The following is a 286,125-nucleotide window of genomic DNA, read 5'->3' on the forward strand; positions in this document are numbered from 1 at the left end:
GTTTCAGGAGAATGGACTGAGTAATCCCCTCACGCCCCAAAACACCATGGCTGGGCTGCTCTTCCAGCCAGGGGCTGCGAAGGCCACGCCGGGGGTCCCTGTATCCTAGCACTGTCTGCTCTTGGATAGGGACACCATAGGCCAAGGTGGCACGTGGGCAGTCCCCTGGCTGTGACACCAGCAGCACTCAAAGGTTCATGACCTGGCTCCAAACAGGGTCCTTCACTCACTGAAGGACTTCCTGGTGCTGCTCCCATCCATAGCTCACCTTTCCCGGATGTACTTTGCTATTACGCAAATGATGGTGCTTCAGAAGTTTCTTTAGGTTCACGAATGTTTAGCCTTTGGTAGAGCTGCAGATTTTTAAAACCAAAAGGTTATTTCTAGGGGTGCTTCATGCCATCTCCAGCTTCAGAAAGGGTGTAGAAACAGCCAACCACAGCTCGCACATGACAGCGCTGAGTTGCAGGGCTCTGCTCTCAATTTCGAGATCTCAGGTGATTGTCAGTCCAACATCACTTGCTCAGCCATATCTTAGGCACATCCTCAGTGCTGTCATCTTCAGGCCACGCTCTCTTTCTAGGTTGTTTTATGCAAGATTCATCTGCTACTAGAAACCTCTTCTATGAAGGTACCTGTAGAGATGCTCAGGTCCGCTCTTCTCTCTGAACTAAAGACAATCGCGCTTCTTGTGCTCCCCAGCAGGTCATAGGTACCATATCTTGGATGGTATTTACGGAAGGGCTGCAAGCTTTTATTAAAATAATAGAAAACCCATGACCTTATTTTTTGCTGCCAGTATGTGCACAAGGGGTTAATGAAGTATAAAAATAATTTTCTATGTAAAGTAAATTAAGCTGGTATTTAGTTTACTAATTACTAATTATTGAATGATTATTTGCTATTGCTGTATCCACTGTTACTAACTCTATCACAGAGAAGCAGAGGCTTGCTGAGAAATTGAGCTGCAGGATAAAAATGAATTAAGGGAAGCCCACCGCAGAAAATGCAAGGATTATGGGCACTTAGTGCCATGGGGCATCAGGAGGGCCGGGAGGAGAAGCGGGGCCAGAGGACACCAAAGCTGGGCAGAGGGATTCCCTAAGACCCCTGCTGTTCTCCATGATGGGACTCACAGCTCGTCCCGCACACATCAGTGCGTTCGGCTAAACATGTATCTGCAGCAGTGGGGGCTCCTCTGTCCTCGGCACCCTCCACTTCACCCTGCATTAAACTCTCAAACTCCCTTCTTCTGGCCACTGGTCAAAGAAATGTGTCGATCACAGCATCTTCAGGGACATCAGCATATGCTGTGAGCCGGAGCAAACACTTACAGGGTGGGGTGATACAGCCAACCAAAGGGAAAGTCATTGCTATTGCAGCTAGAGGTGGTTTTTGTCGAGGAGATTGTAGCATGGAGGGTTTTGGTCTCTTCTCCCAAGTAGCAAGGGACAGAATGAGAAGAAATGGCCTCAAGTTGCACTAGGCGAGGTTTACATTGGATATTAGGAAAAATTTATTCCTGGAAAGGGTTGTCAGGCATTGGAACAGGCTGCCCAGGGCAGTGGTGGAGTCACCATCCCTGGAGAGGTTGGACAGATGTGTAGACGAGGTTCTTAGTGACATGATTTAGAGCTGGACTTGGCAGTGCTGGGCTAACAGCTGGACTTGATAATCTTAAAGGTCTTTTCCAATCCAAACGATTCTGTGATCTTCCGGCTGAATGATATTGGAATAGGTTTAGTGATTGGCAAAGCAATGGGGACCGTGAGCTTCACAGATCCTCCAACGCCAGAGACTGCTTGCTCTTCGGGTAAAGTGGCTCCTCCTGTGCTTATGGGGATCCCAGCAATCACATCACGCCACAGACTGCTCCGGTTACCGTCGGGAGATCATTCTGCCCCTCTGCCGGTGCGGCATTGGAAAGTGTCGCTAGGTGCTTTTCCATGGCATTTCCTGGAAGAGACGTTTGAAGGTTTGTTTTCATGACCAAGGCAAACAGCCTCAACTGGAAATGCTTTGCGGGATGTGAACCGCAGTGAACGTTACAGCCATAGTTACTGTTCGTCTCGCCCAGCAGGGTCGGGGAGATGAAGCTTCAGGGGCTCTCCTGCTTCCAGGGCTACCCCTTTTAGCACGATTCAGTTCTTCTGGTCAATCCTCAAAGGTGTTTTCTCCACTGTCTGGGCAGCCCGGCTGTGGGGAGGCACTTCTGGGAAGGAGAGCACAGGGAAACCGAGTGTCTGTTGTACGGGCAGCAGGGCTTGGCTGGGCTTTGCCATTGAAAAACAGCCCCTTCTTCCTTTTTCCCCATGTTTCCCGCTCTCTCAGGGCATCTTTGTTGTCGGTCAAGCTCTTCCAGTTATCCATTGGCATCGAGTGCTCGGTGCAAGTCCTAACAGGCTTTTGCTGCCCTACAACACAAAGGCAGCGTCCCAGGGCAGCTCCCAGCGCAGGCAGCGGCTCCGCACGCCAGAGCAGCCAGGGACGTTTGCACCAGCTCGTCTGGGAGGTGCAGAGCGCCGACTCGCCAGCAGCCACGCTGCCTTCCTCCGTGCCCGACAGCAGGAATCACCAGCTGTCTTTGCCATGGCTTTTGATTCCCAGGCCAACTCAAATGCTGGGTGACTTATCCCCGCAGCAGGAGCCAAGCCTCTCCCACCCCTCCTGTGGGTGACTACAACAAATGAGCCGGCTGGTTTCCCATCCAAACAAGTGTTTGATGTTATCATTGGTATTGCTTCACCCTTTTAAGCTCCTCTCTTTCCCCACTTTTAGCATCTCCCTATTTTCAACTTGGAGAAAGACCTCTGGAGTGAAATAAGTAAAATTATGTCTTTACAGACACTATGCTCTGCTGGGTTGAAGGGGAAGCTGTTTGGAGATGATCAAGTTCATGTCTATGCCTCCTTACCGCAGTTATGCATTTCTTGAAATCAAGAGCAATCTCCACTCCAGACACCTACATGGCAGCCCTGGGCAGCTATCGTGGCTTTCGAGCCACCGTTCCATGCAAGCAGTGGTGGTGGTGACAGCAAAAGTACCTGCTCTGGTTTCCTATACCAGAATATGCCACCACGCAGCACTTCTTTCTTGAACAGCCTACTTTATCCAATTTCCAGAAAAGACAGCAGGTTCTCTGCAATGCCAAACAAGCCAGCGTGGAAAGAATTGCTTTGGTTGGAAGCCAACATGTGAGGCAAAGCCGGCTCAAGATATGCGAGTTACTGGAGTGTCGCCCCATCAGTCACAAACAAATGCTAGCAATTAGTAGAAGCACAAGTTTGTGATCATTGTTTTGGCCTGATATTTCAATTTGGGTTTTGTTTTAAGCACTCAGATGGTAAGAGGAGCCACCAGAGGCAGCAGGACTGGGGCTGTGGGCACGTCTCTGGAGCGGGTCAGGCCATCCACCTTGTTCTCTCCCGGCACCTCTATTAAAGCATCGTTACAACTGTGAGGCTTGGCAGTGGGTTAAATAATTTCCTGAGCTATGTTTGTCATTCCTCATGCTAAAAAGATAGTGTGGGAGCTTGGAGAAACATCTGTCCCAAATAAGTTTCCTGATGTTACTCAGATAAATGTAGCCATTTTATCAGTGTGCTTAATCCCCTCCAAACCAGAAAGCAAATTACTAGGAATATACTACTTGCAACCACGTGCTAGCTCTCATATGAGAAAAAGATGTGTATAAATGCATTATTCAGAAGAATAAGCAGAGGGCGGGATTATTTCTGATGGAAGCAGCGTGGTGCGCAGTGTGTTGTGACCGGTGAGCAGTTGTGGATGAAAGGCTCTGGAGAGCTGGGATGGCACTGCAGGGCCAGGGGGTGGAAACCTCGAACCTTTGCAAACCAGCGCGGGTGAGAGGAGCGGGACTGGGAGACACTGGCTGTGCGTGTGGAGCTATATATCTGTGTGCGTGCAGCTATATATCTGTGCGTGTGGAGCTATATATCTGTGCGTGTGGAGCTCTATATCTGTGCATGTGGAGCTATATGTCTGTGCATGTGGAGCTATATATCTGTGCGTGTGGAGCGAGCTCTGGGCTCAGCGCTCCCCAGCTGAGTCACAGCTCCCGCGGTGTGAGCACATCCAGGGGGGACGGGAACCCTGACTTGAATACAGAGCACAAAATCCATTAAAAAGAAGAATTTCAAATGGTGCATCATGTAAGCATTTGATGGGTTTTTCTAACCAGGGATCTAGCGTTGAGAGCATTAAATTAAACATTAGGTGACTTAGCAGTCTGCACAAGAAAGCCTGGGAGATGAAAAATGCGGGTATAGACTGCATTATTTATAGTTTCATTTTTTTCCCCCAGTTCTCAGTGCCTAGGAAAGAACAAGCGCATGCAGCGCTTAGAGGGGGACACAGTGTGGCCAGAGTCTGCATTTGCAAGGACTGCCTGGTCTTTTTACACGGATTTCTCCATCCAGCCCCTCACTAACTGCGCTCCTGCTGCTTTCCACCTGCAGCCAGAAAGCTCTGGGGGCTGCCACGGCAGAACATCGCCTGCTGCATCACCACCCCAGGAGTCCCGGAGGCCTTTGGGAGCCTCGTGCCCCGATGTCAGAGAGCAGCCCCGGTGTTTGGAGGGAGTGGGTGGGAACCCCCCGGATACACCTTCAGCCTCAATGATGATCCAAAGCACTTGTCTGATTCAGCTTCTCGTGACTGCCCGTGGACCTTGAGCTGGGAGCAAGGGGCTTTCCCACAGCTTTTTAACAGCAGAAAGCAGGACCAAGCCATGCTGGAACCGAGTTTGGCAACTTGCTGCCTTGAAGGATGATGTTTTACAACTACCTCACTGCTTTCTGTTAAAAAAAAAAATATATATATATATATGCACACAGCAGGAGTCAGCCCGGTGAAAACTGCGGCTAAGCAGTACCATTTGCTGCGGGGCTTTCAGTTCAGAGCATCCTGCTCTGTCTCAGCAATGTACTCAGACGTTCGGGATGTGAAGGGGCAGTCTCATGACGTGGAGTGGGCTGGAAAACATTAGCTAGCACTCCTGTCAGACCTCGCAGGGAGAGGCATGCTTTGCATCTTCCTCAGAACCTAATTTAAAACACAAGGGTGCGTTAAAAAACCTGAGTTGGAAGATTTTAAAGAACAGCACAAACTAAAAAAGCAGCTGCCAAAATTAATTTCCAGCGTTAAAAATCAGCACTGATGAGAGCCATCTTAGATCAAATAATTTATTTAGTAATTCCATGTAAACACGTCAGATTTACTAGCAAATACAATGCTTGCTGTTCTTTTAAATAGATCATTCAAAAAATAAGAATCTACTATTAATGGCAGGTTGACTAGAGGTCTCCATACTATTGTACAATAAGGAATTTGTTTTCTAATGGATTTAACATCTCGATTTTTCTCGTTCTGCGTTTGCTTTACACCAAGTCCAAAGGACACACGTTTGAACTGCTCCCTGACGATGCCCCTGCGGACCGGGGTGTTTTGGGGCAGGTACGCAGGCAAGTCCTCCCATTCTGGCATTGGTATAAGCTGATGTGAGAGTGGGGTGGCAGAACTTGCGTGAACACTGTTCACAAACACACACCTTTTCGGTCAGAAAACAGAAAATGAATGGTGGAGAACTTCTCTTTGGGATGTATAAAAGCAACGAACTCCATCGTTGGCATTTACTTATCAATACAGCAGTACACATACACGTATCCGCAGTCTTGGAAAAGCATCCTATGCGCTGGAGAAAGCGGTGGTTCTGAGGCTTGGTGCACCAGTGCACTAAAACCAAAAGAATGATACCTTCTTACATAGTCAAATGAAAAATAAATATCTTTATTTTCTGCCTACTTTATTTCAGTTTTCAAATAAATTTTAAATAAATCTGTACAAAGTATACTGTTACAGTATATATTTGTAAGTTAACTGAAATGCCTAGGTATAACAACACTACAACAAAGCAGTATAGATTGGCACATCTCTAATAAAGATTAACTTTTACACTCAAAAAATACCAGCTCCCATGAAAATCCTTGACATATTTTTGGTATTTTTATGCAAGCCACGTTGCAAACGTATTACAGACCGATTCTTCCCTGCCTTTAACAGAAAATCACTTCTAATGGGTTTTCAGAGAACGTGAACATCTTTATGCTGTTAAAGGGACACCATCAGGCTAAAAGAGAGAGATTACCAACTAGAAAAGGGGATTTTAGCCTTGTGATTAAAAAGGAACTAACGCACATGCAGGGGGGGCAAGGTTTGCTTTTTTTTCCCCCCCCTCCCCTAAAACGAGAATCCGAAATTGATCTGACAGTGTCCCTTTGCTGAAAACAAAGACTTCCGTTCTACATAGATTATATATTGAAGCCAACTTGTTCACGGGGTGAAGGACACATTTCAAAACTCAGGTTTTCACATCCAACTGCAGTTGTTAGATTCATGAGCTCTTGAAACCTCCTCCTCATATTTTGTTAAAAAATTCCAAACTGGGAATTGGGGGATAAATATTACAGATTAAGAAAGAGAGTTTTCTCTCTTAATCTTTCCAATGATATATTAAGTCAATGTTTACATGCTGAAAGTTAATCTTACATTAGAATGTAATGCAATATTTGCTGCAACATAAACCTATAAATAAATCAGCTACCATAGATTAAACTCTGTTAAATATTTCTAAGTTAATAAAATATTGACAGTATTATAAAATTACAGTATTTACAATAAGAAAAAATCTAGACTAATATATACCTTTAACAGATCTCTTCTCCAATTTGGGATTGCAATGGAATTATGAATATATGAACAATTTATTAGAAAGTTGCATTGCAATTATCATTTTTCCATTAGAGCTAGAGAGGGTAATCTATCACTGCCTTTGAAAAAAAAAATAAATAAGTGACTTCTGATGGTGGGGTGTAGCTTTTGAGTACCAAACTGGTAACAGGAGTCCTCTGCAAGACGTCTGAAGATAATGTAGGACCAGCCTCAATTGCTCAGATTAAAGTTGTATTACAGAACTGCCAGCAATCAGAACCACCCAGGCTGCAAAAGGGGAGGAAAGGTAGTTTTCAGCTCAAAATGCACAGCTGGAAAGGCTCCCCTCATTCTGGACTCCAACTAAGGCTGCAGGAGCTTCGATCTGCACTCGAGAGCAGCAAAACCCTCAGCTTTTGGGTTCATTAAGAGGAAATTAGTTACTGCTGCTCCTTAAAGGGACATAGTTAGGTTGCAGCTATGCCAAAACCACTCTTGGCAACCATGTATGGCACAACCAGACTAGGCATTTGAGATCCTCTTTGGCTTGTTTTTTTTTGGGAGGTTGTGGTTTTTTGGGGTCAGGACTGGTGTTTTGTTTTGTTTTGTTTTTTTTAAATTTGTTTGCATGGAAGAAAAAAAAAATTGGCTGGGACTCTGCAGTCACCTCATTTTCTATTCCCCTCCAGTTCCTCTGTTTCTTGATTATTAACATAACGCGGTTGTGTTTGGGTCGCAAACACTTGCGGGGAAAAAAAAAAAAAAAAGGAGGCTTTAACACTCCCAAGTTGATTTGTCTTGGTACAAACCAAAACTCTGAAAAAATGACCTAAAGTGATTCCCATCATTAAAAAGCGCCAGCTGCTTTTGGGGTCCCAGACACCCAGCAATGTCCTTTTAAGGATCAGGCCTTTCACTTGCCCTTACTCCCAGACGTGGAGGAGTTTAGCAAGTCACACTTGCTTTCTAGCAATAAACTGGAAAAAAATTTTCAAACTCCTTTCCCACCCTCCCCTCCCCCAGTCCTGCTCGCTGTAAACCAGAAATGGCATTTTTTACTGTACATTTTTGGATAAATTATTACCAGCCCCAAGCCTGAAGATGCTTGTTAGAGACCTACCCGCAGGCTTTGGGGAGGTGAAGCAATTTATGCATTTGTGAGGGTTTCTACCAGTTCCCGTACTGGGCAGCTGGGAACACCTCTGTCCTTAAAAGCAGGCTTTAAAATGGTAAAGAATAATTTGTAAACCCGGGTCTACGTTACCAACAGAAGGCTCTAGGTCCTGCAGGCTCCAGTTCCCAGAGATGCAGAGCAGGAAAACTAGAAAGAAAACTTGGTACCTTTCAGTCACCTGCTGGGTTGTGCTGGGGGGGAGTGGGGAACGAGAGAGACAAAATGACAACTGACCTTATTAACAAAGGTATGTTTAGGGCTTCTGCTTTCAGGAATAAACCGATATTTACTGGTAAAAGTCTGCCAAAAAACAAAAACAGAAACACAGGATTACTGGTAAATATTGGTTTATATGGAAAAGTTAGAAGAAAAAAAAAAAAAAAGTCATTGTGCTCCTGATCTCCACGCGCTCCCGGGCAGGAGCCGAGAGCTGCCCCACAGCATCCCTACACTCGGTGGCATCTTTGGCACCCGGACACCTCAAACCAGAAGCCTTGTGTTGAGAGGAAAGTTGGGTTTCTTTCCTTTACTCCCCTTCAACTATGCGTTTCTGTCTGGATTTCCCCCCGCTCCTCCACAAGGCTGGTCCTATGGGGGTTTGGCTCAGGGGATGGAAAGTCTTCTTCTGAAACCACTTGGAAATGAATTTGTACATAATAAGGTATCTCATCATCAAGGCTGCTGGTGCCTGAGCCTCGTCCGATCCCTGAGATACCATAAAATATACAACACTGAGTGTATATTTTAAATAAAGCATTTTCTTGTAAAGTGGCATAAACCCATTCTTTTTATTTACATGCTTATTTATTTCCAAAAATAGAGTTGGTCCACAATGGACAAGAGAAATCAAGAAGCCATACAGTAGAAGAGTTAAAAGTCCAACATTTAACCAAAGTACAATGAAATTCCAGAAGTCTGTGGCTGACTTGAACCACAGAAACATACACATGAGCCACACAGACATTTGTACATAGAGCATTATATTACCAATAATATTTGCAAACATGAGGTCAAGATGGCTAAAAACCCAGCGGAACCGAGCCAGGGGTCATGGCTGAACAGAAGCGGGTGGTGAACGGCCGCCACTATCGCAGGGAAACACCACTCTCCAGAGATTTTGCTTTGCTTGTTTTTTGTATATATATATATATATTTTTTTTTTTTCTTTAACTGAGAAAGTCCTAATTTTTCTGCCCTGGGGATCGAAATTGAGGACAATGGTGAAAGCCAACCACACAGAGCTCCCTAAGCACAGAGCGAGCGGCTGGCGACGCGCGGGCAGCATCACCCGCGGAGGCGCCGCGGCCGCCGAGATGAGGGAGCGCGGAACAGCGCGGATGCCAAAGGGGACCGGCAACCCGGGGGCTGAGCTCCGCTCGGAGGACAAAAGCCCGGCCTAAAAACCGTTGGGTTTGACGCCGGAGCAGGACAAACGTGAAGGGCAGGACCCCCGGCCCGTCCGCCCAGACAGACTGTCCCTGCCCGCTACCACCTGGCCTTAAAGATCACCTGGAAAAGAAAAAGTAGGTATTTATACCCTTGTGGTATGCTGCGGGGGGTCTGAAAAGAGTCTGGATGGGTTTGATCTTGAAAACAAGGACCTCCCTCCCTTGCCATGGGCAAGTTTTGGCATTAGTAATTCCAGTCCCATCTACCTTTTCTGGAAGATCACGAATAATCCAGCCTGAACAGACCTACAGTATTAGAGGATGTCACACTGGACAGATGAGGGAAGTGATTTTTACTCAAACAATTTAATGTTTTTACGTTTTTTTTAAAAAAGCTCAGAGGCCTGATTGACAGCAGAATAAAAAAAAAAAAAAAAACTGGAAAAGATGCATTAACTCTGCGTTACGGCCCGGTTTATCTAGGTTATTTCCATGGACCTCACCATGATTATATAGCAGTGTCTCCAAAGGATGGAAAAATATATTTAAATCTGTATGCTCTCCTGCAGAGAATCACAGCAAGTAAAAGGGGGAAGACAGTTGTAGCACTTCCGGTACTTCTGTAAACAACCTCCTATATGGGGCAGAACTGCATTAAAAGGGTATAAATTAATTTTCCTTTTTCAAGTCATCTTTGACACTTACAATATTAAGCCTAGTCCAATGTGAATGCTAGTATAGAGCTAAATTACAGAATACCAATGATCATTATCTGTACCTAACAGGATTTAAAGGCAAATATACTTAGTACATTTAGAAAAAAATGCTATTACCAAAATGCCAGACAGCAGTTAAAACAGAAGCAGCCGTGCAGTTTTTTATGTGGACGGACAGCCTTTAGCAGAAGTCGCTATTATCATCTGAGCCTGTAACAGACAACTTCTGATTTGTCTTCTAGAACATTTCTAATCTCAGATATGAAATACATTTTTAAAAAGAGATGAGCCTGATCCTTTGCAGTTGGGTACGTACAACACTCCTCAATGAAACTCAAACCCCAAATTCCTAAAGAGAGAGCACAAGAGATTTTTGTTTTTTCTTACATCAAATAACTATCATGCAAGCATACCACGACATTTTTATATTAAGTACTTCAAAGTCAGCTGGTATAATTTAACTAGAAGTGAGCAATCTAATGAAATTAGTATTTCTATGGGGAGGGGACAAAGGTTGTGCCAGTGACAACCACCAGATTACCAAGGGAAAACAGCACAGGGACACCGTGGGGGTCTAATGAACTGTGTTACAGGAGAGTTCACGCACAGCAGCCTCTCAGGCCTTAGCTCCTAAATCTCTAATACACAGTCATTTTCTTTGGCAGTCTACACACTTTCATTTAATTTCTTTTGCTACTCAGAATCAGATGTTCTCATTCTTGAATGAGCAAATCACTTAAAGCTTAGCAATACTGTTGGAGCATTAAAAACTGCTTTTTTTTTTCCCACCCCCCCTACCTATTGCATTGAATTTCCCAGGGTCAGCCCCCACCGCTGCACGCTCACAGTACCAGACCTTATCATGTTCTTCTGAATTTTCCAGCCATGGCCAGACTGAAGTCACTTCTCTAGTATAAACCAACCCCTCTGCTCCTTCAGTTGCCAATTCTTATATTTAAACGTTACCCGAAAGCCTTGAGGTGCCTGCAGTTAACCTGCTCTATTGCAAAATCCGATGATTTATCAAAGCACTTACTCTTTGGTACCATGGTCTCATGAACAGAGCTAGAGGAGACCTGGAAAACATTGACGAGACTCCTCTCCCTGCTCCTTCCCTTTTTGCCCATCGTCAAAACCAAAATATTTTAGGTTTTTCTTGGTAAAAAAAAAAAAAAAAAAGAGAACACATTAGTTGCTGAGCTGTGCTCTGGGATCTGGCAGACCTGCAAGTCAACTCAGAGGAGGAATTTGAACTGGGGGTGTCACATCACAGGAGAAACATAGATGCCATGCCACCCCGTATTTTTGGCTTGTTTCTCCTCTTCGGTCAACCAGACTTTGCAGCCTGGACCTAGATGTGCTCACCTGAAAATTTAAATGAAAATTCACCCTCCTCCACCTGGCAACTTCAGTTTTAATTAATCTGTGTTTTCCAGAGGAAACTCATTTGTTAAAGGCTGAAGATCTACTCGAGATTCAGACCTGGAAGCCTGTGATCACCATGTCCAACTAGACCTTTGTCTACCTTGTGCTGTCCAAGTGATCAGCATTGGCTGCAATCAAGGAAGGACTCCATGATATTTATCTCCTCATCACAAACATAATGTTTAATACCTTCTTGGGAGGACTTGATAAAACCTTTTAAAACATCCGAAAAAAGATCAGTTGATTCTCCACCTCCTGCTGTTTGCCAACATTTTCAAAGATTCTGGTAGATTACCCAGAAAACAAGACTGATCATAGAATCACAGAATGGTTTGGGTTGGAAGGGACCTTCGAAGACCACCTAGTCCAATGCCCTTTCTTTGCAGGAAGTATATTGCTTTCAACCTACCACATACTGAAGAGTTACAGCACTTCAGTTTCTCCTTCTCAAACTGGCATTCAGGGTTGCTGATCTGCAATTCCCAGTGCTCCGTTTAATACTCTAATTAAAAAATAATAATCCAACATTACAACGTTATCTAGTCATGAAGAATACTAAGCTCCTTTTTAACAGCCCTATTTTTGCTAGTAACTTTAGCATTTCAGTGTCAAGCTCTTTTTACACTCCTAGGTACACCTGTTGCTCTTCCACTTGAATGTACGGCTTTGCTCCAGGTTCTCTGCCTCAAACACTCGACTTTCAGAGGGATGCTCCTTGTCGTTACCATCCAAAAGGACCAGGTGACGGACAGGTGGGCTCTCAAACATACCCTGTGCTCCAGAATGATGCAAAGAAGTTACTCAAGAAGCAGTGCAGAAAATTAACTGTGCCTTCAGTCCTGCACGCTCAGATTTTCTCCCCGGCCCTCTCTCTGATATACTTGAGACAGCGTTCATTCCCTACGGCCCCCGGCTCTTCAAAGCCCCCGCTAAACTGCTGCATTTCCAGGTCACGGGTTCCCTGCTGTACGACATGGCTCCTTCGGTCTACTCTGCAAGAGTTAGACTTCTGTCTTTTGATGGAGTCCTGCTGGACTCCAGAAGTCCCTTCCTTTATAACTATTCTACTTCATAACTTTATTTTACTTAGTAACTGATTTCCACTTCAGCTTTGAAGCTCCTTCATGACAGAGCTCTGCCTAACTTGGATATCTGTAACTTTCCCAGATATCTATGAGGCTGCCTTGACGAGTCTAAGGACTTTTTCTGACCTTCTCCCCTGCAATATTTCATAATGCAAGACTCATTTTCAGTCCAGAGCCTTCCACCCTTGAGGATGCTGAACCTGTAACTGTACTGTGGTCACTGATACTTAATGACTCAACAGTAACTGTATCTTGAACCAGTTCTTACATTTTAGTCCTAAATCAAGGCTAACTCTATACCAGGCTGTTACAAGAAATGATCCTTTAAGTAAATCAAGATGTCCGTTCACTAAAATGTTAGCCAGCCCCTTCCCAAACAATCCGGCTAGATAGCACGGACATAAATGAATTTACTTTTTCTTAGAGGTTTATGAAGACACATGAGCCTGGTTTTCTCCCAAGCCCCATGATATCCATAAACCTTCTTGTCTGGAATAGAAAATTTCCTAATACCTCCGTGTCATTAAAATATGGGATTTATATCCAACATAAATTTGGCCACGTGGTCATCACTACTCCAATTTCCTCTCAGATTTTAGGGCAACTTTTTAGATCTAGTGTTCCTTCACACCTTTATGACCTAGCATGCCCATTCAGTATCGTTTGATGGCAGGCAACGCAGTATCTTACTGATTTCCATCACGCCCCCCAAGTTTCAATCAAGCCAGCTATGCCAGGGTTTTTTTACACTGCTGAGACCTCTACGACAACTATTTTTGTTTCATGTTTCCACACTGGTATACAGACATTTTTCTTGTTTGGACCCACAACCAAACCCTCTGCCATCCAAACCTCCCAGAGCTACTTTCCCAGCTCCTGCAGGCAACTCCAGAAGAGAGAACAACTCCTCAACCAAGGCTTTAGTATTAAAATGTAAGTCATCCCTTTAATCCTGTCCAGTTGCAAGTCAAGTTTCCACAAGTAAAAGGCAAGGTGGCCAGTGCTGAGGTGAGGACGGACCACAACCACGTGCAGATGATTTCATGCCATCTCTTCTCCACCAGCTCAGCAACTTTGGCCTCAAGACACTTTCTGGAGCTTGCAGTGCCTCCACTTGTCGCACTGTATAGTATTTTATCAGAAGATCATCACTTGTAAAGTGTGTCCTCTTTGCACTCGTGTGTGCAGTTCCCAGTGCAATTAAGCCAATGTTCTTCAATTCCCATAATTAAGCTTAGAATTTTTACTTTATGACCATAGAAAGTCCATCTTTAAACTAAAAATAGACAGACTGTTAAAGGATTCTTTTTTAAATTACTTTAAGCCACCAATTAGATACTTGCATTGGACAAGATAAGTTTCATATGGCCTGGCAGAAGCCTGCAAGGACCCATTTACCGGGACTTTTATTGACAGTTGCAGCTCAGAAGCCAACTTTTTTTTTTTTTGGAAGATTGAATGATCCTCTGAACACAGTACTGTCAAAAGACCCATCCACGAACCAAACTGTTTGCAGACATGAAAGCAGAGATGACAATTACATGAATTTGCAGTGCTTAGTTCAGAATTATTAATGCTAGCAAATAATTCAAAGCCTCTATTCCCTGTTTTGCTCACAGACCTGCCTCGTTGCCTTCCAGCAGCTCCTGGCAACAGTGATCCTACTGTCACCTATTATATAAATAAAATAATATTTTTAATAAAAAGAAATTTTGACCCCATTTATAACTCTGTACCTGACAAGACACCGGCTTCTTTTCTTCACCTGTGGTGCTGCTCACGTTTTTCTTAAGTTGACCTGCCCACACAGCTCCTGATAAGCCAATGCGACATTGCCAGCTCTCCTCAGCATCACTTGAGTGGGAGGTTTAAATACCAGATTTCACAAAATCCTTTATCCACTCTCCCTGGCCCCGGCACTTCTTGAAGCATTGACAGATCATCAAGCCTTCACAACTCGCCTGGAAGGGAGAGAAGCTGGACCTACTTCTACCAGAGTGGTGCAGAAGGGAAGAGAGGAGAGAGGGGAAGAGAGGGGAAGAGAGGGGAAGAGAGGAGGAGAGGAGAGGAGGGAAGGGAAGGGGAAGGAGAAGGGGAAGGGGAAGGGGAAGGAGAAGGGGAAGGGGAAAGGGAAGACGAAGGGAAGGAGAAGGGAAGAGGAAGGGAAGGAGAAGGGAAGGAGAAGAGAAGGAGAAGGCATCGAAAGCCCTTGAGCCTCCAGCAAGCCTTGAGGAGTCTGGACCAGCTGACACCAGTGTGCTGATGCACACTCCCAAGGAGTTGCTGCTTTTGAGCTCTTCTGCCCGTACTAAATGACCGAGCAAAAGGCGAGCCCAGGAAAAGCAAGTTCCAAACCTCAGGAGACTAGAGGCAATAAAGCCAGCAGCTTGCATCGCACTCACAAACTACTGTGCAACCGGGACAGAGCACGGAGAAATAAAACATATTCCCTAGTGAGACACTAGAGCAAGCCCAACCTGGGGGACACACACTCAGACCAATGCAGCTAACCTGCAAATGACAGCAGTGCTCCGAGACGTCCTGTCCAGACAGGTCCTGCGCAAGGTGCACAAATGCTGGCCTGCCCTCTGGCACACAACAGCACACCTTCCTACCCAGAGCTGGGAGAACAAAACCCACTCCAGTCTTTGACTGGGGCTAAAATACCAGCTGGAGGGCACTGCACGTGTGATGAGCGCCCAGCCAACTGAGCTCGACTTGCACATCAAGACATTCACCAGCAATGGAAAAAAACGCCACTGCTCATTTTCTCCACTCTCAACTCCCAGCAATATAAATTACCCAGGCATGTATCTTATAGAGACTGAGCCTCCTCCAGCCGCTGTGCCAAGCCTGCAGCTTCATCTCAGCACCAGCCACACCAGCACAGTTGATGACACAGAGCTGAAAACTCTCCAGTGGGGTCAGCCCCACAGCTCCTGTGTCCTCACATGCCAGCTCCAAGGCCTCCTGTGCCTGTGCCCACTCTAGAGCAACCGCGCATCGGTCCAGCTGATGATGAGATGTCTCTGAGATGTCACCAAGAGCCCAGGCTCAGCTCCCAGACCTTCCTGCAAGCATGACAGTGCCACCTCACAGTCGCAACCACTGATGGCCATCAGCGAGACGTGATCTCTTGCACCAAAAGGGTCGCCCATGGGGGCTGCCGCACAGTCTCTGCACCACGTCCAGTAAGAAATCCAAACCCACTGGGGTCAACATGGTCACGAGGATTCAGATGCCATTTGCAAGACACCTTTAAGAGCAGATTTCCAGAGAAATCAACATGCCGATCAGGATGACATTTCAACATATAGAGGTTTTTCCCTGAAAAGCTGTCAAAATATCTCCCAGGCATGCACTCTGGCTTCCCAGTGGCAGGCAGTGGATCAGCTCCCCCAACAGCCGCCTCCCTCCAAGGTCTTGCTCGCCAAGAGGGGCACATCCTTCCACGCTGCAGATGTAACTCCACACCTCTCACCCCTCCGATCGGAGGCAGAAAGAATGAAGCTTTTCTTCACTTCCTGCATATTTCAAGATAGTGTTTCAAGAAAAAAAATAACCCTCCTGCGCCACAGACAGGAAGGCTCAGCGCAAACTCACGCTGCCAGCGTTCCTGCCAGCCCTCTTTTCAGTTCAGTCTCCTACGTGGCCTCAGCCTAAGAAAAGGCTAAGGTATGTATTTTTGCAAAGCTAATGTTAGGATGGACAATAAACCAACTGATGACCAGCAAAGCCAAGGAATTATCTGAGTTAAGACCAAGTTACCTGCTGGGGTGATCCAGAAGATGCCCACTCAAAGCAAGCACTCTCCCAGCTGATGGCTGATCCAGACGTACGTCTCACGAACCCGAGCCTCAAGACAACTAGGTGCAAACACGGCCAGGCAACGACACAGGCGGCCTCCTGTTTTATCCAGGGCTACATCTACACGAGCAATCAGCACAGCCAGAGACAAGCTGAACAGCAAAGGAGTCACTACTCAGGACCTGACGGTCACATTATCTGTGTTTTGGGGGTTTTACTCTCCGTGAGCTCTGGCTTGGTCTGGCAAACCTAATGCCCACCGGTTGTCTTTTGGCTTAGTTAATGCCCACAACTCGTCTTGGCTAATTTAAACCCAAAATGCATCAGGTCATGTGCTCCATGATAAAACCACGGTACGTGGCACACGGACAGCAGAGCACTTTGCTCCAGAAGTGGACACCCAAACTGAGCTGCAAGGCTGCCACAGATACTCCCACAGTCCTGGGGACATCCAGTGTTGGGTCCTGGTCACCCAAAATCAGACAATACCCACATGCAGGCAAAACGTACAGCCAGCCTGAGCAGGGCTCCATCCTGGCTGGACGTGGTGCCTTCCAGAGCAAAAGGCTCAGGACCAGATCCCCTCTCCAGGCAAAGGAGTGCCAGCAGCGTTGATCCGCAGAGGGATATCCAGCCGTTCGCTCCATCTTGTTTTAACCAGTCAACACTCAAAAGACAGATAGCGGGGCCAGAAGTCCTCTGTCTTTATCTGTTTTCACCTAACCCAGCTGACATTTTTCTGTGAAAACATGCCTCACTCCTCGCTGCATGAATTCAGCTGTCCCTCTTCTGTGACGTTTTGCCTCAAACAGGCTACGCAAGTGTTTGCTACTTTTAGAGAGACAGGCGTGACGTGCTGCGCCTCTCCCATAAAACATGACGGCTCGTCTGGCTTCAGCCACGTACAGACCCCAAATTGCAGAGATGGCCAAGATGCACCTTGGCCGTCCACCTCGGCCAGCCCTGCCCTGCTCCGAAAGCCTTTTCCCACCCTCCAGGTGGATTATTTTCACGAGGCTTGGTACCCACTCGAGTCCGCCGGCTCAGGAAGCGTCGTCGTTATCGACAACGGCATGAAAGCCGCCTGCAAACCGAGGCGTCCTTTCCCTGCCAATGTACTTTACGCCACCCAAATTGCAGTAAAATATCCAGTATACATTGGAGGAGTAACTCTGTGAACCTCTAAAAATGGATGATTTGGTGTTTATTTCTCTCTGCTATCTGCAGCTGCCCAGATCCGCATTAACAACAAGCGACGCATGGCCCTGTAAAGCCTCATGGCCCACCTGCATTCGCAAGAAGTGGGATGCATCGCGGACCCCTATACAAGCGTAGTGCTGCTCAAACACAGTCCCATCAGGAACTGAAATGCTTTGAAAAGATAAAATGTAAAAGAAGAAGGATAGGCAGGCTAAGAGAAACTCCCAGCTCTGCAGAGGAGAGGAGCATCCTCCCCGTGCCATCAGTCATCTCAACATGAAAGAGCCCACTTACAAGAAAAAAAAAATGCCATGAACTTCAGGTCCAAAGATAAGGCTCCAGTTAAAAAAGGTTTTTAAAAAGGGTTATAATTTTGAAAGCCTGTTTAGATTAACCTTAACTAGCTCTAACCTATATATATATACATATCTCCTCGCCACGTTTGCAACCCACGCACAATGTTTTGTGGTGCCAGCGAGCTAAATCATGTGCAAGTGAGCAGAGTAAAAGGAACCACAGGCTTGAAAAAAAGCTCTGGGCTGAAATTATCTTTCATTGTTGCAAGTGGTACAGGAGATGGCAACAGCAGAAGGAATCAAGAATAAAAATGGAACTCGCTTGTTTACCTCGTCGGTTTTGTCAAAACATTTTGACAACACTGCATGCAGCCCGCTTCTCTGTTCTGCTACCAAAAATTCAGATCTTTCACCTATCTTCACACGTGAGAGAAGAAAGCCAAGAAAACTAAAACTTTTAGGGAAAGAAGTGCATGTGCAAAAAATACAAAGCTCAGCACGAGAACCTAAAACTATGCTGGATTCCTCTTCCAAAGAGTCCAAACACCAACATGAACAGTGACCCTTCAATTACACAAGTTGAGTTAACAAGCCAGCAGAGGAGGATAGTAAGAAAATAAAAGTTTGGGTAAGCCTGACAAAAAGCAAGGTGGAGAGGGAAAAAAAAAGAAAAAGGAAGGAAAAAGAAGAAAAAAAAAGGCGCAAAGCAGGATTTAAAATTGGCGATTAAAAATAAAAAGATATTGACAGTGTTGTTTTAACAGAGAAACTCTCCAGCACTTTAGGCAGAGCCCTACCTCTCAAAAAGCAATCCAAGTCGGTAAGAAGCAGCAGGTTTTTGAATAAGCGAATTGCACAGTTGTGGGAGAATTTGCTTTCCCTGCCGTCTTTCCAAGTCACCTAAGAGAGACACATTTTCTACTCTCGGACTAGCAAAACCCAGAAATTGGTCCGTTCTAGTTATACTTTGAGTTTTTGTGTTTCATGGGAGACCCCCGAAATGTAAACCTGTTTTAGCATTCTTGTACATTAATGTCAGGATTCTCCACTTCTGGCTCCCACAACTTCTGCCACAGACAAGTCAATCAGATTTGGTATATGCCCTGGAACGGGAAATGGGAGGTCTGGGTTTAAAGCAAACAAAAAATAATTATGCCAGTGCTCTGCAAGGTGTTGGATCCAAACTCAGTGGATCTGCTGAAGTCTTCGAAACGCTCAGTAATTTTACTAAAAAAAAAAAAGGAAAAAAAAAAGTTTAGCCTGCTGAACTTAGAGAAAAGAAAGTGGCAGACCTTTGAGGGAGACAAAGTGTGCAGGTGCAAAAACGTAATGTGCCGTAGTTCACCACCTTACAAGAAATCAAAGCTTTGCCTTGTTGGGTTTTGGTTTTAAGTGCCAGGGAAATGTGCTTCCCAAAGGGCGGCTTTAGAGTTTATGGGCAACAGGGTGGAAGCATGAAGTGAAGACATGCCAAAGACGTCAGGTTTTTGCAAACCCTTCTTGAAAAAGTGCATGTGTTTTTAGTAAAAATGCATATCTACCAAATCTCCACTGACCATGGGCCACTTGCACATGGAAAGTCACATCAATGTGCAGCGTCAATGCTGACATTTTTGCCTTCTCCTTCCACCCACCTCCCCAATTTTTTTTCCTTGGGAGACATACAACGCCACTGCATTAGAACGTACAAGAAATGAAAACAGTGAGTACGACTGATATACATCCATTGACTTTTTATTACAAATGTAGTTGATCACTTGGCTTCAAAAAGTTTAAATCAACCCCTATTTTCTGTACGTCAGTACAAAGCAAAATCTATTTTACAAATTAAATACCTAAAAATTTGACAAAAATATTAAAGTTTGATGGAAAAAACAGTTATAAAAATCTTAAATCCCCTTTTCAGAAGGTAAGAGATAACATTCCCTCCCAACCCCACAGTCCTGTTATACAATATTAATAGTCATTTTTTTAGAATAGGTAGGTATGTTATATCTCGCTGTTAGCATACAAGTCACTCTAATAGCTTTATCTGTATATACTCCAGTTAGTGCATGAATGCCATCTGATTGAATATAATCAACTATCTCTAACTGACCCCTAATTTACATTTCATAGCTTGCATAGTTTGAAGGGACAAGGGTTATACTACAGCTAATTGTAAGAAAAGGTGGTTACAGTGCTATTTTTAAAGGCAACAAAGTAATTGCTCCCCCCCCCCAAAAAAGAAAAAAAGTTACGGGTCGGCTCTGAGCAGGGGTTAAAATCACTGGCAGCACTCGCTAGACGGGATGGTCTGTGCCTCGCCGGGCAGCCCCTCCGCGGTACAACAGCCCAGGCTGCGAGCACCCCTGCGAGGACGTGCCACAAAGTCACACTGTCAAGTTTTCGTGCTGTTGATTTTTTTCTTTTCTTTTTTTTTTTAAAATGGAATTTTTCCGAAAAGTTCTCCGCGCATCCCGTCCCAGTCTGGGACCAGCCGGTGCCCCCGCAGCATCGCGGTACGACCACAAAGAGGCAGGCGCCAACAGCCGATCATTCGGTTTCTTTTTTTTTAATTTCGCTTCTTAGAGACAGAGCAATTTTACTTTTTTTTTTTTTTTAAATTAATAATAAGGACTTTGAATTTGGAGAACAGTTCTCTTGTTAGCATGAAACCACTTAAAGGGTGGTTGTATTTCAATGGTAAATTACTTGACAGTGTCCCTTTAACTTAAAAATAAAATAATGTCAGTATTGCAATGAATTTCAAGTTTTCTCGCACGTAGTCATTATAAAGTAGCTTTTATCATGCTTTTGGACCTAATCTACAACACATTTAAAAGCATATAATCAAGGAAAATATAAGGCATACTTCTCAGGAATTAGATATCTTGGCACATTTGAGCATACTGTCTTTTTTAAAACAACACATATGGTCAAATATACCTTTCTTCTAACATAAACTGGGTTTTCTGTACTTTGTTTTAAATACTGAGATATTAGAGCTTGGTAAAGTACCGGGCACCTCTGGGGAAAAAAAAAAAAAAATCAAAACAAAAACAAAACCAGAAGTGAAATCCCATGAACCTTTACAGTCATTTTAGTCTTTCATTATCATCATTCATAAAGTCCTAGAACATACACAACTTGCATTAAAGGAAGAAAACAAAATAACAACAAAAAAAAAAACCACCAACAACAAAAACACGCGGAAGAAACCCCGAAACGAGACAAAAACTGACCACAACTTCTCAAAGACACTGTTCACCGCACCGCCAGTGGGCTGCGACAGGCTGTACTGGTTTGACTGGAACCGCGCGGCCCGTGCGCTCCCGGATCAGCCGGATCCCGGGCCAGGGAGCCCCTGGGCAGCGCCTGCGGGACGGCGACGCTCCCGGGGCTCGGACGGACGGACACGCTGCCGCACGCCCGTCGCCTCCTGCTACTTATTGCTGGGAAGACAAGGCAGCAGCCCGGAGCTACCAGCGCCAGAGCGCGTCCGTCAGCAGCGCGACAACTTTCGGGAGGGCAGTGAACAGCAGGACCGAGACAATCGATCAAGTAGCAAAAAACCAAAGCAATTAATTTCCTAACTACGTCTAGCAGCATGGAGAATGCAGTCCCGCACACATCACAGTTGAAGTACAATAATCGATGGAACTGCCCATCCAGACCCTCCGATTCAAAAGCAGGTTATCAGACACATGTTTACATGCAATTGAGAACCATTTCAAATGTCACATTACGCACTCCGAAAGCTTATTTTACTACTGGGAAATAGGAAAGTGCACATTAAAGCAATTTTAAACATTTCCAGTGATTGTTTAAAAGAAACAGAAACACCTCACTACCGGCATCTAGTATTTAACTTTCTGTGAACACTAACAGCAAACTTCTTTAAAGGGAAATAATGCATGGTACAATGGAAACAGCTTGTTTTGACACTTACAGTACATCTCAAAAAAAAAAAAAAAATCAAAACTTCTAATTTCAAATGGAAATAAAAAGACAGCAGGAAATAAAAACTCTTTAAAACAAAGTTTGGTTTTTTTTTCCCACCCTTCCGAAACTCCATCCTTGACCATCAGTAAAGAAGCGCAGCCAGGTCTACCAGACGGCCAACTCCGCCAAGAGTGTTAAAAATGATTGCAACCCAAAAGAACTTCCGAGTGGAACAAGATCCTAGTTTCTCTGAAACACTGTCTACTGAATTCTGGCCAAGAAAATAAAAAGTTTTGTTTCTACTGTTTAAGGCATCTTTTTTTTTTTTTATAACGTTTTCTCTTCACTCGTAATGATGATAGTCATGCAGCAGTTTAATGATAAAAATATATTAATATTTTACTATACAGCAGCAAGAAGTTAGTCAATTAAAAGCACACCGACTTTTTTTAAAAGAAAAAAAACCACCAAAACAAAACAACAAAAACAACCTGTAAAAGTCTATTATTATTCTTATTATTATTACAGACAATTTCAATTTGGAGAACACACCTGGACAGATTAGTGTTCTGACAAATCTGCGTTTCCCTACCCTAGGCTTCGACCAGAGCCCGCGAGCGCGCACACCGGCGAGAAGGCTGGGACGGGAGGGAAGGGCACGGCTGTCACCAGGTATGTAGCCAGTAAGAACTAGCACCACAGCTACGTGGAAATCCGTTACAGACACACACCGGGCTTGGATTTCACTCTTAACCGAAACTCCGAACCCCATGGCTCAGTAGGATCCCTCTGCATCACATCGCACTGATTTCCAACAGGCCTGCAGAAGTTAACGGCACTGGCAGGGACCAAAAGCATCGGCTCGGACCTCTCAGGAGTTGAGGAGACAGCGCTACTGCCAGTGGCAACACGGAAAGACTCACTACCTGCTGTCCAAAACCAGGTTGACTGGAAACCGCTGCACGTCAGGATAAGTACTTTAAGTACACAGAATAAAAAAAATATATTATGAACAATACAAGTACATCTCATATACACAATAATTACAATACGCCTACTCAGTTGTAAACCAAACAGGTGCAGAAAAAAAATATTACGGGAGGAAATGCTTCCTTTTTTTTTCTCTCTCTCTCTTTTTTTTTTTTCCTTTTCTTTTCTTTTTTTTTTACTATTTGAATAACTTTGGTTCAAACGTAAAAATCACAAGTTAGCAAATTTCATTTAAATGCCTTTTTTAATAATTTTTCTTCATGTTCACAGAAGTTTCACTGACCATTTTTATATGTTTAAGGTCCAGATGCAATGCATATTGTATAAAAGAGAGCACTTATTGTTTACCTTGCATGAATTAAACCTACGTACCTTTTAACTCTACAAACTTCTGCATAACATTTAGACAAAGCTCAGACACACAGCATGCCTAGCCCTCATATATATATACACATCTCTAATCACAGGTATATAGGGTGTCAAATATACTATAGTAACCTCCATGTAAGGTTCAAAATTTGGTAACAAAATGAGAAGAAAAAACTAAAAATATTATTTTACGTGTTCTAAAATATCTCTTTTTTTTGTGCTAAAGTCAAATGTTAGCTCAACATGAAAAGGACTTTTTTTATATAATTCAGCAATATTATAATCTTGACCATTTTTGCAAACACTTTTAATAATAATAGCTTAAACGTGTACAAAAGTTCTCGGTTAATTAGGGAAATAAACACTCAGTTCTTTATATTTTTAATCAAGTAGGAAACACAGTTCATATATAATGTTATTACTTTTTTTGACTTTTTTTTTTTTGTGTGTTTTGTTTTTTTTTTTTGTTTTGTTTTGTTTTAGCAGCTGCTTACTGTTTGATACGGTGGGTAAAGTGGAGGAACATCCAGCGATGGGTGGCGGTTCGAAGGCGCTGCTGCCGGGCGGCGGGGGGGCGCCGGGCGGGCGGCGCGGCCGGGGGGGGCGCCGGGCAGCGGGGAGGGCATCTCGCCGCGCCCCCCCCGCCCCGCCGCCCGCCCTCCCTCCCGCCGGCGGCGGGGCCAGTCCGCGTCCCGGGGGGCGGGCGGTCAGTCCTCCTCGGGCTCCTCGGCCTGCAGCAGGGCGCCGGGCGGCCCGGCGGCGGCGGCGGCGGCGGCCTCGGCCTCGGGGGGCGGCTCGGCCCCGGCGCCCGCGGCGGGGGCGGCGGCGGCGGCGGCGCGCTTGTCCCGCTGCTTCTCCTGGATCTTCTTCATCTCGTCCGAGTACTTGCAGAAGGTGTGGCCGAACTTGGCCCAGACCTTGTAGGGGACGGTGATGGAGTTGCGGTAGGTGGGCTTCACCTCGCTCACCCGCATGAAGACGCCGTACTTGTTGGAGCCCACGTCGAAGAAGAAGCGCTTGTTGTCCACAGTCAAGGAGGTGCCCTCGGGCAGCTCGGCCGGCTCCTCCTCCACCCCGTAGTCGTCGATGAGCTTGGCCAGGGCGTCGCGGAACTCGATCAGGCCCTGGGCCGGCAGGGCGATGGTCTGGCCCTGCGTGGAGCCCAGTCCCGGGCCGCGGTTGACGGTCTGGCGGACGCGGAGGAAGCGCCCGCGCTGGTTCTCCTTCAGATCCATGTAGTACTTGCGGTTCTCCCGCACCAGGAACTCGCTCTTGAGCGCCCGCCGGGGCTCGTCGGCCGCCTGCGCCAGCTCGGGGGGCTGGCTGGGCCCCAGCTGCGCGTAGTGCTCGATGAAGTCGCCCAGGTAGTCGCGGAACTCGACGGCCACCGACATGGAGAGGGTCAGGCGGCTCTTGTTGCCGCCCGCCCCCACCTCGGCGATCTTGAGGAAGCGGCCCTTGGCGTTCTGCTTGACGTCCAGGTAGAAGCGCTTGTTCTGGATGTCCACCCGCTTGGAGGCCAGCTCCTGCGTCTCATGCTGCAGGCCGCCGCCCGGGCCGCCGCCGCCGCCGCCGCCGCCGCCGCCCGAGCCCGGCCCCCCGGCGCCCGCCGCGCCCCCGCCGCCGCCGCCCTGCTCGCTGCCGCTGTCTCTGTCCGCCATGATGCCGCCGCCCGCCGCCGCCGCCGCCGCCGCTCGGCCTCCGCCGCCGCCGCCGCTTCTCGCCCGGCGCCCCCCCCCTGCGCCGCCGCCCGCGCCGCCTCCTCCTCGGCCGCCGCCGCCTCCTCCTCCTCCTCCTCGGCCGCCGCCGGCCGCCGCCGCCGCCGCTCCGCCCGCCGCCGCCGCCGCTGCTGCAACAGCCCCCGCGGCCACCAGCCGGCCGCTCTCGCGAGATCTGCGGGAGCGAAGAGAGGGCGCGGGAAAGGCGGCAGAGAGCGGCCCCCGACGCCGGCCGCCCCGCCGAGCCGGGCAGCAGCGCCGCGCCGCCGGGCGGCCGCGCCGCGCACCGCCACCCGCCGCCACCGGGCGGGGACGGGCCGACCCCCCCGCGCAGGGCCGGGACCCCCCGCTCCTGCATCGGCGGCTCCCGCCGGCGCTCCCCGGCCCCGCCGGCAGCCCCCGGGGGGCGGGACCCCGCCCCCCGGGGGCTGCCGGCGGGGCCGGGGGGCGCCGCCGTCCTCCTCGGGAGGAAGCCGTGCGGGTGACCGAGGAGAAGCGGCGTCCGCCAGCCCCCGCTCCCATCCCGGTGCCGGGATAACGGGCAGAGGGGCTTGGCAAGTGGGGAGTACGGAGCGCGGGTGTGAATTTAGTCGGGGCTGCTAATGAAATTAATTAACGCACCTACGGCGCGGCGGGGAGCGCCGGACCCCCGCGGAGCGGAGCGGCGATGGGGACCGGGGTGGAAGGGGCAGCAGCAGGCAGGGGGCGGGCAGCACCCCCGTCGCAGGTGACCGGCTTGCTTTTCGTCACACCGCTGCTTTTTGGTGGGTTTTTTTAGGAGGTCCTTTTGCTTCCAGTCCTTGTTACCCGACCCTGAATCCCGAATCCCAAGCCGGCTCCAGCGCAAGTATGGATGCTTTCTCTCAGTGCTGCGGGCCAGGAAGAAAACCGGCAGGCTGGGTTTGGCTAAAAGTCCCTTCCCTGCCTGCTTCCCTCCCCTTCCCTTCCAGGACAGCGAGTGCTGGTTTGTGTGGAGAGCATCAATGCTACCTTGAGCATCCCAAAAAACCTGCAGGTGTTACACAAGGCAGTGCTACCAGGCAGACTCCGTGGTGGCCCGCGGGATGTGCTCTGCACTGGGGGAAAGAACATACGTGTTCATCGAGGAGAAAGAGATTAAATTGCTAAGGCATCTGTGTATCTTAGATGTGGCTTAGATATCGTGGGAGGAACTCCCAGTCTGCCCCACCGTTATGATTAAAACCTTAGTTATTAGTGACTTCATGGGTTATAACAGGAAAAAAAAAAGAGAGAGGAAAACAGTTTCCTTTTAATATAGAAGTGATGTTTCAGAACTACCGTGAGCTGCAGTTTGCAAGCTGTCAGCAGCTGTATGTGGGCTTGCAGAAATGCCCTGAACGCCTGTGGTGCGCGGTGCTAAGTGGATGCTACGTTTGATTTTCAGCCCACCCGGACACGAGACGTCTCCTGGTGGGTCCCAGGTGTGGGAAGAGCATGGCCAGGCCAGCATCCCCACGCTGCAGCCCTGTGGCAGGCTAGGGCTGATGCTCTGGCAGTCCCTCTGCCTCGATTTGCTCTTTTTATCTTAAATGACATTAAACAATTTCAACTGAAGCCGAATGATGACTCCTCTTGCTGACTCCAGCAGGTGTCCTTATGGAGTCTGAACCACTGCTTTATTCATGTGAGAGAGCTTGTAAATATATAACTGCTGAGGAAATGCATTTGGTGAGAGCCTGGCACCCAGGAAGCACATGGCCAGTCTGTCTCTGACTGCAGTGGGGTGAGAGTTACTGGTGGTGATGATGCCGATCAAGTGCAGCCAGCAGCAGAGGTTATTCTTCCTCCTCAATGCAGGCCAGCGTTATTGCTTGCAGAGTGAATGCACTCCAGGTGGATACTGGCGATCCTGGGAACAGACCTGCCAACATTTCTCCTTCGGTTTGGATGGTGTCGGTGGGACCTTGCTGGCCTAGCATCATTCTGTGTTGCTAGTCACTGCAACTACCTAATACTCTCGTTTTCTGTCTGAATTAGGTTTGGATACCGGCATTTTCTTGTTTGAGCAAACAGAACAAAGCAAAACTTCCCAATAGGTAATCTTCTTCAATAGGATCTCCACCATAGCAGCCCCTCTCGGGTGGCTGTGGCTATGCTGCAGGGACCTGCACTGGTCTGCCCAGCACTAGAACAAGATGACGTTGCCAAGGCAAGCCTGGGAAAACTGCTTGAATGAGGCGAGGTGCAAAAGAGGACAGGCAAAGGCAATGGACAAATGCAGGAGCCAGGAGAGTCTCTCTGTACCTTGTCCAGATACTGATGGCTGAAGACTGGATAGGGATCTTGCAGGGACCTCCTGGGTCACACACTGCGCTCCCGTGCTGTTGTAGTTGTATCAATAAATCCCATATGTTTATCAGGCTTCATTTTGGCTGCTTCTGTGGGTTCTGCAGAAACCAGTCCCAGACCTTTTTGCTCTGGAAGTCAGAAATCTTTTAATCCCCAGCCTGAATATATCACTGGCTTCTTTACAGCTCCACAACTGTTGGCTTGGAGCTTTCACAAGGCTTTCTCATGTTTTCTCCACTTCCACAGGTCTCTCAGTAGCAACTATAGCCCCTTCAGCCCCTGTTCTGGTAGTCTAAACAAGACCAACTTCTGGTAGTTTCCTCTCGCAAGACAAATCCTCCTTTCCTTGATAGTTGTAGTCATCCGTTATCGCACCAGTTTCAGTTCCTCTGAAAGACAGAAGAGGTGGATTTCAGAGTTATTGCTGAGATTTCAAGCTTAAGATCAATGGGCCTTTTGATTCGAAAACCAATTTGGAGGACTTTTAAGAACATCTCTGATCATTCCATTGAACATCTCAAAGTCTGGACCCCAAGCCTTGTTATTCAACTGCAAAACTACAACTCTGCTGACTCTAAGAACTTGTACGAACATTTATAATCGCGTGAGGGAATCTAAGAGCCATTCAAACAATAGATAAGATTAGTAACAAAAGTGGCTGGATGCAATTGTTATTGTGTAAGTCGAAGAAAAGGCTGTCACACACAGAGGATGTTGCCGAGAAAGATGCATTTGAGTTGTGGAGCCATTCTCCCATCTGCCATCTGAATTCTCCGCAGTCTTTATGGATCTATTCAGGCTTAGTTGGGCGATTCACTGAATTAAGAAGCAGCTGAGTTTAGACTTGCTGTTGGACACAGTTTTTTGCCAGGATGTGTCAGATCTTTGCCTTGGTCCAGTCCTTGTTCGGTGCTCCCACCGTGGAAAAGGGAGCTTATTCTGGTTCAGAGTATTTCCTTAGCTATGATGGGACTTGAAGCAACAAAGCAATCAAAGCAAAGTTGCCATTACCATCTCTTGGAGCCAGAGCAATCAGAAAACAATTACAGCCGTGTGGGGATGTCTGAAGTTGTGCAAAGAACAACCCCTGGACTGGAGTGTGTAACAGAATGGTGAAAGCTGCCTTTGCTTTCCATTTGGGTCCCCTTCAGAGCGTGCCTTTGGAGAGAGGAGTTCAGCATGGCTTGTGCACTGTCTGCAAGGCATTGGTTGCCCCGTGAACAAGCCCCCATCGTGTGCAGCGAACAAGAAACTAGCACAACACATATGTAAGTCATTTACAAAGATGGGAATGATGAGCTGTGCAAACAATAGAGTTGCTATTAGGTCTGTCAATCCTAATTAAAAAAATACTTCTCAATGAAAATTATTTATAAAAAGAAATCACAGTGACACTAAATCAAATTATTTGTGAATGGTTTTTAGTCTCCCAGATCAGTTAGAACTCCTGTGTTAGTCACTGGACATCATCCAACCTATATGCTGAATGAATAACATGTCTGCCAAATTTCATTTTTTTTTCACCCTCGCCCAGTTTGGCACAGGACAGTTAAAGTCATTTTTTCTAAATATCTTTCAGAACATCAAGCAACTGTGAAATAACAATGGAAAAGCTTGGCCACAGTTAACTACAGCCCTCCAGTTGTAACCGCTTCTCTCAAAAAAAAGTGGCTCTGGTTGCTTTGATAATCTGTTTTGGGTGAGCACCGAGGCAAGGTTTCCCCACAGGGGTACTGGGGGGTCACTTCCCGAGGGGTCACCCTGCCAGGGAGCATGGTTTCCAGATGTTCAGGAGTGCGGCACAGCTGGGTCCAGGCTGTCCCTGGGTACAGGGTTTGTCTCACCCTGAACACCTGCTAGAGACTGACATCCCGAGGACATACCAGCCATTCCTTGTCCACAACTGCACTTCCCATGGTGAGATGTAAAGATGCCCCTTTTTGTTGCTCATTTAAAAAAAAAAGTGGGAAAGGAAAAGGAATTGGTGACTGCACAATGGCAGAATGAGTTCTTGCTTCTTGTATCTGCAAAGATAAACTGCTAATGTGGAAAATAAGGAGGTGATTTGTGACAGCCAACATGGCTTCACTAAGGGCAAATCGTGCTTGACAAATTTGGTGGCCCTCTATGATGGAGTTACAGCGTTGGTGGAGAAAGGAAAAGCAACTGATGTCATCTACCTGGACTTGTGCAAAGCATAGGACGCTGTCCCACATGACATCCTTTTCTCTAAATTAGAGAGACATGGGTTCAACGGATGGACCACTCTGTGCATAGAGAATTGGCTGGATGGCTGCACTCGAAGAGTTATGGTCAACGGCTGAATGTCCAAGTGGAGACCAGTGACAAGTGGCATTCACAGGGATTGGTGTTGGGACGGGCGCTGTTTAACACCTTTGTTGGCGACACGGACCGGGGATTGAGTGCACCCCCAGCAAGCTTGCTGACGACACCAAGCTGTGTGGTGCGGTCAATCTGCTGGAGGGAAGGGATGCCATCCAGAGGGACCTGGACAGGCTTGAGAGGTGGGCCTCTGCGAATTTCATGAGGTTCAACAAGGCCAAGTGCGAGGTCCTGCACATGGGTTGGGGCAATCTCAAGCACAGATACAGTCTGGGCAGATAATGGATTGAGAGCAACCCTGAGAAGAAGGACTTGGGGATGTCAGTTGGTGAGAAGCTCAACATAACCCAGCAATGTGCACTTGCAGCCCAGAAAGCCAACTGTATCCTGGGCTGCGTCAAATGAAGTGTGACCAGCAGGTTGAGGAAGGGGATTCTCCCCCTCTACTTTGCTCTCTTGAGACCCCACCTGGAGTACTGCATCCAGCTCTGGGACCCTCAATGTAAGAGGGACACAGACTTGTTGGAGCAAGTCCAGAGGAGGCCACGAAGATGATCAGAGGGCTGGAACACCTCTACTATGAAGACAGGCTGAGAGAGTTGAGTTCAGCCTGGAGAAGAGAAGGCTCCAGGGAGACCTTAAAGCAGCTTTCCAGTACCTAAAGGGGGCCTACAAGGGCATGTAGTGATAGGACAAGGGTAATGGCTTTAAACTGAAAGAGGGTAGGTTTAGATTAGATATAAGGAAGAAATTCTTCACCATGAGGGTGGTGAGGCACTGGGACAGGTTGCCCAGAGAAGCTGTGGATGCCCCATCCCTGGAGGTGTTCAAGGCCAGGCTGGATGGGGCTTTGAGTAGCCTAATCTAGTGGAAGGTTGCCATGCCCATGGCAGGATGGCTGGAACTAGATGGTCTTTAAGGTCCCATCCAACCCAAACCATTCTATGATTCTGTGATAATTTTTCTAAGCACCATGTGAAGTCCCATCCAAGTCAATTAAGTTTCGGATTGTTTACATGATGGCTTGTTCCAGCTATGTAGCGTGCTTTCTCTTCTCCCTTGACAGGCCTGAAAGTCTCCCTGCTACCTTTTTGTCAGCAAGGTGGCTTCCCCCTCGTTGGTTCTTTCTCTTTCTGACTATGGAGGACCATGCAGTGTTGTCACCTGCAGACAGCGAGGATTCTTGCCAGTTCTTGATTCCCAATGAAGTTAGAGGGAAGCATGATTCTCCAGCTCTCCACATAATCCAGTAAGTGCTGGGTGGCCACCAAATGGCCACCAAATGCTGATCTTGCTGTTTTTGAGTGACTACCATTTATAAAACCAGGATTCTCTGCTCCTTGCCTCCTAAGGAGGAGTAAGGAGTAGAGCCCAGCGTCATGCCCAGTAGCTAGCAAAGGTTGTGCAACCCCTCAATGTGACCAAACCCTGGTCCAATACCAGCAGCTCTATCCCCAGACGGACGGGAGCTACGCTCACCCTGCTTTACACCAGCCTGCCTCGCAGTGCCCAGCTTGCTTGTTTGCCTCTAGTTGAAGTGGTGCAATGCCCGGCTGGACTTCCCGCTTCCCTTCACTCTTCCCATGCCTGCTGTGTTGGCTGGCAAGGTGCCCTGTCCCCAGGGGTGCCCAGGAGGATGGGCACAGCTGGCTTGGTGGGATATCTGGCCATGACTCCTGGTGCACCAGTTGGCTTGTCCTTTTGTTAGGATGAGGGCGCTCCCATGTTTTTTGCTGTACGATTCCTGTTGTTTTCATACTGCCTTGCTGGTGTCTCCAGAGCTGTGGCCAACTGCCCAGATGGTTCTGGGGTACTGTTCCTACAGCCATGACTTCAGGTCCTTGACTTGTACAGCTGTGCAAGAAGCCAAATGAAAGCCTCTCTGGTCTTTTGGGGCTTACAGACATGCTGGGGTTTGTGGGCTGTGAATCTATCCTTTCAAGACACGTTTTTGGAGAGGGCTTTAGAAAACACTGGCAAGCATCATCTGCAGCACTTCTGGATTTTCCAGTCCTAGCTGATAGAGGTGCAACCCACTCCCATGCCAGAATACCTGATTTATCCTGCCATTAATTTACAGCCTCCAAAAGCAGCTGAAACTGCGAAGGAGATGAGTGTCTTGTCCTAGAAGGAGATCAGTTGTGAGGGTTCCCTGCCATGGTGAGCCCAGGGCTTTCCCAGGTGAGACTGTGTGTTTGGGTGGGGATGGCCAGGATGAACTGGCAGCCCCCGAAAGACTGGTGCTGTCCCTGCCTCTCATGTCCTTTCCTTCACCCCTCAGTAGGGATTCACACACCTTCTTGGGGGTGTCAGGGGCAGACAAAGGCTAGTGGAAACTTTCTGCCTTCCTCAGGTCCCACCCCGAGGTGGAAAGCCAAGTGGGTTTTGCAGGCTGTTAAGCTGGGTGGAGTGCTGCTGAAGGTGCAGAGCTCCCTGAGCAGCAAATTGGCTACAAGGAGAAGTTCTCTGTGTTCCCGGAGCAGGGGGCATTGGCGGGGGGTGCCCGGCCGGCTGGTGTGGCAATTCAGGCACCGGCAGAGGGGAGCTGGGGAGCTGCATTGTGGTTCTGGCTGGAGATCAGTCACAGGGAACTGCTGGGGGCCTTTGGACAAGTGCAGCGCTGGGAACCTGGGCTCAGAGTGGAGTTGAGAAGCTTGGGGATGGTGCTGGCAGGAGGGACCTCTGTCTTCTGTGCCCTGGGGAGCAGGGACTCCTCCTGTCTCCCAGGCTCGTCACCCCAAAACACCAGGAGGAGTTACCATCTCTCTTGTTTTCCTGGTGTTACCTTTCCAGAGAGAAGTATTTGCTTTCTGCCTCGTCAGAGCGAGCAGGTGGTCCTAGTTTGGGGTGTGGATCAGGCTCTGAGCCCTGACAGTGAATTGCCCCCTTCCAGGGAACATGCCGGAGCTGCTGTTTCTCTCCCTGTTTACTTTGCTTCCTCAGGTGGCACTCGCCCATGCAGAGTGCCTTGTGGCCGGGCTGTGCTGTGGAGCTGAGGGAAGACCAGGGTGCCTGGTCTGGAGCCCTGCGGGAAGGAGCCCATTTCTACTCCTGGAGCAATGCCCAACTGGTGCCGTGGGCTGCTAGCTCCTCATTTTTAGTTGTGACAGCAGAAGAGAAAGAAATCACTGGGCAAGAATTGAAGCAGTCACGTGTCTCTTGGTATCTCTCAGCCTCCGTGCCCAATGGTTTCTGTGTTCCTTGCATTAAGCTGCCTCCCAGGAAGACTTGCACAGCTTCTGGAGCTGGGTCTGAGTTTTCACACTAGCTCTGTGCTCAGTCTTGCTCCTTCTGAGATGAGCGACATGTCCCATGAGCTTGATCTTCCTCCAGAGGGCTGGACCTGAACATGGACCTCTGGGCACACAGAATCACAGAGTGTCAGGGGTTGGAAGGGACCTCGGAAGCTCATCCAGTACAATCCCCCCGCCGGAGCAGGAACACCCAGAGGAGGTTACACAGGAAGGTGTCCAGGCGGGTTGGAATGTCTGCAGAGAAGGAGACTCCACAACCTCCCTGGGCAGCCTGGGCCAGGCTCTGGCACCCTCACTGGGAAGAAGTTTCTTCTCATATTTAAGTGGAACCTCCTGTGTTCCAGTTTGCACCCATTGCCCCTTGTCCTATCATGGTTGTCACCCAGAAGAGCCTGGCTCCATCCTCCTGACACTCACCCTTTACGTATTTATAAACATTAATGAGCAGCCCTCTGGGTTGAGCACAGATTCAAGCGGGGCACCTGCTGCTCCACCAAGCACTAGTGGAGGCCATGCCGATGCTGCTTGGTAGTCATCATGGGAGGAATTTGGTTGGGTCCCTTGAGACACAAACACTTGGTTGACTGAGCTTTGGTCTGGAAAAATTTATGGTTTATGGCTTCTAAACTATTCATTATGCAATCATCTACATGAGAACAATGAAGACTGTTCACAGTGATTGGCCATGGCGGCAAACAGAGCCCTTTTGAAGGACATGAAGAGATGGTCCCTGAGTACGATTTGTTGGAGTGAGGAGTCACAGGATGAGAGTTTGAAGCCATCCTTCAGGTATTGCAACACTGGCCTTTTGCCCAGTCTTCCCATGGCCCAGCCAGGTGTCTTGCCCCACATCTGGGAGGAGGCATCCACTGGACCCGTACTGTCTTTGCCAGGGAGATAAAGATGCTCTTTGAACCGTGCTCCAGTGTCTTCCTTGGGCAGAAGCTATGGCTGTCCTTCAAGGAGAAGGAGGACCTGAAGTGTGCATTGACCATGCTGATAGATGGAGTACAGGCCAATGTTCAGCTTTGCGGTCCTCCTGCAGGAGATGAGAGAGGGCCACCACTGACAGGAGGTAGGTGCAGTGCCAGCATTTAAAGGTTCGTTGGTTTCTGGACCTGGAGGAAGAGAAGAGCCAACTTGCCTTCTCACTTCAAGCTTCACCAAGAAGAAAAGGGGCTGTTACAAGGAGGATGTCTAAGGGCAGCAGAGTTGCTTCTCACTCACAAGGTGATGGACTTGATACCTACCAGCCCTAAGGAGATGAAGAGGCCCAGCTTATGGGCTGACTGCAGAAGTCTTGTGTGCCAGACGTGGGTGCTATAACACGGGATGAAGTCCTCTGTCCCTTGTCTGCAAGTGACTTCCCATGGGCCATTTAATTCTTAATTATTTAACATTTGCCTTCATCTCTTTCAGAGCTGCTTTGGGAATGCTGTCTGGAGCATTGTCATGGACCTGGGAGCTGGTGGGGTTGCTTCTTGCCTTGCTGAGACCTGGCTGGGGTTTGAAAGCCTGGGATGCCTCCTCTCCATGGTGTAGCTGGAGACTAACAGCTCAAGGATGTTGTCCCATAACTTATCTCAGTGTCTTGGCATTTTGCTGAAGGGGTGTTTAATTTAAAACCTCTCAGGCCATAAGCCAGGCCCTTACCATGGAGGCAATATCTCTTTACTTTTCTCTGCAAGATGCCACGGGAAAAGCCCTGTAAAGGTAATGGGTCTTTCGATACTCTGGTTTCTCAGGGTGCAAGGAGGCTGCAGGGACCACTATGGCATGGTGTCGTTATGAAAATAGCTTCAGTTTTCCGAGGCAATTCCTTGTGTGTCATGGAGGGGGATGGAGTAAGAGAGGGTGGTGTTTGCTGGGCTGACTCTTATTGTAAGAGAATGGAACATTTTTGTGCCCCGGTCCTAGAGGAGTGACGGCAGCTGTCTGCCCTGGCAGCTCCCCCAGCACCTCGGGTGTGTTTGGATCAGGCGTGGGCTCCAAGGATGTCTGCTGGTTGTGTGCTTTTAGATCGGCAAGTCCCACCTGGGCCTGTGCAAGCCCTGCAGTAGATGGGACAAAGAGAACAGTGGACTGAATCGGGCCAGGAAGAGGAGAAAACCACAGCAAATCCATGGCTCCCTCAAATCCTGCTGCTGAGGAGAGCAGGAATCACCTAGAGCTAATGAGAAATGCGTCCAGTACAGCAAGAAGCCCTTCCTCTCCCCCACCAGGGGCCATTAGGGTGGTTTCAGCCTCTCACAGTGTGTCTGGATAGAGGAGCTGGTTTGTTTTATGGTTTACAACTGAGGATATTTGCTACTGGAATATTTTGGCAACGAGCCCTGTTGTGCTTGAGACAAAGTGCCATGTAAGCGTGCAGCGAACATGAACATCCTCTTCATGATTATATTCCATTAATTGTTTTGCAGCTGCTCTGCAAATACCATGTGGTACAGGTGGGAAGACGCAGTGCTCTGATCCCACAAGGTTTGGATGGAGCAGGTAAGAGACTGCCCTGTGTGAAGCACATGGTTTGTGTTAGAGAGGAGAAAGGTTTACAAAACAGGTGCATTTGCAAAGTGGCTTTGCCAGGGGGTTGTGGAATAGTCTCCACCCAGCACAGCAGCTGCAGCCCTTGTTCTGCCAAAACCAGTGCAGGGGGCTGGAGAGGGAAGGGGCTCCAGCATGTGTGAGGGAGGTGTCGTTCTGTAGGGTGAGGTGGGAGAGAGGGTTATTTCTGCGTCTCAGTAAGAGTGGCCCAACAACAAACAGCTTAACAAAATAGCTGTTTTTATAAGATAGATTAAAAAGAAGGATATGTAATAGCTTGAAGGACCGAAAAGGAGGAATTTCTCTCCAGGGACAGGATACCTGCAGCAGTGTGGCAGAATCCATCCTGGGTCCATCGAATGCTGTTTGAATGCAGGGTGCCTTGCATCTGAAGGAGCATAAGATTTACTTGCTCTTGATATTTGTCCTTTTACTCTGCTTTATTAAAACATCTATTTTATTAAGCCAGTTGCGGTCGGACCTTTCTCACTTAGACCAGAGAGAGACCATCTTCCCCCAGCCCAGACCTGCCTTGGCAGGGAGACAACCCCTCACAACCTCCTTCTCCAGCCTCTGGCTTTTCCCTGGCACTGCCAAGCCCCAGCTCAGGTGGCCTCAAACTCATGACATATGGAATAAACTCACAGCTTTGAACTCTTGGTATCCACCATTGTGTTGGTTAAAATGTTTATGGAAGTCACAGGAAAACCGATACACTTACAATTAAGGAATGTGGTAGTGCTGTGCATAGCTGGGGATGAGGGTGGAGGAGAAAGGCAGCAATGACGGAAAAATATTGCTGTCGTTAAAACTTACATAGCTTTACAAAATACTGAGTAAGATTAAAAAAAAATTATAATAATTGTGTGTTTGACAGAATTCAATGTGATAAGTCATCCCGGTGTCGGCAGTGACTGGTCTCTTGTGAATACTGAGCATCGTTGTTTTCTCACAAATGCTGATGCTGTTGGAGAAGTGGCACCTCTGCGGCGGGACTGTGGTCGTGGGAGGTGACTTGGTGCTCAAGGTGCGGAAACACACCTGATTTAACAGATTTATAGCCCCTTCTGCGTCCCTACCCTGCTCCTCCTGTGAGGGGGGAGTGGGATGGGAGCCCTGGGATGTTTCTGGCCAGTGGCTGCTCACACCATGACTGTTGCCAGCACTAGGTCAGGATGACCACTGCCTCTGTCCTAGGGATATGCCACCTCCTGGGAAAGAAAAGTCATCTGGATGATCTAAGCATCCCAAACTGCACTATGGTCCCCTTGTGACATGCCACACCGAGGAGAGTTCGGCTCTGTTGCCTTTGTGCCTGCCATCCAGGTAGTTTTTGGCCACCATTAATTCAGCCCTTAGCCTCCTCTCAGCCAGACTGAGACCTCCTCCCTTCACCTCCCCGACCCAATGAGTGTGTGTGTGTGATCCCTTCTAACCACCATGTCGTGACAGGACAGAGCGGGCAGTAACGGTATCCCCTGGGCCATGTAAGTGGTGGTGATGTCTGTACCCCATCACTCCTGTAGTGAGCAGAGACTCCCACTGGAGCCTCTATCATGGCAGAGCTGGCCTGGCAGCCTTCCCAGAATTTTGCATGAGGAAATACAAATTGCTATCCCTGACTCTGTAGGGTTAATCTCAGTGCAGCCCCATGTGGTGCTGCTGCCTGTATCCTCAGCTCCAGCCAGGACATGCACTGCAAAGGACTGAGGAGGGAGCTTCAGACCGGGAAAGTGTGGCCATCGGGGAAAGTCGTGAAGTGCCTTTGCAGGGAGGATCTGGTGTGCGCACTTGAGTACTCATGGATCACACAAGCGAGATGCAGCAGATGAGCTGCCTTGCTCTGTTTGTAACCTCCCACTGCTGTTGAACAGACTTTGCAAGGAGGAGAGAGAACTGAAAATGGAGCTGAAAATTGAAACTTGAGGCTCAGATCCTTGGAGGGGCCCATTGAATCATGGAATAGTTTGAGTTGGAAGGGACCTTCCCAGCTCCCCCAGTGCCCCCCCTGCCATGAGCAGGGACATCTGCACCAGCTCAGGTTGCTCAGAGCCCTGTCCAGCCTGGCCTGGGATGTCTCCAGGGATGGTTCATCCACCACCTCTCTGGCCAACCTGGGACAGTATTTTATCACCCTCATTGTAAAAAAATTCTTCCCCATGTCTAGTCTGAACCTTTCCTCTTCTTGTTTAAAACCATCACCCCTTGTCATGTCATAACATGCTGTCGTGGTTTAACCTGAGCTGGCAATGCAACCACAATAGCCCCTTACTCACCCCCCTTCCCCAATAGGGGAGAGAATTGAAAGGGAAGGGAGAAACTTGGATTGAGATAAACACAGTTTAATGAAAAAACAAAATACTAATACACTACTAGTAAACATATGTATAAAATAGAAATAAAAGATACTCAAGGCAATTCCTCACAAACTCTATCCACACTGAGCAGCCAGTCCCAGGAAGCAGCACCTGGTCCCGAACAGCTGATCCCTAAGAGAGAAAAGAGGAAAAAAAGGCAGAAAGGCTCAGAGGCCTCTGCAAAATGGCAAAAGGCCGAACTAAATGTCCCAAACCGAACTCCTCCAGCTCTGACAAAAAGAGTGAAAAACCACACATGAGAGAGAGAGCGCCCAGGAGAGAGCAAGAGCGAGAACGCCCGAGAGAGAAAGAACCCGAGAGCGAGAGAGACCAGAAGATCTCGACTCTCCTTAAACAATTAGCATGATGCTAATGGGATGGAATACTCTTATTGATCAGTCTGGATGTCAGTCAAGCTCTGCCCCCCTTCCTCGCTGCCTCACACCTGTGGGCAGAACTCAGAATGTCCTTGGCTCTCAGACCAGAACAATTAAAAACATTAACTCTGTGCTGGGGTGTTATCTTCTTGTTGTCAAACTAAGTCCGAACAATGATCGTGCTAGCTATGAAAAAGAAATGTTTCTAACGTCAGGAAAAAAATTAGCCCAGTTTCAATCAAACCAGCACACATGCCCTTCTAAAAAGTCTGTCCCCATCCTTCTTATAGGCTCCTTTTAAGTACAGAAGGGCCGCAATAAGGTCTCCCCGGAGCTTCTCTTCTCCAGCTGAACACCCCAGCTCTCTCAGCCTGTCCTCCCAGCAGAGCTGTTCCAGCCTCGGATCATTTCTGGGGCTCCTCTGGCCCCTCTCCAGCAGGTCCATGTGTGTGCTGTGCTGGGGACCCCAGAGCTGGCCCAGCACTGCAGGGGGGTCTCACCAGAGCGGGGCAGAGGGGACAATCCCCTCCCTCCACCTGCTGCCCACGGGGCTGAGGTTGCTGCCCAAAATACGATTTGCCTTGTGGGCTGCAAGTGCACATCGCCAGCTTTTAACCTTAGCACAGAATGAGACTTCCATGCTCCACCTTGGAGCAAAAATCATTTGCATTAACTCATTGAGAAACAGGGACATAAGGACACAATTAAACTGCGAAGTACAGGATTATAATGTCATATGAAGAAAGGAAAGAAAGAGGGAGCAGAAGGAAAAACAACTTGGTCTTTATTTTTTAATTTGCATCCTTTTAATTGGCCGAAGGAGTGTTGAGTGAGGACAGTGGCAGTGTCATGGTGTGCTCCTGCAGGTAGGATCCAGCCTCTCTACCTGAACATCACAGCAGGGAGGTTGCATTCAGGACTTTACTACCTAAAATCTTGGTGCCCTTGGTTGGATAGTTCCAGGTGGCTCCAGCCTGGACTCCAGCAGATGCAGGATGAGAGGCTGGCATACAGGTGACCATTGAAACCTGTCCTGCAGGGAGGAGATGCATCTGGGCAGCTAACAGAGGAGCTGACCAACAGTTTTTAGGGCAGGGAGTCCAAGGACCTGTCTGCACCACAGGATGAGGGCTCACACAGGCATGAGTGAAAATGCCAGGGTGATGCTTAGTGAAAAAGCAGACTAAACAAGAGTAAAGCAAAGGCAAACGGTAGCTAAGCCAGGGCAGGATGTTTTCAGCAGCTGTCTCAGGACTGAGCCTTCATCCCCACACCCATCTCCTTGACATTGCATCAACTGGACTGCACACCAGGCTGCAAGAGCAGAGCCTGCACGTGGTGTGCTGGGGGTGACCCAAGGCGTCTGGCAACCTTCCTGCGATGGCTCTGCTCCTTCCATGCAGCCACAACCCGTGCCCAGGCCCCAGCTGTGGTTTTCCTGCATGGATTCAGCACTTGCTGCCCCGGGTGTTGTTTTTGGGGGGTTTAGGATCTTCCTGGGAAAGTGCATGCTGATGAGGAGTCGCAAGGGGAACATCCAGGTCCCATCTCCACGTTTTCACGTGCCCTGACATACAGGAGCCTGTACATAGCCCACCCCTCTTCTGATCCCAGCCCTGCTTGCAAAGGGCAAGAAGGCAAGGTGGGGGATGAGGCTCCAGCAACCCTTCGGTCCTCTAGGCTTCCTGCTGAAACTGCTAATTAAAAAGCCAGTTTCATCGAGTGATTTTTCTAGTGTGAAAACTTTTCTGTAAGGAACTGATCCTGAATCCACCGACTCATTTCACATTTATTTTAAATCTAAGCTTTATATCATGTAATTTCTACCAGAGCTTGATTATTTTCTCAGTAGAAGCACTGTTGTTCTGGTTTGTGAGACCTATATTTAATTTCACTGTAAGGCACCTCTCAGCACAGGTCTTAGATGCTGCCACCTCAGGTCTTGGGCTTTCCTATTTATTTGAATCCATTAAACGAGTTACCACTTCTGTAATATCGAGGGCGTTCTCCAGCCACAGGGTGCCTGCAAGCATTAACTTGTTGCTGCAGAAATAGTGTCCTGAATATCAGAAATTGTTCAGAGAAGGTCTCTTGTCTAAATGGTGGCAAACAGTACTTAAACAGGGAACCAAGGGCAAAGCCAGACAAGGAGCCTTGTCTGTCTCTGTTATTGGGGTGTCACCTCAAGTCCTCCTTCTCCATGTTTCTTACACATGTAATAAGGTACACACCCACCCAGCACATTTTTACATCAAGATACACAAAACAAGCGAAAGTGGGAAGGGGAAACATTTTTCTGAGTCTGCAGACAGCCCTCAGCATTCAGTCAGAGGATCTGAGCAGCCCAGTTCACCTCAATGACACTTGTATTTGCAATGCAGGAAGCTGTTGTTTTCATGGAAATGCTTTCATTAGCTTTCCACTGGATGCACATACATCCCCAGTTTCAAACTTGCAGGCATCACTTCATGGCCATCAGCTTTATTTGTTGCACTCCTTCGCCAACACTCCGATCTCTGCAATGTGTCACCCATACAAAGCTCTGGAAAGTCCTGAAGCGGGAGGAAGAGGTGCTGAATGTGGACATTTATAACATTTAACTGGATTAACTGACACCTCAAATTCATTAGAAGCCTCCCTTGTCATGCTTGGCTGATGCTACGGTAGCACAGAATTTCTGCTCTGTTGTGAGATGCAGTTGCCATTAAGAATTTGGGGTGCCGTTATAAGCTTCAGAGTTCCCTGCTATCATGCAGCCCTTTGGGCTGCTTTGTCTGCTTTCACAGCAAAAATTAAAACAAGTGTTCAAAATGCCACCTCCAAAAGCAGGGGCTGAACTGGTTTTGAATCCACGAGAAACAATCTTGCAGCAGATGACCTGGAACCCCCTTACCACCTAAAGAGCTTAAGCTTAGGACAGACTTTATCTTTGTGATGGCACTCATTGCTCAGTTTTGCATCTGTGCCCTCTAGAGATGCATTATTCGCTCTCTAGACAAGCAGCATTGTTAGAGAAGGCAAAACTCTATTGATGCTTTTATGACCAGCACTGTTTTTTACCTTTGCAATGGTATATCACGCCAAGGGTTTGTCTGGCAATAGCTGCCTGCTTCAGCTGTTGCATTTTTCATGGTGATTTGGATATGCTGCTCTTCATTTTTCTTCTTCACAATACTTCTTTATAGTTCTTTCAAATAGAGGCTCTCTTGGCTCGGGATATGCATGCAGCAACACATAACTGCTACGGACTTTATTTAAGACAGGAACTTGGAGGTGCATGGACATACCTGATGCACTGCCACAACTGTAATAGTTATTTTATACACAGGGGGGTGTAAGGAGCTCATGCAGCGAGAAGAGAAGGGAGAGAAAAAAATCAGAGTGGCAGGCAGAGAAATCCAGTCCCTGGGGAGAGTCTCTGGGATGAAGGGGTCTCTCACTGGTGGCCTGGAGATTAGGGGCTGCAGTGCCCGGGAGCCAAAGATGCAACCTCGTGCGGGGAGCATTGCCCTGCCAGTGCCATTTTGCACCTGTGTGTCATCTTTCTGGTGACACCTTGCAGTGCCTGGCCAACACCGTCCTCCTGGGGGACAGAAGTGTTGCCTCACGGATCATCAGTTTTCTGCTGGGTCCTCTGGCCCGGGGCAGGGTGAGCAGCGATGATGGAGTAGTTGCTCTTCAGTGGTGGGCTTCCATCTGTCTTGTCCACCCTGAGTGGTGCGAAACCCTCCCAAAACTGGAGCTGCTGATAGATGTATTTGATACAGATACACGTATCTAAGAAACAGAGTGTGTGAGAGGCACAGTGAGCCAAGGCTCTATAGGTATGCCATCAGAATGATGAAGATGCAAATTTGGGTACCAAGGCATGGTCCGAAAAATCTGGTTGGAAGGCTGCGACGAAAAAAGGAAGGCTGAAGTGTTCATATTTTCTTTTCATTTATCATTCCTGCTTGTGTGGGTGGACAAGGAGTGAATGAGTTTCTTGGGGAGGCAGCAAATAAAAGATGCACACATTTCCTTGAAGGATGAGTGCCTAATTTTCTTATTTGCACCTAGTTTCATCTGCCACAAAGGGGCTGGAGGGAACACTAATAGTTTTTCTCCCATGTGCAAAAAAATCACTTAGCTCTTGATTTTTCTTCCCTTTGATTTTTGTGTGCCAAGAAACAAAAGGTTTTTCAGGAGGTGTTTCGTTCCTCTAGTAAAGTACTGGTTTGTCTCCCAAAAGCAAATGTGCCCAACTTCTTTCCTCTGGACTGTTGAGCACCCCACAGAAAGACAGTAGGACAATGCTCGTCCCAGTCCTTCCCTACTTGGGAGGATTGCCAGATATGGCTTATTTTGATCATGGTCCTGCTTAGTCAGCCTCCAGATTGAAGTCTCAAACTGGGTGCTGGGATTTGCTTTTTCCATATAATTTCCGAGTTTGTAATTTATCATCTGCCTTTCTCGTTCCACCCAAGGCTGTGGCAGCATTTCTTTGGTGCCAGGGGTCTGGTGTGCCCTGGTGAAGGGCTGGCTCCTGCCCTGCGTGGCAGGTACTGATGCTTTCCATGTGCGACGTAGCCCCTTTTGCTGGACAGAACAAGCTGAATCCTTGCAGAGAAGACATTGAAGTGAGAAAAAAAAGTCTGCACTGGATTTGTTGGTGTTCAGGCATGATTCTAAGCCTTTGTAAAACACCTGACTGTCACAGAGAATAAATGTCCCACAGGGAAGGAAAACTGTGTTCCCTTGGCTAGGCTGTGGGTGAGTAAGGAAAACTATGTTCCCTTGGCTAGGCTGTGGGTGAGTATCTCCTGAGTCTGCCATGTGCAGGGGACCAGAACAGACCTGGTGCTGGGGAGGGCCGGGGGAGATGCAGTGGCACGCTTGTGATGCACACATGCTTCCGAGGCTCACCTGAAGCAGGGATAACACCAGCCCATCCAGAACACCCTGGGGTGGAAAGGCAGATGCTCTGTACCTCATTATATGAAAAGCCCCGTTTTTTTGACAGGACTTACCCACATCGGATCTGCAGGAACGTGTCTTCAGTGTGGAGGAGGATGAGGGTCTGCAACCTGTGGAAGATGCTGAAGATGCGCAGCCTGCCTGCTTGTGCTGTTGGGGGTCACTGTCTTTCCTCACAGGAAAGCTGCAGGGTTCCCCGAGGCAGGGAGGGATGCTGGGGCACTGCCCTTTGTGACATCTGTCACCAGGCAGGGCTCTTTGTGCCAGGAGCTCCCTTGGCAGAGGGAGAGACCTGAGAAGTGCTTTGTTTTGCAGGAATCCTTGAGAAATTGAAGGAGCAAAATTAAATGAGGTGAATGAAAAAAACAGCTTCCACAGCAGTTGTCTGAGGGGCAAAAACCTCTGACAGTGCTGCTGAACTCTTGGGGTCCTCCAGGCAGAGTGGAGTCTGGGCTGAGCTCAGATGCTCCACCTCCGTTTCGGGGTGGCAAATATGATGGGTTTTTGCACCAGGGAGGCAGGGGAGAGATAGGCTTTGGAGAAATTAAAGCAGCTGGAGGATGAAACAGTTGTTTTCTGAAATAATGGCTCTTCATGAGGGATCTTGGCTTGTGCCTGATTTTGCTGGTTGAAAAAGGGAAAATATGGAAGATGAAGAAATAAAATCACAGAAAGGAAGGAGTATGGATGGCTCAGAAACACAAACATTCAAGAGCAGTAGCATTGAGATGGTGTGGTGCAGAAAGTTCTGACTTCTGGTTGATGACAAACACAAAGACTTTACTGAAAGGTGCAGTGGATTTTGCGGAAGAGAGAAGAAGCTGGGAAGTATTTAAATTTGCCACAGTTTTGACCATCCTTAAACAGGGTGAAAATTTGAAAATACACGTCAAGCCTTGAGGCTAAGCAAGGATTGATATCAGCTAACACCCGCGGTGGCAAAGCTGGAGAAAACTCTTTCTTAGACAAAATGGGTAGCAGAAGAGGTTCCAAAGATGTGATATTTGGTGATGCGTACCCAGTGAAATGGGGATATGTGTCTCTACCCTTAAGAATAGACATGGGAGCTGTAGAAAATGCAACTAGAAGAAAAAGTGAGATTTAAATAGTACCAGTTGGCAAACTGGCTTTGGAGCCCAGAGGTTTTTATCCATCTCCGAACGCAGATAGAACCAATGCAAGTCCCTAACATACAAGGCACAACCCTTGAGCCCCAGCACACTTGTTCTTCTGAGCTCTTTCTAGAAAGCTTTGAAAAGAGCATTGTGGGCAGGAGGTCGCATGGTGATGCATGATACAACCCAGATGCAAAGAAAGACCCTGTACACATCACTGCCTAAGCCACCAGGCAATGCAAAGCCTGGGGGGTGATGTTAGAAAAGGATGCTCTTGGTATCACTAGCCCATGGGCACGCTAGAATTAAGCCATCACTTTAACCATGCACTTTCCTATCAGCAAAACCACACCACGTCCTGCCTGGCTTTGCTGCCCTCAGTGGATAGTGGTCACCCTTGTCCCTGTACACTTTGGGCCATCTCCCTGAGCATCCTTGGCATTTCTCTGGGAGAAAAGTCTTCCAGCCCTGCGGGATGGATCAGGACCTTCTCCCTCCAGCTGTCCCTTTGGGACCTGTAGCAAACTCAAGTGTGACTTGCAGGTGAGGATCAGCCATTGGACACCAGCGCATTGAAGGAGTCCTTTGGCCCCTTGCTGGTCTTCACTCCAATAAACAGAACCTCTGCTAGAGCTCACAAAACCCACTGTATGACCAGGGTGCAGTGAGCAGGCTGGGGGAGGGAGCTCTCCCTTCTATGTGGCATTTGGAAGTCCCAGCTGGAGGTTGGGACTTTCCAGCACTAGAAAGACATCGACAGACTGAAGTGAGTGCAGTGGAGATCAGGGGCTGGAGATCAGGAGGCACAAGGAGAATCTCAGTGAGCCAGCTCTGTTCAGCTTGGGGAAGAGGAGATCTCAGAGAGGGAGTAGAGCGGCAAAGCCTCCCAAATGCAGGGGGGATGAGAGGCAACAGGCACAAGCTGGAATGCAGGGAATTTCCATTAGTGATAAGGAAAAACTTTTTTCACCATGAAGGTGGTCAAAACTGGAACAGGTTCACTAGGGAGGTTCAAGCCTGAGCTGGCATGACCTGGAGTGACCTACCCCAGCTGGCCCTGCTGTGAGCAGGGGCTTGGACCAGAGACCTCCCAAGGCCCCTGCCAGCCTCAGTTATCCTGTTATTCTGTGAATGAGTGTCAGGTGTCCTGGACTCCAAAATACTCCAGAGACAAAGAAAAACCTTCCTTTTCAAACTTGCCCCAGAGGTCTCACAGGTGTATTGTGCTGAAGTTCTCCCAGCAGTTGAACCACTGTGGTGCCACTGGGATTTCAACCTGTAAACAGGGAGAAGACAAGGATTAGTCACTCAGATGCCTGGGCATTAAACTATCCTTTCTGGTGAGCGGCAGGGTAGAGCAGGTGAGCTCCAGGTCAATTTGTGCTATAGGATATCTCCTTCCTTCTCAGAAAGAACCTGTATTTCTGTCTGAGCAAAATGTTATGGAAAGGGGAATTTCCACAGAGATTTGTGTCAAATGCAGAGAGAAGTCAAGTGGTTTCCCTACTCTTCCAAGAAGCTTCCTGAATCCAAACACTGTCCTTCCCTCTGCTACGGGAAACACTTCTGGTCCCTTCTGCCTCTGCCTCTGTTCCTTTGCAGTTTTGCACAGTTGCGGAACAGGGGGAAAGAGAAAGCTTTCAGAAACACCTGAAAAGAGAAAGCCACAGAGAATCACAGTTAGCAAGAGAAAATGCATGCAAGAGATGTTCCCCAAGCCCTGCTGCTAACATGCTGCACTGCTCCTGATGCATCACGGTCCTGCAATGGCAGAACTGTTCAGAGAGCTGTTAGCCTCTCCGGAGCAGGGCCAAGCAGCTGTCCCGGGCTGGCGGCACAGCCCCACAGCCCCTCCACGGCTACAGAGCTCTGTCTGCGACTGCTGGGGCTGTGCCGTTATGTGCCAGCGGAGGAACCGTGACAGCTCCTGCCCTGGGCAGCAGCGCCAGGGCAACATGAGGAAAGGCTGCGCTCAGTGCCTGTGCCTGGGCACAGCAGCCCTGCTCCGTTCCCATTTTTCCTGATGATTCTGGCTACACCACGTTAGACGGAGGGCAAACCTCAATCCTGCCATCTGTGCTTCTCTCACTGATGTGCTCGAAGACCTGGCTTTTGTCATCTTTTGGGGTGTGCTGAGGGATTCCTTTGAGGTTGTAGAGCCACTGGGGCGGGGGCCAGGTCTCCATTTCAGTGCAGGCAGGTCTGTGCATCCCCGTGACCGGCTGTGTCCTGACCCTCTGCCTCAGACAAGGCCGAGCCCAGCCCTCCTGCCTCCAGGTCACCTCCATCATGATGGGACCATGGCTGCTCCTCTTCAGTGCAGAATTTAGTGCAGCAACAAATATGAAATCCTCTGCTGCTAATTTACCATCTCAGATCCCTTCCACACTGTAACATCTGGGCAGTGAGGTTTTGGGAGTACAGATGCTTCAGGATCAGCTTTGAAAATAAATCCAAATAAGCCACTTTTTGGAGATTAAACTGACTCCGCCTGGAAACCACTGCAGGAGAAGAGGGGAAGAGCACTTGTTTATTAAAAAGAGACAGCAGGGACCAGGACATGAAAGGAGGCTTTGTCTCCTCAGCTATTACCTTACTCCATTTGTCTCTGTGTTAATGCCTTGTCTTCAGATGTGCAGGGAATCTCAGGCACAAATCTCCCAGCTCCATAAAAAAATCGGGCAAAGAGGAACCCCCTGCTCCTGGGCACCGCATGTCATGGAAGCCCCGTGCCACCTGCAGCTGCCCCCAAATTAGTGGTGTCATGTTGGGGGGGGGGGTGGTATATCTGTGAACGCTTGGGGGTTTGGCGAGGGGCTGGCTTCATGGCAGAGATGGAGGCAACACGATCTGGCTTCAGCCCCGGGGACCCCTCAGGCCCTGCAGGAGCTGGAAACACGGGCGCAGGGATCCCCTCTGCTGCAGCGGGCATCCCCGGGGGGGAGTCCCCAGGCAGGGAATCACCTTTTCTGGAAGGAGCGGGGGGGGGAGGGCGTGGGGGTCAGCATCCCACTTCCCTTGCTCGGAGGAGGATCCGCTCGGAGGAGGATCCGCGCTGCTCCGCGCCACGCCGCGCCGCGCCGCTCCGCTCCGCCCCGCCGCGCCCGCCGCGCCGCAGCCCCGCAGCCCGGCCGCCGCAGGGCCGGCGGGGAGCGAGCGGTAGCCGGCGGCATGAGGCGCGACCCGGCGCCCGGCTTCTCCATGCTGCTCTTCGGCGTTTCCCTCGCCTGCTACTCGCCCAGCCTTAAGTCGGTGCAGGACCAGGCGTACACGGCGGCGGTGGTGCTGGAGGGCAAGGTGCAGTCCGTGGGCCCCCCCGCCGGCGGCGGCAATGACAGCCGAGGAGCCGCCGGTCCCGCCGGGGGGGTCTTGGTCAAGGTGCTCGACCTGTGGCCCCTCAACAGCGGCGGTTTGCAGCGGGAGCAGCTCATCAGCGTGGGCTCCAAGGCGCCCTGCTTTAAAGTGAAGCGCAACCACCGCTACATCTTCTTTCTGGAGCCCACCGAGGAGCCGCTCGTCTACCGCACCGCCTTCGCCCCGCTCGATACCAGCGGCAAGAACCTCAAGCGGGACGTGGCGCGGATCCTTTGCGCCGATTGCGGTACGGGCCGCGTCGCGGAGGCGGGGGGCGGCGGTCGGGGGGGCGCCGGCACCTGCGGCGGGGGGCGATGATGGAGCGGCGGCGGGGGGCGCTAGGGGGGACGAGAGGCCCCTTCCCCCGGGGTTGGGGGGTGCCCCGCGATCGCCCCTCAAATCCCTGGCCCACCGGCGCCGGGAGCCGCTCCTGGCAGCGGGGGCGATGCGCTCCGCTGGGCCCGGCCGCAGCAGCCGCGCTCCCGGCCCCGGGGTCCGCGTTCGCCCGGCTCAAGGTCCCGGCCTGCCCGGCTCCCCGGCGCCGCGCCAATAGCCCAGCCCCGAGTCCCGCTGCGGGGCGGGCGGGGAAGGGGCCGCAGCCCGCCTGCCGCTGCACCCGGGACTGGCGACTTTCCGGCGGCAGCGCGTCGGTCTCGGCGCTTTCTAGTGCCCCCCGCCCGGGTCCCGCTTCCCTCGCTTCGCCTCGGTGACCGCAAGCAGCCCCCGGCTGGGATGAGCCGCCACCAGCATGCGGTGCTGGCCCCGTTAACTCCGTGCACGCTGGTGCTGCCTGATGCGTGTTTCTCCCCGGGCGTGTTTACCGATGCGGAGAGAGGCTCTTCCCGGGGGGCTGCGGGGCCTGGGGCAGATGCTGGCTCTCCAGGTGTGCCCTTGCTGCCAGCAAGTTTTGCCTCCTTCGAAATAACGGCCTCATAGTGTGAAGTTGGTTTTCTTTTGTTCATTGAGTGCATTTAGATGTCTCCCATCAATGCACTCGCGCTGTTCTCGGTGCGTACTGTGTGCTGATCCACATTTGTAAACGCGGTTATGAAATGACTTCAACAGGGAAGCGACTGCCCGAGCGTTACCCCTTTTGATTTTCCTTGCTGTCCTCTGGCAGGGTAAATACCTGTGATGGGCTGGGCGGTGGGGGACCAGACAAAGACAATGACTGCATTTTCCCAGGGTTAGGATCTGAGCCTACAAAAATGCAAGGCTGGCCCTTTGTCCAGCTTGAAGGCTCAGATACTGTGTCACAAAATCCGGAGAAGGCCGGTGGTAACCTGGAGAGCTCTGAGCGTCGCAACATGCCATCAGAAATGGATTTGTGTTTGGTGGGTTAGGAGGATATACAGGCCATATCTCCAGGGAATCCAGGCTCCCCACTCAATGACAGCACACTGTACTTGCTCATCACATTAATTGGCCTTTCGCCTCATTAAAGGCAAGGTGCCTCGTCAGTTATACTTAGCTCTGTAATGAACATATGTGTGCTTTGTTGTTGTTGTTGTGTTACTAACTAGGTGTTTCTGAGGGAAATACTTTGCCATTTGGGACTGCTGACCCCAGATTTTGAAAGCCACAACTGTTTCCTTTTTTAGTTAACCAAAAGATAAATTTAGAAGATTGCATCTCCTGGCAGAAAGGTAGAACGTTGCATATCATAATATGTTGTTGAAGAAAATAGGCTAGGACTGCATATGAGAAAACTAATCTGAGAGACACTAATTTCATGTGCATCTGTATGTGGGCCGTCATGGACATAGAGGATTTGGTGAAATAGCTGTCGTGGAGTAAAAGGAAGGTAAATGGGGGGATTTCTCAGGACTGTGGTCTCACCATCAGGTCAAAGCACTGCAAAAGGTATGTGGCTTTTATACATATTTTTTTTTTTTAAAGAAAGGAGCCCAAACTTGCACATCTTTGAGCAGCAGGGTATGACTTTAAGAGGAAAGGAGGCTGCTCCATTGCTTCCTGGATCAGACCCAAAGGGCTAACATGTAGGCTGATGTAACAACAAGTTAAGGGATGTCATTCTGCCTGTGACACCTTCTTGGAGCTGATGCTTTTGTTTCTGTATTTTTGATGGTTTGAATAGGCTCCCTGGCTAAGGGACTCTGCAGGTTGCCAGGAGCGTTGCCTCAGCAGAGCTCTACAGTGGACTGCAAAATAAAAATAAAAGCTGGTGGTTGTGAACTGTCATAACTGTGATTTGGTTCAGTGATGAAGATTAAATGGGAGCCTCAGCTTGCTGAACTTGTGGTTCCCCAAGCACTTCATGCTCTCGATTTGGCTAGGAGGTTACTTCTGAAGGTGACATTCCTGGCAGGATCTTCTGATTTGTAGCACCCAAGCTGCTGGAAAGGTGCATGGACTGGGAAACCAGGCCGTGGTCTGCCTTCTTGCTCCTTGGTTTCTGCTGGGAGAGAAGATCAGGAGGGGTGAAGGGCTATTTCCCGGTCTTGTTGCAGATGGGGGCTGTGGACAACTCCAGAGTTGGCAGAGGGTGAAGTGTCCAGGGACAACGGGTGGTGTGAGGGACGGCCAGGCTGCAGCCTGGTACGGGACATGCAGAGCTGGGGTCAGATGCTGGGGCCACTTCTGAGTGGGTGGGGTGGGATTTCGTGGCTCTGACCACTCCGATCCCCCTACTCCCGAAGATGGAGACCTCACAAGACCACTTTCTCCCTGCTCTGGCTCTGTGCCTGGGTATGTTTTCTAGTGATCCATCCCCTTCTCGCAGGCTAAGATGCTGTGTGTTCTCTTTGCCGCTTGCTGAGGTCCAGGATGCGTTGCAGGATTAGGCCTGTGGCTGGAGCATCTCTCTCTCTCCAAGGAACAGTCTCTGCTGTCTGCACAGCTCGCTTGGAGGAGAGAAAGTGAGTGGGTGGTGAGGCTGTGCACGGACCCAGACCCTCGCTGGGCAGAGCCAGGGAGGCTGAAGGAAAGGGAAGGGTAACACGGGGTGCAGGAAGCAGAATGAGAAAACTGGTTTGTGCAGCTGGCATGTGCGGGGTCTTGGCTGGACTGTTTTATGTCTCCCCTGCACCGTGCTGAGATCTTAGGGGGATTCTCACTTTGGCGATCCCACTGCTGGGCAGGGTCCGGAGGCTGAAGCTTCCCTACCTGCAAACCCCAGAGGTTTGTAGCCTCTGCATCTCTGTCCAGCTGGTTTACATCCCTGTGGCACAACAGGAGCAGCTGGTCCCTGGGCCCAGGATCCTGTGGGTCTCACCACCCGCTTGCCTATCTTAAAACCTCTTCTGCACTAGCAGTAGTATTGTTTTTTTCATACTGTTATATAATGATGCTTGTTATTGCTTCTCCTCCTGTCTCTTTTCTTTACATCTTTCAGCTACTTAATTCTAGATGGTCTCTTATCTCCTTTGTGCCTACATGCACAGATGAAGGAGGAAGAAACAGGTGCAAGACACGGTGCTGGCTGTCATTAGTGGGATGGCTGTGTGGTGTGCTGTCCCTGCTGGCACCGCTCCTGAGCTGAACCCAGGAGGGGGTTGTGGTCCTGACCCTCCTCATCTTTAAGGGTCTGCTTTCCACTTTATATGAGCCCGTGCTTCCTGTGTGAAAGATATATTTGCAAGTATTTTGTACCCAGAAGGGGCTTTCGCTGGTGGGGATTAACCTATCTGAGCTCTGATTTCTGCTTTCGCAGAGGAACAAATGTCTTCCTGCCTTCATATGCGGGAAGTTGCAAAGTAGCTTTAATTAGAGCCTGTGCATCTCCTGGAGCAACTCACCAAAAATGCAGCAGAGTTCCAGGATGAAGTACACGACTTGCCTGTAGGATTAACTAGCTTAGTCTGAGTGAGTAATCTGGTGGTGGCAGATCCCTGGGAGGATTTGCAGGCAGAGGACCTGTTGTTGCAGCAGGTACTTCTTGTGAGACGAGGTCTTTTTTTCCAGTTGGAAGGTGCCTTATTCTCAGTGGGAATCAGGAACATGCTGGGGCTGTGGCATTGGACTCAGTGGCCACACAATGCTGCGAGCTGTTTATCTGTTGATTCTGAGAGCCAGGTTGGTTACAGCTGGCCTGCGGGGAGAGGAGGGAAGCCTGATTTTGAAGTGCCTGCTGGAAAATACAGCCCCCTGGATTACAGTGTAGGTGTTGCTGCCTGAAATAGCGCTGGCAACTTTGGACCAGCAGCTCGTGCAAAAATATGCATCTCCGCTATCCTGCAAATCATTGGGCTTGCTCCAAGCCAGGCAAGCATAGAGGAAAGGTGCAGGTGGGCTCCAGCCACTGACGCTGGTGCTCTCTCTTTATCCCAGGACAGCTGTGGAGCAGGCAGCAGCAAAGCTGGATTTTCTCATGCACCACTCTGCTAATTAGAGCTGTCTGAACTATTTCTCACCACCTCCAGAAAATCACACTTCCTTAGGTTTGGAAAAGAGTGAAAACTTGCTTCCTTCTTGCCTTGAGTTTCTGCAGATGGGGAACGGTCACTTTGCTGCAGAAAGCTTTTACTCCTCGCAAGAATGACAGGTTTCTGGGTGCTTTCTGCTCCTGGCTAGCTGGCACACAGGATTTGGCCTGGGAATGGACTTGGGGTCCCTGGGTCCCCGTGGCCAGTTCAGCCCCTCATCTCCCAGCTGAGCCAGCTGTGATGGGGAGCTGGCAACTGAAAATTTGCTCAGCCACTGCTGTAGGTCCAAGGGACTTCAGCTGTACCCGAAACAACAGAGGTTGTCCACTCCCAGGCACGTGCCCTGCGTGGAGCAAAGCCTGGCTAATTTCTCAGTTCCCCTTTCAGGAATCTTTGACTAAATAAAGCATCTCCTCAAGGATCTCTTTGGGTAACAGGAGACTAAAAAGGCTCCTGCATGATCCCAGCAGTGCTGGTTTCTATATCTAGAGGCTCTCCATGCACAGCCCCTGGACACCAGCTGCTTCTGGGTGGCTGTCTTTGTGCTCTGATAGCTAATAACCCTTAGATATGGGCCCTGAAGCATAACGCCCTTACTAAATCACAGCCAACACCTTGACTTGGGTTTGGATCTGGATAAGAAACTGGTGCATGCTTGGGAGCACAGGGACAATAAACTCCATCATCAGGCAAAAAGGGAGCCATGTTCTGCCGTAGCTGAGCTCCCCACTTGATTTGCTCTATGTAAAGCAAAATGCAACATGGTCATCAGGGCCTTGGGCCTTTAAGCATTTGGCACACCCCAAAATCTACTGCAAAGTCCCACAAGGGATCAGTTTTGGTACTGTACTGCTGAGGTAAGAGTGCCTCTCCCAGCAGGATCGGATGGAGTTGCCATTCCCGTGAGCAATGTGGCATGGCTCCTACAAGGAGCAGCTGCCGCTTTGCTAGGTTTAGGGCGCTGGATGCTGGTGCTGGCATGCACCTTATCTCCATTTCCCCTCCTGAGTCATTGCATGACACCACCGAGTGCAGAGGAGAGCTGTGCTGCCCTGGAACAGAGCGTGGGCTTCCCCCAGAGACCTGTGCCGGCCTTTGGAAGGCAGGGGTGAGTGGTGTGCCTGGCCAGGAGGAGCTACAGGAGATTGATCCTTGATGGGCAGAAGGTTTGCGTGGCTCCAAGCCTGTGGGCGACGCTGGTCGTCGGAGAAATTCTTGCTGCAGAGGAGCCTGAGAGATACGGTACTGGGAGGTGATAAAGTTCCTCCACTGAGCCAGGAGGTGCTGGGGCTATCTGGCAGCTTCTGTCAGTCCTCCTGTGCCCGCTTAATGCTGAGTGCGTCAGCATGGTCGGCGCTGGTCGTACTGGTGGGAGCTGGGCTGGGTGTAGCAAAGGTGTCAGTAAATCCTGCCTCTCTCTCTGCTCTCCCTGCTGATCAGAGGAGGCTGCCAGGATGACAACGCGCACCCTCCCAAACTTCTGGACCAGACTTTCATCTCCAAATGGTGCTGTTTGGATGAGAAGGCTCTGCCCCGCTCCCTGGGGACGTGTTCTTTGTGCCGTGCCGTGCTCTGCCCGGTGCAGATGGCAGAGGATGCCTGTCCTCAGCGGGCGCGCGGGTGGAGGTGTGCGCTGAGGGGAGGCTCTGGAGGAAGCTCATCTCCCTGGCAACTTTGGCAGCCAGGCTTCTGCTTGCCTACTGAATTGGGTGTGCGGCACTCGAATCCCTAAAGAGCGCCAGCACCTCTCAGCTCCTGCCTCCTCAGGTTTGGGGGGAGGTGGAAAGGTCTGCCAACTGCCCGAAATTTGGGGACAGAGTATTGAGGCTGCAAGGGTAGGCTAAAAATCAAAAGGAAGATGAATCACTGTGCTGCTCTTTCACTGCCGAATGACTGTGCTTCCAGTGTTGGCTGCTGCAGCTTGATGCTGGGCTGTGTGCTGCAAAGCTTGGCCAGAAGGGTCAGTGAAAACTGCTCTCATTTAATCCTCAAAGTCCAGCTCCATCCTGGATAAGAAGGTGACCAGTCTGGAGGAGGAAAACATGAGGTTCCCCAGAACACAGGGTACTAGAGGGGAGCAGATGATTTGTAGCTTGAATGAAAATAATTTGTCTAACTCCAGGTGTGGGAACCTGGGATGTGGTCAGGTAGGGGAAGATCACCTTTGCGCTTAGAGGATTTGGGGAGAAGTTTGCTATGACAGTCGCAGGAGACAGCACTAAAGCTGTTCAGGGGAGGGAGAGTGTTTATATTAGGGAAGAAAAAGGAAATGAGAAAACAAGAGGTTCAGTGGGTCAGAGAAGGAGAGGAGATGCTGCCTTGGAGACCCAGGGCACTGGTGTTCAGCTGAGCGGAGATTTCTTGCCTCTGTGCGTGTTAGGATCAGCCAGCTCTTGCTGAGTTTATAGCTATGTCTTGGCCCTGCTAGCTGTGTCAGGGAGTCCTCTCTGTTTTTCTTGTCTTTCCTGTCTCCCTTAAGGTATCCCTGCAGTCCAAACCCTGACCAAAGGGTGACCTCCTAGAAGTGCTCCCCAGGGTGAATCAAAGGCTGGAACTGGGCTGAGGCTCACAGTGGTGGCATGGGCTGAGCATGGCCCCAGCTGCTATGGCACCTTGAGCGTGGAGCTGGGTGGGCTGGTGAGGAGAGGTTGTGTGCAGAAAAAAGGCCAGAAGATGGCAACGGTCCTGATAAGGCTGTGGGAGCTACAAACCAGAGGTATCTGCTCCTCTGCAAAGAGTTATCCCCTTGTGAATGGTAGCCTGGTCTGGAGCTGGGTGCTTTGACAGTAGGTTGGGCGGACACCTATCAGGAATGACCCTGGTATGTGTGACCTTCTTGTAGGCAGGCAAGATAGCCTGGTTGGGAGGATCTGAGACTAGGGACTAGAGACGCGCTCAGTTCTGTTCCCACTCTGCTGTCTGGTGTTGTAAACCAGGGACAAGGTGCTTCTGCTCACAGCATCTCTCCCTGGCCAGAGCAGTCCTTTAAGGTCTCTTGGCTGGGGTTCATGGCTGCAGTGGTTCTCACTGGTGCCCCCACCTGCCCCATGCCCTGTTGTCTGCAGCAGAACAGAACCTGCTTTTCCTGTATTACCGTTGCTTGTTCTTTGCAGGCCCGTGGAGGGCAGCTGAGTTCACCCTTGCAGGCTGTGTTGCATGTCCTGGTTTTGCTGGAATGCCTTTATAGTTGGTGGCTGCTGTTGTTTCTGGGCACAGCAGCTCTCTGCGATGGGACACGTGCTCAATGAGTGGGGATGTGTCATGCTCACGACAGAACACCCTGCTCCCACCCTGCTGACCCCCACTCTTACACTGTCCTGCTGTGAGGGGACTGTCCTTTGCCCTCTTGATGAAGGTGAGGACTCCGGGAAAGCCTTCTCAATGGGTTCAGGTACAGGAAATGAGCCTATGGGGACTGCGGGTGGGAGCAGTGCCCCAGAGCTGGTGGAGAGCAGATCTTGGATGTGATGGTTTTCTAGGGCAGCTCTGTATGGGCAGTACTGTCTTATAGCTTGTGGAAATGCTGGGAAGGATGGGAAGGTTTTGCAGAGCCTGTGGAAGGACATGCTGCACTACTTAGTGGGAGGAGGACCCTTCTGCCAATATGGGGTCAGAAGGCAGGTATTTGCATTCATTATAATCAATCACTGCTTATCCACTTTTTGTAATGGCTCAGGAATGATGCAACGCTGTTCGGGACCCTCTTGGTGGTCTCGGGGCAGGCAGATGGCTTGGCAGGAGGGTGGGGACTGGAATTAGCTCTGCTTTCTGGGCTGTCTCAAAGTTGGCAGCAATGCACCAGCCCTGGCTGCTGCATTCCCCGGAGCCTGTCCCCGCTGGACCCTGGCTCCCTGCTGCTGCACTGTCCACTTTAGCTCTTCAAGGTGGGCTGTGCTTGGGTCAAGCCAAGGTGAGGCCAGAATCAGGCATGGCCTCTACTGTCGCCCTCTACCAATGTAATATGGCCTTTCCAAGCATGCGGAAGTGTCCAGAGTAGGACAATTAGCAGCATGTTCATTAGCCTTGGGTGTATGACAGGGAGAATCAGTGGGCTGTCAGGATACCTTGCTTGGGGGTTGGATCTTCTCCATGGGTCTGTGGGACAGTAGTAACAGCAGTGATGGGGACAGGTGCCTCTGGCCTCGTCTGGACTGTTCCACCCTTCGTGCCTCCTCCACTTGGGTCGTCCTTGGTTGTCTTTCTGCATGGCTTGGTGTGGAGAGGCAGAGTGGGGACTTGAGTGGCTGAGTCTCCCCTAGGCTGCTTTCAGCCTCGAGCCAGGCTGGCAGTTGCTGCTGGGAGTCCAGCTGAAGTCATCAGCATCCCTGGGACGATCCCCTGCCATGTGGGGTCTCAGCTGCCTTCTCCCCATGTCCCTGAAGGGAGAAGGAGCCGTCTTCCCATCCTGGCTGCCAGGTTGTCTCTTGCGCTCCATGGAGAACTGCCTGCTGAGGCTGGTGGGACCTGGTCAGGTCTTCTTGTGGGGCCCTGGGACACTCTCTGCCTGCCCAGGCAGCTGCACGGTTATGTCCTGTGCTGGAATTAAGTGGAGATTCCTGTCCTGGGGGGACTTGGCAGGGTGCTACTGGCTGGCTTTGAGGAAACCTGGAGACCCTTTCTTATAGCACTGGAGAGCCTGAGTCACACAGACATGTCCCCAGGAAAGACACCTTGATGTCAGGAAATGGAGATGCAGCTGGGATAAAGGTCTGTGGTACAGAGGGGTTGCTCTTCTCTGGCGCACTTTCTTCATAGGGTAGTGTTTTAAGCTGGTCTTCCTAGCATGGGAGACACAAGAGGCTGGGTCTGTAGGATGACCGTTGTTGTTTCTTAGGTGTTTAGGCACAACAGCAGCTGCAGGACATGGCAAATGCTGCAGGAGCCCCAGACCTGACCATGCCCTAGAGCCCAAATGGGCTCGCAGGCAAGGAGGGGAAAACCTAGAGGGAGCAAGGTGTTCTGGTGGGTTTGGGAGGATCAGATGCAAGCAAGATGCTGGAAAGGCCCTGTGGGTTTTTTGGGCATTGGGTAGGACAATAGGGGTAGGTGTAGGATGGTCTGGGTAGAAATTGGTTAATTCTACACCTACAAGGACTAGGGTGATGGGAAGCAGCAGGCATGGGCTCACCCAAAGAAGGTCCTTTGTCACACAGTGCCTCACTGCAGGGTGCTGCTGAGGCCGCAGGGCAAGAGGATCAGGCAGGCTTCCAGAGGCCATGCCTGTGTGTACAGCATGGTTGGGGTGCAGCTGCTGCTTCTGCATTTCCCCAAATGCATTGTTGCCAGAAGGGCTGGGCTACAGTGCGGTACCATATGGGGCTGATACATGATTTTAGCCCCAGGAAGGGTGTGCTCTGCAGGAAGGTAGTGATACGTTTCTGCATGTCTTGTTCAGTAATGCCTCCGTGGAGCCTGATCTCCATTGCCTGGACCAGAGAAGGACCTTTGTGGAGTATCTAGCCCATTTCTAGCATATGGACACTCTTTGTGGGGTGTGCAGCACAGAAAACCAGCTGCCGTCGTACTGGTTGGTCTGAGCCGTGTGCCTGCGAAGCTGTGCTGGGTGCACGCACTGCAGAGAGGTGTGTTTGTGTGGCTTTGTGCTCTAGAGGGAACTGATGCAGGCAAGGAGGCTGTGCTTGGAGATTTGGTTCAGTTCCCATCTGTGCCACTGATCGCAGGGAAATCTGCTTAACATCCCCACACCGTGATTCCCTGCCTGGCAAGCAGGAAGGATGCTTCTTTGTGTGCTCTGCTAGGGACTAGGCAGAAACTGGTAGTTTGTTGGGTTCATATCAGCGTTTCTGTGCGGCTAATCAGCAGAACTGGTAAGGAAACCCTGCCCTCTTTCCCTGGTAGACCTCAGAACAGTCTGTGGTCCATCACCCTGGGCGCAGGGCTGTCTCTGCTGCCAAATGGTCCTCCCTGGAGGTGGCAGACCCTGCTAAAAAGGAGGCAGACCCTGCAGTGGTATCCATTGCAGCTGGGAGGGTCTGAGTGGGTGTTTAGAGGTGGAGGAGCCCTGGCTTGTTCCTGGAACAGCTCTGCAAGAGACGTGCCTGATACCGGTCAAAACAGCATGTTGGCTCTCTTTGGGTGGCCATCTAGCTCCAAACATTTCCCAGGCAAGCTCAGCTCACAGCAAAGCTGTTAGATCCACAAAGACACAAACTTGCCGTCCCCAAACCTGCCTCTGATCTGCAGCAGCACACTCCATCTGTGTGGGGGAGCTGTGACGTCTGAAGAGATGATTTCTGTCACTCCATCGTGTGGTGAGATGCAGGCTTCTGGCATCCAGGCTGTTTTTCTGATGCTCAGAACTAGCTGGGAGTGCTGGCAGTGAGCATGGATCCCTGAGGGCACTTGATGTTGCATGATGGTGTGGAGAGAGGATTTTCCAAGCTGTTAGAGGGCTGAGCAGCTTTGTGGTGCATGCTGTGATGGAAGGATGCTCGAGTGAGGCAGGCTGAGTGGCTGGTCTGCTGGTGCTTGCAAACTTCTGCAAATCTGTAGCTGCTGCGTGGGGCTGAGAGGTTACGGTTGTGTTTTGTGGCTTGAGAGTTGCCATCAGGGCCCATTCCCCAGCCCTCTGGGGTGCTCTGTGTCAGTGAATGTTACCTGGGACATGATCCAAACCCAGACAGGCAGGGTTTTGTGAGTATGTTTACTTCTGCAGACTCTTCCCGGTGAGAGGAGAGACAACTGCACTCTCCACCTGTGCTAATGCAGCTAATCCGGGAGCCCTCCTGCCTCAGGTCACAGACGGCTTCAGGCCTCTCCTTCCCTCCCAAAGCGCTGTGAGCTGAATCGCCTTCTGCTCCGTGTCATCAGAGCAGAAGCACAGAGACCAGAGCTGCCACACCAGGACAGCGCAGGCGCAGGGAAGTGGAGGAAATCCTGCCCGTGGTGTTGATACACCTATGGAACAAACAGCTGAATTTGCCAAGAAAGCACCTGCCATCACTGTAGGCAGACTGGTAACCGTGAATAAAACTACGGCCGTTGCAGGAAGGAGGCTCTGGGTAGTTCTTTGAGCAAGGAGAGAAAAGTACCTTTCTGTGGTGAACTTTGAAACTGGCTGATGAGACCAGCAAACCTCATATTTGGATGTTAAAGCATCCAGGAGAGGAGTCGGTAACTCCCAAATCATAGATACATGAAGTGTGTTCTGGCTTCAAAAGGGCAGATAGGCACATTGGAAGGTGCCATTAGGAAACGGTGACCTTCCGAAACCTTCCTGCTGGGCGAGTGGCTGTGGTTTTCATGCAGCAGCTGCTGCCAAGGCAGCCCTGGGCTCCTCAAGTCACAGTGCTGGGCAGCTCTGCAGCTGGAGAGAGAGGTCTTGTTCTGTCCTTCGCTCTTGGCGCACGGGGATACACGTGGTTGTGCGTGCTGTGGTGCGGGTCAGGTTCTGAGAGAGGTCACTTAGTCCCCGTCCATGCACAGATCCCTGCAGGGCTCATATCTGGGATGAGGGATGCTGAGGGTTTGTGGGTAGGGCTGATCCTCGTCTGGGATGTTTCCTTATGTTGCACAAGATTTACTGAAAGCATTGTGTGAACCTGCTGCAAGGGGACACGGCACAGAATTTCCTTTCCAATCATCTCTTTTGTAATTTACTGCCCTTTCCCATCTTTCTGCCTTCAGGGAATTTCCCGCGCCTTGTACTTGCCTGGTGTTCAGGCTGTGTCCCAGAGCCAGGAGAGCAGCACTCGCCCTTTTAAAGTCCTTGGTGCTTCATCCCCTGGGCCTGTGGGGTGCCAGGTTAAGTGTGACCTTAGGCACAGCACAGATGAGCTCTGCCAAACCTCTGATTCTGGCCCAAACAGGCTGCAGAGTCCAAGTTGTCTCACTTGGGTATTTATTAAGCAAGCTGGTCCTGGGGTCTTTCCAGAGATCCCAGCAGTGCAGTCACAGCTGGTAGCAGAGCTGCTGTCTCTGTCTGCTTTGGGAGGAGCAGGTCAGTGATGCCCCATCAGGCAGCATCTCTTGCCAGCTCTGCTGCTTGCTGTGCCAGAGGCAAAACTTCGTGCCACAGCACAGGTTCCGACAGCACACATCAGCAGCCAGATTTGAGGGGGGAAGAGTGGTCATGGTGATGGGCAGTGCCCGCATGGGAGGGCCATGCAGTGGGCTTCTCCTGTTAAAAACTAAGGTCAGCAACCATCCAGGCAAATGATGTTCCCAGGAGAGTTATCAGATCGCTGGGAAGGGAGTGAGCATGGAGCCTGTGGAAAACATATCCATGTCCCTGGGGCAGAAACCTGCCCAGCAGAGGGGCTTGGAGGCTTGGGGATCTTTGCTGTAACAGACACACACCTTCCAGCGAGTGAGGCTAATAACAGGATTTTATGTGGAGCTGGGCTATACTCATCTTTTGTTGAAGGATGGGGGAATGGCATACATGGGGGTAATCTGGTGGCTGCAGCATCTGAGGGAAACTCCACTCCTTGAAGTCTTACTTTCATGGCTGATGTTCTTCAAAGTAATGTTTTTTTCTCCTTCTCTCTGTAAGGGATGACATGGGAAACCCTTCTGCAAGGAAATAAATTCTGCCTGTCACAGTGCCTTTCACTTGGCAGTGTTCAATTTCCTTCCATGCTGCTGTTGTCTTTCTCTTTTCCTCTCCTCTCCTCTCCTCTCCTCTCCTCTCCTCTCCTCTCCTCTCCTCCTCTCCTCCATCCCCCACACACTGTATTGTACATCCTCAGCTTTCAGAGTGATAATTGCAGTTGAGCTAAGAAAACCCTAACACATTTTTAATGATGGCTTTGGTTCCTTTTTCTGCAGCATTCTCTGGGGCTGCACTCTGTTTGAAAACTTGAGGGTGTTTCACTGAACTTTTTTGCATTTAGACCTATTTTTGGAGGAAATTTCCTGGAAATTCAGTATTTGGATGAGAAGTGGAAATATGAATTTCTCTGGTGCCACTAAATATGCAGGACACGCAGGTTGGACCTGCCTGCTGGGAAAGACTCTCAGCATCTCTTCTAGGTCTCCCTCTTGCAGGAGTTTGCTGGTGTGAGACACAGGCATTTTGTAGGAAGTTGGGTGATTTTTTAGGTGGAAAGTCACAAAAGTCTGAGACTGCCTACAGGAACACTGTTATGTCCAACCTTATCACCTTCTATGCAATGACTTCGGAGATGAGGGGAGAACAGTGGACATTGGCTACCTGGACTTCAGTAAGGCCTTTGACTCTGTCTCTCACAAGATACTCATAGACAAGCTGTTGATATATGGGCTGGATGAGCAGATAGGGTGGTGGATTGAAAACTGGCTGAATGGCTGGGTCCAGAGGGTGAAGAACAGTAGCACACAGTCTAGTTGGAGGGCAGTAACTAGCCGTGTATCCCAGGGGTCGATACTGGGTCCAGTCCTGTTTAACATCTTCATTGATGATCTGGATGATGCGGCAGTGTACCCTCAGAGAATTTGCAGCTGGCAGTAAACTGGGAGGAGCGGCTGATATGCCAGAGGGTCATGTTGCCATCCAGAGAGACCATCTCAGGCTGAAGAAATGAGCCAACAGGAACCTCCTGAAGTTCAACAGGAGAAGTACAAAGTCCTTCACCTGGGAAGGAACAACCCCAGACACCAGTATATTCTGGGAGCACCCAGCTGAAAGCAGTTTAGCAGAAGAGGCCCTGGAGGTCCTCATGGACATGAAGTTCACCATGACCCAGCAATGTCCCCCTGGGGCAGAGAGGGCTGACGGTGTCCTGGTCTGCATTAGATAAAATATTGTCAGCAGGTCAACAGATATGATCCTAACCATCCGCTCAGCACTGCTGAGGCCACATCTGGAGGACTGTGTCTAGTGCTGGACTTCCAGTACAAGAGAGACACGGACATACTGGAAAGAGTCCAACAAAGGGCCACCAAGATGAAGGGACTGGAGCATCTCTCGTGAGGACAGGCTGACAGAGCTGGGACCATTCAGCCTGGACAAAAGAAGGCTCAGGGGGACCTTATCAATGTCTATAAATACCTGAAGGGAGGAGGCAGATGACAGAGCCAGGCTCTTTTCAGTGATGCCCAGTGACAGGACCAGAGGCCATGGGCACAAATGGAAACACAGGAGGGTCCCTCTGAATATCAGGAAAGACTTTTTTACTGTGAGGGTGACTGAGCACTGTCACAGGATGCCCAGGAAAGTTGTAGAGTCTGTGCACACTCTTGAAGATTGTCCTCCTGCCATGCCCGACACCCTGCCAGGGGAGCCTCAGCTCACCCCTGTGCTGGGAGGGCTGAGGACCAAAATCCCTGGGCTGTCTCTGCAACCTGACAGCACATGTCCCAGGGAGACACTGCTGTACCCCCAGACCCCATCCATCCTGCTCAGCTGCCTCTACCTGCAGACCCCTTTTGCCTGTGGCCTGTCTGGTCTTGGCTTACTTCTCTGAGCCGCTTTTTGTAGCCAACCCCAGACACTGCTAGGGTGAACTATGCTTTCGCTTTAAGTCTTTCTTAACTGAACATGCAGCAGAGGGGTTCAGGCTGCAGAAAGAAGGGCTGGAGGTCAGGAACCACCAGGAGCAGTGGGACCCGAGGCTGCCAGGGCTGCAGCAGCCGTGGGCTGAGCTCTGCCCAAGGTCTGTCTTGGGCAAAGCGGGAGCCAGGATAGCATTGCCAGGCTGGATTGTATCACACAAGCTTTGCAAATTGAGGCCTGGTGCTGGTCTTCTTGTTGTTCGCAGACCTGACCGTTCCCTGTTTCTCAGATGCCATGGCCTGCTCTTCTTACTCTGACTTCCTCTTCAGATCAGTGACACAGACATGACAGGACCAAGGCAGCAGAGAACGGCTGTTGGGAAGGCTTCTGGGTGGACTTTTTGCCTTTCTGCCTTGCAGCTTGGGGAGCAAACATCTTACTTGTGGTGGGACTGTGAGCACAGTGATGCTTCTGCCAGCATACCATGTCTTGGGGCAAACAGATGAGTGGGGTCCAGCAGCCTGCCCGAGGCTTCTGGTCCAGCCGATGGCCTAAAGCTGCCATTCAGACCTCTGCAAGCAGCTGTTGGACCAGAGAGGTTTGTGTAGATCAGCTGTGCATGCCCCAGCCCTGCTGACCTCCGCTGCAAGCCTGTAACCTGTGTTCCTAGATGCTCTTTTGGCCCAAGCTATGGGCCGTGGGTTCTCTGTGTGCTGCCCCCCGCTGTGTCATGGCCAAAGCAGCCCCTTTCTAACCCCGCATACTGGGCGTGCTGCAGAGAGCTACCAGACCAGCAAAGCCACGCTGCCCGCTCAGCAGCTGAGTCTGGCTTTGCAAAGGGTGCAAGATAGCTGGTTTGGAGGGAAGTAGGACAGGGAGCAGTGGAAGAGAAGAGGCCATGCCAAGCAGGTGGCTACAGTACATAAGGGTTGCCCTCCACCTGCCATTGACCCTTTTGTGCCTCGACTTGTGCAGTAGGGGATTCCTGGGGCTGCTGGCAGCAGCAGCGCTGCAGCTGCAGCCGTGGCTTCGCATCCCTCACAGTGGAGATTGGTCAGAGTCCTTGGAGAAGCCTTCACAGTCACATCAGTGTCACTCTCTCGGTAGCTGAGACAGCTTGGTGTGGGGGAGTGGGTGTACTCAGAGGAAAAATACCCTGGCGACAACATGGGAAACAGAGGAGTCACCATCAGCTAGAGCTGTGCAATGTTGAGTGACCTTTTTTTCTCTCTGCAGCAGTCTTGCTCAGAGGGAAGCGGAGGACCCTTGGTGTTGAGATACTGCACTGAAACACTCAGCAGCATGCGTGCTGTGTGTCAGAAGCTGCATGCTGCATGTGTGGATGTTTACAACAGGGAAATGAGGCAGCTCTGCCACTACCTATTCCTAAACCAGTTCCAGTTCCACATGGCTGCTTACCCAGTCAGCAGAGAGGAGAGAACTGTGCCTCCTGCCCAGGGATGCGGGGATATTTCCCTCCTCCCCCTGCAATCAGATGCTTGCAGAGCAAGGCTTGCGGCAAGCCAAGCATCACTTGCACTCCATCAGACGTGGGTGTCTATAAAAAGCCTCTCTGGGGTTGCGATTGGGTGGGCTGGCTGTGCCACGTGGTCTCTCGTAAGGCTTGTGTTGCTGAGCAAGTGGCATTCCACTTATTTTTGGCACTAATAGTCTTTAGTTAATACATAAATTCAGCTTAAATTCTGGATGGAAAATAAATCCCAAGTGGAGGCTCTGCTAATAAGACGACAGACACTTCGGGGAGCCTGGGACGTTAGTGGAGCAGTTGTGGCTGCTGAGATCTGAGATCAGCAACATGCATGGGCACAAGATCCTTAAAAGTTACCACAAGTTTTTGGACTAAATTACAAAAGCATTGCACAGGTGGCTGAGGTGAGCTCTAACTTTAACTGCTGGAGCTGAACTCATTACAGCAAATGTCCCAGTGAGATCCCCGTTCCCATCCTGCCATGGTGAGAAAAGAAAGGAGTCGAAGCATCAGTTTAGGTCTGACCACTGCAGAACACCCTCCTCTCTGACAGTCTTCTGAAAGGCAGAGCTGGTTCGAGGTCCTCTGTTCTGCTTCTTTCTTGCTGACCCACTGCCAGTCACCCCAGGACACTTCCTCACATCCTGGTTCATCCTAGGGAACCTTCATCCCCACTTTGTGTGTGTTGAGAACGGCATCCAAGTAGCTATGTCCTTCCAGCAGCATGCGTGCCTGTAAGAGCCTGGCTGGGGAAATCCAGCCATGGTGGCCAAGCCATGGAGAGTGTGAGACGCTGTAGCTCTGACCTTAGGCTTTTCTCCATGGGCTGGTGCTGTCACCTGAAGGAGGGTCTGGCTGGGACAGTAGATCCCAGCAGCCCATCAGAGGGTTTTGCGGCAGCATGCTCCCCAGCGCTGTGCTGTGAGGCTCTGTGAGTTTAGCAGGATGGAAGGTCCCTAAGCCTGCATTCACCATGTGTACAGTGGTTTTGAGGGTTGAGGCTGGAGCTGACTCATTTCCGTGCCCCAGCAGACAGGCTGCTCAGCAGCAGCACTGTTACCTGGTGGCTCGCTCACCCTAGTGCTTTACAGTGATGCCCAACACACATGCACAGGGGTCTGCCTATGGCTCTGGCTCTGGAGCCCAGCAGTGGGACAAACCCCAACCCGTGTCCTTCGCTTGACCATGCTGGAGCCACTTTGTGCCTATGTGCCAGACTGACAGGCCAAGAGGGATGTACTTACTCCCATGTCCAACTGCTTTCTGAGCTCCTCTCCACTTTTATCCAGCTGCTGTGAGACTAAATCCAAAATGCATTTGATGCTTTTTGAGAAATGCCCTGTACTTGTGAAGAAGCAGCTTTCTAGGGACCTTTTCAGGGGGACACTGGGCTGATGATGAAAGCCACTGGTAGTCTGCCAGCATGTCCCACCCCTGCCCTTCCATGTCCCTTCCCTCAGAGCTCGGGGTGCAGGGTGCGTGCCACTGAAAAGGGAAGGTGTTCTGGTGACTGGGCTACAAACCCCATGGCTAAGGGACAGTTCAGGCCCTGCTTGCCGTCTCCTGACAGGGCCCTCATTGGGTTTTCATGAATTTGAACTCTTTCCAGAGTTGAAAATGGTTTGGAGGTTATCTGTCTGGGGTTTAGAGGAGCAGCAGTTCATCCCTGCCTCTCCTGCTGGCCTGCCTCACCTTGTGCACAAGGTCAGCCCCTGTGCTTTCAACACATTTACCCTTTGTCAGGTAGCAGGCAGAATTTTAAAGTTATTTAGGCCTCAGATCAGTCTCTCTGGGGAGGTTCAGGTCTCCCAGTCACAGCCAGGACCGACGGTACAGCACTAGCCTCAGGAGGTGGGGAGAGTCTGAGGTCATTTCTTCCCCTGGGTTCCTTGCTGTGGATTTCCACCAGACCCTGCTGCTTTGCTCTGCAGTTTCCACCTGGCAGAGTGACAGGGAAGGCCTAGTTGTGTTGGTTTTGTGGGCAACTGTTTACGGCCACATTGTATTCCCATATTCTTGGTTTGGAGGATGGGGGCTCCTTCTGAAGCTCACTGGGGCTATATTTGTTGCAGTAGGGAAAGCCCTGGATAGTGTTATCAGTGGGTATCTCTGATTCATGGTGTGAGGTTGTAAAGTCCCAGCAACAGTCTATGTTCAAGATGTAACAACCTTGGGGTTAGTGGGGGAGCTGTAGGTGGATGCTTCCTGATCCCCCCATCTGCGTTCTCAGCTGGGACCTGCCTTGGGGACATATCACACCGCAGTGGAAGCTGCAGCATAACATGATGAGGTGGCAGCCCTGGGATGCTTCTCTTGGAGCCTTGGAGAAGTAAGCGTGTGTCTGTTGTTTGTGCCAGAGTGTTCCTTTGGAGACAGAAATGATCAGTGCTGGAGACTGGGGGGAAGAAAGAAATCCCAGCATCTTCCTACCCAGTAGCCAGCAAATAACCTCTTGGGATTGGTTGTTGCTAAGCACAGGGCTGGCCAATGAGCAAAGAGTGGTCCAGGCATGGGCCAGGACATCCTGGCTGGGACTGGCAGTCAGGTTTGTGCCTGTGTCCGAAGTGGACACACCGTGGCAAGGGAGAGCAATACACGGGAATGAGCATTTTGCATGCAGTGGTGAGTCCCATCTTGAGGCAGAGCTGCATAGATTTGGCTCAGCCCTGCCAGGGGCTGAATCCTTTAGCTTCTTGTTCCCCCAGCCACTCATTTCTCTGTGCCTTTATACTTCAAGTGCCTCCAGCCACTAGCCCCATGTACCTTGAGCCCTTGTTTCGCATGCTGCCTGTGCTCATCAGGGAAGCTGTGTGTCCTCCCTACCTCTTTGTTCTGCACTGGGCGAGGGTGAGGTGACATCATGTCAGTCCTCAATGAGAAAAGCCCAACAACAACTATCTCAGTACAATAGTTTTAATCAGACAGAATAAGGAATGTATATAGTGAGTAAATCTAACGTCCCTTCAAATGCTGGGCATCCCGTGTTTGTGCAACAAGCCCTGGATAGATTTCTCCTATGGTGCAGAGCAGCACCCATCCATGCAGAAAAGCTCTCTCTTTTGGTCATTCGAGCCATTATATAATTTTCTTACAAGAAAACAACTTTATTCCTAAAGATTGTTCACATGAGAACTCATTGCTGCACTGTCAGATAAAGGCAAGGCCACGCAGGTGGTGTAATCATAGCACGGAGTGGGAGCTGCCCGCGGACTCCTCCATTACCACGAGCTGGCTGAGCCTGTCCTGCAGCCACAGAATTTGTGCAGCACAGCCCAGCCTGAAGGCCACACTGGACATCCAGCACAGCCCAGCCCGAAGGCCACTCTGTATGTCCAGCACAGCCTAGACATGGGTGCACTCAAGCTATAGATACATCACTAACTCCTCGATGCACAGTGGTCTCCTGGTCAGGATCAATACAATCCTGCTGCTGAAACACTCATGAAATGTGGAGAGCCTTCCTCCAAATATCCCTGGTCGCCCTGTTGGTGCAGCTGGGTGCAGCAGGCTCCAGCCCAGTGTGATGCTGTGCTTGCCCATAGCCAAATCTGAGGCACCCCATGTAGCTCGGGCTCACCCTGGCCTCAGCCTCAGCATGTGCTTGTCGTGGTTGAGACGGACAAACGACATGTGCTCTGCTTCCAGCAGAGCCCCTGAGGTCCCAAACCTTCCTGCGCTAGTGAGTGAGAAAGGGAGCTAATCTGGCATCTGGTTTATTCTCGTCAAACTGATTGTACTGTCATCAAAATTTGGGCTGTGCATGTGAATCTCTAACTCCTGGAGACTGCAAGGGATGACTGCACGTACCACCATGCATTTAAGGCTGTTCTTTGGTGCCGTTCTCCTGTCAGTGGGGAGGTGTGCTCCCATGGTCCTGCCGGAGATAGTGATGGGGCTGGCTACAGCAGCAGTCTGGAGGGAGCGATTTGGAGATGGATGAAAGGTTTGGGGTTTATTGTGTAAGGAAATTTTTGCTTCTGAACGGTTAGAGCATAGCAGGCTAGAGCCATCTCTTGTCAGCTCCCATATAAACAATATCAGGTCTCGGTGGTGGAGCAGCCTCTCCTGCTGCTTGCTCCTTTCTCCCGGTGGAAGGGATGAGCCCTCACATCTGTGTGCAGATGCTGCATTACAGGCTGGAACCAGTGTGTGAAACCCCAAGACTGTTGGGTTGCTTTCAGCCTCTTGGGTGAGATGCAGCGGGGGACTGGGAGCAGCTGGGTGCTGGTGTGTGTGTCTGGAAGATGTCAAGAGAAGTAATTTTGGCTCCCAAACCAGGGGAACATGATGGCTGGGATGCGGTGGGAGATGAGCGAGGGGATTGGAAAAGAGCTGATATGGTTGGGAGAGAGCAGAGGAGGCTGATACCATTGCAGCCTCCACGATGGCCTCACTCCCAGGTTGTGACAGGTTCAGATTAGCCATGAAAGCAGATCAGGGGTGCAGGGATGCAGGGAGAGGCCTGTCCACAGGCAGGGCCAGACCTGCTCTGCCTTCGCTCTGCCTGTGGTCCCTGCTCCACGAGGCTGCACTAATCCCTGCTGGGCAAAGCACGGAGGGAGCTGAGCTTTGATGGAGACAAGGAATGGTTTAGAGGGAATTAGAAGGGATTTATGATGCTGGAGGAAATCAGAGTAAGCATGGCTAGCCTGGCCTGGGTCAGGGGCACTGGGCTATACAGAGGGGCTCACACTCAGGCAGGCACCTGAGGAGTTGCTACGATGGTGATGGGGCTGCTCACAAGGGTTTCTTTTAAAGCCCCAGTTGCCAGAGCTGTGGGACTGCACGCGAATCTTCATTTCCTTGTAGAAGTTTTACCTCAAGACTGAGATTATGAACGAGCACAGCTCATCCCACCAGGAGGTGAGTGAAAATGTCCTAGCATTTATTTAGTATCTTTCCTGTGTGCTTGAAATCCACCCCCGGCTTGAGTGTGTGTAGCTCTCAGTTCTGCACTATTTTGGGTTAGCAACAAGGAGAACCCAAAAAATTTCACTGTTTTGAGGTCTCACCCAAGGTTTCTCCCAGTTAAACCTTGCTTCAAGTTGTTAGACTTGGTGTGGTTGCTTTGGGTACCAGCATCCACCATTGGTAGCTGAGAGTCTGTTGTCCCAAGGCTTCATTGTGCAGCATCACCCCTCCTGGCTGGCTCCTTAGTGCTGGCTGAGTGTGATGAGGCAGCACGCAAGATGGATGGGCTGCAATCCACCATGCTGGGCACATCCAGGGTCTCACAGACATCGTCTGTTCCTCCTGACTTGCCTGGACAGGAGGCAGAGGTTGGTGGACAGAGATGGTCCTGATCTTGACCGCTCTGGTTGCTAATGGTGATGGAAAACATCCCGCTGGCCCGGGCAGGTCCTTGGCTGTCATCACAAGCCGCGTCTCTGCACCAGCAGCTGGGGCGAGTTGTTGGAGCAGTTTTGCTTCGCAGCTCTGAGGATGTCTGGCAAAACACAGGCAGGCTTCACCGAAGGAGCCAAGGACCTGGCGGGTAGGTGGGAGGCTGACAGCTTCTCCAGCTGCCCTCAGCCTGTTGCAAAGAGGCCGCTTTCACCTTCCAGGGTAACAAACTCCCAGCCTGTCAGTGAGATGTTTCTGAGCTCTCCGTGGTGTCTGGCAGGACTCGCCCACTCAGAAATCACAGGGCTTGTTGGTCTTGATAGGCAAGGATTGCAGCTGGGCTGTGCAATGCAGCTTGCACCCCAGTTGCGTAATGCAGAGGCAGAAGCCGTGGGGTGGGTGTCCCATGTCCCAGCTGCTGAGCAGTGGTGCACTGGAATAGTTTCCCTCATGCACAATAAGGGATAGAGTGGGGAAGGCTAGAAACCCGCTGTCGGGTGGAAAACCTCTCGTTGCTGCTGTCCCCAGGGGGGTCTGCAGTGAAAGCTCTGGTAAGGTGCTGGCCAGAGCTCTGCCCAAAGATGGTCCTGTGCTCTGCTCTTAGTGCTGGGGCTGTCTCTGCTTCCTGCTGCTTTTCAGGCAGCATCTTTGGGAGGAGATCACAAGACAGGAGGGATGAGGAGAGGGGCATGTGAGGAAGCAGCAGAGAGAGGGGTGTAGGAGAGCTGGCAGAGATGCGGTGGGGGAAAGACATGTGAAGCCTCTGATTATTTAATTTCTGATGATGATTTTCCCTGATTCCACAGCAGGGTCAGCCAGGCAGTCTGAGCCTTGGAGTAGCTCACCCCAAGGTCATGAAACAGAGGCTCCCGTGAAGGAAGGGCTGAAGCCAGTGCAGTCCTAATGTACTTCTGGGAATATTTGGCCAAGCCCAGTGCAAAGGAGCCTTTGCTTCCCCAGGCAGGCTCCCCTGAAGACTTGTGTCCGGCATAGATAGCCTCTGACAAAGCTCCAAGGTGACAGAGCAATTTGTCAGTGGCCTTGTCAGGTACTGAGGCGTCATTCCACTGAGTAAGGATTTTAGGCTGCGACATGCATTCAGATACCCATTTAACTGCCAGCTCCAGCTGGCTGCTATTGGAGGATAGGGTGAGGGGTGGACAGACCTGCATTTTATTGGATCTACTTAATTTTTTAATGCTTTATTTGCTAGAGACAAAACAAACTGAGGCAGGAATTGGTCTGCTCACATAGGCAGTTCTTGTTTCTCTTGCACACTAGCTCTGTTACGTGTTTGTAGCACATTGGTTCACAGTACTGCAGGATGATGGGGAAAACTTGGCTGTCCTGTCCCACCAGGTTCTAGACATCTCTTGCCATGGCTCATCTCAGAATCCCTTGGCTGCATTGCTGTGAGATTGTCCTCTGGCACAGATACTGACATGCAGCCTGTGTCCATGCTATTGCACACAACCACTGTGAAAGGGTTTACCTATAGAGAAGGGTTCTTAGCCATGCCAGCTCTTGAACTGTGACCAGGAGTTGTTTCGTCCCAGATAAAACAGCGTTGAGGAATCTGCAACAGCATGAGAGTGCGGATGCTCCCATTATCATCATACAGTTTAGTAAACTGGTATTGCTATACCTTAGTGTCTGGTTTTCAAGAGATCGCAGCTAATAGCAACAGCAAGACTCATGTGATGCTCAGAGCCCTAGGACTTGGATGAACATTTCTTTAGTAGTCACCCTTTGCTGTCTTGTGGTGCTTGTAACCCAGAAAAAACCCTAAACCCCAAAGGTATTGTTTTGGGAAGGCAGGGGCAGCCCATAGTGGGATGGTTGTTTCAGAAGGACCATTTCTCAAACTGTATCCTTCTAATCCCATCATAGGAGACGATGGGTGCTGGGAAGGAACAACAGCCCCTCTCAGCACAAGTCTCCTTGGCTTCCTGGGAGAGGTGTGGGAAGGCTGTGGAAACCTCAGACTAGTTCTGCTCTCTGCCCTTCATGGCACAGGGCTGCAGGAGGTCAGGAAGCCGGTCAAGGTACGTGGAAGGGTTTTCATGAGGTGGCTTCTCCATGGTGAGGGTCTTCAGAGTCCTGAGGGTCTGGAGGAGAGGCAGCACCCCCGGAAGGCATGAAACTCTGCCACTGGGCTCTGCAGGAGGAGTGATTTGCTGTGGCCAAGACAGAGCAGGGGCCTAAAGTTGACTTTGGTGGTGCTACGAACTGCCCCCAGGCGGGAGCTGGCTCTTCATTGCATTCAGCATGCTCGTTGGAGCTCACAACTGGAACATGCTGTCCTAGAAAACTGCATGTGTTAGTCCCAGAGTCTCCAAGGCGCTTGCTTCCGTGTAGCAATATCCAGTTGCAGGAAAGTGGGACAGAAGAGACCTGGTGGCAGCTCTGATGTGGTGCCAGCTCAGCTGGGGAGGAAGTGACGAGGTCGGCCAGCTCCCGTACAGTTGCTGCTCTGAGCCTGGTATGGCTTTTCCCCATGGGCTTGGAAAAAGGTGGAGAGTAAACCAAGATAGAGAGAATGAAGGCTGATATCTCAAGCTGGGCCAAATGGCTGTTTTTCCTGTGCTTAAAAATTTTTCAGATCTTAGTTAAGGACTGATTAAATGTTTAGCATCACCTGTGTCTTAATTAAGGTTAATAGGCAGCTCCTGTTACTAATGATGGGCTGTGGTGGTCTTCTGAAATGATCCATATCAGCTCTAGCCTGCTCAGGGTGAAGATCGTTCTTGCCAGTGTTATGCAGAAATCTGCCCGAGATATTCAGCTATAACATGACTGCCACTCCGCGTTGAAAGAGACTCTGATTAAAATCATACCTGGAAACAATAGTATGTTACCTTGCATCTGTTTCTAATAGGACAGCTCATGAGTTGCAGGCAGGGAACATACAGAAATCAAGTGCACTTGTTTTTATTCCACCCTGTGGTACTCCATCTCCCCAGTTCGGAGGAGGTGAGAGAAGCTGTTAGTTCTGGTGTTGCCCTGTTGGTTTCCTGCTGGATCCTGGCTCCCGTGTAGCCGGCTCTCCCAATCGGAGCCGTCTTGCTTCTGCAGAGCCTGGCTGGGCATGCTGATGTGGGATCTCCTGAGGCCCCAGCTGCATCTAGAAATCTGGTCCGGGATGCAGGAGCAACCTGGGAACAAGTCTGAGGTCTCCTACTTGTCCTGTTCTTATTCGGCAAGCTGAAACAACCAGGATGCATTTCAGTTCTGGTAAAAATACACATCTCTGATTCCTTTGGTTGTTAAAGGATTGTTGAAGTTTTACAAATTCATGGGAAAGAGAAGCAGCCATTCTGCAATTTGGATGGTGTATTTGTGCACAGTACTCTTCATTCCATCACTTTTAGCCCAACGTTAGTTTGGCCGAGCTGACACCAGGAAGACAATGGTTTTTTTTGGTTTGCCACAGGAAATGGCTGGTCACACAGCTGTCCGCTTTGTGGTCATGCCTGTGTAGACACTCGTGTGCAGACCCCATAAATACATATATGCTAATAATCGTAAACATTGTCTTCGGAGAAAGCTGCTGACACTCTTCCTTCTAAAACTACGTTTTCTGGTCCTTGCATGGTTTCAAAGACTTTTCCGTGAGATTGTTTTCCAGAAGCAGGGAAGCCAATGACTGGCAGCTATCACTGTGCAGTGTTGTCAAAGAGCTTGGTGCAACTTCCACTCAGTTTCTTGTGTACCTGCCATGTAAACTGGTCTTGATCTCCAGGCTACAGAGATATCCCATGCGGGGATGCTAACGAGTGACTCCATGAAAGACAGGACTCGAGTAAGTTGTAAAAGCAGTGGGTCAGTACACAGGCCTGGGGGCTTGTAAAGGCTCTGCCATAGAACAAGCACTTTCCATTTTGCTGCCCAGTTCTGTAGCCCTCCTGATCCCCACTTTCCCACAGATGCATGGAGGCTCCTTATGCTTTAAGCTGCTACAAGATGAGGAAACTTGTTAAAAGCTATCTGTATCCTGTTACATGAACACCAATGCTGGGAATTTCATGAGATCGTGGAGGATTCAGAACGACCAGCTGAGAGGAGTGATGAGCTGTGCCCTGGGACAGGGACATGCAGGGAGAAAGGGCTGGGTGTCCTGAAAAGGTAGCACATCTTACAAGGGACTGCTCCATACCTCCCTGGAAGCAGGGAGAAGCAGGGAGAAGCAGGAAGATTTTGGATGGCATTCAAGATCCCCCCCCAGGTGAGATATTGCTCCCTGAACATTCAGGGGGTAAATAATCTGCAAGATAAGTGTCGAAGGGGATCTGGAGGGCTCCAGTTCACTTCCCACTCATAGTTACCTGGCACAAGGTGCAGCATCAAACATAACTCAGGAGATGCTGGAGCAGGTCCTGGGCTGGGTAGGTCAATGAAGACATTCACACTGGTAGCCATAGTTGTGGTGTTTGTGCAAAGTCCTTTGTACAACCTGAGGATGTGGTCTATTAAATCAGGGGAGACTTTGGGCACGGAGTAATTGGCAAGTTCTGGTCTGGTCAAAGCATTTCCCAGACACAAAGCTGACCTTTGGCAGAGGGATCCACAGGCAGAAGCTGCCAAGTCTGGAAGTGTCTTGAGGTGTGGGGTGGTGACGGTGCTAATGAAGCTGTTGCTTGGGACATCCTATCTCTCCCTCTGGGATGGAAGAGGGTTTGGAGATACATGTGTCTGGGGGTCCTATGTGCTTAATTTCTGTATCTCAACAGCAGCCTTCACACCTAAGCTGGAATAAGGCTGCTGAGCTCCTGCCAGATCCACATCAGAAGACATGCTGCTTAGTTTCAGCACCCTGACACAGGGTAAATCCAGGGCTCTAGCAGACTTGCACACTTGGGAGGCACAAGCCCTCACCAGTGCCTCTTGTATGGCATCTGCTGGGTCTTTCACAAAGGCCTTGAAGGAGGGGGATTGAAAGGTCTAATCTATCTGGAACTGTTTGGTCTGATCCTGGTGCCGTGTTCCAGACCCATCCCAGGGAATGGGCTCCATACTCATTTCCCCTCCCTGCTGGGCGTCTCTCTCAGCCTCAGCTCCCCTGCTCTGGGTGCTCAGCACAGTCAGGAATTGCTGGGGTGGCAGGCGGCTGGGCACGGCAGCCTTCCCTGCCCTTCGCCCGCCTGGAGCTGCCAGACACTGAGCAGATGGTTTCATCTGTGCCCAGACAAGGCTCTGTCTACGGGGCTGACATGGGAGCAGAGAACAGCTACACGTTCCCTCTGTCATTGCCTGCTTTTCCCACTGCTGTGCTGTGGCCAGTTAAGACTCGCGAGGAGTAAGGAGAGAGATCGACGTGTAGGATGACTAAGTACATGGAGCCCCTTGGCTTAGTCCACGTCTGTGGAGGCCAAGTGCCAGCAGAGGAAGAAGAGGACTCAGCTGCTGTGTATAATGGGGACTCTTTTTGCAGGGTTTGCCAGTTACACACTGACCGTGGTGTTCACCGGCTCCCGAGGGAGGAACCAATCTGTGTCATCTCACAGCGGGCTTCCTTAAATCTTGGCCTGATTAAGTGGAGGCAATATGGGCTACCCGATATGAAAGAGCCTTCCCCGAAAAGGGACAGTTGTTAGTGCAGAAATAGCCTGTTTAATTGTTTGCATTGCCCCGCAGTCAGAGGCCGGTAGCACGCAAAATCACCAGATACTGACTGCAGTTGAGTAGGAACCTGGAAATGAATAGTGTCCATCAGCTACCCGCATTGGTGTAGGTACAGACTGAATCTGTTGGCCATATGCCTGGGAAAGCTGCATTTGAATGCTTTGTGGTCGTTTTTATTTGGTTGGGTTTTGCTTTTGTTTTTCTTTCCCCCAACCTCAAGATACCTGAGGGATTTGGGGAATATCTACTCAGCTTTTGACCTCTTGTCTGTCCTTGAAAAAACAACATTTGTGCTTTCCATGGTGAAGGAGTTGGGCTAAAATACCCATGGAGTGCACAGAGAGATGCTGAGGCTTGCAAGCTGGCATTGCTATAGAAAGAGGAGATGGTGTGGTACATCCTAGGAGCAGTTTCTCCTGCATTTATGTGCTAGGTTTTAGACATATTTGTGAATGTGGCCACAGATTTTTCATCAGCACTTTTGCTGAGAGCTGTATCAGAGTAGGTCTGGAAAGGGAGTTTGATGCTCAGACATTTGATGAAAAATTGCTGTATGTAGTTACGTCAGAGTTGTTTATTCATTGCATAGAGATAAAAGCTTTTTTGATAGAGTGCAGTCATCTTAGCTTTTCGCTGTTGTTTTTCTTAGTTTCTTGTGTATTTTAGGGATCTAATTAATTATAGGGAGTGACTGACACTCAGAAAAAATACGGCTCAAGCTGTGCTACGGTTTTCTTCATGCTTCTTTGCTATCATACCCAGAAAGCAGTGAGCTGGGGCCTACATTGGTAGCAGGTCCTCAGTGTTGAGTAGGCAAGAATAAAATATTGTCAACTGCAAGCTGTCAGAGGTAGCATGTTTGTGCAAATGTTGGTGCTTCTCTGATTTGTGCAGCAGAGAGGTATTGAGGTAAAGGCCAGCATTTATCCTTTTTGGCTGGTGGTCCCGATGCAGAAGATATAAATTAAGAGTTGTCTACTGAGATCCCCTGGAGATGTGGCAGGTTTGCAGCATGTTGGCTTGGAGGCCATCAGCCTCGGGTTTTGCTACTCTACTGCCCATCTGGAGGTGGTGTACTCCGTCTGCAGGTTCCCAGCATTGCAGAGAAAGAGGTGGGACAGCCTGTCTCACTGCTTGTTTCAGCATGCCTGTTAGAAGTAACATTAGACGTGGGGCTATTTACATGTTAGTTCTCTTTGAAAAGCTTTCAAGAAGGCCTTGCCATCCTCTACAGATGAGATATGTAGGGATTGCCCGTTCACTGCTGAAAGGCAGGAGTCAGAATGTGTGGTAGCCTCTTGAGCAGTGCTGTTAGACATCGCAGGGCAACAACCATCTCCAGCTCGAGAGGTGGGCCGAGGAGCAGTTTGCACTGCCGGGGTTGCCATCACTCTGTACTCACCTTGTTTCTTGTGGCCTTTACCAAGTTGCCTGCCACTGCTGGAGAAGAGCACTGGTCTTGGCAGACTGGTGCTCTGACCCAGTACAACTTGAGCTGTGGGCCAGGAACGGATGCCTGAGCTTCCTCCCGTGGTGGGAACAGAGCTTCAGCATCTACTACCAGTGGAGTTTGTTCTGTGAGCAGTCCCTGCCTCGCGTGCCACATGATGAAGAGTGTCTTAAGTCCACAGTGCTTGGGGATGACCGCTTTCACAGTGTATAATCTTTGGCCCAGATCTCTTCTGGGCTCCTAGTAGTGTTCACTGCCTCTGAGAAACCATTAGTAATTGCTGGGGTTTCAGTGGTCCCAGGTTCATGTGATCTCAAAGAGGTGTGGAAGCCCAAGCATGATCCATCATGTACAGTGATCCATCACCTAGGAGAGGCCAAACTGATCTCCTCCAAACTACAGCCCATGTGCAAAAAGCTGTACCTGCAGTGTGGGTCTAGGATCTAGAGCCACTGTCTGTCAGGAGGGAAGCTCCTTCTCCTCTGGAGTCATGTTGTGATTACTTGTTTCATTCCCCAAGACCTTTAAAGCCTCTCTAGAACCAGATGCCAGATGTTAATACCTTTCTTAGGTATTAACACATTGATGATGTGTCATGCTGACGGATACGGAGAGAAACATAGTGACGGAAGATGAGGGAAAGGCTGAGATAGTAAATGCCTTCTTTGACTCAGTCTTTAATAGTCAGAACAGTTGTGCTCCAGGTTCCCAGCCCCCTGAGCCAGAAGACAGGGATGGGGAGCAGAATGAAGCCCCAATAATGCAAGGGGAAATGGTTAGTGACCTGCCTTGGACAGAGGCTGCCCGGAAAAGTGGTGGAGTCACCATCCCTGGAGGGGTTTAAAAAGTGTTTAGATGAGGTTCTTAGGGACATGGTTTAGTGCTAGAGTTGGGTTATGGTTGGACTCCATGATCCTGAGGGTCTCTTCCAACCAAAATGATTCTATGATTCTATGCTGAGGGAGCCTTTCCAATGCAGATGTCAACCAGTCCTCAGAGTTTTTTGTTCAGGGAAGCAGGACTTGCCTGAGTGTGCACCAAAGGCCAGCTGGTTTACCTGGCCTGCAGGTAGTGTAAAGCCACTGGCCTCATGTATTTGACATCATTCTCTCTACCTTGGAGACAGGCTATGCACCAGAAGGAGCTTGACTGCTGTGAACATCTGGGCTGTTCAGAATCTGATGAGTTTGGCTATCCCTGGGGTTTTCTAGGATCTGTTAATCCCACCCCCAATTCCACCTTTCTCCAGTCATCTCCCCTCTCCTATTAGCAGTGATAGCCCTGCTATGTTCATATATCCTCCTCCTTCCTTGCCCATAACATACTGACCATTGTCGCCTGCACTGAGCCCAGCTCCCCTCACTGCCTGCCCAAATCTCTCTGCAGCTCATCGCCACCAGTGTGTCCTGACAGGTTGGCAAAATTTGCAAAATGGAAATGCCTTCTACCACATTTTGCAGTTTTGCCACCAAAATTTGACAGAGCCAAGAGTCCGAAGCTGCTTTTGCTGCCCTGCATGTACTCAGTAGCACGGAGAGCCTAGCCAAGTCTCTACCTAGCAGTTCGCAAGCTATTCTTTCTCTCATGTAAGTGCTCTTAAAATAAAGGTCTGATCCTGAGCAGCTGAAGAACTTAAGCTTTCAGGTTGGTGTTTTACCCCCATCTCTTTCCTTTCTTTCAGACTATGCTGCTCTGGGAGGCAAGGGCAGCTTTTGGAGGACAGTAGTTGTGATTCCTGTTGGACCACCACAGCTCACTTGACTACTCTGATGCCAAGTTCTGCTGTTTTTAAAATAGGCAGTAGTCTGGGAGCTGGGATGTGTGAGAGCAGAGGAGGTGAGTTCATGGGAAGAGGACAGCCTTCAGTTTAAGTGCTTGGGGACCAGCTGGTGTTTCGTTGGGATCCTGCAGGGTTGTTCCTGTAGGTGAGAAGGGAATAGGGGCTCAGGAGTGTGGGACCCTATGGGGATGTCATTTGCCTTTCTGGACATACCTGAGCTGCTCATCTGGTGTCTTGGCTTTGTGCTGGGTTAATGTTTGGAGAGATGTGCCCAACACATTAGCTTGCCTAGGCCCTGCATTGTACTGATAGTCTTCTTAATTACAGGACTTCTTGTTAGCTCCTTGCCTCCTGTGCCTAGAACTCTGTCTACCTCTTTTCAAAACTATTTCCTCCCTCGTCATTTTTATTCTCGTCTCATATATTACTGCAGGTCTGTTTGGGATCTAGCTGAGATCATCACCATGATGGGCCTGATTTTCTAGCCTCAGCCTTTGCCTTGATCTCAGGGTGGATCATGAGGATAACAGAGCATCTTGCAGCTGATTTAATTTTTGCAGGGATTTGAGTTCCCTGGAAAAACTCCCTGAAGAGATGCTCAGCTTAATCATGATTAAGGCCAAAAAAAATCTGGTAGCTGATCCTCTGAGCAAAGAAGGGCTGGTTTTGATCAGTAGGTGAAGCTGGGGCATCTAACGGGAACTTCTAGTGTTTTGGGCCTTACTTTTCCTGTTTTCGCTGCCTGGGCTATACTACACTGGGCAGATCTACTGGGTGACACACCACTATTCATGAGGGTGTCTTTATCTGGAGAAGGATCCATCTGTTCCACAAGGTGTCATGGTTTTCTCTTTAATATCCTAGGGATTGTTTTCAGGCTGAGGACATGTGAGGTAGGAAGAGACTGAGGATGCAGATGGAAGGAAAAAAAATGCCAAGTGATTAAACGGCTGTAGATGAGTGGAGATACAGCTTAAGAGATTGTCAGTCGCCTGCTGGGTGGAGAGATGGAAGGAAAGATTGCATTCACGTGCAGCAGGATTGCAAATCCACCATCCCCACCCCTCATGTTGAATCGCATTTGTTACTCGGATTTCAGCCTTCCCACGTGTAAACTTTCATACTGCTCTGTACTGTGCCTTTATGGCCCCATCTGCTGTTTCCATCTCCCAGAACCGCTAGTCTGTTTTTGAGGGAGAAAGCCTATAAAATAAAACTTACGCAGTCACACAAGCTGTTTGCAGCGCCAGTGTTTTCTTTGGCTGATGTGCCTGCATTGCATTCTTGTATATGCATGACTGTGTGTGTCAGAGTTAATGTACACAGATGGAGGATAATTCACAGGTAGCTGTGCAGATAAAAAATACAATGAGCACCAGCGTGTGCCTCGGAAGATGTGTGTGCCTTTTTGGGGGGCTTTCTTGAAATGTCCTCTTATGAGAGTGGCTCTAATTCTTTCTGGACATTGCAGCTGGTGCACAGAAGCTGTAGATCCCTAACCAGGTTTCTACCTGCAGGATGGAAACCCAGTAACTTGACAGGACTGTGCTTGATGTGATTAACAAGCTGCACCTGGAGTAAATTGCTCTGCGTCTCCTTGGCAGTGCCTTATACAATCTGCAGGGCCCAGGATGAGTGAGTGTGGGGGGGAGAGCTGGCCAGATGCCTGGCCTGTGGTGTGTGTGACTGGGGTGGCTGGTGGGGCTGGGGAATGTCTGCTGTGCCTCCCAGGGCTCAGGGATGGGTGGCCCTGGAGTCTTTCCTTTCCATTCTCCCGCTAGGTGGCACTGGGAGCCCTGCTATGGCCTCCCTGTCCCTCCAGCCACACAGCCTGGCCGGCTCTGCACCCCCCTGTGCCAGGATAGGACCCACGGCTCTCCTGGACGGGGAGCAGGGCACACAGGGGCCTGTGCATTGCACACCAGCCCTTTTCTAATGCCAGCTGGTGCATCGCTTGGGGACTAGCATCTCGCACACGGCACCTGTTGCGCTAGGAACTGGTGCTTCATGCACGCTATGCGGGAGGCTGTGCCTCACGCGCTGACCTGCCGTACTAGAAGTCATTGCGTTGCATGTATCTCGCTGGGAACCGGTGCGCCGTGAGTGTCCTGGTGGGAGCCGGTGCATCACATGCGTCCCGGTGCATCACATGCGTCCCGCTGAGAGCCGGTGCAGTGCGCACCTCGCTGGGAGCTGCTCCATCCCGTGTGCCGCACTGGGAGCCGCTGCACTGCGCATCTCCTGCTGGAAGCCAGTGCATCAGAAGTGTCCTGCTGGGAGATGGTGCGTCACCAGCAGGCCTTGGAGTTGGTGCATTACGCGTGTCCTGATGCAAGTCAGCACAGCACCCATGCTCTGGTGAGAGTCCGTGTCTCACATGTTGGCTCTTTCTTTATGGGATTCACTGTGTTTTGCATGTATTCTGCTGATGTCTGGTACCTTGCATGCTGGCTCTGCCCTACTGGAAGTTGTTGTGTTGCTTGTGTTCTGCTGGGAGCTGGTGCATCAGGTGTGTCCCACGGAGAGTCTTGGCACTGCATGTATCCTGCTGGGAATCGGTCAGTCTCTTGCATCCAAATGGGAACTGGAGCATCTTATGGGACTCATCCCCACTGTCAGCCAGTGCATCACGAGTGTCTTGCTGGGGGTCAGCTGGTTACAGGCATCCTGCTGGCAGTCAGGGCATCAGCTGGGAGCTGGTGCATCACACGTTAGCCCTGGCTGGCTGGGAGTCAGTGTGTCACATGTGTCCTCCTGGGAGCTAATGGGTCACGTATGTCCCTCTAGAAGTGCGTGCGTTGCCCTCCAGACCTGCCCTGCTAGGAGCCAGTGCAGTATATGCTGACTGTTCCTCATGAGAAGCTGGTGAGTCTCACATGTCCTACTGGGAGCTGGTGCATCACAGGTGTGCTAGGGCTCTGTTTCTTGCTCTCCTGCTCTGCCTTGATAGGAGTCAGCATGTCACATGCTGGCCCTGTCACTATAGCAGCCAGCACGTTGCACACAGTGTCTTCTCCTCTCTGTGCCAGTCTGTTGCACAGCACGCAGCAGCCCAATCGCCCAGATGGGTCTCCTCTCACCCAGTCCAGCAGATGTGATCTCCTGCTCCAGTGACAAGGATCAAAGACACCTGACCATGGCTTGCTCTGCTGAAGACTTGCTGCCTGCAGTGGACACAGGGATGCCAGGGTGCTGTGGTTTTGTCACTTCAGGGGCAGCGTGCACAGTGGAGCAGGGTCAGGCCCTTGCATGTGGCTGATCATGGGCTGGGAATACCGGCACCTCGCCTGCCTGCGTCTCGCCTTGCCAGCAAGTCGCTGCGTGACCGTCATCCCAGTGCCTGTGTCTTCCTCTTGATGTTGGCCTAGGCTCTGGTGTGAGTGGGAATGAAGGGCAAGTATGTTACTGTTTTCTATGCAGGGGAAGGTCAGTTGCGTGCTTTGGGTTGGTGTTTGCAAGGACATCGCCTAGAGCTGGTGAAAGGGACTGGCAAGACGTGCAGGTAGTTCAGTACAGCTGTGTGCATCTGCCAGCCCCGGCAGGGGCTGCCAGACTTTGCTTCTCCACACATGGCCATGTGCCTGGGCTGGGGCAGTTTGGTACCTTGGCAGGTTATTTACTTGCAATGGGAGAGACAGGTAAACCAGGTAACTGGGTGTTGTGGTTTCACCCTGATAGGCAGCTCAGCACCACCAGCTGCTTGATCACTCACCCACAGTGGTATGGGAGAGAAAAGAACAATAACTTGTTGAGATAAAGGCAGTGTAATAGTTGGAGAACCAGACAATCACCAACCACATGAAGTTCAACAAGAGCAAGTGCCGGATTTTGCACCTGGGACACGGCAACTCTGGCTGTACATAGACTGGGGACGAGATGCTGGAAAGCAGCTCCATGGAGAGGGATCTGGGGTTCTGGTCGACAAAGAAGTTGAACATGAGCCAACAGTGTCCCTGGCAGCCAAGAGGGACCCGTGTCCTGGTGCATCCAGCACAGCACGGCCAGCCGGGCAGGGAGGGGATCGTCCTGCTCTGCTCTGCGCTGGGGCGGCCTCACCTGCAGCATTCACTGTGTGCAGGGCTGGGGACACAGGGTAAAAAGGAGGTAAAGCTGCTGGAGAGTGTCCAGAAAAGGACTATGAGGTTGGTGAAGGGTTTGGAGAGGAAACCATATGAGGAGCGGCTGAAGTCCGTGGGTTTGTTCAGCCTGGAGGAGACTGAGGGCAGAGCTCATGGGGCTGCAGCTTCAGCAGGGGAGCAGGAGGGGCAGGGCTGAGCTCTTCTCTCTGTGACAGTGACAGAACCCATGGAATGGCAGGAAGATGTGCCAGGGGAGGGTCAGGTTGGACATGAGGAAAAGGTTCTTCAGCCAGAGGGTGCTGGACACTGGAACAGGCTCCCCAGGGAGGTGTCATGGCCCCAACCTGACAGTGTTCAAGAAGAGACTGGGCGACGTCCTCGTGGTGTGAACTGTGGGGTTGTCCTGTGCAGGGACAGGAGTTGGACTCGATGATGCTTGTGGGTCCCTTCCAGCTCAGGACATTCTATGATTCTATTATAAGTTAAGCAAAAACTGCACATGCAAAGTAAGATATTTGTTTACTCCTTCCCATCAGCAGGCATGTGTTTAGCCATTGCTAGGAGAGCAGGGCTCCATTCATGCATAATGGTGACTTGGGAAAACAAACACCATAGCTGCCAACATCACCCCTTCCTTCTTCTTCCCCCAGTTTTTAAATTTTTGATCATGATGTTATATGGTGTGGAATATCCCGTTGATCAGTTGGGGTCAGCTGTCCCAGCTGTGTCTCCTCACAACTCCTTGTGCACCCCCAGCCTTTTTGCTGGTGGGTGGTGCAAGAAACAGAAAAGCCTTTGACACTGTGTAAGTACTCTTCAGCAATAACTAAAACATCCCTGTGTTATCAATACTGTTTTCATCTCAGATCCCAAACATAGCACCATACAAGCTGCTATGAAGAAAACTAACTGTCCCAGACAAAACCAGTACACTGGGGAATTTTAAGAAATAAATGACCCCCCTTCCCTTCAGCTATCTGTATGTTTCTTCTTGATTAGAAACAAATATGAAGCACTTGTGCAGAGCTATTACGCTTCTAGCATCGGGACGTGCAGAAGTGAGATGTTCACAGTTTCTCCGTATACATGCTATTTCTGTCCAGCTGGAGCCCTGCATCTTCATTAATGCTAGCTGGTGGTCTAGAATTAGTAGAAAGGCAATGGTTATGTGAACTTCAGCCTCCATTTATTTTCAGTTTGCTTTTATCCATGAAGCTGTAATATCCATTTTTGCTTCTAGCTTACAGTAACTAGACCTGGGTTTAACAACTTTCTACTGTCCCTGGAATGAATGCAGAAGCTGGAATGTCTGTTTGAACTATGGCTGATCTTTGGTGCATCGCTGCTTTTAATTCCTGAACTTGCTTTTATTTGATCGATGCGTGCCATTTGCAGAGTGCACACGTGATGACCCTGCCCAGGTGACCGTGGCCCCCCAGTGCATTTACCTTGAGGTCACTCTCAGATCCAACTAGATTTTAACTGAGGACTGGTGAAGCTCTGCAGATCCTGGTAGCAGCCTCTTGAGCCTGGTGAGACCTGTCCTTGCAGAGCAGCAGTCTCAGCGCAACTAAGGTAGGTTCGGGTACGCCAAAGGCACGAAAGAGATTTTTGCTGCCTGAGAGTGGGTCTCTGTAAAAATGTTGTCTCTTATGCCTAAAAACTATTGCAGGGGGTGCTGAGTCAGGGCCAAACTGCTGAAATGTGCTCAGGTTGTCACTAGAGGGAGCAGCATGTGGTTTTTTTTCCTTAAACTTGAAAAAATGGCATGATGTAGAGATCCAGCTGGTGGAGTGGTTTGTCGGGGGGGATGTAGGAGAGATGCTGCAGTCTCTTTGGCTTCATAAACACAGGTGTTTCTCTAGCCGCAAGGGAATCTCTTGTCCCGCTCAGCCAGCAGGGTCTGGGGAGAGAGGGAGCAGCTAAGCACATTAAAAAGGTCAGTTTGTGGGAATCACTTTCTTGACTCTCCTTTAGGCTCTTGGAAGCGCAAAGTTTCGAAGACAGCCAGGGCCCTGCCAAGTGTAGGCACTGTGTGCTCTGCGGGGGACATGGCTGGAATGGGAGAGATGTTGGATTTAGCTGGCTTTGCTGCTACTGCGAAGAAACTGGGCTTGCTCTGTCTGTAAGGAGCCTGGTTTAACGAATGCAGCTGCTGGAGATCTGCTTCAAGAGCTGTCTGTTATCCAGATTCTGGTACCATTGCTGCTTGCCTTGCTGCACTGAGTAGTGCTAAGTTGTGTCTCTGTGCCATGCTGTGCTGCAGTGGACACATTCAGAGGTACCCCTCCAGGCCTAGAATCTAAATACAAGATGAGGAGCAAGGGAATAGAGACAATGCAAGGGAACAAAGAGACCATAATGGTATCCTGCCTTGCCTTGAATTGGATAATTCCCCTATGACTAGTTGGTGGGCAGTGGATTACTCAGTAGGAGGAAAGGGGTCTGGAGTCAGCCCTGTGAACTTCGTTCCCTCGTTTGTAAAATGATGTTGTGAACATCTGGCTCACACATGGAGCGTGACACTTGGCTCACAGAGGCATATAAATGTTTTCAGATCCTTGAATGGCTGTTGCTGAAATGTGAAGGATCATCAGTAATGAAGTCTGCAATAACACTGACAGAGCATTTGTGTTTGCTGCAATTTGTAACTATGTTCTAACACTTGTTAACGAATGCTATTGTGGGTTGCAATGCAACCAAGGAACACTTGAGGATAAACATGACCAAGTGGTTGTTCCTGGTTTGTGCTACTATTTATCACTGCAGGTGTTGAAACATATCATGTCGTGCAGCAAGACTTTAAATGGGTGAATAGTGTAAGAGGGAAGACTTAGCTACCGCTGCTTCCTTTGTGGTTTTTCCATCTGCTCCACCAACAGAGCAAACACAGGCAAATGCCACAACTGGCTTGTATAAGAAGACCTGTTGTGATGAGGAGCTGAATATCCATATGACATTAGAAAAATCTAGCTGGTGGGCTGGAGGTTGGTTTTAGACAACATGTCTTGGAGTAATGAAGCTATTCCCCATGAAGAGACCTAGTTGAGGACCTGAAGAAGAAGCAAATGTTTGTAACATAAGCCAAAGTTGAAGGGATAGAACTGAGATCAATCAAGCAAAGACCTTCGTGGGTGAGCAAGGAGCTTATAACTGAACTCAGACATATAAGGGAGGCATACAAGAGGTGGAAGCAGGGGTGGGTGACCTAGGAGGAGTGTGGAGTTGCTGTCTGATCTTGCAGGGATAGGGCAACCTAGAGTTGAATGTGGTAAGGAGTGTGAAGGGTGATAAGAAATGATTCTGCAAGTATGTAAAGAGCAAAAGAAAGACTAGGGAAAATGTGAACCTGCTCCTGAGAGGTGCCGGGGATCTGGTAACAAAAGACATGTAAAAGGCTGAAGTACTCGATGCCTTCTTTGCTTTAGTCTTTACTGGTAAGACCAGCCATCAGCAATCCCAAACCCATGAGACCAGTGTGGAGCAAGGAAGACCTACCCTCAGGTTAGGGAGCACTTAAGCAAACCGGACCCATGAGTGCTTAAGAGACTGGAGCATCTTTCATATGAGGAGAGGCTGAGAAGCTGGAACTGTTCGGCCTGGAGAAGAGAATGCTCGGGGGGCTGTATCCATGTATATAGATACCTAATGGGAGGGAAAGAAGAAGAAGGAGCTGGACTCTTCTCAGTAGTGTCCAGTCACAGGGCCAGGGGCGATGGGCACATAGAAGGTTCCATCTGAATAAAAAAAAACCCTTTTCTACTGTGAGAGTGATCAAATAGTGGCACAGGTTGCTCAGAGAAGATGTGGAGTCTCCATTTGTGAAGTTATTAAAAACCCACGGGACTCATGCCTTTTCCTCCCCATACGCATCAGTGGACATGGACTCATGTGTAGGCTGTGACCCACAATACCTTCTAGATCCTTCTCTGCCTCTTCTGTGCATGTGGGGCTGGCTGCCCTACTGAGGTCTGGCGTGGTGTATTCACACTGACTCAGTTGTTATTGCTTTTCTGACTGCATCTCCAAAGTTCTTGAGATTGGTTTGTATCCAAAGCCTGTCCTGTGATATACTAGCAGCCTCTTCTGTGCTGGCATCATCTGCATCATGAGTAAACTTGCTTCCTCTTCTGTTATCTGTCTGTAAGCAAAAAGGCTAATTAGGATTGACCGAAACGCCTCCTCTGTGAATCTTCACTTGATGCAACTTCCATCAGACAATAAGCTATTTATGACTACTCCTTGGCTATTTTTTTCTAGATGTTTTCCCATCATGTTACCATTTGAATCTCCCTTAACTTGCTTAGGAGACTATCACCAAACAAATATCAAAAGGCTTTATAACATCAAGAAGTGATAACTTGTTTTTCCTCATCTACAAAGTTCTTTTGCCTGGCTGTCCGGGGAAGCTGGGTTGGTCTGAAGAGGTTGTGTTAGTTCCTATACCCTTCCTTGCTTTCCTCTAATGCTTATGGCAGTGAAAACTGAGCTAGTGGGTCTGTAATTGCCCAGATTTTCTCTTCTTCCATTTTGTAAAGCTCCACTTCGTTTACCCTCTCTGCGGCCTTCTAAGGCTACTTAGTTGCTTCTGGAGCCCAAAACCCAGCAACTTGCATCAGTGCCTTGAGATAAGGCTTATCAGGCGCATCTCGTTGGAAACCCTTCACGTAGAAAAGTACTCCTTACTCTCCTCTTGCCTTATCTGAGGGTTAAAGCTTGTCCTCTTGTAGCTGACAATAGCTGTGCTGCATCAGCTGCTGCTTTTTTCCTCACACTGGTCTTTGTGACCTTCAACATGTATCCAAGACAGCTGATAGCTTTCCAGCTCTGAGCAGTGGACGTTCCACGTCTGCCTCTCATGACTGATGGGTTTAGAACAGTTTCTTGCCCACACTGTTCCTCCAAAGCTGAAAGTGTCTTGGTTTTTCAGCTTTGTCCTTTTGTGCTTGTGAGATTGCTTTTAACTCTTTCCTGTTGTAATCTAACCTAGTGTCAGTCCCTCCTGCTTCACAAGGATTCCTTTTCTTCCTGCTTTTTCCCTAGCAGTGAGAGAGCTTCTTCAAGGCTCGCTCTTTCAACAAACCAGCAGATCTGTCACTACTTTTGTTTCTGTGGTTCTGCCTTCCAAGATATTCACGCAAAAGCTCAGAGCTTTTGGTGGTTTGCTTTTCTGAAATCAACATTTCAACTTTCCTGCTACCTCCTTCCTCGGAAGGGTCCCCAGCCCCTTTGGGTCATCACCCTCAACCATGTTGCTTTCCATGTTTGTGTTCTGCCCAGCCCTCCACACTGAGTCACTCCTGAGAGCATGCCTTTGAGTCACCTGTGCTGTTCCTGTCCCAGCAAATTGTCCTCAGTGTGTTCCAGTTTGCCCTTATGTCTCCGATGCTGCGTCTCTGCCTGCTGGGACTTTCTGTAGGTCTGAGTCTTCCATCCTCCCCGGATCCTGCAGCCAGTGCCTATGTCCTTGAAGCACACAAATAGTGTCGCTTGTCCTTCTAGAAGAGGGTGATAAATTTCTAGGTTCAATTTGAGTTCTCCCCGACTGGCTGTTGCACCTAGTGTAACAAATAATCATTCTGGTCAGTTATAAAACCTTCCTGTTTATTTTAAGTTAGCATCTCCAGGGCATTTGGCAAACTGATGCAATGTTCCTTGTGCTCTTACTATGACAGCTGTGACTCCTCTGTGAGCCTCTTCCTGGATATTGTTGTCTGGACCTGTTGTGCTTCTGGTATAGCCACCCTTGCAAAGTTACCAGGCTGTTTTTTAGAAAGAAGGGTCTTCAGCTGGTTTTTTTTTGGCTCTTATTATCACTTGAATGTGGGATGCATGAAAGTTTTCTCCTTCCTGGTTTACCCTGTGGTACATAGCAGATAGCTATAAAGTTGATATACATTGCAAAGCAAAGATGACCTTGCAAGTGTTCATTATTGTAGTGTTGTTACATCTTCTAGAAACGTGGTCAAACTCAACCAAACTATGGTCCTTCCACTGTATTGACCAGATGACTTACAGGGTATTTGAGCTCTTCATATATATCATCTTATTGCCCAAAAGGATGTTGACATCTAGCTTGTGGCAATGAAGGCTTCTCAGGTTCCCTCTAACCAAGCTAAGGGATTGTAGGACACTTGACATGGAGATGTCTAGATCATGTAGCACAAATAACTATTACTCCTGGCTGGCATGGGAGGGCTGTGCGGAAAGCCCTTAACCAGGAAATTCCTCTAAAGCAAACTAGAAGCCTTCTCTCCCTCTCCCCGCACCCCTCATCGCTGCTCTTGTTTTTCATACAATGTAATGGATATCAGGCTGGAATGAAATGGTGATGCAGCTCTGTAGGATTAGCGAAGACACTATATACTTTGCTGGTGTTAGTGGATCAGAAAGGCTTCTATTGAAGGGCTGGACAAAATAATTACTTTTTTTCCTGTCTGGGTAGCTTTCTTTGAAAGCCTGCTGATGCTCAGCTGGGCCAGGTGAGGGTGAGGATCCACTGAGAAGATATCCAGGCCAGTGTCCTAGATGCAGTAGTGATTATAGGGTATCTAGTAATTTGCATCTTGGACACAGTGGAACCTGAAACAGTGGTGGAGACCCTACCAGGCTGCTGCTCTGTGCTGTTCTTGCGTGCCAGCACCTTGTTTTGGAAGCCCAATCTCCATTACTGTAGCAAAAGAAACACAGGAGTGGGAGATGACTGTTCCAAGTATGTCCATCTTGCTGCCACTACCTTCATCTTGTCAGAAAGCTTTTATTCCCTTGAAGTTCTTCTGCAGACCTTGTTTGCTTGCTATGAGTTTCATCGTATTTCACAATCACTCAATAGCATTTTCCTTTCTAGTACACCAAGAGAGTTTTAAAGTATGCCCATTTTACTTGCTAAGATGACTCAATCCAATAGATTTTTCTCTTATCCCATGAGAGCATTTTCCCCTTGGCCCTTTGCCTTTTCCATCTGACCTCTTCTTGTAGTTTTCAGTCCTTCACTTGTTTTATCTCTGTGTGGCATCCTGTTCTCTGTGAAGGTGCTAAGTGCTAGGAAATGTGGTCCTCCAGATCCATATGCCATGGGCTGGTGAATCTGACCTTGATCTAACTCTAGCATAAAGAGAATTTCTGCCATTTTGTTACTTGCTCTTCCTTTAAGGCAGGGGTGTTGAACTCATTTTTCACCGGGGGCCACATCAGCCTCACGGTTGCTTTCAAAGGGCCGAATGTAATTTTAGGACCGTATACATGTAATTACTCCTACCTTTATACAGTCCTAAAATTACATTCGGCCCTTTGAAAGCAACCGCGAGGCTGATGTGGCCCCCGGCGAAAAATGAGTTCAACACCCCTGCTCTAAGGGATCCAGTTACTTTTGGTGCCACTTTGCCTGCATAGTGTCACTAAGTTCTGGGTATGAGATCATTTGATGACAATGAACATGTAAAACAGGGCTAGTATTTCAGTGTTCATGTAAGCAATGGACATTTGTTTGGTTCTTAAGACTGTTAGGTAGGAGATGTAAAGCGCTATTCTACCACAAGCCGTAGAAGACTACAGAAATAACCGCCCAGGGCCAGACACGAGGATGTAGTTACAGAGGGGACTGTATGTGATGAAAAGAGACCACTGGCCTGTAATGCCCAGACTGGGATAGCAAGAGAACAGGCACTTCGCTGTGCATCCACAGCCTCTTCACTGTGCATGTCAGGGCAGATGCTCTTTGCAGCATGTCTTGAGCTAGAGGGGTTAATACGATAATGTGAGCTACCCTAAAGCAGCATGCATGGTAATACAGTTAGCTCTCCTCCTGATGTATATAATCATAGACCTGAGATCAGGGCACCTTTCCTTCAGCCAGACATAGCGATTGCTGGTACCAGTCACAGGTTATAAACTAATTTTGGCAGTTGGCCATAAAACTGCTCCTTTCAGTGAGACACAGAGGCGTCTGGTGTCAGCCTGACACAAACCATTTGACCAGGGAAAGGCCTCTCTCCTGGTGTGATTGCAGAAGGGCTGATGCTGTTAGTGAAGGCAGTGGTGTAGAGAGAGGAGCTTGGGGCTCATAACCCTGCACTAATAAATATTAAATGCCTGTTATCAGGCCTGGTGTTCGCTTTGCGTTCCCAGGTTTTTAGCTGGCTTTGGTGATTATCCACTGAAGGCAACAGGTTTATCGGCAAGTTCAAGCATGTTTGGACTCTAAGGTCTCTCCTGGTGTCTGGCATGTGAAATTATCCTAATCTGCCTTTAATATCCCACTCTGTACTCTAGGTGCCATGACATACAATCTCTGCCCTGCACCTCTGGTTTGGGTTACTAGCTGCTCAAAAATGGCTTTAATCCCCTCTCCATCACTGTAAACACTGCAGCGTACTTATTTTTCCCCCATCATTGCAAATGTCTGGCAGGGCGCTGGAGCCTGTGGGCTCACATAGTAGAAGAGACAGCAGCTGCTTTTCTGGGGAGCAGCGTGGGCTGTGCATGTATGGTGAGCAGCAGTCCAGAAGTGAGCATGGTGGATTTTTGTCCCGGTGCTGCCCAGACTGCTGTGTCTTTCAGCCTGAAGGCTCCATGTGCCTTTGATGGCTCCTTCCTTAGGAGAGTGGTGCAGCCTAGGGATGGGTCACCAGGGATGCTGGGCATCTCCATCCCTGGAGATTCCTGGGTAATGGGTGCTGGAGGAATAACAAAACCACTGCAGTGGTGAGGAATCTGAAATTAAATGAGCAGTTGCGGTAACAAGTTTCTCTGAAATGGACTGTCTTGGTCCCTGAATCACCATGTGTTTGTTGATAATGACAGCAGTTTTGCCAGGACAGAAGATGGAGGATCAACCTCCTTGCTATCTCTTGGCTTTCAAAAGATAGTGTGCACTCAGCTCAGATAGTTCATTTACCTGTATGCTCCCAGGGAGTGGTTTCACTTCCTGTGTCCCAACCAGGGATTAAGAACAGGATGGTAATTGCTGTTGGTCCACCTCATTTCAGCAGCTTTAAAAAAGGAAAGCAGGGGAAAAAGAGTATTTTGATGTTGGGTTTTTTTGTTTGTTTGGCTGGGTTTTGTTTTGTTTTTTTCTCTGGCTTACTGGCACAGGAAGCCAAAACAAGCCAGTCTGGAAAAGAAGCAATATGTCTTATTAAAACAAACCAACCAACCAAAAACAAACCCAAAAGAAATCACAGAACCCCACCAAAGCTAACAGGTTGCTAATGAAGCTTCCTGCTCTTGTGCTTGTCTGTAGTAAGGCACCTGGAAAGTATTTTCATTGTTTTCCCTTCTTCCCTCTGTCAGGGAAGATGGTATTTTTGTTCGTCTCCATCTCAGGGTGTGAAGCTCTAGGAATGCTTGGGAGAACTCTCCCTCCGCTGCTAATGCAATAGCGGTCGTTTCCATTTCAGCCCAGAGCTGTTGGGCTTGCCCTATTGAGAAGATCACTGGCTCCTAGGACACTTTGCCAGAAGAAAATGCTTCCAGATAGAGTCAGGAGCCCCCTGAGGAAAGACTGAGAGCCAGTTAAGAAATGATGCTGTGCTCTGCCAGAAGAGTTCAGTTTGGATGATTACAGCAAGCCGTCAGAGGACAATAGGAGTGGAAACTACAGATTAAGCCACTTCTATTTCTACTGTATATACGTTAAGCAAGGAAGGAATATAACAGTGTCATAGGGAGTCCGGTAGAAAAGACATTTCAGACTGTCTGTGGGCAGCAGAAGATTTGGACAGAACTGCTCAGAGATCCAGACTATTCTGAACCCAACAAAGGGTTATTTTGGAGCTGGTGCGGTGGGTAGGGACTTCTTTCTTTTCTCCCAAAACTGATAAACTTAGCTGTTTATTCCAGGAGGCAAACTTGAGTTGATGAAGCATTACTGATATTGTTTCTTGGTTGTTTTGCTAGACATCCATTCCTGGTCCGGTAGATCAGTGTGAGGTGTCTACAAGCTGGTTGTCACTGTGCTCTGAGTCTTTGGTTTGGTCCCCTCCTGTGAGCTTCTCCACCACAACATATTGTGGGATCTTCACTGTGTGTGTGAGGATGTGAGGAGGGGCTTTGTGTTCTGTGACTCTCTCTGGGAAAGAACCTTAACTGTGTGGACTAAAGAAGGATGTGGTTGTCTTGAATGGAAAATGGCAGGACCAACATTAAACACTTTATAGCCCTCCAGCTTCCTGCAAGGAAGCTTAGATTTATCTGAAGCTAAAGCATAGTTCAGACATTAAATTATATACCAGAAACATGGTCAAGGGCCTGAGGAACATGTTTATATGCCCTTTGATTTGAGGGACACGGTATTGGTGCTCAGGTAGAAAGCTTAGGTATGTAGGCTGCTGTCTGTGCTTCAACTCTGTCAGCTCACCCTTAGGCAAGACACATGCCATAGTGTAAAACACTGTCCTTAGTCCCTGTTTCCAGGCCTGTCTTTTGTTTCTGGCTTCTCTGTGGATCCAGCAGCTTGGAGGAGAACACATGTCTATTTGCCTGGTCTGCTGTCTCCAGGAGAGCTCGGGTTCCTGCCTACTTGCTAGGCCTTCTGCTTGCAATGTCGACATGCCCAGTCATCATCATCTTGTACTGCCTGTTTAGCCTTGTTCGCTCTCTGGGACTTTGTGAGCTTGTGGTGGCATTTCCCAGGGCCGGTGCTGGCAGACCGTGGTGTGCAAGTTGCCTCATTTCATCAGACTTTCCAGGCAGTCTGCAGGAGATCTGTGCAGAGAATGAGTCTCGGTGCATTGGCAGAGATGCAGATAGAAAGAAAACCATGTGCATGTTCTGCTGAGCTGGGAGATGTCTCAGGGAGTCTGTCTGTTGTCTCAGACACTGCTGCTCAGTGGGACTTGTCACCTGTCAAGTAGCACATGAGTACACAGTTTGAAGGAGGACAGTGATAAGCAATACTGCAGGTTGTCCCCCTTCAGGCCAGCCCAAAGGGCACAATTAGTTCCAGAAACTCCCAAGGCGTTACAGTAAGGGGAATCTGTACTCCCGAGAGACGGATAAATGATTTCTACAATGCATTGGCTCAGTTTGGTAGTCTTTTGCTCAGACCAAAAGAAGGTATCGTTTCCCATACAAAGACGTTGGTCAGTCTCTTACTCCAAGGCAATTCATGGGTCAGCCATGAAGAGGAAATGTCTGTTGATTTGGAGTCTGATACAGCAGGATGAACTGAGGCTCAGTTTGCCAGGAAGCACAGGGAAAACTAGCACTAGCTTTCTAGGGCCAAATTCAATGCCGGTGAGAGTGTGACACAAGAAAGGACACAGACTCACTGCTGTCGACTCCTCGGTCCATTTGGTCCTGAGATTTTTAGATACCTTCCATTGGCCTATGGGCACAAAAATTATATCACAGTAAAGGAATTGCTAAGCCAGAAATGCCGCCTCATGTGAAATTATTTAAGCCTATCTCATGATATATTCTTATGCGTCAGTAATTATCACCCATACCCAGATTGCCCTACTTATGCTTTCCTCTTGTGTCATTACTTGTTCATGCAGGAGTGTTTTCCCCAGGGGGTGTCATGAAATACATTATAAAAGACACTAAAGTGTGTCATATGCGACCTTTTGCATTTTTTTATAACTAGCTCGTGTGCAATTAGAGTAAAATACTTTAGCATCAGAAGTTTCCTAGCAGAAGAGATCAAGTGGATTTGAACAAGCTCCAAGTCCCGCTGTCCCAGGTAGAAATTTCACCAGGGGAGTGCACACCAGCAAGACCGAGCAAGCAAACTGAAGAGGGCAAGCAAGGGAATGTTGTAGTTTTCAGAAAATTGTAAGAAAAGCGCTGAACTGAATTCAGTTCCAGTTTGGATTGTACGAATCCTGGCATATTGGTCAGAAGGTAGCGAGAGGCTGTTTACTAGCCTTCTTTCTCAGCAGTGCTGATGATTTCTTTCTGCTTTCTCAGAAATTGTTAGGTCCAAAGAGCCCCCTTCTGCACAGACCTGTCAGTCTAGCAAGTGCATGCATACAGGTGCCTGGCTCTGTCAAGTGTTACTCCAGGTGGGCAGAAAATGCAGGCATCAGAAGAGATGCTCCTATTGAGCCTAGAAGCAGAAAGAAGCAGAAAACACCACGAGGGAAGTGAATCTGTGCTCCGGGGACTGCAGGTATTCCTGGGTCCTTTCAGATGGAGGAGATTCTGTTAGCGTCATGTGGGCCCCATGAGGGCTCTCTGGAAACAGAGATGGTTTGTGGAGAGGTGCTGTCATTCTGTAGGTTTCTGCTCTGTCAGAATGCAGATCTGGTCATCAGTTCTCCAGGCCATCAGCTTGTCCAGGAACAGTAATGGAGCTTGTGTGGACTCTGCAGAGGCCGGACAGACTCTGGGTGAGTACTGAGGCAAGAAACGCAGCTGTGAGCTGCCCCGAGGAGTGGCAGAGTGGGCTATCTCATTTTGCTGCAGTTCTGGGCTGACAGGTTTGCACTGACCATGCTGATGTCTCTGTTGTCCCAGCTGTGGGCCCAATCCAACATCTGCATGGCATTCTCTCGTCCTTGCTCCACTATCCCTCTCCCTGTGCCTGCAGGTCTGTCTCATTGGTACATCTTCCAGCTGCCTGCACGGGGTTGTAACACCAGGAGCTGAGATACTGAAAAATTGCTCTGTAGGGTTGGGCACAAGTCCTTCCTTCTGTAGCTCTGTTGGCTTCGGTGTGTTGTGTAGGCGGTGGGTGTGGGAAGAAAGTTTCCTAGAAATCTGTCCTAGAAGAAACTGTTCACGAGCGTTGGGGCCAGTGGACCCTGGCTTGCTTCAGGAGGTTTGTGACAAGCATTGCAATTGGTCTTCAAGAAAGTTTTCCTGTCAGGTAGAGAGTTGTTTAGGGTTTTATTGGACCGCAGTGTCATAGTTAACAGCTGCAGCAGCTTTCATCTCTCTGCTCTCTCTTGTTCCTCTCCAGGACACTTCCCAGCTTATGTGCTGTCTCTCTTACTCTTCCTCCATCTGGTCTTTCCTGACCTTAGCTTGTTCTTCTCTCTCTAAAAGACCGTTTTCTCTGGCATTAGGTAGCTGCTTTGTGGAGGAAAGTCATCACCCACAAGGCTTGTGGGCATTTCTCCAGAGACGTTGCGTTCTTTGGAGCTTTGTGGAGGCACCATTTCTTTCTTTTCTGGAACACCCTGGTGACATCCTCCAGGCAGCCACGCTTACTTCAGCAAGCAGTAGGGTCAGAGGCTCCCCCAGCACACAGGAGCCTTTGGGCCTGGCTCTCTACCTCCACAGCTGCTCACATTGCAGACATTTCTGACTGCCACAATTTCCTAATTTCTGCCGTTCTGCTTAAAAGGAATTTAAATCAGACAGGAGAGTCAGAAGTTCCTAGGAGGAGAAATACAGATTCGTGCACAGATCAAGCAGTTTAATTAGACCCGTTTCTTAGGTTAAAAGGCTGATTCTTTGATTTTTTTTTTTTTTCTGGTTTCTTATCTGAATGTAGGTCCAACCACTAAAGCTGCTGTACACCAATGTAGAGCAGTCCTGCCAGAAAGGGAGAGGCTTGAACAGAGCTAAAGGAAGGGGTGGGGAGGGGTTTGAAAAGATCTGCAAAAGTGCCTTGGTGGAGTCATTCGTCTGTTATTGGTCTGCATGGTTTAATAGTGGCAACCTTGCTAGTACAGGGAGCGCTGGCCCACGTGGGATTGTTCATGTTGGCCTTGTTTCCACACAGACTGCATCTTGTAGCGTCCAAGACCTGGCATCTAGATTAATCACCTGTTTAATCTGGGGCTCCCTGCTCCACACCCAAATGTCTGTGGCAACAAACCTGAGTTAGGATTTACGTTCCTGGCCAGTTCCCTTGGATGATGTGCTTTGGGTAGCATTTGGCCCCAGTGTCAGTGGATCCTTGCTCACCCATTGGTTACTGGAGTCACATCAACCCTTGCTTTCCTGCTGCAGGGATCTGTTGTAGAGCCACGTGGGCTGATCTGGATCAACTTAGCAGCTGCTCCAGGCACTGACATCAGCTCTACCACCACAAAACAGAAACTTTCCCCATGGAGAACTGCTTTTCTGGCTCCAGATCACTGGGGCTGGCCTCAATATCCCTGTTAATGATGTCCTGTGAGTGGCACAACATGATACTCCCATGGTCATATGGGCAGAGCAGGTCTGGGCTTCCAGAGCAGCTCCATGACACATTCCTGGCGCTGATTTTTGTCGGTCGTGCTCCCTAGCTGTGATGGCACAGTGTGCGCTCTGCCCTGGGCCCTGCCAGCAGTTTGCTGAGAAAACCAGACAGGGTGGGTAGCATAGGGAATGTGCCACGTTCCTGCCAGGGGATGTGCTGTAAGCATTAACTCTCTCTGCAACTCTGCTGAACCTTTTACACAAACTCTGTGTTTGTCAGCTAGTGTTTGCTGGGGTCAGGCTGTACCTGCTGAGAGGAGCCTGGCTTGGGTGGAATTCGGAGGTGTCGTGTTATCTGCAAAGGGCCAGGTGATCCTGGTGCACGCTGGAGGAAGGCTGTGAGGACACATATGTACGTGTGTGTATGTAGGGAAGCTTGGCCCTTTGGGTTTCTCCAGCGAAATGGGACATCTGCAGATGAGGTATCATCTCTCTAAGATACTTCTGCAGTAGTGAATACCATGGTTGGGGTGCAGGGTGCTGGCTGAATTTGGGGTCAGGAGCCTAGAGATGAGAATGGGGGTAGGCGCATCATCTCCAGGGAAAGCTCATAAATAACAGCAGACCATACTGGTTTGGCACAACACAGTCTTTGCCTTCAGACCATCCAATAAATACCATGCCCTTGTATGATTTGGAAACCCTTTCTGATTTTTTTTTTTTTCTTAGTCCCCTTAAGGTATGATCTAACATAATAATGAGTCTATGCAAGCTCTATAAATGGGAGGAATATGCTCACCACTGGCTCTCCTGTAACGGCTTCCTCCTCACAAAGGGCATCCGATGTACTTTAGGAGTTCTCACCTGTAGGAGGTACAGAGAAAAGAAAACGCCACTCCTTGGCTTCCTACACCAGCTTAGAAGGTAAAGATGGCAGGAAGGCTTTTGCCCAAGTTGCTGACTGCCTCCCAAAAGGCGAGCCTGTGGACCCCCCTTGGCTTTCTGGGATGAGGTGTCTTGAGTGTCCAGGTGGAAGCACTTAAGTGGTCCTAGCCCAAGTGGGCTAGCGATGCTCCAGCTCACCTGCCAAGTTCATTCTTCACCTCACAGCACATGTGGAGAATATGTGGAAGAGCTGCAGTGGATGGTGGGACCACAGGATGATCTCTGAATTTGTGTGGTGGAACTTCTTGTGGTAGAGACCACTGTGAGTGCCCTCTGAGGGCCCTTAGGAGAGGAAGGCATGAGTGGAAAAAGATGGGGGAGATGCCAGAAGAGATTCTGAGGTAAACTGGCCTGCAGGGAAAAAGAAGACCTGAACTAGACGGTGGGAATCTCGTGCTGTGTAGAAAGTGATGTGACTGCACTTTTCTGTGGTTTCTGCACAGTAAATGGAGTGAACTGAAGGGGGCAAGCTTAGAGCTTGACTTCACAGTATGAAGACAAACCAAAGTCCTGAGTGAAGGGGCTCGGGGTAAAGCCTTCTAGCAGGAGGAGGAAAAACTTGCCATGGTGAGTTGTGCTGTGGAAGAGAGCCAAGGTTTTGAGGAGAACTTTAAATCATTTCCCATCTCATAATTCCAAATTTTCTTTTTTTTTTTTTTTTTAAATTTAAATTTTAAATTACCCATCTTTGAGTATCCAGGTCTTGGATGATCTCTTTCCTTAGTTTTGGCAAGCACCAATACCTTTGCTGCTTTAATCAAATCTTCCTTTTATACCATCATAATGAAACTTTGCTTCCCAAATCTTTCTCTGGAGATTCCCAATAGAGTCTAGAACAACTTCATGCTCTGTTCCTAGTGACCTGAAGCCTGACCTGGGCACGGCATGGAATACCACTGGTCATACCCAAAGAGTGCTAGTGACTCTCTGATAAAAGACCGATTTGGATTTTACTGCCAGGTCTAATAATTTCAGCGGTAATCATCAATCGAACATTTCCCTTCAGTAGCAGGATCTTGTCAGTACGGCTGTTGACCTGAAGGAAAATATTTTGCTGGTACCTCCATCTGCCCTCAGTTAGAGCTGACAAAGCTTTTCAAGGTACCTGTTAAAGCGGGTCTCTAACTCCTTAGGAATTCATTTTGTTCATAATCCTCTCCCCCAAAAAAGCCCATTTTAAAAAAGGAAAAAGCTCCAAATAGGTAATTAGTGCTGATGAGAAGAGTCATAAAAAAGGACAGGTCTAAGCTAAAGAGTGTGTTCTCCCCTTGATATAGCAGAATTTTGTGTCATCCAACTCTAAAAGGCTAGTACAAGGTTCCCAAACCTCTGCAAGAGTGTCTTAGTGGATAAGTAAAGCTGCTCATCCTCTGCACATAAATGCATTTATCTCAAGTTAGCAAGAGGCTGTATTTTTATTGGATGATTGGGAAAATCCAGTCCTAAGCCCTCTGGGGGCTAGGAAGTGATCTTGTTTCAGAACCCTGTATGCAAGTAACTGGGATAGAAGTATCAGAACAAAATCCAGAGAGAACCTGGCAAAAGAGAGAGAGATCTCAACGTGTGAACAACCAACGCATCACAGTGCTAAGGATGAGTGTTTGTGGCTAGCATCTGTGCATACCTGGATCATGCTCAGCAACATACTTTAAGAGCAGTAAATGTGTCTTGGCAACTTGCTTTATTTAGTTGCAGCGTGTAAACATGGGGCTGCTTCTGCCTTTCATTCCTCATATGTCAGCGTGACTTTGAAGTGACAGATTTCCCCAAGATATGAAAGCATCATCATGCCATGAGCAACAGCCTGGAGCTCAGATGAAGCTGGAGGTGGTGATATTTCCCTGTATGTATTTATCTGACTGCAGAGAAGGATATTTTTACCCTGTTCAACGCATGCTTTCGAAACAGAGGCTTAGTGTGATGCTTTGGGAAATCCCCTCCTTAGAGCTCTTCTATGCCGGTAACAGTCTCTGCTCCTTTATTTTTTAAATCTCCTCTGCCAAAGTTTTCTTCTGTCTTCCACTGTCTCCTCACAGTGCTGCTTGCAGTTATAAGCCATGAGCTTTGCTATTACAAGGTTACAAATTCTGTGATCCGGGTCCTGATGAATGGAAACACAGAGCTTTTTAGCCTTGTTGCCCTGGCTGGAGCAGGGGAAAGAGCCAGACCTTCCCCAGGTTTAGACTTTAGGTGGCTTCACTCCCCAGGATGGGAGCTGCAGCTCACCCAGCAGCACAGACTCTGCTCGTGTTGCCAAGCTGGCATATACGGGGAGCAACAAGGCACACGCGCTCCACTGCATTAACAAGGCAGGCTGGATGGGACATGCGCTTCAAGGCACAAGCTTCTGCTTGCTTCGAGGCACAGGAATTTTTCTCTGTGTGGAAATGGCCCTTCTTTGATTTCCCAGCCCTCCCCTGCCGCCTGTCACAATGACTGCCAGCTCCTCCCATCCGTGATGCTCCAAGGAACACACTGGAGGAGACAGCCTGGGTAGCTTGGCACCAAGGCAGGGGGGCTAACAGTCGTCTTGCCAAGCGCTTTGCTTTTGTCTCCATGGCTTGGGGAGGTAGGGTGATTTGTGCTCTCGGTCACTGACAGGTCTCAGCTGACAGCTCCTTCCTTCTTTTGTAAAAATTACTTGCAGAGCAGCTAGTTGAGACATGACAAAGTTTTGAAAGAGGGAATTTTTGTTTCCCATATGGTTTCATGAGAAAGGTCACTGTTCCACCCCCAGTGCCACTGTGGGTAAACATACACAGCTGCGCTTGCCGCACAGGGCGAGACAGCCTGACGCAGGGAAAGGTCCGGCTGGCAGCAGGGGCTGGGGAGAGCAACCCTGAGCTGGGGCTGCTGCTTTACAGGGTGGGCTTTGCATGGCAGGACTGCGGCGGCACATCAGCTCTGCACGGCGTTGTGTGCCTCCGGGAAGTCTCTGGGCTGTAGACTGAATTGCACTAGATCCGTGTGGTGCCCTGGCTGTGCGCAATGAATGCTTCACCTGTGCCATATCTGAGTACTAGCAAACAAAGAGCCCTGATGCTTCTCTCACCTGGCTGGATTGGCATCAGCATCACCCCTTGATTTCCATGAAGGCATATCCTTTTTGAATGGTTGTAACAAAAGAGGAGAAATGGGCTGTGGTGGTGTGTGGCCCCTATACCTGGCTCATTTTCTGATTCTTTACTTCAGCAGATGTCTGTCAGTGTAAATCAAAAAGTGCCTTCAGCATACGCTTGTAAACAGTTCCACTTGTGGGGCTACTTGTAGGTCAGCTGGTGCTTCTCTGCCCCACTGTGACTCACAGTAAGCAGATCCCTGCCTTGTGCGTAGCTGAACTGGCTCCCAGTGATGGATTTGACACCAATAGTTGTTCCTCAGAATGACTCAGTCTGGCATGAAGCGAGTGGCGGCTGCAGTACTGGGCTCAGCAGCCATATGGGAGGATTTCCATTTGCTGGCAGAAGTGGTTCCAGCAGCATGTATGTGTGACATCTCCCTGGATGCAACAAGGGCACCCATCCAAGGCAGCAGAGGGGATTTGAGTCGAGGTGCTCTCTGGCCAGGAGGCCATTGCTGCAGACACCTCAGGGTTAGGGCAGTGAAATGTGACAGCACTGGGTCTGGGCAAGGTCTATTTCTTTTGCAACCCTGCTTGGGGGAGGTGGGCACTTTTGTAGCAAGCCGCTACCTCCATTGCAGACCTCCAATGGCTACAGTGCTTTGAGCTAGCTTTGGACTCATGCATGCTGCTGCTTCTGGTAGTGGCACCAGGAACAACCACATCAGCTCCAAAATAACTGCAATGTGCCTGCCTGCCAATCCCCATCCTCTAATATTTTGCTACAAGCCTGTGGTCTCTGTGATGGTGTGGTAGTGGGCCCATGGTGCTTTTGCATTCATTGTACTCAGAAACATTTAGATTCTGTTTGGCTGGAACACGGGGAATAACATCATATTATCTGCTTGCGAATTTTGTTAAAATGGTGATTTTTCGGATTCTTGTCTGCTCACTGCTGCTGAATTCCTCTTGCCTCCAGTTGCTTAGTTGCCTGAAAAGGCAGCAGAACATTCTGAGCACTTCCCCAATGGCACATTTTCCATCTAAGTCATGCCCAGAGGGCTGTTAACTTTCTGTGAATGGAAGCAAAGGGACCTGCTCCAATAGGAAGCAGATGTTCTCTGGAAAGCCCCATTGATTCAAGAGAGGCTGATCTGAGCGCCAGTCACCGGTGTGCATGTGCACGTCTGCACTGTGCATGGTTCACTCTGTTGTTGAGGAGCAGGAGCTGAGATGAGCATCAAGGCTTTGACACTGAGCATCAGTCATGTCCCACAGCTGGATACTTAGGTGCTGTCATGAGAAATCTGTTTGTCTTGCGTGTTTTGATGATCCGTGGTCATCTGAATGCAGCTGTGTCATGGTGGCTGATCCCAACCCAGATTACCCAAGGTGATTTCTGCCTGCTCATGTACGCAGCAGCTCAGCATCCGTTCTGGGGAAATTCTTGTGAGGAGAGGAAGGAGGAGGTGAAATGTGAACAAAATGTATCTTGGCTCCGTTAATAAGACTGGAGCTAAGGAATCGCAGTGCTTAGAGCTTTGGTGACTGCAAAGAGGATGTGTGTTAATCAGAGAGCTCTGCCCAGGATGTCAGGATTAGAAGTGATTTTTATGCAAAGGAGATGACTCAGGTATATTTGAATGATCAGTTAAAAATTGTTTTTTCTTCCTTTTTGAGTACTGAAGTTAAAATGTAGCAGGACTTTAATGTTGTCACCCATTTGCAAGCTCTACAAGCATGCACTCGTGCTGTATTTTTGTCCTTCTCACTAGAAAAGTCTCTCAGTTTACATGTTCTTAGGACCAAAGGATTGTTAGTACTCGAATGCAAGCTCTGAGACTGACACTGTCCTCCTCCAGGAAGAAAAGGCTTTGTTAAAACTTGGGAGCCAGAGTGGCAGGACTGTTGTGTCTCTGGGTTGGAGAGGCAGACGTCTCCCAGCACACAGAGGCTGCTGAGCTGCTCTGCAAGCAACGCTGGGTGTCTGTACTTGTACTTGAAGCTTCTGTAGTTGTTAGGCCTGGACAAATGAGGCCAAACCTGGCTATATGATTCTACATATATTTTTTCTCACTGAAACGTAGCTCTGTTGGATAAAGCCCTAGGAGGGGTGTCCTCTTTGGGTGGTAGAAGAGAGATCTCCTTGTTTAGCAGCTATGCCGAAGGTACCAGGTGAGCTTTGCAGTGCAGGTCTGTGCCGGGGGGAGCTGGAGGAGCGATGCCCACTGGAAGGGAGAAGGGCTGGGTGCTGAGAGCTGCCTGCCCTCGTCAAACGCGGAAAGTGGGCACACATGCCCACACAAACCTGGGCGCAGAGGCAAAGGCCTATCGACTGCTGCCAGCCAAGCAGAAGCAGGATGGGAGGTGGCTGGGCACAGCTGTGGGTATTGTCACTCAGGTGTAACGTTACAAGAATTGTGTGGGCATCATCAGCTCCATTGGGCACGTTTAGGCAGATGGAAAATTCAACCAGAGACAAATAAAATTCCACAAGAGTGTATAAATCGCGGAACAATCCTCATAAAATGAGCTTAGCAGCACTTGGCAGAAATGCCCCCAAACCCTGCTGTTGTACGGCTGGTTATGTTAAGGCTTTGTCTTGGGAGCCCTGTGGAAGACATTGTCTTGGAGGAGTCAGTGATCTGGAATGTGCCATGTATGCTCTATTGCACCTCATACTTAGGGCTCGGGAAGACTGTATGTTATTAACATAATCTGTAACTTATCATTCCTTTGGAAAGTAAAACTGTATGTGGATCAAGGGGTCAATGCAGTGATCCTGACTGGGAGCCACTGTGCATGGAGAAGTCAGTGATCCACATCACAGTGATGCTGCGTATGCCCAGGCCAGTGCTGTGATGGGCTGTGCTGGATGTCCAGTGTGGCCTTCAGGCTGGGCTGTGCTGCACAAATTCTGTGGCTGCAGGACAGGCTCAGCCAGCTCGTGGTAACAGAGGAGTCCGCGGGCAGCTCCCACTCCGTGCTATGATTACACCACCCGCGTGGCCTTGCCTTTATCTGACAGTGCAGCAACAAGTTCCCATGTGAACATCTTTTCTGTTTGACAGTATCCATGGTGAACAGAATTGTTTTCTTGTAAGAAAATAATAGCTCAAGTGACCAAAAAGGAGATTCTCTCCAGGGACTGAATCTGTGCAGCATTGTAGGAAAATTCGTCTGAGGTCTGTCCAGTGCAGCACTACTGCAGGGCTCCCAGCATCCGAAGGTGTGTAAGATTTACTCGGTCAATATTTCTCTTTAATTCTGTCTTATTACAGTAGCTGTTTAACTAAGGGATTTGCTCTTGGGCTTTTCTTGTTGATACCAAGAAAGAGCCCTGCACCTCTCTCACCTCACCTGGTGCAGAACAAGTTTTATAGAAATCCCAACAAGAGCACTATATATATCTTCCGATGTGATCTGAAAGCTGTTTGCTAACAAGCCTGGAGGGTTAGGATGCACAAAGGGGTTGTGGATGGCTCAGCTATGACTCCGGGAAGTATGTGTTGAGAGTCCTAGCTTTTCGAAGGACTTGGCCGTGCAAATGGTGGAAAGGGAAACCAGGTGAATTTGGATGAATTTGGGCCTGTCATCGTCCTTTGCATAGGGTGAATCTCATCTAGCTGGAGGAGACATCAGGGAGACCAGGAGTGTTGAGCGGCCCAGGCCTAAGCTCAAAGCAGTACCCAGATGAGGAGAGGACAGCCAAAGTGTAGTTCCCTGCAGGTGGGAGAGGGGATGCTCTCCCGGTTGTCTGCTAAACTGACTCAGAACTTCAGAACCTGATGGGAGGGCAGAACTTTGCTAGCTCTAGGAAGTTCCCATTGGAACAAGGAAGTGCCTCGGTTTTATTTAGTGACAGGGTATGGCCTCAGAGTCTGTTCACATGGATCCCCCTGGGCCATCCAGCCTGCCCACCCTGCTGTTCATACAAATCGCTCGGGCCTGTTGCTGTGGTATCCAGTAATTCCAGTGCCACTTGCGCAGAAAAGCTGTGGCCTGCTTTGGCTGACCAGACCGGGGTTTTACTCGCAGTCGTTTGAACAGCAGAGAGGTCATAACCTGCAGAGAGTTGAGGTGAGGATTCTGGGAGAGGTCTGATGGCCCAGTTGTCTCCAGCCACTCCTTGCTCTGTGTCTCTCACAAATGCCCCTCTGTGTGCCCGGGGAATTAAGGCCACAAATGACACAGGTCCAGAGAAGCGATTGGTAGCAAGCGCCCAAATGTACATGACAGCCATACCATCCGCTCACTACATGAATAAGAGTGTCTCAAACAGGCACCCAAGTCTTTTCGGGCTCTAGAGAAATCAGCCTGCAAGACCACCTGAGTCAGCCCCATACTTAGCCCTGACAATTCATTTAGCCATTATCACGACACAGAGTTTGATGAAGAGGAGCTTTGCAATGGGTCGTTGCATCTGAAATTCATTAGAAAATCTCATCTTTTTGGATAATGAGATTACCTTGGTAGCAAGGTGCTTCAGAAGAGGCAAAATCCTTAAGGCTAATATGAGGCATAATGGGGTCCTTGATTCCCAATGCTTTCAGAGACCTGCAAACCCTGCAAGACTGGGGAAGAGCCTTAGGAAGCACAGCAAATTCCCAGCGCCAGTCAAAAATCACTCATTCAAACATTCCTTCTGCGCTTTGCCTGCCAGAGCTGAAAGTTCCAGGGGCTCTGCATCCCTTGGTGTCATGCATTGTGGTGAGAGGGTGGCAGAAAAGCTCTCCATTTTTATTAGGGACTTATATAATATTAACATATTCAAGTTCTTCTAACGGATCCCACCCTTTGCCCAACTAACTTCCTGCTCAGAGAACAAGTGCACAAGTGCATAACCTCTAGAAAGAGGTTTGGAAGAGGTCACTGTCTTTTAGGATTGGTCTGCACTGGGGAGCAATTACATGTGAGCTTTATTGGTCTTTATTACTTTCCCTGGGATGACAGTTCTTCAGCCTTCTTCTTTTTTCATCCTGCAAGTGGTGTTGCAGAATCATGGTGTCACTTGCAAGTATCACTTTTTCTCTCTCCTTTTTTTTTTTTTTTTCCTACTGCTTTTTAGGTTGATGAGTTTGTGGAAATACAGATCTCAAATTCTCATCCCCAATGAATCTTGGCAATTCCCAAAGTGCTGGCTGAAAGGTGAAGCCAAGCTGCATAAAATTTCCTGGCAGAAACATAGGTAGGGCTTTTTCTTAACCTTAGACAGGGCTGGTCTTTGGCTTTGTAGGCTTGGAGCAGGAACTCAGCTTTCCAAAAGTGTTTATAAAATACTAAATGAGCCCCACCGTAGTTTGCCGTGCACTAGCCTTGCAGAACTACCCATGCCTCCTCATGAGAATTAATGGAGATGATTCAATGGCACTGTCAAGAATGGTTCCAACAGGACGATCTGGCTTAGAACCATCTGTGAAGAGACGAATATGTACGTTTCTGAATGCTTTTGCTAAAAGAGAAATAAATCAGCCTCTTGAATCCAGCATATCCACATGCTGCTCTTCATTTTGTAATGCTCCGTGCTTCTTTCTGTCCTCTGCTTTCTGTCACCAAGAGCCTAGCTCAGCCTTTCAGTTAGGAAAACCATCTTGTTCTCTTTCTAGGTGACTAAACACAATATTGTTGTCAATATTTTAAAATATTTAGCTACATAAGTTGAAGTGGCCTGGCTGTGAAATGCTGAAAATGCTGGTTACAGCTACTGCAGCTCAACACCTCTGAAAACTGGGTTGTGTTGGTATATGTTAAAATAAAATTGGTTTTAAGTGCTTGGTCTGATGAAGACCAAAACCCAAGATGCTTGATTGCTGCAAAGTTGTTTGGGAAGGTTTGGCAGAACTGAGGTGGATGCAGGCACCGTGGTCCTCCTCCTCTCTCTATGATACTGCTGTGTGTTACAGCATTGGGAAAGGAGTTAATGTTTACTTATGTTTATATCTGCAGAACTCATACAATTTTACGTAAGAATAAAATAAATATTGTTTGTTTTGAACAGCGCAGAATGTCTGTTATTCCGGGAATTCAACGGGGGGGAAATGAAAAGTGCCGTGGACAGTTTAAGAGGCTGGAGCTGTGTCTGGTGTATTTGTCATTGGACTGAATCACCCTGCACATATCTGGACACGTTTTAGGATTGTTTGTTTACCTTAGTGAATTCCTGTAATTTGATTGTACTTTCTGATAGGGGCAGATTTCAAGATCTTCATCCTATCGAATCCCTTTAGGTACTTCAGTGCTGGACTGCTCATCTTAGCCTTATCTCAGATCCTGCCCAGATGAGACCCTTGAGAAAGCAGCTGATCAGGAAATCCTTTGACATGCGTTTGTCATTGCTTCACTTTGTGCGGCAGTTTGCTGTGAGGGGGAGTTTTCAATACATTTTCCCCATGAAAGCAGATGAGGGAGATATTAAGCTGAAATAATCAAAACCTTCCCCATAAAGCAAGGCAACAAGGAAAGCCAATTTGGCTGGGAGAAAACATGAAGTAGCTGGACTGTGCAAGAGTCAAGTGACAATGAACAATTTTAACCATATGTCATTTTCTCTAGTCTAGATTTTCTGTCTGGGACTCTGTGGAGATCCACACAGCTCATTTGGAACTGATCTGGATTTGTTTGCATTACTTATTTTTCAAAGGTTACTAACGTAATATACGAAACAAAGGAACTGAAAAATGACTAGTGATTTTTGGGTTGTCTTTCCCCAGCTTCAGGGGGAATCTGATTTACATAAACTGGTGGGGCTGATGCAGATCTCCTTCCAAAGCAGAGTGGTAGGACAGTGCATCTCTTTGGAAACCCCAGCTCTAACACGGATGTAATTTGGATGAACACCTCTGCTTCTTTTCATGGAACTGGCAGAAGTGCTTGGGATGATGATAAAACATCCCTCACCTATCTGCCAACGAATCATCTGCAATTGATCTTGGCCCATGAAAAGAACAGCTACTTCGCAAGGTGTTGAAGGATGAACTGGTGCTGGAAGGGACAGATGAGATGACACCTTCTTACACTCCCTGCAGTGGCACTTTGGGCATGTTTGCAGAGACAGAGGCAGGGGGTTAAGTGTGGACAGAGGCAGAGAACAGTGATTGTTGCAGTCTTGTTTTGAGCTCACTGCAGGGGAGGTAAACCAACAGTGCTTTGATAGGCAGGTGTGCCTGTTCTCATTGGAAGAACCTGGGGAGCACAACAGAGACAAGTGGTTGACACAGCATGAGAACTGTTGGGGTTCTATTGTGTGGGTAGCTCTGAGGAGCAATGAGAAGACAGTATTCAGTCACCAACATTGCTGTTTAGTCTCTGGGGATTCCTCCTTTGCTGATCATAGTTTAGTGCCCCATGGGATGGATGTGACATCTCTGGGCAAGTGCATGATTTCATGCTGCTAAAAGTATCTGCAGCCCCAAATGGCTCCCCATCCCAAACTCTTCTCCTTGCTCTTCTGCTTGCTGCAGCTCCATAGAAATGATAGCTGTTTTCAGGCTTACAGAGATGAAGCCAGTGCCCAAGGCTGCATATGGAGTACCTGAGCATCCTAGCCTCCCAAGGCAGTGCTGTCAAGAACTCATTCCCTGTCACAGCTGCAGATGAGGGCAGAGAAGGACCAGCTGCATCCTTGGGGAAGTGAAGCAAGAATTAGGACTACATTGGCAGAGAGACCAGACCAGGAGAGGAACCTTTGTTGGCAGCCCTACCAAAAAGAGATGTGGGCCCAGGCTTTCAAGTCAGGCATGACTGGATTGGGAATTCTGTTATATGTAACAGCAATAAACCCAAGAGATTAGAGACATTGCAAAGCTGCCAGCAAAGATCCAGGCCTTGTCTTGGTGTAAACTTGAGTGAATGCTAATTGGGTTAGGGAGTAAAGTTGATTTAGAGGATGGGAGAGCGGGATGGAAAGGGGCCCACTTTTCTCAGGAAAGACAATTTTTATGAAGACAGCAGCAGGGTGGGAGGGTGCTGGCTAGGAGGGCACTTGGACATAGGAAATGCCCATATTGCCTTGGGGACAGGGCTGTTTACAAGCTGCCGGTGTTGGTGGATTGTTTCTTTAGGTCACGGCGTGCCAAGTATTGTTTAGTTTAATAGGCCTGTTAATAGGATTATATTTGCCTGGGCTATTACGTGAAGGAAAATGATTCCTACTTTGTAGGGAAAAGACACTTCAGTAGCGATGTTGCAAGACACACATCTGTCGTCAAATGCTGCTACTAAGCTCAGATGTCTCTGGGCCAGTGCCAAGGTTTCTTCTCATGCTTTACCACTTGGGCCAGGGAGGAACACACACACGCACACAGACATGCCTAGTGAGCCTGTTGGTAGCTTTGCATGCAGAGCCAGTGCTAGGACTGGCAAGGGTCTGTGCTTTCCATGGACACGTCCTTGAGCAGGGGATATCCAGCTGACATAACAAGGCTACAGTCAGAAGGTACCACAGCTGAGGTCTATCCGAATGGCACTGGTTGCCCGGATAAAGCTGAGTAACCTCATACCTGTGAGCTTTGCAGAGCTAGACATGTTCCTCCAGGGTGTGAATATTTTAGTCCTCTTGGGAATATCCAAGGAGCAACAGCTAGGACCTTGGTGTAGTGCACAGCTCTCCAGCTTGAAGGCTGCTGGTCTTGCATTCTTTCCCCATCTCTGCCAAGAACCTCTCCATTCCTTTAAACACTCGGCTCCATATTTCTTCCGCTTTACTCCTGCCACCACCCTGACAGGGGTCAGGCAGCTGCTGGTAACTGTGAATGGTGACAACTTCACATATGGTGCAGAAAGTGTTCTTAGCAGGGGTGGGTCCATCTGACTCGATCTCTCTAGCCTGATGCATGTGACTGAAAGCCAAGGGGGACAGAGACTGCTCTGAGCTGTCCCCTGCCACCCCATGCCTCTGAACCGTGGGAATCTCACTCATGGTTTGGGACACTGAGGGAACACATACGACTCCGCTTTCTATGTGTGATGTCTCAGAGCAAGATGGGGCCTTGGGTTATTTATGGGCATTACTAACTTAGTTATCTGCACTGAATTTGCCTTTAAAATGATCAGCTTACCTTTGGTGAACCCAAACAACAGATCTGAGTGGTGGGGTCACTCTAAGTTTTATGCCTTAGCTGAGAAAAGAAGCAGAATATCTTGGCTGTGCTCTAAACAGAGGCGGATGCGACAAGCATTTCCATTGCTTATGGATCAAATCATTCAGGGTCGAATGATTGCCAGAGAAGGTCATTATCATTTCATTATGGCACAGAAGACAGAAAAAACACTTCATTATGTTAGACCAAAGAACTGCAGAGTCCTAAAGCAAAGACAGTGATTGGGAATGATGGAAAGGGAGAGAATTTTCTTCCCACAAGTGGGGGGAATGTATGGGATCGAAACCTGCTATTTTGACAGAAATTCTGCCGTGTGTCTGCTTGTGCTCTTTGTAGAGGAAATACTAATTTCTGTGTACACTTACCTGATTTAACAGAAGTCTCTGAGACAGAGAAAAGGCTCTTTCATCAGGATAGGGGTCATTTAACACCATAGAAGGGGACTGTGCGAACACTGCCCTGTACCCTTTTAATCTCTAGTGTGCTAGTCTAAGGTCCTCACTAGTCCTTCTGCAGCGCTTCTCCACTGCTTGAGTACTTGAATCATGCCTGTGGTGCGTTGTAGGCTTTCAGCTGAGGCTCCAGCCCTCTCCCTAGGGTTCCCTCTTGCTTGATCTGACTTCAGCTGTGCTCAAGGGTGTATATTGCAAAGGGCCTCTGTCATGAAACTTCCCTTAGGGCTGCTTGAAGCCAATGGAGATCAGGCAGACTTGTCAATCAGGTTGTCTTTCTGCAGTGCTCTCATATCAGAGGCTTGGTCTAAGCATTTTGTTGGGAAAGGCCAAACAAGGTTGGTCGGACTCTTGGGTATCTCCTCCAATTTCTCGAGCTTTGCATTTGTCAGGGTTGTAGGTCATCATTGGTGGCGCTTCACTTGGTGGTTAGAGGAGCTGCCGGGACTTGTGACCTTGCTTTGCCTAGCACATGGGCATCCTGAGCAGGACAGATGCCAAAGTGCTACATTATATAATGCAAGTTTATAAATATAAAAATTATAGCTGCAGGGGAGTCAGTGTGCATCTCCTATTCAGAGAGCAAAACCAGATAAATTTTGTGTGTTTGGGCTTCTGGCTCGCCCTGAGCTCTCTCTTCACTGATGCACTTACCTGTGCTAGTCAGATAAAAGCCCACAGGGTTATGTGCGTGATTGTAACAACTGTATCTTTGATTGCCATGTGGACATAATGCAGATCATAACACATGACCTGCGTCAGAGCCTGACATTTCTTCCTGTAAACTATTCAGCAAATGTTTATAAATGTATTTGTCATCTTCAGTTGGTAAGATCAGCTAAGAAACGTTTTACAAACAGGAAGGAATATCTAGTTCTTCAGTGAATTTATTCGCAATGTGTAATTAATCCAGGTGTATCTGTGAATGGTCTCCTAGACTGAGAAGCCTGAGATATGTCAGCCTTCAGGTTAGTTCTAAGAAGTTCATCTTGTTAATTGACAGAGCATTCCAGAAAAAAACAAAACAAAACAAAACAACAAACTCTTTTCGTGGTTTGCTATGAGAAGGATTTTTCTCAGCTTTAATATCTGCAGGGGGTGGTTACAAAAACAGTTGGTCTGTCATTAAAGGAGGATGGAGAAGTCCTGTCTGACTGAGCAGCATGTTCATTCTGCTCCATTAACTCTCTGCTGAGATCTACAACTGAGCTGACCAAATGGTGTCAAATTGGGTTTTTTCGGTGTATTCTCCTCTTCTCCTTTTGTGAAGTCTTATCGACTCTTGGCTTACAATGAAGAAGCTAGAACAGTAAATGGAGAGACTGCTTTACGCAATGTCTAGACTTAACGAAAGCAGAGAGCACCAGGCCTCTCATGGGAGACCCCCTTTCGGAAATATCTAGGAGAAAGATGGCTAGAATTTATAGGGACATATAAATTCTCTTGTGGAATTCTATGCCAGAGAGAACCCCGTGTGAGGCTTAGTAACACACTTGGTCTGTTATCATGATCAACAGTTGTAGCAGTTCTTTTCTTATTGCACCGTGGCTGTGGCACAAGTCAAATAAGCAAAAAGCTGCACTGGAAATTCAGAATGTAAATTAAGCTTGACATAAGCTTCCTCTGAATATCACCATAGCCAGACAACTGTGCAGTAAACTCCGATTTATTCCTGTAGAAAGATCCCTTAGGTCTCTTCTGAGCTCCTTCCCTGTGTTGTTGCTGATAAGGACAGATGATCAACTTGGGACTATTGCGATGAGCTCTTGCCTGCATGGTCTTCTGCATAGCTCTGGGGCGAATGAGAAGTCCAGGTTACATAGGAGCTGTGGCTGACAGAGAGAAGACACCAAAACTGGCCACCTAGAGCCTGTCTGTTGCATGACCGTCCCTGTTTTGCTGTGTTCTGCTAACCTGTTTGTGAGATGTGATGCACAAGGTACAACAACTCTGCCTGTAGGGCTGATCCCAGGGTCCTCCAAGGAAGAGAGGTTATGTGTGGTGCAGAAGGAAAAGAGGCAGCTGGGGGGTGATGGGTGTGGGCCATGAAATGAGGGAGCAGAGCAGCTGCAGGGCTGATGCTGCAGGTTCACCCTTCGTATGTAAGCCAGATTTCATCCATTAGTCTGGGTGTCACTTGGCCGCTTCTGGATGTGGCTTGCCAAGGAACTGTCGTGGGACCTCAGGTGCCTAAAGATAACTTAGGCATTGCTGAAGCAACTTCTGCATCATGAGTCCTTCTGGAAGGCAAGGTGTACAGTGTGGATGTGCTCCTGGCAGGCGTGCGTTGGCCCTACTTTGCCCAGCCCTCCCCAGCTCTTCCGAAAGGGTGCATCAGTTCCCAACTGCGTGGATGAGTCAGTCGCGTGAGCTGTTCTGTGCCTTCAGCCTTGGTGCATACTCAGGACACGGGTGTCACAGGATCAAGCTGGCTGCTCGGAGCTGGGCAGGAAAACACAAGGGAGAAGTAGAAGCAAGTTGAAGAGAAATGGAGAATCTGATGCTGGGAAAGGGCAGAGAGGATAACTAGGGGCAGGAATAGGCCAGGAAGGGAAGCTGAGCAAATGGACCAAAACTAAACACCGACTCAACCAACTGTTACCTCCAACCCTAAGCATCCCCTTGGCCATCTTAAATGTTCCCTCAACTCCCATTTGACCCTGAGGATTTGCATTTGCTGCAGTGAGAAGTAGGTCCTGCTGGCAACATTCGTTGTTGGGAAGGTGCTTCTGTTGGTGTACCTGCCCAGATGGATGCCAAGTGCTGCTGCGGTAGTATAGTCTCCTACTGTCCATCACTCCAGGGCTTTTGGTGATCTCACATGACCTCAGTTAAGGTTTCATTTGAGGGATAAGGGATTTGAGGGATATGCTGACACACAGTACCTCTGCTCAACAGTACTATGTCTAGTTCTCTTCCAGAAAATAGCTGCTGTGTCTGGGGCTCCCACTCCTGACTGCCATTGTCCTGACATGAAAGGCCGTTAATTTTTAAGAAGTCATCTGGTTGCTGCCATGGTGTCCCTCAGTTTCCTCTTGTCTGCAAGGAGGGAAATTCCCTGAAATACTACTTACCAGGAGACTCCCAGGCCCTGAGGTGTTGAGTCTTGGGCAATAGGCCAGTCTTTGTGGCGCAGCTTCTTCCAGCCCCATTGCTGACCTACACCAGCCTGTTCTGGCCTCCTGCAGCCACTCCCTACCTCCAGCATAACCCTAGAGGAGTCACAGTCACAGGGAACCTGGTGTTTGGTCCAGAGCTTCGCTCAGCCTGCCTCCAATGCCCTGTCCCCCAAAAGCAGTGGCTCACATCTGCTGCTTGCCCTTGCTGTGCCACCTTGAAGCATATCAGGACCTCCAGCTGGGTTTCTGGCCATTAGCCTTCCTCTAGCTCAGACAGTCCAGTGCTGACCTTGTCCGGGCATACTGCTAGCCACATCGGGTGAGATGAAAGCAGGGGGCAGTGGTTGCATCCTAACGTGTGTAGGCTCCTCTCTGGAGGGGGAGTGCTCCAAGCTCAGACCTAGGGCATGCTTGTGGCAAGAACGGGAGTCTGAAGAACAAGCCTTAGTTGGTGTTTAATTGCACAGACAGATGAGTCTGGCACCAGGCAGAAAGCCTGCATCAAGCAAAGAGCCTGCCTGTCTCCTCCTTGTGGGATGGATGGATGGATGGATGGATGGATGGATGGATGGATGGAGTAGCAGTGTGCACCCATAGCAGAGGGTGAGGTGTGTGGGCCCTGCAGGCAGTCAACGTGGGACAGAACACCTCCCGTTGCTCCGCGCACTGCAGTCCTGCACAGCCTGGCCTCTTAAGTCTGGCAGATGAGCAGGTTGCACGGGGGAGACTCAAGAGCAAAGGCACCTTTGCTGAACTGAGGCAGCAGGAGAGTCTGAGCCAGCCTGGAGACAGCACTCAATCTGCTCCTGACCAGAAAGGAGGGAGCAGTTGAGAAAATGAATACAATGTTTGCAAGGACTTCAGGAATTGTTCCCTTGTTAATAGAACTGCAATTTGTGGAAATATGATGGAGGGTGAAGGTCTGCAAATACTTAGAGGAATAATGAGCATTGTAAGCAACAAGCACCACAGGGGAGTATGAGAAATAGATTGTACCAGACAGGCCATTTCTGCATAATTACACAATTAGTGGACTGAGGAAGACAGTGGATAACCCTTCACAGTGTGCTGTGGTGCGATGTAGACCTTGTTGGAGACTGGAGTGCCAATTAGCTGGAATAGCTTGCAATATGTGGAAAGGATTGATGGAGGGAGGAGCAGTCTTGCCGAGCACTCATCTGGCAAGGGCGAAAGGGGAGATGCTGCCCAGGCAAATAGTCACTCCCCTCACTACGTAACATGCTGGTGGTAAGATGGGGGAATAGTGTGGAAAAGCCCCACGCTGAGTTCTCAAAAGGCGTAATGCAAATGAGAAGAGAGAGCAGAGAACAAAAGGCGAGACATAGGGTTCTGACAGTGAGCAGGAAGCGATAATCTTGGTTATAATCTGCAAGAAACACAGCTATTACCTTTGGGCAAGAACAATTATAGGCAGAATTATGTAATGAGAAGGAGCTGTTTGGAAAGCAGTAATTCTGAGAGAGCTCTGGCTGCGTGAGCAGATAACAAGCTCAACATCAGGCTGTAATACAAGGGGTGCTGTGCTCTCTGCTTGCAGGCATCTGCAGCAGTAGTTGGTGTCTCCTTGGGCTGGCTCTGGCCTTGACTGTGCATTTGTGAACAAGGCAGAGGTGAATTGGCAGTGACCCAGAAATAGCATGGGCTGGCTGGTGAGGGGCAGGAGGCCTTCCTCTGGTCTGGAGAGGCCGAATATATGGAGTGGCTGTGAGAAGAGGCATTGAATCAAAGTCTGGAGACAGCTCCTCTTGTTCTTTGTGCCCCCACACCTGCACAAGAGGCAGCCTGCTGAGGAGCACAAAAATAATAAAGTGGATTTGCTCCTGTTTCTTCCCTGCTGTGAAGTCACAAGTCGTTCCCTCAGGCTCTTCTGTCTCTGGATTAGAGAAGTTATGCAAAGAAAATGCTCTCTGCATAGCCCTGATCTTAGAGCAAGCCTAAAGCAAGGCTCAGATTAGCATCCCCATGTCCCCGTGGGACAGAGGGCTACCCAAAGGCCATGCAGGCTGATCTTGACTGCCTGAGTAGCCAGTGCTGTCAAGTCCAGCCTTTTAATGCTGAGTTATTTCTGGAAATGACCATGGACCCCCCTGTCTGCCTTCTTCTCCACATATCCTGGAGGAATCCCCTCTGCAGCCTGCTTTCCTTGCTGAGCATCACCTGTCTTCTCTGGTTCCTGTCCAGGGAGAGTACGTAACTACGCTCGCGGCTGCCTGAGCTCCTCCTCTCTTTTCTCCCATGGGCAGTGACAATCACAGATGCTTCAACGGCTCATCTCTGTCCCTGGAGCAGGAGCAGCAGAGCTGGCAGCTGTGACCCTGCTGTCCCCGGGCCACCCAAAGCACAGAACAGCACAGATGGCTGAGATGTCAGTGCCAGCAGGCCCTGCCCAGGGGGGATGCATTCCCTAGCATAGCACAGGCATGGGGAGATGACATGAACCTCAGTACCCTCCCTCAGTGAACTCTTTGATGCTCTCCTGTCCTGACCCTGGCCAGGACAGAGTTAATTTTCCTCATAGCAGCTCTTATGGTGCTGTATTTTAGATTTTTTGATCAAAACAATACTGGTAATGCACTAATGTTCTAACTTTTGCTAAACATTGTTTGCATAACATCAACGCTGCTGGTTTCTCACTCTGCCTTTCCAACGAATAGATTGGGAGTGTGTGCAGTAGCTTGTGAGGGGATAAAACTGGGCAGATGACCTGAACAAAGAGATAATCCATACCATAAAGTCTCGTGCTCAGCAATAAAGGGGTTAGCCATCTTTTGCTTGGGAACTGACTGGGCATTGGTCTACCCATGGAAGGTGGTGAGTGATTGCCTTTCCATCACTTTTTACTTTTGTTTTCTTCCATCTTCTTCTATTTATCTTTCCCTTATAAAACATTTCTTTAAAAATTTTTATCTTGTCCTCCAAGATTTCTCGCTTTTATTCTTCCTTTCCTCTTCCCCCATCCCACTGGGAGTGGGAGGGAGTGGCTTTGTAGTGCTTAGCTGCCCACCAGGGCTAACCCACAGCATCTTCTCCATTGAATAAAATGCAGCATATCCAATTACTCTGTTGCTCCAGGTACATCTTAACCAGTCAAATACAACACAGAACAGCACCTGCACTGCTTAATGTACTTGTCCATCTGATCATACTCTCCAATTACAGCATTGCAGTCAGTGATGCTGTGTCTGCTTTTCTTGGCCTTTTAAGGTTCCAGCAGAGGTTTCTGGGGAAGAATCCTTTCATTTAGGTAGAGATGTAATCTATAATTGCTTTTTTAAACAGTTCTGTAGAGCAAAGCTCAGGTGTTTCAGTCAATGTCCTTGCAGAGCCTTTCCAAGTAGTGAGATCTGATGGGTATGTCACTGGTAGGACCTTGCACCTGTGCTCTCTGGTGCTCACACAGAACCAGAGGTAAGGTGGACCCATGGTGTGACGAGCCTAGGAACCATCTTGCTTCATGGAGCCTTGTGAGCTCTTACACGTCTGAGATGTCCTACATGCAGCCTCTTGCCCAAGATCGGGTCTCTAGAAACTACAAGAGCAGCTTCTGATTATTATTTCTTCAGGTGGCCTCAGTCTCTCCTGTCCAACTGTTTTTCTGTCCAAGTTCTCTTTTGAATGGGGGGACTAACACATCAAATGTGCCTTTTCTGTCCTTGGCCATGTGACTGGCTTTGGATGCATTGAGCAGCAGCCTTTAGGCTGTGGATCTGATGAGCTAAAGGATATATGGGTTTGTGACGATGGATCAGGGCATGCACAAGTTAGAATGATCGCATGTAAACAGTACCTCCTGTAGACGTCTCTAGGTTGTGCATTGGGCTGGCACAGTGCTTAGATCCACTCAGATAAGCAACTGAGGTGTTAGAATGCCTCTCATTGCAGGGTCTACACATACACAGGGCTCTGCCTCTGTTCCACTCCTCCAGCACAAGACTAACCCTGCGAGTAGGTGATGGGCTGAGGGGGAGAGACTTCATGCTATCAATTAAATATAAACACTCCTAAAACCAGCTTTCTGATTTCTTTGTAGGAGGCTATAATGTTCTGGGGCCTTCAGCACTTCAGCAGAGTTGCATCTAGAGAAAAACAGCCCGTAAGAATTCATGGAATTTTCCACAAAACTTCCTGGCTTTTTCTGGCCAGACGTACTTGAAAGGCTTAGGATTGAAGTGTGAATGAAGGATGCCCTGTTCATTGGTTTCAAGTGAAAATTGCTGTTGGTGGTGGGGGCAGGAGGAGGAAATGGAAATAAAGAGGAGGTTTTGAATGAAATGGCAGATGGGATGAGAAGTGTTCAGGAGGGTTTCAGAGACTCTGAGGGCTGGGGTGGCTGGCTCAGCAAGGAGCTGACTCCTGCTTTCGGGGTGTCAGGGCTGGCTCATGGGCACAGACGCAATAACTGAATTGGAGCTGTCCCAGACCGGTTAGGGAGTTTGTGCCAGTTCACAGCAGGCTTGTTCTGAGTAGCCTTGGAGCCTCAATGTGCATGAAGGAAAGGGTAAGTCTGTGACTTAAACCCCATCGTTTAAACCCATCAGCTGAGGCCTCGTCACACACAAGCCCTCAGCGCTGCCACTTCCAAATCAGGGATGAAGCCTCTGTCCAGGCTTAGCACTAACTGTCTGTCACGGCTGTGGTGGGCCAGGAATACCCACGGTCATGAGCACACATGGTAAAGCACAGCGACTGACCCACCTGCTGCTGTGTGAGGACACCCAAACGTCAAAGGGCACCTGTGCGAGGCACCCCACAGAGACACCCCATAGCATCCATTTTCTCCAGCACTGGAGCGTTGTCTAGCCCTGCTTCAGAATCGCATAGAGCAGTTGCAAACAAGGGCTGGGATTTGTCTAAGCTGGCAGTGACTCTCCTGTCATCAGCATCCAAGAGAAGGGCTTGCTGAGTGTCTCAGCCATGGGGAAAGGCTGGCTTCCCTGTCTTCCTGCCTGCTTTCAGAAGCAAATTCAGCTGGGTTGCAAAAAGAGTTGAGAACATAAGCTCACTTCCGTGAGCAAAAATGTGTATGGTTATAAGACATAACTGCTACATGATAAATCACGTCAAGACAAGGATTTCATTCCTTAAGGATGAAAAGAAGATGCAATGTGAAATATCCCACTCAGGCTGGCGGGGTCAGGTCTCTATCAATCATTCACAAGAGCTGTGCTGTTTTGGAGCTGGATTTGAAAGTGCAGTGTGGGGTTAGGCTGGACTTGGGAGCGTGCAGATGTGAAACATGACCATGGAGAAATGCCATTTGTGGAACAGAGGGACATCAGGTGACTGTCAGATGGAACTTATCTGGGCCCTTATTGGACAAGTAAATAGCTGTACTTGTTGCATGGTTTTTATTTTTTTCCTGCATGGCCACAAAAAATGTAGCAGCAAGAGGTGCAAAAACGATGGTATTTTCAGTTTAAAAATACCTTTCCCAGGTTGTTGGTTCCAGCAGACAAACCTATAGCGCAGCGTTTATTGAGTTGATGATCCAACAAATGCCAACATCTTTTCCATCTGGCACAAGATGCTTGTCATGAGCTGATAATCCCCAGGTTGTGATTTTTACCCTGGTGCTGGAGGTGCTGTCTGAACAGCAGTGACAGGAAGGCTGTGCTGCTTTTCAATAGTTTTGCTTCAGAGGACCTGCTGGTAGGATTCTGCCGATCTCCAGCTCAAAGTGGTCAGGAGCCTGAGCTTTGCTGCTTTCACAGTGCCGTAGTCTTTCTGTCAAGCCTACAGTGTTTCGCAGGAACAGGGTCATGGAGAAATGGTGTCCAGTGGATTGCCTTGATAAGCCAACGGGACACTGACAGGTACAGTCCTACCGTGTCTTCTTTTATTTTGCTTCTCTAGAAATAATATTTAAGTATTTCTGGCTGCCACCAATTTTGGGTCAACTCCACTGTTGAACAGGAGCTGACAGTTCTAGGACAGACCATGTAATGTGACATAGGTTCTCCAGAAGCTGATGGCTACCTCCTGGTGATGCCAGTGAGAGCAGAGTTAAGCCATTACCAAGAGCTTTTGAAAACACCATGATTTAAAATGGGTCATTGTGCTCCCAAGATTGCTGCCATAAATACAGCCTCAGAAGTCTGTGGAATGTGCGCGCCTGCCTTCGCTTCTGAAATTTAGAGACTGGAGGAGCCGGAGTGGGCTTGCCGTCTGGGTTTCAGTGAATATCAAGTAGCACTGATGGGTCAGCACTTTTTTTTTTTTAAATCTCCATCAGGCCAGGAGTGTTGTATTAATAATTTTTTTCCAGATGCAGACCTTGCTGTTGCAAGCTACGCTGTTTTTCCCCGGAGAGCACGCTGCTGTTCTACATGGGAGTGGTGCCTTATATCCTCCCAGAAAAGAAGCCAGAATGCAATGCAGCAGCGTGACTCTTAGCCGCGGACTCCATTCTCCACTGAGCCGGTCTGGGATTTTTGTTTAAAGAAGTAATTTTACAGCCGCTGACTGCAATGGATACTGTGTGTGGGAAAAGGTAGGGAGGTTCTTTTTCACCTGATCTCGGTTCTGACCTCCTGGGGATTATTTAGGAGCCCATCTTGTCAGGTTGGCATATAGGCAAATTCTAACGAGGATAAGGACGCTCTGCCTGGTAAACTCGCCCTGCTGCTCACAGTGTGGCAGTGTGTTGTAAAACCACTGTGCTGGATTCTCTGCAAGAATTAGCTGCACTTAAGGTATGGCTCAGTCTTTTATATAATTGCTTGCCACCTGTTTGTTAAGCTTAAACCTGTACTACAAAAAATACAGGTTGGCAGTGGTTTAGGTTATAGCTCTCCATGACATTGTTTAAAGCAATAAGCATTAAATTATATTTTACAATGAAGTATTAAGTGACTTGTGAGAGCACAGCAATTAAAATACATGCCCACTGCCAAATTAGGTACCTGGGAGACCCAACTGGAATACCCTTCCAATTGGTAGGTTTTATTATATCAGCGTAGCCACATGAGGACTGATGTCACTTGCTGGATTTAGCTCTGGTGTTTCCACATTGGGATTGTTCAGGAGAGAGTGTATTCCATACATCCGTGATCCTAAAGCTGGATCTAAAGGGGCAGATCCCTGCCCTGGGACAGGGGCCAGCCAGTTGGATGAGATAACAAGAGGTACACCTGGCGAGGCAAAAATTAATCTGCATATAATATTCCTTGCTTGTCACAGGTGAGACTGTGATTGCTGCCAAGATACAAAAATACCCATATCGGGTGCTGTGGGTGCTGTTTCTTCCCATCACATGTCCTAGACTATTTAGGACAGTGGGGCCAAGCCAGACACTACCACTTTTGCTTCTTAGACATTTGTAATTTTCATTTTCTGATGCTGAAGCTGAGTTGTGTGTTGTTGTGCATAGCTTCACCCTCTGAGCTGTTCAACAGTAGGGAATCTTTGATTATTCATTAATTTGAAGAAAGGAAAAACGGTAGGGCGTCATCATAGCTGCACTTATTAACTTTAACAAACCTCTACTAAACACAAGCACTTTGGAGAGACGATCCCAAGAAAATACAGACTTTGCATCTTTAACAGGAGTGAAAATACTGATTTGCACAAGTGGAGAAAGAGCTATAGTTTATCTTTGGAAATGACAGTGGGGAGCAAATAAATACAGCCTTCATGTAAAGGAACTTGTGGTAAAAGATATTTCAAGATGAAAATAAATTTGCAGAAGAAAGGAGGGAGGGAAATGCATTTTTTTTGAGAAACATCCATTTGGGAGACGTGCTGGCAAGGGAGGGAAACTATTGCTGTGAGTAAAACATCAAAGTCTCTCAAAACTCGGTAGATCTAACACTAAGTTATCACAATAAAGCAAAGGAATTCTGTTTGGGCCTCATTATGTCTGGTGAGTGCTGTACGATTGATTTTGATGACTGAATTAATCACTGGTGGTTGACATGGGACCAGAGACCATGATGGGTTTTCATTCATATAGGCTTGCAGATGAGAGTCCTAATAATAAATATATCTAAGACACTCCTGAGAATTCAAAAGAACAGGTTTCCCAAGGCTGGGGAAAACTGAGTGAAGTTGATTGGGTGTTAAAACATTTACAGGAAAACGTGAGGGAGAACTGGGAGCCCTTATGAGCAGAGGCCAAGAAAGTCAAGATTTCACAGTCATGAAAGAGGACAAGGTTTAGCTAAAAGCCACCCTCGCTCGGTAGCAATGAAATCCACAACCAGAAGCAATAATAAGTTTAACAAATTTAGAAAGGAGAAAAATAGGTAGCTATCCATGTCCATCTGGAGCTGTGGTGTGTAGACAACAAGAAAAAGACATCTGGAGGCAAATTGCCTATGAGTATAGCTACAGAATTAAGGGACTCTAGAAACATATTAGCAAAGGGGAACATGATTATGACCCACACAGTGAAATAACCAAATGGAAATGATCGTTTGTAATGACTTAGAAGACACTAACTGGTCAGTAACCACTACTATCCTGCATTTGGAAAAGAAACAGTGTGATAGGCTACTACTGTCCTGTGACCAAGAAACCACAGATGATGTTAAAACAATGTATATTAGGCTCAAAGTCCAAATCAGCAGTCTTGGTGGCTTTTTCTAACAGTTCAAAACAGGTTTGCTTAGGCGCTCTCTGACTTATACCTCTCAGCTGTATACAAAGGCTGTATACAGCGTAGTCAGCGTGGTGATGTCCTGTGCTCAGACTGGAAAATGTGTTTTAAGTTCTCTAGTGTACCTCGTGTAGAGGTGAAGAAGTGATCAACTGGTCCATACCAAAACGCCATTGCAGGCTGGCAGCCACTGCTCCGTGAAGTGTTGCCCGTGGGATCGTTGTCACCAGCACCCTGGAGGTGAACATATTCATAAACTTAGCAACGTGACACAGCGACTGATGGAGTTTTAAGCATCAGAGGGAAGAAAGAAGCTAGAGAGGGTAATCTGTGTGGCTTGGCACACTGGCTCTTCTAAAACAACATGAAGCTTCACCGCAGAGAGTGGTGCTGTGAAGGAGCAAGAAACTCCCCTTAGAGAGCAGGGGACTATGTCTGGCAGAGCAGGGACTTGGTAGGAGCTGCAGTAGAAACACAACGGAACAGATTTTCCTTGTGAAGCCCAGTGCCCAGATGTGACTCTTGGGGGTTAAAGTGGCTGGGAAGGGATGGCAGTAGGGATTTTGCTTCTGTACTTGCCTCTGTACACAAGAGACAATGGAATAGTGCCTGGTTTTTGTGTTCTTAGCTTAAGTAGGGTATTGCAAAATGGGGTAGCCTCAGATGTGATCCCTGAGCTGGAGAAAATGCCATACAACAAGCAATGCAAAAAAGCCTCATCTGTTTAGCTTATCAAAAAGAAGATTGAGGGCTAACTTGATTACAGTGTGTTAAGCACTTCCATGGGAGAAAATACAAGTTGCTGAAGGGCTTTTTAATCTAGAGGAGAAAACAAGAGTAAGAAACAATGGCTGGACAGTGAAGCCAGATATTCCACTTTAGAGCAGGCAGACATTTTTAACAATGAGGGTGATTAACCATTGGGAGAAGATCCCAAGGGAGCTGATAGCTCATTCATTTCTTGATGTCCATACACCAGGCAGGAGTGCTTCTCTGGAGGACATGCTTTACTCACGGCTGTAGAATTGGATTTGGTTCATAGATAACTGAATCAAATGTGTTACCCAGTGCCTTAAGGCTTATGGCCCCTTTGGGCTTTTGAAGCCCTTAGCTGCATCTGGGAATGATTTGGCAGTACCCCGGAGCTTTCCAGCTGTGGATCGTGATGGACTTTGGAGGCGATGTCAACATGGCATGCCCTACAGAAGGGGATTGGGCTGAGTCACCCATCACATGTTGGACCTGTTAACTCCTAATTAGATGAGAAGTGGGCTTAATCAATCACAGAGAGCTCCCAGTGAGGGAGGACAGATACGAGAAGTGCAGGTAAGGGCTCTCCAACTCTTGCTAGCTCTTGGAAAGACCTTCGGGGAAAGCAAAGAGCTGGGTTAAAGGTCAGGTGAAGTCACTCTGATTTATGGTGAGAACAACAATAGGAAGGGAAAGGCCAACTTAATCCCTCTGCAGGGTTGAAGCAGAAAAGGAATGGGTTGCGAACCTCTACCCATTTCTTTAGACACCGCTGCCCCTGACATATCACCGAACCTCAGCAGTTCACCGAAACACTTTTTTTCTGTGATGCTCCAGAAGCTCTTCAGAACTTATTTGCAGCCACAGACAGAAGCAGCAAGTGGAAAACCACCTCTAGGCTTCATATGTCCAAGACACTCTCATGAGAGCTGCTCCCGTCCTATAGCGCTGCTCCCCTTGCCCTCCCACTGTAACCCAGTGCATCTTTTCAGACAACTGGGAGCAGTGAGCAAACAGTTAAAGTTTTGCTTCTCCACCCAGTGGTGGGTGTTGTCTGTGTCAGAAACAATATAAGAACAGTCGGAAGTTGCAGCTGGCAAGTAACATTTGGAGTAGCAGTCGTGGGGCATATAGATCTGGTGTGGACTGTCTTTTCCTGAGACTGTAAACACTTGTGCAGAATGTCCGAGAACAAGAAAAAAGGGAAAGGAAAGAGCAAAAAGAACAAAGAAGGGAAAAAAGGGGAAAGAGAACCTGACCCAGGAAAAGGTACTTCCCATTTTTAATGAATTTTACTTATAGGAAGAAGAGAGAAGCCAGAAAGCCAGCAGGAAAGCACTTGTGGGTTGCGTGAAGGTGCAAATGATAGGGACCATTTGCCAGGCAAGTGTGCAAATCTCTGCATCGCATTTATATTCCATGCCGTTATAGGTTTGCTTGCTTCTTGATCTTTCTTTTTTTCTTTTTTTTTCTTTTGGTACCCAAAGACCCAAGAATTTAGGGCAACATACTTTTTCAGAAAACAGCAGCGCTCGGTTCCTGTCACGGTGATATGGTAATTGTGCTAATTCTCTGGGGTTTCTGGTGTGTTGAGTTTTGCTGTTTGGTTCATTGTTTTATTGCTTCTTCCTGAGGTAAATATTGAAAATATTGAAAGCCACTCTTTTGGAAGATCACAGGGACTGTTTCTTGGGACAGACCAACTCTCAGAGATCAGATTTAAATTACAGCCTCACTTTTTGAGGCAACTGCGTTGAGTTGTAGTTAAAGACACATGGACTGTAAACCTTCGCTCTTTGCTGATATGCTTATTAACAAAATTGGGCTGTTACTGAAGAGATATGACAGTTCCCTGCTGAATGAACAAGGCAATACTTAAGATGTTGCCAGGATAAAATGTTTAGTTTGCCTTTAATGGATAAAGTTTGATTCCCGAGTAAATGGGGAGTACGAGCCAGGGCAATGCAAGAGTTGTCTTGGAGAGGTACAGAAGGTTTGGTGGTAATGCAGCACAGTGGTATTTATTTCTCTGTCATGGTATCAGGAAGGGATTATCCCTGGCTGTTCCTTATCTGTGGTTTATCTGGCAATGTATTTGGACAGAGCTGCAACTCTGTCAGACTTTGTGTTTAATCAGTGTTAAGAGAGGCTACGAGCTGGACCGAGTCCTGGAGGAGTCTGTTAGTTTAGGTCTTCACTTGCCTGGATGCAGTGCTGCTCTTGGTCCTGCTACCATGATGCTAGGTAGTGCTCTTGACCTGAACAGATTTGTTTTGGCTTTCTGCTGACACCGCTGGTGGCAGAATTTGCCCCCACCCTTTTTGATCCCTTATTCTGAGCATAGAGACCCAGCTGTGTCACCACCCTGCTGTGCCCAGGGCACGGACTCCTCCACTGGCTCTGCCCCAGACCTGCTGGGGTAGCAGAGGATGCTGACGCTGTGGCAGGCTGACCTCACACATGGTCTCCTGCTTATGACAGCAGAACATAGCTGCTGCTGTGGGATCTGGGGGGCGACTTTTGGGATAGCTTCAGAACAGGGAGCTTGAAACGACCAAGCAGACGCAGCAGCTGCTTGCGGATGACCAGATCTGCCCCAAGGGACTCCGGAGCGTGCAGGGACCGAGGGCTGTCTTACAGCCATGGGCAGGGTGACCCTGATGCCTCAGTGCACAGCCAGTATAGGGCTGTGCCTACATTGTGGGTATCTTCTCTGCTGGGAGAAGGATGGAGGGGTCGATGCAGCTGAGAGGCATTGGCTGGGGCAGAGCGGGGGAATGAGGCGCGCTGGGGCTGCCCAAGTTCCTCAGCCACCTGCTTTGAGCCGCACGGGCCATGGCAGGGCTGCGGGGGCTCTGTGCGGAGGAAAGGACCGGGCGTGGGCTGAGGGGTCAGACCACACTCTGTTTTCTAGTGCTGCATCAAAGCCCTGCAGTAGCTCACTGCTCTAGGGGGAGCACCTGAAGACCCTTTACCTGTACTTAGTCACGCTGACAACCTAGTCCTCTGCTGAGACACACTGTAGGGGTGTTTTAGCTCATACGAATCCTACAACTGGACACTTTGGCCAGAGTGCAGAACCCGTTTCTCTCTACTACTGGGACCAGAGCAGAACTGAGGATGACTGCATTGATCCTCTCTATACTTCAATGAAAGAAAAGAAGGATTCTGGGTTTAGCTTGCACAGAATGGGCACAGTCCTTTTATTGCATTAATTACTAACGTGATTACTTAGGTCTGTGTCACTTCTTTACCTTGTATTGCTGCAGAGGTTTCCCGTTATTTGCTCCATGGATCCATCGGAGGAAGACACCTGGTTGTCTGTGGTGTTTCTGAACCAAATCCCACATTGGGTTGGTTTGGATCGGTGGAACCTGTGAACACCTCTTCCCATCATGGGTCACCTTTACCACAGCAATGCTTCCCCAAAAGGACTTTTAGAAGACATGAGTTCCTCTCTCAGTCACTTCTGAGCAGATGTCCCAGTCCTGGTACATAGACCCTCACTCCAGGCAGCTGAGCATCCTGTGGACTCGATTTCTTCAGCTTGTGGCTGGACCTCAGACTGTTTCTCCAGCATTCTCGAGCTGTTGCAAAAACCCAACCCTAGCACAAATCAGACAACTGGCATTGCACTGCAAGGGCAATTTGTGTTCTCTGTTTTCCCCCATGCTGTAGTATTTCCATGCAAATGGGATGTGTTGACCCCTCTGAAACAAGGAGGCAGAAGAGGACCCTAAAAAAATCTTAAACACTCTCAGGAGATCCAGACAGGAACTTTTGTTTTAGATGGCCAGTGCAGGGGAGACTCAGGGGATGATAACAGGGTGGAAAACCTTCCTTCTTCACACTGCATCCCTGGCAAGTCTCTGCCTGCCGAGGGCCCAACTTTGTTACCTGTGGCACTCTGAAAGTCTTGATCTACCCTTGTGCTCATAGGTGCCTGCATCAGAAATTACCTCTAGACACCCTTTCATGGTGTGCTCTGCAGAGAGCCCTCAGACATCTCTGGCATGGAAAAACAGTCGCTCCAGCTTCCAGAGGAGTTCTCCCCAGCCCTGCCAGCTGGTTTGGGGGAATTACCCCATGTAGTAGAGCTGTTCACTGCCAGTGAATCACAGCAGCAGAAAAACCTCTCAGAGGAAGAGAGCGCTAAAACAGTAGTTTTGGGGAAGAGCATCAATGTGCCATGGGGGATGCTGAATTTCATCTGAGGTCTCTCAAACTCGGGGAGGAGAGGGTTCTTCCACTGCAGCTTTTAACACAATTGTTGCGGCTTCTGTGAATGTGTAAAAGAGGATTGCTGATCTCATGCGAAGTGATAGCTTTGTTCTGAGAACAAGGGCTGCCTTTAACCTAAACTGACATTTTTATGCCTCTAGTGATGTCCTAAAGCAAATGCCTCAGCTACAGATGTAGCCAGTGGAACAGCCTGCGAAGGCCTCCAGAGGGAGATGGTGTCCACCTATGACAAAGCACCATCAGGATCCCTCCTTAGATGTTTGTAACGCGCATTGAGAGATAGACAGACTGTGTTGCACCCAACACACGTGGAAGGCACACCCAGAAGGGACTACGTGAGCTGAAAAATGTAGCAACAGACCCGCAATGCTGGCAAGGTTCAGGTCTGGAAAAAAACTTCTCACTGCAAGAGAAGGTGGTACTTAATCAGAGACTGGATGGCTTGGGGCAATCAAAGACTTGACACTGAGGCAAGGCTGTGGGTGTAAAGGAAACTGCCCTCTCACACTTGGAAAGTCTTGGAGAAGTAGGACAAACTGACTGGTGCCAGTGTAAAAGTTCAGAGCAGAACAAGGGGAGCAAACAGCAGATCTGTGGCAATGGATTAGGGGACCAGTACACCAGCCTCATGGGAAGACAGGCAGAAGGAGAAGCAAAAGGGCTGGAGGAAGCCCTGATAGTGGCACAGGCAAGGAGTAAAGTGGAAAGGGAAGGGCTATGAGCCTGGAAACAGTCTGCGTTTCATCTGTACTTTCGTGAGGTTGCTTGGGGAGAAAAGGCCAGAGAAATGTAAAGCATTTCATAGTTAAATTCTCCAGCAATTCCAGGCATTCTCTCTTATTTTTACTTGGCGCTGAGGGAAACATTGCGTGTGCTTACGGTTTTTGTTGTTTGCCAGTGCTAATAAAGCAGGCAACACAGGAATTGTGCCTTTCTCTTGAACTGCCCATGGCAAATGCTAATGCTGGAAAACTACTCGGAGAGCAGGTGAAGAATCTCTGCGGAGAGTGTCTTGCATTTCAGTAGAACCAGCTTGATCTTGGTTCCCAGATGAGTCAGGATTTAGTAGAAATGTTGTACAGAAGGGTACTGCAATTTTAGCTCCATAAGCCTTAAGGAGGAAGAGTGCCCCTGGTGTAAGGCAGTGGTGGGATCGCAGCAGAAGCAGGTGTAGGTTAGCCAGGTCTACCAGCCTGGGGGCTTTAGTGTTCTGCCACATTAACACAGAGTTTGGTGAGGGACGCAAACGTCCCATGCAGGTGCTACATGCGGGCTTTGTGGTGGAAGCTCATGCTATGAGAAGTACTCAACAGCGGTACAACCGAAACAACTACTTCACTGCTGGTGAAGGTACTTCTGTGTGAGCTCTGTCCACACTGCAGGGTGAACATGCTCTTGATTTGTGCTTGATTTGTTCTTAGTCATCTGTTTGTAGGAAAGACTTCAGTTCTAAGGAGCTTGTAGAAACATTAGCCAAAAGGTTTGTTTACAAGAAGGATAACCCACAGCGGATATCCTACAGTAGCAGTTTTGTTTTCTATAAACACCCAGACACACAAGGTACCAGCTGTCAGCTGTGCTCCAGGATCTATCCACATGCGTGTTTTCACTAGAGGGTTTCCACTGGCTGACCTAATGGACTGCTGTTGCCGTTGCCGTGTGGCTGAGTATGCATGCGGCCGGTTACCACGGATCAGCCAACGTGCAGTAACTTGCTCAGCTTTGGGAATGGAGGGGGTCTGACTCACAAACTCCAGTGATTCACACCGGGGTAAAGGAAGAGGTTATATGTCCCAGCTGCTTTCTGGTCTTTTTGCTGGAGCTCACTAGCTCTGCAGAAGAAGGGACTGATAAATGAGCATGTGGCTCTGTTCCTGCACTGCCCCTGCCTCATAGTCTCAGGTGTTAATACAAGCAAAAGGGTTGAGGAATAACCCATCTCTCCATTTAGGCAGATTAGGGGGCTAGGAACTCTTGGCAGAAGGTCAGGTTGGAGCAGAATAGTACTTAAGTAAGTAATCCCACTGTGGATCCAAAAGCGGGTGAGTCAGAGCCCTGGGCATCCCATTTTCAATCCCTTTTTGGAGGTGGATTTAAGTAACCTGGGAAAGACAGTCTCTGGTGAGAGAAGGAACATCTGGAGAGGGGCTGAGCACAGCCTGGCTGCCGACCTTTGAGGTCAAGCCCTTGGCTCATTCTCCTGCCTTTGTTAATGTGACAGGCTCCAGCTGCAAAGAGGCTAAAGGAAAGCTGTGTTGCCGTGAACAGCGTGGCTCTGTCATCCTTCTTCCTGCATCTGGACCCCCAGTCTCCTGCTCTGAGTGCTACCCCGATCTCCTGTCTTGCCTCAGCACTGAGCTCTAATGGGACTGCAGCATGTGTTTGAACTCAAAACTGACTCGGGAAGGTGGGATGAGAGTAGGGCAGTGTGTGTGTGGACATACATCCCACTTTCTGTTGCATAACTCCAGAGGCAGTGAGAGGAGGGGAAATGAGCCTTTTGTTCCTTCGACCCCTCCTCGTTTTCCCTTGGACTCCAAGGAACACTTTCAGGTGCACAAGGGGATTTCGGGATGGGGATCATATGACCCTGTGCCTTTTTGAGTGGCTGGGAGCTTTGGTTTAGTGCCATGCTCTTGCAGTAAGCAATGAGCAGAGCTGTGGGTCACACGTGGCTCCTGCCTGGATTTGCTTGTGTTTTTCTGGGAGCAAAGCTCCATAAAAAACAAAGTGTGTTTTGAAGAGAGGTTGAAGAACCTAAGTCCAAGAGCAGCTGAGCTTGCAGCTCATGACTAGGACTGTAAATCTGAGCCATTTCCTTTGGCTGAGTGGCTGAGAAGTCGCAGGACTGTGAAGTCCCAGCAAAGGCTGCCCCGTGTTCGGGGCAGTGAGGTAACGTGGAGCTTTCCTTTGGGAAAGCTGCATCTCGTGTCGCTGAGGATGAGGATGGAGGGCAGTGGAAAGCTGGGTAGGACCCACACACCACTCCTGGTCCACCCAAAAGTTTGCTTGGTGCTGTGTGAAGCTACTTGCCTTGGTTTCTGTCAGCACATGCTGTCCTGGATGCTGGTCAACCTCCACTGATCTGCCAGCAGCAGTGAGGTGGAGGGACGTGCTGGCAGCAAAGGTGGTTTGGGAAGGCGAAAGCCTCTCCACCTGGGTGGAGCTTGGACATGCATCACCCCTTGTGTGGACCCGCTGTCCGGGCAGGAAAACGACACTCACATGAGTGGGAAGTGTGACTCTGCCCAGGAGGGACGCGCTCACTGGACTCGCAAGGGCCCGATCGGAGCAAAACTGCAGGTTTCCTCAGCATCCCATGAGAGCATCCAGAGCAGTCCAGGACATGTGTGGCCTCCTGGCCAGGACACGATCCTGGCTCCTGTCTGTCCTCCAGACAGAAAGCTGAGTTTTGAACTGGTGTCGCCTGGGATTGTCTCTTCTCTGACAAGGGCAGCATTACGTTGCTGCATTCTTGAGATGTTCCAAATTGTAACAGCAAATACAAGTAATAATATTAAATTTAAACATTTAGGTAATTAATAACTCTGGTAATAAGGCTTGGCAGACTCAGTCATCAGGCCTTATAAAGGATTTTAGTTCAGGCATGTCTGGAAGGTAAGAGCTCCTCAATATGAGGGAGAGCTTCTTTGCAGAGAAGAGCAATAAGTGATAAGCCATATCCATGCAGTAATGGTGACGACAACGCTTCTGAGGAGTCCGATAGTCCGGGAGCTCTTCTACAGCTTGTCTCATCCTTACCATCCACTTAAATTTTTGACTACACTTGGAAGTCAGTGCCCAGTTTTTCTCGTTGAATTTTCATGCATGGTGAGGATGGAGAGGGAACTGCGTTTGCCCTCTAAGTCTGAGACTCGGTGGCTGGCAGCTCTGAAAGACAGCTACAAATGTGTGAGATGGACAGAAAAAGTGTTCTTTAAGGAAGTAGCAAAACTTTACCTTAAAACTACACTAAAGTCAGGTGCTTTAGTGTTTTGCTTAAAAAACAAACAAATTTGAAGCAGATTTCCAATATCACTGACTGGTGTTTGGAAGCCTGTCAGAGAAACCTCTTTTTGGTGTAAGAATTTCCAGATTTGCTTAATTTGAGGGTAAAATCAGGTTAAAATCCATCAGCCAAGTTTTCAGCAGATGTTTCTCTGACCTACCTCCTCTGGCTTTGTTGGTGTGTGTGTGATATGTACCAGCTGAGCACCTGACCCTCTTGCTTTCAACAGCTTTTTGATTTGAAGGCTGGGACTTTATTTGAACTCTCAAGCTCTGTATGTGTGCATGTGTACATATGTTCGTGCTCGTATGAATTTTTTTATTCCACTTCAAAGTCTGTGGAACTTTGTAAGAGTCCCCAGGTTCCTGACGCACTCCAGCCCTCTGGGGTGTGGGTGTGCAATTTTGGCTAACACAGCACTCTGACAAAGCCTGGACTGATCCTCTTGCTCCTTGTACGTTTCTCCTTCCAGTCAATCCATTGACAAAACTCCCATGCTCAGCAGCTATGACTCTGGATCAAAGCACGACCAAAAGAGCTCTTTTTGTTCAAGCAGTTTCCCACCTCTCAGCTTGACCTAAGTGCTCCCAGAGAGAAGCCTGCTTGCTCTGGGGGCAAACTGCTCTTGCTTACTCCAGGAGTAGTGTATGCACAGGTGTGGGTTTGTGGAGTCTACTAGGAGCACCTGGTGTTGGCCAGATTATTTGTAGCGCTCTCACAATTGTGATGTGAGAAGTCAAATCAGCAAACGAGCTCAGGTCCCGACAGGGAACTAACTGGCTATTGATGCTTTTGGGAGAAAACTGGCCAGGGAGCTGAGGCAAAGGCTCCCATGTCGCCCTTGCCTGCACCGCCTGGCTGTTAGATGCACGTCTCCTGCACCCAAGCTCTGGTGAGTGGGTAAGGCTGGCAGTGAGGAATGCTGAGTTTGAGTTAGGTAGAGGGAAGGAGGATCTTCCAGCTGCTAGCACGGTTGTTCTGTATGGCAAGGTAATCAGCTGTGCCCGTGCTAACTCGCTGCTCTCTGCAGGAGAGAAGCCTCAGCTGCACTACAGAGGAAAAAAAAAATATCACCTGCCTGCCTTCCATTGCGGGGTTTGCAAACAAGAGGAATACTGATGGGGGAAGAGGCTTAGGAGACACTCCAGTGGCTACTGCTGCTGGTATATTGCTCCCTTTTGGGTAGACAGCTGGCAATGTAAGGCAGGGCTTTCTCAGCCAGCAGGTTTTCAGAGCCAGCCTGTGCTGCTGCTGTGCCTGCTCCGTGATGCAATCGCTGATGGACACAGCAGCTTGTGCGTCAGCATTGGTTCTACATCCCACAATATCCCAGTGCTAGGCTGTGTGACCTCTGCCATGAGTAGAGCAAATTGCAGATCTTGTGCTTTGCATCTTGGTTGCCTGAAAATGACTGAGGTGTTAAAGTGATTCAGATCCAGAGAGTCTTGCTAACAGGTCCTGAAGGTGCTGGAGCTGGGCAGACTGTCTTTCAAAGGCCAGGAGTCTGCCTGATCGCTGCTGCCCAAGAAGCAGTTTGTTTCCCTTCCAGAGATCCTGTGTGTTTCATCTGCTCATTCAGGCTTTTGCCTGAAGGGCAAGGACAAGGAATGTGATGAACTTCTCTTTGGCATGGAAGTGTATTTTGCTTCACATTTGTCAATAAATGAGATTAGGTTTCTGTATTTGTCCTGAGAGTCTGCGTGAGAGGCACGATTATTGAATGCTAAAATAAACTCTCTGGCTGGCTGTTGGGTAACAAACACAGCTAAAACTTGCATTGTGGAAGAGGTCCTAACATTGCAGAGATGACATTTATATGATCCAGAAAAAGAAATTCAACCCAAACCAGAAATTATCCTGGGTCTTACATGAAATGATGACTCAGTACCAAAAGCACTGTGTGTATAATAATGTCCATGCTTCTTCTCTAATTGAAAGAACATTTCCCATTCAGTCCTGGGTTATCTCTCCCAATCCTTCCAGGTATGAGTAGTCTTTGTCCAGAATCTGAACCTTTTCCCCTAAAAAGGTCATCTCAGGAAGATGGGAGGCAGCGTAAATTACCTATTTCTAGGTGTCCTTCCAGCTGCCCACCCTGATCAGCCCTGGGCACACCCTTTCCAAGCAGCAGGGCTACTGAGACCACTTAGGAATAAAGAAGCCTTTCTGCCACCTGAAGCAGACACATTTAGATCAAGGGAGAGACCTGGTGAACTCCTGGGTATCTTGGTTTGGAGGGTCTGTCGGTGGGTAGATTTCAGGAGGGACATCTCGGCAAATAATGCTGGTAGCTGGGGGGAAAAAATAGAAGAAATCTGGAAGAATGATTGTGGATGGTGGTTAAATGAACACTTGGGTTTCCTGCAGGAGGCAGGTGGTGAGGGACGGCGCCCATCCCTGCTGCTGCAGTGGCTTGTAGACACCCATGCAGCACTCCGTTCCTTAGTGACAGGGCTGAGGATCTGAAACAGCTTTCCTGATTCACAGCTGTGCACTTCCAGGCACGAGGATGAAGATATTGATAACCAAAGAAGATCTGTCAAGTGAAAAAGTTTGCCGCGGGCAAACAGTCCTCACCCAGCCGGTGTGATGTGTGCGCTGCAGTCAGGAAAGAACACTGCTACGTGAAGATGTTCTGAGCAAGCTTCTCTGTCGCTTGCTTGGGCACCAGTATGGGTAAAGACATCAGTAAAGACACGGCACAATTTTGGGCTCTGTAGCCCTAGTACTTAGCCCTTATGTATTAGTTACAGTGCACACTTATGCCTCTTCAGTGCTCATCTCTCTCAGCTAATTTGTCAAGGCAGGCTCGTAAATGCTGATCTGTCCTGCTGCTGATGGTGCAGGTCCTACAGACCCTTCCCAGGGCAAGTGACCTTGTCTTCCACAGGCCTTCCAAGCTTTACTTTTTCTCAATAATACTTCTGGCTCTTCTACTGGCAAACTTCCAGGCGTAAGACTGCCCTCCTGAATCTGCAAATTAGCAGCTGCAATGCTGCTGTTGTTGCTTAGGACTTTCCTAAGCTGCATTTCAGGGAATTGCTCCTTTCCGTGGTTGAGCTTATCCATTCTGCCTGCTGCTGAAGGGCCGGAGAGAAAGCAGGAGTGGCAAAGAAATGTTGTACGATGGAAATATGTTGATAACAGCTTTCAAAACCACCTCTGTCCACATAGCATGTATTTGGTTGATTGTTTGAATTATTACTGCTTCTGGAGAGGTTTCCTTGTCTATCCTATATTTAGAAAATGTGGGCAGGTCATGCAATTTTAAGAATAAGCCTCGTGTTAGCAGGGCCATTGCTCATTTCATGTGTTGTAACATTTTGTGTTGGTAAAGTTTTGAGTCAGTGTTTGAGAGACGGCATGAGTCACAGCTCTGGTTTTCTTACGGGGTTAGGTAGATGTCTTGTTCATTTTGGGGGGCCAGAAAGGAAAAAAAGAAGTGGTAGTAATCTGAAACACTGCCAACAGTTTCGGTTTTATTGCCAGAACTGTGATAATCGGGTATTTCCCGTAAAGCCGCAGGTGTTGTACTTGCTTTATTTTCTGGCAATCCCCAATTTCTCTTATCCTTTGTAATCGCAGGGCAAAGCCAGACAGTGTGTCCTTTCTGGGGCCTAAACTTCCACAATATCAAAGATAAGAACAGCCTCAAACACATCTCTAGTTGGATAGCTCATTACATTTAATCCAATATCACCGTTTTTGAGAAGGAGAAGAGGCCCAATTCATGACTTCTGAGCTGAGTGGAGCGTGTGGCATCTGCCTGTCCTCTCTTCCTTCCCCCTTCTTCTCTTTGTGGTCTTTTTTGCAGGTCAGAAGAGATACCGAGTGTGTCTTGTACAGATTTTCTGTCTTCTCACCCTAATGGAGAATGACATGTCCCTGAGCCTGCCCCATCTCTTCTGCCTCATCCAGGCTTAGCAGCCACCTCACTATAATACTGGGTGCCCTAGCCTCAAAATGTCTTGGGTGCTTCCCCCAGCAGGAGCATTTTTCTTTTTTTTTCATTCAAGCCTCAGGGCTTGTCTGCACAGGGAGGCTCTTGCAAAACATGCTTTGCCTAGGGTGTGAATTTAAAGGGAAAGAACTATTCTGCACCAGATTTCTGCCTTAAACCCTCATCCTGCAGAAAAAGGGCTGGTATTTTTACCATGCTGCTGGATGGGCTTGTTTGAAGAACTGCACTTGACCTGAGCAGCCCAAGGCTCCTGTGGCAGCTCTGTTCTGAGCTGGCCTTGGGTTCTCAGTGCTTGCTTCAGTTAGCACCATGGAGGAGGTGAGGGGGTGGCAGGGAGGAGGTTGGTGCCCCCAGGCTCCGTCTGCACCCAGAAAAGGGGGACCACTTCAGAGAAGAGCCCATCTTCGGGGTTCTTGGTAACCTCTGGAAAAGCCACCCTGGATAGAGAGGCTGCGCATACCAACCTGAGTTGACGGTCCCCCTTCCTCAGGTTTGGGCTTGGATTAGCTACTCGAGTCCCAACCTGTCAGAGCAACCTGGGACTCAACTTGACGAATTAGCCTGAGTCAGCAGCTCTTCCATTCTGTGCTCGCAGTCCACGTGAGCTGGCTGAGTTTCTGGGGCGATGTGCTACAGGAGTTGCCTGTAGGTATGGCATTTTGGTTTGTAGTCTGCAAACATGGTCCTCACTGAGAGCTATCAGACTGGCCACTCTAGCTGTCATCTGTAGCCCTCGTGTGCCTGAGCATGAAGTTTCCTGAAGCCTTCTCCTCAAATTCACCTCTCCAGCACTGTCTCAGCCCCACCATGCCAGATCTGAGATGCTGGGGAAATGGTCTTATGGGGAGCTGACTGCGGTCTGTGGGTGGACTGTGTCTGCCCAGTTGGGGTCAGAGGTGTGGTGGTGGTCCCCAGCCTGGTTGCTGGTGGTGGATGGAGGTCCCATGCCTGCAGTCACACTGGTGCAAGGCTGCTAGTGCTTTCTGTATGAAGCATTACTGTGGCTCTTGCAAGGATGGCGTGTGAGTAGGGAAGGACCTTTGCATGTGAGAGTGGGAGAAGTGACCCTGGAAACTTCTTGCACCCCACAGCATTGAAACCTGAGGTCTCTGAAAGGAGAAGGGGCACTGTGACAGTACAGAAAGTCCTATAAAGGAAGCACTCTTTTTTAATGTCGGTTTTGAGACCAAGCGTGGAAGCCCAGACATCCCCAACTCCTCTGGGTCAGTTTTCACTTAGTACATCAGTATCCCCTGGAAGTTGTTGCCACTGCAGTTACAGAGGGCAAGAGCATAGCAGGACTGGCAAAAAGTGAGACACATTTATATGAAGCACAGTTGTGCTGCCAGCTGGATTAACGAGGGTAAAAATGCACGTGGGGGCTATAAGCCTCTGGGCATCCAGGCAGAAAAACAGCTCTGTCCTTGAAAGAATGCAGAAGACTTCCCTACCAGGAAGTTATTCAAAAGGAGTAAGTGATACTCACTGCCATGAAGTGGAGGTCCCTGTCTAGCAAGGAGCATGGGCTAACCCAACATGGCAGCCTCTGCAGCTTGGTGGTCTTTTCTGGCAGCTTTCTGTGCCTGTCAAGAGTCTCCAAAGCCTTCCCCTGTTCTTCGCTGCTGGAGTTGCCCCGCTAACAGAGTTGGCTGCTTGAGGGCTCATCAGGGCTGAAATGATTTATTCCTCAGCCATTTATTGCAAATGAACCACTGGAAGTCTCTCAAAAGCTATCTTCTCTTGACCTAAGTTCAGCTAAATGTTTTAGCAGCATCAAGTTTACATAACAAGTTAGAGGTAGAGGGAAATTCTGGAACAGTAAGGTTTAGGTTGTCGAAGAGTCCTCGCTGACCAGGGTCTCCCTCTTGAAGTTACTTGGTTATTCAAAGGATCACTGGCACTGAGGGAGCCAAGGATTACAAGCCAATTGTCCCCCAAAAATGTGGTGGCTTGCTTATTTACTCCGGGTATCTGATAAAAGCCCAAAATATCAGTATGAAAGCAGGTAATACTTTGCCGGCATTTAGATAGAGCCCTAGCACCCCAAATTAATTCCAGTTGGTAGGGACAGGAGAGTGTCACATGGGCTGAGAGCTTGGGTGGGGAGGACCATGAACAATGGATTAGAATAAACAGCAGTGTAGCAAATTGTCAGGGGAGTGAAGGAGAGCGCAGTGTTGGGAGCTAAAGTCTTGCCAATTGCTGCCCTTCATGGTGAGCCACACACAGTTAACCTCCGTGGCATTTCCTTGGGGCTCCTACAGCAATTAAGGGGAGTCTGTGGAGCACTTGGGAAATTAGATCTGTTCGTCTTCAGTTACCTGGGAAGGCTTTACAGAATATCCTTCATATGGCAGGGCTGATGTGTGATCCCATCTGAGGTGTCCACTTAACTTTTGTTCATGTTCACAAAGACACTCCCAGTTAATTATCTGGTATTTTGACCAGACATTTATTTATCACCAAATTACAAAGGGAGGGGTGCAAGTTGAAAAATGGGATGAAAAGCATAATAGAGTAGGCCGTGCTTGACTGTGACGCTTGGTCTTAATGATCCCCTGGCCTTGAGTGACACCCAGGTAACTACTGGCATGAGTCCTTGCTCAGAAACACTATTAAAACACCACAGAAGTGGATTTGGGGTGGATCCATCCTCTGTACGTATATGGGGGTCCTGTAACTACAAAGAGCAGCACCTAGGTGAGCAGGAAGGCTTTCTTCTCTTGGTGTTTCAGGTTTAACTGTTCCGTAGAGGAGCTGCCACCGCAGGGACAGACAGGGAATAAGAAGAAGAATGGTCACCTCTCATGGAGTGTGCGTCCAAGTGGAAGCTCAGCTTCTCCATCCTGCAACCAGGGGGAGAGTGTGAGCAGAGTGTGGCACAGCCTCAAAGCAGCACTGAAGTGTTTCTGAGCTGTGTGTGATAGTGGAGCCCCTGGTGCATCATCCTAAACTGACAGAAAACCAGCACCAATATTCAGGTACCTGTCCAAGAGGATGATTCAGACCCTCTTGATTTCGTGAGGACAAAGCTGCCTGGAGCTCTTCAGTGAGATGTTGGAGGTAGTCAGCATCTCCGGAAATGAAAGGAGGATGAGGGTGGGGCTTAAGAGTGATGTTCAAGGTTTTCAAGATAATTGATTTTGCAAAGGAAAGTTAAAAAAAAAAAAAAGGCATCTCACAGCCAAGGTGAATTGAGACAGGAAGGACAAAAGTGTGTGGTTTCTGGTTACTTGTGTTTGGAGGCAACTGGCATGGACAAGGAGAACAAAACAGAAAGAAGGGGCAGTGTAAAGGACTGGAAGACAAAAGGAGAGACAGGCTACATCTTTGGGAATAGATGGAACATCTCTTTTGTACCTGGGGACCAAAAGTGCCTCACAGGTCTCAGTAGTTGATAAGGTGGCTGGGTTCCCCATCAGCTGGTAACAAAGGTGCCCTTGTACTGACAGCCTTTCTTGCAGGGACCCTGGGCCTTTTCCCAGATAGGATCTAGTGTTGCCTATTGGAGAAGTTGTGAGGTTGGGAGCAGGTATATCCTTAAAGTCAGCGAGGTCCTGGGGCACTCTGTAGCATGCAGTGTAGATGTGTAGTGTTAGGTTGTTTGTGTGTTTGGGTCCTAGCGAGCTGGATGGATGTTGCTAGGCTGATACAACCTCAGAGCAGATATGTGGTCTGCACAACTTCTGAAGGGTTCTTCCAAGCTTATTCTTGTAATCCTGCGATTTGCTTTCCCCCTGAACCCTGTCTTTGGGCCTCTCCAGGTTGGTTCTGTAGATGCTGAAGATTAAAGGTCTATCCAAGCCTTTCCAGGGCAGCTTCTCAGCACCACTGCACCTTCTACATGTTTATCAGAAAGTCACATGCACAGACTGTTTCCTACAAAAAATGTTTCCCAGCAGCGTCCTCACTCTTTCCATCAGGTTTTTCATACTGTGTCTCAGACCCCTGAGCATCCCTTTTTTCAGTTTCTAGGTGGTTGCACTCATCTGCATGGAGCTATTCAAGGATGGCTTGGGGAGGTGGTGAAGGGGAGGAACAGCCAGAGTGCAGAGATGAAGGAGCCACTCTGGAGGAATTTTGCTTAAGCTGGAGTATCTGGGCAGAGAGCAGCTGCCTTTCTTGTCTAGCTCAACTGCTTCCTTGCTTTTCCTTGTCACTTTTGTATGGAGATGAGAACGGTCCATGCTTATAATACAAGATGAATCCCACATCGTGCCCTATCTTTTCTCAGGTCTTCCTTGGATCTCAAACTCCTTCCGCTTGTTGTCACTGCTGCTTAAAATTGGCATTTGTGGTGGCATCCAGAGGTTCCAACTGCAGCATTGTTCCCCTTGTGCTATTCACAGCACAGAGTCATAACAAGAGACAGTCCCTGCCCCAAATATATTAAGTGGGATCTTTGAGAGAGGAAATGGAAGCAGAGAGAAGGGATGTGAATTGTCCGACTTTACGCAACATTTCTGGGATAAAACCCAGCACTATTAATAGCTTTTTGCTCAACAACCATCTTTTGTTCAGAACTCTGGTTTTCACCTTAAGTTGTTTGCGTTGCGTAGGATCTGTTGGCAAGTTTGGTGAAAGTTCTTTATGATCTGCAGCTAAATGTAAAGCAGGTCCAATAAACCCCTACCCATTTTGAACTCTGAGTAGTCTTTCTGCTTGGGCCACCAATATGTTGCCCATTGTCTTGTCTTCACCCACATTTTGGTGCTGCATCATTGGTCATTTTTTTTGGTTGCTTGCGTTCTGCTTTATCTCCTAGAAAATGACTTGTGTCACACCTTCCTTTGCTGCTCTTCACTAAGTCGTTTGGTAGAGTAGCTGGACAACCAGCAAGCGTTTGTTTGCATCAAAACCTCAAATTTGCTTTACATTTCTTCTTACTTGTTGGCCATGAATAATCTATAAATTGAACTTTCTGCCGGAAATGTTTGTGGAAGCAGAAACTGTTGATTAAATTTTAACAAAGAGTCACAGGAAGCAAATTTTAAAATTGCAGCTGTATGTTTGTGATAATAAGAGCTCTGTCACTGCTGTCAGGGACTAGAATTGATGGAGGCCACAAAATCTCTTCATCCAACCAAAACGAGGCAGAGTTGCTTGATTTTTTTTTTTTTTTTTTTTAAACACAAGCCAAAAACTGCTCCAGAGCAATTTACAAGCCAAAAATTAGCCAGTATGGCTTTCCAGAGAATAGTTCTGAAGAATATTGCAATAAGCAATATTCAAATATAAAACGAGGGAAAATAAGGATAAAAAAATTAATCAGGAAGAGCTGACATCCTTGAGACTCCTGGCAGCCGTAAATCAGCCTGGTTGGGGGACATTTCAGTGTCAGCCACCCATCGCTGTGCTTCGGTGGGGGTCCAGAGCTATTCAGAACAATGCTGGGAAGCCGCACTCTGGACAAGGCAGGAGACACGCTGTGTTAGTGTCTCCACTGGGCAGTGCCCAGAGTCCCAAATGGAATTTACAGCTTCCCTGCAGCCCATGGAGGAGGAGGAGGAAGAGGAGGAGGAGGAGGAGGGCGGCCCCTTCTCCAAGGGCTCGGACGCTCCCTCGGCTTGGCCGGCACAAAACACACCGGTCCCTGTTCACCGGTCGTGTTCTCTCGTGCGGAGGGTCCCACGGGTTTGGGCCGAGGGGTCAGTGCCTGGGAAAAGCAGAACTTGGCTCAACACCGGCTGTCGCTCCAGGGTGTCCTGGGTCTTGGGAGAATATGATAGTACAGGGTGGTAATTCTGTCCACCCTTGGTGGGGTTTGGGCATGTCTGTATCTGGCCGCCTTGAAAAAACTGTCTCAGGGATGATCTTTATTTTCTTTCCTTTTCCTGTCTTTGGATGAAAAACAGACCTGCGGTCACTGTCTGAGGTTCTTTTGGTACAAGTGCTTTAAAGCGTTTCTTGAACTAACAGAAAAACTTTTAATCTTTCTAATATAGCATTACAGAGAACAAACAAGCCTTTAATGCAAGCCCCAGGGTCTCTTGTGGGGAGATCCCGATAAAAACACAGCTTTCTGTTTTGGAAATACCCTCTGGTGGATTTGTCTAAACCCTACCAGAGACAATGGTGAACTTTCAAAGTAAGCAGAGACATGGAAAAAAATATTGTAATTAAGACTGCAAGTGGTTGTTTTTTGTCGTGGAACGCTAGTGAATATGATTTTATAGGTTAAAAGTTGAAAATCCCCCACCTCAGTGTCAGAGACTGCTAATCGAATTTATTTCTCCAGACATTAAAGTGCTTTGTTCTTTGAATGCCTGCCGCCTTCCGTGTTTCCACCTGGTCCTGCATGAAACACTGGAGCGTCCTCTGGCCCAGGACTTCCCGGGAGGTCCAAATATCCAAAAAATGTTGCAAGCTTGACTGCTGCATCTGACCTTCCCTTGACCTCTGCCTGACCCGAATTAACATCTTTGTAACTGATCCCGAGGTTTCCTGATTTTTCCCCTACTTGCCGATGTTAAACATTGTTTAAAAACACTTGTTAGGGCTGGCTCTCACCTGTAAGTCTGCTGGGGCAGGGGAGGGGGCAGATTCTGTGCTGGGGTTTTGCTGGTGTGGGCTGGGTTTGAAGTGAGGTGCTGCAGACGGTGCTGTGTGTTTATGGTCTTCCTGACATCAGACCGCACATCTCAGTAATTTAACACCCCTGGGGTCCTCATTCTATTTAAAGAGAACATATTAAGAGAGGACGAAAGAGATGTACCGAAGTGCTGTGCTCGCTAAAGCGAAGACTGCCTCCCTGGTCCTTCACTTTTACACCAAACTTTGATGGTCATGACACGGGGCTGGCAGAGAGAGGAAGGTTTACTTGATAAACCCTGCACCTCGCTCAGAGACTCGGTCGCATTTATCTGTTTGTAGCGGCTGGTTTATCTGAAGGACTTGGTGGCTGGTATTTGGGGTTGTTCTGTATCCACGGCATTGCAGCAGCTCTTGTTTTTGCAAGTTTACCTGCAATGCTCCCACCAGTTCATGATGGTGCATCTTCTGTCCTTTTGTCATTGCAGAGCCCAGGCAGTGCAGGCAGTCTCTGTTAAAAGAATTTCGGGTCACCTTTAACTGAGCCTTTTTTCCCCCATGTTTTAATGAAACACTCCTGTGGTTGATAGAGCTGTAAAACATCAAATAGGGGTTTTTTTTTTCATGCCTTTCTATAACCGATGATATTCCACAAATGGCCATTTTACATCGAAAAAATCCTTCCCTGTAACCTGAAGCATAGTCTTGAGATTTGCCATGACCATAAGGGGTCTATATATGTTTTAATGTACAGACTTAACAACAGACATTTAATGAAACAAGTTTTTTTTCTGACATAGATAGTTTTGTCTCCTGGGGTGAGGGTTACGCTTTCCTCTGGTGACTGAAAGCTGATGGATGCCACCCAGGTCTTCACCAGGGTACTAGGGCAAGAAATTTGTTTGTTGCTTGGGTCCTGACTGGCGGTCCACAGAGTATGGGTGGGCCATTTTTGTAGCTGATTGTGAAGATAGAGATAAAGCTATATTTTATGAATTACTGTTTCCAAGGTCATCTGAAATGGAGCAGTTCATAAAATATATCTTTGTTCAAAGATATATTTGATTATATAAAATATGATCCCAGAATCAATTGAGTACAAACAAGATGTTGCCTTTAGGGTTGAAAACACATTGTTAGAGGCATGAAGAGCAGAAATTGTCACTGCTGTCTTTGTGTGGCTATTGTTTTTGGTTTTAATAGGAACAGAATGAATGACATTTTTCCACCAGACCACTTATGCTCAACTATACCTCCAGGACAACTTCCTGGCCAAAAATATTCAAAACAAACAAACACAATAGCAATTCTACTCCAATTACATTGTTTGCAAACCAGCTAGTGTTCATAGAGTACTAGGTTTGGCAAATCCAAGCACTTCAGCCCTGGATTTTAATATTGGATAGTTTTATGTGAATTACTTGTAGCTGTTGTGCTATTCAGATAAGCATTTCAGCGGCCAGGTGCATGGGCACCTCCAGCTTTTCTACCAAATCTGTGATAAATGTAGACTGTAGCCGTCCTAACAATTTGGGTGAAAAGGCTGGGTATTGGGAAGACATCCTTGCCCAGTGGCCAAATGCTCATTGATTTCAATGGAGCTGAGATTTCAGCCGAGGGCTCTGGACCAAATCATACACCAATTTCAAAACTTTCACTTGAAAGAATAACTAAATATTGAGTGTGGGAAAGAGAAAGAAGGAGGAAAGGAATTTATCAGTTACTCTTTCATAAAAGTGAACCCAGTATTTGTAAGAGTGAACTTGATGGCTTTGTGGCACCTTTTCCTGTAGTTTGAGCTGCCAGAGGGATCCTATAGAGAGCAAACCTAAATCAGAAAACCTGCCTGGGACTGTCCAGTCAATTTTCTTTGGCCTATGGGAATGGTAATGGAAATACTGATTGTTGTAACTCACGGTTTTAAATATACATAGTGCTGTGGATTTGCATTGTAATAGTTTCTCCTCCCTGAGATAGAGGTCCACAGGGACCTGGTTAGGGGAAAAGAACTTGTATGGTGGGGGTGCTATGGGACACATAGTGAGGAGTAATGCAGTCCTTCTGGCTCCAGCAAGGTTTACAAGCTTCATTCCAACCTCAGGTCTACTGAGCTCAGTCTTTCCAACATCTTCAAGCTTCCAGTCATCTGTGTCCTCCCCACATCACTGCCTGTGAGTCAGGTGAGTGGATGTTCTCAGCAGGACTTCTAGGACCTGGAGGAATGTCTCCTGCATTGTCATACCTAGTGTCAAAGTGGGACTTCTTCCCAGGAACAGAAAGAGATGCCATGGACTCCTGCTGCCATACCGTAACACGTAGTACATGCTAGGCACAGGGTACATCTCTGTCCTTGGAGAGCTTTGGGTTACTAACCCTTGCTGAAGCCTATATCTTTGCATTTACTGCACAGATAGACCCACAGACACCCAAAATGAGCCGCATTGTCTAGTGCTGTCTCCCACAATGGAGTCCCCACCATCACAGATGTAGTAAGAGAAACATGGTTATGTGTTAATTAAAAGGCCCAATACTGCCTACAGCAGAATGCTGTCCCTTGGAAATTAAAATTTGACATTGTAATTCACCTGCCATATACCCCTGTGCAGGGTGCAGAGATCTGAGGGAGCTGCTGCAGTGTGCGAAGACAATCACATTAACAGCTGTGAGAAAGTCTGATCATCCTTTTTTGCATAAACTGGAAATGTAAGTTGCCTAAAGCATAAAGCATGTTGCAGATACTATATTATATTTTACAGGTACTATATTATATTTTGTATTCTCACTTTGAAGCCTGTAGTTACCCACTGGTGGGTTGTGGTAGAGGTTGGAAAAGGGTGATATGTCACTTTGACATCGAGGTTCTCTCCTGCATGCTCTGGTCTGTGTGTGGTTTGTGGAGATTGTGTCCATCCACTGAATAAAGGCAGAATCCTTCACACACTCCCTTGTTTCGGATACAGCTTTATGTAAATACAGCCCTGTTACCTTCAGTGGCATTGGAGGGTCACAGGCTCAGAGGAGTTCTTGCAACTCTGCCACCAAAGAGCTGAACTCCATTTAGAGTCCCAGCTGCAGATGCCACAGCCTGCCTAGGTACACAACAGTGACTGCGTTTTCACCCTCACTATAAAAAGCCAGAAAAAAAGGAAGGGAAACAGAGCATGTTAAGTGTTCAACAAGACTTTTTATCCAAGTGGATCCCAATGCTTCCATTCCTTCTGGGTGGATGGAGCTTTCTTCAGAGCAAGTCCCTCTTTGACAAGTTGGCGTTTGCAGCCAGTATTGAAATGGTCGAAGAGTCAAAGTGGGCAGGAGCTACTGCTGAGATTCAGTTTTGTCTCCTTGTCACATAAAGGTCAAAGCAAACACAGACCAAAGGAGCATCACCTCTGATAAAAACAGTAGAGGCAGCAAGCATACTGGAAGCAGCAGGGCTGCATTAGCTGAGAAGTAAGATGTATTAGCCCAGTGCAGAGCACGCTGACCCACCAAAGACACGTCTGGTCTCCAGACCTGCATGGTGATGCCCTGTGCCAGGAACATCTGTCCTCACCTTGTAGTAGAGATGACAGAAATGGGAAAAATTCCGTTTGTTAAGGAGTCACCATCTTTGCAGAAGTTTATTTTTGTATTTGGAGCAAGTCAGGGCTGCAAAGCATTTTCCATGGAAAGGTGAATTCTGGGATTTTCTGTCTTGGAGAACAGTGAAACTTTCACATCTGTGGTTCCCTACGTAAAAGGGAAGGTCTGTCCTCCTGTGAGTGCGACTTTGAACAGCAGAGTGGCGGGTAGCTCCAGAAGGAGTTTAGGGAATGGCAAGCTTTGAGAAGTGGCTTAGGCAGGTGTCACGACTTCAGATCTTGTGCGTGAATGGCAAGGAGCCTGGAAGCATCAAACACGGCCCATTGCCGAGAGATCACCTGTGCAGCTTCCCTCCCCTGTAGGCAGAGGAAGGATGTCCTGACCTCAGGATTACAGTCGGGTGGGAGGAGCGTGCTGAAAGCCATCGCTCTGATGTAGGCATGTCAAGGCATCACCTGTGAGTTTGGAGGTCATAACTCCCCTTGCATATCCCCCCATTCCTGTGAGAAGGCATGTTTCAGCTTCCCTTTTCCATGGCCTTGGGAATTAGAGCTAAGTTGCCTTCCTCCTCAGCATCTCAGAGAGACACAGAAGGATCCTGCCCTCCCAGTTCTCCAGATCCACCTACCTAAACATTTTGCCACTTGCCATGTGCCAGGCAGTGTGGGGACTGTCCCATGGTTGGCACTGCATCCTCTGGAGGAGGCCGGGAACACAGGTCACGTCTACTCATGATGTCCATTTCCAGGAGATCGCAGATGTGTCTGTAGATTGTCCGCTCTACAGGATCTCCCCCAGCGAGCAAGGTACAGCTCTTGAAATAGTGGTTGTGGCTGGTGTTGCTGGCTGTTAAAGAGTTTACTGAGCACCTTTCCCAGGATGACTTGCTCTGCTATATGCTGCCAAGGTGTTGTTTATGTATGATGCTTTGTGGGTGGGATGTGGTTTTGTTAGTGCTCCATTGCTGGACTCTGTTTGGGCACTCTGCCCATTTATGATTAATGATGTTTTGAGTTGAGGCTCTAAGATGCTTTCAGGCATACTCCAGGTACCAGAAGTAAAAGAGGTGTTGTTATCATCTAGGTAGTTCAATGTAATATCAAATGTAATCAAAAGTGAATTAATTAAAGCATTGTAAGTCCTGTTAGGGTGGATGTTCAAGCAACTCATGGCATAATTTAGAGCTCAATTTTTTTGCCTTTTGTAACCCTCTCCTTGTCAGGAGAAGGTGGTAACTTGGCAGTAGACTCCAGGAATGCTAACAGAGGGCAAACCTCTCCTTCAAAAGCCTCTTAGTAGAAACATGACTCTTGAAACACATGAGGGAATTGTGTGCCTTTGTTGATCCAGACCCTGGCACTTTTTAGGGTTAATTCTTATGGCCTACACAGCTAGTGTAGGCTGGGATCTAACGGTTGCTTGGGTTTCATCTGATTTGGGGTGAGCAAAAACCAGTAGAAAATCTGTATTTATTGTTGGTCTCAGCTCTACCAGGATTAAACCTTCCCTTCTGCAGCAAGCCATACCCTTGGTGCGGTTGTCAGAAAAATTGCCTGGGGTGCAGCTGCCTCTTGTGTCCAACTCAGGCTTTGTGAGGCAGGTGGGTCTTCACCCTCACAGAGACGAGACTTGAATTCGCATAGAGGAGGGGTTGACAGGGTTGCAAGGTGACCAGAGATATGGATCCTAAATGATTGCCTGAAGCTACCTGTAGCTTCAGTCTGCCAAGTACAGCTAAAAAGCTCCTCCCCGTTTTCCTAAACCCAGTGGCAGGGATGGCTGAGTGATGTGTATTGCTGAACCAGCTGAGCAGGAGACCACGAGCTGGCAGACCAGAGTCATGAGATCCAGATAACGAGGAGCTCAAACAGCAGCTTTGGCTCAGCCTGCACCAGGCAGATGGGGTGATTTGGGTGGCCCTGGTTTGGTGTTTTGGCTCTGACAAAAGCTGCGCTGGCCACATCTGAGCAGCAGTAACCTGTGCAGAGGGGGCTGGGAAGCTGGGGGCTGGTGGAAACGTGGGGAAATTGGACCTGAACCCCTCTTGGTATGTGTCTGAGGCTGTTTGCTAGAGATAGTATGTTATCTTGATGTGCATGAAGCTAGTGACTTGATTTTTCCAATGTGTTTAAACACCAAACGCGGAGGAGACCAAAATGACCCAAAACGTTCAGAGCACTAAAAAAAGGAGGCATTTTTAAAATCTTCACCTCCGTTTGAACCATGCTTGTGGCTTTCTGAGCTGCCGTGATTTGGACAGGGCAGAGATAGGAAATGGGTAGATGTTAAAGCTGAAAATGAACGAAAATGTAAAACATTGTCTTTGACATACTCCAGTATTAGCACTCTGTCTGCTGCTTTAGTCTCTAAAGCTACTTTAGTTTACTGCTGGAGAAGGTTGAAAGGTGATTCATTCATAGTTTACAAGTACCTAAAAAGGAAAGAGGTTTCTGGTTGCTAGATGGGATTCAAATTTACCAGAGGAAGGCAGAGAGATCTGTTGGCTGGAAGCCAAAGTTAGAGAAATTCAGGCTAGGAATAAGGGCTGCAGTTTAAACAATACAAATAAAAACCAGTGGAAGGTCTTTGGCTGGCATTAAGCAGGCTCGTCAGCAGTTAATGGCTCTAAGTGAGGGTTTCAGTGTTTTTCTAGAAGGTGTGGGAATTATGAAGAGAGCCTTTCCAGCCCAGAGCAGCCCTTCCAGGGGGCCAATTCTGGGCATCCCTGTGAGCGGAGCAGCCTGTGCATGGCCCCAAGGCTGGGCATCCCTGTGAGCGGAGCAGCCTGTGCATGGCCCCAAGGCTGGGCATCCCTGTGAGCGGAGCAGCCTGTGCATGGCCCCAAGGCTGGGCATCCCTGTGAGCGGAGCAGCCTGTGCATGGCCCCAAGGCTGGGCATCCCCTGCGAGCGGAGCAGCCTGTGCATGGCCCCACGGCTGGGCATCCCCTGCGAGCGGAGCAGCCTGTGCATGGCCCCACGGCTGGGCATCCCCTGTGAGCAGAGCAGCCTGTGCATGGCCCCAAGGCTGGGCATCCCCTGCGAGCGGAGCAGCCTGTGCATGGCCCCACGGCTGGGCATCCCCTGTGAGCGGAGCAGCCTGTGCATGGCCCCAAGGCTGGGCATCCCTGTGAGCGGAGCAGCCTGTGCATGGCCCCAAGGCTGGGCATCCCCTGCGAGCGGAGCAGCCTGTGCATGGCCCCAAGGCTGGGCATCCCCTGCGAGCGGAGCAGCCTGTGCATGGCCCCACGGCTGGGCATCCCCTGCGAGCGGAGCAGCCTGTGCATGGCCCCAAGGCTGGGCATCCCCTGTGAGCAGAGCAGCCTGTGCATGGCCCCAAGGCTGGGCATCCCCTGCGAGCGGAGCAGCCTGTGCATGGCCCCACGGCTGGGCATCCCCTGTGAGCGGAGCAGCCTGTGCATGGCCCCAAGGCTGGGCATCCCCTGCGAGCGGAGCAGCCTGTGCATGGCCCCACGGCTGGGCATACCCTGTGAGCGGAGCAGCCTGTGCATGGCCCCAAGGCTGGGCATCCCTGTGAGCGGAGCAGCCTGTGCATGGCCCCACGGCTGGGCATCCCTGTGAGCAGAGCAGCCTGTGCATGGCCCCAAGGCTGGGCATCCCTGTGAGCGGAGCAGCCTGTGCATGGCCCCACGGCTGGGCATCCCTGTGAGCAGAGCAGCCTGTGCATGGCCCCAAGGCTGGGCATCCCTGTGAGCAGAGCAGCCTGTGCATGGCCCCAAGGCTGGGCATCCCTGTGAGCGGAGCAGCCTGTGCATGGCCCCAAGGCTGGGCATCCCCTGTGAGCGGAGCAGCCTGTGCATGGCCCGGGATGCTGCGTGCCCAAGCTCTGCCAGCTCTTCCCGTGCTGCTCTCCAAGCACAAGCCACATCTGTAGTGTAGCAGTAAGGCGCACAGATGTGCGGGACGTCAGGGAGCACAGCTCTGTTTCTTTGCGCACAGCGCTTTTCCCAGACACAGTCCAAAATGTTTTCGGATTAGATTCCCCTTTCACTGGCCTGTCTGATTCAATCAGGGAATTACAGTTCATGAAGTGTGGCCTGTGAGCTGAATGCATAGTCCCTTTACCCCCCTGCAGTGAGACAGCTGAAGACCCGCAATCTGGGGAGGAAACATGTTCTTCTCGCCTATTTCCATGCAGGACTCTCCTGGAGGGGTGCGATGCAGGCAGAGCCCCTGCCCTGTGTGAGTGTCAGCTCCATCTCTGCCATGCTTGGCATATGTCTCTATGGACCTGCCTATTTAGGAAGGTCGTGTAGTTTATCACTGGTGGCCAGGAGCACAAGGTGCAAGAGGTGCACAAGTTTGGGTGAGATTTGATTCATGTCAGTGGAGAGGAACTGGGGAATAGAGATCTTGGAAGCTTTCTTCCTTGTTCTTGGCCCCCTCCTTCGGCAATCTCCAGGTTTCTGGGCTTTGCTGTGCTCTTGCCAGCATTTTCTGGGGAGGGGAGCAGGGTTGACACATCTTTCTGCCAGGCCATGCTGCCTGCTTCATAATTCTGCAGACCACAAGCCTGGAAATAATATGCAGCAAATGCACCAATGCCAAGGTCAGGACCTTCCCAGTATTTAAGGCATATATATATACTGTTGGCATGGCACAGGGTGACCTCAGTGTACAATAGAAGCCAACTGACACATTCAGACAGAATAAATATTTGTCAGAGTCTATTTCTCTATTCCCCAAAATGACCCCTATAAAAGCAAGGTCCTGTTTACCTTCCCAGCTCTCTGTGCACAGTGTTCTGGGAAGAGACAAGCTCTCTTCTCCATTCATTGCCTTCCTGCTCTTCTGAGTGACCCATTTCCAAGCAAGGATCAGGGATATTGGCTTCAAAAAACCAAGGACACCTTGAATTTTCACAGAACTCCTGAAATTTCAGGAAAGTTGAGGTGATTTTTTTCAGAAGTCTGTCTGTGCCAAAGCACGATGACCTGGGAAAGCAGTGCAAGATGCCATTGTGCAGCCTGAAGCAATTTCCTGCAGCCGTCCTGCCCCATTAGCACATGTGCAGACCCCTCCATCCTGTTGCCTGTGGCACAGGTTTCTAAGGAGCCTGCAGCAGGCTTGGATGTGCAGAAATTATGTTTGGGAAGAATATTCTGTGGGGTTTATTATTTTTTTTCCTTGGCATGCTAAACATGCTTGTTTTGCACTCCTGGATATTAAGTTTGCTTCTGTGCCTTGGCTCTAGTGTAGCTGTGCAGCTCTGGTGTGCCTGGGACCAGAGCTGCTGTGGTACCCACCCACGCACTGCCAGGCACTGCTCCTCTCACCGTCACAGACATCTCTGGGTTTGCCTTTCAATCCACATCAGCTTTGCCCAGCCAGTTCGTGTTACCCTGAACTCTTCCATCTCTGTCCATTTTTGTATCTTTTAGATTAAGGGCAATCTACCTTCCGATGCCGTTGCACATAGAACAAAGGAATATGAGAGTCCTCAGGGCTTCCTACCATGGGACCATATGCTGGACGATTGCTGTGCTTTTTATTTTGTATAAGATCACTTCCAGCGAAAACAGTCTTTAAATAAAACCAACCTACAGAAACTTAGCTTGGCATGAAGAGTGAAGAATGAGAGGAGATACACAAATAAAATAACGATTACTCTAATGAAACCCATCCTGTTCCTCCTTCTTTGATTACTTTTCCATATCGCAAGATCAGAATGCGCTAGGCAATTAAGACGTGACTTGTGCTTATTAGCCAGAGGAAAATCTGTAACATGTCTTAGACAAGTGGAAACCATTGTTACCAATATTCTTAAGGCAAAACCAGCAACTGGCTATTTTCTTTTTTAAGGTTAATGCTAGAATGAAAAAGGGAGCTGGAAGAGTGCATAGCTGTCAGTTGAAAGAAAAATTACAAGCCTGCTAATCCTTTCTTGTCAGGTATCATATAAAGCATGGCAGAGATTGATAAGAAGTGTCTCTCTCTCTGGCTGGTGTTCCAGGTGCATGGTAAAATCACCTCTCTCAAACACCCAGGAAAGCTCACATGCAGAGCCAGGCTTCCAACTGGAAAGACTGCTGGCCAGCCTGACATCGCAGGTCCTAAGACCATTTTAAATGGCTTTATTCTTTCACTTTTCTAACCGCAACCTGAAGCACAGCTGTCTCTCCCATTCTCATCCTTTTTATGTGCAGGTTTTCACTGCAGCCCCTTGCAGAAGCTATTTCTCTCCTGCTGACACTGTCACACCAAATGACTGTCCATCTTAACAGCATCCATGGCACACGCTGCTGAGGGAAGGGGGACCTCTCCCCTCACCTGCCTCTGCTCCTTCTGCAGTGAAATGCTCCAGCTGTGGTTGAAGGGGGTGTGGGATTGGCGGCACGGCCATCAGCAGAGGCAGAGGTCATGGAGTTGTTGGTAATCACCGGCAGCAATGGAAGGATGCAGAGAAAAATAGTATCCAAAGAACCTGAGCTCCTGCATCCCCGACTCCGTCCTGGTGGGAATGTCTGGGGAGCAGAGCAAACCCCCGCACTGGCAGGAGACATGTGGGTCCTGCCTGCATGAGTAAGGGCAGCCATGGAGCAGTCGAGTCTGGCCACACGGAGCAGAGAAAAGAGTGAGTCAGGCCCAGGGGCTCCCTCTGACCCCCACGTGGATGTTTCTGACTCCGTGCTCCTTCCCTGCCTTTGTGCTGGTAAAACCCAGGGAGCCAGGCTGGCCTGCAGCCCCGCTCCAGCCGTCACACAGCAGCGGGGGCAGCAAGCGCTTTTCTCAGGGGAGGGGGCTCGGTGGGCTCACGTTGCTGGTGCGCAGTCTCTGAAAGAGACACGTTTCACATTGTCTGGTTTCTCTTTTTGTAGCTGTCCCTCCCAAACTGAAGAAACTGAAAAGCCCAAACGTTCATGTGGGTGAAAAGATTTCACTGAAATGTGAAGCGACTGCTGGCAACCCTCAGCCATCCTACAAATGGTTTAAAGATGGCAAAGAGCTGAAGAAGAGCAAAGACATCAGGATCAAGTATGGGAATGGGAAGTAAGTATGCTACGGGACTGCTCTGCCTCTGCTCACTGTCGCTGAGTGCCTGGGTCCAGGGGACTGGCTAGAAGTGGTGCTGTGCTCTCTGGGTCACTGCTGAGCAGTACTGAGATGCTTCCTAGGAGTCACAGGACCATGCGCAGCCCATTTACCGTGCTGGGGAGAGTTGAGTGAGATTCCCAGTTTCCTCCAGAGTGGCAGAGAGGAGCAAAGCACACACAGAATAGTTGCTAGGCTTGTAGACAGGGTTGTCCTTGGGTAACTCTGCCACTGGGTATCTGAGACAGTGACCTGGGGAGGTAACACTTTCCCTTCTTGCTGTAGATTGGTTGTAGGCAGCTCAGGTTACCTGGAGTGGATCCTGCTTTGTGATTAGGGGTTTGAATGCAGAAGCTATTAAAACTCAGTGTTCACCCTACCAGCCGTCAGTGGACCTGCATAAATGTGGGAGGAATCGCTCTGTTCTTCCCTGAATTTAGGTGAACTTGAAAGCATCTAAGGCAATTGCAAGGATGCAAGTGCACACCATGACACTGTCTGATTAGGGCCCATAGTCACCCTGCAAGCCGTTGTCTCACACAAGACCTTGTGTTGCTGCACCCAGGGCAAGGACCATCGTGGCTCCCCACATCCCCTACGCAGCAAAGTTCTCGGATAGCTGCTCCCAGTGTCATCCCACGGACACCTCATTCAGGCAGCGCAAAAACACCAGGACAAATAGGCCCCAGTGACTAAGCTAAGGGGATCTCACTGGAAATTGATTCAAATGCATCCACGCTGATATTTTTCAAAGCCACGTATTTACATATGATATCTCTTAAAATTATTACATAATTGTGACTATGCTTATATTCATATAACACGACCTAGCTAGCAACAAAGTCAGCTCGCAACTGCTTGACCCCTTGGAAAACTTGAAAATAATTCTTTGCTAACATATGTTATGTCTGAGTGTGTGAAAAATAGCTCACTTCTTATCATCATGGGCTTGATAGAGTATTATTTTTCAAAATCAGAAACCACTAAAAAATCAGTTATAAAATCAGTTAGTGCTCAAATGGATTATTGTTAATTGCTCTAATTTAATTCCAGTCCTCTTGCTTTTGATTTCAAAGTCACACCCAAAATGCTTGGCCTCCTTCATAGTAACTGTGGGACTCGTGGCTGTTTTGAAATGAGGCAGAGAGGGGTCAGTGGAAGTCTTAGGATGGAAACACCAGCGGATCCAGGAGAACTGGCTTGTGTCTAGTGGATGTGGACTGCTCAGGAGGGCTGTCTGGGCTTGCAGGCAGCAGAGGCAGGGCAGAACTGTGCCTGCCTCTTTGCTCTGTCGCCCTCAGTATTTGTGTGGCCCTTGTCAGCCTCATGGCCTCAATCCAATGGGTCCTGGAGCTGGGATGTCCTGAAGGAAGGTCTCCACTGCAGCCAGGGTGGAAGCCTGCGGGTCCAGCCCCTGTGGACACTGCGTCCCTGCGGGCAGGCAGCTTGTGGGACCCTGAGCTTGCTGGCACCAGCGTCTCGCAGGGATGTTGGGGAGCTAATTTCCTCAGAGCTAGAGAGCAATCGGCCTCAGACAAAACACCCAGCAGAAGGGACCCTGACGATGGTGAAAAGTGCCTCTTGCAGCATGTCCCTGCTGTGGTCCCAGAGACCATAGTCCTCCCTTGCCTCCTGGCACCCTGTGTCCAGCACAAAGCTGTGACAGGATGGCATCCCACCCACAGTGGTGCAGGGCAGGCACGCACTCCCTGGGCCAAGAACGTAAACGTATGGAAGAAGGTTGATCCCCTTTCCTCAGGACACTGCTGTCAAGTCATAATTTTGCATTTACCAGTTTCCATGGCAACACGCTGGCTCACGGCCTGCCAGTGACAGGCCGAAGACATGTGCGTGCTAGAAGTGCTTCCTGCTGGCAAAATAAGTCCAAGGATAAACAGCTTAAAGAAAGCTGAGCACCTGCCTCCTCCAGCGTCTGGGGCTCCCTCAGCAGCAAAGGTGGGAGCCCAAAGCATCCCCCCCTGATCTGCCCCCGGAATCACTTCCCATCCCTGCTTCTGCTCCCTGCTGCCATTAAAACATGCCATTAAGTGGAGAGCTTGTCTGCCTGGGGCTGAGCCTGGCTATGGAGACTAGACTCAAGCAGCTGTCAAGCTGGGACAGCTCTGAGAAGACAAGCTTTTGTTGACCAGTTGAGCGGGCAGGAACACTTCTCCAAGCAGATCTGGATGCATCTGTGCACACCTAGGCTGGCACCCTCAGCTTTCAGGCTCTCCTCTCCACTAGGTTTGCTAGGTCTCAGCACTTGAGAACACCGTGAGGACACAGTGCTCACGGGCGTTGGACCTGCCTCCTTCTGGTCTTGGTTGCATGCAATAAATGTTAAAAATTGCTCTGTGCATGCAGGCTGAGGATCAAGGGAGCCCTCGTGACTTTGCATATCTCCATTAAGTAGGTAATGGGGCTGAGTTTAGTAGAGGGACCCAAAACTGAACATGGGGTATGGGTGTACATCATTACTTCCAGGATGTTAGGAGGGGACTTCAGGAAAGAACTAAGCATCCTATGCTGTAAAGCTCAGAAAGAAAGTCTCATCCTATGATGATTAATTCAAGAATAATGGGGTTTCCAGAGAGCTAGAATTAGAGCACTGGGGAGGGACTTTCATAGAGAAAGTACACAAGATAAAAATTATCATGGACTATGCAGCACCTGGCCAGGTGCACAGGATCTTTTCTTTAAAAGTTTGATCCAAAGACCTGATAGAGTTTTCTGTTGGAGCCAGGCAAAAGGAGCCCTGCCAGGATGCGGAGGTGTTGTCCATAGTGTTTCCCTTGGCCCTGTGAGTCCCGGGCAGAGCTGGGCACAGCTCTGTGTTGGACTCTATCTGCAGCTCTGCAGTCCTTAGACAACATGCAAAGGATTGGGATGAGAGACAAGAAGAACATGGTTGCCCTCTGTGACTTATTCCTCTACCGATCTGTGCCTGGCTTTCCTCCCTGTATGTTTAAAAGGCCTTGAGATCTCTAGCTAGAAAGTGTGACCGAAGTCCTTTTTTTTTGTGATCCAGTTTTCGTCTGGTCCCACTGGCCTTCCTAGAGTTAGGAGTCTCTTTGAAAATAAGGCAAGTATATGTTGTAAGGAGGAGAGGAGCAGTTAACTGCATGTCAGCTCTTTAGCCTTTCCATCAATCATCTTCCCTCTTGTTTTTTAAACTTACCGGCAAAACTTCTGGTGCCATCAGGCAAAGGAGTCATGTTTTTTTCAATGGGTATTTGCTGGAGGGAGGGGAACTATTCTGATTCCTCCTTTCTGAACTGCATGTTCCATCTGTAATTAGTAACAGGCTGGGGCAAGCCTGGCTTGCACGAAGAGGAAACTTCTCTTTAAGGTAGAAGAAATTATTGGCTGGAATTTCATCTCCTGCTCCATTTAAATAAAGCACAGTTGATGGTGAACCTAGAGAAATTACCCAGCAAGAATTGCATGCAGTAGTGGAAGTGCAGCATAGCGAGTGGCTCTCCGTCTGATCTGCCAAAGCGGTAGCATATCCTGCTAAGTGCACCTGAGATCTGATTGAGGCCACTGGCTGCCAAGAAGTTAAGGTTGAGTTTTGATTCTTTGTCCTGGCAAATGGTCAGATGCCAGTTGTGGAGACAGTCAAGGGAGTTGCTGTTTGTGGAGGTGTAGAGAACCTACCCAGCTCCAGGCTGTGCTCAGGGCTCAGCTTTGAGACACGTAGGTCTTCAGCTGGAATCAGAGGGGGTCCAGGAGCCTGGTAGTCTCCTAGCTGTGGCTGTCCTTACAGCCTCTTCTCTTTGTGTGCTCTTTTACCAAGGAAGATTGCTGGCGTGAAGAAGTAGGCATATCATTAGATTAGAGAGGGCTGGCAGTTCAGTTTGGGACAGGCTAACCATATGACATCCCTTGGGAGTAGTGTCCTACTTTCAGTATCACCAGGAATCCCTATTGTTAGCCTGTAAGTGGAACCAAGGGATACCCTCCTCTCCTGTTTCTGTACAGTAGTCCCCCAGGCGATGCTGGTTGGGGCAGATTCATTGCTGGGGTCTTCCTTGTAGAGCTCCCTGCTGTAGATTATTCCCCACCCACAATGAATGGGGCTGTGGTCTTCCCTGTACAGCTCACTGCCCTGGAATGAAGGCAAAAAAAAATAATAATGCCAAAGCAGCAGGGGAAAGAGAGTGCCAATAAAGATAAATGATTTCCTAATTAAGCCTGGAGACAAGGAGGGGCAAAGAGAACTGTTGAAGCCTTGTGGGAGCCAGAGTGAACCCAAGCAGGCTATACCACCACTCTGGCAGGGGTCTTCAGGCTGACATTTTTAAACAAAGGAAAAGGCTCATTTGACAATGGATCTTGCAAGAGCAATTCCAGATGCCTTGAAGCTAAGGCTCTTCTCAAGCACCGGTGTTGTTATAATCACCAGGGGAGCTTCTGACTTGCTAACTCTCACGATGTCATTATAAGTCTCTGATATTTGGGATTTAGTTTTAGCTGCTGAAGGCACTTTATTGGAGGGGGGTGTGAAGGAGAGCATCTCCTTTGTTTGTCTGTTTGTTGTTTTAAAGGAGATGATGGACATCATCTTGGCCAATGCACCTGGGACTGAACCAGGGAATTTGAGAACTGAAAGAAGAAGCAGTTGGGTCTTGAGCTAGAACAATCCACAAACTTTACAAGTTTGGGCTCCTGAGAGATTCAGGGAATGGGCATTTAATCAAACTTGACTGAGTTATAGTGGCTAACAAGTTACAGCCAGATGCCGGGCTGCTTCAACTGACGATGTGTGCAAACTTAGAGGTGAAAGGAGCTTTACGTGCCTGAAATTTAGTTTGGTTTTTTTGGCCAGTGATGGTGGCTTTTTAAAAAACAAACAAACAAACAAACAACCCCCAAAAACCAACCAAACAAGAAACCCCAGCACCAAACAACACCACCACAACACACAAGCAACACCTCTCCCTACAGACCTTAGCCCACTACAGTTGCAAGATGATTCGGTTGAAGCACTCTTTGAGACATGAGCTGAAATTTCATTCATCCAGTTGTTAAAGTGCTCAGCCTTGAGCAAGGAGGACCAGGGTGAGGGCTGAGGCTGCAGGCTGTTCATTTGGGACAGCACATTATACACCTACAGGTGTGAATTTGCCAGGTCCCCCTTATGCTTCACAGGCTCTGAGGATCTGTGACACATAGCGGTCGCAGAAAAATGACTTGGGAAGAAAAGAATGACATGCATCCCAAAGGCTCCAAACTCAGAAAGGAGCCCCCAAACAGTAACTGGATCTCTTGCACCGTGGTGATACGTTTCGCAGAGATTTTGCAGGGGTAGTTCTCTGTCCATCTGAAGGTACCATCCCTTTCCCACGATCTCTGTTCCCACAAATACCTTTTCCTGATCTGAGTGTTTGCAGCATGGCTCTGCTGATTTCCATTCCTGTGCTCTGCACAGGGTTTCCTCCCAGACAGCTGCTTTTAGTATGGCACCTCCTCCCCTGATTTTTTTAAAACTAATTGGCTTTCCTTTAAACACTCTCTAAAGCCTTCTGGCGATCCCTGAAGTTTTGGTCCTGCTTGTGATTTGCCCAGCATATCAGCCTCCATGTGATACACTTCCAAACTAGGACCTCTGCACCTTCTCCTCAGCAGCACTGATCGTCTTTTCCCCTTCTCTCAACAGGACAAGGTTGTGGTTTGGTTGCTGAAATAGTGAGACCTCTGCACACTGTCCTGGCTGCACAACTGGCAGTGGTGTCTCATCTCTGTATTGAGGTCACACGTTCTTTGGGACAGGGAGGTATCTGTTCCACATTTGGTACTGGGAGGTCCCTGGCTCTTGGCAGGCTGCTAGATTTCTCCCGTGAGATATCACAGTAAGCAGGGAAAGAACCTGCTCTGAGCTAGCCTCAGAGTACTGCTCCAGTATCTGCATTTTCTCAAAGAAATTAAAATCCTGGCATTGGGGCTGGAAGAAACATTTGTAGGATGGACCAGTTGCCTTGAATTCCAGGGCAAGTAATACAAGGGACCCTGTGCTGACAATGAGTCTGTGCAACAGCTTTAACCCAAACCTCAGCTTTTACGTATTTATTGATTTCACACCCTGGCAGCTGCCATAGACTTGCCTGACACAGAGAGCAGCAGCACATGGGGAGTTGCCTCTCAACAGAGTGGCCACAAAGTCCACTCTGGGGACTGGTGTGTGGTTGCATGACGCTGCCTCTGTTGCACTACACCTCTTCCCATTGCAGGGACATCTGTGGCAATTCAGTGATGCAGCCCCAGGCTGAATTTGAGGATGGAGGGGGGTTGCACAAGTGACCCTGCTCTTTGAAGTGTACTTATCGATCTTTTCCCCTTTTGTTGACGCTGTGTGACCCAGAAGGCACTCCAGCTCTCGCTCTCATACCAGTGTCCGTGTCAGCTCTGCCGACTGAGGACTGGTCGAGTCTTCTTTTTAAAATCAGCCTGTCCCAAGAGAGACAACAGCACTGCTGAGCAGAGAAGGGGCAAATCTGCTTTTCAGGTTAGAACAGCACTTTAATGTTGGGGGACAGGGGTAGGAGAAACAGACAGAGGGAGTCAGGGGATGGTCGGTCCTGTCCTGAGCACCCTCAAGGACATCAGCTATCTCCCACACCTGCTTTTCCCACAGTCCCAGCAGGTCGAACACTGAGTGGGGAAGATGATGGTGTGAGGGGAGAAGGAAGGAGAACTTCATCACTGCAGGAGGGATGATGGCCGAGCTGAAAAGTCTGAACTTGCCTGTCCTTGCTCCTCTTATTCGATTGCTTTGCTTGAGGGCATTTTTCCCCTTTACCATTTGCTGTTTCTATAGCTAATCCTGAGCTAGCCAGCTCATGCCCCAGAGTACATAGCAGGCTGCACAGGGCCATTTGTGTTTTTCAAGCGCTGCAGGGCACCGTGGCTTTCCCAGCTCTGTTGTGCTGCTCTGTAACTGAAGGGCAGGGAAGAGATCAGGGTGGTTTCCATCTGGCTGTGCAGGGGAGAGGATGCTCCTGTTTGGGTTTCGCAGTATAAAAAGGATATAAAGCTACTGGAGAGTGTCCAGAGGAGGCCATGAGGTTGATGAAGGTTTTAGAGGGGAAGCCGTATGAGGAGCGGCTGAAGTCTCTGGGTTTGTTCAGCCTGGAGCAGAGGAGACTGAGGGCAGAGCTCATGGGGCTGCAGCTTCAGCAGGGGAGCAGGAGGGGCAGGGCTGAGCTCTTCTCTCTGTGACAGTGACAGAACCCCAGGGAATGGCAGGAACATGTGCCAGGGGAGGGTCAGTTGGACATGAGGAAAAGGTTCTTCACCCAGAGGGTGCTGGACACTGGAACAGGCTCCCCAGGGAGGTGTCACAGCCCCAAGCCTGACAGTGTTCAAGAAGAGACTGGACAACGTCCTCAGACACACGGTGTGAACTGTGGGGTTGTCCTGTGCAGGAACAGGAGTTGGACTCGATGATGCTTGTGGGTCCCTTCCAGATCAGGACATTCTATGATTCTATGGCTGCCACCTTCTGCCTTGCCAGGCAGAGGGCTTTACCATGGCCATCCCCACTCTGCTTTGCATTGCAGTGACCTCTTCTACCTGCCTATATCCCACTGTGTGCTAGGGAAAATGAATGTGTTCCCCAAGGCCAGGGCACTGAGACCCCCTGCTCCAGCCAGCGGGGCTGCCCGATGTTTGACGGCTGCTAGACAACTCTTCTTGACTGTAAACTGAAGAACTGGATATTCTGAACCTCCTTGCCAATCATTAACCTGCTCTCTTAGGGCAAATGCACCACTGTGCAGAGTGCCAGGACTGCACATAGGCAGCAGTTAAATCTTTGACAGGAGTATAAGCAGCACACGTTACAGCAATTGCTGGCCTTTCTGCTCCCTGCAATATTGGTATGCTTCCTGCCACCGTCTCTCTGTGCAAACAGAGAGGAATGGAGTTAATAGGTAACCACAGCAGTGTATTCAGTGTGTCCTTTGCAAGGGACGTGTTTGGGAATTTCCTTTTCCTAGGATGTCAGGTGTGTTTACTATGTGCAGTGTTCTTCATTGACAATTTAGGAGCCACATATGTTGTAGTCTTCAAATTCTCTCGATCAGCTAATTCCTTGACTTCTTTATTACTGATCTGTTAGCTACCCTATTTTTAGAAGACTGATAAAACACTACAGCTGTAGTAATCCTAGAGCTATTTTTGTCCCGAGCGATGCAGAAGTGGCTGAACTCACATAGGGAACACTAGGTCCTCAATGAAACTTAGGTGTGTTGGAGGCAGCTCCTGGCAGCTGCTCTCCTGCACACGTGCTCTGAGATGAATGGCTTAGTGAGGAGATGACCTGGGAAGACAGTCCTATTTCCACTTGGCAGTAGGGAAGAGGAGAAAACCAATTCAAGCTTGACCAAAGTGCTGATGGGAACATGACTCCTGTCATGAAAAGTTCCTCCTTGGCTGAGATGAAGTGCCTGTTTCTTTTCCTCTGACTACACTGGAGGCCTCAGGGCCTAAGCTCACATTTAGATGAGATGTCTAAATTAGAGCAGATGAGGTCACCCTTCCAGGCCAGAATTTGCTAGGATCTTTGTGTAGGTCCTGGCCAAGGGCTGATCTCCCCATTTCCCATTGTAGTCTGGAGATTGGCACCGCAGAGGGTGATTTACTCATCACTCCAAACTGCCCTCTGGGGGACTCTTTTCTCTTAGCCAGAAAGGTATTTTGGGGGATCTTCTTCTGGCCAGGCTGAAGGTCTCCTTGTGTATCCTATCCCCCAGAGCTTGCAGACAACATATTCCCCATGGCTTCTTCCTCCACTGGCACCACAGGAGATAATTAGTGCGTGGTTAAGTCATATGTGCTGAGGGTCAGAAAAGACAATGAGGCGAATTTTCCCCTGAAGTAAAGACATATCAACAGAGTTGCAGTGCAGTGAAATGATGCGATCTGCCAGTGACCCTGGCCCTTTCACTGAACAAACAGCCCCGGGGCAGTGCCTTCCTCCCGAAGGATGGCATCGTCTGGCAGCCAGGCACCCTTGTGAATGCACATGGCAGGGCTTTCCCAGGGGCTGGTGTCCCCAAGAATCACGCTGCCCAGAAGGGCAGCAGGGAAATGGATGCAAAACTCCTGTGCACAACTTCAGTCCTCATATGCCGCTACTTGGTATTTCTGTACAAACACGCGTCTGCCCTCAAGTGAACAAAGTACCTGCCCTCTGGGGCAGCAGGAGGAAGAATACAAACTTGAAAAAACAATTTTCTAGGCAGTTTTGACGCATTTCAGTAGCACTTGAAGATGGTAAATTGGAGCAGAGAGACTGATCACCTTTGTCTTGCCACACAGAGACCAAGCAAGGTCTAGTCTCTTTTACATCCTTCAAGTTCAGTTCTTCTAATGCACAGGCATTTCTCCCAAATTAAAAGGCACACAGCTAATGCTGTGAAACACAGTATCTCTCTGTCTGCTTCAGTGTTTCCTGGAATAGGGAAATTCTCTTTACTGACTTATGTTCCACCTAAAAGCTAATCCTCATCTGTACCCTTTATCCCTCTCCCCCAAATCTGTTACCTGACATTATACAGCACAGTGTGGAGACCAAGAATAACTAGACCGTTGTTGTGGGGTATGACAAGCAAGAAGCAGCTCTTGATTTTTCAATGGGATCTTGCAATCCAGGAGAATTTCAACAAACAGTGATGGAAAACAAAAATAAGTTATTTTGACAGTACAACAGTCTTGTGCATTGAAACAAAATAATCCTCTTTGGTTTCTCCTTGATGCTGGTATGCTATAAATGACAACATTACTTTTTATTCTGCTCACATTCCTCTCCAGTTCCAGGTAAAAGACCAAATGTCTCTCATCCTGTTCTTGGAGATGGATCTGTCAAGTGTGCCTCCTTTCATTAGCCTTTTGTGCCACTAATAACTTACTAATTTGTATCTTTTGGACTTAAAACCCTTTATCAGTAAAAGATCACGTACATAGGTGGTATTCTAATGCTGTGGTAGATTTTTCCAGTCACAACACACAGTGAAACATGCTGTGCGTATGAGATTGCAATGCAGCCAATTATCATTAGAATATCTGTCCTCCAGCAGCCGAAGGCAGGGCGTTTGTTAATGCCTCCAGCTCTGCATGCAGATAGCCACAGCATGCTGCTGTGCAAGGGTCGTGTTTTCTACAGGACGTTGACTTAGAGCCCCACTCTTACAAGCTGCTTTCAGCACTCACTGCCTGCCTTTTTGCTCTGCAGCAATAGCTACAAGCCAGTCATAGGGGTGGTGTATAAAACAAATGGTGCGTTCTGTCAATGGGGGTTGAGCGAGCTGTAAGAATGTAAGATGTAAGAACATGTTGGCCCAAATGACTGGCTTTGCACAGTGGATTAGGAGACACCTAAGATTAGAGGCATTCAAAAGATCTTTGCGTACTGTCAACATTCATTTCAAAATTGCTCCACATGGGGCCTAAACTCATGCAATTGAACACTTGACCGCATCCTGTAAAACAGGGCAGCGCCTGTATCATGGGAGCTGTACCAAGTTGTCTCCAAGTGCTTTTAATTTACTCATATAACTAGTGAGATGTTCACACTGTGTCCTTGCACCGTGGCTCCCAGTAAAACAGCTCATCAGTGTGTTAAAAATATGCCAGTGTGCTTCTGTGGACTTCCTATGGATGATGATTTGCACAGCCCAAAGAAAAGTCCTTCTCAGATGACTCATGTAACATTGCAAATATGTCCAAAGCTAATTATTATTTTCCACTTTAAAGGAATTTTATTTGCCTTCAGTGACATCAGCCACAGAGACCTCTTTCTAAAGCTGGCAGTGTTTCCAGGTGTCTAAATAAAGAGACTGTATAACACAGACCTGAGATAAAAGCTTGAGAGAGAAAGCAGAGAGGTATTCTCATGAGAAGAGTACGCAGGGTGTTTTTTGATAAGATGACTAAAACAGAAGGAAATGTAGGAAAACAGAGGGCCTAACGTGGGAGTCCCACTGTGGTCTCATGAGTGGTATTCAGTGTGTTGAGGGCTCCTGTAGACCTCTGTTAAACTGGGCAACAACAAAAGGTTTTGCCTCTTATTCAGAGACATCCCAGAGAATGAGTCATTAGTCATAGCCTGCGAGAAAGGCGATGCTTGTCTTCCTCGTGGCACCACAGAGCTCTGCCCCAGAGCTGCTCCCTCTCCCACGGAGCAAGCAACGCGGGTTGTTAGGTGACATGGGCAATCATCAGTGTATATTGGAGTGTGTGTGCCTGAGGGGGACAAAGTGCTTGCCCTGTTTGTTGGCCCAGGTAAAGCTGCAAGCTAGCTGTCTAGGTCAAACCACAGGGGTTTGATTTGCAGGCTGGAAAGGGATGAAGGGATGAATCCCCCCTGACTCCGTGGGCGTTTGTATTTCAGTGTGTGGCACTGCTGAATGCAGCCAGCAAAGCCCTGGACTGCTCGACCTCCTTGCTGAGGAAGGTGCAGAACATGCGTCTTGTCTCCGCAGCAGGCAGATCCCACTGTCCATCAGTAACATGACTTTTCTCCAGTATAGAAAGTCTTTGTGCTGGGATGCTGGGACTCTTGTGCTCAAGCCCTCACAAGACTTTCTGTGTGAATGAGAGCAGGTGTCACACCAAACCATGGCAACACGCTAAGAGCAGTGGGTTTAGAGAGAGATGTTAATTTAGAAAATCGTGATGGTTCGTGATTCCTGGGAACGGTCTCACCTGAATCCTGACCAGGCTTGAGTGCCTATTCAGCTTGTGAGATCAGGCAGCCCATCCTCTCAAGAAGGGGTGACATACTGGGCAGCATACTAGGGCCAGGACTGGTTATCAATTCATGAGGATGGTTAGCAATCAAATAAGAAATGTCTGCTGTACTTTTCAACAGAAAGATTTCCAGACTGCAGTTCAACAAGGTGAAGCTGGAAGATGCTGGGGAGTACAGCTGTGAAGCGGAGAACGTTTTAGGGAAAGACACCGCAAAAGGCAGCCTGAATGTGAAAAGTGGTAAGTGAAGAAGCCAGCAAATGTCTTGAGCTGTCTGCCATTCAAGCAGAAAGCGGGAGGTTCTGCACATGATCTGTCTTGTATTTTGTTTCATGCTTTCAGGATACAGAGTAAAACAATCCTGGGAGATAAGAAAAATGCGGCTTAGCATAAATGTTTATCTTTGTTATCTGTCACTGGCAATGTGGTTAATTTACATTTTAAATAAACGTAACAGTCTATGTATTTTTTTAAAAGAAGCAAGGAGGAAAGAAAGCAACTGGTGGGTTTGATGTTTTATTTTTTTAAAGAATTTCTGAGAAGCAAAACTCACCAGAAGACAAGTAATTAAACCATAGCTTTGCGATGAGTGAAGTTGGTTCTGGTTTTCATCCTAGAATGTGTGCTCCATCTCTTAGAGCTCAGCAGATGGAGTCTGAGGTTAGATGGTTTTATTATTATCTTGGTCATAATAATTATGTTGCTTAACATGATGGTTTGGATGCACCCTCCAGCTCAGAAAGTCCCTACAGTGGTTGCCAGAAGCCGAGAGGGTGCGACTAGGGGAGGGATGACTGTTTCTTAACCTCTTCCTCCTGCCATTCACAACGGGCCACTGTGGGAGCCTGGGATCTGTGCTCTGCCACCCTTTGGTGTGATCTAGTTTCTCTGTTGTTGCGCTCTTATTAGTATTACTCAAATACGAAGGAAGGTAGCTTTCTCGTGCTGCTTTCTGGCATTATCTTCTCTATTAACCTCTGCCTCAGCAGCGTTTGCAGTCCTGAATCTTTTATTCTATGAAGCTGCAATATCACGTAGCGCACCGACCCCTCGCCCAGTTACTCTGCCTGTGAAAACCCTGTGCTTGCAAAGTCTGGAGAAAGGCCACCCGTGCTCAGCCCTCCGTGCCTTCATGCTTCACGTCTATGAAGTTAGCCCTACTGCTCTGCCCTGTTTATTTCTGACCATGATAGGAAAGGTGTCCAGAGTAAGCTAACTGGGGCAGTGCCACTCCCTTTTTTTCTGACTCACGCTATGGTTGTCCCATCACAATGTAAATTGTTCCTGCCTGTTTTGACCGGGAGCTGCATGTGCAACCCCCCTCCCCATGTGCAACGTGCACGGGCAGCATGTACCTGCCCTGTCTGCCTCTTCCACTCGCCCTTCCCAGTCACTAGAAATCCCCTTTCACAAGAGGAAGGGTGTGATTGAACAGTGCCCGCTGTAAGGCTCTGATCCTGGACACTTATGGCACCAGGAAAATGCACTACGACTTCCAACTGCCTCTTCCTGCATGCACAGGTAGCGGCAGCGTTTGTCAGGCTTTAACTCTTCCTCTGCAGGAAAGCGTGCTGTCTGGCAAGCACAGGTGATTGCTCTCACTCAGGTCACAGGAGGTATGAGGACACACCTGAGTTGTCCCAGTTGTTCCAGGTGTCCCAGAAATGTGTTGAGACCTGAAAAGCAATCAAAGAAACCCGAAGATCTCGCCTGTACCTTTTGCTAGTGGGAGCTGCAGGCTGCAATTTGCTGCAGATCCATTCAATTGCCTGCTCTGCTCTGCTGTGGCAGTGCCTTGATTAATCCATTTTCTAAGCTGCCCTGCAAATCTGCCTTTGGCTTGCCACTCTCAGCTGCATGCACATCTTGCTGCTGCTATTTGCAGGACACCTGGCAGGACAGCAGTCGAATGCTAATTGTAGACCCTTGCAAAGCTGAACAAGATGATGTGGGCTTTTGCAGCTCTGTCACCCCTTTGCAATCTTTTTCCACTTCCCCCTGGACCTACCCAGAGCTGACCAGCCTTCTTCTGTGCCCAAGCACTTGCTGTTCTGGAGTCTCCCTGTCCTTACTGCTGGGCCTTCTTGTGATCTGGACAGCTTTCCCCACTTCTGCAAGCTCCCTTCTTCTGGGATATCTTTCAGCAGAAAACTCCTCAGTGCATCTGCTTGTCTCTGAATCCACGTGTGTGCTTTCTTTTGTCCCTGCTTGCGTTCTTCTCCGGGCTCCTTAGTATTAATCCTGTTGTGGCTAAGTCTCAACACAGTGCTCAGTGAAGTTCTCGCAGTCTGTAACCATCAGAGTAGACATGTGAGCTGGCCTCCCCTCAGAGCCTTCCCCTCTTTCCCAGAAGCTCACTCCAGCTATTGCTATGTTCTGCTGCTTTATATTCTGTGTCTTTACTGCTGCCGTGTCCCTGGGCACCTGGTGCAGCTGCCTGTCCTGGGCAGGCTGGCTGGGACTGATGCTCTGGGACCACCTGCTGGAAGCACACTTTCTGACCTGACACTTTAGCAATATTGTTGGTGGTCCTGTAGTGTTGCTGTGATACAGGCGGGCGAATCCAGGGCTGGGAAAAGGTCACGAGCTAACACTACCTCTTGTGACACAGAGACACGAGGTTTGGGGACATCTCTGGGTGCCCCTGTAAAGAGGTGGCATTGCAAGAGGTGGCCTGAGCTGTTGAGGCTTGAGATGAGTATTGTGGAGGAGCAAGCTGTCCTCAGCCCAACAAGCCATTCCCACCTAGGGGTGCAGAGGCCAGAGACAGAGGCTTCTGATCCCCCTTGAGTCCTGGCTGGCAGGGAAGAAGCTCACACATGAGACCAGCATGGATGTGAAGGTCTGAGATTCAGTCTCTGCTGGTAAAAAATTCTCAGCCTAATGAGGCAGTGTTGCCATTGCAAAGTACTTTTTGCTCTGTTCCACTGCTACTTTTCAGTTTAGACCAGTTTCAAAAGAGCACCTTTTCAACCATGCAGATGTGCTGCAAATCACTGAAAACACCACATTGAGGAGACATTTTCTTTAGAAAGACGGTGGCCGCGGTGCAGCGACCCCTTGTCACTTTGAAAATGCCCATCAGCCAAACCCATCACCTCATCTCTCCTCTGCAATTCTGGTGTTTCCACAAAATACGCAGCTCAGAAATAAATGCTTTCGCTTGAAAAGTTGTGGGAGGGTGTAAATTTCTGAGGAAATGCTTCTGGGTTTAACCAAAACATATTGTGCTTTGGTGCTATTTGCAGATTTTTATTATTTTGAGGTAAATTAGATGCTTTCTTGGAAAAATGTTGCATTTCCCAGTTCTCTTTGTTGAGTAGTCTAATACTGATACTACATGGGCATGAGGGCAGAGCTGAGGTGTGATTGTTTCAGGCTCTTTTTTTTCCTCAGAAAGTTTCTAAACACCTTCTTAACTGACCACCCTCCCCCATCTTTGCTGAACACTGCAGAAAAAAACAAACTTTCACCAAAAATTCTTTCTGCCTGTACCTTTTCATGGTGGTCTCACCTCCTGCCTCTGCCAGGGCACTTCGCGCAGGGCGTAGGCTCCTGGTGCTTTCTCCTTTGTGCATCTGGAGGGTGGTGAGGGGCTTTGATCCAGAAAGCGCTGCTGCTTCCAGTGGGCTTGAGTCGAGCTGGTGACTGTGGACATTGGACTTTCCCAGTATCCTGGTTTATAAGGAGGAAATCGCTACATGCGCTCGGCTCCCGTGTTGCCCTGGGCCGTGGCCTTTGTTTCCCATTCCTCCGTCTCTTGTACAAGCACTACTTTGTGCTGCAAAGGTGCACATACTTGTGGGATGGAGGCTTTTCAGAGGATCTCACCTTTTCTTAAACTCCACGTTTTCCTACACTGTTGTGATCTATGACCCCATCTTTGCACTCTCGTGGCCATCAGGGCTAAGAAAACTTCCCACGGTTTCGCTCATCACCTGCGGCTGAATCCTGAGCCGTTTCTGCCTTTTTGCCATGACAGAGATGATGCCCTTTACAGCGAGGGGAGCAGCGTGCCATCCCCTGCAGAGGCACTGGTTTGTCTGCCTCTGTTACCCAGTTACCCATCCAAGCGTACTCTAACCAGTACTAACACATTGAAAGCCACCCCAGCCTGCGCCACCCAGCAGCACCTGCTCCTGTTCTCCTCCCTGCAGTAGCTAAGCCCATTCTTCTCTGCTCAAAATAGATATTGTGTTCACTACTCTCTTACCTTAATTTCCCCAGGAACAACGAAAGCACCACAAGTCTTACCAGCCTCAGAAACTAAAATAGTTGTTATGGAAGAACAGTGTAAGTACCTCTCCCCTTGCTCCCCCCATATAGCTTCTTTCCCTATATTTGTTTTGTTTTTATGAGACATTTTGCATAAAAGCTTTATTGCCTCCTGGAATCTTCTTTAATTGCAACTTCTCTTTGATTTCTCCCAAAGCCACTGATCTTTCCCTAGATACTTCAAAAAATATGGCTCATATTGCTGGTGTCTATCTTAGAGAGGGAGAGGTTGATACTATTGTACTGGTAACTTGAAGAACATGTTACTTACAATTGCAGCTGGATTTTAAGCATTCCCAGCTCTTTCAATACGTGGTTTTATTGATAGGTGTAAGATATGCTTGTAATGACCTTTGATTTAGTTGTGGTGGTGGTGGTGGTGGTTTGGCTTTGGTTGTGGTTGGTTGGTTGGTTTGGTTGGTTTTGCTTTGTTTTGGTTTGGTTTTGAGGATGAGAAAACCAAAAGAGGCTATAGGAAACACAAGAAAAAATACATGCATAAGTTGTTAGAAAATTGCAGAAAATACATCTGTGCCCTGCTGTCACATTTTTCCTTGAGTCTCCAGAAAGCAAGAACAGATTTCCCAGACTATTTAATTTTATTTAATTTGGTGGAAGTCCTTTTTAGCATTCCTTCCTATTCAGTTGTCACAAATGCAGTAGGAAATGGGAACGCAAAGATGAAAATCCAAGCATGTGTACAAGTGCAGGTGTAGAAGCCAGGTGCCTGGCCGTTGATTCAGGTCTTTCTGGTGAAGGGCATTATTTCTGTGTCGGGGAGTCCCTCTCCACTGGGGGACACTGCCACCCAGACAGCACCAGCACACTGGGCGGCCCACCACACATCGTCCAAACGAGCAGGCACCTGGAGAGCCGAGGACCAGGTGGTTATTTTGAGATCTGTGCTATATTTCCATTCCAGCTGCTTATGCCCAGAATTGACGGCACAGCTGTCCGTGCGTCTCTGTTGGCAATTCCACTTTGCAGATTTTATGGGGATGTTTCCACCTTTTTTTTGGTGATTTTAAAAGGAATCTGACTGCAGCCACAGCAGGGGCTCACCAGGTATCCTTTAAAAGCTTTTCTGATTAGAAAACTGCACTTAAAATTTGCTCTTGTGTTGTGCTTAGCCTTCCACTGCAACGGGGACATCAAGCTGAGATGGAGCAGCATTAATACAATGACCATACCATTCTTCCCCAGGATCTTTCCTTTGTGTTCACCGGCATAGATCCATGCTACGTATTTGCATTGCATTAGATGTGTGCTATTTTCACTAAAAGCCAAATTTCAACAATAGAAAGGAGACTGGCAAATTGCCACGTGGCTTGCACAGAAGTTTCTCCTTTTGAAAAATGTCGTCTGTGGGAACATGATCCCTGACTGTCTGTTTTTTTTCTTAATGATGTGAAGAGATGGTAAAACCTCCAGAGTTAAAGTTGCCGTTGACCTTTTCCTTTACATTCCTTTTTAATGAACTCTCTTAATTGTTATCTAAATAACAGATAGTCCCCCTGATTTTTATGGTTACTAACGATCTATCATAGAATTGCACATGTGTATAACATATGGGGAGGTAATGGAGATGATGTGAGGTGTGTTAATCTGGAAAGCTGACAGGTATCTCATGCTTGTAAAATTTTTGCATATCTTTTAAATATCTGTATTCAAAAGCTTGTCTGGCACATGCAGGTTGTCCCAGCTCTCATTGTTTCACTGAAAGGTTGTAAATGATTCACTGGATTTTAAACATCGTGTTGAGAATGCACCATGCAAACTTGGTGGTACCTGGAGCTCCGTGGGAAAGGAGAGACTGCTTCACGCAGCTTGGTCACGGTGCTTGGTCACCTCTGTTTGGCCCATGGTGCAAGGCACGCATCTTAACGGGCAGGCTGGGCAGGGGTGTTGGACCTTACACCTCAAGAAACTCACTGTGTTCTCCCCATGGCCCAGGCAGTTCCTATGGGCAAGGGGATAAACCCCAGTCACTCAATGCAGCCCCATGTGTCCCAGCCCCTCTAACCTTGTTGCTCCTGGTCTATACATTTTTAACTAGTGTTTTTCCTGAAGGTCCCCATTCCTCCCTGGATGGTGGGGTCTATCCATGCCTTGGGAAAATGAGTGGAATGTCACATATTTCCCCCTTGGAGCACTGTTTAAGTCTTTCTTACCACCTCTGAGTGTAGCTGCTAGCAAATTCTGCTACATCTCGAGTCACCTCTGACTTCCTTCTCCTCTTCTCCAGTGGCCACAGACCCCTGGGCACTGCTGCATCCTTGACACAGGGCAGGTTTGCACACCAGACAGCAGTCAGAATGCGGCCCAAGTCTCCAAGGTGTTCTGGCTCTGTTCTTGTGTAACTTTTTTTTCTCTGGAAGCGTATTTTTTTGTCCCGCTGCTTTCCATGTCAGCACCTTTCCATGCCTGGCTGGCACCTGACACAAGGCTACAGAGTGCAAGGAGGCAGCTTGGTACCACAGGCTCTTGTAAACACCTCCATTGTTATAATTATGGGCATGGGATTTCTTGCCCAGCTGTTGTGCCCTTTGCCTACCTGCTGGCTGGAACAGGTCCTCTGGTTCCCTTTGATGGGGGCAATGTTTGGTATGGGCCCCATAGATCTCATGACAGTATGGAGAAACCCAAGGATCTCATTTTCTGGCGTAGAGACAATCCTGATACCAGTCTGGATCTGGGACCAATGACAGCACACTCAGGAGATCTGGGATCTGATGGTGCTGCAGTTTGAGAGCTGTCTGGATTGAAATCTGCCTTTTCATCCTTGTCCAGCCCATGTGGATGCAACCCTATACTTGGTGTGAGTACTGGGATCTGGGAGACAGAGAGCTGGGGCTCCTGATGCCCCCACTACTTGGTATGCGCGTGGCATGGAGTACCACTCAGCTTCATTCTGCCATTTAGCAGATGTAACAAGCTGAACTATGGAGTGTGATGAGTGCTAGCCTGGTCATAGGGGCGTAGTGTCAATCTTAACACCAGCTTTGGTCCACACGGTCAAGCTAGACTCCATGGACCAGATTCAGTAAGGAAATTTGGTGTCTGGGAAAGTCTTTCCATGATGCTGCATATTTTGATGCGGTACCACAGTCTTACACTTTCCTTTGAGTATATGTTTTTGTTCGAGCATTGTCAAACTAGAGCAGCCCTAGAGATGCTTTCTTCAGAAAGCACTGGGTCTCTGAAGAGAAGACATGCCTACTACTCATTTCGAGGGATCTTCCTCTTTAGCCTGGTAAGCATGAAATAGTTGCAGTATCCTCATCCATAGTGAAAAAGTGTTAAGTAAGACATGTTATCCTCTGTTTGTCACGGGCTAAGATTCTGCAGTTGGGTGGTCACAGTGGCTCAGCTCACAGGCAGGGACGTGCAGGGATGGGTAACTTGATCATGTGCCCTGATGCAGAGAAAAAGGTCCTTTATGCTCATTACAACATTCAGAGTACTCAAAATGGTAATGTGATCCTGTGCAGCTCAAACCAGCTAAACAAGGTTTGGGATTCTGTGGCTGTAGAGCTGGTTGGTAAACAAAATAGGAATCAGTCTCAAAGTTCAGAAAAGTTTCAGTGGATGCAAAAATGGAAGAAGGTTCAGTGCAATCTGTAGGGCATCCTGAGATGGAAGGTTTGTGCAGGATGAAGATACTACAATTTTTAAAAGACAAGATAATGTTTGAAATCCTTGAAAAGGTTAGGTAATCCCATTTGCTTGTTTTCTGCTGTTGAGTTCTCCTCTAGTTCATTTCGTTGACTTCAGCAAAGAGATGAAGCCGTGAGGGTAAAAAAAGAAGAGAGGCTAGGTGGAGGAAGCATGGTTTGGATACTGTCAGGATATGAGACGATCTGCCAGCGGGATGCTCTCCAAACCAGTATGTGGATCATTGCAGCTGCTCACCTGGACTCTGGTCATGTCCTCAGTCCGAGTCGCTCTCTAGCTAATCTGGTCGAGTGCCTTTGCCAGCCTGTGTAGGCTGCTAGTGCTGGCTGGGCTGTCTAACCTCACCCTATAGGTGCTATGCAGCAGATCGAGGTCTGGGATCAAGTGAGCAGAGGGAAGAGGGAGAAAGAGCAGAAGAGGCAGAGCTGAGTTATGCTGAGAATGTGACGACTGGGGGATAGCGTGAGGCACCTGAATGAAAGCTGGGCTCCCTGGACTGATTTTTGGGGCCTTCAACTGCTGAGGATCACAAGCCACTCTTGAAGTAGGGCGAAACAGCTCTTCTTTCTTCAATTAACTCCTCACACACCAGTCTGGGTTCACAGATTTCGTAGCTGTCATCTTGGTGACATCATTGAACTGTTTGTAGACTCATTGATTTAGACTCATTCAGGCTCTCCGTCTCCCATTTAATGCCTTCCCCAACGATTAACATGGATGGGCGATGGAAATACTTTCCTTTTTCTCTCCCAGGTGAGATAGGCCTGGTGGGCTGCCATGATTCCAATGGCTCAATGATGTCTTTAGTCTGATGTGGTTTATAAGTCACATCTGGTCACATCTAGTTGAATCAAAGCTTCAGCATATACCACAGTAAGACATGCCATATAGTTAACGTTCAGCCAATTACCCCAAACCTTGTCTCAAATCTAGTCTGGTGTGGCCTTTACTGTGTGACTATGGCAGACCTGCACATTAATTTGCTGGACAATCTCTGGTCACTCCAGTCTGAAGACACCGGGCTCTCCTGGAGGCAGCGAACATGAGCGTGGTGCTGTTGGTTTGGAGCTGAAGGTGTCCAGCCAGCCCAGAGCACAGGTAGAACAGACAAGTCAGTCAGCCATGGGCCATGCAGACAGACCAGTTTTCAATATTAGACTAAAAATAAGTCCTGACGTGGCCTTTGCTCAGATAATTTAAAACCCACAACTGGAGGTGTGGTTGATAATTGCGTGGAGCCGGCACGCATGCAGGCATGGTACCTTGAGGTGTACGTGTTGGCAACCTCGCCAACAGTCTGCAGAGAGAGCTGTGCTGTGCCTGTCCAGTGTCAGGTCCTGGTTGGTGCTTATTTTGCACACTGTGCATTTTTTAAGTAGCCATCACATTTACTGCTCTAGATGCACTGTAAAGACAGGCCATTGTGACTCTAAAGGCAAAGATGGGCAGTATGGAATAAAGCGTAGGATGGAAGCTGGTGTCCCCTGGAAGAACTGAGGTTGTAAGGCCAGGGGGATCTGCTCTGACTCCATCATGTGGTACTGGCATGTTTCTTCGCTTCTTGGGCTTCAGCTGTCCCTCCTGCAAAGCACTCATGCTGGCACTAGCCCTGCAAAAGGCTTTTTAGGTTGTTGAACCAATCCCCTCATTGAAGGATCGTGTTGCTGCTATTACAATTGATGAGAACTTGGGAAAATATTAATAAAATGCTGCAGTGCTATCGTGTGCACTCTGGGACCCTTGTGGTAGAGAGAAACATAGGAAGGGTTCCTTCGTAAAGCTGGAGAGATCAGGCTGGAGGAGCAACTAGAAGCTCTATAATAACACAGGACTTTGCCCCTGCAGTAGCTACCTGTCCTGTGGGAAAAGGCAGCCCCTTGGTGCTCAGAAACCTTTAGACTTGCTCCTCAGTGAAACCCTTGAACAGTGCAGACAGGAGATGTGGAGAGTGCTGCTTGTGTTGTTCTGATCAGCAATATCTGGTGCTCTGAGAGGAGCGTCCTGCAGTCTGGCATTTGCATTTTGGGATGAACTTCTAGTCTGCAGCTATTGATCCTTATGATCCCCTAAGGAACTAGGAACATAATTCCAGCAAGATCTATTTCAACAAAATGCAGAGGTAAATATTGGTTCGTTTCCAAATGTATAAACACACAGGAGCAGAATTTTTATGAGCTCCAGAGTCGCCAGTTTGTTGCCAGGTGAGCCCCAGTCCACACAGGCCCTTCTGATTTTAGGTACAGATAGTAGCAGTGAGCATCCAGCCGCCGTTCAGGTTTATTAAGAGATGAGAGTGTCGTTCCAGATGTACAGAAATCTGCCACAGAGAGAATGGCTAGGATCAACAGTCCCTCAGTGTATTAATCAGTGTAAATCACAAATTTAGTGTGGCTCATGCCAGGATTACAGGGCTACATCTAAGGAATAACTTGGCCAGACACCTTCTCATTCATGTTCCTCTGACAAACAGTTGGATTAAGTCGGTTGAGAGGAACCTCAGCAATTCTGTGTTTTATCAGTAAGTACACGAGGCATATACAGAGCAGGCAATTTGTATACACTCTCCAACCAACTGAGTTCATCTGTCTAACTGAATGTCTAAATATTGAGAGAGTAAAGTGTCTGTACTCTATGAACACACCAGGCAACATTATTTATATTACAAAAAAACGGCAGCAAAACTATCGCTGTCTCCCTGCTCTCCTCGACAGTAGCTGTAGTTTGTGAAAAATTAACTATAATTTATAGTCCAAGCTGCATTGATTAACTCTTTGCAGGGGGAGCATTTTACTAGATTCCTGAGAACAAGCTGGTGAGCTGTCTGCAAAGGTTAAATGATGTGCATGTGTAAGAAAACTTGCGTAATCATTAGTGGCCTTTCTACAGAGATGGATTATGTGAAAGTCCATATGGCAACGTCAGTGCCTGTGGCTCTCCTCTCTGTTGCCCTGATGTTGATGTTAGTCCCGAATAACATAGGTGTGTGGCGGAAAATAGACACTCTGAATGACTACAGTGCTACATGTATTTGTACTGCACTGTCCTCACTGACTGGGACAGCAATAATAAAATGTGGCTTCAGATCATCTGCAATCACATCTGTCAAGAGGAAGCCCTGTTTTCCCTGTGCTCCCTTCTTTATTCCCTTCTGCTTTATTCTCTGCCCAGGGACCGAGACCAGCTGGAGATCTGGCTTGCTGATGGGCAAGCTGCTCCAGGCCTCCTGCCTCCTTGCAGGAGCTTTGTGACTAGCTTGCCTCTGTGTTTGCAGAGGCTCCTGTCTTAGGGGCTTATTCCTACTGGCCTTATTTCACCGTTGCTTTTCTGTAGCTTGCCCCATGCACACTCCCTCTTTCTTGCTCTTAATTCATTGAAGTACCTGGGGAGCCAGTCGGTACATGACTGATGTTGCTGCACAAACCCCCTCGTCAACTCCCACCGGCTTCACACAAGTCCCTTTCCACCCAGATTGCAGCTCGCTCTCAACACTGTTCCCTCACTTATTCAGATATCTATTTATCTCAGTAATTTTACAACTTTCCAAGTCATTTGGAATAGACAGAGTTGTGTTGGAGGCTGAATGGAGGACTTATGCGACCACACCAGCGAATAGGGAGCACAATCTGCCTGGTACCACGTAGCAGTTTGCATAATCTAGCTGTGGGAAATCATTTCTGGATCACCAGGCACACCTGAGCGTCATTTGGAGCGGAGGTGAGTGAACATGTATGACTGCAAATAAGCTGTACATGAGGCTCACCAGCATCTGTCATCAAACTGCAGATGACCCAGGACCAGGTAGATATTTGTAATGGTATTTCCAGTGGCCCAGGCTGGTGGGAGAATACAGCTACACATGAAGTAACTGAGTGCAGTCACTTGTGAATCTGGGAATTATCCTGCTAGTGTGGTGGAAACCCACTGAAATCCCCCTTGGCCTCATGCTTCAAGGTGATTCTCTGTGATCTGCAGCCACGTGGCGTCAAAGGGGGTCACATTTTAACATAGGCACAATTAACATTTTCTAAGTGAGACATTTCACTTCCCTCTGTCTGAATTGGCAGGTCTCTCCATCCTTGCTCCCAAACTAGCTGCATCTACTGCCCACATGAACACAAATTCCCAGCTGCAGCAGCATCTCAGAGCAATCAGGCACCTTGGGAGGCTCCAGATGCAGTGTTACCATACAGGAGTGAGATTTCAGGGTTGTAATACGTAAGTGTCAGTATTCGGTACATCAAAACTCAAAATTAACATCAGGAATTACTATGAATGGAATAGAGAACAAACCAGGGTGACATAAATAATGTGTGCAGGATGGTCTCCAAAGGGAAAAACAGAAACAGAGATGGCACAAAGAACTGCAGCCAGGTCAACCTCTGTATAAGAAGCTACAAAGGCGATCATTACTTTCCAACTAGGGAAGGAGATAGTGACTGTGCCTGTAAAGCTACAGGTAGCACAGAGGAAATGAGTGGGGATGATCACTATTTTTCCTAATACAAGAGCTAGGAAGGGTCAGGTTTAAAAGAAGTAAATGGAGATGTGCCTTTGCTCACTGTGTACGTAACACTAGAGCTCTTGTCACAAATATTGTGGATGCTACAAGATTAGATTTGTTCAAAGAGCAACCAGACACATTTGTGGAAGAAAAATCCACTAAAGCCTATTAAATGTAAAGACGCTGTAGTTTTACAGAATCACAGAGTAACAGAGTGGTTGGGGTTGGAAGGGACCTCTGGAGATCATCTAGTCCAACCCATCTGCTAAAGCAGGTACACCTAGAGTAGACTGCACAGGAATGTGTCCAGGTGGGTCTTGAATATCTCCAGAGCAGGAGACTCCACAACCACTCTGGGCAGCCTGTTCCAGGCTCTGGCATCTCGAAGTCAAGAAGTTTCTCTTCGTATTCAGATGGAACCTCCCGTGTTCCAGTCTGTGCCCATGACCCCTCACCCTGTCATTGGGCACCACTGAACAGAGTCTGGTCCATCCTCTTGACATCCACCCTGGAGATATTTATCACATTGATAAGATCCCTCGCAGCTTCTCTTCTCCAGCTGAACTGCCCCAGCTCTCTCAGTCTCTCTTCGTAAGAAAGGTGCTCTAGATTTGTCTCTGAGCTGCTCATCCTAGGCAGCCAGAAGACAATTATAATTGCATGCTCATACTGATCTTCTTCCTTAAGCATTGCCTATTTCCCACCGTCAGAGACAAGACAGGGCTTTGGTTTGACCAGTCCTGCTCAGCTTTTACTCTTATAATGGCCTCTATTTCATGACACTCTCTTCTCAACAGGGAACTGGGCTGACTGCCTCTTTTTGTAGCCTTTCGTACATCTCTGCTGCTAACAAATGGACCATAGTGATATGATCCTGTGATTCAGTTTTAAAACAGTTTGTGCTTCTTTGGGAGAAATGGCACGATACTTGGAGAAAACAAGATTGAAAGATAATGACGTTAATAAGATGCTTCTAGGAGAACTGATCAACCACATATTTTTCTGACAGGCGTAGCTCTGTTAACAGCTCGTTTTCTAGAAGGGCAGAACATGCATGTCCCAAGACTCATTCATGTCAGTCTCCTTTTCATTTGTTTAAAAGAAACAGAATTGTTTATATGAGACCAAAACCCCATGCAATCTCTCGCTGGTCAGCACTGTAATTTGCTCTGGTATCATAACGTCACACAGCACTGCATCTTCCCATCCACCTTTTCTGGTGGAAAGGGTACTTTTCATCTGAGGTGTTTGCTGTGGGAGGGGTTCTGGGCTCTGTTTTTATTTGTCCCTCTCTGCTCCTCTCCTGCTGTGGGAAGGCTCACTCCAGAATCCTTTCCTGTAGGATTTACGATGTGAGACTTTGCCAGATGGGTTGTTTTGCTTGCTGGCAACTGGTACATTCGATGGTTGCAGAGGTGACAGATTCCTGCAGGCTGTACTTGTTCTTCACCCACGTGTCTTTGAATTTGCACCAGCACTTTGGTTCATTAAGTTTCAGTGTTCCCTGATCTGATGGCGTGCTTGCAGCTTTAAGAGACCTGTTCATTGTGCAGTTTTAAGGTATCTCAGTAAAAGCCTGCAAGCTCTCCAAAGCAAAGGCCACCCTGTGAGGGGATTCCGGTGGCTCCCGTACTGTGCCCTGGCCAGGCAGCACTCAGGGGCTGTTCAAAGGGACTGTCTGTCTCCTGTGTACCTGCTCCCCTGCAACTTTCACACTTCCCTGGCAGGCCCTCGTTTGCTCTGATGCTGCTTCTGACTCCACAAGACTGGCCCATCCAGCGCCAAGAGGGCTACGGAGCAAAGCAGGCGGCTCCTGCCAGCGCAACCTGCAGCCTCCTGCGGAATGCACACTGAAGCCCCTGCACAGCTTGGCTTTGACTGCATTTTGGGACACAGACACATTCTGCCAGTCTAGGTTTTATTTTCGGGCTCGTTTTTAAAATGGCATTTGGTGTTAAGGTTTGATTTAAGTGGCTGGATCAAGCAATAGCTAAAGGAGAGGCCTTGCAAAGAAAGGCCAGGTGCTATCTCACATCGTTAGAGCTCCTCTGTCTTGAACCTGCAGCTCTCCACTGGCCTTAGAAGAAATGTGCTACTTTCTCACGAAGGTATAAATTATATAGCCATTGTGATGGCCTTGGCTTCTAGCTCCCATTAATCTTAACTAGAAGGCAGCACTGGATTTCCCTACAGAAGTTTGGGAGTTTTCATGTTTGAGGACTTTTTGCAAAGACTTCTTCGATGGCTCGGTCAAGTGATCATTTGCTTTTAAACACAGCATATAGTCTAGTATGTGTACACTCCTCTGCACATCTGGCTCTCAGCTGACTGCCGTTACATGCTCTTGGAGGGGAGCAGCTATTTGCTGTCCCAGGACCATGTGCATTTTCAGTCTTTGCTGAAGTATTTGCCATATCTGGTTTGCAGAGCACTTTGGGACAAGTTGCTCTGCCCTGAATATCTGTGGAAAGACAACCCCAGAGGCAATGGTTATTCAAGGCAAAGTATAGAAATAGCTCTGCTTGGTGCACAACCCCAGCTTTGTCAGACAGTGGAAGGTGCTGACTTCCCTATGGGAACAGGAGACAATGGGGTTGGACGATGCGTTGGTTCAAGCAAAATTAACAGTAATCTTGGCTCTGCCTTGAGCTGTGTGCAGGTAATAGGGTGGGCTACTCCTGCTGTGCTCAGCCTGATGAGCAAACTCGTCATCCAGGGAGGTATGGACCCCATGCAGTTAGAAGTAGTCCTAAACGCAAGAGCTCCAGAACAAACTCGCTTGCGTGCCAAGGATCACCCAAATGTGAGAGGCTTCACAGAATGCCAGGAGCCCTAATTTACCTGTGAGAGCCTGGACGTGCCATGCAGGTGCTGGACCAGAGCTGGAGCTTGAGAACGGGGCCCTGGTGTCTGGCTGCGTGGGCTGCAGCTGGAGGCAGCAGGGCAGGCACCCACAGCAGCCTCCGAGCCTGCTGTGGAGCTGGGACAGGCACGGGGGCTGCCCGAGGTGCGGGGAGCAGCCCCAGCTCCCTCCAGGGCAGGCTCTGGCTTGCCTCGCTGCCTCTCCCATGGCTCTGACGAGCTCCTGCCTCGGGCTTTGGCTCCAGCCTTCTCCCTTGACTCCTGTGTCAATGAGGTGTTCAGGCTTCAGCAGCTGGTCTGAAATCACTAGCCTCTCCGTGTGAGGGTTATTCATGCTTTGGAGAACAGAATGGATAAGGGTATCTCCTCAGAAACCTGGACTACAACATAAAAGGCACGGGAAAATAGGTAGCAGCCACACTGCTGGAGATGAAACTGTGTTAGAGTTTAAGCAAAGTGGGCAGTCCAGGAAGGGGGACTATCTTTAAGGAGATTCAGCTGGAAAAAGCAGATGCTTTTGAGCGCCCAGCCCTTCTTTTGGCTATGTGAAGATGAATCTGCAATCCGAAAATCTGGTCGGCTTTTGTAACCTGTATCAGTTGCTCTAACAAAAGGTTTTCCCTTCCTAGAAGCCTTTGTTTTGCCTATGGAGACTCTCTATTTTGGGCTGTAAGTTTGTCTGAGTCATTCAGAGACAGGAATTGCACTGAAATTCTACAGAATACTGTCGGTTTTGTTTGCACCTTGCATGGCTGGAAAGCTTTTCTCCAGAAAGACTTTGGAAAAGCATCCGTATCCCAGGAAACTTGAGTCATGCTGGCTGCCTCTTTCTTAGCAGAGACCTGGGCTGACTGACTTCTACTGCTGACCTTCTGCTTGGTCTCTTGAGGCGGCCCCAATGGGGCATGACAGAGAAATGCTCAGCAGTAGTGGAGGGAGAGATGGAGCTGTTCTTGCTCGCGCTGGACCTGTTCCGGGGACAATGAGGGCACTTGCTTCTGGCTCTGAAAACTCATTTACTCCCAGAGATGTGAAGCAATGAAATGTCCCCTGCAGTATCTCTGGATCTTGGTCCAGTATCATGGTGCAAGTCAGGCCTCAGCAGCATGCCACCATGACTCTGAGACTTGCAGCACGTGTTCTTCCTACCGTCCTGCCTGCCTGCTGCTGCGGGGTTGCATGCTTGTGTAAGGGGATGGCAAGGAGAGGTAAGAAAGGGGCACTTTTCCCTACAGCTTGCCCAAAAGATGATCTTGTCCTGACATGCTGCCTGCTTAGAGGAAGGTGTGTTCTCAACTCCTCACTCATTTGGCCACTTTTCCTGGGAAAGGAAAGGTCAAGTCACAGCCCCAGGACCTGGAGAGGTGAAGGTGTGTCTAAAGGCACAGGCTGAGGTTTGTAGTGCTGGGGCTTTTACTTTGGCAAACGGACTAGGTGAAAAATATCTAAGAAAAGAGAATTGCCCAACAAAGGATATAACAATATATGTGTTTGGTTGTTGTTTTTTTTTTTTTTCCCCTGCAGTAACCACAACTCTCTCCTCCTGGTCCGGGCATGCAAGAAAATGCAATGAAACAGCCAAGTCCTATTGCGTCAATGGTGGGGTATGCTACTACATCGAGGGGATTAATCAGCTGTCTTGCAAGTAAGTGAGTGTAGTTCTTGTGTCATTATGGAAATTACTTGGCTGGGGAAGAGAAGACCTCTGTGCAACTGTAGGACGAGGGGTAGCTCTCAAATTCTCCTGGCAATTGCAGTTTGAGCTGTGCAGGTTCAGAAAGGGAGACTAGAGACGAAGGGGTGGGGGAGGAGGGTTTGTATTTTCCTTTTTGTGTGAGTGCCACTGTCACTTTTCCTGACTCTTCCTCTAAGAATATGTTTGTCGTGGCTGTTTCCTTTCCCTTTCCTCCCTTTCTCCTCTGCAGCTTCAGGGAAGGTTGGGTCCCTTTTACTCTCCCTGAGCTTGGTCAAAGCTCCACATCCCCCATTGACACATCCTGCTCTCCGAGCAGGGGGCTTTCCCCAGTGCACAGCCCCCTCCTTGCTCCATGACAGGAGAGGGTTCCTTGCTGAGACCTGCCTCTTACCTCTCTTGTCTGCACCTCATGAGCCCAGGAGCGAGTTTAGCACACAGCTGTTCACCACTCTGTGCCACTTTGTGGCAGGCTGTGGGTTGTTTATTGCTCCCCTTCAAATATTAAAACCTGCAAAAAAACCCCAGGGAGACATACTAAGTTATCTTTAAAATGAAATTTCTTGGAGAGGTTAAAGTAGAGCTGCATAGTCCAACGGATGTGGAATGGGATGTGAGACCTTTTCACCTCTGGTTCAAATCTATCACAGCTAATAAGCCCAATAGCATCTCACAGCTCACCCTCCAAGCCTAATGGGGACTGTGAATAACAAGTGCAGTCTGATTGCCAGCGGTGGAGATGTAGGTACTCAAAGCACACCTGTACCTGCCCCGGGGCTCCATGGAGTCAGCGTGAGGTGCTACTCTGCGTGTGCATTCACTGAGCAGGTGCTGTCAACTTCTGAGCTCGCCTGGGGATCCAAGCATCCCTGTGCCTAGCTTGGAGAAGCCCAGAGCTGACTGTTTTCTCCCTGCGTGGCCCAGAGACCTACCCGTGGAGATGCACAGCCAAAGATATTTACAACTGCGGATCTCAGCCTCGTCCCACTGCCGCTGTGTGGTGGTATGCTCACTGGACACCTCGGCTGCTCAGACCTTGAAGGACACATTTGAACAGAACCATCACCCTTCTGGAAGGGTTGTGAGCTGGGTTATGCATAGCACAACTCCTACCTTCTCTCAGTACTTTTTTGTTTTGGCAGGGAGCAGTAGGAAAGACTATGTGGAAATGCATTCTGCTGAGCTCCTGTGCTCTCTCCAGTGCAGGATCAGCGGTTGTGGGAAGGACATGGGATGAGCAGTATCTTCCAGTTCTTCCAGGCTTACCCCTTTAGACATGAAAAGAGCTGAGCAGGCCAGAAACCAGATGCTCTGGTCCTGCACATTTTCCATGTATGTGAAGCGAGAGCAGCCCTTGTACACCACAGACCTGTGCTTTAGGGTAGTTCTCTCTGCCATTGGCTTGTGGGTAGCACTGTAAGTTCACCCTGCCAGCGTTCCTTGTAGGAAACATAGGGGAAGCCCCAGATGATGAACCAAAGAAGTCACAGCCACTATTCTGGTGTAGCCCCAGGAAGCCCCAGCAGTTCCAGTCTTTCCGTGATGGGAAGGGCTCAAGCCTTGGAGCCTGGAGAAGTGTATGAATCAATATCTCTGTCTCTAAGCAACCTGGTGGTGCCAAAAGCATAGATCTCAAGACTATTTCTTTTGGGGAGAACTTGAATCCAGATCAAGACTTTTCAAATTGGACCAATTTCTAATTACAGCAACAGTTACCTAACTGCTGCCATACACAGCTGTAATGGTAAGGCTTCTTTTTTCCTAATGAAGGATACACATGGTAGTTATCTAGTGTCTTCAGTGGGCAGACTGTTTTAACCAAAGTAATTCCAGCCTTCCAAAGAAACAGTCTACCTTCAAACCAGGCTGTTATGATAGCTGATGAACAGAGGGAATGGATTTCAGTGGATTTCATTGCTCAGTGATGGATTTCATTAAGATTTTGTGTGCCATGAAAACCAGACCTAATTATTCCATATCATTGGAAAGCCTTAATTCCTTACCTGCAGATGGTGAAATTACTTCTTTTTTTGATGAGTCTCAAGATGATACCAATTGGTAAACCCAGATGGGAATTGAATGGCTGTGTATGGAAGAGCAGTAAAGTGTTAACCAAAAGGAGGTGCTTTGAAGGTCTGAACTGTCACTATTCATCTGTCAGAAAAGACAGTTCTGTGTTAACAGGAACTCAGGGGACCCTAATGCCTTCCACACAGTAGTCATTTCTGATCTTACTGCTTTAGGAGCTGTCTGGATATTCATTCTCCTTACATGTTTTTATCATTAAGTCATAGACTGAAGATTAGAAATCCTGGCTTTTCAAGTGGTGTAATTTTAGAGTTTCTGAACTCTAGAAAGCATTAGTTAGTTATTTGGGGATGCAGAAGCGTTTGAACTGAACATACGAACATGGTATTTCTCATAAAGCGGCTTTCCAATAATGTGGATGATTCCTGAGAAAGGCTGATGATGGATAAATGGACTTCACATTTGCTTGACTGCAAACTAGCAAAATACTGAAATGTTTCACAGCTCCCTTGTTGCACCAAGATAGGAGATCTGACGCTGTGTTTTGTGTAAGATACAGTGATACAGATTTGGAGCAGAAACTAGAGGATGCAAAGATGCAGGCTTTGACCTGTGTTTCTGAACTCTAACATGGGAGCCTATCACACCATCCTTCTGAGACATGAACATGGAGGAGATCAGTAGGTCCTTCTGCACACAACCTCTTCAAATGCCTTGGAGCCAGAGATCAAACAAAAGCTGCGTGAGCATCTTGAGCCAGGAACAACACATGTGTCCATGTGCTCTTCCCTCTTCGCTATTCTGATGAGAGTCATCAGGGCCTTGGAGATCTTCTGGCACCGTGTGCCATTGTGCAGTCATCCTTCACCCAGTGCTAAGGAGATTCTGGCACCCATGTGATGTTACCAGCTTTACCAATACCAGATATCAGAAAACAGAATTTTAGAGTGCTCCTGTTCACTACCTGCCACCATCCTGTAATTACGTTCCTGGAGTGGATTTCATTGTTCTGCTATCCACAAGCATAGGAGATCCTTCCTGTAGATCTTACCCCTGGCACTCCAGAGCAAAAAAACCAGCTGGGTTCTCAAATGATTTATTCTCCTGAAGTGGCTCATGCTTGATTTGCTAAAGGTATCACCTAAATTGGCAGCTGGCCTTTTAGTATTATTTTTTAACGGGCTTCCCTGAAATGTGTTCCTCCTGGTCTTTTGAATTCTGGGGAACAAACTGTTTGCCTGTATACCCACCTCCTCCATCTCTTTTTCAATACACTTCAGCTAGACCTTAGACAATGTGTTTTCTTCACTAGAGAAGATCCCAGAGTGGACTTGGAGCTGTTCCAGAACTTGTGTCTTTTTTGGATTGTGTGCTTCTATATTTTTTTTCTTAATTTGAAGTAAATTCTACACGTGCCAGTGTCAAAGGAAACCTGAACATGATGCAATCTGTGCTGTTATCTTTACACTGCAAACAGATCACCTGGAGCTTAGATGGGAGAAGTGTGATCTGCATCAGATATTCTGCAAATTTTCGGCATAAATCCAGGAAATGACTGAGCCGCACACGTGCAGAATTGACTCAACAGCCCTAGTAAGCTGAAAAGCCCCAGGGTCTTGATGATAGGAACAGTTTCTTGATCCTTCTTCAGACTGGTTTGCTTAGAGAGGCCTTACAAGTGGGACTGGTTTCTCACCATAACAGAAGGGAAGTGGTGAGTTTAAGTAGAGCAAATTCCAGTACCTGCAGAAGGGGTGCACACAAGAAAGTCGCAAGGTCTTGAGCTGGGCTGGGACACAGAAGAGCAGTGACTGGTTTGTTGTGTCCAGCTAATTGTAGCACTTGGGATGCACAGCGACCTCTGATCTTGGGTCTGCCTCGGTCCTGGAGCCCATTGGTTTCTTGGCACAACTTAGAGCAGTTCGAGGCTGCTCTAATCTTTTATTGCTGTGTGCCATGCCCCACCGGGTTGTGTCAGTGTGTGTATCACAGCACAACTACTCTTTTTCCCGGTTAGTTCTTGACACACATTATCTATAGGTGGGGTCTTCCCAACTAAACAAAGGAAGAAAGCCAAGTCTCATCACAGCACAGTCCTTCTCTGCCCACTTAAAAGTGCTTCATGACTTTTTTGTGGATTATGTAATCAAAGTGGCTGATACCCTGGGCCAGTATCTTCCTGAATTGCATGGGATCAGAAGACTTAAAGAGCTTTACAGAGCAACAACCCCAATCGTGCTGGACTGCTTGTACTTGCAAGAGTCAGGCTGAAGGATTTATAGAAGCTGACAGATAAACAGACTCTCTGGGTTTGGGCTGACAGCATTGCATTGCATGAGTGAGTGAGGTCAGAAGCCTGGAGGACCTCAGACAAAAAGGGAAAGTCAAGGAGAGAATTAAAAAAAAAAAAAAAGCAAGCAAACAAGAAAAAATCAATTCATTTTTAAACTACTTGATGTATGCAAATCCCTAACTTAAAAAATTACATATTCACTTCCTAGAAGCTCATTTGCTTACCTCCTCCGTGTATGTTGTTTCCTGCAGATTTCCCCAAGAAAGGGGAAAGATCATTCTGAAGGGTTAGCCACGTTGTCAGCTCCTCTGTGCTTTTCCAGAGCACCATTCAAAGGGATGAACATCAGTCTGGTCTCGTACAGCCTCGATCCCCCTGGCAGCACAGGTTTCTCAGCTCTCCTGTGGTGTCAGGAGCTGTGACGTCCCTCTCAAGTGACTCTACTGATTTGGTCAGCACAAAGTGCACGTTGCACAACCATGAGTATGCCGCTTTTCCATGGCTATATGAGCAACTCTGTGGGGAGGTGTTGAAATGTCCCTGGAAATGAAAGGCGCACAGCGTTGAGCTAGGGGTGAAAATTCCCACATCCTGTTCCAAATCTCCTGAACCAGCCAGGACTCATTCGTTGGGGTTTGCATGCTGTTTGAGTGATGAGATTAGGTGCCTTTTTGGGTTGAAGTGGCCCCGTGCAATGCTTCCGTTTTAATGCATGTGCAACTATAGCAGACCCTTGAGAAGCATCAGAGTGTGGAAGCTGATCCTGCAACAGGGGGGCTTGGGGAAGACAACAGGGCGCAACAGCTCAGCTCCTGCTGAGCTCCCACAGCTCGATCGGAGCTGTGCTGTTGTCTCCACTGAGCCTAGAAGTGGGTGTCCTTGTGGTTTGGACTCTACAGCAAACATGCCTTGATTAGCTGCTCTGGATAAGGCCTCTGCATTTACTCTGGTTGCTTTTGTTTCTTCCCATCAGTGGTTTTGTGGAGTCCATCCTTTTGCAGCTCTCCAGAGCCTGATCATCTGGGACTGGTCAGGGGACAATGACAGAACTGTCTTCTTTTTCAGGCCTTCGCATAAATAAGCAACATGCTTGAAACATTTCTCCATTTGCTTTTATCAGTGCATTGTGTCCTTCTGCTACAGCTTCTTCTTATCCCATTATTTTGAAGTACCTGCTTGTTCACATTCCTCTATGACATGGATGAGAGCTACCAAATCTGACATACTTAAATTAAGATCTGGGGGAGAAAAGGAAGTGTGCCAACCCTTGCAAGATTTAGATCAACCGGGCAGAAAAAGTTGTGCTTCCAGCAGGAACATTAGGATAATGATGCTACTAATTAATAGTAGCAAAGATTAATTAACAATAATTATTGCTCTGCCCTGATTCAGGGCAAAAGGTCAAAGATTCTCAATTTTCATAAAAGTGCTCTGCAAACAACACAGAAATAGTTAATTAAAACCATTTTGGCTTGTACTTTTTGAGATGCTTTCTTTGGCTGATCATCTTACTGCCTTTTTTTTTTTTACCATGTAAATATTTGACTGCAATTCAACCTGAACCCAAAAGCAAAACTTTGTGGGTGTTTTTGAAATGGGCTAAAAAACAGTCTCAAGGAATTGGTCAAAACTGAATTAATTGGACATTTTCCAGCAACAACAGGATCTGGATAGAAAATTCCCTGACCAGCTTTATCAAAGGCATGTACAAGTAGCAAATTTTTAGATGTGGCAAGTGGATTTTTTTTTTTTAATATTTTCGTGCACCTGGTTAGGCACAGAGGGATGGAGTTAAACAAGGGCAGTCTTGAGGGTTCTCCACACAGGCCAGAGAGGGGACGAGGTGCTGCCTGCAAAATGGTGGTGTAGCCTTAGACTTCCCCAAGACCGTTCCTACAGATACGGCTTTGTCTGCTTCCCGTGGCCTCTGAGGAAAGAGATGCTGGGCCTCCATGACACCAGTAAGTGGATGAGCAAGTCCAAAGATAATATTTGCCAGAATAGTTCATCTTCTGTGTAGTCCCTGCAAGAGCTTTCAGAAGGCAGAGGGACTTCATATTGCTGGGATGGGTAGCCAAAACCCCTTGACTAGGGTTTAATGTGCCGGAAGAAGGGTGCCATGATCAAAGATCATCTCATGGCTCTAGAGTAGTAGTAGGAGGAGGAGGAGGAGCGGTTGCATGTATACAGTCCTAAAATCACATCTGGTCGTGAGGCTGATGTGGCCCCTGGTGAAAATGGGTTTGACACCCCTGCTCTAGACCTTAGTGAGCCTTAACTCTCAGGTATGTCCCTCAGACCGTATGCTTGGCCGCTGGAGAAGACCTGCCCGCAAACCCTCACCACAGGCAGCAGACTCTGCGTGCAGAAGAGGTGCTTCCCATTGCTCTTCCCATCTAGACTGGGACACCCGTGTGCCATGCATGCTGGAAATTTCCTAGAAGTCACACCTGGAGCCATAGTAATAAATAACAAATCATCTTCACCAGCCTAGAAGTACGGGACAGTTAAAAAAAGGAACCATAAGCACTGCATTCTTTCAAAGGTCTCCTGGTCACTGTTACTGCCAGCAGCCTTGCTTCTGAGAAATCGGGACTCAGGGACACCAGAGCGGCACATGTGTCTTGACAGCTTGTGTGCTAGCTTGGGAGGCGACAGAAGGTGCTCATGTTCATGAGGGCTTCCTTTCTGTCACTTTTCCCAGTGTTGATTCACTCGTAACTGAAGATGAAAAGCCCGAGCTGTCCTAGACACACAGAAGACCAGTTATCTACTGCCTTCTGTCTAGAAAACTCTTCTCCCCACCCACGCTAGGCTGACTGCAGAGATCTCAAGATGGGCTATATGGTAGCTGTCATGGCATCAAAGCTTCTTTGACACTTTTCTGTTTTGCTTTTTCACTTCTTTCCAGCTTCTTTCTCCGAGTTTTTATTTCCTTCCACCAATTTTCACGTGATTTTCAGTCCTTCCCTAAGAGCACGCAGCTTCAGTCACACTGAAGTTCCAGCCTTGACTGACCTCTTGCGGATGTGCACCTGAGACAGTTTTAGCTCATTTCAGACAAAGTGCCCCTTTTTGAGGTGGGTAGGACATTTGCTTCATTCAGCAGCACCCCTGAGGCCCTTCGGTGTGTTTACAACGCACAGGAAATTTCAGATCCCAGGCAGATGGGCAGCATGTTGCAAGATAAACTGGATACCCTTGAAGATTCTGTGAATAAGTTCCTGACTCTATCGGTGGTGATGAATAAACTTCAAAAATGATTGGGAAGACACCTTCTATTTGGATGCTTTGTTCAAACCCCAGTGCAATCTCTTAAAGGTTTCTCCAAAGTCATGCTTCCCCAGGGCTGTCCTTGTGAGTCTGCCTCACCCAGCTGCCTCAGGCTTGTGGTCTTTAATTGCCAACAGGGCATCTTCTCCACTTCCTAGCACCACCTTCCTCTGCTTCGTCACAAGGAAACTCAACAGGCCTCATGTGTGGTGGTAACCGCTCGGGCTGGGCTTTCCTCAGGAGCCGTCTGGGCTCCCTGGTATTGAAACGACATTACTGGTGTGTCTCCCTTTCCTGTGCTCCAAGATGGACAGCCACGAATGAGAAAAGACCGTGAGTTTTTCAAAGACCTTTGCCTGACCAGGGAGTCAATTTTCCAGTTTCAAAAGTGACTTGGACACTGGGAAACCTAAGTGTATGACTAGGGAGTTCAGTGAAGCCTCATGCAAAGCCATGCCCTTAAGTTGTCCCTGAGCAGTTTGAGGGGCACAAATAACCCAGCACGCTCCCACGTGGAGGTGTTAACACAGGTCCTGAAAATCAGATGCTGTGTAGCACAGAAAACAGGTTTGGTCATGGGCAATGAGGGTGCACCAGCTTTTTTGCTCAGTGCAGACCTACCAAACTGCAGTGAACACTGCCAAGAAATCAAATGCCAAAGCCACATCAGTCATGTAGGTCCTTCTAAAACTTTCTTCTGTGAGAGGGACAGCAGGTGAAATGTCCCCTGGACACGGGGTACTCTGCCTTGGAGAACTGGGAACTTAACTCTTTAGGGGAAAGATGGACAGATTTGGAGCTGTGGAGGTGTTGAGGTGGAGAAGGACAGTAGATGGGATGGAGAGATCATGCAGCCTTTTATTGGCTGTATCTTCCCCTTGGATCGTGCTAGATTCAGAGGTGTATCTGCAGGTCCCATGTACGCATCTAGCGTTCAGGCTCAGGCTACCTCTGGTGTACCAGCAGGTTGTCTCACAGAAGGATGGCCTCCTTTAGGAGCCTGTGGCAGTGGTGCATCTGTGTCAGAAAATGCCTCAGCCTTCTCCCCTGGGAGCGTTGATGCAGGTCTCCAGGCAGGGATTAGACATCTATGCACTGGGGGAATGGCACCAGCCGTGTCCGTTGCCACAGCTCGTCCTGCCATCTGCCCAGCCACCTGGTGACTCCTCAAGTCCTTCCCCACATCTCGTCTCAATCCCACCTCTGCCATTTGGAGAGGAGCCCTCCAATTTGAAGAATCTGTGTCCTTGCAGGCCTGACAGATGGGCTGGTGTACCCTTGTTCTGTACAGCTGCTGCAGCTGCTGAGAGCCCCTAGCACTCCCTCACATGTCGTGATGCTCACCTGTTCGCCGAGATCAGTCTGTGACCAGGAAGAACTATTAAAAATCAAGGTTTTCTGGTCATAATGAATAGGGAAGACTTCTCTAATTTCTACCTCTTCTCCCCAAGGGAACTAAATATTTGGCGAAAAAAACCTGTCTTCCCTTAAGCAAGTAGACAGAAGCAGGTATTCATCTCTCTCGTTGACTTTTTTTATTGCCACTGGAGTTGCACATCTGTAATGTGCCATCTAAATGTAAATCTATCAATGACAACAAATGTTGCCATAGCCCTTGAGTGACAGTACAGACATAATCTGCCAACAAGCTTTGGAACTACAAAGCTTTGGTCATATTAAACATCAAAGCCATCCCTTCCTCATCCCCTTCACTGTGTCTGCAGACTGGGAGCAGGCGTTAATGTGCCTTTGTGAGCACGAAATGGTCAGACCTGCGCTGCCCATGTGGGGCCAACAGTGACCTGGATGTGGACCTGACCCACCTCACCCCACCATATATGCAGGTTGAGACCAGTCATCTGACACTGTCGCGAGGCTGCTCCCGTTGTTTGCTGTCCTGCGTGGTGGACTAAGCCATTGGCCTCGGGCTCAGGCCTCTGGTCCACGTCCTTTTTGTTGGGGCGTCTTTCAGCCTCTTCCTTGTTGACCTGCTGGGACCTGCTGAACACTGAGGGACAGTACGATCTTGTGGGTGGCAGCTGAGAGTGAGGAAGGTCTGACATGTACAAGGTGTAGAGCCTGCAGCCCTGCTTACCCCAGGAAGATGGAAGACAGCTGTTAAGATGCTGGCTATAATGATAAAACCCTCTTAAGCTCAGAGGAGGGAGAGGTCGACTGAGGGGTAGGGAGGGTGTTTTAGGACAGACAGAGCTGGGACTTCAAGAAATCTGGGCCTAACTTTGAGGGACTATCCAAGAAAGTCAAAAGAAAAGATGCGAAGTGAGGGAGAGAGATAAGTGCCTGGGGGAAAAGTGTTTGACCACTCACAGCTGAGCTCCCATCGCTTCCCAGGTTCACCGCAGCTGTTCACAACACAGAGTGTGCGGCTCCTGCTGCACCCGTGCACGGTTCAGCAGCTCCTGCTGCACCCCTGCCCACGTCCCCCCCACTCTCCAAGCCTGGATCAGACTGAGAGCTGCTCTGGGGAGCTTTTGAGCCGTCATCCCCAGGGCACCATCCTTGCCACTGCAGCATCATGCTAATGTATAACTGGTGCCCCATGAGCTGGCACATCCCAGCCCGTCACATAATGTTGGTCAGGATAGCCTGAGAGAGCCTCACAGTTGGGCAGCAAGACCTGTTTGGTTCAGCTTTCTTCTCTGTCCCTTTCTCTCTGTTAACACAGGGACTCTGTGCATGCTTTCTCTCTAAATGCAACGTAACCCTTTTCCCTGGAACATCCTGTGAGTATTTCCGGGGTGAAAAACGGGAAAACTCTTGCCGTACACAACACTCACTGTCGCCTGAGCAGCTGCTCATCGCTCTGTGGTGCCTTCTGCCAGTCTTGTCTAGATAGCAGCTCCAAGAAGAGTCTCTGAAAGTAGCAGCCAGCCCATATCGATTTTCCTGCCAGCTGGTGCTTCTAGCAGGTGAGAGGGAAGGAGGCAGGCAGAGGAGGAAAGGAGGGGTTTGGCTGGCTGCTTGAAGATCCAGGCCAAAAGTAGAGCTGGAATGCTGATGTTGCAGGTGCCTGGTTAAAGCAAAATGGAGAGTAAATACGCGTGTAAAGCCTTTATTTTTTCCATTCATCACAATGCACTTTTTATTTCTGACCTTAGCCTCAAGAATGGTGCCAGACATGTTCTGTGATTTCTCCCCTTTTCCCCTCCAGATGTCCAAACGGATTCTTCGGACAGAGATGTTTGGAGAAACTGCCTTTGCGATTGTACATGCCAGATCCTAAGCAAAGTATGTTTGAAGACAAAAAATGCACCACACTACTTAAAACCTCACGGGCACAGCGGTGGATGTAGAGTGGTCTAGTCAGGGATGGCTTTTGGTGTCAGCTTTGGGCTAGGGCTTAGGGATGCAGGTAAGGGTGCAGGCTGAAAGCAGAGGCATAGGAGCCATGGAAGGGATCAGAAAGGGCCTCAATTCAGTCTGTTTGGTTGTCATTTTGCTATCTTGTTTCTCTCCTTCTGGTTTTCTTTCTTCCGGTAGGTGTCCGATCGAATTCACAGGAGACCGGTGTCAGCATTTCGCAATGGTCAGCTTCTCCAGTATGTCTCTTTCTACTTCTCTCTCTCCCTGGTTATTGTAGCTCTGTGTCATGTCCTTAAAGCAGGTTCTTCTGTTCTCCGAGAGCCCTCTTCTGTCTTGTGCGCTCCCAGCTCTCCTTGGCCATAAGAGGAGCTGTGACCGTGTCCAAGAGGAGAGTTGGGGCTCTTCTTATCTCCCCATTTGTTAGAATGGGTTCTGCTTTCATTTCTGATTGAACTTAATGTTGCTTGCTCTTTTCATGCAAATTGCAAATAAGGCACAAGGTTATGTGGTGTGCTGTGTGAGAACGGTTTGTGTGATGAACTGTATCTGCTAGCATTGCTGTCTCAGGATGGACTATGTTGCGCAGTGCAAGATATGTGCATTTTCACATTACTCTTGTGAGGGGGTGTGTGAATCTCTCTGTACCAACTGAGGAAATCACAGCGAGGGCTGTAATGAAGTTTCCCCTGAGGTGAGGTTGTGTTTCTGTTTCCAGAAGCTAAACCAAGCATCAGTTGCTGTTCAGGTGAGATGGTTGGAGGCTGGCTCGGAGTCACATCCTGGAGCATGAACAGAGGGTGGGACAGGGCACATGTGCACACCTGGAGGCCTGGAGGTCATGCTGGTGGCCGTCACTATCCCAGGGCTTCCCAGCCCTCACTGCCACGCAGGATATGGGCTAAATCAGGCTGTATCCCTCCCGGACACAGAGGTGTTCCCGTCTCTCCTACGGAGTCAGACAGCTTTGCATATGAGATTGTATCTAACTATAGCGACCGATCCTTTAACCTCGTATTCATTGGATGTAAATACCCCAGAGCCCCTCCACTTAGTGCTTGCCACTTTCTACTTCCCAGTTCCTATGGGCTCTAGGTCTGCAGAGATGCCTTGCTTATAAACATCATTAGCTCGTTTTGTTCAAGGCAGATATTTTTTCCAGGTCCGTATTCAGACCGTGTCCCAGCATCAGTGGGATCCTGGGCTGGGTGAGGACTGACTTGAAAGGAGGGACAGTTACAGTGCAGGTCATCGGCCACGGTGACGCTGGGTGTGATCCAACCCGCCTCCATGCTGGATGGTCGGACACCAGGAATGGTGGTTTTAAAAAGAGGGTTTTTAAAAAGAGCCGTGAAAGAGGCTTCAGTTAGTGAGAACCAAAGGAGAAATGCCTCTCGGTGATGCCCCCTTGATTGCCAGTGCCCCCTCTCCCACCGCTCTGTAAGAAATCCCGCAGTCCTCATCCTGAACTGGCAGTAGCAGGAGTCTCATTAGCTCACGCTAATAGCTGGCAGTGCTTGCATTAGACTCCCTTCTACAGAGTATACAGACAAGATGCAAATGGGCTTTGTGAGACCCTTGGGACAGCTTGATGTTTTTACATTGCCTTTTGTTCCAAATTGGCTTCCAAATTTGAAACCTCAATTGATTTATTCTTACAGACTAAAACATCCAAGTAAGCTCTTTTTAAAATGACAAAACAAAATGTTCTGTTTAGATCTTTAACCTGATGCAAAAAGGTTTCCTTTCTGCTCTGAAGCCCATGATGTGAGGGACCCCTGCTGCAGACAGCAGTGGGATGCTCATCCAACGAAGCCGATTTGTAGCACGTTTCATGAGGTGGTGTCCAACAGGCTTAAACATTATTGCTACTGTGCTGCAAAGCCAAAGCAGGGGTGAAAATGAGTTTTATGCCAGGAAAACGCCTTTTCAGAACATTAATGGCAAGAGTAAACAGTGTGTGGGTTGTTGTTTTTTTTTTTTTTTCTCAACCTGCAGAATCCAGTTTTTTATGAGAATGAGATTTGTTTCAGTTTTATTCATGTATTAGAGGAAAGACGCCAACTTTCAAACCAACACATGTACATTTCCTTACCTCAGTTCTGCTTTAACCACAGGATAGTAAAGTAAAAACAGCTTAACAACCCCGGTTACCTGTCTGTACTTGGATAAAAAACATCTAAGAAGATGATTCATGTGTGTTTATAGCTGTTTTCACTTTCAGGTCACAGTTGGGTAATACATGTAGCAGCAGAGGAGAATGCACTGAGCTTGCTGTTCTTCTGAATAGGAAAAGCATTTCACTTGAGTCCGGACTGCGCAAATGCTTACTCTCTAATCAACAATTAGGGCACAGCAGAAGTTGCTGTTGCTCTATAATTCACATAGTGATTCATCCCATATGGGTTCTGACAGGTCAAAAGCTGAAACAGATTAAATGAGATTCTGGCATTTCCACTGGAAATAAAATAGCTCTGGCCTGATTCATGTTTTGAGAACATTGCTAGCACTTGACAGCTACTTAAATAGTAAATAATGACACCTACACTGGTGTTGGTTTAAATGCATTTGGAGTATTTTAGGTTTTTCGGGCCTAGATCAGACCCTCCTGGTTCTTTAACATAAGTATTAAATGTTACAATATGACTGTTAGTAGGTATATCCCAGGGTTGATTTCTCTTTTACTAAATTTAAGATGCTGTTCTGAAACGATGTGGCAGATACTTCACTGAATTTGGGCCAGAGATGGTGCAGCACCCGAGCATCATGCCAGGTGCTGCCTGTCTTCTTTCTGGGAGCAGCTTCCTATCTCACCAGTTTAAACCCTTAGTCAGGTTTCTCTCAGGTAAAACTCATCTTCTCTAGGAGTTCAGGCTCTCTTTGTTGATTAGGCGGGTAGCCAAAGGTGTATTTAGATAGGTTTTTCTCGCATGTGATGTTTCTTTATGCTGCTGTTACAACCATATGACCAAGTGCCTACTGTCAGACATTCTGGGTATATGCCATACTGCTCGAAAACGAAGAGGGAATGTTAAAAATGAAGCCTTTTTTCTGTGTCATGCTCACACTGTTGCTATTTCCTAACAGACTGGTACAGAGGAACTCACTGGGGATTATATTATTGGGCAAGCCTGGATACCTGCTCTGTCCTGGCTCAGCCCTTAGTTGGACGAATAGCATTTGCTTTTGGTAGGAATTTGCAGCGGTGGAATTCAAGCAAGTATCTCAGTGGCTGATCTGCTTATAAGAAGTTCACATTTTATTTTGCTTGCATTGTAACACAAGTGGAATGGGAAATGTGTTGAGATACTGGAGAAAAAAAGCAAAGCATGCCAAAACAGCTACTTATCTGAGAAAATGGATGCACCATGCAGACACCATTGCTCTAGCCTGGAAAGGTACCACTTCTGAGCAGAGCTGTGGTACCTGTGTCAGCTCTAAGCCAGCCTTTATGCTAAACCTGTGTTAGTCTAAGTCTAATGGTCTGTTTTCTAGCAAGGCTCATACTGTAAGGAGATCTAAGGCGGCGTGTTTGTTTTGTGCAGCAGTGGTTAGGTATTTGCAGACAGTGGGCTACCATCAGTCAGCAGATGGACAGATCTGAGAAGAAAAAGATGACCTGATGCTGACTGAAGCCTGGTTAGATCCAGTACGAAGTTTCACTGATCTCAGTTGGTCTCTGCACACTCCTCTACCCACGCATAAGGAACTGGCTGATGGATCAAGGTTAGAAGATCATGTTGTCTAGGCTTTAAGTAACTTTTAAGAGGAAGGTCTTATAAAGGCTGTACAATATAACTGAGGGACGTTAAAGAAACATTTCAAACAGTTTTAATTTATACTGAAGGCGAATTAATGGCAGTGAGCAGAAAGAACAGTGATTGTCTGCAATTACTGTAAAAAAACAGAGGAAAGCCCTGGTAGATGAGAATACAGATAATTATTTCCATGAGTGATGAGTCATTAAATCATCTTACTAAAATGTTTTTCACATCGAGATCTCCATACGATTATATTTGCAGATATAATTAATATATATATACTGCATTGTATATATGATGGTAAAGTCATATCATCTGCTAGTTTGGGGAGTTAGATCTTGCGGTTGTGATGTAACTCCAGTGAAAGCAGAGGGCTGGGAGATCCTAATTAATTCCAACAGTAACCTAAAGCAGGAATCCTCCCTGAACCTGTCCGCTGGGAATGCGATGTGCAGGCGAGGACCAACCAGCTATACTGGCGGTCTGAGTCCACATCATGAACTCATCTTCAGACCCTTGTTCTCTCTGCCCCACTCTTTGCAGAGACAGTGGAGCCAGACCCTCATTATTTTTTTAGTGAGCTTTGAGACATCTGTGTTAGATGTTTGAGTCCAAATTCATACCCCAGGCTGCAGAGGGTTCAGCACCCGAGCCTGAGCATTTGGCTCATCAAACTCCAGTACTGCCATCAGGATGAGATGTTTCACCCTCCAGAGGTGCCAAGGGTGACGAGGGTCATAGGATTAGCTATCAGACGTCTCTCCCAGAGCCCTGGTACAGGTGCCTGCAGAGTCACACGTCACAGGTGTCTCTGCCTGTCCACGCTCTAGTGAGAACAGAAGTTTAACACAAACAAACATCACATCCTGAATGAATCCGTAGCATTAGTACCCAGGGACTGATTTGCCTTTGCAGACAGATCTTCATCTCTGCTTACACATGTGGGTGAAAAGTTCAGCAATATCACAAAAGAGGGAGTCTTTCTAATATGAGAGCTTCTAGTAGGTACTGGAGACTTACCCAATTCACAGCTGTCTCCTGGGTCCAGTTTCATAGATACAACTATGTCCTGCAGCTCTTTCCAAGAGACAAAAACACGTCCAAAGTCATCCTTCCTTTTTAAAAACTCTTTTTATTATTATTTTTTTATTTTTTAAACTGTGCTGGCACCTGAATCTTACAGCTGCCTGTACTACATCAGATCAACACCTAACTCTATCTTCTCTGTTCCACAAGAAACTTTTCAGGTCTTTGTAAAAGCCTGCTGGAAGTTTACTAATAAATTGCCAGTCTTTGGGCTGGATGGTTGTAAAGATTTTGTAAAACATGTTGGCAGCTATTTCACTCCTGGTGGGGCCGAGATACTGAAACTTAAACATGATAAGCGGGAACATTTATACCTTGCCTAAGTCTGTCCAGTTGGATTCTTTCCACAATTTAGAAATTTGGGATGAAGTTTTATGTTTGTTCTTGTCTCTTGTACGTGGAATCTGAAATTTCATTTTAACTTCACTATTTATTCATCTCCCAAAATAATTGTCACTGATCTGGAGGACAACTGTCATACCATTCATCACCTTGGTTAGTGAAACATTTTCATTTTCTACTTGGTGACCTAATTAAAGTCGGAGTCTGTTGCCTGCCTGTAAACATATTAGAACAGAGCTGACATTTGTAAATAACGTAATCTAGCGCATTCTCCATTTTTACCCCATATCTCCTTCTTGGTTTCTTTATAAAGCTAATATTAATTCATAGTTGGAGTCTTCCTACTGGTCTGCTTTGGAAGCACAGAGCAACATTTTCTGCTATCCACTGGGAGAGCAGACTTTCTTTTCGACTTTGGGCTCCCTTAGGAGTCTGTTATTCAGGCATGAAATCCCTTTTTCAAAGGGAAGAAAGACAGCTACTCTTGTTGCATGGTACTCAGTGTAGCCATCTGGAAACCTGGGAGAGAAGAGCTTGCGCTGAGAAACCCGCGTTTTGCAGATGACAATTCTGCTGTCAGTGGGTGCTGGCACGAAAACATCCTGAGTTCCCAGCTTGATGTATCTCCCAGGGCTCTTTAACTGTAGCCATCAAAAGCTTAGTGTGATGGGTCTAGCTCTTGACTGATTCGCTGTGTGGCAGGACGTTGCCCTTATGTAGGCATTATAGATTCCTTCCAACAACAGACAACAAGAACAGGTGCTTCTGAGATGAGACCCACCATCTGTTCTTGAGCACCTATCGCACTGTCACTGGGTGTGATCTGTGTAGTGGTCTCAGCAGAGATTCCTGCCCTATCATCCTTTCCTGTAGATCAGATCGCATTTTCTGTAGGTCAGATGTCTGGGTCTTCCCATTAGTCATTCTTTCCAAGGAAGTTGCTTTCGTAGAGCCCTTCCAGCCAGAAAAGCAGAAACTGATTCTACCTGCAGTGCCTGTATCAGGCTGTCTGAGCTGGAAATAGTATCATATGTTCCCCCAGTGGCTCACAAACTGGCTCCAGCGCGGCTCACTAACCTTGTGTGGAAGCAGAGCAGTGCAGGCTTATCAAGCGCGAGGCTGCTTATTTTTCTGAGGGATGGTCCCATTCACTCTATAATCACCAGGCTGCAGCTGAAGGACTGTTGGTCCTCACCCTGACCTGTAAAAGCGACCCTTCTGACGGGTGGGGTTTGGACGCTTGCTCCTCACACTGAGGTGAGGTGTCCCTATGAGCAGATGGACAAATCTGTCACTTCAGGCACTACTGGGAAGGTCCATATCTTAATTTCTGCTTCTCCATTCACTTCATTTCGTTTATTAAGCAGTAGTTTCCTACCCGTTGATTGCAAAATGAAAATGATAATTAGAAGAATGCTTCTTTTTTTTTTCCTATCTCTTTCATCCTCCACCTCTTTACTCATCTGAATCCTAAAGCAATATTTAGCAGCATTTCAAATTCCGCAAGCATTCTGCAGCTTCCTTCCAATAGCATGATAACTGCTGGCCACTTAATTACAGGGTGATGACTACACTGTGTTGTGGCTGGGTAATTACAGGGCATTTGTGGTTTATCATAACAGGGCTATTCCTCTCCTCTTGACTGCAGTACAGGTTACCCTTTGGGATCTCCTGAAGTTAATTGCATGCTAATCCACAGTAGCTGGCTAATACTCAGTTGTGACGTATCTGGACCCTTTAGGCCTACCAAATTTTTTTTATTGATATGTTACTGGACAAGCTAAATGGCTGTGCAGTTTATGGAAAGTTTACAGACTTTCTGTGCTTGGAGATCCCATGTATTGCCCAGCCCTTAACACAAGCAGTGTCCTTTGTACCCAGCACCATGGGACTGTCTCGCATTGCTCCTTGTACCCCCTGGGGGAAGCCTGGACCAGGGTGCTGCAAGTATCGCTCTTGTTAGTACAATTTATTATCAATAGACTGTCTTGATGGTCCTCAGATGTCCACTCTGTTTCATGCCTTGGAGCATGCTCTGTGACTCAGATAGCCTCAGGGGGACCCGGGCGTGTTTGGGGGGAATAATGCATGCAGTAACTAAACATCTTAATGAGGTTCTCAGGCAACCTGAAATCCACACGAGCAGAGGCCCGTTTTCACAACTCTTTGCTAATGCTTTTATCCTTCTTAATCATCCTATAGATCTACAATTCAGCGCGAGCCATCTTGTCGTAAGGTGTTACTCCTATGAGGATATTTCAGATTAAATGCTTTTGTATGTTCGTCTTTTAAAGCAGGTAAAATACATTATAGAGAAAAACAGACTCATTGCCGATCAAGTAAGCGTAGGAGTTTGTCTTCTGTCTGATGATGAGAAAAGAATCCACTACAAAATTTGTGACAGTGGGTCCACAGAGTACCCGCTCTACTGGTAGCACCCAAATCAAACTGAATTTTTTCTTTCAGTCCACTTCAGACGACTGTCAACCTTTGGGGGACTTGAGTGTAAGATCTGTGCATCGCTTAACTCCTCAGCAAGCCCTGCTTTGAACAGCTGAGTGGTACCAATCTGCATAAGGGATCCAACCTGAGTCACATGCAAATGTGCTGCAGCTGTGACGAGGAGTGTGGAAATTAAACATTTTTGTCATCTCTCTCATTTTTTTTCCCTTTTTCCCTTCCTCAATTCTCCCATTCTTGCTGCCTTTCTCTGTTGGACAGCCTTCTGTCACACATACAGTAGTTAGGTACTTGAACATTTCCAAACTACTGGTCCGGTCTCCTTTGGGATCAACACAGAAGAGCCTAGCTTAGCTTTTAGGTACAGCAAGTAACATAAATACTGCAAGTAATGCATTCAAGAAACCAGTAGATACTGTTTCCTTAACACTGATGGCTGCATTAGGAAGAATGTGTTCTATTTTTAAGTCCAACATTTTCAGAAAGGTTGTGCAGGCACATGTGGCATGAGATTTTTTTCCAAAAAACACGTCCCCACTTCACATGGTCTCGGAGTCTCACAGCAGTTCAGGGTGCTCAGCCATAGCTCCTCGCCATGACCAGGGAGCATGTGTGGAGTTCAGACAGAAGGCTGATGATGTGAGAAAAATAATAGGCCCATTTCCTCAGCCTAGAGCTACCATCTCAGTGCCGTCTCACTGCAATTTATTTGCCTGGTATCCTGTGGATATATTGCTTCCAATAGAGTTTGTCCCGTGGGAGTTGGAGAGCACTGCTGCACTCTGTCAGCACTCCTGGAGTGTATCGGTTTGTCTCTACAGATGGGATTCATCCATTTAATTTTAACTATCCCAAAGGCTCCCTCTGCCACAAGCCTGAGATGCAATGCGCCGTTGCAACCACCTCTGTCAGTGTGGAGTGAATCACCATCCGAAGGAGCTGGAGGACTTACCTGGACCTCATGCTTCCCTCTATGTGGTTCATGGCCGTAGAGGGGACTGTTGCCAAAAGGTTTCTAGGCATCCCCAGCAGCCAAATCTGGCAGACGGCAAATCTAACTGGGAAGGTGAGTAAAATGCAGGTTGACTGAACCGTTGTAGGACACAGTGTGGGTACTACACATCGTGCCGAGCATCTTCTCCACCCGAAGCTTTTAAAGATGTATTACTTTTCCTGATGAACCTCTTAAAAAAAGCAAAGGAGGCTTCTTTCGAACATGATATGCAGAGATATCTTTTGTTCCAGACTAAAACGGATTGCTGTCTCTAGGAAAAAAATTGTTTTCTCAAACGTGTTTGTTACCAAGCGGTATATTGTTGATACAAAATAGATAGGCACCGTGTGGTAAACCATGTTTGTGAAGATGACACCCTTCTGCTGAATGCAGAATGATTACATTTTGAAGCAATGTTTTTTCCCGGAGCTGGGGTCATCTCATTAGCCTCTGGTTTGTAATATATTTTGTAATTTTGAACAGTCTCTTCTTTAGAGAAGATGTGAACCCTCCAAATCCTGGCCTACTCTTGAAGTGTCTCCTCTTTCACTGTCCCAGCACAGAGGGCAATACCTGCCCAGGCTGGGAGGAACTCCTGGGCAGGGGAAGGGGAGAATGTGTTCAGTTATGGGAGACAGCAATGCCTGTAGCTACAACTGACTTGACACTTCTCACCTTGCTTTCAATGGCTTAATGTGCTAGGACTGCTTCTCTGCATACTGTCAAACGACTGGTTTGCTATTATCATCGGTGGAGATAGCAGAGAAGCAAAAAATGGCATGATGGAAATTTCAGTATCTCCCGATATGGGTCCAATAATTCCTTTGCTTTTTCAAGGAAGTTGACTTGTCATCTGGGGGAGTTTTCCGCTGGAAATCTTGGAGGACAGCCTTGCAAATCCCACCAAGTGCCTCGAATGTGGCATCAAAGCTGACAGTGAGCGGGAAGGAATCAGGAGAGAAATCAGTTCGAGAAATGATGATAGAGAAGTGTTGAGTAGCCACGGACATCAGATGCAGGAGCACAGGCTGGGTGCGGTGAGGCTTCCTCTGTCTACAAAGCCACCAATAGGTTTGTGGGTATAGGCAGGCACGTGCATTCCAGCCCCTGCATGGTTGCGTGGTTTCTCTCCTGCTCATAGAACCTGTAGCTAAGATTCAGCAGCCGGCAGGCTGCATCTGCTGCATGGGATGGGGACACGAAAGAAACAGCAGTTCTGGTGCGAGGGGGACGGTGGGAAGGCTAAAGCTCCTCAGGCCTTGCCCACCACTTCCATTTGCACAGGCATTTCTGAATTTACAGAAGCACGTGAAAATGTTCTAAATTGCATCCATTTGTAGCTGTAGGTGTTACAGCAAACCCTAGAAAAGGGAGGAAATGTGGCAGTACAGACAGCATGCAGCTATCAAATGGATCAATAGCATAGACACGGGTGAAATTTAATGTATCTCTGCACACATTTGTCATAGTGTCAGGTGAAAGAGCATGTGTAATGAGAGCATGCGTTAGGAAAAGGTCAAGGCTAGATGTGATAGCCAAGAAGTTTAGGATGAATGTATTCTGTCCAGTTCTCTGCTGCCCACCACAACGTGTCCCTGTCACTGTAACTTGTACAAAATGACTGTGAAATGCATGGTAGAGTTTGCCGTTCCTTTTGCACAAATGTGAGATGTGACGCAGAGAGCAGCCAGTTTTTCTGGCCTTTAAATTATACAAAATTAACAAAAAAATCCACCCCAACACAACTGTTCCTACCCCTGCCCCCCAAAATAAAACAGAAAAAAACAAAACACAAAAAAACCCTGAAACCCAAACATCGGCATTGTTTTGAAGAGAAGAACCTGCTTTAGTTGAAACGTGTTTACATGTTCCATAATGATTAGTGTTAATTTCCCTCTGCCCAAGTTTTTAACAGTGTTGCAAGAGAAAGCCAATATTTCTGTACAGCGAAATGCAGTTTCTATTGAAAACAGAGCAAATAGATCTCTAAGCTGCAAATAAATTTGTGTGTATAGTGACTGGGAACAGTAGAGCTCACTTTTGTGTACAGTGATAAGTTTGGAGAACTTTAATGTTCATGTAAGAAAAATTGTCTTTAAGTGAGGACTGTACCAGGAAAATTACTAAAATTCATTATACTCGTTTTGGATAACTGTGTTACTGATTCATTAGGTAAACTCTACTTTACTTAGCGCTATCTCTGCAAGATGAACTGCAATCCAACTTGGTAATGAATACGAATCTGAAAGCAGATGCTCCAATTCGTGGTTTTTTTCAGCATGCTTGTTGTTTTTGAAACAATGCAGAACCACAGCAGAAGTGAAACCTGGAACGTTACAAACTTGAGGGCAGCTTTCGGTGCAGTTTGCACTTTTAGACCTGCGAAGGATTCGTTGCCTTGCCCAGGCAAGTAATCCCTGGCAGCATCGCCGGTCCAAGCGGAGATCCGCGCCACCGAGAGCAGCGCTCGCGCGACGGGCACGCTGCTGGGTGGCTCGCGGGCGATGCTGCTGGAGGACGCTGTGCAGCCGAGACCCGGCGTGAGGTCGCGGGCGGCAGAATCGTGCTGGCGGCCCCAGGGCCCGCGCACGTGCCCGCACGTTTTGCCTGTAGAAAGTGAATGAAGGGTTTTTACCTGGTTCACGTAGCCGCTATGTGTTTTGATCTCTCAGGAGTTGTTTCAGAGCAGTACTTTTTTTTTTTTTTTTTTTTTTTAAAATTTTTTCCTTTTTTTTTTTTTTTTTCCTTTTTTTTTTCCCCTTTTTTTTTTTTTCCTTTTTTTTTTTTTTAACTGCCTAAACTGTGAATTCCATATCAGGTACTAACAAACATGGCTCATCTCAAAAGAATTCATAATTAACTAAAAGAATTCATAATTAACTTCCACTGCAATTTGTTTGGGTCTTTTCTTTACATAAGGTAAAACCTCTGTTGGGAATTTGAAATGCTCTGAAGCGTACACTGTCTTCTGTGTAACTGCTGCTGAGCCTACAGAAAAGCTAACCTGCTGTAACTGCACAGTGTGTGTGTTTGTATATTAGAGATCTCTGACAGACCTGTTTTTCTTTTTCTCTTTCTCTTCCTTCTTTCTGCATTGGCAGAGCATCTTGGATTTGAATTAAAGGGTATGGAACAACCATTCATTTATTAATCAGAAGCCATTAAGAGCTGCCCACGTTATATTTATGGCTTTAATGGGATGATTAAAAAATCAGCTGTTCTGTTCTCTTCCCTGGCACCAAGATAGATGTTTGGATTAAAAACAAAAAAACAAAACCAAACCAAACCAAAAAAAACCAACCAAACAAAAACCCTAAAAGAACCAAACCAACCAACCGACCAACAAAAATGCTAAATCTAAATGTAAACCTATACAAATGCATGTGTATTTTTAGCAGCACTTTTTTCTTTGTTCCAAGCAGCAGCCTGGTGTGTGTGGCGTGACTGGGATGTTACAATTGCCATGTCTCCTCATTCAACATGCTTTTGTGTATTTAACTGAAAAGCTGGAGTTTGTGTCCAGCCAAAGGGTTGCCAGCAGGCACCACGTGGGAATGGACAAGCATTCCAGGAGCGGGAAGGCAAGTTTCAGGAAGATTGGGACTTTTCTAGAAATTGCAGTCGTAGACCCACTAACCTCCACTGGATCCTATGGAGGGGCAGGACGAGCTTTGCCATTGCTCCTCCCAAAGGTTAACTGCGTATTTCTGTTCTTGACCGGGAGGAAATTGTTCTAGAGTTAGTCTGGAAAACAGTGAGCCCAGGGAAGTCAGTAGTCTCCCATGAGGGTGGAGGGTGTAAAGCTGAGCATCACAGTGGCAAGTTGAAGTTTGGAAAAACACTGCAGTGTCTTAAACGCTTTAAAAATAGCCACTTGGGGCAATTTTCTATTCTGGCCCTATTGCTCATAGTCATATTATTTTTCTTCTCTTCTCAGTCTGTTTTTAGAAATATATCAAGTATCTCTTGAGGAAGCGCCTGGGAAAAGAAATCCTTGATGCTAGGTTTCCCTTGAGTGTCCAGGCCAAGCACAGGGAGGACTTGGCCAGATGAGAGCAGAGAAATTTATCTTTACCACTTAAAAAAATTGACCCGGCAATGTCAGCCAGAGCAGATCTTCCCGTGAAGATATTTCAATTCTGTTTGCTAGAGGTATGGGGACACCAAACTTTCACTTCTGCATCCCAAATTGTCTTCTCGGCTCCCTGTGGTGGAGGAACATGCACTAGATGAAGCTGGAGAAACTTGTCTCCTCCGGTTTTTGCATGCTGATCCACTGGGATTGGTGTGTAACCCCCAGCAATTCTTCCCTGCTGCAAAACATGTGTGAATTTTGTGGTCAGGTGTTTCAGAGAAAGTGGTGCTGCTAATACTAATACACTTAAACAAACTTTCAAATTGAGGATTTTTGACATCCCTTTTTTGTTGACCTTTTGTCGTTTTCCTCGTCCGTTGTCAATGTCATCACAGAACCGCACGCATCCCATTCCCAGTCTGCAGCCGTCTCTTCTCTGTCATTTCATGCGTTGCTGTGACACCCATGGCTGGACTGTGATCCTGTCGGCATTATGTGGCGCCACATGGTTTGTTCGTAGTGTTTGCTGCTGTAGAGTGACAGTGCTGCTGCTGAAGACGTGCTGTTTGTAGAGCATACAGGCACAGATGGACAAGTCTTGCTCCAGGATCTTACCTCCTCAAATCCAAAATTATAGTGTGCACTCTCCTATTTTCTTTCTGTCACTGTTGAGATGGTTTTGTGCAACACGAAGACACTGTGTTATTGAGCATCGACTTTAATGAGATGTTAGGAGCCAGGCTACGTTGCTGTCAGCAGGTTGTTTAATTTTTAGTTTTGCAGCACTGACGCACAGGCTCACACTTCACTGCTTCACATAGCAGAGCTGTCAGCTCAAGACAGCGAGGATAAATCTGCATTTCTGATGAACTCAAACATTCCCCATACAATTCAGGTGAAAGTTCAGGAGTCAGATGTGCCAGAGTTGGGGTCCCGTACTGACACAATCACCAGAACAGAGGCTTTGATGTGAGCCTTGGGTGAAAAATTTTGTCATGTAGGTGACAGGAAAAAAAAAAAAAAGCCATAGTTCGCTATTTCTCTCTCCTCCATGATTCAAAGGGAATGATTTATGCTTGGAAAAAAAAGTCTTTGTAGCAAAAAACATAGCGAAGAATCTTGGAAAAAATTGGCTTGATGGATGGGTCCATGGTGAAAACAGACTCCATACCCAGCTTTTTTTTTTTTTTTTGTAATATAAAAGTAGTTTTTGCTGGGTAGTAGCAAAAATCTTGCCTGGTGCCATCTGTAACCAGGACATGATCCTAGCTGGGTTTCCTGGTTCTGATAAAATCTCTCAAAATCCTGACTGAAAGAAAGACCTGTACAGCTGGAACCCGTGTCCCAAAGGTGTGCAAAAGCAAGAAAAGCAAGAAAAGCAAGAAAGCTTGTCTGCCATGGTTGCTGATGCCTGGAATAGGGCATCTGTGCAAGGGAAACGCATCGCTGAAGGAGGCGTTTCACCCCAGAGTGAGTTCTTTCCCCATACCAGCTCCACATGGGTCCTTATAGTAAAATGCAAGGAGTATGAGGTCAGCCAGCACCCAAACCCCACTCTGTGAGTAGGTCCCAGAACATTCTGGCTCTCAGCAGGTGCAGCAGCTGGTGAAGCTGCTGCAGTAACTTTCAGCCCAAGGAGACCCGTGACCTGCAGCTCCCGGCCCACAGCACTGTGGAGCTGGAGTCTGGGCGAGCCGCAGCTGCTGCCTCTCTCGGAACGGTGGGACATCGCCTGCCAGGGCCACCGGCACCCCGAGTGCCTTGTCAGGCCAAAGGCCAGTGCACGAACAAAATAAATGGAAATGTATTTCTTTAAAGAGTACCTTTGCAGCATAGGCATGAAGCAAGCCCTGCAGATCGTGTTTTGCATCTTCATGTCAGGGCTGTCATTCTCAGCCCTTGCTTTAGTAAATCTTTCTTTGTTTCCATTTTAAGAGCAAGAGATAAACATTTTTCCTAGCACTTTTTTTTTTTCTTCCGAAAATACGTTTTCCTTCCTAAACTGGCAAGCTGAAATCAGTCTAAATACAGAATGTTTAAGTGCTTCCACCTTGGTTTTGTTTTTTTTTACTAAAGTTTCTGGGACCAGGGGTTTTTGGGACCAGACCTGTTTCTCTTCTGGTTTTGTATTTGATTGCTTGGTAGCACCGGGAGTATCATATAGCCAATCCAAGGTGTTTAGTGTGGCATGGTGATCCATGCTGAGCACAGCAACCATGGCATGAGTTTTATTGGCTAATACGTATGAAAAAAATATGTCAACGAATATTAAGGGAGGCACAACCCCCCGTGACTTTAACATTAACACATAGTATGGGGGCACAAGGACAGCATTCATAGATGCCGAACTAAAATGCTCATGGCAGCTGCGCACTGAATGCTCCTCTCAGTCATTCAGCTGGAGAACCAAATCGTCTCTGCTGATCTAAGTGGAGATTGCTGGATATCACCAAGAAGGGCATCTGCTCTGGTGTGGCCACAGAGGAAGAGGTGTCCTTGCTGTGCGATTGCTGCCTACATGGAGTTCAGTTACACTGCAGGTGGCATCCTGGCATTTCCTTGGAGCTCTGATTAATTTGAATGAATTGCCTCATTGCCAGCATGGTCTGGGTTTGGATGCAAGTGACTTTTCTGGTTTGGAAGGTGGACCATGAGAAATGGTGATATTTGAGAGAAGCAGCAGCATGCTGCTTGAATTTTGTGTGTGCTTCCGAGTTACCTGGTGCAATTGAATTAATTGCTTCCTAGGGCTTCATTAAAAATCCATACCTACAAATGGTTACTGTATTTTAATTACTCTGCTCCCTTTTCTTTGTCTTGTACACTATCACTTTTCCATCCTCATTCTGCTTTTTGACTGTTTTAGGATGTCCCTTTCAGCACCTACATGCTTTGGGGCCTGTTGCTCAGTGGTTTCTAGCACTCCGCTGAGCTCCAGGGCATGCAGCCGCTGCAAGGAAAAGGCATTCTGAGTCCATCAGAGCAGAGAGCCTGTGATGAGAGCATCACAGGGCGTGCGTGTTCGTGGTGAGTGGGGGATGCTTGGGGACTTCTTTGGTAAGCTACTAAGTTACTGAGAAGCGGGGAGAGGAGAGTAGTGGGGATTTTTCGAGCTTAGTCGCCAAGTTATGCTGCAGAAAAAGAGAAAGGAAGAAGCATGTTTGAGTGCAGAAGGGATGAGCTACTGAGTGAGAGAGGGTGAAGGTGCAGAGAGACAGAAGGAGTGAAGGTCTCTTGAGTGGTGAGTGAGGTTGGGCCAGCTGGTCTGAGGTTTGGGGCAGCTAGCAGAGGCGGGCAGTGGGTTGGTAGGAGGTCTGACTGAGCCCTGTTGTCCATCTTACCCTCATGCAGTGCTGGTTCCTCTGCAGCCAGACACATCCCTGGTGCTGGACCCCATTTGTAACTGCTTGCTTTCTCTCCATTTGCAGAAGCAGAGGAGCTCTACCAGAAGAGAGTTTTAACCATCACGGGAATCTGTGTTGCCTTGCTTGTGGTGGGCATCGTCTGTGTGGTAGCTTACTGTAAAACCAAGTGAGTATGGGTGGCTAACAGACAATAACTGGCCAGAGGTTACTGAGTGGCAGCATTCATGCTTAACACTTTCATGTGCTTCACCCAAATGCGATTGTAAGGACAAGCTGTGATGTGATATTCCCAGGAAGGTCTCATGAAGGAGGCCAGTGGAGCCATCTACTAGGCTGTGCCTGAGCAGGATGTTTTCCTGGGGCCATTTGCTTATCACCTGGATCAGCATCATTTTGCCCAGCCAGGTGATGCTGTGTGACCAGGAAGAGCTGACCCCCGATCCAGTAGCTCGTCTTCTGACAGCAGAAGCACACACTGGGCTGTTGTGTAGGAGCTGTGGTCTCAGCTATTTACATTTCAGAGACTTCCAAAGCAGTCTTCATGGAACAAGAGGCTTGGGGACCTCTTTTATGGCCATCCTTCCCTGCCTGGACAGCACCTTTTTCCCTAGTTAGCCCACACCTTGCCTGAGTTCAGGGTACCCCTGGGACAAGAGGGGTCTTGTGGAGTAGATGCCCTGCCAGGGGCACAGGTAGGCTTTGCTGCTTTGTGCTTGACGCAGGATAGGTCAAGTGCCTTGCCACCGAAGCCAAGTCAGGACCTGCTTTCCCCTTCTGTTCTCCCTGCTTTTCTCCTCTGCTCCCAGCACCATGGTGCCCCTGGCTCCACTGCATTGTGCTGGGCCTTGTCTTGCAAAAGGGGACCCTGGACCCAGCTTTCCAAATTTCCCATAATGAGAAATGTTCTCCTTTTTTTGAAAAAGCAGCAGAAGGCCGCAAATGTAGAATGCCTTGTTTCTTCCTCTTTGCAGCTTTCCACAAACACCATTGAAACAAGAAGTGTGTCCAAGACTTGCCTTCTCCTTTATCTGCTTCCCCCAAGTGTCTCTGAGGGCAGAAAGCACCATGAGATAAGTCTTCCTAATAAATTTTTTCCTTTCTTTTTTAAAGGAAGCAAAGGAAACAAATGCATAATCATCTACGGCAGAACATGTGCCCTGCCCATCAGAACAGGAGCCTTGCGAATGGGCCAAGCCATCCACGTTTGGATCCTGAGGAAATTCAAATGGCTGATGTAAGACCTTTTGTCTCCATCTCCCTGCATGTTACTGAGTGCCTGTTTTCCGCCAGGAGTTTGACATGGAAGTGTGTGCATACATACCCGTGTGCGTGTTGAGAGAAGCAAAACACTGACAAACTTGAACAAAGAGATGAGAGTATGCATAGAAACTTTTCCAAAACAGACATCTGAAGGGAAATGTGATTTTACTTGGAAGGACAGGATGAGATTAGGGCACTTGAGACAGGCTTGTTTTGGTGAATCAAGTGTGATCCTGTTTTCCTCTAAGAGAGGTGTTCCCGGTGTTTCCCGTTTATTAAGCTATCCGATCAGTCCCCTCTTCGCAGCATGACAAATGCAATCGGCGTGGCAGGGGCTAGGTCTGCCATGGTGACCATATCATGCCGAAGCATGTCATGGTGATCTGGTCAGCCCTGGGTTAGCCCACCTGACTGTACCAAGAGTTGCATCCCGGGCAAGGTGAGATGTCCTTGTGGGAAGCCACTGTCACATTAATGAGAACCATCTAAGAATGTAGGACCAGATCCAGAAGGGTGGTTCAGCCACTCTCATGACTTCAGTCACGTGAGATTCCCATCGAACTCCGTGAACTCAACAGGACCATCAATGTGCTGAAGTGCCTTGCCGGACCGAGGCGTTGAAAGGGATAAGAGGCTTGAGAGGTGGGCCCGTGTGAGCCTCATGAAGTTCAACAAGGCCAAGTGCAAGGCCCTGCACATGGGTCAGGGCAATCCCAAGCACAAATGCTGGCTGGGGAATGAAGGGATTGAGCTCAGTCCTGAGGAGGAAGACTTAGGGCTGTTGGTTGATGAGAAGCTCAACATAACCCAGCTATGTGCACTTGCAGCCCAGAAAGTCGACTGTACCCTGGGCTGCGTCAAATGAAGTGTGACCAGCAGGTCGAGGAAGGGGATTCTCCCCCTCTACTTTGCTCTCTTGAGACCCCACCTGAAGTACTGCAGCCAGCTCTGGGGCCGCTAACGTAAGAAGGACATGGACCTGTTGGAACGAGTCCCGAGGAGGGCCACGAAAACGATCAGAGGGCTGGAGCACCTCTCCTATGAGGAAAGCGTGAGAGAGTTGAGGTTCAGCCTGGAAAAGAGAAGAGTCTGAGGATAACTTATTGCAGCTTCCCAGTACCTAAAAGAGGCCTACAAGAAAGTTAGAGAGGGACCTTTTAGCAACGCCTGTTGCGATAGGACGAGGGTTAATGGCTTTAAACTGAAAGAGGGTAGATTTAGATTAAATATAAGGCAGAAATTCTTCCCAGTGAGGCACTGGGACAGGTTGCCCAGAGAAGCTGTGGATGCCCCATCCCTGGAGGTGTTCAAGGCCAGGCTGGATGGGGCTTTGAGTAGCCTGGTCTAGTGGAAGGTGTCCCTGCCCATGGCAGGAGGGCTTGAACTAGATGACCTGTAAGGTCCCATCCAACCCAAATCATTCTATGATTCTAAGAAGAGTAGGGGGAGACAGACTCAAACAAGAAGGAGTACTGATGGAAATGAGTACAATGAATCAGTTACAAGCTCTGCTGGGTCACCCTTTGGATGTCAAAATTTAGCTAGGTTGAAACCCAACCACAAAGGAAGAGGGAAAGTGAATTTTTGAGAACCACAGCCCTCTGGCCCCAAAGTACTGACTCTCCCAGAGAGCTTAGTGTCCCTGTGAAAAGCAGGGCTTCTCACTAGATGGCATAAGTATTTGGATTACACCTGGTGTTTCCACAGGGCCTGTGCCTCTAGCAGATCTCATGTGGTTGTCTTTTTGCTGGTACCCTGTTGGGTGTATAACCCCCTGTGAGTAGAGATGTTTTTCTGGTCAGTAGCTACACATGGTACCACTGTCCTCTGGGGAACCCCTTGGCTCTTCACAACCCTTCTACAGTCTCCATGCCATAGTCCTTTCCCAATGTTCCAAGTGCAGAGGCAGTGAAGAGCCTCCAGCCTCCTTGTCTCCTTCCATGGGGTGTGGAGCTGCCTGGTACACTCAGTCCTTATGTGATTTCACCAGAAGTCATCAAGCCGGCTGAATTTGGCTGTGGCAGTGTTGGCAAGCTGGTGGCTGATCTGTGTGGTTCTTTGTATTTTACAGTATATTTCTAAGAACGTTTCTGCCACTGAACATGTGATCCGAAGGGAAACAGAGACAACCTTTTCAGGAAGTCACTCCTGCTCCCCATCTCATCACTGCTCCACAGCCACTCCAACATCCAGCCAGAGGTGATGTATACCATTTTCCCCTGAACTTTCTCCTGCTGTTTGCCTTAGGATGCTGTGAGATTCAAAGCCAGTAAAAGGTTTTCCTTTCACCTCTCTCTGTTTTTACTTGATGTTTGGCACTACACTGGCATACAGGCCACGTTGACACTGCGGGTCACAGCTGGTTAGTGAGAGGTGTGGGAATGTCTTGACTTGCAGTGAGGTGCCAGCAGGAATGTGCAGCACTGACATAGCTGTAAACTCAGATGAAGTTAAGTTGTGCTTTCGAGCTTTGCACAGACACGAACAAGAGGATTCGTCTAGGGAAGGTTTTGCAAGTTGCGTTCGCAAGCACACTGGACAACTGCAGCAATTCATTAAGCACACATAGGTTATCTGTTTCATGCTCGATATGTTTAGAATGTATTTGCCTTGTGGAAGGCAAAGTACACGAAATATCACAAATGGCTTTGGCCAGTTTCTCAGAGTCAGGGTCTGACTTGCAAGTCACAGTTTTTCATGAGAAAACAAAACTCTGCAGTTTATCACAGTACAGAAAGTTGCTTTGGAATATCGGCCTCTGAGGTGGTGGCACTGCTTTCTCTGGAAGTCTTTCTGAAGCTCTCAGGAAAATTGGAGCTATCCAGAAAGTACCAATAATTCTTGATACGCAGCATGAGGCATGATTTTTTTTTACATTTTAAAATAACCATCAAGGTGGGAAGAGCAGCATGACTCAGAACCTGAAGTTCTCAGCGTTTTTGAGAGCATCTTAATTGCAGATGGAATTTCCCTGTTTTTATGATGGCCAGAGAAGTCCTTCAAATGCTCTAGACAAAGGCCTGTGCTGTTTTGAGTCTGGATGTTCAGCTCTTACATAGTTCTTGTGATTCTTTTGGTAAGTGACTATGTTTCCCTAGGCAAGGACTTGCTTTTGAAAAGTGACTGTGAGGTGTAGGGGGGCTGTATCTACAGCCTGTCAATGGTGTATAGATCACATTGCATGGATCTTATAAAGCAAAAGATGTCCTGGCTTATTCACTTCATTAGCCCGATGTCCGTGTCTCCATTTGTCCAGGAAGCAATGAATCCTTTCAACTAAAGCTTAAAGATGGCTCCTGGCAGGTTTCTTCAGGGGTCAGACATTCATCAGGGATGAGCCTGTACTCTCAGGGTACAATGCATCAGCTCAACTTCAGATATAGAACGTAGGTTTTCAAGTGAATTCCTCCCTGGACTCCTCTGGCTAGACCTTCAGCAAGCAGCGAAGGAGCCAAGAATGACTTGCTGGGCTGGAAATGACTGCCTTTGTCCAGGGAAATCCTGCCCCTGGTGAGCTAGACAGTGTGTTTTCCAGGTCTTTTCGAACTTGTATGCTTGCAGCCCAACCCTGGCTAAATGTGTGCAAGGTCGAACCAGGCACACAGAGGCTCCTGTGCCTGCAGAGATGCACCTTGCTGGCCTCCCATGCTCACTTCAAAGCCCTGGGACTCCAGGGCCACCTCTGGGCACCTCCTAAAGTCGCAAAGGTGTGTGTGGAGGGCAGCATTAACACATGACAGCTGTGGGGAGGAACCTGCCTTCCATAGCCTCTGGTCCTGGCTACCTGCCACCTGATCTTCTCTAGTCAAGTGCAGCAAGCAGGTGTTTCTTGAAGTCACGCCAGAGGCAAACTACTGGCATAATCAGGCTCCATTTTACTTGATCAGTGCCACCATTTGAAGCTATGAATGAGTGTGGTGGTTGCAGCCGAGCATGTGCCTGGAGCCATCAATAACTGACAAGTTCTTGGGAAGTCTTAATGAGGCCTGCTCTCTTCTGCAAACACCCACCCAAAATCCTCTGCCTGCGCAGCCCTGTTTGGCGCGGTTCAGCTCGGGGCTGTTGCTCTAATGGATCACATATTTCTGCTGTGGAGAGGGGTGAGCCCAGTGGCCAGGGCACGGCTGGGCCGCCAGTGTGTCCCCATGCATCCCCGGAGGGTCCTTGCGGGATGTCTTCTTTGCACCAGGCCTTGGGCGGGGGGAGCCCCAAGTGCTGAGCAAGGTCCAGCTGACATATCATAGCTCCTTGAACACATTTTGCTGCCAAAATATTTTGTAAACCAGTGGAAACTGGGCATCTAGATCTACCTTTGGCATGCTTTTCTCTGTCGATCACGAAGTAATTTTGAGTGTTTTTTTCTGTCTCCTTTCTGGTAGCATCTCTGAAGGGGCCGTCACTTAGCAATGCAGATGGCACATTCGAAGATCCTTTGTGGTCTTGTCTTGGCATGGCCAGTGTATTGCTCCACACCCAGAATGCTTCACAAGCACAAAGTAGAATTGCCCTGGCCTCCCTCCAGAGGCTGTCCCATCCTGTCCCCGGCCATCAGGAGGTGGTGTGTTAAACACCCGGTATGCACTGGTTTGCTTTTCTTTACTCTCTAATCATACCTCCAAGAAGCAGCAAAGAAAGGCAAATCAAAGGCAGGGTTGGGAAGCTGGATGTCCCTGCCCAGATGTATCCTAGTGAGAGGGAGAAAGGGGACACCAGTGCAAAGCCGAGCGTGAGCTCTGCCTGCATGCGACTTTTTGGAGAAGACCTTGGTGGGGTTTCTTTGCTCACTGTCCATGTGGGGTTTGGTCCACAGACATGAAAGCCACACCTGGAGCTTGGAGCGGACGGAAAGCCTGACTTCAGATTCCCAGTCTGGGATAATGCTGTCCTCAGTGGGAACCAGTAAATGCAACAGCCCTGCATGCATGGAGGCGCGGGCTCGCCGTGGGGCCGCCTTCTGCATCGAGGACTCGCGGAGGCACATGACGCAGTATCGTGACTCAGTGGATTCTCTGCGGGACTCACCGCATAGCGAGAGGTCAGACCCCACTCCTTGGTGCTTCCCAGGCACAGCAAAGCCAAGCTGTGCCCTCTGTGCTGGAGACAAAAATGTCTGCTTCTGCGCAGACCCAGAGCAGTATTCCCGTAATGAGACTGGAGAAACTTCAGCTCTACTCCTACCAGAGGAAGGCACTGCCCCAGGAGGCCACGCTGGTAGGGGTAGCAGCAAGCACTGCACCCTGCTCGCCTGGTGGCAATGTAGTTTAGGAGCACAGGGATGAGAGGAGCAGAAAAATACTTGGCTGCACTCAATAGCTGGTGAAAAAAAAAATGGCTGAGATAGTGGATGGTGCGTATACCCTGGTGAGGTGGCAACTCAAGCATCACCATCAGGTGGTGAGAAGCAGCAACCATCATCCTCTTCCCGGGTCTGGCTCCTCATGGTGCAACAGCGTTATCTTCCCTTGCTCCAACCCTCTGCGGGTGGCCATGGGCAACCCTAGGTAGCCAGTTTGTGGCAGTTACCGTTCAAGGCATTAGGACTTGTCCCTGGGGCAGAGGAGAAAGGCAGCACCTCCTCTCTCATTCCTGTCCCCAGTCTGTTCAGGCAGGCTGACCCTGCTCATACAGATGTCTCACACTTCATAAGACGCACGGGTAAAAAGGCACTTGAGAAACTAGGGAGCCTGAGCAGCCTAAAATGAGCCGAGGTACCAATTGGCACTATCGAGAGGAAATAAAATTAGCTGCTTAGAAAGAGGTGATGCTGAAGGAAGGGCTGTTTGGAAAGGGACTAGACCAGACCTGAGTTGCCACACTGATGTTGTCACTAGAGTAGATTAAAGCAGGTAGATGCCTTTCTGAGACAAGACTTTTGCTGAATCAGAGGAAGCAATGCCCAGGCTTTCCCCGTCTGTGGCCTGAGCAGGGGGAGCGCATTTTGGGCACCTTCCTCGGAGACAAGCCTGGCAGCTCCAGAGGGAACAGAAAGCAGCCGACGGGCAGATGAGAGGCAGGGAAGCACTGACACAGCCTGCTGGGAGGTGCTGCAAGGTTTGCAACGACGCAGGGTGGGAACTGCACACCAAGTCTCTCAGGAGAGCCAGTCCTGGGATACATGGTGCATGGTGCCCAAGTGCCCACTGAGGCCAGCAGCTCATCCTGCCTCGGCACTGCGGTGCAAGGTCCATTCTCCTGGTTCCCCAGGAGATGCTGAGCTCCAGCACTGAAGGCCTCATGGGTCCCTGTGCCAGGTGTTCGGCAGAACGCGGGGGCAGCTGGAGGTTTCGGGGGTTGCTCAGTGTCCAAATGGAGGTGTTGCTTCTTTCAGGTACGTGTCAGCCCTGACCACACCAGCACGCCTGTCGCCTGTCGACTTCCACTACTCGATGGCTGCACAGGTGCCCACCTTCGAGATTACATCCCCCAACTCGGCGCACGCCGTCTCCCTGCCGCCGGCAGCCCCCATCAGCTTCCGTGTGGAGGAGCAGCAGCCACTCCTGCGGCGGTACCAGCTCCCCTTCCAGGACACACAGAGGTACGACAGCTACTACCAAAGGAAGACCTACCTGAACGACAGCATGGGGAGCCTGCCCTCCAGCCCCTTCCGCATCACGGAGGATGATGAGTACGAGACGACGCAGGAATACGTCACAGCGCTAGAGCAGCCAAAGAAAACATCCAGCAGCAACAGGCGGTGGAAAAAATCCAAACTGAATGGGCACGTCCCTCACAGAGCCAGAGCCGTCCGGGACTCCTTCTCCTTGAGCAGCGCCTCTTACAGCGAGTCTGACGAGGAGCTGGTGGCTGAGAGCACCCCTTTCCTAAGCACTCAGAACAATGAGGCGGCGCACACAGAGTCGCCCGTGCTGCACCGGCCGGGCGACAGCCGGACTCACTATTCCTGCAGCAGACACAGCGCCCACGGGGAGAGCGGGCGCAGCAGCCTAGCGCACACGACGCCCAAACCAGACCCGGATCCTCTCTAGGTGCCTCCCAGACTCGCAGACGGAACCCACGTGGAGGAGGCGGAAAAGGGAGACGAGACAAAACGAAAATAAATATTTTTATTTTATATAAAAGAGGGAAAAATATAACAAATAAAATGGTTTATTTTCATTTTAGCGAAGTTGTCTTATAATAGCTAACGGCAATGACTTTTTTATAGGGAATCTCTATTTATATGTAATGTCTTGATTTACAGCTTCCAAGAAAATAAAAAAGTAAAAAAAAAAAAAAAAGAAAAAAGAAAACAAACAATAAAGTTTAAAAAAAAGTGGGCCAATTTTTGACTACTTAAAAATAGAAAAAAAACCAAACTATCGTGGTGCCTTTTGCTGTATGCTAGTGCTGGGATTCATGCTGAGGATTCTTCTTTCAGTAGCATTTTTAAGATCATAGATTTTTGTTTAGGCGACAACCTGTCACAAGGGCGCTCTTCCATCGGAAGAAAACAGCCTCGCCACTTTGCCCCGTACCCTGCTATTAATGATCTTATTCTTTAAGGTATCGTTTATACACACATCAAGGACATGAGTGGGAGCATTTCCATTATCATGTCTAATAGGGGTCTGTCTTGCCCTGTAAAATACTTGTATTTTCGCTTATAATCAGGAGAAGAAGAAACGCAACAGCACTGTACTGAAATGCAGAAATAATGTTTCTTTTGACACACAGGTAGGAAGAGAAAATGAAACCACGCAGTAGCAGCAGCCCTTACAATATAGCCGTCAACCTTTGGCCATCTCACCTGTGGGTCTGAAGCTGGGTCGGCACAGTTCGTGGTCAAACATGGCAGACACCCGCTTGGACGTGGTGACACAACACCGTGTCACGTAAGGGTGGATCCGGTTCACTGAACCAGCTCTGGCAGGCAGGCGGCACCACGCGGCGGTCCCGGCAGGGCAGTCCCATCCGGCCGCAGTGCCCCGTGGCTGCATCGCCGCACCGGTGCCGCGCCGGCCGCGCCGTCCCCTGGACGGCGCGGTGTGGCCGTGACGCGGCGTAGGCCGTGGCGCCGCGCACCGCGGTGCCACAGGGCTGCGGGCTGTGCCGTCCTGCCCGCCGTGCTCGGCTGCACCCGGCTCGGCGGCACAGCACGGCCGCGGCTCGCCCCGGGCGCCCGTTGTGCTGGCCCCGGGTTTGGCAGGAGCCCAAGCACTTTCGGCCCAGCTTGTCGCCCCTGCGCTGGCTGGGAAGGGCCTTGCGTGGGGCAGCCCAGCAAGTGGAATCTTCTGCGTCGCCATGCCGTGTACTGTAAAGACAGTTGTTACCGCCACATCGTGCCGTTGCCATGTTTCCGAACTTGGAGCAGCTCTGGCCATCAGCTCTGTGGCTCAAAGAGACAGTCCTGCGTGTCCAGACAGCAGAGCATCCCCCGTGGAAGTGCCCCTCTCTCCTCAGTTTGCTGCAGCAAACCTGTTTACATTGTAGCCTGACTTTTTTCTTTTTATATTTTTACTTCTGCATGTCCTTTGCATTTCAGATACTGTAGATTGGATGCATGGTGAAGCTGTGACTGAGAAGATAATACAACAATTGACAGTGTATTTCATTTAACTTTTAGCAATAAAGTAATAAAACCCTCTATTCCTCACCTGTGATGGGGTCAGATAGAAAACTCTGCTAATTTGTCATAAGATGACTGTGAAAGTTTGCTCTGGATTGTCTGAATGTCAGAACTCTCGACTGTTTAACACTTGAACATTTTTTATATTATAAATAAAATAAGAAATAACAATATGTGGGCTGCATTAATCTCAGGCAGTTTGGAGGGCAAGGGGGAGCTGTGACAGGTGCCATACACAGAATCACAGACTGGTTGAGGTTGGAAGAGACTTCTGGAGGTCATCTGGTCCAACCCACCTGCTCGGCCAGCCCACCCAGAGCCAGTTGCCCAGGACTGTGAGTAGTCAGGTTTTCAATATATCCAGGGATGATAACACCACAACCACTTTGGGCAAACTCTGCTAGCGCTTGGTCACTCTCATAGCAAAAAAGTGTCTTCTTGTGTTCAGACTGAATTTCCTGTTTTTTAATTTGTGCCCATTGCCTCTTCTCCTGTCACTGGACACTACTGAGAAGAGTCTGTTTCCATTCGTTCCCTCCCTTCGAGTATTTACATATATGAATAAAGTCCACCTGAGCCTTCTCTTCTCCAGGCTGTCCCAGCTCTCTCAGCCTCTCTTCATATGAACAGTGCTCTGGTCCCTTAAAGATCTTTATGCCCGTAGAGACCCAGAGGTGGGTGTTTTTCTACCTGGTATGGACATTTGACCTTCACCGCAGGGCTCAGGAGTGGAGGCTCACTGAGCTGAGTGGATGCTACCCACGTCTCCTGGGGGAATGTCATTCTTTCTCCACCTGCACTCTAGAAGATCCCCCTTCGCCCCGACCTGTGGAAGCTTTCTGTTGTGCCGAGAAAGGCCAAGGTGCGTGGCACGTGCTGGTACTTCAGTGATTTTTGCAGTAGGGTGGAGATGTGTTGGGTCCAAATCTGCAAGCGCTGTGCCGCCATGCAACTTCTGCCCGCCCACAAAGCAGGTCCCTGCTTCAGCTCTTCCATGGCAACCTTTGTGCTTCTGGCTAGTCCCCATGTAGGAGGATCACTGAGAATATGGTGTATTCACAGGAAGCACAATTCCTGAGGTTGCACTCATGATTCAGTCCAGCTCAGAGCCTTGTTCCTGCTCAGTGAGATGACGAACACATGCCAACCCAGCTGAACTCAGCAGGAGAGGGATCGCCTACAAACTCATCCTTGCAGGTGAAGACTTGTGTGAGTCAACCCTGTAGAAATGCGCAGAGCTATGAGAGAATTCCCGGGTCCTCACAACGACGCCCATGCTGAAAGATAGGCTGAACTGCTGCACACCCACAGCCTGGGCTGCTTCTGCTCCAACACCCCCAGGATGCCCATTGCCTTGGAGCTGACCTGCCCGGGTCACGGCCCACCCCTAACATCCTGCCAGACCAGAGGGCTCAGCACTTCACCCTGAGTAAAGGCACTTCAACACTGATTTCCCAAAAAGTTAAAGGCTGAAGCATCCTGCCCTTCTGCCATGAGGCCCATGTGACTCAACAGGATTGTGCAAAGGAGGTCTTAGATGTGTAGGACTAGGGATAAAGGCCAAGGGTCAAGTCGTGATTTGCATGACACTTGCCATGTAACCTTTGGACACATCATGTCCCACTTCTGGGCAGCCCCAAGCCTTGCTGCATGAAAGCAGCAGTACCATGTAACTCTCCACTCTCCTGTTTGCTCTTGGGACAGGTTGTGACACCTCATTGCCTTTGGTCCCCCAACTTACCTCCTCCAGCAGGTTATGGAGTGTGGTGAGATGGACAGGAATGGATAGAGAGAGCATCTGGTCCCCTGCATGGGGCACATGTGGGAGTTCACCCAGGGTAAGGATTGCTGAGGAAACTAGTCACATAGAAGAGAGAGACAGGGGACTTCGGGTTCCCAACGCAACTCCATCTCCCTGCCCAGCTCTCCTCAGTGTCTGTGAGCTGGTGAGCTCTGTTTATGGAGAAGTCCACCGGGGACTGACACAGCAGCATCTGCATTACAAGAAGGCTGCAGTTCCTGGGTCTCCTGCAGAGCTGGAGTGAAGAGCTACAGTGTGGCCGAACCTTGGGGTATGCTCACTGTGGTTGATCCACACCAGCATCGTCATCATGGTCTGCTCTCCAGGTCCCTTAGAAAGGACCTGTGGGTTTGCCCATCACTGGTCTGCACGGGAGAATGTCTTTCTGCTCCACGGTTTGCAGGATCTGTGACGCTCTGCATCTGCTGAGACCGCTAGCTCTCAGCCCTGGCAGCCTCATGCTTTCTTGTGGTGATTTCTTGTTCAACATGCCCCTGGATTTGCATAATTTTGTTCTATATTTGGAGGCAGTTACACTACTTCAATTTTCTCTCCAGTTGCCTCTGAAGAAAACCTGTATCTGTCTCCTTTTTCCCTGGCTGGTTTATTTTTAGACCCCTCATTTGCAGCCGTGCGTATTCCTAGGGTTTGGCTGTAAATATTTTACAGCAATTTTCACTGGTGGGGGGAGCCACGGAAGTCTTCTGCCAGGTCTGCTCTGGATGTACAATGCCTTTGGCGCCCTTCCCAGAAGGGAGTGAATTGCTCATCTGACACAGATGGGGTGATGCAAGGAGGAGAGGAGAACTGCAAAGCCTCCCCCCCCAAAAAGTCCCTCTAAAATGATTTTGGTGTCAGGCTGCATGCAGGAGAAGGGGCCTGACAGGAAGGTCAGGCTGAACCAGAACCATCAGGAGATGCTGTCTGAGACCCAAAGCAGTCATGCTGCACTTTGCTGGTGCCCAGAGGAGACTTTGCAAGACTCTATTTTTCCCCGCAGCTTACTCCCAACAGAAGATGGCAGAGTGGAACCTTCAACATGGGGGCCTGAGCTGCTCTTGGGGGCTTCCTCGAACACACTGGAGATGTCACTGCCTGCTGGAAGGGATGGTCAGAAAGGACAGGCTAAGGTACAAGATATTACCTGGGATTTTGGAGAGCAAGAGTCAGGCCTGGCTTTCCTCCAGACTTACACTGTGTGAATCTGGGCACCAGACACTTCATGTCAGTAGTAGCATCTTGGAGGTCTTCAGTGCAAGGGATATCTGTACAGTACCTGACACAGCAAAGTGCACGATGCCTTGGAGGAACAGTCGTGACACTCAGTGTAGCCAAGGGCTTCTCTGGGAACAGTTCCCAGAACATCTCCAACCACCAATGCAGACATTGGATCGTTCTCCTCCCGTAAACCTCTATGCTGCAAGTGGACAGACGGACCTGGAATGCACCAGGTGAAGGGAAGAGTTACCTGAATGTGTTCTCTGTGGGCGAGCCATCCATCCAGAGCTTGGGCAGGCCAGTGCTTTCCTCACCTAGGAGAATGAGCGGGCTGTTACCCCACTTGTGGAAAGGCATTGAGGTTTTCTGGGGCTGTCTGTCCGTAAGAACCTGGTTTTCACGTGGCAGGAGCTGGTGGAGATCTGTGTCAGCCTGGCCATCTAGTGCTGTGAAGTCTGGGACCAATCCAGCACACAGTGGAACTGTATTTCAGCCCAATTCTCTTTACCAACAGATTCAGCTTTATTGTTATTCTTTTCTACATGAGTCTTAGTGCATCATTTCAAATAAACTATCAAACTGTACAAAGAAACATAGATAAAAGAAGAGGTGACAAAGTTGGACAGAGTTTTTCAGTATCATGAACCATCATGGAAAACAGTAGTCCATAAGCTCTCAAACTTTGAAGGTCCCAATAAATCTTATTTTGTTTGTTTAAAAAAATGCTGCAAGATATAAACTACAAATGACTGTAATTAGCAGCTACAAGATCCTTCAAAACTGGAACTTGATTACTGTGAATGCACCTGGGGGAAAGAAAAACAATCTGAGATAAAGAACCAAACCAAACAGTGAAATAAATAAATAAAGTGTGGGAGGACAGTTGCGGCATTGAAATGTAGAGGAATCACTTCTAGCACAACAGTAAATCATTGGACCACAGACAGCAGAAAGGAACAGAAACGCAATTCCCCGCTAAAAAGCATATGCATCACAAAATGGAGGAAGTACAACATTGATGGGCGGGTAGAATCACTCCTGTACACAAAGGTTCAGCTGGATCTGAAACACAGCTCCAATTGTGCCTTGAACACAAAGTGGCGGATACCATGGATGCTAAATACGCAGCCACTTCGCCAGTTTGTCTGAACAAGCAGGAGCAGGAGAGAGATGTTTCACAGCAAAGCCTGGTGGGATTTCCGTTCGAGTAAAAAAAATGTGAGAGAGAGAAAAAATAAAAACAAAACAAAAAAATGAAACGTAGGCTACTGCATTTTATAAATCATCCCGATGTGCTGGTCGGACCCTCCACAGTCCCTAGTGTCTTCCCCAGACAGCTTGCCTTCACTTGCACAGTGAGGTTAAAAACCCACATTAAAGTTTCCTTATATATATTTATTTATATATATTCATATGTATATATATATATATATATATATATAAAAAGGATAAGGTGACAGAGGGCACTTCGAGCCTTTTCTGCCATGGGTAGATGATGTTCCCACATGCTGTGCTGAAGATGCCTCTCATTTTCTTGGTGACTAGCTCGTGACACCCATCCTATCATGACGTGCTGACCGGTCCTCCTCTCGGGGGAGGGACGTGCTCCCTGCAGCTCTGTGCCCTTCTCTGGGAGTGCTGGTGGTGCCACAGACCGTTGTCTCAGCTGAGTTTCCTGCACTTCTGGGAACTGTGGACATGAGCTGGTGGGGACTCCAGGGAGAGAAGAAGAAGGAGGAGAGAAAGGGCTGGTGGAGAAAAGAGCAACCTGGCCCTTGGAGAACCAGCACATTCCCTTATTTTGCAGGCTGCGGTAGGAGGGAAAGAAAAGCCACTGGTGTTGTTGGGAATGAAGAAGAAATGGTGTGTCTATGATGCTGAAATGCCAGCGCATTTCCAGAGAGTGTCAACTAAAGCTTCTTTGATTTCTTTCACTAGAGCAGTCACCGTGTCATACACATCTACGGTTTTGTTCATGTAATTTCCTAGGTAAAATTGTGCTCATTGATCTAGTCCAGGAGCGCGAAACATCAACAGTTCATCCCCCCTATGCGCATGTTCCTTGTTAAGTGTTCTGCTCTAAAATGTCCTTTTCCGTCTTACAGCTGATAGACATGTGCCCTTGGCTCAAGGAAGGGCTCGAATGTGTCTTCCGCAAAGTGATGTCATCAGCTTCCACCTTGAAGAAACTGGTTTCAATCCTCTCCAGGTCATCTGTCCCGACTTTTATCTTCATGCACAGCAGGTTGATGTATGTCTCGTAGCGGCTTTTCTGGAGGGAAAGAGGGAACAGAGCAGAGAGCCTGGGAACAGGGACAGGCCACGGCATGCATGGAAAGCAGAGGCAATGTCATCTGCTACTGCAGGAAAACCCATCCTGTATCATCAAGATCTCACTAATCACACCCAACAAGTGCTGTTTAACCACAGCACAATGCCCAGTCTATGCAAAACCTGCAAAGACTGATCAACCCATCGTTGGAAGGCTTGACGAGAAAGGCAAGGGTTGTGCAGGACACTCCAGTTGTTCTTACTGGTCTTGACTGCCACTCTGATGTATAAGGTGGATATTGGAGACAAAACCAGACCAACCGATCTGCTCCTTCCTGATTCAGGAGTTCCCGTTGATTGATTCAAATACTTCTGCTTGCCTTTGTTTCCATCCATTCACTTGTTACTGCTAAGTTATTACCCCACTGCTCTTCACAAAGCACAGCACGAAGGGAGGCATCTCTTTTCTGCCTGGCACCTTTATTCCAAGGCTACATGGAACCTCTTTTTACAGACTTGTGTAATATCCTAGTCCTTTCCCCTAACATCTCAGAGGCAGTCTATATTCAATTCTTTGTCAGCACAGAGAAACAAGCATTTCTAGAGCACATCTCATAAGAGAGATGAGATGAATTATGCTCTGAAAGTGCCAACATCTTTTTGCAGACTGAAAAGGCAGCCTAGAGAAAAAATGCTCAGATGGAGACATCTCTGCAGGCACCAAAATGAGATGTCTGGAAAACATGAGGCAGCAGCAAGCAACTATTTCAGCTACAAAACCAGGGAACTAGCAGCCAGAAACTGGCTTTGGAGAATCAGGCTGGGTGTTACACGAAAGGGTCCTGCAGCCCTGGTATGCAGGAGGTGGGACATTTCCATCCTTGGAAATTTCTGAGACTCGGCCACAAAGTGACACATTCAGCCTGGGCTAATACTGGGAGTAATCCAAGCTCCTTCTGGAAGGAGGACTACAGGCCTCCAGCAGTCCCTTCCCGCTGACACCTCTGTGGCAGAAATCACACTTTCTGCTCAACTCTCACTGGAACAAAATAGCCCATTTCTGCCATAATTAAATGCTTATTAGATTTTGCAGAGAATTTAAACTTATCTGCATGCATCCTCAAAAAGTCTCTCATCAGCTGTAATGCTGTTTTGGGCTTTATTTACAGAAATGGTTGCAGCAAAACAAGATTAATTCTCCCAGCGATTCCTTTAGCTTTTTATTAATGTTGCTCAAAAAGACTGATGCACATTGAGAATGGAACCACTGTCTTACTTGGGACATGAGGAAATGTTAAGTTTTGGCACAGTAAAGGAAGATTTTATTTCTCTCATCAGTTTTCCCCTCCTCTGGCTAGAAATCAGAGAGCGGAGCAAATATCTGAAGGAAACATCTGATTTCTCTTTTTTTTTTAGCTTCAGTGGAAAACAGTGAGTTTTGCTGCTGCCCCAAGACACTCATCCAGCTTGTGAACCCCCATCCTTCTCTCTCATGCTCTCCCAGGCTCACAGCATCCACTCCAGAGTTCTTAGTTCTCTTCAATCAGCCAAAGTACCATTTATCACAGAAAATATGAAAGTTCCTTTACCTCAAATATTAGGTAATGTTCTTTAAGTCTGTATTCCTCAGCCTCTTTTGACTTGAGGCTCTTCTCTACAGGATGTAATTTATGCTCTGCTAATTCATCTGCAATCTGCTTCATTTTATTTTCATGAGACCTCAGCTGTTCCTCCTGCCGAGAGAAACATGTCAGGTATTAAAATGTAGGAGTGCAACACCCAAGTGCACTGCCTGCCTGTTTATGTGGGATCTGTCTCTGCAAGGACATAAGCTTAGCTACTGTGCTGGACCTAAAGGTGTGCACCATATTCACAATTTTATCTGATAAGGAGCATTTGAAACACAGGTATCTGAGTAAGATCAATAATGGAAATATCACAAGTGCCAGGAGTGGATTTCTCTGCCACCTGGGCATCTTTAAAATCAGAAACACGAAATGCTCTGCATCCTTTAACAGTCAGGCAGAACCAGCAATGTTCCAAGAGCTGCTCATCCTGCTCTTTTTTGAGATAAAAGTACTGGGCTCTAAGAAAGGCCACATCTGGCTGCATCTGGTTCAGCAGATAGGGGCTGTACCTCACCCCTGACATTCTAGGCTGTTGACCCCTTTGCTGAGGGCCAGCGGCAGCGTGTCCCTACTTTTTGTAGGTGCTAAGGCACGTTGGGCTTTCCCTGGACAGTGCAAACAGAAGCTGCTGTTTGGATGGCAGCTGCGGGTTGTTCGTGGTTAGGCAGCCATGGACTGGTGTACCATGCCCTCTCACTTCCAGAAAACCTTTCCCACTGAGTGGGACTCAGACTCCTCCTTTGTCTGTGGCTTTTTGGCCTGAGAAACAACAAAGTGCCACCTCTGAGTGCCATCTTGTAAAATAAACCAGGGCTGTTGCCAGCTGTTGGGCTCAGTAGCGCCAGCTGTTTCAACTCCCGGAACAGAAAGGTAGTGGGATGTGATGGGCAAGGAACAATAAACAAGCCAGAATCAACAGACATACAGCCAGGTGTGTGAGCATAGGGCTGCTTTACAGCCATTGCAAAGGAAGCATTGGCCAGACACCGGGATTTGCCACGGTCTGTCCAAGTCACCCACTCCACTCCCCTGTTCCTGCCCTGAGCACATGAATGTGTCTGTCAGGCAGGAGGTGGGGGAGATACAGATGGGCTCAGCCTGCTGGAGAGCTGGCTGAGTGCTGGGCACCCCTCCGTTGCTCCTTTTTCACACGTTACCTGGCACAGCTTGGTCATGGATGAAGGCAGGAGTGGGCGGCAGAACTTCTTCATGGAGCAGATTGCAGCTGGGAAGGCTGGGGCAGAGAAAATGGCAGCAACAAGGTTGATTCTCAGGATCCAGGAGAGCATTTCTTCTTTACTTCTGTTATGGAGAAGGGGAGAAGAGAGAGGACGTCTGTAAATGCTCCTTTGAAGCCATTTCTGTGTCACCCTGGGTTGTGAACAGAGGAAAACACTGACTCCCCTACAGAGCCCGAATGATTTCAGGGACGTCGTCTGCCTCTTGAAGCCCTGGCAGTCCTGCCTTCCTCGTCAACTCTGCATTCCTTGAGGAGCTGGGGAGATGTAGCACCATGGAAAGGGCCAAGGATGTCCTCCTCTTTGGAGAGTGAGAGCCACACAACAGAGGTCTCATGGAGCAAGGTGCACCCCTCATTTGTGTCATTCATGGGACACTGTCCCCATCAGATCTGTTCAGACACTGTTCCCCCCTAGCCTTCAAGTGGGTTTTCGCTGAACAAATTCAGAGTTCAGGCTTCAGCTTGACATTAGTACCCCAGCCCAGCTTACAGACAATGCCACCTATCTGAGCAGGAGACAAGAAAAACATTAGACAGAAGATGACTCAATCACACTTGACATTTATTAGCAGAGCAGCTTTCCTCTGCAATAGGCTAAGGAAGAAAGAATATTTGTCCTAGCTGGGGAGACTTCTTTATTGAGCTTTAGACAGTTTCCCCATAAAAAGCTGATGATGGAACCATCAGCTCATTAGTTCAATGCACCACATAGATGTTCTCCCTTCCACAGACTGACAACGAAATTTAATAAGGAGAGGCCTTTACTCAGCCCTTTACATCCCAGCCCATCCTGCTCAGCCCACCTTGGTGACAGATGAGAAAGGATCTCCAGGACTGATACACAGCTACCAAGAGTGACAGGTATTATAGAAACTGAGACCAAGTCCTTTGCACAGCCCTACAAACCTCAACCTGAGCCCTCCTGCTGAGCACTTTCATCCCCCCAGGTTTGTCTCCAAATGCGTGTGTTGGTCTGGCCAGGTCAGAGGGAGTCTGGCGGTGGTTGGAGGTCAGGCTGGCTGTCCAGGCTTTGCGGGAAGAGCTGGTACTTACGGGGCCTGGAAGAGGAAGACTCTCCAGTCAGCTGTCTTCAGCTTGAGCACGTTGGACTTCTTGCTGTAGTCAGAGGCTTTTGTGGCTAAGGCGTGGTGTACACGGATGGCATTTTTCAGATCCACTTCAGAGAGGTCTTTGTCAGGTTTATATTCATCCTGTGAAGAGGAATGTTAATTGGATAATGACAACACTAACATTTGCGGGCTACTTTAATGAACCTGCCTTTCTCTCTATGCTATAATCGCAGAGTGCCGAGACGAGGAAAAGCACTGGTTTGTACAGTAAATGCTAGGAGCTGATAATGACAATAATTAACATCTGGCAACTTCTTCCATCATTAAATTCACTGGGAAGATGTGAAGAAGGAGATGAAAGTTTTAAACATAATTATCAATAGTTAACTATGACACAGCACATGCCTGAGGCTTTGGGGGAAGGCACGAGACAGGGTCAGGTTTCTACAGAGCTTCACCCACATTGCGAAGCTCAAGCCTGGATGCAATTTCTGGTGGTTGACAAGTATCAGTGAGCGCCTGCCCTGGTGTTGGAGCTTTGAGGGGTGGAGGATCTGGGCTCAGGTTTTGCACCATCTTGGGCAGCCCTGGAACAGCAGCATTCCTGCAGCCAGTGCAGCTCTGTGCAGGTGTGGGGCTTGCTGGGCAGTTTTCAGACTGAGCATGGCTCACCTGAACCATGCTCGGTCTCTCGTTAGTTCTTGTGCCCCTTTGGCATGGTCTGTCATGTAATTCATTACACTGGCACTTGCAAATTGCAGCAGCATTCCATGTATTCCTGTTTTACTTTCTTCACTGAAGGACAATTTCACATAAGTAGGGAATGTAGCAAAGCTATATATATGTTTTATGAACAGATAGAAAATACTGAACATGGGATTCTGAAAGGATGATCTTGGCACAGCACGTTTTAGGAAAAAAAGGACTTCAACCAGCCCTGTGTTTACCCTTTGCTTTCCCAGTGACTGAGCTCCTGGCCACTTTAAAGTTATACCCTCCCTCCCACTCTGCACCCTTGCCAACTCAACAGCTGGTCCAGCCGGCTGGTGGGATGGAAGAACAGACGGATGGATGGATGCATGCATGCATGGATAGGTGGATGTAAGAAAACCTGGCCTGGGCTAAAACGAACAACCACCCTACCACTGCTGAACATGTTAGAGACCATGTCAGGACAGGGGGACCCTGGAAGGGCCTGCCTTGCCCTGCAGATTACAGTGCAAACCTAGAGGCCTAATTTGCTCTTGTGTTTTGCTTTCCTTGACTGTTCTTGGCTATCAGCACACAGGGGCAGCTCTCTCTGATGGTGGTGGTGTCTGTGTCCCAGACCTTTCTCAGGTTTCCAGCTAGAGCTTGGTCTGTTCTGCAGATTTGCAAAAAGATGTTTTTTTTCCTGTGTCCCGGTGGTACAAATCCAGCCATTCAGGGAAAAGCCATGCTACAGTCTTCTGATTGCTAACTCTGGTCAGTAAGGCTGGTGTAGGGTCAGAAAGGTCTCCCTTTCATTGCTCTTTAGAGCATGAGGGACCAGCACTTGGCAGACCATGGACGTGGATCATCCAGACCCCCACATCCTGATGAGAAACAAGCTTCTGAGGCCTTTCCTTCCCTCCTTTTTTGAAGCAATCATCCTGTCTGGGAGAGTGGTTGCCATACTGTGTTCACCAATATGTGATACTTGGCCTTGTGCAAAGAAATACCATGGGGTCAATAGTCCAGAAATGTCTGGCATGGGGTCCTGGCTCACGTAGCTGCCTTCTTAAGGGTGAACCCCAAAGAAAAGCCATGGCTTTCCATCAGAGGAAGGGGTGGATACTGCAGGCACCCTGCCTTCATGGTGACATTCAGATGTGCTACACTGTGCAGCAGTATAGATGACCTTTCCAGTGGTGATTTCAGCTGCCAGTGGAATGGGCTCTTTTAACAAAGAAGAAACAATACTTTGCCTCATGAGGACCCAATATGTTACCCCACTTGGAGAGTAATAGTTGCTTGAAGAAGACATTGCTGCTCAGACCTCATTTGTTGTAGAGAGACTTCCAGTTCTGGATGTTTTTCCAAGGCTGAAGCTCTTTGGATCTGAATAAATCTCACTGTGATGTCAGACTCACAGACATCAATGTACATGTAAGAAAAAGCTAAATCTTCTATTTCTAACAGTGGGCCCAGTAAATCAGTGTAAGGTTGCATCAAGCAGGTTCTCTCTACCTTCTGCCTCCCGGCTGGTGGAAACATGCTGTGTTTTCAGGAGTGCGGGTGCTGGAGGCTCAATTCTGCATGGACCAGCTTTGCCAGGAAGCTCATCTTAATGCTTGTGTTGTGGTAGTCATGATGATGTGTACAGCTGCTGATGCTGGGAGATCTCTGGGAGCTCTCTTCAAACCGCTCCAAGGCTGTATGATGCCATGCACACAGAGCTGGGGCCATCACAGCGCTTACACCGTAGTGTATGCTACACTGCGTAGCATAATCTCATTTCCTTTCAGCAAAACATGTCAGTTCTGCTCCAAAGCCTCCAGCATCTTCTCTACAGTTTACCTCAATTCCTTTCTGAGCTTTGATATATTTTTAAGTGTTTGCCTAAACTGCTGCTGAGGAAGAATCATAGAATCACAGAATCACTTTGGTTGGAAGAGACCCTTAAGTCCAACCATAACCTAAATCTAGCATTAAACTGTGTCTGTAAGAAACTCATCTATATGTCTTTTAAACTTCTCCAGGGATGGTGACTCCATCATGCCCTGGGCAGCCTGTTTCAATGCCTCACAACCCTTTCTGGGAAGAAATGTTTCCTAATACCCAATCTGAACCTTCCTCATAACAACTTGAGGCCATTTCATCTCATCCTACCACTTGCTACTTGGGAGAAGAGACCAACACCCTCCATGCTACAACCTTCTTTCAGGCAGTTCAGAGATCAGAAGGTCTCCCCTCAGCTCCTGTTCTCCAGCTGAACCCCCAGCTCCCTCAGCTGCTCCCATCACACTTGTGCTCCAGAACGCTCACCAGCCTTGTCCCCTCCCTCTGAGCTCTCTCCAGCACCTCAAGGGCTTTCCTGTTGTGAGGGCCACAAAACTGAACACAATATTCAAGGTGGGGCCTCACCAGTGTCAAGTACAGTGGAACAATCACTTCTCTAGTCCTGCTGGCCACACTATTCTTGATGCACACCAGGATGCTGGTGGCCTTTTTGGCCACCTGGGCACACACTGGGTCATGTTCAGCTACTGTTGATCAACACCCCCAGGTCCTTTTCCAGCCTCTCTTCTCCGATCCTGTAGTGTTCATGGGGTTGTTGTGACCTAAGTGCAGGACCCAGCACTTGGCCTTGTTGAACCTCAGACAATTGGCCTCAGCCCAATGATCCAGCTGGTCCAGTTCTCTCTGTAGCACCTTCCCACCTCCAGCAGATCAACACTCCCACCTAACTTGGTGTCATTTGCAAACTTACTGAGGGTACATTCGATCCGCTCGTTCAGATCATTGATAAAGATATTAAGCAGAGCTGGCCCCAGTACAGAGCCCTGGGGAACACCGCTCGTGACTGGCCGCCAATTGGATTTGGTTCCATTCACCACGACTCTTTGGGCCCAGCCTTCCAGCCAGTTCTTTACCCAGCAAAGAGTATGGCCATCCAGGCCATGAGCTGCAGCTTCTCCAGGAGAATCCTGTGGGATACGGTGTCAAAGGCTTTACTGAAGTCTAAGAACACAACATCCACAGCCTTTCCTTCATCCACTAAGCAGGTCACCTTGTAGAAGGAGATCACATTGGTCAGGCAGGACCTGCCTTTCATGAACCCATGCTGACTGGGTCTGATTGCCTGGTTGTCCTGTGTGTGCCACATGGTGGCACTCAGGATGATCTGTTCCATGACCTTCCCTGGCACTGAGGTCAGACTGACAGGCCTGGAATTACCTGTATCCTCCTTCTGGCCCTTGCAGATGGGCATCATATTCGCCAACTTCCAGTGAGCTGGGACCTCCCCTGTTAGCCAGCACTGCTGATAAATAATTGAAAGTGGCTTGGTGATCAGCTCTGCCAGCTCCCTCAGTACCCTTGGATGGATCCCATCTGACCCCATAGACCTGTGTGTGTCTAAGTGGTGTCGCAGGTTGCCAACCATTTCCCCTCGGATTATTGGGGCGTCATTCTGCTCCCTGTACCTGTCTTCCAGCTCAGGGGGGTGTGTATCTGAAGTACAACTGGTCTTACTATTAAACACTGAGGCGAAGAAGGTATTTAGCACCTCAGCCTTTCCCTCATCCTCTGTCACTATGTTTTCCCCCACATCCACCAGAGGGTGGAGAGTCTCCTTAGCCCTCCTCTTATTGCTGATGTATTCATGGAAGTATTTTTTGTTCTCTGTTACAGCAGTAGCCAGGCTCAGCTCTAGTTGAGCTTTGGCCTTTCTAATTTTCTCCCTGTGTCCAAAAACATAACAGTAACACAGAGTTTTTCAGTGAGGGGATTCTGATTTAAATATCAAAGAAACTGTTTTATGATAAAACATAAGCAGTGTCATATTTTGAGGAACTCTGGGCAAACTTTTCTCCATGCTACAGTACTGCTAACCTTACTCTCACCCTTTCCATGGTGTTATCCTGCTACACATTTCCTGGCAGAAGGACTAATTTGGTGTCATAGGGCTGCTGAATTTTCATTTTATGTGTACTGCACCGTTCACACAGGTACTTGTCACTGGGAAATGGGCAAAGTATGCTGTGCCACACTATTTCAGTTAACCTTAGACTCCAGCCCTTGAATGGTGACATGTTTATTATTCTCTTGTTTCTCTGGGATGTTGGAGTCACAGTTTTCAGAGTCTCCTTTGATGATATTTTCTGCAGGAATTGAGCCCAGGTGTGGATGCTTTGTTTCAGAATCCCTCTAAATTAATTTCATTTGCTTTCAGCTTTTAATGCTAATGGTGTAGACAGACTCCCCGTTCATGTGCCTCTCCTGTCTGCACAAAGGCTCTGCTTAAACATACACAACCACCCCTTGCTTGGGCTTAGCATCTGCCATGGCAGTGCTCCATGGTGTCTTTGTTCACTCTTCTGAGCCCCAGCACCCCTACTTCCCACCACTGCAAGCATGCTGGGAGATCCACAATTAATATGAACTTGTTTTGTCTAGAAAAGGCATCCATCTCTTATGCCTGCCTTCGCAGGGCACCTGAATGGAGTGGGAGAGCGCAGCGTATTGGTCCTGCTGCCCTCCTCACTCAGCACCAGCCTTGACCAGTGATGTGAATATGGACATGGAGATACAGAGATTCCTAATTCTCCAACTTGTGAGTGAGTTTTCCTCTTTTTCCTTTTCTTCAGCTCACATCCACTAGCCTAAATAAACCATTTAATGAGGAAAACTAACCACCGCCCCCTTTTCAGTGTGGTCATGAACTTGGCCCTCCAAGCAGCCCCACCACGGCAAGGGCCTGCCTGCATGGGACAGCATCCATGGCCTGGGAACTACTTCATGGTTGGGGGCTGCAAGGGCAGACCTTGTGGGAGGACCTGCACCCTTTCCAGTACTTCCATGTAAAAGCACCTCATGGTTTATAGCTCTCCATCATTCCTCTCAACACCCGTCTATGTGTGGTGATTAAGGGTAATTATCGCCATTTCACAGAGGTGAAGTAAGTTGGCAAAGGTCATGGAGTGAGTCAGTGCCCAGTCTGGACTAGAGTGCAGGAGAGGTGTGCCCTGCTCCCAAGCCTGCATTTCTTCCTCAAGACTGTGCTGCATCCCTTTAGGGGATCAAGCAAATGCTCCAGCAGACTAAGCACAATAATCCAGCAATTAACACTGGCAACTCAATGACATGTGACATCTCCTCATCAGAAGGTTTATGGCTGCTGCCTGACTGACTTCTACCTGTTTACCTACCTGCTCGCTCTTCTGCTTATCTTATGTCCATCTCTCTCTGTATCTGGCCATTTCTCCTTTCTATACATCTGTCTCCCCAGGCCCTCCTTCCCTGTCTCCTCCCCTCTCTCTCTCACTCCTGTTTCTACTCGGCTTGCTCCCCAAAACTGAATTGAGCAGAGTTTCCTATTAAACTTATGGAAATTTCCTATTAAAGCCTAGATCCTTTGGTCTGAGAAAAAAAAATAAAACAAAACAAAAGGAACAGGCTGAACCTGTGCTCCATGGTGTCAGGTGGGTCTGGAAGCAGGTACTTTCTCCTCTATCTTCACATCAGAAAATCTTCTCCCAGAGATTTGTACTCAAGCCAGGTTCTACCTTATGTTTATCTGGAGGCATCTTCTGCTGAGAGCTTGGGAGGCTGGCACACCATTTCCTTCCTGTATCGTACAACTCTCCTGTTCTGTAAACCACCCCATAGGCAATAAATTGCACTAAGAATCAACAGGACAGGTTTATCCACACTGTTGCAGTGCTGGGAAAGTTCAGAAGTGGTAGGGCAAGGACTTTGTGGTCTCATCCTCCTATGCTGTCTCTGGCAAGCCTGATAGACACAGTCTACAGCCAACCCCAGCCCCAGGAATCCTCTAAAGAGGACCATATACAGTCTGGCAGCAGCTCATGACTAAGAAACTCCTCTTTGCCCAAATCCTTTGCCCAAATGTTTCCTCGGGTTCATTTTGTTGTTGTTCCAAGTGCTGCTCCTTTGGGGCACCCTTGACAATTCCGGTCCCCCCTGCTAATTACACATCAGTCACAGCTGTTATTTATCAGACACTTTCATAACCTATCCAAATCTTAGGTGTTTTTCTTCTTCAGTCTTTGTCTGTAAAGAATGCCCTCAGTCTCTTAACCATGTGCTCCTGAAAGTCATCTAGATAAGAACATTGTTCTTCTAACTGCCATGTCAATCTCATCCTCACTCTCTTTTAAAATTCTAAACACCTAGTACTAACATAATGAACTACGTTAACAGAACAGTCTGGGTGGTTACTGCTGCTAGCCCTTGTACAACAAAGAAATCCTAACCCTCTGCCCCATCAGCAGCAGTGACACTTAGTGTCAGCTTTATGACTCCTCCTAGTGCTGTCCAAGCAGCCAAGAAAATCTTCAGTAAACTGGATTTTAGTCCAGCATAGGAAGAAAATTCTGTCCTGAAAGTGTATTTCATTCCAAATATATACCCCCTCAACAGACTCATCCCAAGGGACATACTCTAGAAGTCCTTGGTGAAAAATTTATTTAGATCCAAATGGTGCCAGTGATTTTGATGAAAATGCCCTTTTTTTTTTTTTCCACAGAAAAACCATCATAAAATTAAATGTCAATGGCAGCTCTGTACAAGTTAAATCCTCATGCATCACTCATGGTCAACCTGAGGACCTCTTCCGTGGACTCCATGCGGAGACTTGTAATGAGACAAGAGACTGAGATGTAAGCCAAGTGCCACTGACTTGAAGAACACCACACTTAGAGGGCTGGAGATGATCTGGGCTCTCCTGTATGCTGCAGCTTCCCTCAGCTGCAAGACAGAGTGGCAAGGCTGTAAAAATACCACTTGGCTAAGGGCAACCCATTCTGTAAATTACGATTGGCTGCCGCCAGATTTCTATTGGCTTTGAGACATGTGCCATAGGATCTGGCAAAATATGAGAATCATTGGGGTGTGCTACAAGCTCTGAGTCATAATTCCGTGCTGCCCTGAGGATCTTTCTGCCTTTCTTATATAATCCAATGTTTGTTTACTCTCATTGCTTTGGAGATAATACTGCAATACACAGGAACATCTACCCACAGGGAGTGCTGTTCCAGCAAGGTGAGTTCAATGGGTTACTGCAAGCATCTGCTACTAAGGTGGTTCAGACCTAGTTCAGTGGGTTATGCTGCTGCATTGACGAACATTTGGCATCCCTGGCTGGCTCCTACTGACATCCGAGTGAGTACCTGTCCAGGCTTCTTGGATTTTCCCACAGAAAAGACTATCCATGAAAATCCTCCCAGCATACAAGTGTCCTGAAAGGCCAAGAGTTGAATGCTATAGCATGCGGGGAAGCTCTTCCATGGTGACTTTGCCTTCCATGGGGACTTGGGATTTATACTTGTGTTGACTAGAGGTTGACAGAACTGCGGAGCTGGAGAAAACTCTGCAGAACACAGATTAAGGGAGGAAGAAAGTGTTGCTTGGCAACCCATGGAAGGACCCAGCTCAGCAAGGTCCTAAAGAAGATGAAATGCTTTAAGCATGGTCCATACAGACTCAGTGAAGCTGCTGCTCATAATCAGATCTACGCCAGCAAATAAAACAACACACAGGATAAGACTGGTCTGATGCTCTGCCCCTTCAACTTCCTATTGCATTTTTCACCAACATTCTATTTCACCTATTCAGTACTATCTGTTCATTTGTCCTCCCCAGTAGCTCCTACTTGCTGGGACACTTCTACAGAAATCTTGCCTCAGTGTTCCCGCTCTCATATTTCTTCTTGTATGGCCCCTTTTTGAGGCTGTGAATAGTGCCCTTAACACCGAAGATAAGGGCATACTCCAGTTCTGTATACTGGTCTCTGGAGGAGCTCTGGAGATGGCCATGCATGCATTAGGACCTGAATTCGTCTCTACTTGCATCTATGGGTCTCCTGCTTAGGACGGCATGACTGTTTTGGAGACAGTATGAAAGGGATAGTCCATCATGGTTACCTTTTGTAAATAAAGGACGGTCCCTTTAAGCACAGCATAAAATTTCTTCCAACCTCTTCTTCCTCTGGGAGCTAAAAAAAGGAAGAACATTTAATTATACATGTCCACTTCTGCCAGTGCTGCTTGACTTTCACATTTCTTGCAAGACCACCCCCTGCCCTGACCCATCACAGGCATGCACTGATGCCCACACCTCATACTGCTTATGAGTAGCTTGTCTGCAGGGACGTTTGTTTGAGAGCCATGGGCTGGGGGATGCAGCCTCCCAGCGTGAACACAAGCAGGTCAAAACCAGAGATGAGCTGGTGTAGGAGTACCAATGGATACGTGCAGGAAGTCTCTGCTCTTCCAAACCCAGGTTCATGTTCTTTGGACTAAATACTTGAGGAGCAGAGACATTGCCTGAGCTCCTCTGCTTCAGATGAGTTAGGCAGACATACAGTGGATAGATAAGGCAGCTTCTGTTCCACTGAATAAGGAGCATTACCACCAGCTGTCTTGATGGACCTGGGGACAGAGAGCTTGCTGGAAGCTGGAGGTGAGGGGAGCCATCTACTTCACCACAAGACAGCTGATCCTCCAGATATGGGCTATTAAGAAAACACTGGAAGCAAGGAAGGCCTTTGATGGTAATTTCTATGCAAGACTTTTAATCAGCTGCAGTGACTGGGCCAATTATATCAATTAGCAAAATAGGGTTATCCAAGATTACATTAATCTCTGTTTATTAACAGTTCCTACATACATTTTCCTTTATCTTTCCTGTAGTCCCAAATGCTGACAGCACAGCTATAAGGCATCCTGTTGCCCAGTCAGCACATGGCAGCTGTTTTCAGCACATGGCAGAATATGGACAGGAACAAAGCTTTGAAGGCCAGACTGTCCCCAAGGTCAGGGCTGGGGTGGACAGCTGCTGTAGAACCAACCCCACCTCATTGCTCAGAGTGTGGTTATGGTCATGAACAGCATGGAAGACCAGGTCTATTTGTGTGGGACATGCACTGTTAGGTTCCTTAGCAGTGAGAATGGAAGACCGAGGCCTCCTGAAAACATTCATGTCTACAAATGCCTCAAAACACCCTCCTTTCCCTCTGCCCTGGCACTTATGAGTCTGGGGCTCTCTCTTATGTTCCCTAGGATGTGGTGGGGAAATGCCTTCAGCAGGAGAACCAGGAGAAGGCTAGGATAAGGCTCTGGTACTCCCTGGGGCACATCTCCTCCTGTCCCATTAACACGTACTTCTCTTCCCATCCATGTCTGCATGGGTTTTGCGCGTGAGGACACCGTGCTTGTAGGTGACTGCGTTCAGTGCTTGGGGGATGTCCAGGAAGGGGTTGCTGCTGTCAACAATCCTTGTCACTTTCTTCGCACTGGCTCCGAATTTGTCATCTACCAGCTCCGAGAGGGATTTCCTCAACTCGTCCTCATCACTTGGAAACAAAGTCAGAGAAGAGATTGAGTGGAGGACATGTGGGTTGGGTCACAGTGTGCTCTATCTGCTTTGGTTTTAAAGGGAGTTATTTATTATAAGACTAGCCATTGAAGGAAAAGTTAAGCTGATACTGGGACTATATATGCAGAGTATGCCAATGGTGGTGATCTGGACATAGCTGAGAGGAGGGTGGGTGGCAGGTAACTGTCCCAGTGGTCCCACTGTGAGGTTACTGAAGAAGGTAAGAGAATGGGCGCTTGTCTGAACCCCAGGAATCTGCAGACACACCACTGCTGAGGACTATGAGCGTTTCATGGGAACGGTCTCCAATTCTGTGCTCTAAAATCAGAGCTTAAGGAAGACTTTGCCAGGTATCACCAGAGTTTCTTAAGCTCTGAGAGGCAGCCCCTGGGGCCTCCTAGATACTGAAGGAATGTCCTCTGCATCAACAAGGAACAAAAGCTCTCCAGATATTAGGGAGATGGGCCACTTGATCAAAAAAACACAAAACGTGGAATAGGTTATATGTTAACTCCCCATTTGTGTCCTCAGAGTGGGCCAGCAGAGAGCAAGAAATGTTTGCCATTTCCTTAAAAAAATGCCTCTCCTCACAGATCTCCTGGTCCTGGACTCTAGAAAGCAAGAGCTGAGAAGCTTAGGGAAATGTCCACCAACTTCACCAAGCCTGTCTCTTTCTGTTTGGAGCAAAGCCTACTCTGGCCCATAGAAACTAGAACTTGTGTGGGAACTGGTGTTTCCCCAACGTCCCTGGGACAATAAGGAGGGAGAGCAAAGAGGCAATTTCTGCCCTGTACGATACATGCCAATGTCTAAATGGTATGAGTGGTCACCTTAGGTTGCAGATTAGATTGGGACCGAACCTCAGCTGAGAAGGGACCCAAGGATGAATCCACTAGCTGGGATGCAAGCAGTAAAATACCACACTTCTCCACCTGCAGCAAATAGATGACCCAAGCATCAGACACCTCTTGGAACAGAAGGATGATTTCTCAGCCCTCAGCAGCCACAGGAGTCCTGGGTGGGGAGTTAGTGGGGCTCACTTCTCTGAGCTGCACCAGAGGGACCCATCTGAGGTCCTGCTTGCTGCTGGGGTGCTGGTCATGTACCTGCTTGGCCTATTGGGCTTTGTGAGCAAGGGCATTTCACTCCTTGGGATGGACAAGGACAGAAGGCAGAGGCAAGCAGGGAGAAGAGAGTGTTGCCTGTGCAAGCTTACAATTCAGTGCCACGTCTCTGAAAGAAAACCAGGTACCCCTTGTCAGGGAGCATCTGTTCCATGGCAGAGGAGCTGAGAGGTCTCTCATGTTGCAGCCTGTCCATCTGCAACCAAGCAGGACACCCTGCAGCAAGGCAGGTCCCAGGCCAGCACGGGGTGAATGAGGGGTTGCAAGAAGACAAGCGGGGTGGGTGGAGGAGGGCAGGAGGGGGCTGGATGCTGCTGACTGGAACTGCACCGCTGCAGCGGGACCCCGGGGCCAACATCCCTCAGATGTGTCTGAGCTGAGGAGCGTGTGCTGGCAGCGTTGTGTAACCACTGCCCGCATCCAGCAGCAGATGCACTTCTGCTGAACTCCTCTTACATAAACTACAGAGCTCCCTCTTGTGACTACGTCCACCCACCAACTAGGTCTCTGCTGCAGATCTGGTTTTGCTGCTTGCCTCTCACACAGATGCCACACAGGATTATTTTTAAAGTGAAATCAGTGCTACGTGACTCACTAAGAAACCACTGCCCTGGAGGGTCACTGTCTGGCTGTGTCCCTCCCGAATGAGACGCTGGCCCACAGCAAGCACTGCTGCTGTCAGGGCACAGCTGGCACTGGGGAGGGAGGTAGGACTGAACCATCTCCAGATACTTTTCTATCCAGGACAATATGAGGAGAACAGCAGGTGATGAAGCTAATGGCCCAGAAGATCCTGCTAAGTCCTGTGACCCTCTGGAGAAAAGAAAGATCTGAGGCTAAGAAGGAGAGAGGAGAGGAGAGGAGAGGAGAGGAGAGGAGAGGAGAGGAGAGGAGAGGAGAGGAGAGGAGAGGAGAGGAGAGGAGAGGAGAGGAGAGGAGAGGAGAGGAGAGGAGAGGAGAGGAGAGGAGAGGAGAGGAGAGGAGAGGAGAGGAGAGAAGAGGAGAGGAGAGGAGATATCCACTGTGAGCAGTGGGGAGGTATTGGGGCTGGGGAGCACAGCGCACCCCTTGCTGACGGTTCTGGCCTGTACTGTGGACAGGGGGTAGGTAGCAGAACAGCGGAAGAAGGCTGAGGAAGGTACTGAATGAACCTGTCATGGAGGCCTGTTCTTCCCAGCTTGTTTCAAGATAAAAAATGATGATCTGGAGGAGGAGATGGAGTACGTCTCATGGAGTTTGTGGATGACATTAAAAACGAGAGGTACTGAGCCACCGCTCAGAGGGACCGGAGCCTCGCTAAATGCAGCACCCCAGTACTGCACTGGTGTGGAGTGGGCCAGCAGAAGGGTTGGCTGGGGCTGAATGATTGGGGAGCAGCTCTGCAGCAAAGGCCCTGGGGCTCCTGGTGAACAGCAGGTTGAACAGGAGCCAGCCAGCGTGTCCTGGCAGAAACAGAGGCCAAGACCATTCTGGGCTGTGTAACAACGGCACAGCAAGGAGGCCAAGAGAAGTGACCATCCTCCTCTACTGTGCGTATCATATCTAAAACCAGGAAACAGTATTGGGCCCCAATACAGGAAAGGGCATCAACAAGGTGGAGAGAGTTCAGCAGAGCTCACCAAGATGCCTGGGGGCTGGAGCACTTGCAATGTAAGAAATGACTAAGGGAACTGGACTTGTCCAACCTAGAGAAGAAATGGCTTTTGGGGACCTCATGGCAGCCTTCCAACATTTGTGAGGAGGTTATCAAGAAGACAAAGCCAGGGTCTTCACTACGGTGCATAGCAAGAGGACAAGAGGCAGTGGGCGTAAGTCAGAACAACAGAGCATAAGAAAAAAATGTCACTCTCAGAATAATTAAGCATTGGTTCATGGATCCAGAAAGGCTGTGGGTTTTCTATCCTTGGAGGTTTTCAAGATCAAACTGAACAAAGTCCTGAGCATCCTGGTATGTTGACCATACTTCGAGGAGGAAGCTGGAGGAGATCTCACAGGATCTGTTCCAGCTTGAGCAATTCTCTGATACTTTTTCCAAGATGAACTATGTGGAAGAGATGGAAAGCCTCAGTGACTAAAACAACCCCAGACCTTGAGCTCCTTCTGCAAAGACCTCTGAAGCACCTGAAGAGGGACCAGTATTTTATAGGTGTAATAGCAAAAAAAGAGGGTGCTCCCCTTAGAATATGCCTGTGGAGCCTGTGTCCACAGACTGCCACCAACCTCCCTGTGTGCTTTTGTGTCTAAGCCATCAATAAACCCACCTTGCCTACAGGAGGGACTTCAGTGCTTAAGAGCCTGGCAGGAAATGTTCTGGGAGCTTCTGGGGGGCTAAAAACATGACTCAGGACCTGTCAGCTAGTTTCAAAGACACACTATCTCTCAAATGCTTAACATATACTTACATGGCCCATTCCAGCTTCTCATTCTTGATGGAGTTATATAGTGTCTGAAACAAGAACACGGTATTAGATGTATTTCTTGTGGAAGACATGTTTGGGTTGTGGAGATAATCTCCTCCACACCCTTTCTGTGTTCTTGGAGAGATACCTTCCCTGCTGAACTCTCCTGGAAAAGTATTCACCAGTGAGCAGGACAACTGCTGTCCTGATAGACCCTTTTCCATCTATGTGTCATACTAGGTATTGGACTGGACACGTCAGCAGTAGACGGGTCTGGCAGCCAGCCTTTCCTGGAACCTGCACAGGAAATTTTTTACTAATCCTGGGTGCTGCATCTAATCCTGGGTCATCCTGGCCTACACAAAGATGATAAAAGACTCTGGGGTATGCCAAGGCACCTCCAATGTCTCAACTAGGGGAAAGGGACAGTGGATGCTTGAATGCTGCCCTGAGAAGCAGAGGAGGGATGAATGACCTTGGGGATCAGCTTTTCCAGTTCCTCCTGTGGAAAATTCCAGTGGCTTCCCTGGGGGACTGGGAAAGAAGCAGGGACGGTCTAGGAAAGCAGAATGTGGAGGTGGCGCTGAATGTACTGAGTAGTAGGGTAGGGGGAGGTCTGCTGGGAGGCAGGAGGAGTGTTGTCTAAAGCTCAGTGACATGCCCCTGATGTGGTGCTGACACTCCTTCCACACAGCAAAACTCAGATCAGGTTGCTGGACCTGCAGCAGGTGCAGACAGTGGTGATGGCGTTAAACCACACAGAAGGAGAAAATACTCTCTTTGGGGTGTTTAACCAATCTCCCGTACTAATGAACTAGCTGTATTGTAGCACTACATCTAGTTACATGGAAGCGAAAGCAGAGAAAAGTATCAGTGCCAGGTGGTCATATTGGGGAGGGGAGGGGGGATACCTCGCTTTGTGCATTGTCTGGTGCATCACAGAGCTACCTGGGGGAAAGGGAGCCCTGGTGTGCTCTGAGGGCAGATACGACACAAATCTGGTCAAAAAAATCTGGTCAAAAAATCTGGTCACCAATGGGGAACAGAGCCACTGCTGGTGGCTCCCTTCAAGTTAGCAGAAGCTATCTGCATGGCTTACAATTCTCTTAATGAAACAATTGTGCACTGGAAAATGCTGATTCAAGGGCTCAGGGTGTCCCAACAGGACTAGGTGACACTATAATAATAATGACGGTATCCCACTGTCTATTTATATCACATTACCTTCAGCAAATCCTTTGCAAAGTCCTTCCCATCATTCAGCCCATCCAGGTTTGCTATGAACTGTTGACACGACATCTTTTTGCCAATATTCTGTAAGGAAAAGAAGCAGCTCATTAAATTTGTGGAGAATACTGACTTGAATCAGAGTGTCTTTTAAAGAACAATTTTATATGTAGTGGTGAACCTTGGGTTTGCCCCGAGAGCCCAAAGCTGGAAGCAGGTCTTGTGCTCTGATTTTGTACTGTCCTTTTGCTTTATTTGCTCACGCCAGTATCCAAACATTTCAAATGACCTCTTTTTTAACGGTGGAGATAAACCACCTGAAAATAACCTCTCCAGCTCTTGCTCCAAACTTTCCAAGTGTGTCAACTCTGGTCTCTAGGTTGGTCCTGGTACAGGGTCTGTGCTTCAAAAGTCAAGAAAAGTGCAAAAAATGGATGAACCTCCAAGCTTGTTCCATATAAAATTGTATGAGCATGATATGTCAGCATCTGAACACAGCCAGCATGGAGCAATGACTTGTCCTTCATGGAAACCGATATTTTTGCTTGCCATTACGAAGAGAGACGATCTGGCTACTTGTACTGCGTGAACTTGAATGCTGTGGCCTGTGAAGGCAATACATGTACACTGGGAGAACTTCACCAAGTCATCACCAACTAATGCCAAGACTATTTGGCGTTGATATAATACTTCCAGGTCATCTGGCATCCTTGATATCAATCTCTGGCATCTGTCTTCCCAAAATCTTTACCTCTCAACCACAGCCAGGTGAGTCACCTTCTCAGCCTGCCAAAGTCTAGGGGCTGGAGGCAGGCAGCTTTTCTCCAAGCCTTGCCCTGCAATTCTACCTCTCCAAAGGACTGGAGCAGAGATGTGGAGGAGTCAGTGGGAAATGTAGGGTTCAGAAAAAGGAGTCTGATATCACAAAGGAAAGATAGGCATGTCTAGCGCCATGTCATATTGCAGCCTTCAGACCATGGAGTGAAGCCCCAAAGCACAGACCCCATGGTGACATCACATGGAGTGGACAATGGAATTAGTGAGAAGAAAGCATGAGCTAACACCAGCGGTCCTAAGGATCCCAACGGCATTCTGACACTGGGTGGGCTTTGCACCAGTGTATTGACAGGGTGGCCATCCAGGAGGACCTGGGAGGATGGCCAAGAACAGCTGAGCCAGGACTCTGCTTAGAGATCCATTGAGGAAGAAGAAGGGCCTCACTGGGTCACTGGGAGGGGATGAAGCTGCCAGAGGTGAGGTAGGAGGTGCAGGGCAAGATACATCCTCCATGCAAGAAAATAACCTCTTGAAAGACATGGACACCAGAAACCCCTGCCCATAAACACGCACAACAAATGACCTAGCATCTTCTCCTCAAGCGAAAGCGTGAGAAAAGAGTGAGGCCCTGGGATTAGCCCACCATGGCCCACCCCACACATGCCATCTGTGTGTGCAGACACACTCTTTGGCTACACAGGGAGCCGGCGCTGCCTTTGAGCGGCTTTGTCTGATACTCTTAATTATGCCTCCTGTTGGTGCCAGCTCCAGATGAGCTGGCACCGTTGTGAGATCAGGGGAAAGAGGAATAAAGCACTGTTACAAATGTGCAGTGCCTGGGGACACGGTACAGCACAACACACGGCTCAGCCATCTTTGTTTTCTTACAGGGCAGCCCCACAGCTGATGCCCACAACTGGACCCCATAGCTGGAGGCTCTGCCAGCTAGAGCTCAGTGGGTGATGAGCTGCAGGAGAGCTCTGGGGAAACCTGCAGAAATGCCAGTTTTTTCAGCAAAGGAAGATTTGTGTACTTGCTGGCCCACGAATTACAGCAAAAAATAAAAATCCAGCAGCACAACGGTGTGTAGATAGAGAACAGGAGAAGCGTGAGAGAGCACATAGAACATACAGTGATGAGCCTCTATGAGGGAGGGAGTTTGAAGGAGAGGGAGGTATGTTGCCTGAGACCTTGAGGCACCAAATTATTTTGCACAGAGAGGAGGTGACTACTTCTACTCCTGCAGGAAAACAGAGTGCACAGCACAGGTCTTTCTGCCTGCAGAGATCTTGTTGCTGTGATCCAGCAATGAATGCAGGGACCAATACATTTTAGGAAGTGAGTGGATACAGTGAGATAAAGTGGCACATGTTACTGGCCTCACAGGTGCTTCTTTGGGTTTCTTGCATGTTGTGTCCAGGACACACATTAATTGCAGGGGATGGCTTCTTTTTTATTCTGTGATCTGTCTCTTTCTCTTGAGCCCAAACTGAGACAGCAGCCACACTGTGGAAAGCAGCTAATTGCTGAGGAATTGAGAAGGATGGAAACATACCCTTTCTCTGACAACCAGAAGAGGTGATGAGAAAGCTCCAGCAAGAATGCTAATACTGTGAATCAGCTTGTTGAACAGGTTGCCAAAGCACTGTAGAGTCAGGGGCAGGATTCAGGCTGGCTGTCAGTAGGGCTGAGCACGGGATCCTGGGGCGGCTCAGACGCAATACATCCTCAAGTCAGCAATATCTTAACACTTCAGCTTCCTGCTTTGAGAAATGGGCAGGAGCCAGTCACTCAATTCCAAAGCACTGCAACTGCCTCCAAATCAACACCCGCTGGATAGAGAAAGCAAAAAGTAGAAACTCCAGAACATGGACTTTGCAGCTTCACTTGATGAACACTTGCAAGGAAACAGTTCTGTCATCACAAGTGCCTCATTATTAATGGCATCAGCACCAGGGACGACTTGAGCTTTCACACCCTGGAACAGTATTCAGCAAGTATGGGGAATCCCAGGACCAGCTCTTGAAAGCACGACTATGAGGGTTCAGTGGGGTGCCTTCTTACGCAGTGGGCCATCTTGCCGATTCAGCAAGATCATCACATGTGGACATAATATTCAGGAGAATGTATCTGCACACTGCAAAGCTCAGTGTTCAGATATTCCACGGACCCTGCTGAACTGGGACCTCTGGGTAGGGAGATGCAGCTTCATTTCTGGCCAGCCACACAGATGGTGGCATTTTGCTTTTTTGTGGTGCATCAGTCACTTACCAGCAACAGAACAAGCCAGCAAGGCTGTTTCACAGCCACATGTAGCTACTAGTCCTGATATGTCCCTGTGGCAGACAAGAACTTCATCCCGTCTTTGGTTGCTCCAAGCCATGCAACGAAGCATTAGAAATCACTGTGAGACAATCAACTAGCACCATGGTGTGCTAGGATGGAGAACGAGTGAGCAAACAGTGGATTAAATAGATAAGAAGGGATAGTTAGATGAATGGGTAGACACCGCATGGAAATTGGTGGACGGAAGTGTATGGGTGCAGGTAGTGTAGGAGAACGAAGAGATACTGAGACAAGGTGCACAGTGGTGATTAGAGTGCATAAGAATAGATTAGGAAGGGTAAGATTGATCTGATGGTGGGTAGACAGGGCTGATCCTGCCATCCCATTGATTCAGCCCAGAGTAACTCCCCTATTTACAGTTGGGTTCTTGCCTCCTCTGGGCCTCAGCCATCTGCTGCTGAGCTGACTCACTCAAGACGATGGCAGACCATCTCCTGAAGTGTCCTGGGTGGCCCTACACACCTCTGGAAAACTCCAGGCTGTAGCCTAGAGTCACTCTGCAGGTGCCGCCAGTGACTGCGCATATCTCAGAGCTCTTCAGCTCTCCAAGTGCAACTAACACCGCAGCACTGCTAACACCAACCCATGAGCTTGGCTTAGGGAGATCACCATAGAGTTTGAAAGTTTAATAGAGATGGACACGTGGAGTCAGGACTTTCCAGGGATCCCATTTTCAGGCTTGGTTCAGTGGTCATGAGAGCTGCTGGTCTGCTTTTTGAAGAAAAGCTAAAGTTTGTCTCATTACAATGTGACTCCAGAAGTGGGGCTTTGCTAAAGTACCAAAATGCAAACATGAGAACTGGTAGTACAGAGATGCTGATTTGTTCCTGTCCTTCCATGGCCAGCAGTTCTGAACAAGGAGGGATAACATTGACCACTGAAAAGGAGACATCCCAAAGCTTTGTCTCCAAAGGACAGAGATGGAACGGAGGAGTGTTTACTTTGTCATAAGATCTCTTGAAGCTCAAACAGCACCAGCAGACCATGGTAGAGAGTTGCCACAACCTGGATGGTATTGCAAGGTTCATATTGTTTGTTGGTGACTGCTGGCTTTTAAACATCAACTCCATGTGATCCTATGAAAATATAGTGTCTCATTTTGAAGACATTAAGTTTTCTGGACAGTTTGGAAACAGGGTCTGAGTACACTTGTGGTAGAAAATCAACAGTACCAAGGCAAAAATCCAGTGTGGCCAGGTGCAAATCTCATATTTTAAAGCCAGTCTCTTTACTTTCAATCCTGAACTCAGCATATGTAAGTGTCGCTGCTGGAATGGTGAACTAGCTCATTATGGAGACACTGCTGTAGGGAACTGCCCCTTTACACAGACACCTCAAACATCCTCTCCTAACCAAAGGCATTTCCTACTCCATGGCAACGCACAGTAAAACACTGAAACACACACACACAATATTAAAAAAAGGGAATAAAATAAAAAGTGATATGCAATGTCATGACAGCATTTTAACGAAAAGGGGTGAGTGATCAAGTCACGCAATCCCAGGTACACTGCAGTTATGGAGGTTTCTTCACACAAAGAGAATTTCATGTGACGCATATCAGCCGCTAATAGGTTGCTAAGTAGTGAAGGACACCGCACAACCACTTAGGAATTCAGACAAACAAAAATCTTTTTCTTTTTTTTTAACACAGAAAAAGCAAGCTAAATGCCAGTGCTTGAAAGCAAAACACTAGAATGACTGCACTTACCACCTGATAAAGGGTTAAAGAGCAGAAAGAGAGGTTCCAGGAGCAGAAGGAAGAAAACAAAAGGAGGAGAAGAAGAAGAAATTAATGTTATACATGAGGAAAAATAAAGTGAAGATTTTTCAAAGAAAAGATCAGGCATTTCTACACCTGGTCAAAAGAAAGCTATTTTTTCTTTGTCTAGATACCATGAGATCATTTCTTTTTACCAGGCCTCTTAGCCAGCTTGGCAATGAAAAATAAAAATGGTGAGGTTTAGGGGTTTTTTTTCCTTTTCAATAAGTTTTATCTTCCCAGAGACATATTTTCTTCGTTTGTTTTTAATTTAAAAAACTAGACAAAATAAGATTATTTTGGAGTGAAGCTGCATTTTTTGCCTTCTGCCACAACGTTGCTTTTGCCGTTGCAGGAAATGCTTTGATGAAAATGCTTTCTTGGCTCTGACCATTTCGGCTGAAGGATGAATGCTGTGTGAGACCAGCTTGATGCAGACTGCGGAGCACATCTGGAAAAGATGCTCTTGCAGAGACCGGTTCCCTTCACTGACTGGTGTGTTCAAACCTTGCCACTGTCATAAAGGCAGCGTCTGTGCAGTGAGGATGGGAAGGGTCTCCCAAGGGGGCTGTCAGGATGGCACCAGTGAAGCTGGTGGCCTTTGCCTCTCTACCGTCATAGGTGAAGAGCACTCATGTAGTGTCCTCTTCCCACCCCCACAGAAAAAGACTCCTCGCAAAGGAGATTATAAACCAGTATGCGGGGAAAAAAAAAAAAAAGCTAGAATATGGCCTACTGTTCCCTCATTAACAGGCTAATGAAGAGAAAATCAAGGCAACTCTCTGCAGATGTGCAACAAATTGCTACCAGTTGGAGGCAGAAGAGGACTCTGATAATACAGCTTGAAAATCACGAGACTGTGGGGCAGAAAAAGGGGATAAAACTGATGTAGGTTTCACATGCACAGGCTGCTATAACAAGTTCTCTCCTCCCCTGCCCCCCTTATCTTCACACAAGCTCTAAGGAGGTTGTGGCTCCAGGTCTGAGCTCTCAGAGGGCTATGAAAGAAAGTACTAAGTACTTCAGTGACCTGAGACTTGAGGAGCTTCTCTGGCCCTGGTAAGCTGGCACAGCCCCATGAGGCTCACAGCCGTGCTCTGTGACCGCACCATAAGGCTGGAGAGCAGGAAGGCGATCCGGGTCAGTGGTGCCTACAGCCTTCCCCAGCACTGAGTAGGGCACAGAGCCCATGTGTGCTCCCAGATGTATGCTATGGCAGGGATCTCCAGGGTACACAACGTCCTAGTGCTGTCCCCTATGTCTCCAGTCCCATCTCCCCTCTGCAGTTATTTTTCCTCCCACTCTGCTTTCCTCTCTATGCACTGGGAAGACTCTGGTTGACCTTTCAGGAACAAATCCAGCCTATGCCACCTGAAAGAGCCTCTAAAAGGTGGTGAGAGATGTTTTTACAGCCTCTGCTGTTTTCCAACCACACCTTTGGGCATTGAACTCTACTCACCCTGCTCTTTGTCCAGAGGTCTCTCTGATATGAAACTCTCCAGTGGCTGTCTGTTATGTCTTGGGGAAAAGAAACAGCAGGGACCTACTTACTTCATGTTTTGGGAAGGAAAGATAAAATCTACACCTGTATGAAACCACTGACTCCCTTGCAGCAGTTTCTGGGATAAGAGAAGCCTCAGGTGTCTGCACTGCAAGGAACAGCAGCACAATTGGTGCTGCTCTTTGCCAGCCTCACAGAGACTGGTGGTGAAAACGTACCCATGAGAGCTCCTGGGACAGAGCTGACACATGCAACAGGTCCTGGGAAGGAAGCTGCATTGCCCGTGCCTGTATAAGATAACTGATGTCAGCAGGAGATATGCCTTTGGCTTGAGTGTGGAGTGACACCAAGAGGACTGTCCCCAGGCCTGGGCCTGGCACCCACAATTCCCCTTGGAGCTGGTCAGAGTATTTTCTGCCAACCTATCTCAATTTTCCAGCAACATATCCTGCATAAGGATGTGTTCCCCTCTATACTGGGAAGGAGAAAAGGAAGGATGCATCTCTGAGTACTACTTACATGGCCATGAAGGTCTGTGTTTAGCAGCATCAGGGCACAGGTGAGCGTATGAATCCCATCTGAAACACACAACAGTCAGATGGCCATGATTACTCCTCTTCCCATGCAGTTTCTGTGTTTGCTGTCTTGGCAGCCCATCCATTGCAAAACCAAGGCTAGTTGCTATGTCTGGGGACTTATTTCCTTCAACTGCATAAGACAGTTTAAAAAAAAAGAGATACCTGCTTTTCCCTCAAGCTTTACCTTTTCTTGAAACAATCGCCAGGGAACAGGCTTTAAAGCGGTTTTGTAAATGGCTTTCTAAAGACCAGACTTTCCACTGAGTCTTCCTTCATCTTCATTTTGTGCTAATGCCAATGCCATTGTAGAATGGGGCAGACGCCCTGACAAACAGAGCTAGTTTCCCCCCAGTTGATCATAGTCACCTCAGGCATTTGTCCTGAGGTCTTTAGCCATCACTCCTGGGCAGCCTATACGCTTTTGAGTCATTCAACAAACATTATTGCCATAAATGAGTACAGCATTTTTGGCTGACTTAACTCACATATTTTCCTTCCATTTGAGAGAGTCCAGCACCCCTCTTCTGTACCAGGTAGCCTGTTCAAGGTCAAGAGACCATTCTCGCTCTCTACCTACCACCTCACAACAGTGAGACGCAAATGCATTCTGGCACATGAACTGGTCCTTGCAAGGACCTCACACAGATGGGCTGCTCCACAGACTAAGCCAGACACAACGTGATGTTCCCGGCTTATCTCCCTCGTGCATGCTGCTCTGTGAATTGGTTCCACAGGGTCAGGCTGTGACTTACCACAGGCCTGGCTGGGGAAGTGGCACTGGTCTCTTCTTGTAGAGGTAGATGGGCAGCCATGGAGAGCCAGCTGTGACATATCCCAGTCAGCCACTAAATAAAGGCACCATTTGTGTGGAATAGTGACAAGCCCTGAGCATCCCATGCTCAAGGTCAAGCTCTAAACACTGCCAGCTAAAGGCAACCAAACACACAAGCCCAGGGTGAAAGCAACCTCCCTTTCCTGGAAGAACCACAGACTATGAGGAAGGAAGGGTTTCTCAGAGGAACATCACGTATTTCCCTATGAGGGCTGACAGTCCTGGAGACATGGTGTGATGGACATCTCCCTTCAAGAGAGAATCACTTGCTAGAAAGATGTTTAACTTCACTTTCATGAGAAGCAGCTCTGGGCTTAGAAGAACCTGGCTCCCCAGTGTGTATTTTGGACACTCTGTGAGAGGTTCTGGGCTGACATCTTCACTTGGCTTTACTGTATCACTTTTGCCAGGTAAATCATGTCCCACATGGCCCCAAGGTGGAGCTGGTGTCCCCAAACCTGCTATTCTCTTGCTGTTTCTTGGCTCAGTTATAATTTTTTTTTTTTTCTCAGCTCACATGGTGTCACAATACAATTATTTAGTTCTTCCATGCCTGGGTTTCATCAGTGCAGGAAAGCACTTATAATGTGTCCAAGACTACTCTCTGGGAGAAAAACCAGCCACGTCGCTCCATGGTCAGTGAGCCAGATCTGCCACCCTCTTTTGCAGCATCTCGTCATACCAGCTGAATGAAGCGACCCTCAGTGTTGCAACAGCCATACCTCCATCAGTGAAGGAGTTATTGAATCAGCATGCAGCAACGCCCTGGAATGTCTTAGAGGGCTGTATAAGCTTCGCAGCTGCTGGATCGTCTCCAGACAAAACTTCCTTGACTTTATCACGTCTCTGTCCTCTCAGTCTCCTCTTCTCCAGGCTAAACAAATGAAGTGACTTGAGCAACTCCTCATACGGTTTCCCCTTCAAACTCTTCACGGACTTTGCAGCCCTCTTCTGGACACTTTCCAGTAGCTTTATATCCTTTTTGTCCTGTGTCCCCAGCCCTGCACACAGTGGATGCTCCAGGTGAGGCCGCCCCAGCGCGGAGCAGAGCGGGACAATCCCCTCCCTGCCCGGCTGGCCGTGCTGTGCTTGTAAGTGAGAACGTGGACATGCTCATGTCTGGATGTGTGAGTACGCACATGTGTACCAGGAATGACCTTTCCCATTTAAAAAAGTCAGGAGAAACTATAACTACTTAAAAAAAAAAAAAAAAAGAGGAGGAGCTAAAGGTAGCTAACAAAATCTGCAACTTCAGCGAGCCCAGAATTTTACCCAGCAGTGCTTTTCGCTGCTGCAGTCGTAGATGCAAGGAACACAACTCCTGCGCATGGCGAGCCAACAGCATTCCTCAATCTGCATGTAAATGTCTTCTTCCACTGAACGGACAAGGTCTTGGGCTGAGCTAGCACCAGCCACTCTTGCCCACTGCCCACTTTGCAAGCCATGACTGTGGTAATTTGCAGCCCCTGAGAATCACTCAGCAGCTGCCCTGGTGCTGGGCGCAGCATGGCCGCTGATCCAGGCTATGGCTGAGGAACTTGTCTCCAGCACCGCTCATATACACGTAAGAGGACAAGGCTCCTTGGGAACCCACCTCAGACCCTCAGATCCTGACCTGGCTCTCCTGGAGGAGATTTTACAGCACCTTGTGTCCCCAGTCCCTCCTCAGGCAGGGATAATCTGCAGGGCAGGATCCCAGAGAAAGGGAGAAGCTGCAGCCTTGCCTGCTCAGTGGGTGCTATTCAGGCCTAGCTGTGGATGGCTGGTTTTACACTCAGGCTCTGCGACACACATGCACTGTGAGTGTGCAACGGACACTAGTGCCAGGGAAAGAAAGCAATACCTTCGGATGTGCTCTCTCCTGGGTTGCACTGGCAGTATCGCCGAGAAAAATGGATCAGCACCCGCTCCCGCTCCTGCGTCTCTCCCATCAGTGGAAACGCTTTCAAGAACGTCCTGCAAAGAGAAAGTGATACTTAAAAGATGTCACAGATCAATCTGGTGGGCAGCATCCATGCTCAGGAGGGAGATGGAAAGGGGGTCCTCAGAGCAGCTAGGAAGGTCTTTGTCCCCCCAGCCTGAGCACCCCTGGGTCCCTGCAGGTGCAATGCAAAGGGTGTCTATGGAGCCAGCTCCGAGCTGTGTAGGGAAACATGCTGTCAGCTGAGATCTGACCCACCTCTGGCTTGATGGCACCAGGAGGGGCTGTCCGTCCCAAGGGAAGAAGTTGCTCCTACTTGCTCTGATTTTGTACAGGATGGGATTCCTGGGAAAGCTGCTCTCCACCATGGGGAAGCAGGTTGTGGGCCCTCCTGTCGAAGCCCACTTTTGGTGGCAGTACCTTGTGCCAAACGTGACACCAAAGCAAAGATTAAATGACAACCTGGAGCTCCCCCCAGTCCCTGCTCCTATCACTTGGACAGCCTCCATGGCGTCGGGAAGCCCGGAGGAGAAACCCACCGCGCTGCTCCGCTCTGTCCAGCCCAGGCCGTACGCGAGTGCCGGAGACCAGCTCACCTGAGTGCTTTGTCAAGAGTCAGGCCAGTGAAGTCAAAGAAGCTGAGATACTCCTCTGCTACCAACTTGCTAAATTCGTTACTGTAATTAGAGAGGGAGTAGTCAGCCCTTTCATCAGGCAAGAAGACACTGTCTACAAGAGCAACAGCAGCCTGCTGCCTCCTGGCCAGCCCAAACTCCCAGCAAGACACTGCAGACACCACCCCAGACCCAGGGGGACTTTCTCCTAGCTTGAAATGCTGTTGAAAGGACCTCCAAAGGTCCCTAACATGCCCACAGCCTAGCACTGCAGCTGCCAGCCCTAGACACCTGAGAATGAGAGACGTGGGCCTGCAGTGCACCCCTCTGCTGTGCTGCTGGCCAGGCAGAGCCTCCTCCTCTCAAACCAGACAGGAGCAGGAGGCCAAAAGGATGTCCTGTGCTCATCGAGCACCTTCTCTCTTACCTAGTCCTCTCCCATTGCTGGACAGGTCCCCTCCTCCTCCTGCAATATTCCTGCTCTCCACTCCATGTTGGCTCCCATCCCACCCTCTCACCGCAGCAGCTTGCTCGCATGTCAGGTGGATGCCCCTGGGAACTGGATCAGGAGAGCTCAGCCAAGCTTCTGTTCCTGCTCATCCCTGAATGCTTCTCCAGAAACCATTCACCTGCCATGTTTTTGAAGGATGCTGGCAGATGTGTTGCCTTTACAGCCAGAATGAGTGCTGTTAAGTTCCTCTGTCTGCACAACTCAGGTAGCAGAAGTGCAAGAGTAATCAATGGATGTTGGCAAGCAGTGGGAGATGATCTCAATATGCCCAGCCTTTGCCATATACAATTCCTTTTCCCCCTCCCCACAAAACGCAAAGCATATTGCTAAGCATTGCACATCCAGTTTCACCCCAGGACATTACAGGCAGAACTCATTGCTTTTCCTGCAGCATTGTTTCATCTTCTGCTGTGAGGCGGATGCTGTGAAACCTTTGGTGTGGATGCTGTTCGGAAGCATGACACAGAATGAGATCAGGTAGAGCAGCATGACAGCACCAAGGGAAGATATTCAGGCTGAGTTTTGAGGGGCAGGACGTAAGTATTGGTGCTGGAGTCTGCACAGGAGACTGTTTCAAAGATGTGTGAAGCCACAAGGCCTCACGTTCATAAAGCACTCTCATCATTTGGGATTGTTATCTCTGGGAAAGAACACGTCCTTATGGGCCCATGACTCCCGGTCTTAGTCTGTCTGAAGCAGTGCAGCAATGATTGGTGTGCAGGCTCCTGCCAGCTTCCCAGGGAGACTTCTTGCTTATCCTGGAGCTTCACAACAAGATCATATGAGATGCAGGTGGTGACCACATGTTTGTGAAAGGAGATGTCACTACATCTTCACCCCTATACCAAAGAACAAGCAGAACCAAGAAGTCCCAGGCCTCCCCTGGGATCCTGTTGGCTGGAAGTCTGCAGCAGACCTCATGGATTGACCGTGCCAGTGCTGGGAACTAGTCAGCATTCTCCCTTCCCCAGGTCAGGTCCCACCTCACACATGCAGTTGTAGTGTCTCAGAAGAAAAGGTCTGATTCTTGCTGTTTGAGCACCTATTTACCAGGTCTCCTGGGAACCTGCTTGGGCATGCTGGGCACTGGGAACACAGCAACGAATGTCACGTACTGCGGTATGGCAGCAGTCAGGAGACAACAGGGGACAACAGTGTCTGACTCCCACACTTAACCTCAAGCCGGGCTTCAAGGATCGGCCTTGCCCAAGGCTCCCTAAAGCCAAAAGACTTGGCATGTCTATAGCCCAGCACAGAGCTGAGTGAGCTAAATTGCTCTTGAGATGTCTCCATGGCCTACACTGGGAGCTACACCCTAATTGACTTTCCTAACTAGATCAATAGTCAGGCAGGATGAAGGTGGGAGGGAGCTCCCCTTCAGTGCCCTGTCAGGGTAGCCCAGGAAGGCAGGCAGGCCTTTCTGCCTGTCCTTCAGCTCACTGGGTCTTGCTGAAGGCTAGGAGTCCGTAAGGGATTCGTGACCCCTAGGACAAGCGGTCTGTGCCAGCTGCTCTGGTGCTAACAGTCCCCAGCCTGGAGGCCCACCACACCTTCCCATGTGCCTCACCTGGACCCTCTCTGCTTGGAAGAGCTCCAGGCAGGGACTGCCAGCTGTGCCGAGGGAACTGGTGCTGTCACAGGACACCTGAAGGCAGCCGACCCCCAAGAAGCAACAAACTCCTATGTCTAGCCAGGGGCTCAGTGACATTGATTATATTCTCTCTTCCTGAGCTCCGGAGCCAGTCAACATACTCTGGGTATGCCTGGGACACAGAGCTCCAACACTGGCCACGGCAAACCATGGCCTACACTGGTTTACAATGGTTTACAATGGTTTAAGTGCTTGTTCTGGTTTCATTGGCCTTCTCTCTCTCTGTATTCCAGTCCCAGTCCCTCCTGCAGGAAAGGGTGACACTGCCACCATGCAGTTCGGACATGACAGAGACATCCTCACAAGAACAGCGAGGTGTTTGCCATGGGGACATGTCCGGCAAGCCACTCCAGGGGTAACACAGGAGCCCTGGCCTTTTCTCAGAGTTTCATTCCTGTGTGGCTGGAATCGAACAGATGTGTGTTGGTTTACAGCCCGAATCACACTACCCTGCAGAGCTAAGACTGTATTGTCCAGGATCCTTCCTGTGCCACAGTCACTTGGTTAAAAAAAAAAAAGAAAAAAAAAAAGATTGCCCATAAGAAGTTTGGCTAAGAAAAATTCACCTAATCTGCAGAGGAGGAAAATACGCTGTGTGCCCATTCCATACTGTCCATGGGACTCTGATGAAGCCCCAGTTCTCAGCGCACTGAGATGCTGAAACTCTGCTCTGTTGCTGCCTGTGTGGTTTTGTGAGCATGGTGCTCTCTTGGGAAACCCTGCGAGGAAGCTCCTAACTTCTTCATGGTCTGAGAGCTGAGACAGTTCAGTCTCCATCCAGCAAGAAATGTGTGGCTGCGGGTAGTGACGGAACTGAGACAATGCCACAGACAAATCCAGGAACAAGAAGCTTCCATGGAGAGTTCAATTGCCAAAACACGCGCTCTTCAGAGAGAAAGTAATTTCTGGATTTGAGGTTAACTTCATAGCATTGTGTCAGCTGGAAATAAACTATTTGGAGATAGCCAATCTCCATTTCCTTGCTCATGAAGCCTTTTCTACTTGTTTGACAGTGATGATTTGTTTTTGGTTTTGGCTTGTTTCTTAATATTTTTGAGAAAATTGCTAATGTTCACGAAGGAAAAAAAAAAGGTTAAAATGAGCTAAAAAGCTTTTAAATGAGATTTCACTTTTTTGAACAACCCTCTAGCCAACCCACCTTAAACTTACCCTGCTCTCACCACTGTAGGTTGGTCTTACATTGTCTTAAGTGAGCAAGACCAACTTAAAACACACCCATTCTCATCCTTCTTCCTTTCCTGCTCTGCAAATCCACCTGCTTGGTCCAAGAGCCCGCAGCTCTATCCAGGTCTTGTGCTGGGAAATGATTCAGACATCAAAAACCAGCTGATCAAAACAAAAGTTTTCTTTCAAAGGCTGTGTCAATTCCCAAACAGCTTCCCGAGGTGTGAGGATTGCAGGTGTGAGTGAGGATTGCAGGAACTAGCAAAGGGACACACTCAGATGCACCCCCAGAGACCCACTGCTTGAAACTTAACCCCCCTCAGTGAACTGGCATGGCAAATTTGCAGGAAAAAAGAAGGATGTTAATTCTGAGGCAGCAGCAACCAACAATGCACCTGCTACAAGAACCACATCAAAAGAGAAGAACAGGGATGCTGCCAGGTGATACAAAGAGCCTCTCTAGAAGATCATTCATGGGCTTCTATCCCAGGACTAAACTGGGAGTCAGAGATGATCCTTGGTACTGAAAGCTTTGTATTTACTGAGGCACTGGTTTATCCCACTGATGCGGACAGGAGAGAGATGTTTCAAGGACTCACACACACAAAAATTCCCAGCAACATAGGTTATATCTGATCCAGGAGGACAATGGGGATTGGTGTCCTCACACTTGCTGGCATCCTAAAACAATCTGTTCCTGCTACACTCATTACTGTTACTCTCTCTCTTAGAAATCTCTGTAATCCTCCCACTTTTGAATAAATACTTATTTCCCTTCTGTCTTACTCAGGCAAATTTGCCAACTGAGGTGCTTAGACCTCTGGTGTGCACCCAGGTCTCCACCGAACCCTTCATGCCATCTATACCTACTGAGTCAGGAGGACGGTGCAGGCACTGCAGCAAGAAGATTTTGGGGTGCAAACATGAAAAACCTGGGGAGTGGCAGGGAGCCCAGTGCAGATACCAGTCGGGATACCCAACCCTTTGGCCTGGGGATTGCTTTTTTGGGGGGGTGGTCTTGCTGGGCCCTTACCAAACACAGGAAGCTCTTGGTTCTGGCAGGCAGCAGCTTGTGGAAGTTAATGCCCAATACACACAAGCAACTTGTAGGATTCAGATTGCAAGGGCATCAGACTTGGGCCAGTTTCAACTGGAAGGATGTCAAACAGTCCTGACTCCATCCAGTAAGCCCCAAACAGCAGGTTTGTCCCTTCCTGCCTTTGTCCTGTCTTCCCAGCACCATCACCAGTGCTCCCGCACACCCTCCCCACCACAGCTGTGTTTCTGCTGGCCATGCTTAACACTGCCATCTCAGTCAACCCCCCTGCAGGGTTGGCTGCAACCCAAAGCCCTACTTACTTTTTCCCAAGCTGGCGTGCCACATCACAGCGCTTGAACCCTTCGAGGTTGTAGAGGCGCTTGGCCAGTCTCTTGGCGGCCTCGCTATCCGCCCTGCAGCCATTCGCCAAGGTGTCTGTACTGCCCTGGTCAAGTTGCTCCGTGCTGCCCATGTCAGAGTCAGAGTCCGACAGTGCATCTTTCAAGCTGGCATCGCTACACAGAAACAAGAAACAATTCAAGGAGCAGCAATGCGTCCTCACACAAAAAATACCACATTTTGATTTCTTCTTGTCCTAACCAAAAAAATATGAAAAAGCAACAAGGCAATTGTGAACTGGACATGGGACAAATCCTCTTTCATTTCAGGTCAAATGAAATAGTACAGTTTAATTTTGAATTGGTAGACAAAGATTGAAGAGGTGACTTTTCCCCGAGAAATTAGGACATATCCTTTCTAAGCAAGCAGCTCCAACACCTTTTTAAGCTTCCTCTCTCTCCAGTGGTATGGAAAGAGTTACTAAGATCTTTCAGAACAGTGGACATTCAGTAAATCTTGGGGATAGATGGTATGCTTTTCAGTGCAGATTATTTGCCAAGGATGAGAAACTGAACTTGCACAAATTGTGCTGAGGGGACTGGTACCAGACCTGCTGTCACTGGTGGGCTGCTCCTCTCCCAGCTGCAGACTGGTGTCGTAGCCAGCTGTTCTTGCAGAAAACACACTGAGAAGCCCCACTGGCACCATGTAGGTGAGGCTGTGTCCCTTTATTTTCTTGCCCGAGGCCAGTTACGGCATTACGGTGCCTATCCACACATTTTTGGGCAGTGAGACTCATTGAAGGCCAGATAGCTACCTGGACAACAGCCTCACTCCAGCTCTCTTGTGACCTGGCTGCTCATCACCTGGCTTCCTCATTCGAGGAAGTGCCATGCAGATGAGCTGCTGCCTCCAAGGGATGATGATTTGGATCCAAGTTGGTCCAGAGGATGAAGTTCTGCTGACCTCCTTACTGCCTGCAGAAGAACCTTTGGGGGAGCCTCTACAGGGGTTTCCGTTCCTAAGCAAAACCTTGAGGTTTCCCTGAACTTCAGAGCACTTTTGGGAGTGTGCCTGACTGCCTCTAACCTGCCAAGGGATTTTGCAGATGTCAGGCAGACAAGGCAATGGTCTGCCCAGAGGAGACCCAGCTTTGCCTTCTATAAGAATGAACAGGATTTGTGAGCAGCCAGATGAATGGCGGTGCCCTCCAAAGCAAACATGAACACAAAGTGCTGAGCCTGGGGTTCTCTTAGATTCACAGGGCTCCTATAGGAGCTCATCTGCAGTTTCACAGAATCTATGCTTGATCTTAGCCAAAAGGCTGAGAAGCGATTTGGGGTCCTGGGTTTGAGAACAGGGAAGGCTCAGACATAGGCCTGCAGGGACTGGCTGGTTTAATGCCCTGAGACCTTAGTCCCCAACTGCAGTCCTAACCTATGCATAGGAAAGATTTTCCTGCTGGTGTTTGGCCTCTCTGCCATGACAGCACATGAGAGGAAGCATCAAGGGAAAAAAAAGCAGCTCCATCTCTGTCATGCCCTCCGAGCCTTGCCCCTGGACTGGGACCCCATAAGAGAAGGAGCCCTTGCCCGGTGAATTCCCAGCCTGCCTTACCTGATGGAGTTAATGATCTTGGTGGTATCTTCCTCCGACCCTTCCACGTGGAACCCATTTGGGATACTCTTCAAGGACAACCGACTCAGCACGTTCTCCGACCTGCTGCTGGTAATTGAGTGTCTGAGAGGGCTCCCAAAATCCCCCTCCGCTGGCTTTGCTGCTGCCTGCTCTTGCTTATCAGCAGCCATGTGGTGAAGGGCTTCTCTCTGCTGGGCTACCAGTTTTTGCTCCAAGAGTTCTGGGCTTTCCTTGACCCTTTGCTGGATCAATGGGGTGAGTGGGGCCTCAAAACTGACACAGCTGTCTGTCTCATCTGTGAGAGAGAGGACATCCAAAGAGTCCAAGCTGCTGTAGTATGTACCCTTCATAAGGTCAGACTCAACGATCTTCTCAAAGGTTGAGCTGAACCCATCCCTGATGTCTTTGAATTGAAAATGTTCCTTGTCATCCTCACTGGAGCTCAGCTTGACATCTCCAGAAGCAAACCTGGACCAAAAGGGGAAATGTAGAAAGTATTGTCAAGGTAATTGCTTGCAGTGTTCCACTTGGAGCTAGGAGGCAATAGAATAGGCAGAAATGGATGCTGCCAACAGTGATCTCCTCACCCCATGAATCCACAACAACCAAAGATAGTCACAGCGTGAGAGGTGATAAAGAGGACAACTAACAGAAAGGGAAGAATGCAACGACAGAGGTGCACATAGCCCCATTGTGGCCGTGAGGAGCTGGCACAAGTCAGCTACCAGTCCCTCATCTCTGCAAGAAAAGTGCATTTGGGGGAGGATTTGAACAAAGGTAGATTTTTCTGCTTCTAACATGCCAGGGTGAAAGCCCTTGAAGAAGTAAGGAGAAATCAGTACTCTCAGGTTTCTTATTTCTCAATGTCCCAAGAGTCTGAGGAACCCAAGCAGGTCAGGGTCCCATGATGTGGCTATGCCACGCTGTCTTCCCTTCTTCATGATGCTGGATGCCAGGCCAGCGGGCTGGTGAGCTGTGGCAGGAACAGGGGATACCAGCACAGCAGAAAGCAGGACAAACCCACCTGAAGGGCTGTACGAGGAGGGAGACAACCATGCGTGCCTTATCTACATTCATGAGACCTGACAGACCCTGACAACAAGTTTTTGCACCCTTTAAAAGTCCCCTCTGATGTCTGAGCCATTGGAGATGCTGTTTTCAAACCTAGATCTGCAGCTACATGAATCTGTAGACCCACATAATCCCTTGACTCCAGGAGCTCAGGGCTTAAGAAAACTCTCACCCGGTTCATCAGAGCTGGCCATGCAGCAGACCAGACATAAGCAGAAATGAGAGAGACGGCAGCAGCTCCACAGACTATCTGCTGCAGCCCAAAGGCCCCTCATCCTCAGGAATGCTTGTCTTTATAAATCCATCCATCCCTGCAGTGTGAACTGCAGTGGCTGGCCATGACTTTGTGTACAGAAAACATTCCCTCCTTCCACAATGCGGGAAGAACTTTAAAAACTTCATCCACTTGTAACAGGAAGGGCTTTACAGCCTCAATTGCACCCAGCAGTGGGAATTAGAGACCTGCCTTGGCAGCTTGCCCCATTGTCAAACTTCTTGCAACAGCCCCTACCCCCAGCGAACTTCCACGTCCCCTGCCCTACAGATGGTCTGTGTCCTCCTCAGACCGAGAAAAAACCCAGGGCCTTTGTGGTTTCCCCAGGTTCTCCAAGAGAGCCATCACACCGCCCTGTGACCTGCATCACTTCACTCCCATGACCGTCATGTCTTTGTGCAGGAGCACCCATGCAGGAGGGCATGCCCTGGCCCATCACCATGAGGTTCAGTGCACAGCGTGTGTTTCCAGGGCTGTTGTGCACCGTAGCTGAGCCTGTAGGTATTCTCCTGGCTGCTTTTGGATATCAAGACCAACAAGAGCAATCAAGCCCTGCACCTCCTAGATATTACTTGGCAGGTCTCACACTGCCCCAAGCCAGACAGGTCCCCCACTCTCACCACACCAAACAGAGTAATTTCCATTAACTGTTCACACCACAGAGCTTGTATTTTCCAGCCCTTTATTTATCACTTGAGCCCAGACTTGTATGGCAGGCAATGAAGAAAGGCTGTATCCCTACAAATGCTTCAGCAAAGGCTGTGTGGGACAGAGCTGGGTCAGTGGGCATCAACAAGTCAGGCACATCACATTTCTCCTCGTGTAGCCCCAGAAAAGACGGAGGACAAAGAGACTTTCCGTAGCTTACACCAGCCCAGAAGCACCATCTGCATTTAATTCAAGCAAAGCCAGGCTAAGGTGGGAGACAGTAGAAAGATCTCACTCGTGTGAATGAACCTGACATAGCCTTTCCAAAGAGAAGTGTTGCGTACTTATTACACAGCAGGGAAGGCAACTGCTTTACTTAAACAAGGAGCCGTATATTTATTTGCATTGTAATCACAAGGTTTTGTAAGTCCATTGAAGCAACACTGTATCTAATTGCCTGCGCTGCTTTCCCCAGTCATCTCTGAAATGCTGTTTTATTGCTTAAGGCAAGGCATGCAGAGCAATGCACTTGGTTATTATTGCAGCTGAACCGTACTGGATTTTTATGCACTGAGTTGTTTACATTTCACTTCTCACTGGTTAATTAGTTGTAATAAAATAAAACCTAGTTTGCTGTGTTGGTGGAATAGGGAGGCCTGTCAGAGAAGGACATGATGGAAATCAAGACTTTCTTGCATGTGCACTGTAGGCTTTCTTCAAAGGTTTTCTGGAACTTTATTTCATTGAATTGCTCAACAGCTATATGTTGCCATAGGAGGAAAGGTGTGGGCAAAGGAAGCTGTTCCAAACCTACAGATACTAAGTACATCTACAAGTGAAAGGTGGGGACTCCTCTGTTAACAAGTTTGACCTTTTTGCATGATTTCACAGGGCTGGAAACAGAGAACATCATTCACTGGTGAAGCTCTCAGTTTGACTGCAGAGCTGCAAACTTCCTGAGATCAGCATGGCCCACGTCGAGGACTTCTGGGAAGGTGAAAGACCTCCAGGCAATATAGCCACAATGACAGGAAAATGGGGCTTGGACAAATGGTACATTGGAATGCCAGTGAATGCCATGGGATAAACTAGAAAGGGGGTAAAAGGGATTCAGTTAATGCAAACTGCAGCACAGGCACTTAAGTTCTGGCTTTATTTCCTTGACTTCTTTTAACAACCATTTCCTGCATAGATGCACTAATCTCCCATCAGCAGAGCAATCATGGTTTCTTTCTCCAGATCCACCAAGGAATCGATGACCTTGGATGACATTTTCCTCCTTTAATTCTCCGTTGGTTCAGTGGGAAGAGCAATACTCAACCCCATCTTGTAAAATACTTTAAGATCCAAGGACAAAATGCATCATATGAGCACCAACATGTAGATGATGACAAGCAGATGATGATTAGTGATTTATTCCCCTGGAATTAATAGTTGACTGTTTATCAGTAAAACATTAGGCTGGAGACAGAGAAACTCCAGGGTCATAACAGAAACAGCAACATACTGAAGGAGAGTAAAAAAAGACCTGGAGAAACTCAGACAATGCAGGATGACAGTGACTTCCCAGTGCCTCGCTCCATCTGTCAGCTTTGTTACTCCTGACCCATATTGATCTAGGACAGCCAGACAGTCATATATGGCCAGGAAAGACCAGCTCCAGGCCGTGTTTGGCCCAGCCACATTTCATCTAAATATAGGTGGTCAAAGTACTAAGGAGCTCAAACACAGCGAACTAACCTGATCCCCAGGCAAAAAGTGTTTCCCACCTTTCAGCTGTGTGCCTGAAGTTTTCCAGCTGCCCTTCTGCCTTCTAATATAGTGTGTGACTTGTCCCTGGTGCATTCAGCTTCTCAAAAGACTTATTTGCTATCCAAGTGAATATGTTTCTATTGTAAGATCATGCGCTGTGCATGCAGAGCCCAGTCAGGTTGCATCATCGCCAAATCCCCAGCCTGCTGCTTCTCCCAATTCGTGCCCTAGTATCTTAAGATAATTGCACTTCCAGTGATTGTAGCAGCATTCACTGACCACCCTTAGCTTCATCTTGAACTCATAATCTCTGCCACATACCAACCAAATATGATTCTGTTGCAACCTGAAAGACTTACAGACATCCAAGACCTGACTCCATAGGTTAGAGGGGTCGTGGGACCCACCTGGGTGTGGACGCCTCTAGCTCTCTGGACAGCAGCAGACATCAGCAGCCTGCATTGGACGGTCTTCAACACCTTCAATTGTTCTTGGTGAAATAGTGATGCTCCTTCTTGCTGGGGGCCTTGGGTACGTCAAACCACCAGCTTTTTAAAGGAGAGCCTATTCAACACTAGCGACACAACAAATTAGGGATGCCTCGTGTCAGCCCACACACTGTGTGGCTTCCCAGATCTGCTGACACCCCCGCCTATGCTCCAGACAGCGCTCCAAACAAAGGGCTCAGCCTGAAGCCTCCACTAGACTAGGAGGTGATTCACAGGCCCCTCTTGGCCACTCCATCCCTTTCACACCTTCTCCTCTTAAGAAGGCCATAGTCCTCTGCATCAACTCCTGCTGCTCGTCTCCAGCCCTCTCCTGCTTTCAGCATCTCTCCCGTGCCAGGGTAGGTATGTAGGCAGGGCCATAAGATTCACAGCAGCCATAAACCCCAGCTGGGTACAAAACAGACCCCTAGATGATTTCTGGTGAAAAAGTGAAGCACCGGTACTCCTCCCACAGGAATGGCACGGGAAGCACCTCACCTCATCCCAGTGACCAGTCATTTCCTTTCAGCCCCCAATCTGCAGAGCCCCAGGGAGTCCAGGCACCTGCAGAGGCATAAAATCAGCTGTGGACACTGCACTGGTGTCAGCGTCCCCCAGCCTGGAGAGCTCTCCCATGGAAAGAGGCTGCCAGTACAGAGGAGGCAAAGACCAGGAGGCATTGCGCACATGCTGGTTTGTCTCAGGCACTTGAAAACAGGATGACACTCATGTCTCTTGTTTCTCACTGTGCCACGCAGGCACTGGTAACACCTGCCACAGGTGCGGCAGGGAGCAAAGCTCAGCGCCTTGCCTTCTCTTACTAATGGAGCAGTCCTTTGGATGCAAAGCTGCAACCCGCTAGCCCAGACTGCCAGAGCAAGCCATGCTGCCAGGGACTTCCACGGCACACCAGACTACTGGACAAGCCCCGCTCCTCATTATCCCCTGGCTGTTGTGCATGTCCTAAGTTATCTCAGGTAACTCTGCTGAAAGTGCTGCAGCTGAATCTCCAAATTACAAGTGGGACACCCCCAAAGTGAGCACAACCAGCGCACAGCACTCTTGAGAGCCCCAAAGCTTTTCCTTTGCTTTAGTGCCTCTGTGGGCAGGCACTGGCTCTAATCACAGCTTTTCTTCATTTGTAACAGGGAAAATCAGTGTGAGAAGCCCAGAGAGAAAAAGCGTGAAAAGCCACAGTCAGCCATGAGGGCAGCTGCAGCTTTTTAACCTGATGAGTTACACACAGGGCAGAGTAACTTTAACCAAGCAGGCTTGAGAAAAAACACAGATAAACCAGCACTGAGCCAATGTTATAATGGTTTCATACTCACCCAAACTGTTCCTCTGCTTCATCCACACTTAGAGCTTCTGAGGAGCCCAGGACACTGTGCCACCGCTCCTTGCTAAGGGTCTCGCTGGGTATCTCCTGGCTTGGAGATCCCCTCTCCCCCGAATCCACGCAGCATTGGCTGGGCACGTTGCTGTCCCGCTGCTGCAGCGACGTCTGCTCCTGCCCCGCAGCCAGCTCTGTGTCCGCGCTGTTCGCCAGAGCCGGCCCGTCCTCACGGCCGCTCTCGCTGGCAGCATCTGTCCCCAGTCCCTGCACGCCCTGCCCCTCGCCCAGCTCCGCCGACGCTTCCAGATGTTCGTCCCCTTGGCCCCCGCGCTCCCCCTCGGCTCCTCGCGAGGGCTGAGCATCGTCCCAGGGGCTGGCTCTCCCGCTGGCAGGCTGTGGCGACTGGCTGAGCTGCTCTTCCCCACCGCCGCAGGCCAGCATGGCCGGCTGCGAGCCCGAGGAATGCAGCTCACAGCAATCTGCAGCAGACCATGGAAAGTGGCTGTTCTCACTCATATTCTGCTTGTTCTCCCAACGCTTATGGGCTCCCTCCCCGTGCTCAGCTCAGGCTCAGCACTACCTACAATGGAAGAGAAACCACGTCACTAGTGCCTGCAAGGGCTGTCATAAAGGCAGGGGCTTGTTGATAGCAGCTCAGAAGGGCAGCAGTTTGAAACAGAGAACAGGAAAATGCCCCCCACCGCTCCCAACCCCTTAGTGTAAAAGCAAGGAAGGACCATACTGGGGATTGCTCCTGTTGCAAATACTAGTGTTCCTTACCCAGCACAGTGAGATCCAGAGATGAAAATGTGCCATTGTGGTCCTGAGCAACTAGGACTCTGGGCACCCACCTTCTCCTGTGGTTCCCATAATCCTCAGACAGCCCCAGCCACGAGCACAGGGGACTCGTACCACAGAGGCTGTTGGTGCCCCAGCTGTGCCAGGCAGCTGCCCAGGCCTGGGGACAGGAACATAACATGGCATGGCTGCTTCTCCTAGGCTGGCTACTGGGGTGCTTTTCCCCAGTATTCCCTGCATGCCACAAATAGGAGAAATAGGAGACAGGTGTGGTTTGTTGTTTGTTTTTTTTTTTTAACACTTCTGAGTAGCTGTGATGTTCCCACCTGTGTGATTCTCTTTGCTGACTTTGGATTTCTGCAGAGCTTCTTGCCTGCCAGGGTAACACTTCTCTTTTCCCGACACACAAGTACTGCTGAAGGGTGTCGTAAGTTGCCAGCCAGGACTCTGGCAAAAGCATCCTTATTGAATATATCCTGGGATGCTCTCTCTATAGCAACAGAAGAACACTATGTTGCACCAAATGTGAAGTAGCTTTTAGATAGAAAGGCAGCTTACTGATGAACACATTTGCAGATGCAAAGTTTGCAGGTCTTACAAGCACCATCCTTAGCCATGGGCCGTAGCTCCACAGTACCATGCAAGCTTTTCTCCACTGTAATCCCTGCAGCTGCAATCAAGTCCCACCAGAAATTATCTCTTCTGGAAGCAGGAGTTTCTGTATGGTGCTCAGGCTGAGCCACGATAACAGCTGATTTTGTTTTAAAACAACATCTGTCTTCACCTGTGCAGGAAGCATGGTTAATCACTCCAGCAGGCAGATGGGACCCTGCATTCTCCCCCTAATTCTCTTCCTAACTCACATATCAAGCCAATCATTTAAACTCCCTGCCTCAGCTTCCCTCCCTGTAATCCAGGGATTATACATCACCTGTGAGAAGCCATGAGTGTGTCTAGATGTCAGCAATGGGCTCCGGGTGCTCTGATCTGCTGAACTGCAGCTCTCTTTAGCAGTAAAATCACTAATTGCTTGGCCAGTGCAGGGCTCTACTAGTTCTTGGGAACAAGAGGTGCTGGGTTGCAGCTGCCTCTGCTATTACACCACCTCACCCTGTAGAGATGTTAGCAGCCTCTTCCCTCCTGCTGATCCCTCTGCATTTGGGCAAGGAGCAAGAGAGAGCTGGGATTCAACGCCAAACACCCGTGTATGGCCTGGGTCTGGGCAGATCCACAGAGGTACAAGCTGAGTAGCTGGGTGAGTAGGACAGTTCTCAAGGAGAACCCAAATCCACAGCAGACTTTGCTCCAGTCCCACATCCCAGACGATCCTGGACCCAGGATCTGGCCCACTCTTTGTGTCCTGCTTCTCACAGCTGGGAGATGTAGTGGGCTGGGGAGTTCCGAGCCCCACACGGGATGGGTTTGGGGAGAAGCGCTCCTCGAAGGTTGCACATGCCACAGTTGTGAGATTGGGCAGGTCCCTCCTCGAGGCAATGCTGACAGTTTTACCTTTGTTCCACGTGCATCCGTGTGCATCCCCTGCTGTCACGGAGCGAGCAGCATCCCCGCACCTATCGCACTAGGCGCAGTCAGGCACTTCCGACACATGCACGATCCCTGCCTGTAACAAGGGACCAGAGAACGTGAGACCCAGGCTGCAGAGGGGAAGCTCACTGATCTCCTGCCACCCTGCTGCTGCTCCATATCAGGTTGTTCCCCAAACCCACCCCATGGCATGTCCTTTGCAGAGCACTGCAAGTGGTCTTTCCTCTGCAAACTGTGGTCCTCCCTGGTTTTCAGCCATGGCAGTGCAACAGCCAAGTGCAGGAGTAATCCTTAGAAAGGGCTTCTGAATTTTTTCTTTATGAAATGCACCCTGACCAGCTAAAGCAGAGCGAAGGGTCTACGTGGTTGCAGGATTCAGGAGAAACTTGACAATAAGCCCACCGAATGTCAAATTTTGTCTACCAGATCCACAGAGGAAGACATCTGTGTTACAGATGGATCCTCCCCAAGAGTCCTTCCCAGCCCCATCAACAAAGCAAGAGCCAGGTTAGAGGTCTTTGAGCTAACTGTAAGCAAATCTGAAATATCAAAATCATTGATGTAGTGATAATTCCTTTGCAGAGCATATTGTACAATGCAGAATGGCGAGGGGATATATATGCCTCTCCGTGAGGCGACCCCAGGCTGGAGAAGTATGTCTGGTCGTCACAGGATGGTGTGTCATCTACAGACAACTGCCTGAGCTAGGAGGCCAGGCTTGCTATAGAGTTGATGGAGACAGACAGACAAGGCTGCATCACCTGTGCACCGTTAGAGGTCTGCCCCAGGCTCGATGGATCAGGCCCTAGATGTGCCACCTGCTTTCCAATGGCTAGAAAGACCCCATGGAGGAGCTTGGCAGCAGATATCTCTGTCAAGTCCCTCTGGAGGGATCTGCTTACACCCTCTCTTGGACATAGGCTTGCGGGCCTTCGTCCTTCTTCCTGACAAGAGAAAGGCCAGGCCAGAATTCCTGGGACATCAGCACATCAGTATCCCACCCACAGGACCTAATCCCTCTCAGGGAAGGTCAAAACAAGCCCCTGGGACAGTCCTCAAGTTCACACATGTGGCCCAAGTCTCCTCTTGCCTGTTCTTCTCCCATCCCAAATGAAGAGGAAAGATCTGTAAGTCTCTGTCCCACCAAATCCAGGACAGAAAATCAGTCCCAGGCACTTGGTCTTCCCATGCACTGGCAGCAGCACCAAGCCAATGCAGCATCTTCAAGGAATTTGCCTGCAGGACTACCAAGATTCTTCTGGGCATGACCATACTGTAATCTTGAGTAATGCTGAAATCCTAACATGGGCCAAATTTTGACTTTCTCATAGCCAAGGCATAATACTGATATGCAACACAGAGCCAATACTCAAATCTTTGGAGGAACCTTTCCAGCACAGCTTTGCTGGCCTTTTTCTTAACATAAGATGAATCATGTGGCTTTTTTGAGTTCACATTTTTTAAAATCAGCCAAAGGATTTGGGCTGAAATTCCCCATCTCCCTGTCATTCATACAAAAACTCAAGTAGGAACCAGACACCACCCAAGCTAAATTCCAGTCCAATAGCTACAGCTTGGCACAGCTACATGCAATCAGAAAACACGAAGTTAAATGCAGTTAGGAGACAGGCCTACGTAAGAAATGCTGGCAAACCTTAGAAAGTGTGATGTCCCATCCATCTCTCCTAACTTTAACCAACTTACATTATTAATATCAAAAATATTAACATTTGCTTCATATAATCTACTGCATTATGCCTACTCTGTTTTACGCTCTGTGAAGTCTAACTAGGACATTCATGGTGTGGAAGAAGGGCTGAGAAGTCAACAGTTAAATCTTTAGGCATACTGTTCCTTGGCCTGGGTTCTCGGCGGAGGAGAGGCACTGGGAGCTGGGCACCCTGGGAGTATGCACACACAGACTATTGCTGAGCCAGTAAGACCATCAGCTCCCAGCTTCCAGTGTACCGGTCTGAGCAGAGCCAGGAAGAGAGATCCAGGCCTCTTACAGCCTCTTGACCCCTCTGAGATTTGTATGTCTCCCGTGCGGATCTATAATGCATGGCGCACACATGTATAGAGGCTGTCATGTGCACCCAAAGTCTGCAGGCAAGCTGATTGTATATCAGCCCACGACAAATTATCCAACGAGTCACTGATTTATGCTTGTGGTGACAGTCCCTTGAAGCACACCCAGGTTATGGGTGGCTGAAGCTTCCCAGAAGCTCCAGAGGAACAGGAAGGTTGGGTTGTGATGGGCCGTGGCTCTGTTCTCAGCTGCCCATGATGATGCCTTGTACCGAAGTCATGCAGCTGACTCCTGCCACATTCAACCATGCAGCCTGGGCAGTGTGTCCCACATTAGCTGCAGAGGGTCTCTCGCACTCTACAACCCCATGAGACACCTGTATGTGGTAGGACTCATGTGTGAGCTGCTACCTTCCCCACCTGTGTGGGGTCGGTACCTGCGCAAAGGGAAGAGGACACAGGTTGTGATGCCACAACTTGGACTCAAAGGAAGACAACTAAGGGTGGAGCAGCTGGTTGCAGCTGCCCACATCTGCCTCCAGCAAATAGCTGGAAGGTTGCCAATGCTGGGCTGAGTGCACAGATGGATTCTTAATGCCCTTCTGCTAGCTCTGAGAAAGCACCGAAGTCCAGCTCAGCATCTGGCCAAAAGCAGTCACGGCTTCAACCAGGCCGTTGGGACATGACACATTGCAGCATTAGGAGAAGGGCGGGGAGGGAGAGAGTATTCAGAGGTCCCCCTCTGGGGCTCCTTTCTGTTTCCCCAAAGCAGTACAGCCTGGCAGACAGGAGGCTGAGTTGGACCGCAGGCTAATATTCCCCATGTCCCTGCTTGTTTATTTTTGTTTCTGCTTTGCAGAGGTAAAGTCCAGCACAGGTAAAGTGCTGGAAGGTGATATCTGGGTTCTCAGCAGTGGATTTTCACATGACCGTAAGTCCTGCCCTTTCTGCAGGCTCAGGCATTCTCTCAAGTGACTGCTGCTTCCCTAGGTCCTGTGGGTAGGGTAGGCATCCCATCCACATCCACTGCTCCCAGCCTCCGGCAAATGTAACATGGGTTAGTAGACAAAAAAAAAAAAGGGGGTCTGGCAAGAAAAGGGAATGACCTGGCATATGTCCCGGACAGGACTGTTCACACTGATGGCTACTGTGGCCCTGCTAAGATGTTGACAGTTGTTAAGTTGCAGTTCCATGATTTGGACCAGCGGTGTAATTTCCACATAGGCAGAAGGACATGGATTCATGCTGGAAAGAGGATATTACTGCTGTAGGAAAGGCTAAGGGAAGCAAAGGCATCCCTGATCCAGTGCTAACCATAGCCTTTCCATCTCCTCCCCGGTTCTGGTGCTTGGTGCTTCCACCATAAGATGGGAGAGAGGGAGAAGTGACTGAGGATCCCATCCCCTGTGGCCCTCTGATGCTGCCCTTTCCTGCAGACCAGATCCAAGCAAGCCAACTGCTGTTAGCTTCATTTATCAGAATCCTGACAACACCAGCCGACCACTGTCCTGTGGCCAGTGCCACAGGAGAGCAATGCAGGGCAGCCACCAGTTCCCTGCTCCAGCCCCACTCTGCCCCTACACAGCCTCTGGACCACAAAAAGATGGGGCAGGGCTGGCTAGGGGGGAAAGGAGAGCAGAAATGCCCTGTCATTTACTTTGGCATGATGGCTGGTTTTGCAGTGGGGCCAGTGAAGCCCAGTTGGCATCCACTGCAGGAAAGCACCAGTCCCAAGGAGGCTGGGCAGAGATGCGGCAAAGTTTGCCCTGATTGTGTGAGGGGTTGGAAACCACACAGCAGCTCTTTCAGGGACTGGCTCTGGAAGCCTCCCAGCTTTTGTTGAAGCTGAATGGCTGGTGGGAAATTATTTATTTTTAATTTTCTTCCCTGAGTTAGGAACTGGAAAGGCTCCCACTTCTGTTTTGTGTAACCACTTGGCTGCTGTGACACAGGAAGGCTTGGAGAAGAATCCTGCTGCTTCATCAAGCATGAGCTTTTCCTCGAGCTCACGCCAAGCTGGGCTGCTTTGTGCTGCAGCCCTGCTTTGCCTCACTGCTCTGCATCCCAGTCCTTGGGTTTGATGGAGATGGGGCAGCAGCTCCTTCATGAGGGCTCTGCCTGGGGCACTGCAAGTATGTTCAGGGGGTGAGCAGGAGGCACAGGGATGACATGGAGGAGAAGGACACGTTCTGATGTGGCTCCTGTGGTGCTGGAGGTGAAGGAGAAAGCGAACAGATCCTGCATTCATCTGACAACCTCAGAGTCACGATTAGAAAGAGAGGGAGGGATACCAGCAAGTGGAAGTAGTTGCAAGGCAGGCTGCCCTGTGCTGGGATATGGTGGGGTGCAGACCCCAGGAGAAGGAGGGCGCTGGGGCTTTACACCTGCTTGTGTGCAGCCTCTAAGTTTGCAAAATGCAGGGCAGAGCAGAACTGATCCTTCTGGGTCTTTCAGCGAAATTACAGAAGATGACCTTACTCAGAACATCACTGTGCTCTGCCAGACCTAAGATGGTGGCAGTGCCAAGAAGGGTTGTTGCAGCCCTTGCCTAGGTCCTGGTGGTGACAGGGATGAGCCAGTTCTTGTGACTGTGCTTAAAGCAGGTGGGGAGGGCACAGCAGCAGCTTGGCCCACATTTTCTCCTGGTGCATAGAGGAGGCAGCTGTCATGAAGGGAAAGACAGAAGATGTCCGTGTTGGCGCTCAAGTGCCACCAGCCCTTTGGCCTTGTGAACCCACGCTGACACCTGGGAGCACGTGTTTTCCCATGGACAGCTTCAGTTTGTGTATTTCTTTCTTGCAGACATGGTGTCCAGCTGTTGTCTCACAAGCCCTGGACAGAGGGGAAGACTTCCTTGCCGCAAGCTGCTGACTGCACCCTTGCTAACACAGCCCCATATCACAGAATCACAGAAACACAGAATGGTTGGGGTGGGAAGGGACCTCTGGAGATCATCCAGTCCAATCCCCATGCTAATGCAGGGTCACCAGAGCAGATCACACAGGGTTGTGTCCAGGCGGGTTTGAATATCTCCAGAGAAGTAGACTTCACAACCTCTCTGGACAGCCTGGTCCAGGCTCTGTCACCCTCACAGTGAAAAAGTTTTTCCTCGTATTCAGATGGACCCTCCTGTGCTTCAATCTGTGCCTGTTGCCCCTCATCCTATCATCGGGCACCACTGAACAGAGTCTGGTCCATTCTCTTGACACCCACCCTTGAGATATTTATCTGCGTTTATAAGATTCCCTCTCAGTTTCTCTTCTCCAGGCTGAACAGCCCCAGCTCTCTCAGTCTCACCACATAAGAAAGATGCTCCAGATCCCTCAGCATTTTCATAATCTGCTGCTGGACTCCATCCAGTAATTCCTTATCCTTCTTAAACTGGCAGCCCAGAACTGGACACAGAACTGCAGATGTGGCCTCACCAGGGCAGAGCAGAGGAGGAGGATTCACCTCCCTCAACCTGCTGGTCACACTCTTCCTCATTCAACCCAGGTACCACTGGCCTCTTGGCCACAAGGGCACAGTGCTGACCCATATGCACTTGACCTTCATCGCATACCGCAGTCAGGCCTCAGCCCACACCCCTGCCTGGGGTTATTCCAGCCCAGGCCCAGCTCTGCCTCGTGGTGTTGCAGGCAGAGGTTGTGGGACAGCTTCTCCAACCTGAAAAAACTCCACAGGATGGGATTCACTCAGGACAATGTGAATACAGCAGAAGAGATACCCAACCAGGACCATCTCAGGATCTCCATCCTCTTAGCAATCTCTAGTCCCACACACTCAGACGACTATGTCAGGAACCCTTAATCCTGCTCTTTCTAAGTTATTTTCATCCTTGGGGCAGGAGACACCCCTCTCACAGCTTGTTTGCTGACCATCGCAAAGTGCAGACCTCTGCAGCACTCTCTGTGCCCCAGAACCCCATTCCAGGTGACTGTAAAGTGGCCACAACTTTCTCAAGATGTTGGTTTTTGAAAAACATCTTCCATCCTCTTTTTCAGAGAGTGAAAAGCAGTTTTAGGCAGCAGCCTTCGTGGCGGGGAGAATTCAGAAAGATGTGACAGGCAGATGTTTCCTGCTTGGCCCTTTTCCTTGTTGCAAACTGCGCCATGCAGACGCACAGCCATCACCAACATACGCAGCTACAGCTGGATCTTGTCCTCATCTGCCTCACAGCCAGCCTGCTACAATTGCCTTCTGCTTTTCTTAGAGAGGGAAACACTAATAAGCCAATCTGTTTTCTGGGCGTTTGGCTTGGGTTTTATAAGAGCTTAAAAATTCCCTTGGCCACTCTTGCTGGAGAAGGCCCTTGAGCTCCTTGGGCTAAAGCACCTACAGAAACATCTTCTGCTGTGATAGACCACGTGCTCTGAGTTCTCATCTCCACTGAGCAGCAATGAAACGCACCGTATGGCTATTTGATTTATATCTGTTGATCCCATCCATAATGTGGCTGGTGAAAAGGAACAGATGAGCTTTCATGATCCATTTCACCAATGAATTTACAAAATGCAAGTGCAACACATTACCCTGGGCAGAGAGTGTGTGCATGGGTACAGCAAGGTTTCTTTGAGGAGGCAAACCCTTAGAGACAAGGAGAGATCATAGCCATGGTTCTTCCTTTTGAAGTATGTCTCCCCTCTCTTATGTCTCTACTGTGACCTCTGCCCTTTCGACACCACTGAAAATAAAGACCTTTTACCATTCTCATTGTGAAAACCCTCATTTATTTCTCCTATGGGCTGGAGGCTTGCTTTTATGTCAGTTTGAATCATATCACCTCTCAGCCTCTCCTCTCCAGATTGTAGTTCCTGCCTTCTTAGCCTGTTCTTGTAAGACAGCTTCTCCAGCCCCTTGAATATTTTGACTACCTTTCTCTGGATTTTCCCCTATTACTTCTATTACTCTGTTACTGCCTGGAGATGGGGACATTGCTCATGGGCAATATATTGTCCCAGTGGTTTCTGTCCATCACTGACAGTTAAAACTGCAGGTCCTATATCCTTCACTTGTAGAAAAGAGGCCATGGATAAAATATATCCCACAGACTAAAATAAACCAGCTACAAGCTAAAAAAAGAGCCTTTGGGTAATCAGAAGTCACTGTGCATGTAATATGCTTTTTCCTAAAGCCAAATTGTACAGCTTCTTATTTTGAATTTTTATTAGAGTCCCCAGAGCAATTAGTACATATTCAGATCCAAATGACTCTTGCAAAACTTCATCTTGGGGAAACAATGGCAGTTTTTCACTTATAGAAAACAATAAAACTGAGTTTTAAAATCCTTAACAGCTTTCTTGTTTGCACTCTTTTGCAGTTACTCAAAGCGGGGAAATAAAACAATATACTTGGTATTTTTCATTTATTCCTTTCCTTGTACTGACAACTTGCAAACCTGTCTCTCCTTTTCACAGAGGAGAGTCACAGTCTCAGGCTTGTAGGGGTGAAAGCCTGGACTGCACCATCACCACTTGGTGAGGTGGGAGGAGTTGCTTAAGCTTCCACAAAAAATTGGCCCAAAGCATAGGGACGGTGACCTTATGTGCTCCCACGGAAAAGTGTTGAGCTTGAGAGGGATGGTCCAAGATCCCGATGAACATGGACCTGAAGTCCCTCTATTCTAGGAAGCACGTTTGGTCTATAATCTTCCTGGATTCTTCCTTTAAAACCCCATCCAGAGCTTCCAGGTTTGACTATGGGAGGACAAAGGTGCTGTCAGTGACAGAGCAGACAACAGGATCTTTCTGACACTTATATCCTCACTCCTGCAGGAGCAAGCCTTGACCCCACTGGAAACCTTGCAGGAGTCCCCATGGGCTCCACCTGCAGAAAACCTCCGTGATTCACAGAAATCTTCCTGTGGCTCCAAGAGAAGCAGGAGCCTCGGGAAAGGGAACAGCGAAGGAGGGCAAATTTTTACTGCACCCTAGGGGAAGCAGGAGAAGAGCAAAGACAAACCTTACCTCTCTTTGGCTGTGAACAGCAGGGTTTCTTAGCTCAGCTCAGAGCTGGCTCCATCCTCACAACTGTCCATCTGCTCTGGTGCTCCCTTTCTCAGCTCAGGTGGCTGTAAACTGGCCTTTTGTCCTGGTTGTTTGTAGGTTGTATTATAAAAATGGACTGTTTGTGGGGCCTTTCCACTCGGTTCAGTGCAATGTTGTAATCGATACATTAAAACTCAGCTTTCCCCATAGCCAGGGTTACCTTCTATAAAAGTCCACAAGAACCAAAACTGCTTCTCATAACCCGTAAATGGAAACAGCCTTCTTTGCCACTTTTTTCCTCCCTTTGCTTTGATCCTACTTCCCTACATTCTCCCAGCATATCCAAAATAATAAAACAGGGCTGGCAGTGACTCAGACTCCAGAAAAGGAAATTCCTGCCATGCCTATGCAATATCTCACTGCAAGACTTTTGCAAAATTTCAGGAAGCAGAAGGCAAGCCCATCCTGCTTGCCCACTAGGAGAAATATCCAGCATTGCAGAATGAACCGGAGTTTTGAGAGGGGGGTAAACTTCCCTTTACACTCCAACACATCAATAAAAGTCTTATTTGGGGATATAGGAGGAATCCTTTCCTTATAGAGAACTAATATCACACTAGATCTTCACAGAGATGCTCTGTCCAAAGAAGGTGGTAGACAAGCTGTTTGAAGACAAACAGACACCAGTCCAAGGGACATGGAGTCCAGCAGCACCAGGAGTCCAGATGCACAGAAACATGCAGAGACTGATGGGCACTGGCTTTGAGCTCCTTGGGAGCTCAGTGTGATCCAGAGAGCACTGCAAGGATCAAGGTTTTCCTGAGCATCTCCCAGACTTGTTCAGAAAGATGGAAGAGAGCAATCAGACTTTTGTGGGCACTAAGATCAGAGACTTGAGGCTCTCATGTAGACAGACAAGTGGTCCAAGACTCTTGGATGCTACTGAGTGCCACCATGTCAGCCTGGCTGTCTTGCATTTCCAGATGGTCTCCAAACCAAGAGCATTGGTACCAAAGCCTCTATGACTAGGTAGCACATGTCTTGACTGCTGAAGATGTTCAGGCCCAGAAGGCATCAAGTCTAGAAAAGACTGCTGGAGGAGGCCAGGAGATTGTCCAGACAGAACTGAGCCCTCCAACTGACTTCAGCAAGCGAAGACTAAAATGGGATCAACTAGTGTCCGCTTTGGATCTACGGTGAGACAACCAAGCCCATCTGTGAAGGAAACAGTTGGGTAACTCTCATACCAGTGTGGATTTTCTATTTTCATCTGGGAAGGGAAGGGAAGGGAAAGGGGAGGAAAGGGAAGGAAAGGAAAAGGGAAGGGAAGGGAAGGGAAGGGAAGGGAAGGGAAGGGAAGGGAAGGGAAGGGAAGGGAAGGGAAGGGAAGGGAAGGGAAGGGAAGGGAAGGGAAGGGAAGGGAAGGAAAGGAAAGGAAAGGAAAGGAAAGGAAAGGAAAGGAAAGGAAAGGAAAGGAAAGGAAAGGAAAGGAAAGGAACTTCCCTCACTCCTTCCACCCCAATCAGACTGAGATGCACTTATTTGGCTGGAGAACTCAGCCAAGATTTGCTGACAGGCAATAGGTCTGGAACTTCACTGTCTAACAATACAGGTTGTCAGGGCATGAAACGTGGCATTTCCATTGAAGTTAGCAGCTTTGCTTGGGCATAAAGCTGTTCGCCCAGAGGACCTGCAAAGAATAGCCTGAGAAAATAAGACCTAATATGAAAACTGGAGATACCAAGCCACTACAGGGGAACAGACAGGACAGTGCTATAGGAAAATCATTTCATCTTAAACCAGGAGTGAACACCAGCCTTTTCCCTAGTGAATACTCTACAGATAAGCTCACTAGTTATGCAGCCCGCTGTTTTCTCCTCAGTTCAGACCAAAAATTCCCATTCAAAACCGCAGGAAACATTCCTACAAGGGAAATGTGGTCTAAGTAAATACTCCTTTTCCAAAGTAAAACAGATGATCACTGAACTTCTTAAAACTGTCCATTGGTTGTAGAACACCAAGGAGGTGTGATGAACTGACACATCACTCTTCCATGTTGGAGTCATGCTCATTCTGTCAGCTGGCAAAGGTATATGTTCTGCAAGTGGCATGAACACCTTCCCTCCTTTCTCCCAGGATCCTTCACTCAAGAGAGATTTGGGGCCCACCTACATTTTGGGTTGGTCCATCACACACACATACACACACAAACCCAAACCAAACCAACCAACCAACCAAACGAAACCACAACAACCAACCAATCAAAAAAAAAAACCCCAAACAAACAAACAAAAAACCCCCACAAAAACAAAACAACAAAAAAACCAAAACCAAACCAACCAACCAAAAAAAACCTCGAAAACCAACCAACAAAACAAAAAAAAAACCCACAGGATTTCATTATTCTGTTAGGATGTGGTAAGTTATTATCTTTAATATGGCAACAGGAGATGCTAGTCAGAACTTGACTGTACCAGAACTTGCTTGAACACATGGTAAAACACTTTGAGTGGGATTCATCTCACTCAAATGTAGACATCTCCAGCTGAGCTCAGCCCCCAGGCCCCTCCAGAGTCAGCAGAAAGGCTGCATCTGATCTGTATTAGAAGTCTGTGTTACAATGAGAAAATTGCACTCTGGCGTTCGCTGGCCAGACCTCAACAGCCTGGGACAGCAATTCCAGCTGCGGATATTTATGTTGCAGACAACTACTTTTAGAAAGCAAGCCTCCCGCCCAGCACCACTGACCACACTTAGGCTGCCGACACCTCCTCTGTACGCAGCTCTCTGCAGACATGATTCTGCTTTTGCAGCACAGATAATGAGTAAGGCACAAACTTTCCTGTAACCTGCAAGTCTTCTTTTTCCTTCCCATAGCCAGTTCAAAGCAGATCCAGTTTGCATTGCTGTGCTTTCACTTGAAGAAAACAGGTGCTTCAGAAAGAATTGGTAAGATTTTCTGAGTGAGTTTCTCCGTTTTGGAAAGGCTGCTGTCATGAGCGACAGCCCCCAGGAACATCACTGCCCGATACGACTGAAACAGTTGGACTTCATGATCTTAAAATTCTTTTCTGACCTAAAGGATTCTAAAATTCTAAAACTGGCTTCCCAAAGCATGGATGCCTTGAGCAGCATGAAGTGTTGAAGCTGAGTTGCTTTGAAAAATGAGCATGTTTCCCAGAAAATACCTCCTGTGCAGAGGCTCGATCTGCTCTTAATGGATGTGCTGGATAACCATGCCAATAGGAATGTGATTTTCCTGATGAAGGAGTATAGCACTAACAGGCATGCTCCTACACTAATGTAAAGGTGCTTTATGGAGACAAGGTCATTTCTTCTCCACAAGGGAATTATAAGAGCAAAAAGCACCATTAGGCTGACATGATTGCGTCAGGGCAGTGCACCGTTTTAACAATACCAGCTCTTGGATCCAGAGGCTCCCCTGATCTCCCAACGTGCAAGACACCCTGTGCTAAATCTCGTGACAAGGCCACAGGAGAGTTTCTACACCAGATTGCAGTAGGTCATTTTGCCTCTTAGAGGGCTTTTTTAAAGTACAGAGTTCTCAGGGTTTTTCTCCTCCTCATTATCCATCATTACATTTAGGCATCAGACAATGATTTGAGGAACTGATGAATTACACCCGGGACCGAGTCTTCACTGATGCACAGAGAGACCTGCCAGAAATAAGTGTGTTGTAAACATGAAAGAAAAGCTCAGGTGATGAATGCCATTCAGCCTGATTCATCAGATGACCCCATGACATGGTGGCATGAGCGGAGTGGCACTTAGGCTTGCCATGGGAGCATGCAGCCTGAGACAACTGTGCCAGCTGCACGTTGTATGTCTGAGTCAGGGAATGTCTGATTTTTATAGCGTGTAAAAAGAAATGGACAGTGTCACCAAGGTGCACTCCTTACAGTTTGCTATCATCTGGAGACCAGTGGATTCCCTACCATTCTGCTTGTGCTTACAAGAAACATCTAGGTCATTAAAGCACGGATTTCTGCTACAGGATCATTCCCTGCATCTACCAGGAGCTGCTATAATTTTGTGTCCACTTTCCTTCTCTCTTGGACTGATGGCAGTAATAGTAACTCATCTGCATTCTAGGTGTTGCTGTCATGCTGTGATTTTGCTGTGATGCTGCACATCCAAGTCTCCTGCACTTCATCTGGGTCCCCAGCTAGCTCTGGTCCAACACTCCCACCAGGCAATGCAGAGTTGCCTCCTCTTGAAATTATCAGTTCTCATATCGGGCACAAAGGGGAAATCCAAGCTTCCTGAAGCTGCACCTGAACACCCAATTCTCCCTCTTTTTGCATGCAAATATGAAAAACCTGCAGAGGAAGCTTGGAGAATACCAGAGCTTGAAGTGGTGAAAGGAGGCAGCTCCAATGAGGAGCAGCCAAAAGCAAGGGCCACCCAAGGGAGAGGTGGAGAGGTGCCAATGAAAAGGTCATGCTTTACTATAAACCTCCTTTGTAAATAGTTTATAAAGGGTTAATAAATGATTAGCAGTGTCTTTCAGCGCCTTGCAGACAGGGGCTTCTGAGCACATCAGAGATACTGCCTGTAACATGGGATGAGCTGCGTGTTAAAACCACTCATTACCTGTATTAATCCTTTCCAAACCATTTCATTCCTAATCAGATAGAGGCTAAAACTGAGGCCTGGACTGACGGGCAGGCGGGATGTTTTTTTGTTCTGAAAGACACTTGTGAGCTCTCCTCTCCTCCGCTGCTGGGGTCAAGATGTCCCAGATGAGAGCGGCCACGTGCCCCAGCTCCTGCAGGGCTCCTCAGCCGGGGGGCACGGGGCGCTGCCAAGCAGAGGCAGCAGTTTTGGGACAGAGGAGGCTTCATTTCTCAGGGGGGGAAGGAGCACAGTGACAGACCACTGTGACACGGCAGGGCTCTCAATAGGAACAGCTCTTCGGCGGGCGACATGAGCCCCACTGCCCCCAGCCCCACCAGCACACACCTCAGCCCGGGCTCAGGGCTGCGCTGAGCAGGGGGGGCTGGAGGGCAAAGGACATCGCAGGCCAGCGGGGTCCGGCCTTCAGGCTTGGGACCCTGAACCCACCCCAACTGAGCCCAGCTCAGGGCACACGGAGCCAGCCCGGGCTGTCCCTCCACGTGGCTGCCCACCAAAGGCCACAGCCAGGCCAACAACAAGGCCACGGACCAGCAGTGCCACACACACCCATCCCGCCGGCCCCTAGGAAGTACCCAAGTATTCCCCAGCTTCTGCTCTACTTCTGGGAGGAAAAACAACCCTATGATTATCTGCTGCCTCAGTTTCCCCACTTATGCAATGGAGAAAGCTGCCTCCTGGGATCTGGGGAAGAAAGAGAGCTTTAACAGCGAGAGAATACCAAGAGACCTGGATCAAAAGATCTGAAAGGACAAAGGATGCCTTTTCTTTGAAAGGCAGGTTAACGCTCCCAGCTGCAGGCGACCAGCTCCTGCTTCGGCAAGCTCAGGACTCTGGCAAAGGGTGGCGTGAATAGCTGCCCTTGCCTGGTGTTACTAACTTATATGAGATAAAACCTAAATACTCATCAAAGCAGCACTTGGCAGAAACCCCATCCTCAATTACAAAAATAATTTAATTTTTTTTATGAGTCTGAAGCCTTTGGGGCCTCATAATCTAATTAAATAAAGCTTTCTCACTTTCCTCTTGCCTGCTCCCCTAGCTTCTGTTGTACCAGCAAAGACAAATACATATTTTTAATTTAGCACAATCCCCCCGCATTGTGTATTCCCTTCTCACCAGAAAGCACCTCTTTTCCCTCTATGCCTATGTCCTGCTTGGGCAGGCTGTGTCTGTAGCCTGGTTGCTTTTGTTCCTAGGAAGTGGCCAAACTCTCTCTCCACCTGCGTGATGTTCTTTCCCAGAACCATGTGAAATTTTTTGGAAAAAATTGTTCATTGGCCAAAAATTGCAATTGTATATCAGCTCTATGTTACCTGGATTTGTGCTGCATTTGTGCTGCAACCACTGAAGAGTGGATTTAAACAAAAATCCCTAAAGTGTAAAAAAAAACCCAAAAAATGTTGCAAGAACTGAGCTTTATGCTTTGACTTTGGAGCATGTAAGCAAATACAGAAAACAAAAATTGAAAACAAAAATTGAAACCCTTCCATTTAGTTTGGTATTACAGTATTTCCCTACAAACTTACAATTTTTTAAGGATCTTAAAGAAAAAAATATTTGGGTCAAATTTGGTTTTTTTCATATCAAGACAATAATAGAGAGATAACTGTCACACAGGGGAGGAGAAGCTAGAGAGGTGGTTGAGCTCACATCATTTCTTCCAGGAATTTCAGTACAGTTGGTGAACCATAAGTGTATCAGTCACCTGCATCTGATGTAAGTTTTCCTGCTTAATGCTGATCAGGAAGGCTCAGAGACACATGCTCCAGCTCCCAAAAAGGTCTCCTAATGCAGACCTGCAGGATTTGTCTTCAAGGATATTTGGTTCTCCATCACAGAGCCACAGAAAGGCCACAGAGATACGAGGATCTCAGTTGCATCACGTGGGAGATACAAGATGGGAAGTGACTGCAAAAGCCACCAAATCCAGCTGTGAACCCCTCAGTCCAGAAGATCACAGAGTGGTCCTGTCCCCAGCGTGCTCCCTGCCGCACTCACAGGATGCTTAAAGCTCCAGGAGAGACTGGGAGCCTCACAATGCTAAGGTGTCTCAGCTGGAGAGCAGGAGTTTCAGAACCAGTGGACTAGGGCTTTGCCATAGTGGGGACCCTGGGAGATGATCCTAGGAACCAACCCATGTCATATGCTGTAGAGGAAGGCAGAAAATGTTGGGATGAACCCCATGCTCATCCCGCCAGAAAGGAAACCTTGCCCCTTCCCTGAGCCCTGAGGAGGTGTCCCACAGCAGCTGGCAACGACAGGGCATCCCAACACTACCTTTATTGGGAGCCGTTCAGGATGCCTCAGAGAAGACGAGGACCTAGGAGGAGAGGATGCAAGGCCTTCCTGAGCTTGTGGTACCACAAAGGTGACACCCTTACCAGTTTGCATGGGACCCCTCAGAGTGGCACTGGGAGGAAGCCTTCAGGTGTGGTCTCCTTTTCCAGGTACCAGTGTGAACACAACTCCTGTCCGGGATGGGGGGATCAGCTGTTCCTTCAAACAACCCTACAGCAGAGAGCCTGAGCCACTGCCAGTCCTGCCACCTCCACAGCCATCAGCCAGCCCCCCCAAGACTGGCTCGAGTACTACAGAGCTGAAAAACCATGAAGGAAGAATGTGGTGCAATGAGAAGGAGGAAGATGCAGGAGTGGAGGACACATAAGAAGTGGTAGTGAAGAGGCAGGTGACAAACTGTGCATCCAGTGCCAGGCTGAAGTCCAAAGCCCAGAAAAAGCATGGAGAGAACAAGGACTCGGGCTCGGCTGCACTGTTTCTGCTCAGGCTGCCTTATGATCTGTTGCCCTGCCTGGTGCAAGTGAGGGAGCACTGGGGCTGCTTCAGTGACAGGAGCAGTGTTTGCTCTGGAGAAGGAATCACTTAGTGTCCCTACTTGGGACTTGAGCAGAACTAGGTGTTGCCCAGGGTCAAGACAGCCAGATTATGAACTGCAGGCAAGGACTTCCCTGATCATCTCAGCTGCTTATCTCCTGGATCTCCTGCAGGAAGACAGAGGGACAGCAGTGAGGACGAAGGGTGAGGTGGTTACTGTCCAGGTTGCGCAAGTGACTCTCCACTGGTGAACCCAGCCTGCCAAGCCACCTCCCCAGGAAATGAGGGAGGGAGCCAGAACTAGCCCCATCCCTCCCACATATAATTCCTGCACCATAACCACTACAGAAAAGCACCATGAGGCTCATATGTGGAAGGTACGACTCCTTTGGACCCATCTAACCATTGAGAGTGCCTGGGTGCACTGAGCCTCACATGCACCCAGTCCCAGCACATCCCTAGGAAAGGCATTTCCCTGCTGAAAGGGTGAAGAGGATGTTTTCACCCTCAGCAACTCTGGCAAGGAGATGTTTCCACAGCAGAGACATTGTCAACCAGCAGAGCAGCCAGGAACCTCAAGAGATGTGGCCGTTTACAGAAGGGGATCACCCCCTCCAGTGACTGCATGCATGCAACCTCCAAGCAGGCTTTTTCCTCAGCAGGAATCACTCTGTCCATAGCCAGGACTTTGGTGGCAGAAGCAACAGCTCCCATCCAGCCCAGAGAGCAAGAGCATCCTCCTGGCAAGGCCATGGCCCTGTGCAAGTCAGCAGTGCTGCACGCAGATGTCTGAGCTGAGCAGGCCTTTCCATTTCCTTCTGGCAACAAGCACCAGCACCAGCTTTGGGTAGAACCACTGACACCACACGGGCCAGCTCCACAGATGGAGAGGGCACTCCAGACTTCAAAAAAGACTTTTCACTTCAGTCCCTTTAACACAGTAGATTGATATACTCAGTGCTCTGTGCCTTGTGACAGGCATAGCACGTGCAAATCCTGGCATTTGCTGAAGCTTGTGGCAACACTGCATGGAAGGACCTTCATCAGTGGGAAAACACATAGAAGGGGACAAAAAGGTTTTGGATGATGGGATGGAGGGAAGAGAAGGGATGGGGACATAGGTTGGAGTCAAGAAGAGCAATACAGGGTATTACACCATAGGAGATGAGCTGTGAGCAGCACCAGTGAGTAGACTGGAAAACCAAGACACCTGTAAAGGCTTTACACTCAGAGCTGGATGCAACCATAAAGAGAAATAAGGCAGATACCTCCTGCCAAGTGCTAAGCATTCAACTCCATGTGAAGAGCCATGTGATGGGTCACAGGAGGACACCAGAGGGGGGCTTCATTTCAGTTATCCTCTTGGTGGGGTCAGAAAAGCGTGTCCTCATCTTGGACACCACAGAAGCTGTTGTAAAACTTCTCGACTTCCTCCAATGAGTGGCCTCATCAAAGAGCAGCCTTACTCCGCCCACCCAGTATCCATGAACCAGCACTGCTTCCGATCACCACCACCTTCCCACTGTACCTACGAACGGGATTGCACTGTCTGGATGTGGAACTGGCCTGGTGGTCAGAGAGAGAGGTTTGCTGGAAGAGCTACCGCGTCCTCTGCCCAGCGCTGCTGCTGTCACCTTGGCAAACTCACTCGACCATGCGAAGCCTCAGTTTCCCCAGAGAATAATACAGGCATGTCCTAGGGTGGACTGAAGAGCAATAAAGTGCTGAGACAGGAGGAAACACAGTATTAATTGGGAAGTATAATACTTGACTTCCAGCCTCATGGATCCAGAGAGGATCTCCAGGGAAAACCACCCACTTTGACACCACTTGTATCTAACTTTTAGGGGGAAAAAAGAGACAAAATGAGAACCATCCATTTTGTGAAACAGCCATCTCTCTGACTTCCCCTCTGGGCTCAGCCGCCCACTTCCAGACTTTATGCATTGTTTGCTTGGACTTGTACAGGAAAAATCATGTTATAGAAAATCCTAGCTGAATCACACACACTTTGGAGTGGTTGCAATGGACAATTTGACAAAGACATGGGGATATGGCATATTTTTAATACAAAAATATATAATGACAATATGCTACAGTCCTGGCTAAAAACATAATCTATTGGCATGGGGGGAATTTAAGCTGTAACACTAGCTACTGTAATGCAGGCCTGGAACTCCATGCAAATATTACCCTGATCCAACAGCTACAAAGCTCTGTTTATCCTAGTAATTAATTCTCTCTTATGTTTAGTGATACAATTAGAGAAACACTGCCATTCTGATGGGCTTGTTTCCACCAGTGCCCTTTACTATATTTACATCCCCACAATAGGCTTGGTCTTACAGAAAAGGGTGAAATTGCATTTATGGAGACAATGGCACATGGATTCCCAAAGCGTTTTATAGATGTAAAGTTAGGCTCCAAATTGCACATTTATTGTGTGAGCACACAATGAGCTCAGATTAAATATTGACTAAAGCCAGCCTAACACCCAAAATAATGAAGATGAGCACAATAGTGTGATTTACTCCCAGCCACTAGAGAAATACACATCTGTAACATATAACATGCCCTTCCCACAGATATACTCTTTGTATTCTAGCTAGCCTTAGGCAGGAAAATTTCATTCTCATAAATTATGGATTTTCTTTCCCAACTGCCAACACATTCATATTACCAGTTGCAAAGGAAACAAACATAAAAACTACAAAAAAAAAAGCCATTCCCCTGATACAGTGATGAGCAGGTGACTGGCTCCTTGTATCCTCAAAGTTGAGGCAGGAAAATGGAAGATAAACATGGCTAAAATCAGCAAATCCTTTCCCTTTTGTCCCCTGAAGTATGGGAGCCAGCAGGGAGGTGTGGGCATGGCAGGTATGTTTTTGGAAAGTACTCCCAGCCCCAGCTGTGCTCTGAAAACTATCTGTCCTTCTCACGCCTTCCTCCTCCCCAGACTTGTAGAAGAAATTCAGGGAGATATAGATGCTAATATAATAATTATAATAATAACACAGCACTGAACGGGGGCAACACACACTCTTCACAGCAGCTTGACCTCTAAATCCTCTAATAAGGTACTGCTTCATTCAAGATTAAAAGAAATTGTAACCTAGAGCAGACAAAAAGACACAGGAGGTAAGGCAGGATCTCACTCGGCAGTGAAGCCCCACTCTAGTCCAGATGCAGTCATATCACTTCAGCTTCTCTGTACCATCTCCATGACAACCATGTAATTTGGATGCAATAACCACTGCCGAATTGATCTTTAAATGTAGCTTTGTTATGAAACATAATACTGAACATATCAGGCTCAGGGTAAAGAAAAGTAGCCCCCTACCAATGAGGACTGTGATTTAAGAGCCCCCCTTTAATTTTCAGCTGCCAAACAGTCTTGTATTTCAATGATTGCGTGGATGAGCAGATTTTAAAATCAGTAACAGCAAACACCATTTGTGTGTCTGTGTGAGTACAGCATGCTGTACTATAACATCTCAAATGAGACACCACACCGAGAGCTGTAAAAATGTGTCAATGTATATTCAGAGAATGGGCATCATTCCACATTCACGCACATGCACACACACACATACACACACCTATCGGAGAGATTTAATCTCTAGCAACTGAAGCATACAGCTGATGCGTCAAATAATCCTAATAAAAATCAAACCCAATACAACTAAGCAAAATAGGATGGGGGATCAATGTACCGCGTGTCAGACAATGAGAGCAGGGGAGCTCACATTTGCACTTACCCATGCAACGAGCTGTTTATTTTTTGGTCCTTTCACAAATGCAGCTCCCTTTTCTCTTCAACAATCCATGCAAAATAATCTGCAGTCCCACCGTTGGAGGAGTGGCCCCGTCCCTCCCCCTCCACCACCTTCCTAGATCTCCCTGTTATTGGCTTCCTTCTCCCTTCCCTCCTGCTCTCCCTCTCTTGCTGGCGATGGTTACACCTCCCAGCCTTCCCCCAAGGTGTCAAGAGACTGCTGGGGATCCAGCAGTCAGGGTGGGAGGGGACGGGGAGAGGGGGAGGAGGCAGGGAGTGATGGTGAATGGACCCAGCGAAAGGATGGAAGAAAAGCCCTGGCTGCAAAGCCCCCCCCGAGCAGACCTGACGCTTGGCTGGGAGGCTCCGCTCGCCGCTCGGGCTGCACAGGAGCTGCCAACAATATCCCCAGGGGTGCTGGGGCTTGTCCCCTCGCATACACCTGCAAAACGCTGGGGGACAGGTCTGCTTCCTGACAGCAAATTGCTGCCCTTCGAGCTGAGACTGGCTTGAAGTTTTGGGTTGAAATCCTGCCAAATACGCTGTCTTCAACGACTGATGCACTTCCATAAGCAGACAGACAGCACTGGAAATGCCTGAACGACCCACCCCAATGCAGACCCCAGCAGATTGGCTTTCTCTGTGCCTCTGGGTACTGCCACCTGCCACCCCACTCCATCCCATCCAGTCCCATCCCATGACATCCTGTCCCATCCCATCCCATCCCATCCCACCCCATGTCCGAAGAGCCCTGCTGGCCTTCAGCAGCAATGACAAGTTGGCTCCAAAGCCACCCCCAGCACGGCAGGCCAGACCATGCTCCCACTCACCATCACATCACTTCTTTGGCAAGACTCAGGCCTCTCCCTCCTGACAGCCCTTGCGTGTGAAGGCAATGGTTTTGTCTACAAGCTAACACAGGCATCTGGCTCACCGAGACGGCTGAGGATGCAGTATAGAGTGGAGAGGCATGTTGTGTCCCACAACACTTTTCCTGCTTTAGGGGCTCCTGACTTTACTTGCAGACCCAGTGCTGTAGGGAAAACACTGCCTCTTGGACATTTGGTGGCTGTAATGCAGCAGGGGTTTCCATGGGT

The 286,125-nt window shown here is 48.5% G+C and overlaps 3 protein-coding genes across 6 annotated transcripts; 1 reads left to right on the forward strand and 2 right to left on the reverse strand.

Annotated features, from left to right (window-relative positions):
- Positions 1-5,190: 5,190 nt before the first annotated feature.
- On the reverse strand, positions 5,191-24,959 carry PURA (purine rich element binding protein A). 4 transcript variants are annotated; one of them, XM_065644174.1, is made up of 5 exons: positions 23,598-24,959; positions 8,138-8,203; positions 7,994-8,050; positions 6,724-7,017; positions 5,191-5,754 (listed from the first exon to the last, which is right to left on the reverse strand). In XM_065644174.1, the coding sequence occupies exon 1, from the start codon at positions 24,762-24,764 to the stop codon at positions 23,811-23,813; it is 954 nt and encodes a 317-aa protein (XP_065500246.1). In that variant the 5' UTR covers positions 24,765-24,959; the 3' UTR covers positions 5,191-5,754; positions 6,724-7,017; positions 7,994-8,050; positions 8,138-8,203; positions 23,598-23,810. The 4 variants fall into 4 exon arrangements, with proteins under 4 accessions (XP_065500246.1, XP_065500249.1, XP_065500247.1 ...); XM_065644177.1 differs by lacking the exon at positions 7,994-8,050; XM_065644175.1 differs by lacking the exon at positions 6,724-7,017.
- Positions 24,960-47,245: 22,286 nt separating this feature from the next.
- On the forward strand, positions 47,246-215,503 carry NRG2 (neuregulin 2). The gene is made up of 12 exons (XM_065644209.1): positions 47,246-47,675; positions 151,289-151,460; positions 163,375-163,493; positions 167,481-167,546; positions 180,091-180,211; positions 191,355-191,413; positions 202,919-202,942; positions 207,321-207,423; positions 208,368-208,491; positions 210,589-210,716; positions 213,328-213,552; positions 214,846-215,503. The coding sequence occupies exons 1-12, from the start codon at positions 47,246-47,248 to the stop codon at positions 215,501-215,503; spliced, it is 2,229 nt and encodes a 742-aa protein (XP_065500281.1).
- Positions 215,504-221,968: 6,465 nt separating this feature from the next.
- Positions 221,969-263,951, reverse strand: PSD2 (pleckstrin and Sec7 domain containing 2). Its single transcript, XM_065643888.1, has 15 exons — positions 263,400-263,951; positions 257,815-258,303; positions 256,179-256,373; positions 251,455-251,535; positions 250,781-250,893; positions 248,047-248,105; positions 245,976-245,978; positions 241,139-241,228; positions 239,918-239,961; positions 236,178-236,368; positions 234,939-235,009; positions 226,295-226,452; positions 225,159-225,303; positions 223,963-224,106; positions 221,969-222,374 (listed from the first exon to the last, which is right to left on the reverse strand). Exons 1-15 carry the CDS (start codon positions 263,918-263,920, stop codon positions 222,168-222,170), a joined length of 2,511 nt encoding a protein of 836 aa, XP_065499960.1. The 5' UTR covers positions 263,921-263,951; the 3' UTR covers positions 221,969-222,167.
- Positions 263,952-286,125: the final 22,174 nt, after the last annotated feature.

Source organism: Caloenas nicobarica, chromosome 13 (genome assembly GCF_036013445.1).
Source record: "Caloenas nicobarica isolate bCalNic1 chromosome 13, bCalNic1.hap1, whole genome shotgun sequence".
NCBI classification, from domain to species: Eukaryota; Metazoa; Chordata; class Aves; order Columbiformes; family Columbidae; genus Caloenas; species Caloenas nicobarica.

Excerpts from the sequence above, each read along its gene's own strand:
- NRG2 (XM_065644209.1), top strand. The coding sequence starts at position 47,246 with ATGAGGCGCGACCCGGCGCCCGGCTTCTCCATGCTGCTCTTCGGCGTT. Across the intron at positions 202,943-207,320 it reads TCTTGGATTTGAATTAAAGG|AAGCAGAGGAGCTCTACCAG; the intron begins GTATGGAACAAC and ends CTCCATTTGCAG. Across the intron at positions 208,492-210,588 it reads AGGAAATTCAAATGGCTGAT|TATATTTCTAAGAACGTTTC; the intron begins GTAAGACCTTTT and ends TGTATTTTACAG.
- PURA (XM_065644176.1), bottom strand. The coding sequence starts at position 24,764 with ATGGCGGACAGAGACAGCGGCAGCGAGCAGGGCGGCGGCGGCGGGGGC.
- PSD2 (XM_065643888.1), bottom strand. The coding sequence starts at position 263,920 with ATGAGTGAGAACAGCCACTTTCCATGGTCTGCTGCAGATTGCTGTGAG. Across the intron at positions 251,536-256,178 it reads GCACGCCAGCTTGGGAAAAA|TAACGAATTTAGCAAGTTGG; the intron begins GTAAGTAGGGCT and ends CTCTAATTACAG. Across the intron at positions 225,304-226,294 it reads GTCTTCCTCTTCCAGGCCCC|AAGTAAAGAAGAAATGCTCT; the intron begins GTAAGTACCAGC and ends TCTCCATAACAG.